This window comes from Symphalangus syndactylus, chromosome 3 (genome assembly GCF_028878055.3).
Source record: "Symphalangus syndactylus isolate Jambi chromosome 3, NHGRI_mSymSyn1-v2.1_pri, whole genome shotgun sequence".
NCBI lineage: Eukaryota > Metazoa > Chordata > Mammalia > Primates > Hylobatidae > Symphalangus > Symphalangus syndactylus.
The window spans coordinates 40,019,010-40,307,367 of record NC_072425.2 but is presented as its reverse complement, the minus strand read 5'-3'; the positions used below and the strand labels follow the sequence as shown (position 1 = coordinate 40,307,367).

Here is a 288,358-nt window from a genome sequence, read left to right as displayed (position 1 = left end):
GATGACATTATTGCTGCAGAAAGGCAATTGTACTACAAATGTAGTTTGTACTGCAGAGTTGACAATCCCTGCAAACCAGGACCCAACAGCCATGGGTACATAGGCATCCTTGCTCATGATAATGGGATATCTCAGAGGGTTGCAGATAGCCATAGCGGTCACAGGCCATCATGCCCAGGAGCACACACTCTGCTGTTCCCATGGCCAAGCCAAGGAACACCTGCACTGCACAGCCAGAAAAGGAAATGGTCTTTCTTTCTGAAAGGAAGCTCACCAGCGTGGAGGGAATAGAGGTGGTGGTGTAGCAGATGTCCAAGAAGGAGAGGTTCCCCAGAAAGAAGTACATAGGGGTGTGAAGGTGAGAGTCCAAGATGCTGATTAAAATGAGAGTACCATTCCCCAGAAGGATGACCACATACATTATGAAGATTAGCACAAAAAAGAGTAACTCAAGCCTTGGGTGACCAGAAAGTCCCTTCAGAAAAAATTCCACCAGAAGGGTTTGGTTTTCCCATGCCATTTAAATGTCTTTCTTTTACCTGTAAGAAGTCAAAAAAATTTATATAATTTATTTACGTGGTAAATCCAAGTATCCCAATGTACAATATAAAAATTTGCCACGAACCCAATAAAAGTATTGAAGAACGAGAAAATAGGGAAGAGGAGGAAGGAATATAGGGAAAGGGAATGAAAAGAATTAACAAAGAAAGGAAGAGAAATATGAGGGGAAGGCTTATGATATTGATCACTCATTCTTGGCCAGGAACTTTGTGATTTTGTTTTTCACATTACTTAATTTAAACTCCACATTATCATTTGAAAGATAAGAAAACCTAAAGTGAGAGAGTTCAGCCTAAAGTCATATAACTAATATGTAGCACAGCCTAGGCTCCAAGACTACCTGTTTGTGGCCCATACTTGCCTGAGGTTTTTTAATGAATTATAAAAGCAATACAGAGTGTATTGCATAAGAGATTTGGTAATTTACTTTAAAACCTCACTCCCAGGTCAGGAGAACTCAACAATAACCCATATGTATTCCAACACTGAAAGAAGTGTGTCAATCTGGAGGGAGGATCATCGGAAATTAACCCAACCAGTGATTACTGCGTTCCTGATTATCCAGAGAACACGACCAATTCATGTGAAGCCCAATAATACAAAATCTTCGTGTTAAAGTGCAAACGCCTTTTTCTTTGGTTAGAGGTGGAATTTTTTTGTTGTTTTTTACAATTATCATACAGTTAGATGTCATACCATAAATTGACTTTTTATCTTTTAGTGTATGGTTCTATGAATTTTAAAACATGTATAGATTCATATAACCACAGCCATAACCAGAACACAGAACTCTTCTATTACCCCAAAACACTTCTTTGTGATATTCTTTTCTTAGTCACCTCTATACCTATAGTCACCTACCTATACATCCTGGCAACCACTGATATTTCTATCCCTATAGTTCTACGTTTACCATAATGTCATATAAATAGAATCTTATGAGCCACAGGAGTTGGGCTTCTTTCACTTAGATAAAGTCTCTGAGATCCATTCAAGTTATTATTCCTAAATAGTATCCTATTGAGTAGATCACTGTATTTTGCCTATCCGTTCACCTTTTGCAGGACATTTGGATTGTTTCCAGTTTGAGGCAATTATGAATAGAGCTACTACAAATATTTCTGCCCCAATTTTTGTATGACCATAATAAGCTTTCATTTTTTTAGAATATCCGGGAATGAGACAATAAGCATGTTTAAATGTATAAGAAGCTGCCAAACAGTTTTCCAGAGTGGCTGTACCAGTTTTGCATTTCAACCAACAATGTATGAGAGTTCCACTTGCTTCCTATCACATCATTTAATATTGTCAGTAATTTTTTATCCATTCTAATAGATATATCCATTCTAATAGTCATATTTAATTATGATTTTATTTTACATTTCCTTGATGACTGATGATGTTTTTCCATTCTTTACTAAAGTATCTTTTGCCCCCTTTTTTTGTTAACAAATGAGGGTCTCGCTATTTTTCCCAGGCTGTCCTCAAACTCCTGGCCTCAAGCCATTCTCCCACCTCAGCCTCTGAGTATCTGGGACTACAGATTCATGCAACTACCAATTTAACCAGAACACAGAACTACAGGCATGCACCACCATGCTGGTTCTATTGCTCATTTTTAATTGAGGTTTTTTTTCTTGTTGAGTTTTGAGAGTTCTTTATATATTTTGGATATGAGTTATTTATCATGTGATTTGCATATATTGTCTCCCAGTAGCTGGTTTGTCTTCTCATTCTCTAATGCAAACACCTTTTAGTTGCCATTTTAATTGGTTACTGCCTAAGTCCAATTGAACATGATGCAAAGAAAGACTATGACTAAAGATACGTGTTCTAACGGCACATCTCACTTTAGGTGAGAACTGCAGGAAAATATCCACTGGAAAATAGCCATTCCCTGGGAATTGGGAATGGTGGATTTTGCTTAAGCTTGCCTCAGAAAGTCTCAGGTAATCTCTTTTAAATTTTCCTCAGGAACAATCATTTCTCCCAACCCCACTACCCCTCTACACAGACAAATTTCCAGTAGTATCATTGTCCATTGATGAAAATCCTCCACTTAGTTCACAAAACAAAAGCAATTTCTGAAAACAAACCAGGCGCTTAACACATAGGCCATTTTTCTTTATTCACAAAACTTGGCACAAGTTTAAGGTCTAAATTGAGTTGTTTGAACTTATTTCAACCAGCTTCTGACTAACCACATCTGCCTTTGGCCACTATAAGGGTATTTCTCCTTTCAGTCTATTTTGCCCTTATTTCCATCGACTCCAGTTTTTACACTTTGGGATTCTTTTATAACCTAGAAATACATCCTTTTTAATCTAAATCCTAGATTCACTTTTTTAATGCTATGTTATAAATAATGCCACCTCAATTCCAAATCCCTGTTAAATTATGACTGAGAAGCAATTTCATGGTAAGAAACATTCTTCTAACCACTGCCATGATGCAGCTATTATTGTGTCAAGTCCACTTTGTCTAATAGAGAGAACATATGCTTAAGTCCTATCTTGGCCAGTTACTAGCTGTGACCATGGGCAATTTATAAATTCTCTGAATCTCACTATCTTCATCTATAACATGGGGGTCTTAATAGGCTTATAATGGGGTTCTCGGGAGAATAAATAGGCAATGCATGTAAAGTACATAGCATGTAGTAAGCACTATTTTTGTTTCTTCTTATATTCTACTGACTTGTTCTTCTCTCAAGTTCTTTTATATCTCTGTCCCCAGTATCAACCGCTGCACAAGTATCTTTGGAATTTCATCAATCACACTTTCTCATATATCAAGTCTCCTTTCATCTAAGTCAACCTATTTTTTATCACATTCATGATACAAGACGGATGCGCATTATACCAAAGTCTACTCACTTTGCAGTGAACAGTGTTATACCATTATAACAAAAGTCGATTGCAGTTTAAAACAAGGAACGTATAGGGTGACATTTTTAAATAGAGGCTATTTCAGTTCATTCATCTAAAATCTAAATGTGTGTGTATATCTCACAAATGTTACATCTAAAGTCACTATACAAATGTATTACCAGCAACAAAAAAATTAAAAATATTCAAACATCTCCAAAATACTCATGTAAGCATAAGAAGCCAAAATTCTTCCTATTAACTAAAGACTCATTGCTCCTCTTTATTTGCATTTTCACAAATTCAAAGATATATTCAAGAATAAGTAATAAAGCGTTTGTGTTTCAAATAGTATGCCTAGTTAGAGGTTCTGGGACAGGGACCATGCTAGAACATTGTCTACTCATGATTAGTATTGGACGAACATTTGCTAAACTGAACAAAATCAAACTGAATTGGTGCTGTGATTTAAATGACCACAGAATCAGAACTTTGGTGGTAACAGACTGCTTTGCATTCTGGACCAAGAGTACAGATTGGCAGCTTATTGAGCAACAGAAGAGAGATGATACTTTTAGATGCATATACGTGTGCTTGTAATAAAGTGAGGACCACAAAACTGTATTTTCACCAATGAATCTTTATTCCCAGTCAGAAATTATAATCCTATTCTGTAGAAGGACTGTTCATGAAAACAACTATAAACCTAAATATCGTCTGTTTTGAATGCTCAAATTACTTTGGATATGCAAGCAGTCTTTTGATAATATTTTTTCTTTTTTTCAATTTTCTAACTATATCTGAAACAATCCTCTTGGATTGTACACTTTCTCTAATAAGAAATACTACATTTTCAAAAGACATGGCTTATTTCAATTCATTTCATAAGGCTAACCACCTCCCCCCGCCTTCGATTTGTGTTAGTAGTATGGCTTCAGCAATTACCTGAAATTGGAAGGTCAGCTCACTTCCTAGGTTGCAATACACAGCTGATTGTTTTGCCTTGATCTTCTATTTTTAGGCTGTTCAACAAAATTTTCTGTGAAGCTGATGAATTTCTGAAGAAGGCATTACTGTTTGGAAGCCATGATGACACAGGGTATATTATCTGTAAAACATTGATAACAAAGGTGTTATTTCTAAATTGTTTCAAAACAGCATACATTACATCAGATATATTTACAAAGGAAAGGTAATTTGGTTCTGCTAGTTCAAAAGTAAGAGGAGAAGAAAACATTGGGCAGTTCAATTTGTGAATATGGCACATTTCATTTGCCCTTGAAGCCCAGGTGGAAACATTGTCCCATTGAGAAGGCCCAGGAAATTCTCTAAAGAATCTTCCTTGGGCTCAGGGAGGCGAGTTAAATATTTCTTGCTCTCAGGGACTTCTGCTAATTTCTAAGTGATAACTTTAAATGGCTTCAGGCAAAGATATTCAAAACTTTTAGAAATTTCAAGAATAATGCCCTAAAGACTTAATTATATGAGACTCTTTATTGTAATTTACATAACCAATCAGAAGTCTTGAAGATATGTCTTATCCCATTTTCAATCTATTACTATATATTGCTGAGATCCTTTCTCCAAATATATTCTAATCACTTGGTCCAGACCGTTGTTCATCCTATCATGTCATCTTGTATGTAGTACAGTAGAAAGAGCTCAGGCTACATTAAGTCTTCATTATTAACAATAATAATAATAGAATACAAATTTCCAGGCATCATTATAAGGGTTTCATATTATGTCATTTAATTTGTTTTTGTTAAATTAACCCCATCAAAAAGTGGGCAAAGGATATGAACAGACACTTCTCAAAAGAAGACATTTATGCTGCCAACAGACACATGAAAAAATGCTCATCATCACTGGCCATCAGAGAAATGCAAATCAAAACCACAATGAGATACCATCTCACACCAGTTAGAATGGCAATCATTAAAAAGTCAGGAAACAACAGGCACTGGAGAAGATGTGGAGAAATAGGAACACTTTTACACTGTTGGTGGGACTGTAAACTAGTTCAACCATTGTGGAAGACAGTGTGGTGACTCCTCAAGGATCTAGAACTAGAAATACCATTTGACCCAGCCATCCAATTACTGGGTATATACCCAAAGGATTATAAATCACGCTGCTATAAAGACACATGCACACATATGTTTATTGCAGCACTATTCACAATAGCAAAGACTGGGAACCAACCCAAATGTCCATCAGTGATAGACTGGGTTAAGAAAATGTGGCACGGCCGGGCGCGGTGGCTCACGCTTGTAATCCCAGCACTTTGGGAGGCCGAGGCGGGTGGATCACGAGGTCAGGAGATCGAGACCATGGTGAAACCCCATCTCTACTAAAAATACAAAAAAAATTGGCCGGGCGTGGTGGCGGGCGCCTGTAGTCCCAGCTACATGGAGAGGCTGAGGCAGGAGAATGGCGTGAACCTGGGAGGTGGAGCTTGCAGTAAGCCGAGATTGCACCACTGCACTCCAGCCTGGGCGACAGAGTGAGACTTCATCTCAAGAAAACAAAAAAAAAAAAAAAGAAAGAAAATGTGGCACATATATACCATGGAATACTATGCAGCCATAAAAAAGGATGAGTTCATGTCCTTTGTAGGGACATGGATGAAGCTGGAAACCATCATTCTCGGCAAACTATTGCAAGGACAAAAAACCAAACATCGCATGTTCTCACTCATAGGTGGAAAGTGAACAATGAGAACACTTGGACACAGGAAGGGGAACATCACACACCGGGGCCTGTCGTGGGGTAGGGGGAGGGGGGAGGGATAGCATTAGGAGATATATCTGATGTAAATGATGAGTTAATGGATGCAGCACACCAACATGGCGCATGTATACACATGTAACAAACCTGCACGTTGTGCACATGTACTCTAGAACTTAAAGTACAATAAAAAAAAAGAAAAAACAAGTTTTAATGTACAACTAATCTAGAAATAATTGTATTTTGCTCTGAAATTGGAATTTAGATGTTATTGGAAATGTGGGTGGCATTTTGAAATTCACAACAAATTCAGAAATGTTTAAATCATACGATAGAAATGTAGAAGCTATTTAGCTTTTTTATTGTTACTCCAGAAGCTAATTTGTAACTTCATCTCACTCCATACTGTAAGCATTTCCCAAAAATTCACCTAAACAGATAATACTATTCCCTAGATTTATTGGCATAAAAATCTTATCTAATTTACAGTGGGAGGAGGTGATGCGAAACCATCCCAGATCACAAGGAATTGCTTCCTGGCCATCTTGTTAAGTTCTGATCTGTCACCATGTGGCTAAGCTTCTGATATGGTTTGGCTGTGTCCCCACTGAAATCTCAACTTGAATTGTATCTCCTAGAATTCCCATGTGTTGTGGGAAGGACCCAGTTGGAGGTAATTGAATCACGGAGGCAGGTCTTTCCCTTGCTATTCTCATGATAGTGAAAAAGTATCATGAGATCTGATGGGTTTATCAGGGGTTTCTGCTTTTGCTTCTTCCTCGTTTTCTCTTGCCGCCACCAAGTAAGAAGTCCCTTTCACCTCCCACCATGATTCTGAGACCCCAGCCATGTGGAAACATAAGACCAATTAAAACTCTTTTTCTTCCCAGTCTCAGGTATGTCTTTATCAGCAGGGGGACAACAGACTAATACAGTAAATTGGTACCAGTAGAGTGGGCATTGCTGAAGAGATCCCCCAAAATGTGGAAGCCACTTTGGAACTGGGTAACAGGCAGAAGATGGAACAGTTTGGCTCAGAAGAAGACAGGAAAATGTGGGGAAGTTTAGAACTTCCTACAGACTTGTTGAATGGCTTTACCCAAAATGTTGACAGCAATATGGATAATAAGGTCCAGGCTGAGGTGGTCTCAGATGGAGATGAGAAATTTGTTGGGAGCTGGAGCAAAGGTGACTCTTGTCATGTTTTAGCAAACAGACTGGTGGCAATTTGCCCCTGCCCTAGAGATTTGTGGAACTTTGAACTTGAGAGAGATGATTTTGGATATTTGGCTGAAGAAATTTCTAAGCAGCAAAGCATTCGACAGGTGACTTGGGTGCTATTAAAGGCATTCAGTTTTATCAGGGAAGCAGAGCACAAAAGTTTGGAAAATTTGCAGCCTGACAATGTGACAGAAAAGAAAAATCCATTTGCTGAGGAGAAATTCAAGCTGGCTACAGAAATTTGCATAAGTAACCAGGAGCCAAATGTTAATCCCTAAGATAATGGGGAAATTGTCTCCAGGGCACGTCAGAGGTCTTCACTGCAGCTCCTTCCATCACAGGCCGGAGGCCTAGGAGAAAATGGTTTCGCTGGCCTAGGGACCCCCTGCTGAGTGCAGCCTAGGGACTTGGTGCCCTGTGTCCCAGCTGCTCCAGATGTAGCTAAAAGGGGCCAACGTAGAGCTCGGGCCGTGGCTTCACAGGGGGGTAAGCCTGAAGCCTTGGAATCTTCCACATGGTGTTGAGCCTGCAAGTGCACAGAAGTCGAGAATTGGGATTTGGAAACCTCCGCCTAGATTTCAGAAGATGTATGGAAACACCTGGATGCCCAGGCAGAAGTTTGCTGCAGGGATGGGGTGCTCATGGAGAACCTCTGCTAGGGCAGTGCAGAAGGGAAAAGTGGGGTTGGAACCCCCACACAGGGTCCCTACTGGGGCACTGCCTAGTGGAGCTGTGAGAAGGGCCACCACCCTCCAGACCCCAGAATGGTAGATCCACCAACAGCTTACACCATTTGCCTGGAAAAGCCACAGACACTCAATACCAGCCTGTGAAAGTAGCTGAGAAGGAGGCTGTACTCTGCAAAGCCACAGGGTCAGAGCTGCCCAAGACCATGGGAATGCACTTCTTGCATCAGCATGACCTGGATATGAGACCAGAGTCAAAGGAGATCATTTCGGAGCTTTAAAATTTAACTGCCCTGATGGATTTCGGACTTGCATGGGCTCTATAACCCCTTTGTTTTGGCCAATTTCTCCAATTTGGAACGGTTGTATTTACCCAATGTCTGTATCCTCATTGTATCTAGGAAGTAACTAGCTTGCTTTTGATTTTACAGGCTCATGAATGAAAGGGACTTGCCTTGTCTCAGATGAAACTTTGGACTGTGGACTTTTGGATTAATGCTGAAATGAGTTAAGACTTTGGGGGACCATTGGGAAGGCATGATTGGTTTTGAAATGTGAGGACATGAGATTTGGAGGGGCCAGGAGTGGAATTATATGGTTTGGCTGTGTTCCCACCCAAATCTCAGCTTGAATTCTACCTCCCAGCATGTGTTGTGGGAGTGACGCAGGGGAGGTAATTGAATCATGGGGGCCAGTCTTTCCTATGCTAGTCTCATGATAGTAAGTCGCATGAGATCTGATGGGTTTATCAGAGGTTTCTTTTTTGCTTCTTCCTCATTTTCTCCTGCTGCCACCACGTAAGAAGTGCCTTTTGCCTCCCACCATGATTCGGAGGCCTCCCCAGCCATGCAGAACTGTAAGTCCAATTAAACGTCTTTTTCTTCACAGTCTCAGGTGTATCTTTATCAGCAGCATGAAAACAGACTAATACAGCTTCCCTCCTAAGAAGAAAGCAGTTTTGGACTTCTGTGTTTTGTTTTGTTTTGTTTCATAACTATGTACTTTTTTTAAGAAATAAAAAGGTAAGCTCTTTACTCATTTTTCCCTCCTCTTTCTTGCCAAGTTACAAGGGACCCCTAAATCCTATATCCAACATTACTTAAGTAAAGCCTCCAAATCAGTCATATCAGAACAGTTTCAAGCTAATGAGATTGTTCACTTACTTTATTTGGCAAAGTTTTAGTTACTGTTTTTTTAACCTATTTCATTAAACCTGGGACATAGGTCATATTTATATAAAATTAAATGGTCCATTAAAGTACTCCCCCATCAGAAAATTTTTAAAAGTACAGTTGTTTCTTCTGATATAACTTGGGATGTGAAAAACATCCTAATGGACATGCAGTACAACTCAGCCTTTATGTGTGATCTCCAGATACCTAAAGAAATTGCCCATTTAAATTCAGATTTGACAGTTTTTGCTGAGTCATCTTTCTAATATAATTACGCCCCTGCTTCCATTTATTCTTTTTGGAGTTACATTTTTCTTTTATCCATATGTATCCATATTTATTTTAAAAACTTAGAAATTTCAGAAAAGACACCAAGATAAATTTTTTGGATATTTCTTTTTTTTTTTTTTTTTGAGACCGAGTTTTGCTCCTGTTGCCCAGGCTGGAGTGCAGTGGTGCAATCTCAGCTCACTGCAACCTCCATCTTCCAGTTTCAAGTGATTCTCCTGCCTGAGCCTCCCAAGTAGCTGGGATTACAGGCACCTGCCATCGCACCCTGCTAATTTTTGTATTTTTAGTAGAGAAAGGGTTTCACCATATTGGCCAGGCTGGTCTCAAACTCTTGACCTCGTGATCCACCCACCTCAGCCTCCCAAAGTGCTGGGATTACAGTCATAAGCTGCCGTGCCTGGCCTTTTGGATATTTCTTTTCAGCCTTTATTCTAAATAAGTTTTCTTGCTTTAGGTTTTGGTTTTGTAAACAATGCAAAACACTGTTTTTGTTTTTCTTTTAACTATATTAACATAAGTGTTTTTATATTAACACAAATTCTTCAAAATGTTATTTAATAGTTACAAATATTCCACTAAATAAATGTACTATGATGATTTTATATTTCCCCTTCATCACAGTAGACAAGTATAAAAATGATAACAAAATTATCCAATCCTCCAAGTCCTATAAAAATAATTTATTAGGGACTCTTTATAGTCTTAAATTTTCAATATCTTTACCTAAACAGAATATAAGACTTCACCTTAGAGAAAAAAACATAAATGCCAGAAGTCTCCAGCACAAACTATTAAAACACAGTGCTTTATCAATGATCAAACATTTGGAATCTGTTAACTGATTTTTAAAGAAGACACTAGCATTACAAGGGAAATACAAATAATGGCCTCTACGCTATTATACTTTTTTAAAAAAACGGATCAAAAGAGATGGGTGGATTCCATAGGAATGTTTGCAAGTACAATTCTTTGGGAATAACCGTCTCGAGGATGTTCGAGTACCAAATGTACTACCTTATTCTCAGCATGAAATAAATATTTTCTTAAAGCAACTTTGAAATAGGAATAAACATTTTGGAGAAGTTAAAAGAGAAGGAATGGCTTTCCACTTAATTCATACCTTCCCTGAAACAGGTTTAGTATGAACCCCAGACTATTGATGTTTGTTCAAAGCCTCTATTAGAATTTTGCTGTCCAACTGAGATTGTACTCCTATAGTCAATCAAATTCTAATCATAAATAGTACCAAATAGGAGTATATCTTGGCCTATCCACATTTTCCTGCTCTATTTGGAGGCATGCACAGTTGAGGAAAGCTTGAATTCAATGACAGTCCTCCTTTCCAAAGCCAATAGTATTAGAAATTCTCTTCTATGTTGAACATTGTTTAATTAAGGAGCAGCATAACCTATTGGCAAATGACTATTATAAGGCAAATCCTATACCATAACCAAAACTATTGTTTGAAAATACTAAGTTATAATACTAAGTATACTTGTCTATTGAGTCAATTAATTTATTTGTCTAGGGATATATTTTGCAGCTGAGGTAGAATACCATGAAGATGCAGAGTTGTTTTTAAAATGATATTCTGTGATGCATTTACTACAAATAAGGTAACCCGCTGAGAGTTATCCATTAATTTTTTTTAAATTAAAATTATTTTCTTTATGTTCTTTGGTTCACAACTCAGATGCTTGAGCTGACTCAAAATTCCTTCTTCAGGAAAATATTGGTCCTAACAATAAATTTAACAAGTAGAATTAAATGACTTTCATATGTATAGAAACAAAAGGCAGGCTCTCCTGTGTGCAATTTGGTTGCTTTTAATTCTAAAATATCAAGAACCCAAAATTATTTGCAATAATCTATACAGAAGTCTTATCTCCAAGTCTCACCAGAATATTGTTTCACATCAGCTATCTATTTACTACCCTACACACAATTAAAGCACCAATGGTCCTCTCTAAAGTATTAAAGAGAGACGGTCAGAGATACCTTGCTACTCACATGTGTTCTGTAGATGAGCAGCATCAACATTACCTGAGAACATGTTAATAAATGCAGATCTCAGAACCCAGGTCCGACCCACTGAATCAGAATCTTTTACATAGATTCCCCAGGTGACTCCTGGGAATACTAAAGTTTGAGAAGCACATTGACTAAGTCAGTTATGTTCTTCCTCAGGTGCACATTAGAATAACCTGGAGAGCATTATTAAAAAGATGTCTGATTCCCACCCAATGAAGTATAGTTAAAAAAAAATATATGGGATTTAAAATCAGAAAACTCAGATTTAAATAGCAGCTCACTCACACTTACTCTAATTTTATATAAATTTCATCTTTCAAGATTTCATTTCCCTCAGAGAATTATAGTGATGATAAAATTAGTAAGGAGGAACTGGTACCATTCCTTCTGAAACTATTCCAATCGATAAAAAAAGAGGGAATCCTCCCTAACACATTTTATGAAGCCAGGATCGTCCTGATACCAAAGCCTGGCAAAGACATAACCAAAAAAGAGAATTTCAGACAAATATCCTTGATGAACATTAATGCAAAAATCCTCAATAAAATACTGGCAAACCGAATCCAGCAGCACATCAAAAAGCTTATACACCATGATCAAGTGGGCTTCATCCTTGGGATGCAAGGCTGGTTCAACATACGCAAATCAGTAAATGTAATCCAGCATATAAACAGAACCAAAGACAAAAACCACATGATTATCTCAATAGATGCAGAAAAGGCCTTTGACAAAATTCAACAACGCTTCATGCTAAAAACTCTCAATAAATTAGGTATTGATGGGATGTATCTCAAAATAATAAGAGCTATCTATGACAAACCCACAGCCAATATCATACTGAATGGGCAAAAACTGGAAGCATTCCCTTTGAAAACTGGCACAAGACAGGGATGCCCTCTCTCACCACTCCTATTCAACATAGTGCTGGAAGTTCTGGTCAGAGCAATCAGGCAGGAGAAGGAAATAAAGGGTATTCAATTAGGAAAAAAGGAAGTCAAATTGTCCCTGTTTGCAGATGACATGATTGTATATCTAGAAAACTCCATTGTCTCAGCCCAAAATCTCCTTAAGCTGATTAGCAACTTCAGCAAAGTCTCAGGATACACAATCAATGTACAAAAATCACAAGCATTCTTGTACACCAATCACAGACAAACAGAGAGCCAAATCATGAGTGAACTCCCATTCAAAATTGCTTCAAAGAGAATAAAATACCTGGGAATCCAACTTAAAAGGGATGTGAAGGACCTCTTCAAGGAGAACTACAAACCACTGCTCAATGAAATAAAAGAGGATACAAACAAATGGAAGAACATTCCATGCTCATGGGTTGGAAGAATCAATATCGTGAAAATGGCCATACTGCCCAAGGTAATTTATAGATTCAATGCCATCCCCATCAAGCTACCAATGACTTTCTTCACAGAATTGGAAAAAACTACTTTAAAGTTCATATGGAACCAAAAAAGAGCCCGCGTCACCAAGTCAATCCTAAGCCAAAAGAACAAAGCTGGAGGCATCTCGCTACCTGACTTCAAACTATACTACAAGGCTACAGTAACCAAAACAGCATGGTACTGGTACCACAACAGAGACATAGATCAATGGAACAGAACAGAGCCCTCAGAAATGATGCCGCATATCTACAACTATCTGATCTTTGACAAACCTGACAAAAACAAGAAATGGGGAAAGGATTCCCTATTTAATAAATGGTGCTGGGAAAACTGGCTAGCCATATGGAGAAAGCTGAAACTGGATCCCTTCCTTACACCTTATACAAAAATTAATTCAAGATGGATTAAAGACTTAAATGTTAGACCTAAAACCATTAAAATCCTACAAGAAAACCTAGGCAATACCATTCAGGACATAGGCGTGGGCAAGGACTTCATGTCTAAAACACCAAAAGCAATGGCAACAAAAGCCAAAATTGACAAATGGGATCTCATTAAACTAAAGAGCTTCTACACAGCAAAAGAAACTACCATCAGAGTGAACAGGCAACCTACAGAATGGCAGAAAATTTTTGCAACCTACTCATCTGACAAAGGGCTAATATCCAGAATCTACAATGAACTCAAACACATTTACAAGAAAAAAACAAACAACCCCATCAAAAAGTGGGCGAAGGACATGAACAGACACTTCTCAAAAGAAGACATTTATGCAGCCAAAAAACACATGAAAAAATGCTCCTCATCACTGGCCATCAGAGAAATGCAAATCAAAACCACAGTGAGATACCATCTCACACCAGTTAGAATGGCCATCATTCAAAAGTCAGGAAACAACAGGTGCTGGAGAGGATGTGGAGAAATAGGAACACTTTTACACTGTTCGTGGGACTGTAAACTAGTTCAACCATTGTGGAAGTCAGTGTGGCGATTCCTCAGGGATCTCGAACTAGAAATACCATTTGACCCAGCCATCCCATTACTGGGTATATACCCAAAGGACTATAAATCATGCTGCTATAAAGACACATGCACACGTATGTTTATTGCGGCACTATTCACAATAGCAAAGAGTTGGAACCAACCCAAATGTCCAACCACGATAGACTGGATTAAGACAATGTGGCACATATACACCATGGAATACTATGCAGCCATAAAAAATGATGAGTTCATGTCCTTTGTAGGGACATATATGAAACTGGAAAACATCATTCTCAGTAAACTATCGCAAGGACAAAAACCCAAACACCGCGTGTTCTCACTCACAGGTGGGAATTGAACAGTGAGAACTCATGGACACAGGAAGGGGAACATCACACTCCGGGGACTGTTGTCGGGTGGGGGGAGGGGGGAGGGACAGCATTGGGAGATATACCTAATGCTAAGTGAGGAGTTAATGGGTGCAGCAAAACAACATGGCACATGGATACATATGTAACAAACCTGCACATTGTGCACATGTACCCTAAAACCTAAAGTATAATAATAAAAAATAAAAACTAATAATAAAAAATTAAAAAAAAAAACAAGTGGCCAACAAACACATGAAAAAATAATCAACATCACTAATCATCAGAAAAATACATATTAAAACCACAATAAGATACCATCTCACATCAGCCATAATGGCTATTATTAAAAGGTCAAAATATAAGAGATGTTGGTGAGGATGCAGAGAAAAGGGAACATAAATTAGTTCAACCCCTATGGAAAACAGATGGAGATTTTTCAACGAACTAAAAATGGAACTACCATTCAACTCAGCAATCCAGTTGTATCAAAAAGACACTTGCACTCATGTGTATATCACTGCACTATTTACAACAGCAAATTCATGGAATCAAGTGTCTGTTAACAGTCAACTGGATAAAGAAAATGTGCTACATATACACCATGGAAAAGAATGAAAGCCATAAAAAAGAATAAAAGCACATCCTTCTCAGAAACATTGATGGAGCTGAAGACCATTGTCCTAAGTGAAATAACTCAGAAGCAGAAAATCAAATACCACATGTTCTCACTTATAAGTGGGAGCTAAACAATGGGTATACATGGACATAAAGATGGAAAAAACAGACACTGTGGACTCAAAAAGGGGGAAGGATGGGAAGGGACGATGGTTGAAAAACTACCTATTGCATACTATGTTCACTGTGTGGGTGATGGGATCACTAGAAGCCCCAAACCCCAACAATACACAACATACCCACATAATAAACCTGTACATGTACGCCTGAATTGGTAATAAAATATTTTAAAGAGAAAACTAAAATAACATAAAAAATAATAAGACATTCAGGAGCTATAAAAAACAACTAATATGAAATAAACTTTTTTTTTTTTTTTTTTTTGAGACGGAGTCTCGCTCTGCGCCCAGGCTGGAGTGCAGTGTCACAATCTCGGCTCACTGCAAGCTCCGCCTCCCAGGTTCATGCCATTCTCCTGCCTCAGCCTCCCGAGTAGCTGGGACTACAGGTGCCCACCACCATGCCCGGCTAATTGTTTGTGGTATTTTTAGTAGAGACGGGGTTTCACTGTGTTAGCCAGGATGGTCTCAATCTCCTGACCTCGTGATCCGCCCGCCTCGGCCTCCCAAAGTGCTGGGATTACATGTCTGAGCCACTTCGCCAGGCCGAAATAAACTTTAAGATATGTTTTTTTTTTTGTTTTTTAAAAAGTACCACAAGTGGTCTCAAAGTCTCCTGTATTCAGGTGTTACTAACCCCTTCCTTTAGTAGCCCAGTTGTGATAATCTAGCCTTTATTTTTCATGAATGCACATAGGTTATACTCCTTGCAAAATATTGCTTAGGACTTTCTATATTTTCCTAGTTGTTGGTTATTTTTTTCTCCAGCCTGATTGATATTCCGTGCTTCTCTATCATTTTTCTCTGAAAATCTTATAATTACTTTCTGATCCTATTTATTAATAAGTTCTTTACAGTCCATTTTGCTGCACAAAGATTATATACAAGTACCTTTAAAAACATTTACAGGCCAGGAACAGTGGCTCACGCCTGTAATCCCAGCAATTTGGGAGGCCGAGGCGGGCAGATCACCTGAGGTCAGGAGTTCAACAGCAGCCTGGCCAACATGGTGAAACCCCGTATCTACCAAAAAATACAAAAAATTAGCTGGGCGTGATGGTGGGCGCCTGTAATCCTAGCTACTTGGGAGGCTGAGGCAGGAGAATCGCTTGAACCCGGGAGACAGAGTTTGCAGTGAACCAAGATCGCGCCATTGCACTCCAGCCTGGGCAACAAGAACGAAACTCCGTGTAAAAAAAAAATAAATTTACATACCTTCCAGGGACTGTCGTTTTTAACACACTACTTGGCCTGAAAATAAGGTAAAGTGATGCCGTGAAGACTTTAATACTGAATATCACTGCTGCTAATATCTACTAGACATGCTTCCTCACAAGGGCCTCTCAACACCATTTCCCTCTTCAGTTCCTGGCCAGCCACCGTGTTGCTGAGTCCTCTTTGTTTCCTTCTTTTACAAGCATTGGGGTTAACCCAGTAAAAATATATAGGTACATAACTTCAAAGTATTTATCTTTAAAAGTATGGCTGTTTCCAGAAGAGTGAATCTACCCTCAAAATAGATGGCAGTTTCTACTCTTAGAACTATAGGAAAAAAAAGTGCATATCCTCTATCACGCCAGTGATTTAGAAATACTAGAATCCAGCACCTTTTCACATGTATTTGTTACCCGCTTCAGGAATAACAGATATGTCATAAGAAAAAGATCCTTGAAACATCTTTACCTATCCAATGAAATGTTTGATGGTAAAAGAAAATCTCTTTAGACAAACCTTCAGAACATATTATCAATCAATGCATACTGCCTTGCTATTATCAACCAAAGCATACCGTCTCCAAAAATAATAATCTTGACCCCAAGTATTTGTCATATTTCACATGCATTTACTGGATGCCAATACCATTTTTTTCTAAGATAGAGAAGTTTCTAACATACCAAATAATGTTTAAAGCTAAATTAACACAACAATCAAGTCTCATTGAACTAAAAACATCTAATTCACCACCTGATGTGTATATCCTCCGAAACATCCCTAACAGGCTGTTATCTGTCTTTCTTGTACACTTCTAATAATGGGAAGCTCATCTCTTCTGAAGGAATCTAGTTATTACTGTCAAAAACTGCTTATATGAATCCAAAATCTGTTCTTTTGTGTGTATATTTTCCACTTTTTGTTTTTAGTTGCCTTCTTTGAAACGATTACCACTTGAGCTTATTTTTAGAACTAAAATTAGAATAACAGTTTGTATTTTAGAGTAGACTTATAATTAGCAAAGATCATTTCATTCATTCATTGAACAAATATATAAGAGCCTATACGTTTCTAGGTAATGGTAAACAATGTGAGCATTGGTGTTTGAGATGGAATCCAAATCCAGACCCTTTTTTTATTCTAAAAGCCATCCCTTATTTTTTGTTTTCTGCTACTATCCAGATTCTTTTCAACTTGGAGATTACAGTAATCTATTTGCTTTCACAGTATCTAAACTTTTTTAATTCTATAGAGTCTGCTAACTTTTCCAAATTAATCTTCCTAATTCATGGTGTTCATCATCATCAACAATTCAAAAACTTACTTTGGCCTTCCAACTAAGACATGAACACTTTGACCTGATACTAATGTCCCCCCACAAAACAACTACCACCTAAAAGTCCAGATTACCTCCTAGGGCAATCTCATTCACTCTACGGTTTCAATGCATCATCAATAAACTGGTGAATCCAAATCTATAGGCCTCATCCCAGATTTCTCTCCTGGGCATTTTATGTTAGCATCTTATCTAAATGCAGTAAGTAAAACACATGTCTTTCACTCACCATGTTAACTTACACTACATTATCTTCCTGCTACTTTCCCATTATGAAAAGAAATGTTACCCCCTGTTCTTTTGATAATTTCCAAAATGCCTAAACCGACCTGCAAAGTTGTCTGAGATCTAGATCCTAAATAACTCTTTAGCCTCATATTTCACAAAATTTCACCTCTCCCGACTGTTCTTTATCCCATGTTCAACCAAAATGGAGCTTCTTTTAATTTTTAGAATATGCCATCCTCTCTCTCTAGAAAAGGAAGAGCAAATGGAGAATTTTTGAGGGAGAAAGAATATCATAGCATATGCAGAGGGTAGGGAACTCTTCCTTTTCTTGCTTAATTGCTATTATCCTTCTCCCAGAATCTCATGAAGATATCATTCCTGACCCCTAGTCTGAGTTAGGCAACCTTCCTGTGTGCTCTGATAACATCCTGTATCTCCCTTAATACAGCACTTATCACACATTATTGCAATCACGTGTTTAATTATCTGTGCCTGCCAAACAGCAAGCACCTTAAGAATAAGCGACATCTCGCTCTTGTTAATCATTGTGATTACAGAATTAAGTCCAGTACCTGGCATATTTTTAGCTACTCAGAATGCAAGTGTTATATTGTTGACTGCCCTTGCAATTCCTAACTGATTAATGGCACCACCAAATCTAAACTATCAAAACTTATAAAGTTGGATTCCTAGACATCTTTCACATCTGTTAACTACCCTCCAGCTATTCTTAGTACTATTTCCACATTATGCCTCCATTTGATTACTGCAAGGTACTCCCAGTTGGCCTTTCTACCTTCATTTTCAACACCATCACTAGCACCTCAGTCTATTCTCCACAATTTTGTCTGTGTTATCTTTCCAAAAACTCAATCTGATCATGGTAAGCCTCTGTCAAATAAAAGCTGCATGATCTTGGGCCCATTACTTAAGCCTCAATTTTCTTAATCTGTTAAGAATATTTTAAGATAAAAATGTGCAACTAAAGAATCCAATAGGGGATCAACTGAATATCTAAAAAGAAAAAATTTAATCTTGGCCCCTACTTTATACACAAAAATCAAATCAAGATTGATTGCAGATTTAGATATGAAAAATGGAACAATACATCTTTTAGAATAATATGTAGAAGTATTCTTTTAGAAGAATACATAGAAGAATAACCAAAAAGAAAAGATTGTGAATTGGTCTTATTATATTTAAATTAATAAATTCTATTCATTAGATGTCATCATTAAGAACATAAACAGAAAGGAAAAATATTTTTTAAATAAATATTGTTAACAAAGGATTCATATAAATAAGATATGAAAAATCATTTAAAATCCATCTTAAAAAGACAACCTAGTAGAAGAATGGACCAAAAAAAGTGAATGTACGTTTCATCAAATAAGATATTTGAATATACAATAAATGTATGAAAAATGCTCAACTTCAGGGAAATAAAAAATAATATGCTACCACTCCCACCACAACAGCTAAAATGAAAAACAGAGATAATACCAAGTGTTTCCAAAGATGTAAAGCAACATAAGTTCTTACATACTGCTGGTGGGAGTTTAAATTGGTACCAATACTTTATAGAACTGGAGATGTGGATGAAGCTAAGTATTTGCATACCCTATAACTCAGAATTCTTTCTAAACTATATATTCAATAGAGTTATTATATACAAATTTACACCAAAACATGCATGTATGTTAATAAAAGCACTATTCATACCTTATACAAACACTAGAAAAATACAAATGTTTATCACAAGTAGAATAATGGAATATTTAGCATGGAGAATGAAGAAGGTGCAACTTCAAGCAATATAATATTGGTTAAAGGTATATATAAGACATGATATTTGAAACAAATAAAACCAATACACAGTATTAAAATACTATACATCTGTTAACTCTCAGGAGCTTTGGGGGTGCTTTCTCTGTTTTCCATGATCTGAGATGTGTACCATTAAAGCACTCAACATGCTATAGCACTTATAATTTGAGCATTTTCAACAAATAACTATAGCATTCACTAAATACAGAACGCAATGCATTGCCTAAGACTTCAATAAATGTCTTTCACGATTAACAATATTATTAGTGTTATTATTACATGCTTACAAAGCTGAAATTTACATGGCTCATTCTCAAAAAGGAAACAATCCAGCAATCAAAATAATTTTCAACCTCTGCTTAACTTTCTTAAAAACCACGGAAGAAATCCAAATATTTATTACCACAGTAACACTGATAAGAATTACTTTTTCTTTTATCCACTGGCATCATATCCCCCAGCTGTTTTGGAGCATCTCTCCATTTTCCAGCTTTGCTTTTTTTTCTCCCTCTCTCTTGCTTTCATTTCATATGGTAGTATTCTTTTGATGTCAATATCTTTTATCAGGTAAAATAAAATCTATCTTCCTTGGACCAGGAGTTCAAAGGATGGTAAGTTTTAAAACAAGGGAAAAAACAGACTTTAAGTATTGAGGCTCATGTTAGTGAGCTAGGATATATATTGATTGTATCTCACATTTTTAATTCTTTTGAAGATTATAAAGACCAGTAACTGGAAGTTCCTGCTCTTTTGACAGATGGATTTTGAGAAGAGTTGAACATTAATATTCCCAAATCAAGGGTTATTTTTTCTGTCACACTGTTGCTAAACTCAAATGTCACCACTTTCGCCTTTACTAAACGCTCCAGGAAAAAATCACTTCTCCCACTTCAGTGTTTCTATATGCTTTTTTGTGCCTCCTTTATAATTTGTATTATAAATTGTATACTATTTATTCGGAGGGATTTAGTGGAAAGCACACATTTTAGAAATCAGGAAGAGATGGATAAAAATCCCAACTCTGTAGTTCACCAAGAACATAAAATTTAAAGACGTAAAATGGAGTCCTCAGGAAATAGATGTTCATTATAGTTCTTTGTTGAATGAATGAAGGCATGATTGCCTTTCACACATCGAAGCTAAGCAAGCTTAGTTACCATTACTGGAATAATCCTTGCCAATCATTGCTACCTCTGCATCTTTGTTCATGCCATTCTCTCTATCTAAAATCAAAATCTCTCTAATCTATCAAAATCCAAGACCCTCCTCAAAAGCCTCCTCTGCCTTGAAGCTCCTACTTATCATTTTAACTAAATTGCATTTATTTAGCAATCTTTCATAATATTTATAATATGAAGATTTATTTTCTATTTGTGTGTTGTTTGTATATCCCGCTTTATTGAAAGGTCATTAGAAGCAGAGTTACTGGTCTTTATAATCTCCACAATCAACACATTGATAATTTGGATCAATGCAATTTGCCTTTTTTTAATGATGTGTATTCGACTTTTTAAAACAGGCATTTTTCTTTTGAAGGTTGTGTCTTGTATGATGTTACAGGGAATACACACAACTAGCAATAAGCCCAGTTGAGACAGCATTCTCTTCAACAGTGTTTCAGGCCAGGTGTGGTGGCTCACGACTGTAATCCCAGCACTTTGGGAGGCCAACACAGGCAGATCACTTGATGGCAGGAGTTTGAGCCCAGCCTGGCCAACATGGTGAAACCCCATCTCTACTAAAAACACAAAAAAGGCCAGGTGCGGTGGCTCACACCTGTGGTCCCAGCACTTTGGGAGGCCGAGGCAGGTGGATCAGAAGGTCAGGAGATCGAGACCATCCTGGCCAACAGGGTGAAACCCTGTCTCTACTAAAAATACAAAAATTAGTTGGGCATGGTAGTGGGTGCCTATAGTCCCAGCTACTCGGGAGGCTGAGGCAGGAGAATCATCTGAACCTGGGAGTCAGAGATTGCAGTGAGCCGAGATCACGCTACTGCACTCCAGCCTGGTGACAGAGTGAAACTCAGTCTCAAACAAACAAACAAACAAAAAGCACACACAAAAAATTGGCTGGGCGTGGTGGCGTGTGCCTGTAGTCCCAGCTACTAGGGAGGCTGAGGCATAAGAATTGCTTGAACCCAAGAGGCAGAGGTTGCAGTGAGCCGATATTGCCTACTGCATTCCAGCCTGGATGACACAGTGAGACTCTGTCAATTAAAAAAAAAAAAAAAAATGTGTTTCAGTGTTGTTTACCTGGTTTTGTCTCACCTGGGTGTAACAACCATGATGATAACAGGTCAGGCAGAGTCTATCGAATTGAATTAAACACAGATAAGAATCCCAGAGCTAGTTTCTTAAGGCCATTATTTAACAAGAAGAAATATTAATCTATAAACAAGTAATTCCTACATATGTATCTCCATTCCTGACCTTCCTAACATCCAGATTCATATATCCAACTTCCTACTATACATTTCCACTTAGATACTTAATAAGTGTATCAAGATAATGAGTTCAATACAGAACTGTTGATTCTCTCTATCCTCATTTGGTTTCATCTTCCCTACCTCAGGAAATGTAAAACCACTTATACAAATCCAATGCACCAGAAAATTCTGTCAGTTTGACTCAAAATTTATACTGAACCTGAATACTTCAGTTGCTATCACTCTAGTCCAAGCTATTGTTATCAAATCTACACTACTGAAATGGCTTTCAAAGTCATCTCCTCGCTTTCATTTTTGTTCTGCTACAAGTCATTCTCCAGTAGCTAGGGTGGTTTTTTGTTTGTTTGCTTTGTTTTGTTTTGTTTTGAGACAGAGTCTCATGGTGTTGCCCGGGCTGGAGTGCAGTCGTGCAAACTCGGCTCACTGCAACCTCGGCCTCCCAGGTCCAAGTGATTCTCCTTGCCTCAGCCTCCCAAGTAGCTAGGATTACAGGTGCCCACCACCACACACAGCTAATTGTTTTTGTATTTTCAGTAGAGACCGGGTTTCACTATGTTGGCCAGGCTGGTCTCAAACTCCTGACCTCATGATCCGCCAGCCTTGGCTTCCCAAAGGGCTGGGATGACAGGCGTGAGCCACCACACCCGGTTGTGTTATTTTAAAAATGTAAACCATATGATGTCAGGCATTTACTAAAAACCATCTTAATATTATCATTATATTTAGAATAAAATCCACTCCTTACCATGGCCTACAAGGGTCTACATAATCTGACCCAACCTACTTCGCCAATGTCATCTCCTACCTCCTTCCCGTGCTTACTAGAGTCCACATCTGTTGTCTTCTTGCTGTTTCACAGACATACTCAAGCCTTTGCCTTTGCTGTTTCCTCTACCTGGCACAGTCTTTCCTGGTCCCCCAGGTTTCTATCTCATTTAACTCAAGTCTTGGTCAAGAAATTATCATACTTTGTTTTCCTTCAGAGCACTCACATTTCCCAAAATTGCATTATATATTCATTGTTTTATGAGTTTATTGTCTAACCTCTCCACAGGAATGTAAGCTCCACAAGGGTGAGGACTCTTTCTTTTTTTTTTTTTTTTTTTTGTGAGACGGAGTCTTGCTCTGTCACGCAGGCTGGAGTGCAGTGGCACGATCTCAGCTCACTGCAATCTCCACCTCCTGAGTTCAAGTGATTCTTCTGCCTCAGCCTCCCAAGTAGCTGGGACTACAGGCACACGCCACCATGCCCAGCTAATTTTTGTATTTTTAGTAGAGACAGGATTTCACCATGTTGGCCAGGATGGTCTCGATTTTTTGACCTTGTGATCCACCCACCTCAGCCTCCCAAAGTGCTGAAATTTCAGGTGTGAGCCACCATGCCCAGCTAACTTTTTCTTATTAGTTATTGTTAAGTGATGTCAAACAAATATTATGTACTCTATAAATATTTGTTGAAGAATGAGTACACACATTGCAGGACAGCCCTATAACCTGTACACTTTGGAATATATATATTGCAAAATATATTTGTGTGTATGTATATGCACACACATTTTGGCATTCACTGTAAGTTTCTGCTTTTTTTCTGATTTGATTACTGATAGGAACCCAAAGCTAGTAATTAAAGGAGTACTCTTTACACGTTTTTAGTCTACTTACCTTTCCTCCAGGTTCCACTGATCTTTCTCTTTTTATATGAGCTGCTTGTTACATTTTGTATGTGCTGGACTGGGCTACTCCTGGTTTTAGGGCTCTGATTTATTTCACTTTAAAGGTAAGTTTAGAATGTCTTGCAAAATGCTGGCTACTTACTACTCAGTGCTGTCTCACTCTTGGTCTCTCTCTCTCTCTCCCCACTGCAGTAAAGCTCTTTTTACCCCCCAAATCTAAATGCTTGGACTCCTGTCAGTGTACTTGCAATAATTCATAGGTTTTTTTGTTCTGTGTCTTGTGGTTGGAAATCTGTCAAGCTCTGAACTTCTCTTAAAATTCATTTGCTTATCTATTAAATGGGGACAATGAAAACAAAATGTTTGTCTGTTTTTGATGATAGGGAGGGTAATAATATTTACTGCTGGAAAGAGTCACATCTCAATTGGAGTACAAGCTGAAAATCAGTTTCTAACTTCACACTGACATACTATGTTCTGTGTTACCTCATTTGACATTCTTTCTAAAATTCAGGTGCGCATTTATTTACTAATGTAATAACTGATGAAATGACACACCATACTTGCAAAACAAGAAGTTAAAACCATCTTACCATACTGTCTAGTGGCAAGATTTTCCCAGGGGATTCAAGCAAGACACTTTAAATATGACATACTGGTAAAAATTCTTGACTTGTGACTACAGCTATTTCTGACAAAATTGTTATAAAGGTTAAATCCTATATAAGAAACATTTTAGGCCAGGCGCAGTGGCTCACACCTGTAATCCCAGCACTTTGAGAGGCAGAGGTGGGCGGATTGCTTGAGGTCAGGAGTTTGACACCAGACTGGTCAACATGGCAAAACCCCATCTCTACTAAAAATACAAAAAATTAGCCAGGCATGGTGGCGTGCACCTGTAATCCCAGCTACTCAGGAGGCTGAGGCAGGAGAATCACTTGAATCCGGGAGGCGGAGATTGCAGTGAGCCAAGATCGCACCACTGCACTCCAGCCTGGGTGACAGACCAAGACTCTGTCTCAAGAAAACAGACAAACAAACAAACAAACAAACAAACAAACAGTTTAAATATCTTATAATTATAAAAATAAATAAATAAGTAAATAATATTCAGACTTTGAAATACCAACACAATTAGGTGATTGGGTAACTCTCACAGACATGTAAATGAGAATAGATAAATGTGTCACTGAGGAAGAAGCTAGTTTATGTTTTCTTCTTTTGAGAAAATGAGCATATATACAGGTATATGAATAAAAACTTTTAAAAATAATTTCAGAAAAATTTGAGAGAGAAAACACATCTGGACTGAAACTTGGAATAAACTTATGGATTAAGAGACATGTCAATGAGGTGAAATGGAACAAGTGCCATATATTTAAGGTTTTTTTCTAATATGCTATCTCCATACTATCTGCAAATTCTTTCAACTAGACTTCTTATGTAAAGCATATGTAGTCGCCCTCAGAATCTTTAGTACCTGTTTAAAAACATATATCCTGCCAATTTTAATAGCTAAGAGGAATGGATACTCTTGTCGGAACCTGATTCAAGAGAGAAATTTTTTGATGCTATCAGTAATATCCCCCATTCACTTTAACTCCAGAGGCCATTAAGAGGAAATTTTCTTTCGGCTCTTATCTGCTTTTCAATTCATTGACAGTTTTTTTATTTTTTTGATAGGAGTGCAAGCAGAGAACAAATAATTCATTTTTAATTGTAGCATTTTATGTGACACTGATTAGAAAGTTCAAATATCTAAATTTATAAAATAAACAAAATGACAAAAGGAGAATAATTTTTTTCACATCATCACCAAGAGGTTATTCTTTATTAAAGCAGTTTTTGCAGGGTTCCCTGAAAGAGATCTTTCCAATATTAAAATACATATGTACATATTTATATTGACAGAAAACGTGTCAAGTTGAATGTATGATGCAAGACAGACTCTAATGGAGGCAAGACTAGAAAGTGGATAAAAAGAAATATGTCATTATAAGTTTAAACCTTCTTTAGGAAAAAAGTTTTATTTAAAAACAAAAACTTTTTAATAGGTTGCTTACAACTCCAAGAAGGGAGCAAAGCAAAATAAAATGTAATGGTCCCTTAGAAACGTAGTTTTCTATACTGAATGCTCGTCTAGATTTCAGTTGCTATTCCTGGGGGATGGAAAGGAAAGAAAAGCATCAGAAGATTTACCAAATTTAAACTCTAAGTAATAAGGAGAAAGTCATTAACAAACTTCTTTCACATGATATGTTTTCAGTTAAAGTTCATCTCTTTTTAGTTACTTCTGAGGGAACTAGATTCCCCAGGGCATGTCAGATTGTATAAACCTTAGCAAAAGGACCTCAGTTATTCCTACAGCATTTATTCTGCAGGAATTAATTTCACATTCAATACCCATTGCATCATGGAGATACCTTTGACAATGTTATTTCTCTGCATCTACATGATAACAGCCTATATATCGTATAGCATCACTGTTCTTAAAACCACTAAGTTACATTAGTATTCACATTTCTCAGGATCTATTTTAATATGTAAGTTTAATAAAAACTAAATGACTGAAGTTCAACCCAAAGAAACTAAATTATAACCTGGATGAAAGAAATAATTCTTTCTTTCTCTATGTTACTCATGTTCTTACACAGACGTGAGATTAAAAGAACAATGATTAAATTATGCAACACTTACTTAGAGGCTATCAAAATTAATAGTAGCTAAATTATAATAATGATTCCATTAATCAAGGCTGCAGTAAGCCATGATCATGCCACTGCACTCCAGCCAGGGCGACAGGGTGAGACTCTGTCTCAAAAAAATAAATAAAATAAAAGTGAGAGGAGGCAGGACAATATGGCCAACTACAAGCCTCCACCAACTGTCTTCCCCGCAGGAACACCAAATTGCACAACCATCCACAAAATAAAAAACACAATCATAAGAACCAAAACAGCTGAGCAATCATAGCACATGGTTGTAACTTCTTATCACTGAAAGAGGCAAGAAAGCGGGTAGGAAATATAGCCCTGAATCTCTGACAACATGCCTCCTTCATGAACCCACAATGATCACTAGATCACTAGAAGCTACTATGAACAATGATAAGCCAATAAATTGAAAAACCTAGAAGAAATTAATAAATTCCTAGACATATACAACCTACCAAGACTAAACCATAAAGAAATCCAAAACTTCAACAGACCTATAAAAAGTAATGAGACTGAAGCCAAAATAATAATATTTTCTTTCCCAGCAACAAAAATCCCAGGACCCAATGTCTTTGCTGCTGAATTTTACCAAACATTTAAAGAAGAACTAATGCCAATCCTACTCAAACTATTCAAAAAAAAAAAAGCTTCCAAACTGATTCTATAAGCCTAGTGTTACCATGATACCAGAACCAGATAAAGACAAATAAAAAAAAAAAAAAGAAAAAGAAAACTATAGGACAATATATCCCTGATGGACATTGATGCAAAACTTCTCAACAAAATCCTAGCAAACCAAATTCAACAACACATTAAAAAGTTTATTATGACCAAGTGAGATTTATCCTAGGGATGCAAGGATGATTCAACATATGCAAATTGATCATTGTGATACAGTATATCAACAAAATGAAGGGCAAAAACCATAGGATAAATTCAAATGATGCTAAAAAAGCATTTTATAAAATTTAACATCTCTTCATGATACAAACCCTCAAAAACTGGGTATAGAAGGAACATACCTCAACATAACAAAAGCCATATACAACAGACCCACAGATGGTATCTTACTGAATGGAAAAAAACTGAAAGCCTTTCCTATTATATCTGGAACATGACAACAATGCCCATTTTCACCACTGTTATTTAACATAGTACTGGAAATCCTAGCTAGAGCAATCAGACACAGGAAGAAATAAAGGGCAATCAAATTAGAAATGAAAAGTCAAATTATCCTTGGAGATGATATGACTTTACATTTAGAAAAACCTAAAGACTCCAGCAAAAAACTATTAAAACTGAGAAGCAAATTCAGTAAGCTGCAGGATACAAAATCAACATACAAAAATTAGTAGCATTTCTATATGCCAGCAGCGAACAATCTGAAAAAGAAATCGAGATAGTAATCCCATTTATAACAGATATATATAAAATAAAATACCTAGGGATAAACTTAACCAAAGAAGTGAGAGATATCTACAATGAAAACTATAAAATATTGATAAAAAGAAGTTAAAGAGGACACACACAAAAAAATGGAAAGATATTCCATGTTCTTGGATTGGAAGAATCAATACCGTTAAAATGTTCATACTACCCAAAGCAATCTACAGATTCAATGCAATCCTTATCAAAATATTAACGGCATTCTTCAAAAAAATAGAAAAAATAATCCTAAAATTTATATGGAACCACAAAATACCCAGAATAGCCAAAGCTATCCCAAGAAAAAAGAACAAAACTGGAGGAATCACATTACCTGACTTCAAATTATAATACAGAGCTGTAGTAACCAAAACAGCATGGTGCTGGCATAAAAACAGACACATAGACCAATGGAACATTCTAGAGAATCCAGAAAGAAATTCATACATCTAAAGGGAACTCATTTCCAACAAAGGTGCCAAGAACAACAGTGGAGAAAGGACAGCCTTTTCCATAAATGGTGCTGGGAAAACTGGATAGCCATATGCAGAAGAATGTACCTAGAACCCTATCTCTCATCATATACAAAAATCAAATCAAAATGGATTAAAGACTTAAATCTAAGACATCAAGCTATGAAACTACTACAAGAAAACATTGCGGAAACTCTCCAGGACGCAGAATTTGGCAAAGATTTCTTGGGTAATACCCCACATCCATAGACAACCAAAGCAAAAAATGAACAAATGAGATCACATCAAGTTTAAAAGCTTCTGCACAGCGGAGGAAACAATCAAGAACGCAAAGAGACAACCCACAGAAAGGGAGAAAATATTTGCAAACTACCCATCTGACAAGGGATTAATAACCAGATATACAAGGAGCTCAAACAACTCTATAGAAAAAAGTCTAGTAATCCAATTAAAAATTGAGCTAAAAATCTGAGTAGACATTTCTCAAAAGAAGACATACAAATGGCAAAGGGGTATATGAAAAGGTGCTCAATATCACTGATCATCAAAGAAATGCAAATTGAAACTACAATATCCCCTTACCCCAGTTAAAATGACTTATATCTAAAACACAGGCAATAACAAATGCTAGTGAGGATATGGAGAAAGAGGAGCCCTCATACAATATTGGTGGGAATGTAAATTAGGACAATCACTTTAGAGAATAGTTTGGAAGTTCCTCAAAAAACTAAAAATAGAGCTACCATGTGATCTAGCAATCCCACTGCTAGGTATATACTCAAAAGAAAGGAAAGCAGTGTATTGAAGAGATATCTGCACTCCCATGTTTATTGCAACTCTATTCACAATAGCCAAAATTTTGAAGCAACCTAAAGGTCCACTAAAGATAAATGGATAAAGAAAATGTGGCACATATGCACAATGGAGTACTATTAAGCCGTAAAAAAGAATGAGATCCTGTCATTTGCACAACATGGATGGAATTGGAGGTTATTATGTTAAGTGAAATAAGTTACACACAGAAAGACAAACCACATGTTCTCACTTATTAGTGGGAGCTAAAAATTAAAACAATTGAACTCATGGAGGTAGAGAGTAGAACGATGGTTACCAGAGGCTGGGAAGCATAAAGTGAGGGAGAACTAAGGATGGTTGATCTGCACAAAAATATAGTTAGGTAGAATAAATAAAATCTAGAATCTGATAGCACAACAGGATGACTACAATCAACAGTAATTTATTGTACATTTAAAAATAACTAAAAGGGTATAATTGGATTGTTTGCAACACAAAGATAAATACTTGAGGTGATGGATACCTCATTGGCCCTAGTGTGATTACTACACGTTGTATGCTTACATCAAAATATCTCATCCGCCCTATAAATATATACACTTACTGTACTCATAAAAATTAATTAAAAAAGAAATTTAATGATATTTTTAAAATAAAATAAAATAAAAGTGAGTGATTTTAATGTATACTTCTCTCTAATGGGTTAAAAATGTGAAAATAAAATTTAAATTCTACAGTGAATAAAAGTCATCTGAAGAAGATAATAAAATATATAATATGTAGTATCTATCAAGCTTTATATTCAAACAACTGGGGAATATATATTTATAAAATTGACTCCTTGGGTGAGAAAGCAAGACAACACATATTGAACAATTAATAGCACTCAACCACATTTTCTTATCACAATGAAATACAATTAGAAATCAATAAAAAAACTCAAAATATATTTTATATTTGGAAATTTTGAAACACATTTCTAAGTAAATCATTGATTAGTAAAAAATAACAATGGAAATTATAAAACATTTACAACTTTAGGACAATAAAACTACCATCAAAATTAGTTGATTCAGTTTAACTGTTTAGAAGAAAATTTATAGGCTTAAATAAAAAAAAGTTGAAAGTTCATGCACTTAGCATCCAATTCAAGCTCTAGAAAAAAAATAAAGAATGGAAAAAAACCCAAAGACAAGGAGTTTTGAACTAGTTGTTTAAAAAATTGCCAGTCCCAAACAATTTCCCTAGAAAATTCTAATAAATTTTCAAGAGCATAAAAAATTTCTATCTAATTTGTTGCAGAAAATAGAAAAAGAGGAAGATCTTCTGGAACCAATCTTTCGAAGCAAGCATGTGAAACAAAAACTGAACAATTAAAAAAGGGAAAAAATAAGCCACTCTACTACATAGATACAAAAATCTTAAATAAAATATTAGCAAACATAATCCAGCAATGTACAAAATAATAATACCTAATGTCCAAGTAAAATATATATCAGGGATGCAAGAAATGTTAACATTAGAAAATATGTTAATTTAATTTATAACAATATCAATTAAAGGAGAAAAAAGCATGTCTATTTTACTAAAGGCAGAAAATTTAATAAAATTCAACATGTATTTATAATGATAATATGAGACATTACATACTTTCAAAATAGTCAGATACTAAATTATAGCATCATAAGTATTGACAAGAATATGGAGAAATCAAGTCCAATTCATTGCCAGTGAACGTATGAATTAATATTTTGAACAGCAAATAAGATCAGGTAAAGTTGATCCCACAATTCCACTTAAAAGTATGAGGCAAAAGAAATGAGGAAGGAAAAGCTAGTCTACGCCACCATCTAGTGGCCTTAGAATATAATAGAAGTTGTGATTCCTTCAGCAGCACTTACAAAGGAGTCCTGAAAGTACCTACGTAAGGATGGACCAAAAACTTACAAACATATACAGTGTATTTGCAGTTACTGCCCGCACTAACTGTTGGGCCCACATTGGCTCCACCCATCCTGCTTCCTTCTGAAGATTTGAATGAACCTAACCTCGTGATACAACCAAGTAGAAATATCTCAGACAGAGTGCTTCCTATGTCCACCTCATATAATTTTTTTTCACCACTCTTCAAACAATACCTATTGTTTCATGAGTCTTAAAAAGATGCTGTTCCAAATTGACCAGACTAGATTGGTAATAACTTAAAAGTTGGTCAATACTAAGTACTGGCAAGAATATGATGCAAAGCGAAGCCTCATACGCTTCTATTTAGGGTACAAATTTGGAAACTTAGCAAAGATGAATATATAACCCAAAATCAAACAAAGGAAACAAATGAACAAGAAAGCTTTTAAAATTAACAAAAATTACAAGAAAGACGAATGTGTGTACACTGACCCAGAAAACTTCTCCTTGGTATATTCTCTAGAGCAGTGGCTCTTGATCCCAAAGGACACCTATGAATAGAATTCAAGGGGCCTAGTAACTTGGATGGGAAAAAAACTACACCTTTATTCTCTTTTTTTTTTTTTTTTTTTGAGACAGAGTCTCACTCTCACCCAGGCTGGAGTGCAGTGGCGCGATCTCGGCTCACTGCAAGCTCCGCCTCCTGGGTTCACGCCATTCTCCTGCCTCAGCCTCCCGAGTAGCTGGGACTACAGGCACCCGCTACTATGCCTGGCTAATTTTTTTGTATTTTTAGTACTGACGGGGTTTCACCATGTTAGCCAAGATGGTCTCGATCTCCTGACCTCGTGATCCGCCCGCCTCGGCCTCCCAAAGTGCTAGGATTACAGGCATGAGTCACCGTGCCCGGACTACATCTTTATTTGCATCAACCTCAATTGAACATTAATAGTTCCTGGTGCCAGACAGTTTTACTTGTGAGTTCACTAAATTGTCAAGGAACAATCATCATCTTATTCAAGTTATTTAGCAAAAAAAAAAAAAAAATTGAGAAACCTGCCTGATCCATTTATTTTTATTTCATATTCAGATGAGAACAGTACAAGCAGATAGAGCTTTTTGGCTTATTTCACTTATAACATAGATGTGGAAATAATAAATAAAATATAAAATGGAATCTTCCAATAATAGCATTTGGACCAACTCTCCTGCAGCTAACAACTGTACACTCTAGGAAAAATATGTTTTAAATTTCTTGTTGGAGGTGATAATTTCAGTTGCTGCTCACCTCGGAGAACTGTTCTTTTCACAAAGAACAATAAGAATAATAATAGCTAAAGAGTGCAATAGAAAATTGTTTTAAGCAATGGATTTTTTATGGCATAGATTGTGGTAATGGTTTCTTGGGTGTATGCTTATCTTCAAACTCATTAAATTGCATACATTAAATATGTGTAACTTTTTGTTATGTCAATTGTATCTCAATAGAATGTTTTTTAAGTCCTTGCACTCATAGAGCTTTCACTGAAATAACTGAATATATACTCTTTTTTTTTTTTTTTTTTTTTTTGAGGCAGAGTCTCCCTCTGTCACCCAGGCTGGAGTGCAGTGGCACGATCTTGGCTCACTGCAACCTCTCCCATCTGGGTTCAGGCAATTCTCCTGCCTCAGCCTCCCAAGTAGGTGGAATTACAGACATGCACCACCACACCCAGCTAATTTTTTGTATCTTTAGTAGAGACGGGGATTCACCATGTTGGCCAGGCTGGTCTCAAACTCCTGACCCCATGATCCGCCTGCCATTGCCTCCCAAAGTGCTGGGATTACAGGTGTGAGCCACCGCACCCGGCCTATATACTCTTGAAGGGTGACATTTATATAAAGATACATTCATTTCTTCACTAGACTGACAATATCCCTAAAACAAGAATAGTATCTTGTTAATTTTGTATCACCAATAAACACCTAGACTATTACAGGTAATAATATAGATAAAAATGTTTTTTTACTTTACAGGGAAAAAGAAACTTCCTGAAATCAGGATCTTGAAAAGATATTTGCACGCCAGTGTCATTCAGCATTGTTCACAATAGTCTAAATATGGAAACAACCTAAATGTCCAGCAACAGATGTCTGGATAAAGAAAACGTGTACATATGATATAACGGAATATTATTCAGCCTTTAAAAAGAAGGAAATCTACCTGGCCAACATGGGGAAACCCCGTCTCTACTAAAAACACAAAAATTAGCCAGGCGTGGTGACAGGCGCCTGTAACTCCAGCTACTCTGGAGGCTGAGCCGGGAGAATCCCTTGCACCTGGGGGGCGAAGGTTGCCGTGAGCCAAGATCACGCCATTCTACTCCAGCCTAGGCAACAAGAGGGTGACTCTATCTCAAAAAAAAAAAAAAAAGAAGGAAATCCTGCCATATGCGATAACATGGCTGAACCTTGATAACACTATATTAAGTAAAATAAGCCAGTCACTGTAAGACAAATACTGTAGGATTACACTTATATCAACTATCTAAAATAACCAAATTCATAGAAGCAGAAAATAGAATGATGGTTTCCAGGGGCTGGGTGGGGGGCAGACAGAAATGAAGAGTTGCTATTCAACAAATATAGAAGTTTCAATTATAAAACATTAATATCTTCTAGATATCTGTTGTACAACATAGTGCTTATAGTTAACTATGCTGTATTGGATGCTTAAAAATGTGTTAAGAGAGTATATCTCATATTATCATGTTAAATGCTCTTACCACAACGAACACACAAATATATACTTCCACACATACATACATTTTCCTGAAGCGGCCAAAAGCATCCAGAAACTGGATGGGAGCAGTCTATATTTGCCAGAAGAAATGGCATGGATGATTTCCTTTTGCTGGTTTTAAGATAAAAGAAGGACCCAGTGAGCATTATTTTACAGGGCAACTAAAATCCAGGTAGAAAACATCAGTCTTACTGGCCTGAAGGAACAGGACAGAGTTCGTGAAAGTCGTGGAAGTTGAACATTTGGAAGACAAAACCACAGAAAATAGGCAGACAGACCAATGAGAGCCTCAAATTTTTGTGTAAACTATACCCAAATACCGGCTGATCTCTAAACTATACATAAGTGATGTTAAGCCTAAAAGACCTGAACAAAGATTTCAATTGCTTCCCACCTCAGGGAAGACAAGTTTGAAAATGGAGTTCTGGCCGGGCGCGGTGGCTCACGCTTGTAATCCCAGCACTTTGGGAGGCCGAGGCGGGCAGATCACGAGGTCAGGAGATCGAGACCACGGCGAAACCCCGTCTCTACTAAAAATACAAAAAATTAGCCGGGCGTGGTGGCCGGCGCCTGTCGTCCCAGCTACTCGGAGAGGCTGAGGCAGGAGAGTGGTGTGAACCCGGGAGGCGGAGCTTGCAGTGAGCCGAGATTGCGCCACTGCACTCCAGCCTGGGCGACAGAGCGAGACTCCGTCTCAAAAAAAAAAAAAAAAAAAGAAAATGGAGTCCTGCTGAATTACAGTCTGCTAAAAGAAAATATCAATATTGAGTCAAATTCCACTTTCCAAGAATAACCTGAGAAATATTTTTACTCCAACATGCTTTTCTGAAATATTGCCAGTGCCTGCCTCAAGAGGTAGAGTCTTTTCATCTTTGTATATTCCTACTACATTGAGTGGACATCAAGTTTATTTGGCATCAAAATTTAGCAAAGGACTTTATATATGTGTGTTCTCCAAATACTAAATGAATTGTGAATGTTCTTCAAATTCAGGCTTACACGATTGCAGAGGCGCTTACAAAAATGTAAGTGTGGTTGAGTTTAAAACACGAAGACCTGGAAGTATCACAGCAGTATCTGGAGCCAGAAAGTTGACAGAGGATGAATGGAATTGGAGAAGTCTCTTGGGAAACCATGACAGCACTGTGTTGTCCTTTGATCCTGTGAGTTCACAGCTTTGGTTATTACACCCCATGTGTGCTTTGCCTCACTAAGAAAAAATGTACATCACACTCATTTTTCATTTTACAAAAGGGAATTATGAGAACTTCTGACAATGGAAATGGGCCTTAACTCTTAGGGTAGAGAAAGTGAAAAGAATCTCTGAGCCTAGTCCTCCAATATTGTTATTAACCTCAAAAACCTAAAGAAAAGTGAAAGGTTGCTGAGAATCCAGCAGAAAACTATTTCGTTTCCACTTGTTATACGTAGAGATTTTTTTTTCCTGTTTTCCATTTTAAAATATTATGAATTTGTTAAAAATGTCTGAAAAATTAACATGGAAAAATATATACAATGTATTATGCATAATAAAAATCAGGTAATAAATCAAGAAATACAGTGTACTCTCAAGCATGTAAACACAGTATATGCATACAAATATGTTAATATTTACATCTGTAATTATGAGTGATTTTCTTTCCTCCTTTGGATTTTTTGGAATTTCTCAAATTTTCTATTCTGAGTATGTATTATTTGTATAATCAGGGAAGTAGCAATTCAAAAAAGAAAGAAGATTACTGCTTAATAAATTAGGTATGGCCAGGTGCGGTGGCTCACGCCTGTAATCCCAGCACTTTAGGAGGCCAAGGTGAGCGGATCATGAGGTCAAGAGTTCAAGACCAGCCTGGCCAACATAGTGAAACCCTGTCTCTAGTAAAAATACAAAAAATTAGCCTGGCATGGTGGTGGGCACCTGTAATCCCAGCTACTCAGGAGGCTGAGGCAGGAGAATCGCTTGAACCCAGGAGGTGGAGGTTGCAGTGAGTAGAGATTGCGCCACTGCACTCCAGCCTGGGCCACAGTGGGAGACTCCGTCTCAAAAATAATAATAATAAGTTAGATATAATCAGATCTTTGAGATATTAGCCCTAATGTATCTAAAAGTCACTATCTTCCACATTATTTAAAGATTCAACTTTAAATCACTTCTGGGATTACAGTCTCTCAGAAGAAAACCAAGGAGGATTTAAATTGGCTACCAGAGCCACTGGCAGGTCCTCTGGAAATATTGGGGCTCAGAGGAAGGAAAGTACTTATGTGACACATTAATTTACTATTGGATATAAAATTATGGCTGAAAGCTTTATTGTTTATCTCTCCCATGCCACTACTAAGAGTTGTGATTGTGTTCTAGAGTATGGCTATAGCTCAAAGCTGAGAAGTCAACTGATTGAGGAGGAGCAGCTACAGTGACTTCAGTTAGCAAAACACTGATGAAAAAGAGGGAGAATGTTTTGAAAGAAACGGAAATCCCAATAAGTCATGCTATGTATTGTAAGTGGAGAAGATGAGGACCTTATACAAATGTTTGAAATGGGAACATTAGGGCAAAGCTGGGAAGAAGTATTTTCGGAAAGAAAGAGGTAAATGGATGAAGTATACGTCCTCCAGCTAAGACACAGTACTTCTCCTTATCAGTAGCCAAAGGGGAATATGGAGTACATGGACTGGGGCACAGTAGGCTTACAGAGACTCAGGGGCACTGCACTGTGACATAGCCCTAAAGACGGCGAGGGCATGAAGACAGCGGGGTGAATCAATCCCAGCACTGAGCCCATGGCTCACTGAAACTTCCAGCAACAAACACATATTTTTGGTTACCAAACAGAAATGTGGATGAAAAATCCCAGGATAATTACCTAACCTATGTGAGAGGGAGAGAAGAGGCCTTGTTCTAACTAGAGCACTGCTGCTTATTATTAGCTCCTTTGCGGCTCAGAAGGGCTCATTTATTCGGACTAGCACTGGAGCTCTAGTACCAGGGATGCTGGCTATTGTGAAGAATAAGTTATTATATAAACAGCAGGATAATCTAGCTGGAGCAGGAGATAGGATACAATAAATACTTAGTAAATTCAGTTTCCTTCTGAGGGCACAGTCTGCTTTGAGAGTTTCTTTGGTTAAAATGAGGGAATCTGGGTGAGTACATATGCTTTATAAGCAAAATACTACACTTTCTTATTGGTAAACATGGGGAGAAGGGTGAGCACTTCAGAATCGTATTTCTCAAGCAGAGTTTGCTTTTCATCTATAGGTGATATCCAATGCTGAGCATCAATCTAAAGACCAGACCGACCCTTTGGAAAGAAATGTACAAAAAAACAGACAGCCAGGGGCACTGGAACTTTACCCATTTTTGGCAGAAATGAAACTGAGGTAATAGTCATTGCTATTACTCCCCTACCCCTTCCCACCATGGGTATCTCCTCTGCCTTCTCTTTTTGCTGTGTGATAGAGTTGGGTGTCTTATCGTCCTACCTACACTGACACCTTAGCCACATTCTAAGTGGTGAGCTCTAGAATCCTAATCTAAGAACTGGGACTGTGTTAGTGTGTCTTCTCAGAGTGAATATATTTGTGAAGTTGATCTCTTGAAGTCAGAATATTCAATGGCATTAAGTCAGTTTATGTCATAAATCAATAGAAAGCCTTTCTCTAATTTTCTTTCCAATAACTATTCTCACTCGTTCTTGGGTATTAGTGAAAATTGGACCAAAATTCTTCAAACTCACACCACTGTTTCCTTCAAAGGAAAATTTAAAATATTATGTATTTTTATAATCAGAAAACATACATTCTTTTCAAAAAATTAGAAAATGAGGCAAAATGAAGAACACTAATAATCCCTCCAAGTACCACATTCCAGAAAAAAAAAAAAAAAACTGGTTAAGATTTCAGTGTAACTTCTTTCAGTCACATATATACGAAACTGTGATCATTTATATGGTTATGAGACAGTCTTTTTTTTTTTTTTTTTAAGGCGGAGTCTCGATCTGACGCCCAGGCTATAGTGCGGTGTCACGATCTTGGCTCACTGCAACCTCCACCTTCCAGGGACAAGCGATTCTTCTGCTTCACCCTTCCGAGTAGCTGGGACTACAGGCACGTGCCACTACGCCTGGCTAATTTTTGTGTTTTTAGTAGAGACGAGGGTTCACCATATTGGCCAGGCTGGTCTCGAACTCCTGACCTCGTGATCCGCCTGCCTCAACCTCCCAAAGTGCTGGGATTACAGGCGTGAGCCACCATGCCTGGCCAAGACACTCTTTTTAACACAACATTATATCATGGGGATTTTCCTTTTCATTTACTATTCTCCAAGATTACAACTTTCATGGTTGTTTAACATATGAGAGGATGTATCCTTATGTGTATATTATAACCTACCAACCCCACAAACCAGAATTCCAGCAACCTGGAGGTAAAAAAAAAAAAGAAAGAAAAAGAAAAAGCATAGCAACCTTTTAAATCATGATTAAACTTGAAACATAATAGGACATATGGATCCAACCCATGGATATGCTATTCCATTTGGTTGGATCATTCTAGTGAAAAATTGTTAATAATAGTGCTAACACTATCTTTGCAAACTTTAAGAAAAAACACTGCTACAGTTTCACCATTTTGAATTATGCTGCCCAATGATTTAAGAGTAATAATCTGCTTTATCATCTTAATTCTCGATCTTCCTATATCTAGGTTACTCAGAGGTCTGACCAAGAATGAATGTTGTATTTTACCAAATGCACTTTAGTATCTTGTTAGAAGACCATGTGTTGGGTTTTTTGCTTATTTGTTTAGTATGTTGATAGATTTTCAAATATTAATTTGGAATTTTATTAATCCATGAAATAAATTGTATCACTTTAGTATATACAGTTTGGATGTACTTTAATTATGATTTTACATATACATTCATAAATAAGATTATCCATAGTTTTCATCTATCTTTGAAAGTTTGGGAAAACAAGGCTATTTTTGCTTGATAAAATGTTTCTACAAAATGTTCTATAACTTTTTCACATTGAAACATATTATACAGCACAGAAATTTTTTCTTGAAAGTGTAAAATAACTATTGTAAGCATTCTGCATCCAGTGCAAAATCCAGTCTTGATTTTGAAAGTCAAGATCTCACAACAGGATCTCTATTACCTACCATAGTATACATGGCATAGTTTCTATTGAATAAATGTAGAATTCTGTAAGACAGATAAGCACAGTTTTATGACAGTATATAAAAAGGGCATCCTCCTCACAATAGTAGGTGAGAAAGCCTTCCTAGAAAAGGTAATAGATAAGAACAGTCCTTCCAGTTTAAGAAGACACCACACACAAATGCATAATGATGAAAATGCAGGCCACGCGCAGTGGCTCAATGCCTGTAATCCCAGCACTTTGGGAGGCCGAGGCGGGTGGATCACCTGAGGTCAGGAGTTCGAGACCAGCCTGACCAACATGGTAAAACCCCAACTCTACTAAAAATACAACAATTAGCTGGGTGTGGTGGCAGGCGGCTATAATCTCAGCTACTTGGGAGGCTGAGGCAGGAGAATCACTTGAACCCAGGAGGCAGAGGCTGCAGTGGGCCAAGATGACACCATTGCACTCCAGCCTGGGTGATAGAGTGAGACTCTGTCTCAAAAAAAAAGAACGAAAAAAAAGAAAGAAAGAAAGAAAATGCAGTATTATGGGGAGACTGAATGAAACTCATCATGGTCAGTGTAGAGCATTTGGGACATCAGTAGTGGCTCCAGAGTTAGAGAGAACCAGAGGTGACAATGTGCTTAGAGGATGAACTAGAGGACTTTCCTTGAAGCTTCAGAGCAAGCATATATTTTCCTTTAAGTTGTATTTCTCTATTAGGATGTCTTTTGTGGGGAGACTGATGGCGTCCTTCATGGGGAAACAAAGTCCTCCTAATAATTCCTCCTTAACACAGTCATGGGAGGAGACATGATATAAATTGGAGATAGATACCTAATAGGTTAGGATAGGCCTGTGTAATGGGTTGATTCAGTGTCTTTGGTGAAGTTACTGTTTCCCTTTCTCTTGTTTTGATCTAAATCCTGAAATATTTCACTAACACCTATAAGCTGAAAAGAATAAATTAAAATTTAAAATAAATTCTGAAATATGGACTTCTTCACCTGGGTTCTTTTCTTCCTTCATCTTTGTATCCTCGACATCCCCACCTATAGGGTAAACACATAAAGCATACCCTTAGAATGACACTGTAATGGCAGAGGCACCTGAATGTGTGTTCTGATCTAGGGAATCTAGGAGTGGCCAACCCAGAGATTTGTTCTTTCTCTGTGATAAACAGCCTGTCCCAAACATGGGCTGTGCAGGGAACTGGGTCCCTAAGCTTTTGGTTGGATGAAGGTTGCCAGGTGGAGGTTGTTAAGGAGAGGATTAAGTGAAAATGCCATATAAAACTGCATGATTTTACAGGCAGTTGTGGTTTTTCTGTCCAGCCCACCACCCCTGGACTCTCTCCCCTGTATGTAATTCCCTGATGAACCCCATGTCTCATTTGCTGACTCTCGGTCTCTTGGCCTTTTGAACCTGGTGCCGCCCCTATTGAGATTAATAGGGGTTTAGCACAACACCATCGCCCAAGATACAAGTGGTAGTAAGTCTAGTGCTCTTTCTATACTAGTACAGATTTGTTTCTTCTCCACCTCTTCTTTCCTTCCACTTCCCTCTACTTCAAAACAGCTATGCTCTATCCAATTAAAACAGCTACCTTAACTGCCCACTTTGTGGGAACAAATCCATATGCCAATGTAGATAGAGACAGGAAAAAGAGGTGCAGGACAAAGGGAATATTTTCCAATATACCAACACACTGGTATCATCTAATTTTTTTTAATCTCCTCCCAAATCATGGTCTAGGTAGTACTCTCTAAGAGGAAGACAAAGGATATAGAAAGGGAATGGAAAGGCTTTTTTCCCTTCATCTCCCTGGAGCCAGTACTCCACTACTCCCTGGAGCCACTACTGATGCCCCAAATGCTCTGCAAAGACCGTGCTGAGTTTCTTCTAATATCCCCATAATACTACATTTTTCATCAATATGCAACAGGGAGCTAGGAGGGCTTGCCATTTATGACTACCCAAAGAGTAAGCATTCATCCTGTCTTCAAAGTCTCTGGATATGAAAAGGCCAAAGCAAAAGTGTGGTTGTAGGGTCAGAATAAGATCAGTAAGAAATATTCTCATTCCACAAGGAGAGTCCAGCGTAGATATAGTTCTTGTGGCAATAGTGTAACAATATATGAGACATAGCCCTTTATATAAGACATCTTAACACAATACTTGGACATATCAGTGTAATGAATATCAAACAAATAGAGCACATTGAGTTTTCAAAGATGTGGCACTAACATTATAAATGGGAGTAGTTTCTCAAAAGACTCTAAGCTGCATTTAGATTTGCAGAGTGAGGGCAGGGGCTATGGTATTTTAGATATGTTACTGATAAAGCCAAAGGTGGGCTGGGCGTGGTGGCTCACACCTGTAATCCCAGCACTTTGGGAGGCTGAGGCGGGTGGATCACCTGATGTCAGGGGTTCAAGACCAGCCTGGCCAACATGGTGAAATCCCAACTCTACTAAAAATACGAAAATTAGCTGGGCATGGTGGTGTGCACCTGTAATCCCAACTACTTGGGAGGCTGAAGCAGGAGAACCACTTGCACCTGGGAGGCGGAGGTTGCAGTGAGCCGAGATTATACCACTGCACTCCAACCTGGGCAACAGAGTGAGACTCTGTCTCAAAAGAAAAAAAAAAGAAAGAAAGAAAAGAAAAAGGCAAAGGTGATGAAAAGGACTTTTGCATCATTATTCTTGATCAGGCTTTTTTTCATAGTTGTGAAATCACCTTCTACACATAGAAAACTGAGCAGACCAGGCAGGGTGGCTCATGCTTGTAATCCCAGCAGTTTGGAAGGCCAAGGTGGGAGGATCACTTGAGGCCAGGAATTCGAGACCAGCCTGGCCAATATGATATGAACCCCATCTCTACTAAAAATACAAAAATTATCCAGGTGTGGTGGGGCATGCTGGAAATCTCAGCTACTCGGGAGGCTGAGGCAGGAGAATCGCTTGAACCTGAAAGGTGGAGGTTGCAGTGAGGTGAGATTGCACCACTGCTCTCCAGCCCAAGCAACAGAGCAAGACTCCATCTGAGAAAAAAAAAAAAAAAAAGAGAGAGAGAAAAAAAAGAAAAGAAAACTGAGCAGACCACAATCAAAAGCTACAGGAAAAAGTAAGTGGTCCAGCCTTCAGAGTTCTCCATCACATCACATATGATCAGAATCACAAGTAAGTGATGTTTGCTGTCTCACTGTACCCCAACAGAAGATACATTTTTGTAATAGTCTTCTCTTGCGTGGAATCTGTGTAGTAACCAATGAGATAGAGTAGTGTATAGTGGGTAAAAGGGCTGATTCTATAGCCAGATGGCCAGATATTGAATTCTGGCTTTAGTATTTACTATCTGTATGACCTTGAGAAAGTTACTTAAACTTTTCTTTGTCTCTGTTTCCTACTTTGTAAAATGGGAGTAATACTACACTTAAGAAGAGAGAATCCCAGGGCCTGGGAAAAAAGCTGTACATGCTGGGACCTAGACTCCTTAATCTCTGGAAGCTTCTAGAACAGTCCTCCAATGATTCTCAGACTCCTAACAGGTTTTTGAAAGAAGCACAGTGAAATGTCCCACTGGGAACAAAAATGTTCACAGTCTGTCAAGTGTGTTTCAAACTTTAAAACTTTTACCTTTAAAAAGCTAAATCTACTTTTCCCTTTTGAGATTGGTAGATCTAAATATTATACTATAATTCATAAAATGCATGTGTTTTAAAAATACATTTAATATTATATCTTGTATAAGGCAAATATAATTACATTACATATATGCATACACACACACACACACACACACACACACACACACACACACACACATGCCATGTTGGAACCATTAGGTTCTAGGCACCTAATATTTTATCTAACTATACTCTAAGAAATAATTACTGCTTTTTCCAAGCTTACTATGAACTATCTGCAACTCAGAAAAATAAGCAACTTACCAAAGCTACATCCAGGTAAAATTATATGTCACTGGCAGTCTATAAAATCTTTTAAATAGAGGCTAGCTTCATCAAAAAAACAGCTTTAAGTTCAAAATCTCTTTCTACATTTGAAAGCAGCATGTTCCTAAACTTTATTTGACACTTCCCAGAAGAATTCTGGCAGTATTGGTAGCTTTGACTGTGCTGCTGTGTAGTCCTAAGATACATTGGGTTTCTCAACGTCTCACTTTTCATAATCAATAAAGCTAATACAATATCCCTACTGTTTTGCTTACTAGGAGTATTCTAAGAATCAAACACAATATTGGAAGGAAATTTGTATTGAAAATCTGTAGATGTACAGATTTACAGATTTTGATGTATCAGATTTACAGATTTTGATGTATCAAACATTTCAATTTACCTGAATCATGTCCTTTTCTATACCCAGCAGGCAGGTGACCTAGAACACATGGAGACAACAAATTAGTCTGCCATGACTGAATTCTTTCTGGTGGGGCTTTCTCAATATCCAGAGCTCCAGCTTTTTCTGTTCCTGCTCTGCCTCATCATGTACGTGATAATCCTCCTGGGAAATAGCCTCCTCATTATCATCACCATCCTGGACTCTTGCCTCCATACCCCCATTCTTTCTTTCTTGGAAACCTCTCATTCTTGGACATCAGTTACACATCATCATCCATTCCTCCAATGCTTATTATATTTATGTCTGAGAGAAAATCCATCTCCTTCATTGGCTGTGCTCTGCAGATGGTTGTGTCCCTTGGCTTGGGCTCCACTGAGTGTGTCCTCCTGGCTACGATGGCCTGTGACCGTTACGTGGCCATCTGCAACCCACTGAGGTACTCCATCATCATGAACAGAGTGCTGTATGTGCAAATGGCTGCATGGTCCTGGATCATAGGCTGTCTGACCTTCCTATTGCAAACAGTTCTGACAATGATATTGCCTTTCTGTGGGAATAACGTCATTGATCATATTACCTGTGAAATCTTGGCCCTTTTAAAACTTGTTTGTTCAGATGTCACCATCAATGTGCTTATCATGACAGTGATGAATATTGTTTTATTGGAGATTCCTCTACAGTTAATTTTCATCTCCTATATGTTTATTCTCTCTTCCATCCTGAGAATTAATTCTGCTGAGGGAAGAAAGGAAGCCTTCTCTACCTCTTCAGCACACTTGATTGTGGTCATCTTATTCTATGGTTCAGCCCTTTTTAAGTACATGAAACCCAAGTCAAAGAACACTAATACATCTGATGAGATTGTTGGGCTGTCTTATGGAGTGGTAACCCTAATGCTAAATCCCATCATCTATAGCCTCAGGAATAAAGAGGTCAAAGAGGCTGTAAAGAAAGTCCTGAGCAGACATCTGCATTTATTGAAAATGTGAAAAGCCTTGGGCATGCGGTATCCTCAATGGAGCAAGAGAGCTTGTCTTTCGTATTTAGATACTGCAAAACCTACTGTCACGAGAGCTTGTGTGTTTGCAAAACCAACTATTAGATTCCCATTCTTTTCAACATAGAATTTTCATGCTCATGTAACCTTCTTAATAGTGCCTTGTCTGCTGGGTTTGTAGCTGTAAGCAGGTCTGCAAACTGGCCCTATAAAAATATTGATGCTGTTCATTAAAATGAATCTCTCTTTCTCACTCAGTCTCTCTCTCTCTTCTCTCTCCTGCCATGTGTGTGTCTCTCCACTCCTCTGATTTTCTGTCCTCTCTCTCTATTCTGCTCCTCTCTCTCCTCTCCTCTGTATATTTTCTTTCTCTTCCTTTCTTTTCTCTTCCTTATCTCCTTTCTCAGTCACTTTGAAGTGGAAATATAGTTTTGGTTGTGCAGCATCCCTGCACAATATTGCCACCCAATTGACAGATCTGCATAATATATATTAATAGAAAGATGTATATTTTTCTTTTGATGAACCAAAGTCTCCCACTCCCAGTCTATGTTGTACATGGTGGGGCTGACCCAATCCTCTGAAAAAAAAAGATAAGCATGGAAGAGGTCTTGCCAAAAAAAAAAAAAAAAAAGAAAGGATGTCTAATTCCTCTAGTCATAGTGATCGGTATAGTGTAGGACATGACTCAAGCCATACTAATCAGACTCCATCCCAGGAATGCTGCCTTTGTCAGAAAGACACACTCTTTTTTGAAATGGTGTCTAAACTGGTAGAATGTTAACTCAGAATTCCTACTGGCAACCATTGCCAATATGTGAGGAGAGCATGAGAATGAAAGCAGAGCTGAGATAGAGAGTGTGCTTGATGGTGTCACTAACTCTTGAACCCAGCTGTAGCTAAAGCCAGATTCACTGTTGCAGATTTTATTTATGAGTCAACTTAGCATTTTATGAAAAACTAATTTGACCTGGATTTTACCACATACGACAAAATAAATCCTAATACATTCCTTTGTCCTATCTTCCACTCCATCCACTACCTTTTAAGGCAATAATAATAATAACAAGGTATGTAATCTGAGAAGTTCCAAGTTCTCCAGCCTGTAGGAGTTCCCTTTCTCTTTAATAACTAAATTACAATAATCTAAACTCTATTCAGCATGACTTCAGGCATTTCAGTCATCTCCCCAATTATTTCTGTGGAGCATTTACATGTTTCTAATTTTTTGTTCTCATATTTTTCATCAAATTGACTTATGGACTTCTTACCATTTTTCTCTGTGCTTCAATCAATATATTGGTACTTGAAATAATTGCATTTTGCTTTTCTACATAATATTTTTTAGTTTAATAAACACTGTCATTTGGTGGATTATGGTAGATTACTGTGTTACATATAAATACATATAAGTAGTAATAAGGCAGATTTAATTCTTAATTCTACAAATTAAGGCAGAATTCCCTTAAAGGTGTTGCATATCTGATTTTGTCCACTCTGGGGACCAGAATCATAACTGTAATAGATTAGACAGGGCTCACTTAATTCAGCTATACAGAGATATAATTCCTAGATTATATTGAACTCAGAATTTGACAAAAACAAAAATAAGTAATCTATTAATCTACAGGATAAAAATTTTTAAAGCCTGGTATGGTGGTGCATGCCTGTAATCCAAGCTGCTTTGGAGGCTGAAGTGAGAAGACTGCTTGAGCCCAGGAGTTCAAAACTAGCCTGGGCAACATAATGAGATCCCATCTCAAAAAAGTGAGAGAGAGATTTTAAAATGTTTTAAATTCCTTACCATGGTATACCAGACCCATATAACCTTAACCCCACCTACTTTCACTGGTTCATCTCCTACCACCTGATGATATTCATTAGACTCTCATTAGACTCTCATTTCACTATCTTCTTGTTGTTTCTCAAATATGCCAAAGCCTTTCCCTTTATTATTCCCTCTACCTGGGATACTCCTCCCCTCAATCTTCCAAGGGTTCCCTCTGTCATTTCAAATAAGTTTTTGCATAAATGTCTAATATATTCTTCTTATAAAAGTTGTAACATGTTTTTCTTTTTTTCATAGCATTTCACTCCTTTAAACTGCCGTATATATTTATCTTTTCTATGGATTTATTGTCTATTTTCTCCGTGAAAAGTTCCTTGTAAGCAGGGACTTTTCCTTATCTATTGCTGTCTTTTCCCAGTGTGTAGATCAATGCGAGGCAAATAATAGCTAATACATAGGCATTGGATGTGAAAAAGCATTCTGTGAAACAATATTATGCATTTACTTTGGAGTATATTCATACATAAACGTATGCCTCCTTCTGACTAAATAACTAGCAGGAACCCTAATGCCAGTAGTTAAAGGACTATATTCTATACATTCCCAGTACTCTCTTCTTTCCATACACTTTTCAATCCAGGTTCTGTTGATTCTCTTTTATGTTGACATGAGCTTCTTGTTCCATACTGTCTGTGCTGAAATCAGTCACTACATCTTGCAGGAATTTGATTTGTCTTGAGAAAGTCATTTGTCATTGCATTTGAAAATACAAAGGCAATTTTAATATATGCTTTATTAATTGATTTTTGTGAAGGTTTGTTTCGGAGTATATGGCAAATTACTGCATACTTTGGAATTACCTTTATTTTTCCCTTCTCTTTTTAAAAGGTCATAATAAATTGCTGTCTCAAAATTTATCTAAGTGCTTGTTATCTTTTTTGCAGACTCTATCATAGTCAATGTTTTCTATTGTGCTGTTGGTTGAAGAGAGGATAGTAATATAATTCTACTGATGTACAGAGTCCCTTCTTGATTAAGGTCCAGGCAGTAAGTTTCTTATTTTACACTAACATACTACTTCCTGGGAAACTCCATTTGGCATACCCTCTGATAGAAATAATTCAGTGAAATACCAATTATTAATGTAGTAACTGCTTGAAAAAGTAGAAGATAGTATTACCAGACTCTAAAAACATTTAAAAATGTAACATCCTTGAAAGAAGATTTGACTTTTGATTCCAAATATCTCTTACACATAATGTTAAAAAGGTTAAACTCGATATAACAAAAATTTTGGGCCAGGCGCAGTGGCTTATACCTGTAATCCCAGCACTTTGGGAGGCCGAGACGGGTGGACCACGAGGTCAGGAAATTGAGACCATCCTGGCTAACATGGTGAAACCCCGTGTCTACTAAAAACACAAAAAATTAGCCAGGCGTGTTGACACAAGCCTGTAGTCCCAGCTACTCAGGAGGCTGAGGCAGGAGAATCGCTTGAACCTGGGAGGCGGAGGTTGCGGTAAGCCAAGATTGTGCCACCGCAATCCAGCCTGGGTGACAAAGCAGAGTTGAAAGAAAGAAAGAAAGAAAGAAAGAGAGAGAGAGAAAGGAAGGAAAGAAAGGAAGGGAAGAAAAGAAAGGAAGGGAAGGGAAAGGGAAGGGAAAGGGAAGGGAAGGGAAGGGAAGGGAAAGGAAAGGAAAGGAAAGGAAAGGAAAGGAAAGGAAAGGAAAGGAAAGGAAAGGAAAGGAAAGGAAAGGAAAGGAAAGGAAAGGAAAGGAAAGGAAAGGAAGAGAAAGCAAGAAAGCAAGCAAGAAAGAAGAAACAAGAAAGAAAGAAAGAAAGAAAGAAAGAAAGAAAGAAAGAAAGAAAGAAAGAAAAAAAGAAAGAAAGAAAGAGAAAGAAAGAAAGAAAGAAAAGAGGGAGGGAGGGAAGAAAAGAAAGAAAGAGAGAGAAAGGAAGGAAAGAAAAGAAAAAGCTCAAATGTCTCAAAACTATAAATAATTCTTAATTGGGAGAAATATACTCACACCTTAAAAAACAAATCAACACTACTAGAGACAAAGACATTCAAGTGAAAATTTTTAAATGTATCAATAAGGAGGGCTACTTTTATAAGGGAAAATGCATATACTATTGTCAAGAATAAAAACTTTTTTCAGACTGATAATTTTAGAAGAAATTTGAGAAAGAATATACTTGTAAAAAAAGACAACAGAGGCTGGGCGCAATGGCTCCTGCCTGTAATCCCAGCACTTTGGGAGGCCGAGATGGGCGGATCACGAGGTCAGGAGTTTGAGACCAGCTTGGCCAACATGGTGAAACCCCGTCTCTACTAAAAATACAAAAATTAGCCGGGCATGGCGGCACGTGCCTGTAATCCCAGAAACTTGGGAGGCTGAGACAGGAGAATCGCTTGAACCCAGGAGGCGGAGGTTGCAGTGAGCCGAGATAGTGCCATTGCACTCCAGCCTGTGTGACAGAGCAAGACAAGACTCCGTCTCAAAAAAAAAAAAAAAAAAAAAAACTGAAGTAATTTTAGGTTGTCATGTTCAGAGTGAATAGTATTATCTCTAGTTTTATTTTCCCCATAAACTAGATTCTTTCAACTAGAGTTTTTATGGAAGCATAGGTAATTGCCATAATACATAAAAATACTTTAAATAATACATGATAAATACTACATAAAAAACTTTTAAAATAATGTATATCATATTATTTTAAAACTGAGGCTAAGAATAATGGGCACCCTTGTAAAATCCTAATTTGAGAGAGGAAGTAATGCTAGCTTTATTAATACCTCTCATCACTTATTTCTAGAGGCTGTTGTATGGAACTCAGTCACGGGAAGAGGATCCTCCTTCTCCATCTAACAATCTACCTGAATGGTATCACTTGTGTGCCTTACTGTTTAAAAAGCATAAAAATCTAAATTTACAGTATTAAAAAATGACAGAGGGAGGAAGGTAAGCTTCTTTTATATTACCTGTAGATCTTTATTAAACTGGACTTCATAAGTGTTTCTGATACATGAAATTTTTCTTGGCATGCCATAAATGGTTTTCCAAAGAAATTTAGGATGATCACTTCCAGTATGGCCGTGTAAGCTCCTAACTCCACCGCATATAACAGTATAATGGATATGGATATGGATATGGACAAAGTACATAAAACAAACATTAGTCAATGTAACAAAGCAGACAGATTCAGGATGGATTTGAAACTCAGAAAAGGGAAAATTATGAGTTGAGTTGGAGAAGAGCAAAGATCATCTGGTGGCTATCAAGCAGACCATGCAGAGGCAAAACTCCTTATCTGAAGAATTTAGAAGTAATTAGACTTCCCTATTATCTAAAGCAGGCATCTGGTACCAGGCTTCTTTCCCCCAAATTAATAAATAACTAGAATTTCTATACATCTCAGGAATGCATGCATGTCGAAACTCATTGTGCAAACTTTGCTGACAACAAGGCACAAAAGTGCCTACAAATATAATCATTTATTGTGATCTACAGGACTAATAAGGTCCAAATTATCCTTAAACTCCCGCTTTAAGGTCCATACATACCTCTAAAGAAAAATCCACTGCGGTGTGCTCAGTCCTCTCTTGCTGAAGCGCCCTGCTGCACTCTTCTGCAGAGTTCTCTCCTTCTAATAACACTTTCCTTTTCAAACCTATACTGTTGTCGGTAAATTCTTCTTACCACCTGTGAACCAACCACTTTCCACTGCCAGGGCTCTAACATCTCACCCTGCAGAGTTGTTCACATTTATGGCTTTTAGCCCAAAGACAGTCAATGCTGCATAGGATAAAACTCTGATAGAAAATTGCGGTGACAAGTGTAACCACTTTAAATTGGCAGGGAAACCTGAAAAAGAGAAAGCTAGAGAGAAAAAGCCACGAATTGGTCCATATACACTCTAACCTAATTCTGGTTGCCCCAAGCCTTGCATGCATGGGGAAGACTTAATAAGCCCAGCCACAATAAAGAGCTGAAATAAGATTCAAGACAGAATTTCTCATTTGAGTAAAATCAACTTAATTACCTGTTAAAACAAAAACATCAACCTGTTTAAATAACAGATTCTACAGTCTTCACAACATTACATCCACCATGTCCAGATGCAATCCCAAATAACTCTATGTCCGAAAAAAAAAAAAAAAACAGAAAAATGAGTCCTAGTCCAAAATATAAGAGAATCAACTGAGACCAGTTTTGAATAGAACCAGATTAGTAAAAGATTTAAACAGGCACTTCACCAAAGGAGATATACAAATAACCAATAAGCTGATCAACACATGAATGTTCAACATTGGTAGTAGCTATGGAAGTGCAAAGTAAACCACAAGAGTTTCACATCATCCAGAATGCTGAAAATTAAAAAGATTGACAGCACCAAATATTCATAAGAATGGAAAGTAACTCTCTATATTCCCAGTAAGAATGTAAATGGTACATCCCACTTTGGGAAAAGGGCTAACGATTTCTTATAAAACTAAGCATGTACCATACACCTATAATTCATCAATTATGCTCCTATGTATGTACCCAATAGAAATGAAAATGTCTTCAGAAAGAGACTTATACAAGAATGTCCATTGCAGTTTTTTCATAATAGCCAATCCCTGGAGATAACCCAAGTGCCAATCAATAAGCAAACGGATTCACAAACTATGGTCTAATCATACAACAAAATACTACTCAGTATGGTGAAAAAAAAGGAATAAATTACTGATACATGCAACAATGTGAATGAATTTCAAAAGCAATGCTAGATGGAAGAAGCCTTGAAAATAGAGTACATACTCAAGTTCTGAAATAGGTAAAAAAATCAGTGGTATTAAAATATCAGAAAGGTGGTTGCCTTGGTATAGCTGCAGCACAATAATTAATATGTTTTAACCAGTGTGTTTAAGTATTGACATTTAATGTGAATATTTACGTTTGATTATTCATACTCATTTGGTGTTTTTTTTTTTTTTTTTTGAGACGGAGTCTTGCTCTGTCGCCCAGGCTGGAGTGCAGTGGCGCAATCTCGGCTCACTGCAAGCTCCGCCTCCCGGGTTCACGCCATTCTCCTGCCTCAGCCTCTCCGAGTAGCTGGGACTACAGGCGCCCGCCACCACGCCCGGCTAATTTTTTTTTTTTGTGTTTTTAGTAGAGACGGGGTTTCACCGTGGTCTCGATCTCCTGACCTCGTGATCTGCCCGCCTCGGCCTCCCAAAGTGCTGGGATTACAAGCGTGAGCCACCGTGCCCGGCCTGGTGTTTGTTTTTAACATACTATGCTTTTTAATTTTTTTGACAGGTTTCCTGCCTTCTATTGAATTGATGAAATTTTCTTTGCTTCCTTTTATTCACTTGACTGCTTTAGGACTATTATAGCCTATTTCTATTGTTGTTGTATTTCCCTTAAATTTTTATGATAGTTGTTTAACTTAGCAAATTCTCTAGTTAATATCTCTGCAATCCTCCTGAATAGTATAGAACTTTAAGACGTTTATATCTGATTTCTAACTGCCACATAGTCTTCCATGTTATTGATGTTTAAATTTTCATTTTTACCTTGTATTGTCCCCCAGTTTATTGCTATATTTTTAAGTAAAATTAGTGACCATTTGGATTGACCCATATATTTGACAATTTCTTTGCATACTATGATTTTTTTCATGCCATGACTTTCATCTGGGTACAATTTCTTTGGGGGGACATTCTATGTATGGTAAAAATCTCTTGGTCTAAAAGTACCTTTATTTGGCTTTCTCTCTTGAAAGATGATCTAGTCTGGTATAGAATTGTAGGATTTCAGTTATCTTTCTTGAGCAATTTAAAAATATGTTTCCTTTGGCTTTGGGTCCCTATTCTAACTGATGACACTTCTACTTTATTCTTTATTTTAAACTATTTGACAAAATAAATACTATGGATATTACATGATATTAAAACTTAATGGGATTATTCATTATTAAGAGGAGTCTGATCTTCATTGTTCTTATTTCTATTTGGATGCTTTCATACATTATTTGATTTAATCCTCAAAATAATCAGTATCTTCATTTTATACAGAAATAATAGTATATGGCCGGGCACGGTGACTCAAGCCTGTAATCCCAGCACTTTAGGAGGCCAAGGTGGGAGGAACACCTGAGGCCAGGGTTTGGAGACCAGCCTGGCCAACATGGTGAAACCCTGTTTCTACTAAAAATACAAAAATTATCCAGGTGTGGTGGCATGTGCCTATAATCCCAGCTACTCAGGAGGCTGAGGCAGGAGAATCACTTGAACCTGGGAGGCAGAGGTTGCAGTGAGCTGAGATCACACCATTGCACTCCAGCCTGGGTGACAAGAGTGAAACTCTGCCTCAAACAATAAATAAATAAATAAATAGGTGGTGGCTGGCAAGATGGCCAAATAGGAACAGCTCCGGTCTGCAGCTCACAGCAATATCAATGCAGAAGGAGGGTGATTTCTGCATTTCCAACTGAGATACCCAGCTCATCTCACTGTGACTGGTTAGACAGTGGGTGCAGGCTACAGAGGGTGAGCCAAAGCAGGGCGGGGCATCACCTCACCCAGGGGTCAGGGAATTCCCTCCCCTAGCCAAGGGAAGCTGTGAGGGACTGTGCCCTGAGCAACAGTGCCCTCCAGCCCAGATAATATGCTTTTCCCATGGTCTTCACAAGCCACAGACCAGGAGATTCCCTCGGATGCCTATGCCACCAGGGCCCAGAGTTTCAAGAACAAAACTGGGCAGCCATTTGGGCAGACACCGAGCTAGCTGCAGTTTTTTTTCATAACCCAGTGGTGCCTGAAATGCCAGTGTGACAGAACCGTTCACTCTCCTCAAAGGGGGTCTAAAGCCAGGGAGCCAAGTGGTCTAGCTCACTGGATTCCACCCCCATGGAGCCCACTAAGCTAAGATTCACTGGCTTGAAATTCTTGCTGCCAGTACAGCAGTCTCAAGTCGACCCGGGATGCTCAAGCTTGGCTGGGGGAGAGGCATCCGCCATTACTGAGGCTTGAGTAGGTGGTTTTCCCTTCACAGTGTAAACAAAGCCACCAGCAATTCAAACTGGGTGGAGCCCACTGCAGCTCAGCAAAGCCGCTGTAGCCAGATTGCCTCTCTAGATTCCACCTCTCTGGGTAGGGCATCTCTGAAAGAAAGGCAGCAGACCCAGTCAGGGGCTTATAGATAAAACTTCTGTCTCCCTGAGACAGAGCACCTGGGGGAAGGGGCAGCTGTGGGCACAGCTTCAGCAGACTTAAACGTTCCTGCCTGTCGGCTCTAAAGAGAAGAGTGGATCTCCCAGCACAGCACTTGAGCTCTGCTAAGGGACAGACTGCCTCCTCAAGTGGGTCCCTGACCCCTGTGCCTCCTGACTGGGAGACATCTCCCAGCAGGGGTCAACAGACACCTCACACAGGACAGCTCTGGTTGGCATCTGGCAAGTGCCCCTCTGGGAAGAAGCTTCCAGAGGAAGGAACAGGCAGCAATCTTTGCTGTTCTGCAGCCTCCACTAGTGATAACCAGGCAAACAGGATCTGGAGTGGACCTCCAGCAAACTCCAGCAGACCTACAGCTGAGGAACCTCACTGTTAGAAGGAAAACTAACAAGCAGAAAGGAATAGCTTCAACATCAACAAAAAGGACATCCACACGGAAACTCCATCTGAAGGTCACCAACATCAAAGACCAAAGGGAGATAAATCCACAAAGATGAAGAAAAACCCACCCAAAAAGGCTGAAAATTCCAAAAACCAGAAGGCCTCTTCTCCTCCAGAGGATCACAACTCCTCACAAGCAAGGGAACAAAACTGGACAGAGAATGAGTTTGATGAATTGACAGAAGTAAGCTTCAGAAGGTGGGTAATAACAAACTCCTCTGAGCTAAAGGAGCAAGTTCTAACCCAATGCAAGGAAGCTAAGAACCTTGAAAAAAGTTAGAGGAATTGCTAACTAGAATAATCAGTTTAGATGAGAATATAAATGACAGAACTGAAAAACACAGCACGAGAACTTTGTGAAGCATACACAAGTATCAATGGCCAAATCGATCAAGCAGAAGAAAGGATATCAGAGATTGAAGATCAACTTGATAAAATAAAGCATGAAGACAACATTAGAGAAAAAAGAGTGAAAAGGAATGAACAAAGCCTCCAAGATACAGACTACGTGAAAAGGCGAAACTTATGTTTGATTGGTGTACCTGAAAGTGATGGGGAGAATGGAACCAAATTGGAAAACACCCTTCAGGATATCATCCAGGAGAACTTCCCCAACCCAGCAAGACAAGCCAACATTCAAATTCAGGAAATACAAAGAACACCACAAAGATATTTCTTGAGGAGAGCAACCCCAAGACGTATAATCGTCAGATTCACCAAGGTTGAAATGAAGGAAAAAATGTTAAGGGCAGCCAGAGAGAAAGGTTGTGTTACCCACAAAGGGAAGCCCATCAGACTAACAGCAGATATCTCTGTAGAAATCCTACAAGCCTGAAGACGGTGGGAGACAATATTCAACATTCTTAAAGGAAATAATTTTCAACCCAGAATTTCATATCCAGCCAAACTAAGCTTCATAAGCGAAGGAGAAATAAAATCCTTTACAGACAACCAAATGCTAAGAGATTTTGTCACCACCAGACCTGCCTTACAAGAGCTCCTGAAGGAAGCACTAAACATGGAAAGAACAATCAGCATCAGCCACTGCAAAAACATACCAAATTGTAAAGGCCATCGACACTATGAAGAAGCTGCATCAACTAACGGGCAAAATAACCAGCTAGGATCATAATGACAGGATCAAATTCACACATAACAATATCAACCTTAAATGTAAATGGGCTAAATGCCCCAACAATTAAAAGGCATAGACAGGCAAAATTGGATAACGAGTCAAGACCCATCAGTGTGCTGTATTCAGGAGACCCATCTCACATGCAAAGACACACATAGGCTCAAAATAAAGGGATAGAGGAAGATTTACCAAGCAAATGGAAAGCAAAAAAAAAAAAAAAAAAAAAAAAAAAGCAGGGGTTGCAGTCCTAGTCTCTCATAAAATAGACTTTAAACTAACAAATAGCAAAAAAGACAAAGAAGTGCATTACATAATGGTAAAGGGATCGATGCAACAAGAAGAGCTAACTATCCTAAATATATATGCACCCAAAACAGGAGCACCCAGATTCATAAAGCAAGTTCTTAGAGACTTATAAAGAGACTTAGACTCCCACACAATAATAGTGGGAGACTTTAACACCCCACTGTCAGTATTAGACAGATCAATGAGACAAAAAATTAACAAGGATATTCAGGACTTGAACTCAGCTCAGGACCAAGCAAACCTAATAGACATCTATAGAACTCTCCACTCCAAATCAACAGAATATATATTCTTCTCAGTGCCACATTGCACTTATTCTAAAATTGACCACATAATTGCAAGTAAATAACTCCTCAGCAAATGCAAAAGAACAGAAATCATAACAGTCTCTCAGACCACAGTGCAATCAAATTAGAACTCAGGATTAAGAAACTCACTCAAAACTGCACAACTACATGGAAACCGAACAAATTGTTCCTGAATGACTACTGGGCAAATAATGAAATTAAGGCAGATATAAGTAAGCTCTTTGAAACCAATGAGAACAAAGACACAACATACCAGAATCTCTGGGACAGATCTAAAGCAGTGTTTGGAGGGAAATTTATAGCACTAAATGCCCACAGGAGAAAGCAGGAAAGATCTAAAATCAACACTCTAACATCACAATTAAAAGAACTAAAGAAGCAAGAGCAAACAAATTCAAAAGCTAGCAGAGGACAAGAAACCAGAGCAGAACTGAAGGAGACAGAGACACGAAAAATCCTTCAAAAAAATCAACGAGACCAGAGCTGGTTTTCTGAAAAGATTAACAAAAAAGATAGACCACTAGCCAGACTAATAAAGAAGAAAAGAGAGGAGAATCAAATAGACACAATAAAAAATGATAAAGGGGATATCACCACCGATCCCACAGAAATACAAACTACCATCAGAGAATACTAGAAACACCTCTATGCAAATAAACTAGAAAATATAGAAAAAAATGGATAAATTCCTGGACACATACACCCTCCCAAGACTAAACCAGGAAGAAGTCATATCCCTGAATAGACTGATAAGTTCTGAAATTGAGGCAGTAATTAATAGCTTACCAACCAAAAAAAGTCCAGGATCAGACGGATTCAAAGCTGAATTCTACCAGAGGTAAAAAGAGGAGCTGGTATCATTCCTTCTGAAACTATTTCAAACAATAGAAACAGATAGACTCCTCCCTAACTCATTTTATGAGGCCAGCATCATCCTGATGCCAATACTTGGCAGAGACACAACAAAAAAAGAAAATTTCAGGCCAATATCTCTGATGAACATTGATGCAAAAATCCTCAATAAAATACTGGCAAACTGAATCCAGCAGCACATCAAAAAGCTTATCCACCATGATCAAGTCGGCCTCATCCCTGGGATGCCAGGCTGGCTCAACATACGCAAATCAATAAACATAACCCATCACATAAACAGAACCAATGACAAAAACCACATGATTATCTCGATAGATACGGAAAAGGCCTTTGATAAAATTCAGCATCTCCTCATGCTAAAAACTCTTAATAAACTTTGTATTGATGGAATGTACCTCAAAATAATAAAAGCCCTTTATTACAAACTCACAGCCAACATCATACTGAATGAACAAAAGCTGGAAGCATTCCCTTTGAAAACCAGCACAAGACAAGGATGCCCTCTCTTACCACTCCTGTTCAACATAGTATTGGAAGTTCTGGCCTGGGCAATCAACCAAGAGAAAGAAATAAAGGGTATTCAAATTGGAAGAGAGGAAGTCAAATTGTCTCTGTTTGCAGATGACATGATTGTCTATTTAGAAAACCCCATCGTCCCAGCCCAAAATCTCCTTAAGCTGATAAGCAACTTCAGCAAAGTCTCAGGGTACAAAATCAATGTGCAAAAATCGCAAGCATTCTTATACAACAAAAATAGACAAACAGAAAGCCAAATCATGAGTGAACTCCCATTAACAATTACTACAAAGAGAATAAAATACCTAGGAATACAACTTACAAGGGATGTGAAAGACCTCTTCAAGGAGAACTACAAACCACTGCTCAAGGAAATAAGAGAAGACAGAAACAAATAGAAAAACATTCCATGCTCATAGACAGAAAGAATCAATATTGTGAAAATGGCCATACTGCCCAAAGTAATTTATAGATTCAATGCTATCCTCATCAAGCTACCACTGACTTTCTTCACAGAATTAGAAAAAACTACTTTAAATTTCATGCGGAACCAAAAAAGAGCCCATATAGCCAAGAGAATCCTTGGCAAAAAGAACAAAGCTGGAGTCATCATGCCACCTGACTTCAAACTATATTACAAGGCTACAGTAACCAAAACAGCATGATACTGGTACCAAAACAGATATATAGACCAATGGAACAGAACAGAGGCCTCAGAAATAACACCACACATCTACAACCATCTGATCTTTGACAAACCTGACAAAAACAAGCAATGAGGAAAGGATTCCCTATTTAATAAATGGTGTTGGGAAAACTGGCTAGCCATATGCAGAAAACTGAAACTGGACCCCTTCCTTAAACCTTATACAAAAATTAATTCAAGATGAACTAAAGATTTAAATGTAAGACCTAAAACCATAAAAACTCTAGAAGAAAACCTAGGCAATACGATTCAGGACATAGACATGGGCAAAGGCTTCATGACTAAAACACCAAAAGCAATGGCAACAAAGGCCAAAATTGACAAATGGGATCTAATTAAACTAAAGAGCTTCTGCACAGCAAAAGAAACTATCATCAGAGTGAACAGGCAACCTACAGAATGGGAGAAAATTTTTGCAATCTATCCATCTGACAAAGGGCTAATATCCAGAATCTACAAAGAACTTAAACAAATTTACAAGAAGAAAACAACCCCATCAAAAAGTGGGCGAAGGATATGAACAGACACTTCTCAAAAGAAGACATTTATATGGCGAAGAAACATATGAAAAAAAGTTCATCATCACTGGTCATTAGAGAAATTATAGGTATACTCAAGCAAAAAGCAATAAATTGACAAAGATTGACCATGAGATAATAGAGATGATGCAATGAGCACACAAGAATTTTCAAGTAGATATTATAGCTATGCTCAAGAACTTTTTAAATGTTCATACGAATAAACAAATATGAAACCTTAACAAAGAAAAACTAAACTATAAAAAATGGCCAACTGAAAATTCTAGAACTAAAAAGTGCAGTATCTACTATTTTTAAAAAATTGGAGAGTTTAACAACAGGGTAAAGATGGCATAAGAAAAAAATCACTAAAAGTAAAAGTAGATCAAGAGTAGTTATGCAATTAAAAAACAGAGGAATAAAAAGACTTTCCAGAATTGCCTGTACAACAGTAATCTCCTTTCTGCCTGGAAAAACCTGGATTTTTTTTTTAACTATCAGGCTGCATCATGTTCAGGAATGGTGGAACCAGAGAAGCATGACATTTTGGGCTAATATGGTAACATCATCTCCTTTATAACTGATGTTTTAGAGGTAGGCATATGACCTAGTTCTGGAAAATGAGAATGAGAATGAATGAGCTGGGGCTTCTGGGAATGTTTCTCACCCTGAAAAACAGCAATAAACAGGTACACGACCTATGTTCCTGCCTCTTGATGTGCAAGGATTTGATTTCCGGAGCTGCAAGCATACCAATAACAGCCAGGAAAAAGGAAAAAAATAAAAACAGCAAAAGCCTTGTGTCCTTGATGACTTTTCTGAACCTCGAAACCACCAAACTATGGACTTCTTATTACGTGAGATAATAAATACTTCATCATACAAAACACATTAACGTTGCATTTTCTCTAAATTGTATCCAAAGGAATCCTTGCTGACAGCAAAAGTTACTCAAGGCCCACTTCCCTAAGAGTTCACTGAGTCCCATGATCAGATAAGGTAACAATTTCTTCCTTTGAGCCAGGACTTTTTCTTTTGAACACATGTCCTACTTGGTTTTGAACAGTCATGGTTTGCCCTTTTCCAGCATAATTATTAATTGCATTCCCTTTTACTCTCAAAAAAAACTGCATTTGGAGGAAACTTTTAAAATCTCCATATCTATTTTATTTTGACCCTTCTAATAGTTTCATTTTAGATTATCTTCTGCTTGTTTACGTACTCCCCACTAAATGACAGGGCAAGAACTTATATTTTTTATTGTTGTATATTTTTTATTTTTATTTTATTTTATTTTTATTTTTATTTTATATTTTTATTGTTGTATATCCCCACAACGAGTGAACATATTTGGCATCAAAATTTAGCAAAAGGTCTGTCACATAGTTGAATATTAAAAGAAAAGGTAAATAGAACTGAAACAGAAATGATACAGATTCCATGTAATTCAACTACAACTGTTACTCTTCTCAAATTATAGGTTCCATCCTCTTATTTTATAGTGTATTTACTATAGATGTGCTGATGTTTTCACGAAAGTGAATGTTCTCCTAACTAAGGCCTACATAATTGCACAAGTGCTGGAAAAACATAAGTGGGATAGAATTAAAACACTAAAACCTGGAGTTGGCACAGCAGGGTCAGGGGCCAGAAGAGGACAGAAGATAAGGGGAGTTAGAGGGGCTGGTTGAGAAGCTATGGCAGGAGTGTGTCCATTCCCTTGAGGTTGTGCATCCATGGCTTTGATTACACCTTTATGTCTGCTTCATCCCACTAAGAAAAAAACGTACATCACACTCATTTTCCATTCTATAAGAAGGACATTATGAGAATTTCTGACAATGAGAATTGGCTTTTATTCATAGAGAATTAGAATAAACGGAATCTCTGATTCCAGTCTTCCAACAGTGTCTTACCTTCAAAAAGTCAAAGAAAAGTATAAAGGTATAAAAGAATTATCATATTCTGAGAATGCAATAGAAAACTGTTTCACTTCCACTCGTTACATGTGTTAAAACCTCTCCATTTTCCTTTTTAAAATATTATAACGTTTATTAAAATTGCTTAATAAAATGAGAAAACACATACAACATATTGTTAATTTTAACAGCAGGTTATAAAAAAGAATATGCAGTCTGCTTTTAAAGTTTTTGTTTTGTTTTGTTTTGTTTTTTGAGATGGAGTCTCACTCTGTCGCCAGGCTGGAGTGCAGTGGTACGATCGTGGCTCACTGCAACCTCTGCCTCCCAAGTTCAAGCGATTCTCCTGCCTCAGCCTCCCAAGTAGCTGGGATTACAGGCACGCAGCACCATGCCTGGCTAATTTTTGTATTTTTAGTAGAGACAGTTTCACCATGTTGGCCAGGATGGTCTCGATCTCCTGACCTCGTGATCCACCCACCTCGGCCTCCCAAAGTGCTGGGATTACAGGCATGAGCCACCACGCCCAGCCTAAGTTTTTATTATAGGTAGTATACGCATAAAAAAAGTCAAAATATCAATAGTTATATCTGAAATTATGGGTGACTTTCATTTCCTCATTTGAGCTTTTCTGAATCTCCCAAATTTTCTACAATGAATATGTGTTATTTCTATAATCAGGAAAAAAATGAATTCAAAGTTAAAGAAAAATTGCTGTTTAATACGTAAGGTACCCTTAGGTCTTTGAGACATTATTCTTAATATATCTAAAAGTTGCCACCTTCATCGAGACTTAGTGATTCAACTTTAAATCACTTGTGAGATTACACAGTCTCTTAGATTAAAACAAGAGAGGATTTAAATTAGCTACCAGAGCTACTGGTGGGTCCTCTGGAAAAACTTAGGGCCCAGAGGTTAGAGAGTACTTAGGTCGATGCAGACTGATTTACTATTGATTCAAACTTATGACATGAATTTCTACTGGGGATGAAAGCTTTATTTTCAGTCTGCCCCCTCACCACTACTAACAGTCATCTGGAACTGAGGGATAGTTGCCTATGGTTTCTACAGCAAGACTGTAGTACAGAGAGAAAGTCGCTATGATTCAAACAAATCTGAAGACGAACAGCCACAGTGACTTCTGTATACAGACAGAAAAAGATAGTGACATACTAGAGAAAAAGAATGCTGAAGAGAAATGTCTGTGCTTATGTCTACAATGGCTTTGTTGTTTTGAAGACTGAAGTTGCAATAAGCCATGTTATTTACTGTATATGGCAAATTTGAGGATTTCTACACTGATGCCTTAATGAGGACAATTAGGGCAGAGTTTATTTTCAGAAAGGAGAAGGAATATGTGAACTAGGAATTAGGAATGATTATTTTATTTGAAAAGTTTGGAATACAACAGTGAAAAAATCAAGGGAAATAAGGTTTTACTGGATGAAGAAAATACTTGGATACTTATGCAGATCACTTTAAATTAGTTTTTCCTCACCATGGAAAATCAAAGAATTGCAGCCTTAGGAGTTCGAATTAAACTAACATTATGTATTTGTACTCCCTTTGTGCCAAGACCTTTCAGGTATGTTATGTTAATCCTCACAACAACCCTACAAAGTACATACCGTTACCTCATTGTACATCATTGTCACTTCCAAGAAGACTGCTCTTTCCATTAAAACACAGTACTCCATAAAGATGCCTTACTAGCAGGAAGAACAAAGGGATAAGAGAAATGGATCACAGTGGGCTTCCATGGTGCAGCCCTAGAAATGATTAGAACATAATATCCTGATGTGCTAATAAATCCCAGAGGCATCCCCACCACTTAGATAGAGACTCCTACCACATAAGAGCTTAAAGCTTCATTTGTATTCCTAGCAATGTTAGTGAAAAAACACAGAATAATCTCAAAGCTGTGTAAAGAAAGGAAAAGAAGACTTAATTTTAACTCACCCAGTATTGCTATTATCAACTCCTTTCAGGGCTCCTAGAGAGTCATTTATTTGGACGAGCATTGGGGATCTCCTTGTTCTTCTCATATTGTGAAGAGCAAAGGTGTTTTATAAATGGTAGGAAAAATCTGGATGAAGCAGGATATAGACGTAATATTTAGTGCTGAAATTCCCTCCTGAAGAAACCTTTCTGGCTGGGTGTAACATATCTTGCTTCAAAAGGTTCCTTGGGTTAAAATCAGGCAAATTAGGTGAGTGATCATATGTTACAACTACTCTCTCCTGCTAGTAAACATGGGAGAAGAAGGGCGAATGCTTCACAATCCACAGTTCTCAAATGAAGTTTGCTTTCTTCCCATAGGTGATGCCCAATACTGAGAACCGATCTATGATAAAGCCTTTGGGGAGCGATGGATAAAACCTGGAGAATCAAGAAACTGAAATTCTACATTTTTATAACAAAGAAAAATGCAGATGACACAGAAGCCCCTGATGTTTCCCTAGGCTCCCTCCCACCCACCAGGCATCGCCTCTATCCTTTTTTTTCTTGTGTGATACTGCCGGATGCTCTACAGTGCTTCCTATCAGCACTGCTAAGCTTGATCACATTCTAAATGGTGGGTTCTAGAATCTTTTTGCAATAACTGAGGCTGTATCAGTACGTCTGCTGATGGTGGATATAAGGGTTAGATCGATTGGTGGACATAAGAACACTAAATGGCATTGAATTAATCTATGTAATATGATGGAACATAAAGCCCCACTCCAATTTCCTGTCCGTTGTCTGTTTTATTCCCTACTTGGTTTTTAGAGAAAACTGTCCATTCTACACGTTCTTGCCACTATTAACTTCCAAGAAAAATGTGAAAATACTATTTCTGATATACATATATAGTAATAAAATATAGGTTAATTTAAAATTGTTTAGAAAATATGGAGAAGATAGATTATTAGTGCCCTGAGTCTCACATTCCAGAGAAAACCACAGTTAACATTTTGGTGTCATTTCTTCAGACACATAAGCACAAAATTGCAATCATTTATATTATTAGAAACTTATTTTTTGTAATATTATATATGTGCATTGTCCCTTGTCCTTACTCTTCTCCAAGACTACAATTTGCAATGGTGGTAGTCTCTGACAGATTAAATAGTCTCACATGTATACCATGCCCATCACATGCCAGAATGTCAGCATGAAGAAAAACTTATAGCTGTTAAAGCATGATTGAACTTGAAATATGATAGTACATGCAATGATATTTTTTCTATTGTTGGATCATTCAGGGGAAGATGTTAAATAATAATGCATTTTTGAATGACTTTTAGGAAAAAGCCTCCAATTTCTCACCATTTGTAATTATAATGACCAATTGTTAAAGAGAAATAATCTTCATTATCTTAATGAATTATCCTCCTAAGCTTAGATTACTGAGACATTTTACTAAGGGTGAATGTTGTATTCTATCAAATGCATTTTGGCACCTAGTTAGATGACAATGTATTTTACTTTTGTTACCTATTTGCTTCATATATTGATAGATTTCTAATTTGGAATTCCATGTATTAATAAAAACAAGTGACATTATTTTAGTATACAGTTTGGATGTATTCTGTATTTCTGTACATGTATTTCATAAATTGGATTGATCATAGTTTTATTGAGAGTTTTCAGTAAAAGGCCATCTTAGGTTGATAAAATAATTTGCGAACTGTACTATTAACTTTTTTTACATGAGAATAAGTTACATAGCACATAAATTATTTGTTTCTTATAAGTATAAAATAATTATAAAAACATTCTTTACCCAGTGTCCATTTTGGGAGTGTAGTACTCACAGTGTGATCCCTATTAGGTATCACACAGTATATATGGCATAGTATGTGTTCAACAAACGAGTAAGTGAAGGTTGCTGTGAGGGCAAAAAGCACATCATAGGGGCATCCTACTCAAAGAGGTGAAAAAGTTTTCCTAGAAAATATCTAAATTGAGAGAAGTCTTTCCAGCTTAAGAAAACAGTACGTACAAATGAATGGAGAAAAAGGCACTATTTTGGGGAGGGAAAAAGAAACTCAGCATGCTCATTGCAGAGCATCGGGGCTGTCAGTAGGAGCTTTGGAATTTCTACATTAGAGGGGCCTAGGAATGACAGTGTGGTCAGATGATGGGCTAGAGGGCTTTTCTTGAAGTTGTGTTGCATAGCAGGCATACTGTTTTTCCTCAGACTGTATTTCTCTGCTTATGTGTCTTTTGTGGGGAAGCTGGTGAATATTATTGAGAAGCAAACCCACTCACTAACACCTTCCTTGACATTATCATGGGAGAAGAAATGGCTGAAGTGGGGAGAAAAAAAGGGAACTGAGGGAATTAAGATAGGTTTTTGTGATAGGTTAATGGTTTTTTTGTGAAGTTATTTTTGTCTTATCTTATTTGCCCTTAATTCCGGAAAAATATGCTCCCTTACCTGGGACCTTTTTTGAACAGAGAAAATGACAGTCATTTCTTCTTCACTCCTTTCTCCTCAACAACCTCACTCCAGGATAGAAGTGTTAAGTCTGGTACACTTTCTTTAACAGTAAAAATGACCCCTTTTCCTTCTCCTTCTTCTTTTCTCCTTCTCTCCCTTCACAACAACTATCTTCCAACAAATTGAAACTGCTGCCTTAACTGGTTTCTTTGTGGAAATAAGTCCATGTGCCAATGTGACTAGAAACAGGAAAGGACATGTGGAAGAAGGAAATATTTTCTAATATACTAAGATAGTGGTACCATCATCTTTTTTCAACTTTACTAAAATCGCTGTTCAGATGATATTCTCTAAGACGAAGAGAAATGATATGGAAAAGGAATGAAAATAAAATAATTTTCCTGTATTGTCCCTTATAGGAAGATAGGAATGCTGCTGTCTATGACCAGACAAGAAATAAGCCCCTCATCCGTGTCTTCAAGCTCTTTGGATATAGAAAGGCCAGAGAAAATGTGTGGTTTGGGGCAAGGGTATGATCAGCAAGAAATATTTTCATTTACCACCAATACCCAGGGAACTCTAGCTACGACAGAGATAGTCTAACAAAGTTACACACATACTATACAAAATATCCTTTATATAGTAAGTCAATACTTTTCTTGGGCACTTAACAATAAATATGAAACAACTGCAGGATGGCTGAGTTTTTAATGACATGGGGTTAAAGTTGTAAGTAGGCAGAACTAGCAAAAGATGAGTTGGGATGGAAAAGGTAGAAAAGGCAGGTATTAGGACAATTAAAGATCCTGAAATGCATATTGATTTGCAGAGTAAAAACAAAGGCTAGAGGATTCCATGTGTGTGGCTGGTAGAAGGAAATGTGATAGTAAGAATTCTCATGTTATTGTTCTTGATTATGCTAATTCTCATAACTGTGAAATTGCCTGCTACATGTAGACAACCAAAAAGACCACATTCCAGCCGGGCATGGTGGCTCACGCCTGTAATCCCAGCACTTTGGGAGGCCAACACGGGCGGATCACAAGGTCAGGAGATCGAGACCATCCTGGCTAACACAGTGAAACCTTGTCTCTACTAAAAATACAAAACAATTAGCTGGGCGTGGTGACAGGTGCCTGTAATCCCAGCTACTTGGGAGGCTGAGGCAGGACAACGGTGTGAAGCCGGGAGGCGGAGCTTGCAGTGAGCCCAGATCGTGCCACTGCACTACAGCCTGGATGACAGAGTGAGACTCCGTCGCAAAAAAAAAAAAAACACATTCCAAAGGCTACAAGAAATAAAAGGCTGTGATCCAGCTTTCAGAGTTTACTAGCACATCATGTGTAATCAGAAATAAAACAAGCAAGTGATGCTTGCTATGTAAGTTTAACACAGCAAGAAACATTTCTGTAATTGTCTCTTGCTTAGAATCAGTGTAGGAATCTGTGAGAAGTAGTGTGGTCCAGAGGGTAAAAGGGTTGACTCTGGAGCCAGGCAACTGAATATTGGATTTTGGCTTTGGGATATATTATCTCTGTGACCTTGTAAAAGTTACTTAAACTTTTCTTTGTCTCTGTTTCCTCTCGGTAAAATGGGAGTTAAATATGGTATCTATGTCAGTGAGTTGCACTGAAGATTAAGTGATTAATACATTCAATGAGCTTACAGCAGTGAAATGTGCTTACAAAAAAAGTGCTCAATAAAAATTAGCCATTGTCAGTTCTGTCACACATGGAAGCTTCCTGGCCAAAATTTAAAACAGTATGGAAGACCTGGGGATGTGTCCAAAGCATTAAATACAAAAATCGAAAGAAAAGTATATATTAATAAGTACTTGTAAATGATATAAACTTGCCTGCAAAAGCATAAAATATGCATCTAAAAGGTAGAGAAAAAAGAATAGAGAATTTAGACCAATTGGAAAATTACAAAAGTTAAGAAGAAAGGTAATACTTGATGACTAATATAAAGGGTGAATTCTAGGCCCTAAAGAAAGCTGTACGTAATAGCAGTCCAAGATCCTTAGTTCCTGGGAACTAAACACCAATGATTCCCAGACTCTTAACTGGTTAGATGTCCCCTTTGGATCAGAAAATTGTTCATGTTCCATCAATTATGCTCCCAAATTTCAATTCCCTTGCCCTAAAATTAAAAAAAAAAAATTTTCCTTCTGACCCAGTCAAGTAGACTTAAAATTTATGGTTTATAATATATATGAACATATATATACTTACTGCTATTTGATTCAATCATAATCTCCTAACATATAATTTCAGATGACATGTTGGAACGACCTACTATACCTGCCACCTAATAGGTGTTATCTAAGTTAAATCTCACAATAAACTACCAAAGAGTTATAGGTTTCCTGCCATTTTCCTAGCTGAAACTGGTAGCTTAGCTAGCTTAGACTCAAAAATGTTAAGTAACTTGAAAGTCATAGTGAGGATAACCAGCATGGTTCCAAATCTCCATGATACTTTAGATACATCTTTATAAAAATAAAGCTTTATTTCAAAATATTCATCAATAGAGATTCTTATGTACCCACCTTTGAAAGTAGTTTGTCCCTAAATATCATGTAATTAGAGGACTGGCACTTCCCAGCATAGCCTCTGCTACTGTGCGATACTAAAAAGTATTGCACAGGGCGCAATGGCTCCTGCCTGTAATCCCAGCACTTTGAGAAGCCAAGGCAGGCGGATCATGAGGTCAAGAGATGGAGACCATTCTGGCCAATGTGGTGAAACCCCGTCTCTATTAAAAATACAAAAAATTAGCTGGGCATGGTGGTGCGCATCGGTAGTCCCAGCTACTAAGGAGGCTGAAGCAGGACAATCACTTGAACACAGGAGGCAGAGGTTGCAGTGAGTCAAGATTGTGCCACTGCACTCCAGCCTGGGTGACAGAGCAAGACTCCATCTCAAAAAAAAAAAAAAAAGTACTGATCTCAGTGCCTTTTTTATCATTAGCAAAATTAATAGCGCTGCTCTTGCTGATTCCAGGGCCTGTTCTCAGAATAAAACAAAATGATGAACGTGAAAGTTATTTGATAACTCTACATCAAAAATTCAAATTTCCCTGTCTCATGTTCTTTTCTAAACTCTGCAGATGACATGAACACATGGAGACAACAAATCACTCTTCTGTGACTGAATTCTTTCTGGTGGGGCTTTCCCAATATCCAGAGCTCCAGCTTTTTCTGTTCCTGCTCTGCCTCATCATGTACGTGATAATCCTCCTGGGAAATAGCCTCCTCATTAGGGCTAGGGCACAGCAGCCAAAGTGTTTTTAGAAGAGTATATACTGAAGTTATAAAACAGGTAAAAATGAATTAATGGTGCTTTAAAAATTAGAACAGTGGCTGCCCATGTGGAGGAAGAGTTACTGCACGTATCAACGGGAATGGAGAATGAGGGAACTTTTCTGAGGTCATGTTAACGTTCTATATCGCAGTAGCAAGTTGAGTGACAAAGGGATGTGTTTGTCAAAACTGAATAATTAGGATTATGAATTTAATGTATATAAATTTTAAATGAAAAGAAAAAACCATAAACAAATATTAAACTCTAGTTAATGATACACATGCTGAAGTATTTAGAGAAAAGTGTACGATATCTGCAATGTACTTTAAAAGCATCCAAAAATGACATGGATTTAATGGGAGGATAGAGAGATGAATAGAAACATAGATATGAGGCTGGGCGCAGTGGCTAACGCCTGTAATCCCAGCACTTTGGGAGGCTGAGGCGGGTGGATCACCTGAGGTCAGGAGTTAGAGACCAGCCTGGCCAACAAGATGAAACCCTATCTCTACTAAAAACACCAAATTAGCTGGGCATGGTGGTGCAGACCTGTAATCAATCCTAGCTACTTGGGAGGCTGAGGCAGGAGAATCGCTTGAACTCAGGAGGTGCAGGTTACAGTGAGCTGAGATCGCCCCATTGCACTCCAGCCTGGGCAACAAGAGTGAAACAGAAGGGGAAGGGGAAGGGGAAGGGGAAGAAGAAGAAAAGAATAAGGAGAAGGATAAGGAGAAAGAGAAGGAGAAGGAAGGAAGGAAATAAGCAAATCTAGTAAAATGTTAGTGGTAAAATCTAGTTGGTTGGTATATGATGTTCAATGTAAAATTCTTTCAGTTTTGCTTTATGTTTGAAATTTTTCATAATACAGTGTTGAAAAAACTGTATAAAACCTGTCAAGAATACAGCTCTTGAATGAATGTTGTATGAGTGTAAGAGGCAAGGGTAGAAATTGGATAAAAAATTGTATTATAAATTATCTTAAACATACTTCAGGAAAAAGTTCTAGTTTAAAAGGGCCAAAACTTTTTAATAGGTTATTTACAACTCTTACAAGAGAGATATCAAAAATAAATTTTAATGGTCCCTGTGAAACTTAATTTCCTATACTGAATGCTTTTCAGGGCTTCCATTGCTATTACTGGGGAATGGGTAAAAGCTCCCAAAGAGCAGGGAATGAAATACATCAGAAAATTTACTAGAATCAGGTTGTAATGTAGTAAGAAAACAAGAAAATAGCAATTTTTGGCATAATGTGCTGTTTGTGATATTCCTTCATATATTCTTGGCTATTTCTGAGGGGATTACTGATTCCTCAGGCATATCAGATTGTACAAACCTTAGCAACAAGAAATGTATTTTCTCCCACAACATTTATTCTGCAATTTCACCTTTTCAATGCAATGAAAACAATGAATTTTTTGATAATGCCATTTCTATATATCCACATGATGATCTCTTATAAATCTTTGAAAATTGCTACAAGATCGATGTACAATAACAAAGGCCAAATGAGGGGATCGATACCCCATCTTCCATGATGTCAATATTACACATTGCATGCCTGCATCAAAACATCTTATGACCCCATTAATATATATACCTACTGTGTACTAACAAAAATTAAAAATTAAAAATGAATTTATACACAATTACACAATCATTCACATTTCCCAGGGCCTTTTCTAATCTGGAACCTTAATAAAAATTAAAAAGCTGAAGTTCAACTCAAGTAATCTCTAAATTGGCTGAACTGTTTCCTATGCTACTCCTATTCTCACACCAGATGTGGGACACAAAAATGATTTAAAGTGTGAGGCAATATTGGTTAAGGACAATGTAAGTAAACAGTAATAATGATTTAGGTAGTTACAGAATACAAATGTTAATATGCATGTCATAATGTATAAGATTATTTTTAAATGGGAAGTGAGACTTTACTCAATACAGTGAGCACCTCTAGTATTAGTGATGAAAGGACTACTGAGAATAAGTTTTACACTTCTGATCAAAAGCTTTAAATTTCAAAGCATTTTTTAAATAGCAAAAATGCATAATTCAGTCACTGAGTAACAAACAACAGAAATTACTGAAGTAGATCAATCAAGACAATTAAATGGCAAAGACTATAAATCATATTTATCTTGGTTTAGAAAGAAAATATGTCTTGAGAAAAACATGCAGATTTAGATATCTCTGTGTTTAAAGTCTTTAACGTTCTTATATGGTAAATTGAAATTCTGGAAAAGAAGCTAACTTAAAAAAACAGTGGAAAAAGAGACAAGTAAAACAATTTTATATAAAAGGCACAAGGCAAACTCTATATTTCTTAGCTTTGGGTTAGGCTGGAAAATTTTACCACATTTTGAAACTAGTTATCTTACCGTAACAGTGAAATTATTAAAAGTCCTAAGAATGATTGAGCAGACATATATAGTGTATGCAAAACTGCATTGTGTTTCAATATGCATGTATATTATGACAGTAATTGCTTTAAATCTCTTCTCTAAGATACTGAATTATGAAAGACAGAATTTACTTTATTCTTATTTATTTATTTTGGAGACGGAGTTTCACTCTTGTTTCCCAGGATGGAGTGCAATGGCGCAATCTCAGCTCACAGCAACCTCAGCCTCCCAGGTTCAAGGGATTCTCCTGCCTTAGCCTCCTGAGTAGCTGGGATTACAGACACCCGCCACAACACCCGGATAATTTTGTATTTTTAGTAGGGATGGCGTTTCTCCATTGTTGGCAGGCTGGTCTGGAACACCCGACCTCAGGTGATCCGCCCACCTCAGCCTCCCAAAGTGCAGGGATTACAGGCATGAGCCACCGTGCCTAGCCTCCTTTTTAGTTTTATAATATAAAAAGTAAAATGATAATTGTCAGAATAAACTTCTCTATACAGATACTACAGAAGATACCTTCCTTTTTGTTCTTTTATGCCTGTGATTCAGTCTAGATTTTGCAGTCTTATTTGGCAGGCACACTTGAATTTCAAAATCTAAAACTTATAAAAAGTGGTTTTTAATAAATATTTTTAAATGTTTACAATAAAGTATATCACTTTTTAAAATTAATATATAAGTATATAAGCATATTTATAAATAAGCAAAATATAATGGTAAAATGCATATCTAAAAAGAAATATGGAAGTTGGTCTAAGAATGTCATAATGCTTCCTACACAGACTATTTATTACAGTTTTTAATAAATGAAGCATAGTCTGCTCTTCATAATGAATAATCTTATTATATTTTAATATCATCTAGCATAGTGTTTATTTTCTAAAAAGCTTTTCATAGAGTAAAAATGCCATCAATTAAAACAGAAGGCAAAAATCAATGGAATACTATCTTAGATTGTTTAAGCAAAAGCAATGAAAACTAGAATTCTGTATAAAACTATCTTTCAAGAGAGAAGGCAATATAAAGACATTTTTGGAAAAAAATGATTTTAACACTCAGAAAACTCTCGAAAGAAAGAAACTGTCCCCTAATAAAATGAATGTAATGGAAATCACTTTTCATAGAAAATAAGGAAATTGATAAATACATGGGTAAATCCAAACTGTCACTGACTTTGTAAAAAAGAGCAATTAGAGGACTTAAAAACAAGATAAAAATGAAATCTAAGATACAAATAACATGGAATATGATGAAAGGGGTTAGAAATCTGAGATAAACATTTTGAAGTCCTTCTACTATTCAGGAGGATTACAAATATATTAAGCAGAGATCGCATTAAGTTAAACATCCATCTTAAAAATTGCAACAATCTGTATGTGTGTGTGTAACTTTGTGCTCAAATAGTAGAAACTGTTTAAAATCCAATGAAATGTTTATAAAACTAAGGATGCATTGGGAAAGAAAGCAAGTCTCATTGAATACCAAAGAATCAGTATCATTCAAATCACAACCTATGTCCAAAATACAACATATTAGAAATTCATATTGAAAAGAGAAACTTGAAAAATACCCTTTTTTTTTTTTTTTTGAGACGGAGTCTCACTCTATTGCCAGGCTGGAGGGCAGTGGTGCAATCTTGGCTCACTGCAACCTCCACCTCCTGGGTTCAAGCAATTCTCCTGCCTCAGCCTCATGAGTAGCTGGGACTACAGGCATGCACCACCACACCCAGCTAACTTTTGTATTTTTAGTACAGATGGGGTTTCACAGATGAGTTGGCCAGGATCTCAATCTCCTGACCTTGTGATCCGCCTGCCTTGGCCTCCCAAAATGCTGGGATTACAGGTGGGAGCCACCTCGCCCAGCCCAAAAATGTCTTTTAAATGTGGAAATTAAAGACATACTTTTAAATAATTCACAAGTAAAAAAGATCACGATAGACATTTCAATATATGTATAACTTGATAACAATTACCACAAAAATTTGTGAGATAAAGAAATACTACAGTCAAACACATACATTAGAAAATAAGAAAGATTAAAAATTAATACTCTAAGAATCTGACTCAGAAAAAAAGGAAATGGCCTAAGATAGTACTGGAAGTCCTAGCCAGAGCAATCAGACAAGAGAAATCAGAAAGGAATCCCAATCAGTAAAGAGGAAGTCAAACTGCTGCTGTTCACTGATGTGATGGCATACCGAGAAAAACTCTAAAGACTCATCCAAAAAGCTCACAGATCTGATAAATGAATTCAGTAAAGTTTCAGGATATAAAATAAATGTACACAAATCAGTAGCATGCTATACATCAACAGCAACCAAGCTGAGAAACAAATCAAGAACTCCGTACCTTTTACAACAGTTACAAAAAAAAAGAAAGAAAGAAAATACTTAGAAATATACCTACCCAAAGAGGTGAAAGATCTCTACAAGGAAAACTACAAAACACTGCTAAAAGAAATCATCAACAACACAAACAAACTGAAACACATCCCATGCTCATGGATGGGAAGAATCAATATTGTGAAAACGACCATACTGCCAAAAGCAATCTACAGATTGAATGCAATTCCCATCAAAGTACCACTATCATTCTTCAGAGGTCTAGAAAAAACCATCTTAAAACTCATATGGAACCATAAAAGACCCCACATAGCCAAAGCAAGAGTAAATAAAAAGAACAAATCTGGAGGCATCACATTACCCAATTTCAAACTATACTATTATACAAGGCTATAGTTACCAAAACAGCATGGTACTGGTATGAAAATAGGCATGTAGGCCAATAGAACATAATAGAGAACCCAGAAATAAAGCCAATTATTTACAGCTAGCTGATATTTAACAAAGCAAACAAAAACATAAAGTGGGGAAAGGACACCCTATTCAACAAATGGTGCTAGGATAATCAGCAAGCCACACATAGAAGAATACAATGGGATCCTCATCTCTCACCTTATATAAAAATCAACTCAAGTTGGATCAAAGACTTAAATCTAAGACCTGAAACCACAGAAATTCTAGAAGTTAACATTGGTAAAACTCTTCTAAACACTGCAATTAGGCAAAGAGCTCATGACCAAGAACCCAAAACCAAATGCAATAAAAACAAAAATAAATAGATGGGGCTTAATTAAACTAAAAAGCTTCTGCACAGCAAAAGAAATAATCAGCAGAGTAAACAGACAACCCACAGAATGGGAGAAAATATTCGTGAACTATGCATCCGACAAAGGACTAATATCCAGAATCTACAAAGAACTCAAACAAATCAGCAAGATAAAAACAAATAATTTCATCAAAAAGTGGGCAAAGGACATGAATAGACAATTCTCAAAAGAAGAAAAAAATGGCCAACAAGCAATAGCTAAAACATGGAAGCAACTCAAGTGTCCATTGATGAATGAATGGATATGCAAAATGTGGTATATACATAAACAAAATATTTTTCAGCCTTAAAAAGGAAGCAAATTCTAATACATGCTACAACATGGTAAAGGACTGAGGACATCGTATTGAATAAGCCAGTCACAAAAAGATAAGTACTGTATGATTCCACTAATATGAGGTAGAGTCATCAAAATTATAGATACAGAAAGTAGAAGGGTAGTTGCCAGGGGCAGGGGGAAGGAGAGAGTGGGGAATTATTATTTAATGGGCACAGAGTTTCAGTTTTACAAGATGAAAAGAGTTATGGAGGCCGGATGCGGTGGCTCACACCCATAATCCCAGCACTTTGGGAGGCCAAGGCAGGTAGATCACCTGAGGTCAGGAGTTTAAGACCAGCCTGGCCAAGATGGTGAAACCCCATCTCTACAAAAATACAAAAATTAGCCAGGCATGATGACGGGTGCCTGTAATCCCAGCTACTCAGGAGGCTGAAGCAGGAGAGTAGCTTGAACTCAGGCGGTAGAGGTGGCAGTGAGCCAAGATCGTGCCACTGCACTCCAGCCTGGGTGACAGTTCAAAAAAAAAAAAAAGACAAGAGTTCTGGAGATGGATGCTGGTGATGCTTGCACAACACTATGAATATATTTAATACCACTGAACTGTACACTTAAAAATGGTTAAGATGGTAAATTGTGTGTTATCTGTATGTTTATATTTTTTATTTATTTACCAGGCCCAAATAATTTCCCTGGATAATTCTAACACATTTTCCAAGAACAGGTAACCCCTGTGATATATAAATTGGTTCATAAACTAGGCACTCATAATTTAAAATAAATAACTTAGCAAACTACAAACAAGCAAACTTTTAAAACTGATATAAGGGGTATTTATCAAAAGCTTACAACTGACAAATCCCCTTTAAGTTTACGAACAAGATAAGAATGCTGGCTTTCACTTTTTTATCCCCCTGCAGAGAAACAGTCTTGCTCTGTCACCGAGGCTGGAGTACAATGGAGTAATCATGCCTCATTGTAACCTTGACCTCCTTGGCTCAAGTGATCCTCCCACCTTAGTCTCTTGAGTAGCTATGACATACATGCTAATTTTTTGTTTGTTTGTTTATTTTTGAGACAGGGTTCTCTCTATGTTGCCCAGGCTGGTCTTCAGCTCCTGGCTTCAAGTGGTCCTCCCCCTCTGGCCTCTCAAAGGGCTGGAATTAGAAGTCTGAGCCACTGTACCAGGCCTGTTTTCACCTCTTATAGTCAACATTGCACAGAGGTCCTATGTACGACAATAAAGAGAGAAGCGGGCAGTGGGAGAAATAAAAATTGGGAAGGGAAAGAGGGAAGAGGGGAGAGGGGAGAAAGAAAAAGAGAAAAATGGGAAGAAAGGAAGGAAAGAAGGAAGGGCAGGAGGGATAAAGGAAGGAAAAGGAGTCGTAAAGACTGAAAAGGGAGAAACAAAATTGTCATTATTGCATAAAAATAAGATAACCTCTGTAGGAAGTCAGAAAAAAATCCATTAGAAAATCTTAAAATGTAAACTAATAAAAGGCTTTTTAGCAAGGCTGCCAACCACAAGATCAACTCAATGGTATTTTCTGCAGGAAATACAATTGGTTAGAGAATATACTTTAAAGTGCATTTCATGACATCAAAAAAAGTATAAAATGCCAATGAATAAAAACTGCATAAGGAATTTTTGAGGAAAAGTATAAATCGTCATTAAAGCACACAGAAAAACCTCCCAAAAATTGGGGATACAAATTTTGTTCATGTTAGGAAATTCAAGAATAAATATATGAATTTATTCAGAATTTCTCTGTAAATCTAATTTGTCAAAATAATACTGAGATTTTTTTTTAGTTTCTCAAACTTATCCCAAAATTCATACTGAATAGCAAAGAGAAAGAATAGCCAAGACAATGTTGTAATAAGAAATATATATTTACTATACAAAATGTCAAGATGGATAATAAACCTACAGTAATTCAAATTGCTTAGTACTGATAAAAGTAAGACAAATTAATCAATGGAACAGATTAGAAGGATCCAGAAACAGCCTGGGCATCTGTGGAGGTTTATATCCCAAGTGAATGGTCTTTGATTTACAATGGCATTACAAATCAGTAAGGAACGAATGAAGTATTTAATAAACTGTTCTTTGGTAATGGACTACTAATATTGAAAAAAAAGATCTAATTAAACCTACACCTCACACTGTGACTAAAATAAATTTGATTGACATTAAATACCTAAAGGCCAAAAGCAAAACTGTAAAAATATCTACAGGAAAATATAAAAGAATATCATCATGCACAAGGAAAAAGAAAGTACACCTTAAGTAGGGGGAAAAGCACAAAAACATAAAAGACCAATAATTTAAATTTAGAAACATCTCTATGGCAAAATACTCTCAGAAAGTTTAAATAATAGCTACAAATGGAAGCATATCAGTAAAACATACATCCAAAAAACAAAGATTAGTCCAGAAGTTTTTGTTTGTTTGCTTTGTTTTGTTTTGAGATGGAGTCTTGCTCTGTTGCCCAGGCTGGGGTGCAGTGTGGCACAATCTCTGCTCACTGCAACCTCTGCTGCCCAGGGTTCAAGCGATTCTCCTGCCTCAGCCTCCCAAGTAGCTGGGATTACAGGCGTGTGCCACCACGCCCGGCTAATTTTTTTGTATTTTTAGTAGAGACAGGGTTTCAGCATCTTGGCCAGGCTGGTCTTGACCTCCTGACCTCATGATCCACCCGTCTCGGCCTCCCATCACTTTTGGGTGATGGGATTACAGGCGTGACCCACCATGCCCGGCCGGAATATAAATATATATATATATATATATATATATTTTTTTTTTTTTTAAAGCATTCAAACCAAGCCAGGCATGGTTGTGCACCTCTAATTCTAAGCACACCTTGCGAGGCTGAGGGGACAGGATTGCACCATTCAAATCAATATGAAAAAGATGAACAACAAAATAAAAAATTGGGCCAAGAATATAAACAGGGACCTCAACAAAAGAAAAACAACATGGTCTATAAAATTATGAAAAGATTCTCAATTCACAAGAAATCAGAGCAATATAAATGAAATCAATGAAACATTTTTCATCCATAAGATATGCAAATATTAAAGTCTTACAAGAATTGCAAGAATATGCAGGAACAGGAAATACGATTCACTGCCTGGGAGCATAAATGGCTACAGTGAACCAAAAAGTATAAAGTTGATTCATTAATTCCACTTACAGGGATGTGCCTAAGGACTTATCTACAAAATTACTCATTGAAGCATTATTTATAAACGTGGGAATATTAAAGTATCAAAAGAGGAAAGAGGAATGAAGTTACAATATGCTCAAATATTGGATTGTAAGAGAGCAATTAAAATGAGCCAACCAGCTCTAAATGGCTTATTTTGTTACCTTTGGCAAACCACCTAACTTCTTTAAGCTTCCTCTTTGCTTTGTGTTTTAGTCTAAAATGTAAATATCAGCTTTACAAAGTGAAATGAAAGACAGTAAGAAAGGACTTAAGTAAAAGGTATACTACATAACAGCATGTAAGAAATATCAGATATAATAAAATCTGATGGCCCCTTTTCGGTAAATAGGCATCACTGACATTCTCTGAGGAAAAAAGGGATGAGAACCGAACATATGATCTGGGAATATTAAGTAAATATTTCTTAAAACCTTTAAAAAATGAAAGGGCAGCCAAGTAGGTATGAGAACTAACCAAAGAGGGCTCAGTTCTCAATAAACAGGTAATTATAAAAGAGACTTTAGTAATATAGATGAACAAATATGCTTCATTCCAAAAACAAAAAAGAGAAAACAAAAAACAACAAACAGGCAAAGGACCAACTGTTTTTGTTTGTTTTTGAAACTCTCACCCAGGCTGGAGTGCAGTGGTGCATACTTGGGCCACTGCAACCTCCAGCTCCTGGGTTCAAGCGATTCTCCTGCTTCAGCCTCCCAAGTAGCTGGGATTACAGGTGCCTGCCACCACACCTGACTAATTTTTGTATTTTTAGTGGAGACACAAGGTTTCACCATGTTGGCCAGGCTGATCTTGAACTCCTGACCTCAAGTGATCTTCCAGTCTGCCTCCCAAAGTGCTGGGATTACAGGCATGAGCCATAGCACCTGGCAAGACCAACTGATTTTTAATAAAAAAAATATGAAACAGGACTTATACTGAAGTACCCTCTAAAGTTATGACTTTTATTAACTTTCTTCTCAGTTTTTATTTTGTGCTAAGTGGAAGCTTCAGATGACTCCAAGGGAGTATGAAAATTGGGAAACGTATTTCTTTTTTTTTTTTTTTTTTGAGACGGAGTCTCGCTCTGTCGCCCAGGCTGGAGTGCAGTGGAGTGATCTCGGCTCACTGTAAGCTCCACCTCCCGGGTTCAAGCCATTCTCCTGCCTCAGCCTCCCGAGTAGCTGGGACTACAGGCGCCCGCCACCACGCCCGGCTAATTTTTTGTATTTTAAGTAGAGACGGGGTTTCACCGTGTTAGCCAGGATGGTCTCGATCTCCTGACCTCGTGATCCTCCCGTCTCGGCCTCCCAAGGTGCTGGGATTAAAGGCGTGAGCCAACGCACCCGGTGGGAAATGTATTTTTTTAATACTCAGTATCTTTATATGAGAAGAAAATAATTTTGGATATGAAGGCAACTTCTAATAGCAGTATTAAGCTATCATGAAAAGACAACTTAGAATGTTTTTCAGAGGGAATATTAATCTGAGAAGTTCTAATTTCCCATAAACTATTTCTGTTAACCTTCAAAAGCGATAGTGAGGCATTTGAACTTAGTTCAGAAAGAATGTGTCGAAAATCCTAGGCAGTATCCTGAAACACCTAACAAGGAGCAAAAGAGGCAATAGGCCCCTTTTGGTTGGACCACAGCCTACTTGCCCCTTGCATTAAAGTTCTAGCTTTCAATACAACATTGAGAATAAATAAAATACAACAAACTTATAGATGCTATAAAAACAATCAATGAGGGTAAAGTAAATCTAACTCAGATTGGAAAGTTAATCAATTACCCAGCTAATAGGTAGCTGGGACAACTTGTGGAGGTAAAGGAAACACTGGAGAGCATTGAATAATGAGTGTTCATTTGGAAGAGGAACTTAATGAAAAAAATATGTACAAACGAAGTGTAGTAGTGCTTAAAGCTAGAAGATGTCTTGACTTAAACACCTAGAAAAAAAAGCCATATTTAATATGAAAAATCTGAAACAAATAGCAAAATTTTCAGAAATATTTGTCTAATAAAATTTCTCCCCAACTCCAGTTGTGAGGCACAGGGATTATTCAAAGCAAAAGATCTGCAAAGCCTATTTTAGGAAATAATTGTATTCACTGATGTCAGGTTTTAAAATGTCATTGGCACTAAAATTCATTTTCCAATGGAAAACATAAAGTCAATTAATTTTTATATCTAAAAAGAGGTAATGGATATATAAACATGTTTATGTGTTTTACAAATAAAATACTTTATAAATAGAAAAAATTTAAATAAATTTCTAGTACATTTAAATATTTAGCTATACACAAGTCTTTACTGCTATTTACTGTAAGAACTCTAGCTGAAAAGAGACTAACAGAAATATCAAGACATGCTGACCACCTCAGAAAGAAGGATGCAGTGAAGGTTTTTTCTTTTTTCTTCATTAAGGCATTTAATTCAATGTTCAACATACAACAGGTTCTTAACAAATATTTGGTGATATGAGTAGGTCTCTTTTTAAAGAAAATTGAAAAAAATTGATTTGTATTTTTATTACCTTTTTTATTATTATTAACCCACTTTATTATTAGTAGTAACCTGACTTTACAGAAGTTTTTCTTCTATACATAATCCAGTATCACACACAAAAAAACTAAGTTAAGTCCACTCTATAAATACCTATAACTTACATTACAGAAACTCACAGAAATGTGCACTGATACCTAATGAAGGAAAAGTGAGTCTATGCCACCATCTAGTGGCTGCAGAATAATAAAGCACCAAAACAAGAAAGTACCCAGGGATGTGGTACCAGAATATAAGCATCTAGAGTTTACATCTACTGCCCTCCTATTCAGTTGGGCCAGCATTGGCACTACCTGGCCTATTCAGTTGGGCCAGAATTGGGTCTACCTGCTTGCTTCTGCATGAGTCTGACCTTTGGAAAAAAACCAAGCGGGAACACCATCAGGTAGAGTGTTTCCTTTGCTCACCTCATGCAATTTCCACCACCTTTCAACTGATACCTATTTGTTATGAAAGGTTAAAAAAAAAAAAAAATGCATCTTCACACTCATCAGACCAGATGGGCAATAATAAAAAATTGTTCAGGAAAACCTCATACACTGCTATCAAACAGTCTAGCACTATTTAGTAAAGATGAATATGTACATCACTTACGACCCAGCAATTCCACTCCTGGGTATGTAATCCAGAGTAGTGGTTTGTAATCTCCAGTACACAGATCCTAAGTGAAACTATGGATGGAATTCAGAGGGTCTGATAAGTTGGATGGATGACAGTTCCATCTTTATTGGCACCAACTTCTAACTAAAATTAACCATTTCCTTTGTTTATGAAGGTAGGCAACAAACCACAATATTAGCAGGACCTGTGACTTTGTAACCAATAAATATTACAGATAATGTCAAATTCCATTTATAGTTGTTGCAAATACATAAAAATTTCTTCCACACTTATCACTACTTCAAAATTACGTCTTTTACCCCCACCATTAGATTTGTTATTTATTGCCCTAATAAAGAAGCATGTCTATTTCTTTTTTAAAAGTTTTCTTTTATATTTCATTATTGTAGTTCAATTTTTTCATATTTGTTTTTTGTGTTTTGATGATTCTAGTTTAATTTTTTCACTGTATTTGTTTTCTTTGCAACTCTATGTATTTGTTATACATTTAAAATCATTTACGGTCCATAGGCTCACAAGATTTTGAAAGGAAAGACACAAAAAAAGGTAATACCTGCCCTAGAGAAATTCTTCTGGCAGAACCAGGAGACATCCACAAATAAATTCAAACAGCTTTGTTTATAAAAAAACAAGGTATTTTCATGTAATGGAATAGCATACAAAAGGGATGTGAATTATTACGACTGCATTAATGTGAGTGATTTCCAAAATCCTAAAGTTATAACTAACAACTATGTAACAAAATAATAAGATTAGTTGATAAACAATCTAAAACATGCAAACCAAAGCAATATATATATTATTTGCAAACCAAAGCAATATATATATATACTTTAGTGTATATAGATAACTTTAGAGTATATATAGAGAATATATATATATAACTTTAGAGTTTTATATATATATATTTGCAAACCAAAGCAATATATATATAACTTTAGAGTTATATACAAACGTAGTTGAATTATTTCAGAAAAATCAATATAATAACACAAAATTTGGGATCATGGTTACTTGAGGGAATTGGAGGAGAGGGTGGTAAGAAGAATGTGGCCAGGAATGAACATGTATTGAGATTCTGAGTTGCTGGCAATACCCTTTTTCTTAAGCCTTGTGGCAAGAGCACAGACATTCACTTTATTATTCTTCTTTAAAGTGTACAGATATCTCATGTACACTTTCGTACCTATGATAAATGTTTCATGTTACCTTCCTAGATAGGTCATCTTTGTCTATCCAATCCAAAATAACTACCCAGTTACTCTATATCATATGAGCCTATTTTAATAATCTAGTTTTTTTGGTATGATTTTTCTAGCTTTGAATTATCTATCCTTTGGACTATTTGGCAGAATTTCAGGATATGCAACAATAATTTTCAAAATATGTTTCCTATACATTTTCCAGGCAGTTTAGGGATATGTTTTTTTAAATAGCCACTGAACAACATTACATTTTAAATTCTGTCTAAAAGCTATTTTCCACTACAAATCTAAAATTACCTTAATAATCACATCTCTTTTAAAAATAAATGGTAAACTGAACTGGTTTTACAATTGGGCTTCAAAGTCTGTGCCACTTTGTAGCAATCTGAGAAAATTCTCTCTTCAGACTTCACCTTTCTCACAAAACGGAGATAAAGCTTAACTCACAGTATTTTGAGGATATTTAAAACCTGTGAGAAAGCGAATAGGAGAATATTTTAGCTACTTAGAAGCACTTAACAATGTTTAGCCATCTCTCAATTGTAGCCATGAATTTTGCCCCTACCTGTATTTTCCTCTTGGAAATTCCTCTTGGAAGTTCCCTGTACCTTTCTGCTGGATGGATACAGTTAATGATGAGACTAGGAAATGGCAAAGCCACAGGGTAGAAGCCTGGCTCCCTAATTCACAATGTATAGAAGAGCTACCTGCCAACTAGAAAAACGCACTTTGTATTCTTATAAAAAATAAACTCCTATAGTGTTTGAGTAATAATACACTTTTTTGTGTGTTGATTTACAAGAGCTATTTAGTCTACCCTAATTAATATATTATTGAAAGATACTACCAAATGCTGAGTGTTCTGGCCTTCTTCCTTCCTCAGCCTCAGGAAACTGGCAGCAAGGCTTTTCTCACACAGATAGGATACTGGAAGTTTCCCCTCCCTAACACTGACTACACAGATAAATAACTTGCAGATAACAGTTTGGGGGAGGGGATACAGCCTTCAGTGAAATACCCAGGTCAGATCACCTCACAGTGAAGCCCACTATTTGAAGAGATCCACCTGTGCTTACAGTGCTTTTAACATTTTTTTCTCACTCCAAAACATATTTTTAATGTAAACATCAATAAACGCAGGAAGGAAAGTGTATTTTGAGGGAGTGGTATGAAGAAACCTAAATCCTAAATATCCAACTCAATAGCTAGAATCCTGAGCACTTTTAGAATTCCACTAGCGCTTTTATTCTTCGTATCTTACTTTATTTTTCTTTATATTATTTGACAATCCCTGATATATTTACCCCTCCTTTGTTTATCTGTTTCCTCCAACCTGGATGTTCCAAGAGGACGGGACTTTGAATTTTGCTCAATTCTGTACCCCAGTTTCTGGAAAAGTGCCTGGAACATGGAAGGAATTTAGTAAATATCTGTTGAATAAGTAAATGGATTGGCAATTACAGGGTTTAAAAAAAAGATCTAAGAAAATAATTTACTCATATAGATCCAGTCCCGATACAAATGATTTCTTTAGTCTTGCATGGTTACAAATAGATGTCTCTCTTCTAGAAAAACTGAGGCAATCCTTCCGAAATAACTAATTTTAAAAAGCCTCCCTTCCTGTGAACAGACAATTCCAAAGCTCTTCCACAAGGCACTACCAATACAACCACAGGTCATGGCCCTGTAATCCCTCCCTAGTACTCATGATGTAAGCAATCTTACATTAATGTGCACAATAATGTAATTATTAGCAAGAATAATGTAAACATTAATATAGATTACTGTAAATTAGTAATGTAATTACTGTAAATTAATTAACATAAGCATTATTAGATGCAGGAAGACAAGTGAATTTGGGGGCAGTGGCATCTATGAGACATAAATCCTCATCTGCCACAGAAGGAAGTCAACACATACTATCCATAACTGAAAATGCAATAAACAGCAGAAAATACTTCTTACTTAAAAATACAGAAACAAGCATTAAATGAAACAGCTTAAAATGTTGAAGGTGGTTACTCTGGGAACCAATACTCCCGGACTGGGAGGACTAGACCAGGATATGTTTAACTTTGACTTTTTCATTTCAGGCTCGATGCTGCCATTTCTCTGAGCTCGTGGAAAACTTGATCTAAATCTTAATTAGGAGCCTTCTAAGATGGAGAACACATTCATTGCAGAGAGGTCAGGCTCAAATACACGTCTATCACAACATCTAAAACTTAACTCAGGAAAAAACCTCCACGATTTTAAATACAAAGCACTGCACATGCACGCACTCAACACCTCTCCTTCTTTCTCCATGGACAACACACCCACAACCCCTGCACATTTACCAATCAACACAACTGAGCAGTGGAGCGAATGAGGTGAGTGAGGGCCCAGAAAGTTGGAGCAGGAACGATCCGAGCCTTCAGTTAATCCTAACGTCACCTCTAACGTTTGAGGTAAGAATGTTTCAGGAAACCAAGGGGGACCAACGCTCAGCACAGTAGAGAAAGACACCAAGCTACGGGGACCCGCCGCGCCTCCCGCGCCGGGGTGGAGCTGACCCCGCCGAGCCCCGCCCCAGCCTGCGTCTGCCAATGATCCAGAAGCCGCTCCTTTCTACTCGGGAAACCTTCAGAGGAGTCTCAGAAAGGACACGGCTGGCTGCTTTTCTCAGCGCCCAAGCCGCGCCATGCTTGTCCTCAGAAGCGCCCTGACTCGGGCGCTAGCCTCACGGAGGCTGGCGCCTCAGGTACCGGCCGCGGGGGTGCCCAAGCCTTCACCCGAGGGGAGGGGAGGGGCGGGGAGTGTTCCGGGAACGTGCGAGCAATGCGCATGCGCTCTGCGCTACGCGCGCCCAGACTTGGGGCCCCACCGAGATTCTAGCGTGAGCCCCGGAACCCCAAGACAGGGGTACCCGGAACGCGCGTGAGGAGGAGGCCGCTGCTAGGGGAATACCCTCAGCCCGGGTCGTCTCGCGGGCAGTCGCGGTCAGAGGGCTTTTCTAGCCTGGATGCCATACCCACCGGGACACTCCAATGGCGCCGGCTGTTTCGTTTTTGCGGCCCAGCTACGTCGCGGCTGCGGCCCAGGGAGCGCTCCCATGTTGTCACCTGACGCTGTGGAGCCGCCGGTGGAGTCGTAGCTTTCCAAGCCACCGCCCTCTCTAGACATCAGGTTGAAGGAGGGAATTGCCGACCAGCCGCTTGCCACGGAACCGGCCTCCCCTTTTTAAGTGAAACACACAACTTCCGAGCATTTCGCGGAGACCCTTGAAGAGGAGGCCCAGGGTCCCGGTGGGGCTGGACCCTGCCCGCCACTCGCGCTTCGTGCGGTCGCTCCCCCAACCAGGCAGGACCGGAGCCTCCTATCAAACAGGACAATGACAGACAGACTCTTTTAACCTTAAATGAGAAATGGACAAAATGGAGCTTGTGATTCTGCCCTAACTTTCGGGAGTGGCCTATTCTATGGCTCCAACCTAGAAATTTCTTTTCCTTTTCATGTTTAGGACTTTACTCCTTTCTGAAGGAGCAGGATGGGAAGGGGATTAACCTGTCCTAGAGACAGACTGAGGAACACTAAAGAAGAGCAGCTCATGTCCATTCACCCCGGGTTAACAATGCAGTTTTTACCCTAATGATTCTCCAGTGGGGCAGGGCCAGGAATGACGTCCTTATGGCATGATTCCAAACTTTAAGTTTTTAAAAATGTCCATCAGTTGTTCTAAGTGAAGTGGAGGTCGTTGCTGGTGGGAATGATCCCTAACTTGGAGATAAGGGAGGATGGACGACTCATGATTTCTGCCCTAGCAGCTAAAAGTCATCCCTGCAACAAAATTCTTAACTCCTATCCGGCTCCCCCACCATACCCTACTCCCCTGCGGTCTTCCTTCTCTGGCACCACCTGTCCACATCTCTCTCTCTCACTGTAGGTTCCCTACTGTATATTAATACTGCCCAAAATTGTAAAAATGTGTACCTTTGATCAACTATTTTCTCCTCCAAATACAAATTCCTCGAATCAACCTGAAATCCATTTGTCAGAAATGCCCCATTGGCCTATCTCCTGATATATTTTATTATAATAATTTTGAAATTATGTATACTAGGCACTTGCTTCTTTACCAACATTGTTACTAGAGTTTGGTTTAAAAGCACAAAAACAGTGACCACAAAAGGCAGGGGCAGCTGCAGTTGTTTCTGTTGGTAGGCTTAGTCATTTGAGCAATAAGAATATAACTCACACACGAATAGAATTAACTCTAGATAATTATCATTAAGCCTTATCATACACAGTTACATAATTTTGTATTTTGTAAACAAAAATACGTCGGAGCAAAAGCCTACTGCTTTCAGACAGACATACTGGGTAGTCAGTATAAGCCCTAATTTGTCCATAGCTTTGTAGGTATCAAAACTGTCTTAATAGATTATTCTGGTGTAATCAACTTCAGGAAATGGCACATGCTAATCAAACTTACGTAAGATGGATTTATAAGAGTATCACGAGTGCCTGTGTGTATACCATGCGTGTATATATATGTGTGTGTGTGTGTGTACGTGTATGTGTATACATACATACACATAGATACCTACATAGAGGATAATCTTAGGCGAGGTATTTCTTACAGAAAGTTCAACCAGAACACAAATTAGAAATTTACACTGCGTGTATGACTATTACAAAAGGAATTAATGGTTCTTAAGTGATATTTTCATCAATGTGGTACAAGTGGATTCATTAAATGTTGTTCACATTGCATCTGTAATTAGAAACTAATAATCAGAAAATTTTGACTCAGTTTTCTTTTCTCAGCATTCATGTTCTACCATTATATTACAATGATTGGATAGGTCAGAGCTTTTTATTGTGTTAGTTACATTCCAGTCCTATTTTTGGTCAGTGGTTTACTTCACTGAATTTAGGAAATACTTTGACCTGAATTGTAATTTCCATTTTTTTCAAGAACCTAAAAGAGTTTTCTAGTAAACATTTTTTTATTATGCCTGTTAAAAGTTACGTGCGTACTTAATAAAGTTCTTTGATGTGCATAACTGTAACACATATGCTCTTGACTAAAGATGCAATATTGGCTAATAGGAAAACTTTTGTAAATTTGTTAGAATCCTAATTGTAGTTCTTGCAAAAAGAAGTATCATTAAGATCTCAGCGCCTTCTTATGAGCAATTTCTGAAAAAGTGGCTAAAGGTGACAGTGAACCCACACTAGGAAACAGTAACTACACACTCAGCATATTTAAGAGTAGTTGTCTTTATTGACACCTCTATGTAAACAAATGTATATGTGAGGCAGGAGAATAGGGCCTCGAGGCAGGGAACCTAAGGACTTCCTAGAACTAAATCAAACACCTCAGCTATGACAAGAAATACCCTCTTCATTTACATAGGGTGTACACAAGAGTAAATGACTTTGCAACTTTACTTCATCCTCTTCATTTATATACGGCTTACACCAAGTAGCCAATGGGACACCTCTAGAGGGTACTGAAACCCTAGAAAATTACGTAACCAGGGCCCTTGAGCCACTTGCTCAGGCCCACTCCTACCCTGTGGAGTGTGCTTTCATTTTCAATAAATCTCTGCTTTTGTTACTTCATTCTTTCCTTGCTTTATGCATTTTGTCCAGTTCTTTGTTCAAACACCAAGAACCTGGACACCCTCCATCAGTAATATATTGAGAATTGACAACAGAAGTACAAACATGAGTAATGAGTCTATGAGTGTCCCTTGTACCAGATTCAGATTAGGTTTTAACACAATATATGAATCCTGTCTTCTGAAGATATTTACATTTGTCTTATCTTCTTCAGGTGTGCTCATCTTTTGCTACGGGACCCAGACAATACGATGGAACATTCTATGAATTTCGTTCTTATTACCTTAAGCCCTCAAAGATGAATGAGTTCCTGGAAAATTTTAAGAAAAACGCTCATCTTCGGACAGCTCACTCTGAATTGGTTGGATACTGGAGTGTAGAATTTGGAGGCAGAATGAATACAGTGTTTCATATTTGGAAGTATGGTAAAGAGTCATCCAATTTTGGCTTTCAGTATAGATTTTCATTTTTCAGTATAGATTTTCATTCTGTTAAATGTAACATAAAACTTAGTTCTTGGATGTATATTATTATAGATACATACAGGTTAACTAAGACTTTTGAAAAGCAATACCAAAAAAAAATTCAGTTCTTATTCTTCCCAGTGGTACACCTCTAACCCCTTGCTTAAACATTACATTATATTACATTAAAAATTGGAAGACATGGCATCTCATATATCAAGCCATAAAATTGTGAACTAGACTTTAAACCTCAGAAAAATGTTAAAATGGTTTCCTGTAAAGATAGTTCATGAAAAATTTAAAGCAGCAATTGTAAAAGTCCAAGTGGATTAAGATCACAAAAGGAAAGGAGAAATCTTTTCTTTTTTTGAAGCTAGGGGGCTGGATATCAGTATTTTAGCAGAAATAATTCAACCATTTAAGGGACTTTACAAGTATGGAGGTTTATAGGGGATGATGGTTAACTTTCAATCCTCACTGAACTCTGAGATTTAATAATTCTGTTATGTTTAGAGACCACATTTGTTTCGTATCTGTACCCCCAGAGTTTTGAGGAATTCACTGTCATACTACTCTAGGGAGGTAAAAGAAAAGGAATGAAAGAGAGTTCTTCCCGTATTGAAACTAACCTACACCTGGTTTAGTAGAGGAAGGAGAATAAGTTACAAGAATGCCCAGAATGCTTGTTACTCCAGTGTCTACATCAGGACTTGATGATACCTAAAGAATTTTTAATAATTTCATTTAGTGTTTGGTTTAGGGTTTTTCCCTGTTAGAAGAAGCCCCATTAAAATACAGTTTATGCTTTAGATGTGGTACAAGTTGTATCATAGCCCATTGAAAAAAACTAAGCTCTGATATACCTCACTTCAGTTGTAAGATAGGTATTCTTCCTTATCCCAATGTAAACCATATGAAACTCTCTTGCTATTAGTCTTATGAGGTCCTAATGGTAATTATAGTACTAGGCCCATATATTGGCAGATGTATATAACTGTTTGGGTAACTTAAATAGAAGACAAGTGCTGGGGAGAAAGAATGGATGACAATAAGAGAATCAGCATTATTTCTTTGAAATCGGTTTGTTCAAAGGAGAAGAGCTTTAAAAAGTACAGTTGAACTTCACTCATGTTAAATTTGATTCAAGATGTTTTAACTTCACTCATGTTAAATTTGATTCAGGGTGTATCTGGACTTGACTACCCACCACCACCAAAGAAAAACAGTCTTTCTCTAAACTAGCACTATAAGTTAAATGCCTCAATCAAGTAAGAATAGTTCACATATACTGAGTATTGACTAGTGCCAACCACTATATTCTAAGCTCTTTTCATGTGTTAATTTAATCCTCATACAACCCTGGAGGTAGATGTCTTATTATCTCAATTTCACAGAAAGTGAGGCACAGAAAGATTCAATAACTTACCTAATTCACAAAACTGCCTACTATATGGTTGAGCCTATAAAGCCTATTATGTGACATTACAGTTAGTTGCATTTCTACTGCCCTTTTTGTCCTTGAGCAACTTCAGGGCAGATGGTCACATCTGTTTATGTTGGTGTCTCCAAAGGCCTAACACAAGGTTCTTATATGGCATCAATGACCATTGCTGATTTGAATGAAACCCAGAAAAGTACAGGTGATTTAAAATTGAATTTTTTATTTTTCTTAATTCTTTTCTTCCCACAGATAATTTTGCTCATCGAACTGAAGTTCGGAAAGCCTTGGCCAAAGATAAGGAATGGCAAGAACAATTCCTCATTCCAAATTTGGCTCTCATGGATAAACAAGAGAGTGAGATTACTTATCTGGTACCATGGTGCAAATTAGAAAAACCTCCAAAAGAAGGTAAGTCCTTCCTTCTTAGTCACTGAGTTTTGATGAATAAAATACTAAAGAACTTAAGTGATAAAAACTGAAGTTCCTTTGGAAAAAAATAAAATTAATTCTTTGTTTTATATAGAAACATACAGTGATTGTTGTGGTAAAAATAAATGGGAGCTCTTACCCCATCCTTTAAAAAAATGAGCATAAAATAATGAGATATTTTTCAAATTGAGACCTTGCAGATTTGTAAAGCTTAACTGTGTTATAGAAAAAGCTGACATGGTCAGTAGAGGTTGAGAATTTGTGCATTGGGAGCAAAGAACGTGTTGATAGGTAAGGGATAGCATATGAAGTTTTGCCATAATTTTAAAATAATAATTTTACATTTAAAATGTAAAAATATTTCCATAAATTATAATTAATCTTAAATCATTAAATACAGCTTTGCTTATAAAACTGAATATTTGGGGGAAACAGATTAGGTGAAACTGCCAAGCTATATTACTTTAATCTAACTTTTCTGTCTTCTTTCTTGTTTCTCAGTTTGAAAGTAATTGCTTAAGATTTGTTTTCTTGCTGATTTCATTTCTTGCTGACTTAAAGAAACTATTACCTCAATCCAGTTTTAAATAGAGGTCAGATTAGAAAAGCATAAACTCATTTAAATGTTATTTTACTTCCCTCATTATTCCCAACTTTGTAGTGTATTTAGGTTACAAAAAATTTACAAAGTCTTCCTTGGATCTTTACCTACTTAGGTGTCCCCTCAGCTCTCAGCACTATCTAAATAAAATAGTTCACTTCTCTGACAGTGTCAAATCTTGGTTCTCCTCCTCTGTGTACATCATTGCTTGGAAATTTTTACATGCTTTTCCTACTTGTCCCAGAGTTTCTTTCTCTCCACCAGCCCTATACTTCTGTCCAAAGTGTACAATACTTTTCAAGTATTTACCTGGATATTTAGGAAAAATAAAACCATCTCTTTAGGTTTGTTTTTTTTCCTCCAAAATTCAAAGATATCACTTCAGGTCCACTCTTTGCTTTGCTGTTCCTGTTAAAAGTGGAAACTTATAGGGAGAAATTATATGAAGAAAAACATAGCGGAAATTGGAAAGAATGAAAATATAGATTGGAAAATTCTTCTTTTATTCTTTTATTTTCTAAAAGCATAGACTTATGCAGCTCAAAATTCTATATTATTATACATTCTCAACAGTTTTTTAACAAATGTTATAGATTAAAAATATTTCAGATAATAGTTTATAATAGCTTCCAGTTCTTTTTGTCATCTGTATGATTAAGCATAACAACTCACTCTTAAACATGGGCAAGGACTTTCTAAACATAAAAGCAAAGAGAGTGCAAATATAATAAACATGTCTACATAATATGTATGCATGTCTGATCCTCCAAATCTGTGTGTGTAGATAGTGAAAGACTTTTCACTGAGAAACATGATTGGATATTGCTTGAATGTTTTCTGAAAAATTCTTTTTCTCCCTATTCCAGGAGTCTATGAACTGGCCACTTTTCAGATGAAACCTGGTGGGCCAGCTCTGTGGGGTGATGCATTTAAAAGGGCAGTTCATGCTCATGTCAATCTAGGCTACACAAAACTAGTTGGAGTGTTCCACACAGAGTACGGAGCACTTAACAGAGGTACAATTGTCCATTTCTTCTTATATGAAATTGTAATATATATTGTGACCTAAGTTCCTTGGGTCAGTTTCTTTCTCATTATAGAGTATATTTTATTATTTACTGCCAAATGTTTAGTTTTTTGTAATTTTTAAAATTGAGAAAATCTCTTTTACATCTTATTTATTTAGAATGTTAACTTATGAAACCTTCAAATGCTGAATAGCTGTTTTCCCTGATACATCAAAATGATTAAATTTTTTAAACTGAAGGAACCTCAGCTGGGCACAATAGCTCAGACCTGTAATCCCAGCACTTTTGGAGGCTGAGGGCGCGGATCACCTGAGGTCAGGAGTTCGAGACCAGCCTGGCAAACATGGTGAAATCCCGTCTCTAGTAAAAATAGAAAAAATTAGCCAGGCATGGTGGTGGGGGCCTGTAATCCCAGCTATTCTGGAGGCTGAAGCAGGAGAATCACTTGAATCCAGGAAGCGGAGGTTGCAATGAGCCAAAATCGTGCCATCGCACTCCAGCCTGGGTGACAAGAGCAAAACAACATCTCAAAAAAAAAAAAAACTGAAGGAACCTCAAGAAATAATCTGTTACTTTATCATTTCTTTTTCCTCTGAATGTACTTTTATTGATTTTTTTTAAATAATTTTACTTGGGGTAGGGAGATTATCTCTAAGCAAAAAAGTAATATATGTTTTGTATAAATATTAAAACCCCCCTCATAAAAATTTACCCATTTTCCACCACAGTTTTATATATATCTATACAGACAGATGTAGTAAATATGTATATATATTGAGGTAAATTTATATATGGATATAAATTTATTTAATAAAACACATACTTGGGGTATTTAACTTGTAATGTTGAAAAACATTTCAATCAGAATTTCAAGATTTTTTGTGGCAAATTCAGAAAAACATTTGTAAAGTTTATCTGAAAGGAGAAAAGAGCTGATGAGGTAGCTCATACCTGTAATTCCAGCGCTTTTGGGAGGCTGATGCTGGAGGATTGCTTAAGCCCAGGAGTTCACGACTACCCTGGGCAACACAGCTTGTCTCTACAAAAAAAAATTTTAAGAATTAGTTGGGCATGGTGGCAAACACCTGTAGTCCTAGCTACTTGGGAGGCTGAAGTGGAAGGATTGCTTGAGCCAGGAGTTCAAGGCTACAGTGAGCTATGATTGCACCACTGCACTCCAGCCCCTGAACAACATAGTGAGACCCTGTCTCTTAAAAAAAAAAAAAAGTAACGAAGGATAAATGTCTAAGAATAGCTAACAAATATTTGAAAGACTCATCATAATATCCTGTTGCCTTTCTATTATCTCTTTATGTCCAATGGACATCTCAAACCTAATATACCCATCTTTATGCAGAAATTCAACTTCTTGTAATAATCTGTCATAAGAAAATAGAATATATAAAAATAGATGTATATTCAGGTTGGAAAATACATGGAGGAGAAAATGTTATGAAAATTATTAGATGCCTATCTCACACCACATGTGAAAATAAAGTCAAGCTGGATTGTATATTATAATGAAAAAAATTTAATTCATAAAATTGGTAAAACAAAATGTAGATGAATTTATTTAATAATGTGGATTGGGACTATATTTGTAAGCCAAAAGCAAATGAAGAAACTATGAAGAAAAAAAAATCAACTTATGATTTTATTATACAAAGGCTCAAACTTTCTGGATGCCTGGAAATCACCATAAATGAAATTCAAAAGCAAAAATAAAAATTTATGCAAAAGTAGACATGCACATGGCTACTAAATATATATTAAGGAAAATGCATATTAAAACAATAATGAGATGCCATTTCTTTACCTTATAAAAGGTATACTTACATGGATATAGTATTAGGTCAGGAAAAAATAAGTACTCAGATACTGTGGAGGGTTCATATTAGCTTAATTTCCCCCAAAATTTGACAATAAAAAGAAAAGCCTTATTTTTATTGTTTTTGCCAGTATTACTTCTAGAAAATATGCCTGGGTGTGTATGTGTATAGGTGTGCTAAATTATACAGAAAAGAAATTTGAAAGTATATAACATACATAGTAGTCATATTTCAGTGAGATAAATGGTTAAGTCTCTATGTTAATATTCTTTTTTTTTTTTTTTTTTTTTGAGATGGAGCCTCGCTCTGTGGAGAGTGCAGGTGCGATCTCAGCTCCCTGCAACCTCCGCCTCCTTGGTTCAGGCGATTCTCCTGCCTCAGCCTCCCAAGTAGCTGGGATTACAGCTGTGTGCCACCATGCCTGGCTAATTTTTGTAGTTTTAGTAGAGACAGGATTTCTCAGGCTGGTCTCAAACTCCTGACCACAGGTGATCCGCCCGCCTCGGCCTCCCCAAGTGCTGAGATAAGAGGCATGAGCCACTACACCTAGCTTCTACCTTAATTTTCTATACTGCACATATGTAAGTTTTATTTTTAAAAAAAACTACAGAAAATGTGTGTTCATACACTTTTTAATCTTAAATTCATTCTCAGTGTTAGGAGAATTGGTAATCAGTACCTCATTTCTGGAGGACAGTGTATACTATATACACTATATGTAAGTACAGATATTTAAGACATGCTCTTTGGTTCCCTCAACTTAAATTCTACTTTATATTAAGGAAATAATCAGATTCAGACTGCCTAGGTTTGAATCCCAGGTACACTACTTACTTTTTGACTTTGGGTAAGTAAACCTCACCATACCTTAGTTTTTTCGTCTATAAAATGATAGATTATTATGAGGACGTAGATTATTATGAGAATTAAATGAGTTAATACATTAAAATGCTTAAAACTAGCCTGACACATAGTTGTATCATTCAATAAATGTCAGTAGTTGTCATTGAAAGTATTATTATAAACATATAGTTGTGCTCAAATGAAGTTTGTTAATATTGTTTACATTAAAGAAACATTGGAAATGTAGTATGACCTTTATGTAATACATACGTAATACAGAAATCGATATACATGTACATCATACCGTGTATTTACATAAGCTAAGCAAATATGCATATATATGTTTATTTGTATAAATATACAACCATATATAAAAATACAGGCCAGGTGTGGTGGTTCACGCCTGTAATCCCAACACTTTGGGATGCCAAGGCAATAGGATTGCTTGAGGCCAGGAGTTCGAGACCAGCCTGGGCAACAAAGTGGGAACCTGTCTCTACAGAAATAAAAATAAAATTAAAATTAAAAAATAAAAATACATATATACACAAATACAGAAAGAGATACACCAAATATAAAAGAGATACACCAAAAATAAAATGATTACAGTTTGTTTATAATCTGTATTTTCCTATACATCTAACATTTATATATTACAATTATAAAAACTTCATAAGCAATTTTGTACAAGAAGAACATTTATTCCAGTATTTTATAGAATACTGAAATATTGGAAATAGTCTAAATAGTCAACAATAAGGGGTTGGCATAATAAGTTGCTGTATCTGTAAGGAGGAATTTATATAACCATTAAAAATTAATAGTGCCATAGAAAATACTGTTGATTTTTAAAAACTTGTTACTAAGCTAAATCTGTTATTATAATATATAGTAAGACCCTGATTTGGTTTTACTCATATTTTGTAAAGGAAATACAATAAATTTCCATAGAGGTTTTCTCTATACTGTTAACATTATGCCACTTTTAATTTTCTTCTTTGTATAATGTAAAATTTGAATAGTAAACACAATTTGATCATAATTTTGCTTTTTTAAAAATTAAAGGAAAATATAGTAGGAAATCATAAAATTTGGGTCGTGTCTTGATTGTGCCTCTAGCTGTTTTACTTCAGTACTTCCGTTTTCCAGCCTTGTATTTCTTCATCTATAAAACCAATTTGATTAATTTATCAATTTCTCTAGCAAGTCTCTGACCCCTCTGAAATCTTATCAGTAACATATTTAGTTTTACCTTTTTGATATCATTATTTCGATTTAAAGAATAGGATGGTTTTGGCCAAGCGCGGTGGCTCATGCCTGTAATCCCAGCACTTTGGGAGGCTGAGGTGGGCGGATCACCTGAGGTCAGGAGTTCGAGACCAGCCTGCCCAACGTGGCAAAACCCCATCTCTACTAAAAATACAAAAAAAAAAAAATTAGCCAGACGTGGTGGTGGGCGCCTGTAATTCCAGCTACTCAGGAGGCTGAGGCAGGAGAATCGCTTGAACCCAAGAGGCGGATGTTGCAGTGAGCCGAGATCCTGCCACTGCACTCCACTCTAGGTGACAAGAGTGAAACTCTTCTTTCAAAAAAAAAAAAAAGAATAGGATGGGTTTGATTCATTTTTCTGTTATTTCTTATTTGTTAAGGCCATATTTTTTAGAAACTACTTGTGGTTTATTTCTGCAGTTCATGTTCTTTGGTGGAATGAGAGTGCAGATAGTCGTGCAGCTGGGAGACATAAGTCCCATGAGGATCCCAGAGTTGTGGCAGCTGGTAAGCTGTTTGACTAGGCATGAATTATTTTTAGAACAAATGTGTTTCAGTCAGTAACTCTATATGCCTTTCTATGAAATGTTTTTCCAGTTCGGGAAAGTGTCAACTACCTAGTATCTCAGCAGAATATGCTTCTGATTCCTACATCGTTTTCGCCACTGAAATAGTTTTCTACTGAAATACAAAACATTTCATTAACTGCTATAAGATCTGTCTGCTAATGGTGCTTAAATTCTCCCAAGAGGTTCTCAGTTTTATTTGAAGGAGGTGGTAAGTTAATTTGCTATGTTTCTTGCATTATGAAGGCTACATCTGTGCTTTTTAAGTACCACTTCAAAAAATAGTTCTGTTTACTTTCTGCATGGTATTTCAGTGTCTGTCATACATTAAAAATACTTGTCACTGTTTTAAGATCTTGACTCTTCATTTGTTTCAGAATAGCTCTTCTACTGTACTCTAACAACTCTGCTTTATAGCATTTTGTTGTATTCAAATGATAATGGTAGCATTTCCATGCTTGTGACAGCATTTTTAAATTATTAATATATTTTATCAACCTTTCCATCATGTCTGTTTTCCTGGTTTTTTTGGTTGTTTTTTGTCCAGTAAAATTTATTTTGTAATACCAAATAGGATTCATGAAAATTAACATATTTCTTTACTATGGAAAACCACATTGTCATTTGTGACATCTATGTTAAATATGGTTTTCACATTAGTTATTTGTCACTTACTTGGAAAATGATGCTGTTAGGTCCTGGTATTAAAAATCTAGAAAAGACTTGTTGGTTTATATGCTGAAATGTCTTTATTTATCATTAATTTTAACTACTATTTACTTCATTTTGGATCCTGTTTAACAAAGATACTTGAGACATCCATTTGTTTTAATGAAATCTTTATGGATATGGAAATGCTTGCCCTAATAAAAGCCTACATATACATTCTGGTTCTTTTTATTGAGTTTTATATATTTATCTTCTCTGAAGCTATTGCTGTATTGCTATAAGGTAATGAGACAGTACCAATTTACCGTCTTTACTGTAAATATTAAGTTACCTCAAGAAAATTGTATCCCACTAACCCCAGAATCAGATTTTCTTTAGTACTGTCACAGATGTGGTAGTGTTTTCCTACAAACAACTTTAATTTTTGTTTTAATTGAGTGCTTCCTATTAAAGTAGATTTGGTACTTCCAAGACTATGAAATCTATATTTACAGCTATGTTATTTTTACATTTCTATGTTATTTTATATTTCTATTTTACACTGTTGTTACATATAGCTAAGATAGTAAATTATGAATTAGCTGTCTGAGGGAAATTGGAAAAGCAGAAAGTATAGTAACCCCTCATTTATCTAGCTCCCAGGGATTCAAAGGACAGATGAGTTTCCTACACTAAGGCAAAGAAGACTCAACACTGGAGGTAAAAACCTATCATGGAAGTTAGAGGCATTGGCTCTGAGTTTTGTCTAAGAGTCTTCCATCTCAGTGTTTATTTGGAAAGTTTTCACTCAGGAAATTTAAGCATCTAGAGTTTACATGTACAGCTGCTGTCCTCCTACCCAGTTGGGCCAGCACTGGATACACCTCTCCTGCTTTTGCATGAGCCTGACCTTAAAAAAAAAAAAAAAAAAATGCAAGAACATCATCAGGTAGATTGTTCCCTTTGCCCACTTGTAATTCCCACCATCCTTCAACTAATACTTATTTGTTATGAGAGGTGTAAAAATGCATCTTCACACCATCAGATCAGATGGGCAATAATAAGAAATTGGTCAGGAAAACCTCATACACTGCTATTAAGAATATACATTTGTAGAACAGTTTGGCACGATTTAGTAAAGATGAATATGTACATAACTTATGACCCAGCAATTCCATTCCTAGTTATATACTCTAGAGTAGTGGTTTGTAACCTCTAGTACACAAATCCTGAAGGAGTCTATGGATAGAATTCAGAGTCTGATAACTTGGATAGGTAAAAGTTCCATCTTTATTGGCACCAACTTCTAAGCATTTCCTTTGTTTGTGAAGGTAGGCAACAAACTATTATTAGCAGGACCTGCAACTTTTTAGTCCGTAAAAATCATAGATACTGTCAAATGCTATTTATAGTTGTTGCAAATACAGAAAATTTATTTTACCTTCATCACTACTTCAAAATTATGATACCTCTTACACCTACCATTAGATATTGTTATTTAATATCTTATAAAGAATAGGTCTATTTATTTATCAAGAATTTGCTTTTAGCAGTCTTAAGCAAAAAGAACAAAGCTAGAGGCATCACACTACCAGACTTCAAAATATACTACAAGCTATATTAGTAACAACATGGTACTGGGATAGAAACAGAAACAGACCAATGGAACAGAATATATAACCCAGAAATTAATCCATACATCTACAGCCAACTGGTTTTTGACAAAGGTGCCAAGAACATACACTGGGGAAAAGACAGTCTCTTCAATAAATAGTGCCAGGTAAACTGGATATCAACATGCAGAAGAGTGAAACCAGACCCCCACCTCTCACTCTATACAAAAATTCAGTTCTATGGGTCAAAGAGCTAAGTGTAAGACCTGAAACTATAAAAATACTAGAAGAAAATATAAGGGAAATGCTTCCGGACATTGGGAAAAAGTTTTATGAATAAGATTTCAAAAGCACAGACAAAAAAAGCAAAAATAGATTATGTCAAACTAAAAAGCTTCTGCACAGCAAATGAAACAATCAACAGAGTGAAAAAACAACCTATAGAATGGGAAAAAATAATTGCAAACTATTCATCTGACAGGGGTTCATATCCAGAATATACAAGGGACTCAAACATCTCACCAGCAATAACAACCAAACAAATCAATTTAAGAATGGGCAAATGATCTGAACAGACATTCCTCCAAAGGAGACATACAAACAGCTAACAAATATATGAAAAATGTTCAACATCACTCATCAGGGAAGTGAGGTATTATCTCACCCCAGTTAGGCTGGCTATTATCAAAAAGTCAAAAAACAAAGCTGATGAGGACGCAGAGAAAAGGAAAATCTTATACACTGTTGGGAATGTAAACTCTTAGAACTACTATGGAGAACACTATGGAGTTTCCTCAAGAAACTACAAATAATCCACTACTGAGCATTTATCCAAAGGAAAAGAAATCAGTATATCAAAAAGACATCTTCCCTCCCCCATGTTTATTGCAGCACTGTTCACAATAGCCAAGATACAGAATCAGCCTAGGTGTCAAGCAAGATGAATGGATAAAGAAAGTATGTTACATATACCCAATGGAATACTATTAAGCAGTAAAAAGGAATGAAATTCTGTCATTCACAGCAACATGGCTGGAACTGGTGGATATTACCTTAAGTGAAATATGCCAACAAAAGTTGCACACCACATATTCTCACTAATGTATAAGCTTTAAAAAAAGTTGATTTCAGAAATAAAAAGTAGAACAGAGGATTCTAGAGGATGGGAAAGATTAGGAGGAAGACAAGGATAGGAGAGATTTGTTAAAATTATAGCTAGATAGGAGGAATAAGTTCTAGTGCTCTATACCACTTTAGGATAACTATAGTTAATAATATATAGTTTCAAATTGCTAGGAGGATTTTGAATGTTCTCAACACAAATGATAAGTCCCCGGGGGAGTGGCTTCTGTGAGACATAAATCCTCATCTGCCACAGAAGGAAGTCAACACATACTCTCCATAACTGAAAATGCAAGAAATAGCAGAAAATGACTATTTTAAAATACAGGCCAAGCGCAGTAGCTCATGCCTGTAATCCCAGCACTTAGGGAGGCCGAGGAGAGAGGATCACCTGAGGTCGGGAGTTCGAGACCAGCCTGCCCAACATGGTGAAACGCCGTCTCTACTAAAAATAGAAAAATTAGCCAGGTGTGGTGGCATGCGCCTGTAATTCCAGCTACTCAGGAGGCTGAGGCAGGAGAATCTCTTGAACCCGGGAGGTGGAGGTTGCAGTGAGCCAAGATCACGCCACTGCACCCCAGCCTGAGCGACAGAGCAAGACTCTTGTCTCAAAAAAAAATAAAAAAAAAAACATACGGAAACAGGTATTAGAAGAATAGCTTAAAATGTTGAAGGTGGTTAGTCTGGGGGCCAGTACTCCGGGACTGGGAGGACTAGGCCAGAGGTCGGCTGTTTTGCTGTTAAGGCTTACAGAACGATCTAGTTTCAAACTATCTCTGTTTAACTTCGACTTTTTCCTATCAGGCTCGGTGCTGCTACTCCACTGAGCTCATGGAAAATTAAATCTTTATTAGGAGCCTTCCAAGATCACAGTGGGGTGGCAATGGGGACAGATAACACAATGCAGAAAAGCGAAGGCTCACTGGTCTACAAATACACGTCTATCACAACCTGTAAAAGTTAACCCTGTCCCAGCCTGGCCAATATGGTGAAACCCCGTCTCTACTAAAAAATACAAAAATTAGCCGGGCGTGGTGGCGGGCGCCTGTAGTCCCAGCTACTGCGGAGGCTGAGGCAGGCGAATGGCGTGAACCCGGGAGGCGGAGCTTGCAGTGAGCCGACATCGCGCCACTGCACTCCAGCCTGGGCGACAGAACGAGACTCCGTCTCAAAAAAACAAACAAACAAACAAGTTAACCCTGTCAACATCTCGACTTTAAATTCAAAGTATTGCACATGCACACGCTCAACAGCTCCCCTTCCTTCTCCAGGGGCAACACAAGCACAACCCCCGCACACTTACGAATCTACACAACTGCGCATTGGAGCGAATGAGGTCAGGGCCCAGAAAGGTGGGGCAGGAACGATCCCAGCCTTCAGCTAATTCTGTCACCTCTAACGTCTGGGGCAAGAACGTTTCAGGAAACCAAGGGGGACCGAGGCTCAGCGCCAAAGAGAAAGACGCCAAGCTGCAGGACCTGTCGCGCCTCCCGAGCCGGGGTGGAGCTGACCCCGCCGAGTCCCGCCCCTGCCTGCGTCAGCCAGTGGTCCAGGAGCCGCTTTTTTCCACTCGGGAAGCCTTCAAAGAAGTCTCACAAAGGACTCTGCTGGCTGCTTTTCTCAGTGCCGAATCCGCGCCATGCTGGTTCTCAGAAGCGGCCTGAGCAGGGCGCTTGCCTCACGGACGCTCGCGCCTCAGGTACTGGCCGCGGGGGCGCGCCCGAGCCCTGGCCGGAGGGGAGGGGAGGGGCGGGAGGTGTTTCTGGAGCGTGCGAGCCACGCTCAGGCGCTCCCAGACCTGGGGCCCCGCGCCGCCGCCGAAGTTCTAACGCGATCTCTGGAGCCGTCTGGAGCGCGAGGAGGAGGCTACAGGCCGTGGTCGTCTCGCCGGCAGTCGCTGTCAGAGGGGTTTTCTAACTGGATGCCAGTGTTTTTGTGATTTTTGTTTTTGTTTTTGAGACGGAGTCTCGCTCTGTCGCCCAGGCTGGAGTGCAGTAGCGCGATCTCGGCTCACTGCAACCTCCGCCTCCCAGGTTCAAGCGATTCTCCTGCCTCAGCCTCCGGAGTAGCTGGAATTACAGGCGCCCGCCACCACGCCCGGCTAATTTTTTTGTGTTTACTACTTAGTAGAGTTGGGGTGTCACCATGTTGGCCAGGCTGGTCTCGAACTGCTGATCTCAGGTGATCTGCCCCCCTCGGCCTCCCAAAGTGCTGGGATTACAGGCGTGAGCCACAGCGCCCAGCCTAAAACCCCCACAGGAAACCCTTTCACATCCTACACCCATCTCCTGCTTTAACAAAGTTTATCATTAGACATTCTTTACGACTCTGCAGTAATTCAGATAAGATGTTCCTGAAAGACCGCTTGCCCAGTAACAGCCCCTGTACCACTGAACTGACAACTCTGTCTTTGAGTCTCTGGAACCAATCAACTCTCTTTGTAAGCAGCCTATGTGAATCTGTCCCTTTTTGCTGATGAAAGCTTCCCTTTACCTTTCCCTGATTGGATGCGTTGATGGCTTTCTATCCCATACATTTGTATCTATAATCCTCATTTCTCATTCCCAAGTAAACACAACATGTTTGTAGATAATTTTTTTTCTAATGTCTTTTTTTAGGATAACGTCTCCAGATACAAATCTCCGAAAACCAACTTTAAAAGCAGTTATTACAAATACCTCATTGGCCCATTTTCTGAGATAATAATATTTTTAAACTGTAGATACTAAGCAGTTTTTTTATTTTCAGAATTTGATTAAATTGACCCAAAAAGAATGGCCATCAAAAGAAAGGATAGTTGCAGTTATTTTTTGGTGTGAAGAAGGGTTTTCCAAGGAAACTAAGACACTTGGGCGTAAGGGCATAACTCATGCTGGAGATGAATGAACTCAAGATAGACAATTATAATTAAGACGTTATGCACACAAACTACATAGACATTTGTATGTTGTAACCAAAAATATGTCAGTGAAAGATGCCTACTGAAACTGTTGCGATAGATTATTCTGGGTAGTGAGCCTCAGGAAGTTGTCACATGCTAACCATGCCTAAATAAACGGATTTGTAAACTAGAATGCCACGGGAGTGGTCTGTGTATTCACGTGTGTTTACATAAATATTTGCATGTACATACAGACAGACAGACTGGATAATTTCTGACAGGGCATTTGCTACTGAACATTATGCTCACTCAGGCTCAGAAGGCCAGATTAGGACAGAAAATTTACCTATTGGGCGTATGACTATTACAAAGAGTGGTTCTTAAAGGATAGTTCCATAAACTTGGTATAATTGAGTGCACTAAATGTACATACTTCTTGATATTGCATCTGTAATTAGAAACAATGATGCAGACAATTCTGATTTGTTGAGTTTTTTTCCTTTTCAGCCTTTATGCAGTATACACCCATAGTACAATGCAATTCGATAAGTTATAGCTTCCTTTTATATTAGTTACATTCCAGTCCTCTTTTTGACCAGTAGTCTTCATCAGTGGATTCAGGAAATACTTTGACCTGAATAGCCCTTCCTGTTTTTTTAGGAACCTTTTAAAAACAAGAGTTTTTTTTGTTAGTAAACATATTTTTGGGCCTGCCAAAAGGCATGTGTACTTAATAAATTTTTTTCAGTGTGTGGGACTAATACATATGGTATTGAGTAAGATGGAATATTGGCTAAACAGGGGAAAACCCTTTGTAAATTAAAGAGACTAAGTCTTAAATGTAGTTCTTGGGTAAAGGAGTATCATTATGATCCCACAGCCTTCTTATGAGCAAATTCTCGTGAAAAAATGGCTAGAGGTAGACCCCTGCTGGGAAACAGTCGCTATATATTCATCAGAATTAAGAGTAGTTATCTTTATTGACATCTCTATGTAAACAAGTGTATATGGAGAATTGACAACAAAAGTAAACAATGGATAATGAGTCTATGTGTGTTCCTTGTACCAGACTCAGATTTGGTTGTAACCAAATCTGTAATTGTACCTTCCCAAGATATTTACATTTGTCTTACCTCCTTCAGGTGTGCTCATCTTTTGCTACGGGTCCTAGACAATACGATGGAACGCTCTATGAATTTCGTACTTATTACCTTAAACCTTCACATATGAATGCGTTCATGGAAAATCTTAAGAAAAACATTCGTCTTCGGACAACTTACTCTGAATTGGTTGGATTTTGGAGTGTGGAATTTGGAGGCACAATGAATAAAGTGTTTCATATTTGGAAGTATGGTAAAGAGTCATCCAGTTTTAGTATTCAGTATAGATTTTCATTGTGTTAAATGTAACATAACACTTAGTTCGTGGATCTATATTACTATAGATACATACAGGTTAAGTAAGACTTTTTAAAAGCAATAGCAAAAAAAATAAATTTAGCAGATCTTCTTCCCAGTGGTACACCTCTAACCACCACTTGCTTGAACTCTTATGTTATCATAAATGAGAAAACATGGAGTCTCATATATCAAACCATAAAATTGAGAACTAGACTTTAATCCTCAGAAAAATGTTAGAATCATTTGCTATAAAGATAGTTCGTGAAAAATTTAAAGCAGTAATTGTAAATGTTCAAGTGGGTTAAGATCACAGTTGGGCCTGCCAAAAGACGTATATTTAATAAAAATGTTGTAAATGTGTAACTAATGTATATGGTATTGACGAAGATGGAATACTGGCTAAATAAGGGAGAATGCTTTGTAAATTTATGAGACTCCTAATTGCAGTTCTTGGGTAAAGGAGTATCATTAGGATAAGAGATTTTTTTTTCTTATTATTATTACAGCTAGGGCTGGATATCAGCATTTTTGCAGAAATAATTCACCCATTTGGGAGCTTTATAAAAATGGAGGTTTTTAAAGGATGATAGTTAACTTTTAAACCTCACCCAACTCTGAGATTTAATAATTCTGTTATGTTTAAAGACGACTTCTTTTTTCATTTCTGTACCCCAGAGTTTCAAGGAATTCACTTTCATACTACCCTAGGGAGGTAAGGAAAAGGAATGGGAGACAGTTCTTCCCATACTGAAGCTGACCTACCCCTGGTTTAGTAGAGGAAGGAGAACAAGTAACAAGAATCTCCAGAATGTTTGTTACTCCCATGTCTGTTCTTAACAGTCCACATCAGGACTTGAGGATACCTAAAGAACTTTTAATAATTTCATTTACTGTTTAGTGATCAGTGTCCAAAGTTAATAGTCATAAAGTAATTTAATATGAAAAGTGTTCATTCTATGCTTGATATAATTCTTTAGTTTTTCCCTGTTATAATAAAACAGACCCTGTTAAAACATCATTTATGCTTTAGATAAACCACAAGTTGAAACATGTCCCATTGAAAAAACTGCCAATAAAGTGTTTATAATTCATTTATATACTTTAGATAAACAACATATATAATCCACTTATGTGCGTTAGGTGAGCCACAAGTTTAATCATGTCCCATTAAACTGCTCATGAAGTCTTTGTAATTCACTTGTAAGATAGGTGTTATTCCTTATCCTCAGCATAAATCATATAATTCACTTACTATTAGTCTTAGGAGGCCCTAAAAGTAAATATACTATATTTGTCCCTCTGTATTTGCAGGAGGTTGCAGGAGGTTGGTACCAGGACCCCCTGTAGATACCAGATTCAGCTCAGGTCCGTTTTATGAAACAGCATAGTGTTTCCATCAAACCCACACACATCCTTCCATATACTTTAAAGGATCTCTAGATTACTTTTAATCCCTAATACAATATAGATACTATGTAAATTGTTGTTATACTATATTATTTCACTTGTTTTTTTTTAAATATTTTTAATCTGCAGTTGGTTGAATCCACAGATGCAGAACCTGTGGAGAGGGAGGGCTGACTATACTAGGCCCATATCTTGGTAAATGTATACACCTGTTTGGGTAACTTAGAAAGAAGAGAAATCAGTTGTAGAGAAAAAGAATTACTGACAAGAAATAAAAGAATCAGCACTATTTCATTGGGAGCTGTTGTTCAACAAAGAGGCTTAAAAAGTGCATCTTAATTTCATTTATGTTAAATTTGATTCAACGTGTACCTTGACCTAATCACCCACCACCAAGGAAAAATAGTATTTCTCTATAAATCAAATGCTTCCATTAATAAGAATCGTTAACATATACTGAGTACTAAGGTGCCAAACACCATTCTAAGCTCTTTTCATATACTAATTCGTTTAATCCTCACAACAACCCTGGAGGTAGGTGTTATACTATTTTCTTCACTTCACAGAATAAGAAACTGAGGTACAGAAAGATTGAATAACGAACCTAATTCACACAACTTCCTAAGAAAGTCTTAGAGCCTATAAAGTCCATTCTATGTCAATTAAGTTAGTTTTTTACATTTCAACTCCCCTTTTAGACCATGAGTAACTTGAGAGCAGTTGTCACATATATTTATGTTGGCATCTCCAGCGACATAATAACATGGGGTTCCCATATGGCCTTGCACATTTGCTGAACTGAGTAAAATTCAAGTAAAAATATGGGCGATTTTAAATCAAAAAACATTTTCTTAATTATTTTCCTCCCATAGATAATTTTGCTCATCGAGCTGAAGTCCGGAAAGCCTTAGCCAACTGTAAGGAATGGCAAGAACAAACTATCATTCCAAATTTGGCTCACATTGATAAACAAGAGACGGAAATTACTTACCTGATACCATGGTCCAAATTAGAAAAGCCTCCAAAAGAAGGTGAGTTCTTCTCTCTTAGACTATGAGTTTTAATGAGTAAAATACTAAAGACCTAAAGCTATAAAGAGTAAAGTTCTATAGGAAAAAAATGTATAATTCTTTGTTTTATATAATAATATATGATGAGTCTGGAGATAAAAATGAATTAGAGACTGGGCGCGGTGGCTCACGCCCATAATCTTAGCACTTTGGGAGGCCGAGGCGGGCGAATCACTTGAGATCAAGAATTCAAGATCCGCTGGTCAACGTAGTGAAGCCCCATCTCTACCAAAAATACAAAAATTAGCTGGGTGTGGTGGTGCATGCCTGTAGTCCCAGCTGCTCGGGAGGCTGAGGCAGGAGAATGGCGTGAACTCAGAAGGCGGAGCTTGCAGTGAGCCGAGATCTCGCCACTGCACTCCAGCCTGGGTGACAGAGCGAGACTCCGTCTCAAAAAAAAAAAAAAAAAAGAGAGTTCTAGAGTTCTTTGCTTATCCTTAAAACATTGAGCTTATCCTTAAACATTGCTTATCCTTAAAACAAAAAAATTAAGTATTTTTCCATATTGAAATCTAACAAAAGTTGACATGGTCAGTACAGGTGAAAAAGTGGGGCTTGGGAGCTAGGAAAACAGGTGTAGGTAGATGAGTCGTAGTTTATGAAATTTTGTCACAGTTTTAAAATGTATAAACTTCTAAATATAAAAGTATTTTTTCCACAAAGTCAGCTAATCTTAAATCATTAAGTATATCTTTGCTTGTAAACTGACTGTTTTGGGGGAATGAATTACACTGTTAAGCTACATTATTGTAGTTTAACTTTTGTGTCTTCCTCTTTCTTGTTTCTCAGTTTGAAAAGATTTGTCTTCTTCCTGATTTCACTTCTTGCTCACTAAAGGAAATAATTACTTCAATCTAATTTTAAACAGAGGTCATATTCGAAAAGCATAAACTAATTTAAATTTCATTTTATGTCTCCCATAAACTCAACTCTGTATTTTATTTTAGATTATAAGAGATTTGAAAAGTCTTGTTTGGATTCTAATGTACTTAAAACTCCCCTTAGCTTTCAGCACTAAGTAAAACAGTTGGCTTCTCAGTGTCAAGTCTTATTAATAGTTCCCTTCCTCTATGTCGTTCATAATTCTTTAGTAACTTTGTATTTCTTTCCTTTTTCTTGTCCAATCTACCTTGTACTCTAGTTTCTTTCTCTCCACCCATCTTATACTTCTGGCCAGAAGGTAGAATGGTTTTTAAGCATTTACCTGGATATTTAGGAAGAATGAAACCACCTCCTTGAGGGTTTTCTTTTTCTCCTTAAAGGCTCAGACATCACTTCGGGTCAACTAGAAATAGAATCCTATAGGGGAAAATTATACAAAGGAAAAAGTTATTTCCTCTCAAAATTGAAAAGGAGAAGGAAATGTAGGATATCAGAAAGTACTTCTGTTATTCATTTCTTTTTTAAAAAGTGTAGCCAGGCAGCTTGAAAATTCTGCTTCATTATACATTCTCAGTATCTGGTTTTTTGACAAATTTTATAGATTAAAAATATTTCAGAGTGTAGTTTATATATAGCTTCCAGTCCTTTTTCTTTATTTTCTTTATGATTAATTTTAACAACTGACCCTTAAACATGGACAAAGACTTTCTAAACATAAAAGCCAAGAAAAATAATGCAGAGAATCAATAAATATGACTGCATATGTATATATACATGGATTATCCTCTAAATTCATTGGTTAGCCTTCTAATGAAATCAAGAAAACCTGGTTAGAAATTGTTTGAATGTCTTCTGTGAAATAATTATTTTTCTCCCTATTCTAGGAGTCTATGAACTAGCTGTTTTTCAGATGAAACCTGGTGGGCCAGCTCTGTGGGGTGATGCATTTGAAAGAGCAATTAATGCACATATCAATTTAGGCTACACAAAAGTAGTTGGTGTTTTCCACACAGAATATGGAGAACTCAACAGAGGTACAGTTGTCCATTTGTTCTATGAAGTTGCCATGTTTATTAGATCAGTTCTTCTCTCTTTTTCATTTTGGTACCTGTTTAATTTTTATCTCCAAATTTTTAGAGTTTGTTGCTTATAGGATTGAAGAAACCTGTAAGCATCTTATTTTACATCTTATTTTTTTAGAATGTTAATACTTTATGGAGCCTTTTTCAAATGCTGAACTGCTGTTTTTTTTTTTTTTAACTTTTATTTTAGGTTCACAGGGTACATGTGAAGGTTTGTTACCTAGGTAAACCCATGTCATGGGGGTTTGTTGTACAGATTATTTAATCACTCAGGTATTAAGCCCAGTACCCAATTGTTATCTTTTCTAATCCTCTCCCTCCTCCCATCTTCCATTCTCAAGTAGACCACAGGGTCTGTTGTTTCCTTCTTTGTGTTCATAAATTCTCATCATTTAGCTCACATTTATAAGTGAGAACATGTGGTATCTGGTTTTCTTTTCCTCTGTTGGTTTGCTGAGGATAATAGCCTCTAGCTACATCCATGTTCCCACAAAAGATATAATCTGGTTCTTTTTTATGGCTGCATGGTATTCCATGGTGTGTCTGTACCACATTTTCTTTATCCAGTCTGTTGTTGATGGGCATATAGGTTTTCATGAAAAGATTCCAAGTCTTTGCTATTGTGAATAGTGCTGCAGTGAACATTCACGTGCACATGTCCTTACGGTAGAATGATTTATATTTCTCTGGGTATATATCCAGTAATGGGATTGTTGGGTCGAATGGCAGTTCTGCTTTTAGCTCTTTGAGGAATCACCATACTGCTTTCCACAATGGCTGAACTAATTTACACTCCCACCAACAGGGTATAAGTGTTCCCTTTTTTTCACAACCTCACCAGCATCTGTTATTTTTTGACTTTTTAGTAACAGCCATTCTGACTGGTGTGAGATGGTATCTAATTGTGGTTTATATTTGCATTTCTCTAATGATCAGTGATATTGAGCATTTTTTCATAAGTTTGTTGGCCTTATGTATGTCTTCTTTAGAAAAGTGACTATTCATGCCCTTTACCTACTTTTTAATGGGATTCTTTGTTTTTCTCTTATAAACTTGTTTAAGTCCCTTATAGAGGCTGGATATTAGGCCTTTGTCAGATGCGTAGTTTGCAAAAATTTTCTCCCATTCTGTAGGCTGTCTGTTTACTCTGTTGATACTTTTTTTTTTTTTTTGCTGTGCAGAAGCTCTTAAGTGTAATTAGATACCATTTGTCAATTTTTGTTTTTGTCATGATTGTTTTTGGTGTCCTTGTCATTCAAAATTAATATCATTGACATAGAAAATTCTCACATTGTTGCAACATTTTAAAAAATCTGTTACTAAGTATAATATACAGTAAGACCCGGCCGGGTGCGGCGGCTCACGCTTGTAATCCCAGCACTTTGGGAGGCCGAGGCGGGCGGATCACGAGGTCAGGAGATCGAGACCACGGCAAAACCCCGTCTCTACTAAAAATACAAAAAATTAGGTGGGCGTGGTGGCGGGCGCCTGTAGTCCCAGCTACTCCGAGAAGCTGAGGAAGGAGAATGGCGTGAGCTCGGGAGGCGGAGCTTGCAGTGAGCCGAGATCGCGCCACTGCACTCCAGCCTGGGTGACAGAGCGAGACTCCGTCTCAAAAAAAAAATATATATATATATATATATATACAGTAAGACCCTAATTTGGTTTACTCATTTTTTTTAAAAGGAAACACACCATATGCTGATAAAAGTTTATCTAGGCAGTTAAGATTATACTAATTTTTTTTTCTTTGTATCACCTAAATTTTCTACAGTAAACAATTTTTTATAATCTGCTTTTTTAAAAAAAGAAAACATAGTAGGAAGTCATTAAACTCGGGTCTAGTCTTAATTGTGCCTTGCATTCTCTCTTCAGCCTTGTTTCCAGTTTATCTCCCAAATTTATAAATTTATAAATTTATCTCCCTTATAAATTTATCTCCCAAATTTCTGATCCCTCTGAAATCTTATCACTAACATATTTAGTTTTACCTTTTGATTTTGATTTAAAGAATAAGACAACAGTTCTGATTCACTTTTTCTATATTTCTTGCTATTGCCATATATTTCAGAAGCTATTTGTGGTTTATTTCTGCAGTTCATGTTCTTTGGTGGAATGAGAGTGCAGATAGTCGTGCAGCTGGGAGGCATAAGTCCCATGAGGATCCCAGAGTTGTGGCAGCTGGTAAGCTGTTTGACTAGGCATGAATTATTTTTAGAACAAATGTGATTCAACCAATAACTGTATGCCTTCTTATGAAATGTTTTTCCAGTTCGGGAAAGTGTCAACTACCTAGAATCTCAGCAGAATATGCTTCTGATTCCTGCATCATTTTCACCATTGAAATAGTTTTCTACTGAAATACAAAACATTTCATTAACTGCTCTAAGATATGTCTGCTAATGGTGCTTAAATTCTCCCAAGAGGTTCTTGCTTTTATTTGAAGGAGGTGGTAAGTTAATTAGTTAATTTGCTATGCTTCTTGCATTTTTGAAAGTTACATCTTCTCCACTGCTTTAAGAAATAGTTCAGTTCACTTTCACCTTGGCATTTCAGTATCTGTTACACATTAGAAGTAGTTGTCACTATTTCATCATCTTGGTTTTTCATTTGTTTTAGAATACCTCTTCTGTATTTTGATAACTCATTGCTTTATAGCATTTTCTTTTACTCAAATAAGGATTTTACATTTCCTTGCCTGACAGTATTTTTGAATTATTTATATAAAATAGCTATCTTTTCATCATGTCTGTATTTCCTAAGATTTAAAAAAAAAATTGCTTAGTAAAGGTTATTTTGTGATATAAAATGGGATTTATAAAAATATTAGATTGTTTATTTCTTTACTGTGAAAAAGTACAATGTCATCTGTATTAATTATTGCTTTTACATTGATTATTAGTCATTCTAACTTGGAAAATAATGCAATTGGGTCACAGTGTTAAAAATCTAGAAAAGACTTGTTGGTTTATATGCTGAAATTGTTCATTTATAATTAATTTTACTAATTTCTACTTAGTTTGGATCACTAACAGAGATCTTGGGACATTTATTTGTTTTAAAGAAATATTTATGGTTATGGAAATGCTTGCCCTAATAAAAATCCTGCATATTCATTGTTTTTTTAAATTCACATTTTATACTTATATGATCTCTAAAGCTCTTACTATGTTGCTATAAGACACTAATATAGTGATAATTTACCAACTTTATTGAAAATGTTGTTACATCAATGAAATAGCATGCTGGGAACCTGAGAAGGAAGGTTTCTTTAGTACTGCCACAGATGTCCTGGAGTTTTCCTTGAAACATCTTTTATTTCCATTTTACTTGATGCCTCTACCTACTAAAACTAGATTTGGTACTCCCGATAGTGTATATTTACAGCTATATTATATTTACATTTTTACAGACTATCTTCTGATAATCTGTATTTACAGCTATATTATTTTATATTTTTAAAATCTTATAGCTATAAAATAGTAAATTGTGAATTAGCTGTCCAAGTGAAATTTGGAAAACAAACTATACAGTTTCCTCTCATTTATCAGGCTCTAAGCGATCTGCAGTTTATCTGGGCTATTATGCAATGTGAGATATTATTTATGAGAGGCAGGCAGTGGCAGCTTAAACAGACATGCCTCCTCAGCATTCTTTTCCATGCAGAGTTCAAAGAGGCCTAAGACATCTCACATTTATGTGAAATAGTTGAGGCACAAGTATGTGGTTAACTACACATAAATTACCAATAAAATTAAAAGTTAACTAAAATACTACAGAAGACATTTAATATTTTGCTTCAGAATGTTATAGTACCTTAGGGTTATGAACATCAATTACCTTTGATCCATACTATATTTAAAGGGAAGGGGAAGCTGACATTTTTATCTTTTTTAATGGATATACTGTAAGTTATCTTAAAGGCTTCCCTGGTTTAAGCAAAAATAGAATTACATGGTTTAAATCATATATCTTATTCTTCATACTTAGCTCCAAGTAGATTATGACTTTTTCTAAAACCTAACATGACAGAGATTTGCCTTCCAGGGGGTCTAATTTGAAGAGGAAAGTAATTTACATGTATAGGTTTATATAATAGCATTATATTTTTCTCTATTTTATTCATTCTTTCATTCTCTTCGATGACTCCCAGCACCTGCTCGTCTATCTTCATTCTTAGCCAATGACCTTTCCTTTTACTTCACAGAGAAAATAACAATCAGAAGAGTCTTCATAAGTTCCCACCCCGTCTGCCCGCTTTCCACAGCCAACCCCACATGCCCTGCCTTCTCTCCTCTCACTGTGGATGAACCGCCCATGCCCCAGGCAAAGACAAACCCTCCACTTGAACACTCAGTTGCTGAAGGATGTGGCTCAGGCAGTTTTTCTGTCTTATCTCCTGAAGCCACAGTATTCCCCTCCAAATGGATTCTTCTCCTCAGCATACAAATATACTATTATTTTTCCTACCTTTAAAAAAAAGAGTAAAATCACCCCATTTTTTTCCTTTACAATATGACTCAAAAGAGTAGTTCATACTTCCTGCCTCCATTTTCTTCCCTCACATTATCTCTTAAACATTCTCTGATCATGCCAGCCAAATTGCTCTTGTCAACTCATTTCCCAGTTTTCATTTTACTTGACTTGTTAGCAGTTGACCTCTCCTTTCTTCTGGAAACAGTTTCTTCATTTCTCCGAAACACTCACTGCACAAGCCTTCATATCTCCTAGTCTCCATCTTGTCTCTTTGACCTCTGACGTAAGGACTGAGTCCTTGGACCACTTCTCTTTTCTATTTATACTTACTGTCTACGTCATCACCCCCAGTCTTGTGGCTTCAAATGCTATCTGTGTGTGGATAGCTCCTCCAGTCCACACCTCTTTTCTAAATCTTTTTTCAAATTCACACATGTGAATTTGAATTCCAGGCTCATCACATCCAGGTGTGTTCCCCACACCTCCACCTGAATGTCTATTAGAAATCTCACACCCCTCTTGTCTAAAACTGAGCTCTTGATCTTTACCCAGAAGCTTTATCTCAGCTAATGGCAACTCCAGATTTCTGTTTTGCTCAGGCCACAGACTTCAGAGTCATTCTCACACTGCCTTTTCTCTCATACACCATTATGTACCTGTCAGCAGATCCCAAATATCTAGAATTTGATTGCTTCACATCTCTATAGCAACTATCCTGGTTCAAGCCAATCATCATCTGGATTTTTGGGAAGTGGTGTTAACTGGTGTCCTGCCCTTCCCCTCTGCTCTCAACCCTATTTTCAACATAGCAGTCAGAATAATCTAAAATATAAACCAGATCATATCACTCCTCTGCTCAACACCCCCTCCCAATACCTTCATATCTTCCTCAGAGTAATTGTCCAAGCCTCTAACTGTGGCCTACAAGTCTTTACATGATCTGTCCTGTTACCTTTTCCACTCTTGCTCCAGACCTGACCTAAGAGGCTTTTCTCTGAACTTGCTAAACATGCTCTTACCTGAGGGTCCATTCCCACTGCCTCTGCCTGGAATGCTCTTCCCCAGACATGCATCTGCATGGATCATTTCCATGCCTCCTCAGGTCTTTGCCCTCATGAAGCCTTCCCTGACAACCCTATTTAAGATTGTAATCCCCTCCCACGGTGGCCCCTATCTGCTAGAGACTGAATGTTTTTGTCCCCCCAAAATTCCTATGTTGAAGCCTTAATCTCAACATAGGAGTTTGGGCCTTTGGGAGTTAGTTTTGGATGAGGTCGTGTGGGTAATAGAATTAGTGCATTTATAAGGGCATGAAGAGCCCTCACTGTGAGGAAACCAGAATGTAAGCCTTCACCAGAACTTCTTCATGCTGGCACCCTGGTCTTAGACTTCCCAGCCACTAGATCTGTGAGAAAGAAATGTTTGTTGTTTAAGCCACCCTGTCTATGGTACTCTTGTTACAGCAACCTAAACTAAGACATTATCCCTCTCCCCCTGCTTTCTTTTTCGTTATCACCATAATTAATGTTTTACTTATATATGATTTGTTAATGTATGTCTCTTCCCACTAGAAACCAAATTCTATGACAACAAGGGTTTTTGTTTTCATTATTGTCATATTACCTGTGCCTGGCATGTGGTAAGCCCTAAGTACTTGTTGACTGAATTAACATATGAGATGTGTGAGTTTGAAAAAAGAAGTGCATCATTCCTTCACATCTCATTTTGAGCCACTGTTAACAGATTACATAACTGTTATTGGAAGTGCCTCACTACGCCATTTGGAAAGTATTCCTGGAACACACGATGAATGACTCAGTAGAAGTTCTGGCTATGGGGGAGTGCCATCAATAAATAAAAATAATACCATTGCCTGTTGGTTATAAGTTGCTGTCACACACTATGAAGGTATTTGAATTGTATTTCCAGGAAGAGAAACAGATATGCAACCAATCTGATTCAGTTCCACCCCCTGCCACAGAACTCCCAAAAGATAAGCAAATACCACTTGTAGACTCAAACTCTGGGCTTCGTTCTCAGCACCAGCTCTTAACCTACTGAGTAAATCCTATGAACCTGACTAGTGTGGCAACTGAAGTTGTAGTACTTTCTGTCTTCAAAGGAGTGTGAACCTGGAGTATGTTGGAAGAAGTGTTAGGTTCATTAGAGAGACCTCTTTCATAACTGCTGTCACCTAGAATGTCTATTCTCTAAGCACCTTCTTGAAAGAAGCACATTCCCCCAGGAGGAGGAAATGGTTTGTTTTCTTTAGTGACAGATAGTTGGCCCAGGATCCTAAGGTGAAGGAGTATGGGCACTAGACAAAATGAGTTTTATAATAGTCGATTGGAAGAAATGGAAGTTTTTGAATCATAGGCTTCTGCCTTGAAAGTGTTGGATAAATCAAAGAGGCCATCTTAGGCATCAGTTCCGGGTTCTTCCCCCTCCACTTGGCGCCCTCTAAACCCGCCAAGCACAGCCCGCCAAATAAGCACCCAATCAAAAGGAAACACCTCCTGCTAGCCCTGAGGTCCCGCCCTCCAACCAATCACCACATCACCCTAAAAGACATAAATACTCAGCCCCAGCAGCTCTCTCTCTCTCTCCCCTGCTCTTCATCTTCTCGCACGCTGAGCCTCCAATAAAGATCTCTTGGCTGCCACCGGTGTCGTCTCTGACTAGCCTGTCGCCCTTCATTTTGGTGCCGTGACTTGGATCGGGATTCCCCACCTTTAGGTGGGACCCCGATCCCCTTCCCAGGCTCAGTCTAGACCTCCGGCCAGCCCTCACCCATTTTCCCGTTCGTCGAACTCTCCGCCCAACACCGGCCTCATTTCAGTAAGCCCCCCCACCCTTCATCCCCTGAGGTCTACCCAAATCACCTCACCCTCTGCCTTCAAGGCCGCAATAGACCTTGGCGAGCCCAAGTCGACCTCGGCCCCCAGGGAACAGAGTTTTCTCCCCTCCTTCTCGCCTCCTCGGCCTGAGTCTCCTTCGTCTCTTTTATCTCAAAAACCCTGGTACCAGGTGACCCACGGCCCTTGGCCTCTCAAAGGCCTATCAGTCCTTTCGTTTCGGTGACGATTGACTCAAAGGACCTGATTCTCAACGTGGCAATCAGCTGACAGCCCCTTGCCATAAAAATCTCCCCTCCTCATAATGGGAGGCTCTGCATCCCTGCTGGCCGACTCTCCATTACAATGTCTCTTAAATAATCTGTCAACTCTCGGTCTTGCTACGGACCTTAAACCTAGGCGCCTAATAACATTTTGCACACAAAATTGGACTACCTATCCCCTAGATAACCAAAATAGGTGGCCCACTTATGGGTCCCTTGATCGCAGTCTTCTCCAAGATCTGTACAACTACTGCGAGTGAACAGGAAAATGGGTAGAGATCCCATATGTTCATGGCTTCTTCCTCTTACGGGACAAGCATAACCTCTGCCTCCACTGCAAGCCCCAATACCTCCTTGCCGCAGCTCCTCCCTCCGCCCCAGACTTTGACCCCGCTGATGAACCTCTGCCATATCACCACCCTCAGCCCCACCCTCCGGCAGCCGCCCCGGCCAGCAGTGGCCCCGCCCCTTACCACTTCCCCCGACCTCTCTCTTTCTTCCCCTTCCTCCACAACCTCTCCAGCTCCCTCCTCTCCGCCGCTCAGCCCTCCCACCACCCGTTCGAGATCCCACCACCCCATCCTCTCCCCACTTCGAGAAGTAGCAGGAGTTGAAGGCATCGTCCGAGTACAAGTTCCCTTTTCCATGGCTGATCTATCCCAAATCGAAAAGCGCTTAGGCTCCTACACTTCTAACTCTGCCTCCTGTATCAAAGAATTCCAATACATTCTTCAAGCCTACAGTCTCACTTTCCATGACATATATATGATTCTCTCTAATTCCCTTCTCCCTGAAGAACGCTGGAGGGTCTGGGAACAGGCTCGCGCATATGCAGATGAGGTCCATCAAACAACCCCAGTCCTACCATTGGGGGCGCAGGCGGTACCCGAGCAAGAGCCTAATTGGGACTATAACACCCAAAACGGAATTGTCTCCCGAGACCATTTTGCCACCTGCCTAGTAGCCGGGTTACGTAGGGCAGCATAAAAGGCTGTCAATTTTGAAAAGCTCCACGAAATAGTACAAGAAAAACATGAAAACCCCTCAGCCTTTCTTGATCGCCTTACAAAGGCACTCCAACAATATACTAACATAGATCCTGAAGCTCCAGATGGCAGACAGCTCCTTATGTCCCATTTTTTTGCCCAAAGCTATCCCGACATTAGGAGCAAATTAAAAAAGCTTGATAGAGGCCCTTTTACCCCCCAGACTGAAATTCTAGCAATGGCGTTTAAAGTTTATCACAACCGAGATGAAAAAGCAAAGAAACAAAAGTACCAAATGCTAGCCCAAGCTTTGCAAGCCTCTTCTCCACCAACACCTGGGTCGCATGGCTACAAATCGTCATCTAGCCACCCACCTAAACGCGAGCCTCCTGGGCCCTGTTTCAAGTGTGGTAAGGAAGGACATTGGGCCTGGCAGTGCCCAAATCCCAGGCCCCCCAACAAGCCATGCCCCAAATGCCACCTGTCTGGCCACTGGGCCGTAGACTGCCCCGGCCCCCAAAGGGGAGCCGGGCCAGCCTCCAGCTCTACATCCGACCTCCTAGGTCTGGCCATTGAAGATTGACGGGGCCTTGGGACTCTTCTCTTGACACAAATCATCACCACTCAGGAGCCTAGAGTCTCGTTAACAGTAGACGGACACTCTATCACATTTCTCCTTGACACTGGAGCTACCCTCTCAGTTTTAAGGGAATTCTGGGGCGCCACTTCCCCTTTTGGATCTCCTATAGTTGGGGTTGGAGGCCAAACCATACGTCCAAGAGCCACCCCTCCCCTCTCCTGCACCTTCTCCGGTCACATGTTCTCTCATTGGTTCCTTGTCATACCCCAATGCCCTCTCCCCCTATTAGGAAGGGACATCCTCTCAAAATTCAAAATCTCTATCACCTTTAACCCAGCCATCCTCCCAAAATCCACCTCACTCATTGCCCTAGTTGCTGATTCCATATACCAGGCTCCTGCTCCTCCTCCGCCTTTGCTTCCAACAGGCATCAATCCTGTAGTTTGGGATACTACCACCCCTTTGTTAGCACTATGCACCCCCATACAAATCTCCCTCAAAAATCCACATCACTTTCCCAGCCAACCCCAATATCCTCTCCCCACCTCTAGTCTGAGGGGATTACAACCAGTTATCTCCGATCTCCTCAGGAAGGGGTTCCTTAGACCAACCCACTTGCCATTCAACACCCCCATTCTTGCAGTAAAAAAATCCAATGGCACATTCCACCTCGTTCAGGACCTCAGGCTCATTAATGAAGCCGTTAAACCCATTCACCCCCTAGTACCCAACCCCTATACTCTCTTGTCCTCAATTCCTCCAAGCGCCACACACTTCTCAGTGGTCAATCTCAAGGATGCTTTCTTCACCATTCCTCTCTCCCCCCAATCACAAGATCTCTTTGCTTTCACCTGGACTGACCCAGACACCAAACAGTCACAACAACTGACATGGACCGTTCTTCCCCAAGGGCTCAGAGATAGCCCTCACATTTTTGGCCAAACCCTAGCTTCAGACCTGAAAACACTGAGACTTCCCCAATCCATCCTTCTGCACTATGTAGATGATCTCCTTTTATGCAGTCCTTCTCTAGCGGTCTCTCAGGCCGACACTACTTCCCTTCTCAGTTTCCTCACAGACAAAGGCTACCGAGTATCCCCTCAAAAGGTCCAACTCTCATTAACACAAGTCACCTATCTAGGAGTCCTTCTCTCCCGTAACTCAAAGGCCATCACCCTAGACCGAAAGTGCTTCATTAGGGGTCTTCCCATCCCTAAAACAAAACAAGAAGTACTCTCATTCTTAGGACTTGCCGGATATTTTAGAACCTGGATCCCCAATTATTCCCTATTAGCAAAGCCTCTTTATGACCTCTCCCGAGGAGCTCTCTCTGAGCCTTTAGATGCCACAGTAAAACAGCCCTTCATACTACTTCAGCAGGCCCTCATAAAAGCTCCAGCTCTACATCTCCCAGACCTACAAAAACTCTTTATTATATATGTACATGAACACAATGGCTTAGCCCTAGGAGTCTTGGGTCAAATGCAAGGTCCCACTTTTGCTGCAGTCGCATACTTGTCCAAACAGCTCGACCCCACCGTACGGGGATGGTCCCCTTGCCTTTGAGCCCTGGCAGCAGCTTATTTACTCCTTCTTGAGTCAAAGAAGCTCACATTCGGGGCATCTGTCGTTATCACGTCCCCTCTTCAACTTAAAGACCTCCTCACATACAAAAGTCTCCAAACCCTCCCTCCTTGCCGTATACTCTCCCTCTTAGTCTCCTTCTTACACGATCCTACTGTATCCTTCCAGACATGTGCACCCCTCAATCCCACCACCCTCTTACCTCTTTCACAAACCCCCCCTTTACATAAATGTATCAAGACTTTAGAGTCCCTCCTACTGTGTCCAAGCCACATCTCTGAAGAACCTTTAGATAGCCCAGATCACACGTGGTTTACCGATGGTAGCTCCTTCTCATTAAACGGACAGCGCCTAGCAGGGTACGCTATAGTCTCCCTAACCCAGACCATCGAAGCGAAGCCCCTGCCCTCCCAAACTACCAATCAACAAGCTGAACTCATTGCAGCCACTCGAGCATTCCAACTGGCAGCAGACTCCTCACTCACACTATACACAGACTCCAAATATGTTTTCCACATCTTACTCTCCCACTCTGCTATTTGGAAAGAGAGAGGACTACTCACAACAAAAGGAACATCTATCACCAATGCTACCTTCACCACATGCCTTCTCCAAGCCTCTCTACTTCCTACCAAAATAGGAATAGTCCACTGCAAGTCCCACCAAGCCAACTCGTCCCCAATAACGCAAGGCAATAATAAAGCTGACCAAGAGGCAAAACAGGCAGCGCTGTCATCTCTGCCCCACACAATCATGATAACAACAAACAGACTTCCAAACCCTTCACAGTACACACAAGACCCTCCACAACACTCACAGCCACCTAACCTCCCAAAGCACACCCTCTCATACAAGCCCCCAATCATTAAAAACATTTCTAAGCTCCTTCTTCACTCTCGATTCTTCAGATCTACAGTTCCTCCAACAGCTCGCATCTATCTGCTCCATTTGTCAATGTACAAACCCACAAACCCCACTAAGGCCAGGACCTTTCCCAACTCACCAATCCAGAGGACATATTCCGGGAAGTGATTGGCAACTAGATTTCACTCATATGCTCCCCGTAAAAAAACTTAGCTATCTCTTGGTCCTCGTAGATACCTTTTCCGGGTGTGTTGAAGCATTCCTGCCAGCACAGTTGCCTCTATCCTTTTATCAGAAATTATCCCAAGATTCGGAATCCCAACCTCTCTCCAAACTGACAACGGCCCTGAATTCACTTCCCACATTTCACAAGACATAACAACTACACTTAATATCCCCTGGCACTTCCATATCCCATATCACCCCCAGTCCTCAGGGAAAGTTGAACGAACCGATCGCACACTCAAAGAGACCCTTACCAAACTCTCCTTAGAATTACATCTAGACTGGGTTAAGCTATTGCCTACAGCTTTGTTCCAACTCCGAGTTCTGCCAAAAAAGCCTTCCCTTATGTCCCCTTTTGAAATCATGTACGGTCGCCCAGCACTCCCACCTGGCATTGAGCCCACTTCAAAAATAGTCCCAGCAGGCATCAGCTACCCCCTCCTGTCCTTCATCCGTTGTGAGCTATGGAAAAGGCAAGACTGCCTCCTTCCTGATGCCACCAACCCACAACCTCCATTTCCCCTCAAGCCAGGAGAACGGGTTTTCTACTCCCTACCAAGCCACACACAAGTAGCCCCACTAGCCCCAAAGTGGAAAGGCCCCCTCCAAATTGTGCTTTGCACCCCTACTGCCGCTAAGCTCCAAGAATCACCAGGGCATCTAACTCCTTGGCTTCACATTTCCAGGTTGAAACCAGCCACGAACCCGGATCAAACAAGAAGTCTAGCCGCCTCCTCACATTCCACAAAATATACTTGCACACCCATACCTCACAGCCCTCTCAAACTCCGCATTTCCAAAGTGCCATCCCTTCCACCCATTCCAGAAGCCTAAAGTCCCACCACCATGTATGTTCCTCCCTCTGGGACACTCTTAAACCCCCTCTCATGGCTTGGCTTCTTTCCTTCCTAGGCCCACTACTAGGGGCCCTAGCATTCTGTGCTCTACTCCCTTGCCTTACTAGGTTCAATATCTCACCAAACGTTTAACCAGCTTCTCCTTAGAAACTACCAACTTCTAGCAATGTGTGAAGACACAACTGGCTCTAGAGAAAACCTCACAGAGTGCTAACACCCCGTCCATCAACAGCTCGCCTTCACAAGTTGCCTCTATAAGGGTATGTCTGCTTAAAGCCTCCTACAACCCACACCCTAAATTAAACTGTCATTTTATTTTCCTACAGCTCCATAGCCCAACCCCAGGCTGTCAAAGATGGACACTAACCGGTTCCATCAGTTCCTAACCAATCTCCACACTGACAGCTGGCTCATCGATGATGATGATCCAACCTTACCTCTACAGTGGCTCACCGCACTCAATGACCTCTACCTACAAGGAACATTTCAAGATTTCACACCCCAAGAAATTTTATCCCTACTGCTCGGAATCATACTCCTACTATACCCCAACCCTCCCAAGCCAAAACTCCCTTCCACTTTCCCCCTCACAACGCCCCTTCTCAGCAGGAAGCAGCCAGATAGATGACAATGCCCACTTTCCATTTTAAACCAATAAAAAGGGAGGAATGTTGGATAAATCAAAGACACCATCTTAGGCATCGGTTCCGGGTTCTTCCCCCTCCACTTGGCACCCCCTAAACCCGCCAAGCACAGCCCGCCAAATAAGCACCCAATCAAAAGGAAACACCTCCTGCTAGCCCTGAGGTCCCGCCCTCCAACCAATCACCAATCCCCACATCACCCTAAAGGACATAAATACTCAGACCCAGCAGCTCTCTCTCTCTCTCCCCTGCTCTTCGTCTTCTCGCACGCTGAGCCTCCAGTAAAGATCTCTTGGCTGCCACCGGTGTCTTCTCTGACTAGCCTGTCACCCTTCAGAAAGGGCAAGTCCATAGTGGTCATGAACCACCCAGAGTGTGTACAAGGCTCCTGCCAGAAGAAATGCCTGTAGGATTAAAAGCAAAACAGCAAAATCAAAAAGGAAGGGCACGGTGATGCCCAGGTGCAGCCTATATTATTAACAGACAAGGAAAGAATCCAAATAAAAGTTCTGTAAACCAGCTGTTGTCCTGTTTTCTGTTTCCCTTCAAAGCAAAAATACAGATTTGTGTATATTTGCAGTCTCCCCTTCCTTGCCTCTCATTCTTCCCTGAAAATCTATTCCAGTTAGGTCTGCATCCTTGTCATGCTGAAATGACTCTTATGAAGGTCACCAAGGACCTCTGTCTTATCAAATTCAATAGCCATTCCTGCCTTTACTCATTTACATTCCTTACTCATATTATCAGCAATGTTGGATATAATTGACAACTTCTGCTTTCCAGAAACAACAATTCTCTGAGCTTCAACATATGGCATTATACTCTTCAGATTTTCCTCTTTCTCATTGGCCAGTCCCTCTCAGTTTCCCTGGCTAGCTTCTCTTCTAAATGTTATAGGATCTCAGGCTCAAGAATGTTCCCTATCTTCATTCTTTCTAGGTAATCTCATTCAGTCCCAAGGCTTAAATATATACGTACCGTTTACTTGCACATTTTTTTTTTTTTAGATGGAGTTTCGCTATTGTTGCCCAGGCTGGAGTGCAATGGTGTGAACTCAGCTCACTGAAACCTCTGGCTCCCAGGTACAAGCGATTCTCTTGTCTCAGCCTCCCAAGTAGCTTGGATTACAGGCATGCAATGCACCACCATGCCCAGCTAATTTTTTTGTATTTATTAGAGACGGGGTTTCACCATGTTAGGCTGGTCGCAAACTCCTGACCTCAGGTGATCCACCCATCTCGGCCTCCCAAAGTGCTGTGATTATAGGCGTGCACCACCATGCCTGGCCAACTTGCACACATTTATCTTATTTTCCATCATTGCCCCTGAGCTTCAGACTGAAATACCAACTGCATTTTTAACACAACCATCTACCTAGTTCAGGTCATAAACTAGAAGTCACCTTGCTAGCTCTCTTTCCCTCGGCCCTTACATGCAGTCTGTCAGCAAGTCCTGCTGGATCTATCTCCAAAGTGGACACTGAACATTACCATAGCTCCCTATCTGTTGCTACCATCTTAGTCCAAGCCACCATTATCTATTAGTCTTCCTACTGTCCTTTCTTCTCATATTAGCCAGTGTTCTTTCTGAAACAGAGTAGGTCACACCACTACTGTTTAAAACTCTCCAGTGGCTCCTTGTTGCACTAACAATAAAATCCAAATACCTTAAAAAGGCTGGCAAGATCCTGTGAGATGTGGTCCCTGCTATCTCTCCAGTTCCACCCCCTGCCACTCTTCTCCTTGCTAACTCAGTACAAGAGACATTAGTACGGATAGCTCTTTTACCACCTCACCTTGCCAGGCTTTTTCCCACTGGGACTTTTGCAACACTTACTCTTTCTTCCAGGAATATCCTTTGCACTCACCTTGAAAGGCTGCTCCTGCTCTTTTTATTCGGTTCTGAGCACGTCATGCCTCAGAAAAGGCCATCTCTGACTTCTCTCCATTGTTATCCAATTACCATGTCTTATTTTCTTCTTAGCACCTATTGCTGTCAAAATATGTTAGATGTGTTTGTCCACACATCATCTTTCACCACTGAAATATAAATTCATTAGAGCAGGAATTCTATTTTCTTCTATATTGTACCCCCAGTACCTAGAGAAGTATCTGGCATACAATAAAATTCAATAAATATTTGTTAAATTAATGTATATTGATGCTGATGTGATTTTACAAGGTCGATTTTAACTGATACCTAACTTCAACAAAAAGAACCCTCTGCCACTTGACTGAACCTGTACGTTTGGACAAGTTTCTTATCCACTGAGCTGTAATTTACTCATATGTAAAATGGTACTTTTTACCTTATAGGGCGGGTGTTGAGAATTAAATGAAGTGCATGACAACACAGTAAACACTTGAAAACTGAAGCTAAGTGGTTTTTTTTTTGTACTTAATGTAGACATTACCATTACAAAGTGTCAAGTTTTTTGAATCTGGAAAAGTTCTTCTGGGCTTTTCTACAGATAGAACAATGTTTTAGTCAAGACTCATGGGTAGGGCCAGGCAAGGTGGCTCACGCCTGTAATCCCAGCACTTTGGGAGCCCAAGGCGGATGGATCACCTGAGGCCAGGAGTTTGAGACCAGCCTGGCCAACATATAGTGAAACCCCATCTCTACTAAAAATATAAAAATTAGCTGGGCATGGTGGCACATGCCTGTAGTCCCAGCTACTTGGGAAGCTGAGGAGAATCACTTGAACCCGGGAGGTGGAGGTTGCAGTGAGCCAAGATCATGCCACTGCACTCCAGCCTGGATGACAGCAAGATTCTGTTTCTCAAAAAAAGACAAACAAAAAACAAAAACAAAAACTCATAGGTAACATATTTTCATCTAAATTACCTGCCTTTTTATTTTTCAGTAAAGTTTTTTTCCTCTCCCTTGTCATTGTTCATGAAGAAACAGTGTTCTATGATTTCATTAAAGTCACTATAACATGAACTTCAAGATAGGAGGATGAAGTTGTGATGCTGATGCTCAGGGGGCATCTTGGCTCACTTGAAGCCAAGATTTTTCTGCACACGAAGTTCAGATCTGTGCCACAGAAAAAGGACTGCTCACGACACTTTGTCACAGCCATTCCCGAGGTCACAAATAGAGACAGCCTCTTGTACTGCCTCAAAAGGACTGTTTGACAGGGATTCTTCAAGTAGCAAAACAAGCAGACATCTTTTTCTGAAACTGATTCTTAATGAGCTATGAAAAATAAATTTACATTTATCAGCACTGCTCATATGTTGTCTGCACAGCACTTATTACAGGAAAAAAGGAAGGAGTCACCGATATTAGTATCATTTCTGTTTCCACATCTACTTCGCCTTCCTGCTCACCACTGCCACCACCCCCAGCACCTTGCCAGTATAACTGCTATATTGTGTCCTTATATTTTTGGTTGAATAAACAAAAGGGCACTGAAGGCTGCCTTTGTAGCTTCCCCTATACCAAGTGAATATTTATTAAATAAGCTCAGCTACAGAGCATTTTCAGAAATCTCAGTGCAGCTTCATAATCATTAAGCAGAATATTTATCTAAAAACCTCTAACACTTAATACCAGTTAGTATCTTAACCAACATGAAAATACAAAACAACCTTTTATTTTCAAGTAGTCCCCTCAGTTCTCTTTTATGATTAAGGGAACATTTGAATCTTTTCTAAAGGTTTTCCTTTTGATCCAAATCACTTCCCCTCTACTTTTCTAATGGCTTTATAACCCTTCAACAGTAGGTGGTGCCACAAATGCACAAAAGTAAATTTCTGTAGACCAACAGAACTGTCACAGCTTTATTTTGTGACTCATTATATTACAACATAGAAATATGCATTTTAATACTTCATATAAAGTTATTGACATACAAAATTTTTTTTCTTTTTTCCTTTTAATGAAAATGATTTAACTTAGAAATCTGTTGTGAAACTTTTGTCTAGTTTTGCAATTCTCAGATATTCCAGTGCAAAAATAGATCCCATTACAGACAGCGTAAAGTGCTTGGAATGAGGGCCAATGATGAACAAAGAGCACAAAAACAGCTTCATCTTAGGGTATAAGAAGGGATCATAGCATACCTATATCCTTATGGAAATAGAAACATTCTAAGGGGGATGCAACAATTTTGAAAAGAATTAGAGCAATATTTCTACAGTATTACATTATTACTAGTAGATAATAACAAGGGTACAAACTAATGTCTCAATATCAAAGTGGTTCAGTATTATATGACACATGGCTCTTTAGAAAACATTTTACCTGATATATACAACCACAAGAAGAAAACACAGACAAATTGCTTTAGTCAATGATTAATATACAGTGAATGAATGATGTGCAACATTTAATAGTCACAAAGCATTTGCTTTCAGTACAGATAATGAAATACAGTAGTGTGAGGTTTGGTTGTTTTTTTAACAATGAATTGTGCTGGGCATTTATGTATAGAGGGCTTATTATTTTCTTCTGTATTTCTCATATTCACAGTTGTTAATAAGTTTTCCGAGGTGTCCAAAAGATGCAAAAGCAGAAATTTTTGAACACGTATTTTGAGAATTTCTGAAACTCACATAGTTACATTCCACAGGGAATATACAGAAATTTTGCTTGATTGAGTATAGAGTTGGTAAAAATTTCTACCACAATTAGGTTTACAAAGGAAAATGTAAAAGATTACTATTTTAAAAGGTAACACAGTATTGATGAAGATGTGTAACTATAGATTGTTTCTAGCTTCAGAAGAGATCCTTTCAATCTGTATTAAAATGTTGTGTTTTCTTCAAAATAGTTCACAGTGCCTTTCGATTTTTTTAAATATGGCCTTAAGTCAGAGAAACTGAAGGAGTTGCTCATAGATTTACTATAATGAAGAATTAGAATATGATTTTAGTAAAATGAGAAAACCAACATAAGTTTGATTTTGAAAAATATTAAACAAGGAGAAATTATTCTATAAATTCTATATTTTTGAAGATAGTGTAAAATGCAATGATGCCATATCACTAGTTATTGGAAATATGCCTTCATTACTTATATTTAAAAGCAATATTGACTTTAACTTCTAAAACAATCATTTTTTTCTTTTTCAGCAGTGGGTTGTATAATATTCTGTAAATTTAAAAAATATAGAGAGATTAATTTGAAATGTGAAGTCTTACACCTTTAGAGTTAATATTCAAATTTTGGAAAAGGTGGAAGAAGTTAGTAATGATATTGAAAGATCACTTGAACTTTGCCAAACAATAGTTCTCTCATATTTTTTTTTCTCTCAAGACAGTTAACAGTATTAGTGAAACAGTATTTTTAAAAATGTTTACTGACTAAAAAAATAAGACTGGGTTAGAAAACTCTGAAAAATGCTCCACATGGAAGCATTTGTTGTTTTTATACTTTTCTTGACTAGTGATTGAAGAGATGAAAAATTTGAGATTGTCAGATTTAATGGGGTATCCAATATCTGCAAAGCCAATTATTTGAAGGTACTAAATGCCATAAACACAAGTTGTGTTTTTCAGCAAGTTTTCAAGCTAGCTGTTTTCCCTGTTGAAGAATGCATTGTTTGGACTTGTGATCCTTATACTTTCTTGGCTTTTGCATTGTGGCAATTAAAAAAAAAGGCTGCCCAATATTATCACAGTGGGCTCCTACAACCACAAGACAACCTATATTTGTAAACCAGTGAGCTGAATAACATGGCACAGGAAGTCTACTGAGACTTAATTTCTCTCTACCCTTATACATACGTACATACTCTTTCAGCTACAGCATACACTCAAAGAATACTTGATTGATGAATTGAGATTAAGAGTATCCTAAATGATCTGAAAGAAATTCAAATATAATGTCATGAGATCTTGACCATCACATTGCTTTCTAGGCACTGGTCATGACTGATATGCAAACTTACATAAGAAAATAAAAATAGTGGGGCAGTGGCCATACTCCTCTATACCACAGGGTTCTACAAAGAGGCCATTCTAAGGATTCAGAAGTCACTGATAGAACTTAAAATTCCAAATAACATTAAAAAGTACAAAGATTTTTGTCAAAATACAACTCCATCTTTTCATTTTCTAGATTAATTTAAAAAGCCAGAAATAATACACTTGTGTCAGATAAGAAACATCTTGAGATGCAGTGTACCATGTTAGTAGACAGTCAGGACAAATGGGCACAGGCTTCCCTAGGTATGAACACACAATCTCTTTAATCCCATGCCCTGGCTTCAGCAGCTTGCAGCCCCAGCAGTTTGCCTGTTGATTCTTTGCCTCTTACCAGGATCTAAGTATATTTAAGAGTCTCATAAGGATGACCCTGTAGACCCATGGCTCGAAGCACAGGACAATATAACAATGGAACCAAGTTTCCTGTGCCTAGAGACACCCACATTTTTGTTGCATGTTACTGACACCAGAACAGCTTATCAGAGGGAATCAAAGCAGGATGTTAGCCACACATGGCACCATTTTGTCAACTGATATTCAATGATGTTGGTAGACTCTGAGCAGAGAAGCTTTCACAAAAGTGAGCATGACACACCATGGTGCTTCAAACTTTCTAAAAAACTTGGCACTAATAATTCTGGCACACTCATTGCCAGCAATGGATGTGTCACCGGGAAACCAGTCTCCTGGCATGGCATGGCTTAGTGAATGAGGATGTGCATGCCTTTTGATTTTGATCAATAATCACTGGCCATGATTACTTGATGAATTATTGTTGCAACCCCAGTGAGAATACACAGGAACAAAAAAAAAAAAAAAAAAAAAAAAAGTATGAGTTCAAACCCCTATGTCCATTGGGTTCCATAATAGAGTTTCACATAGGTATAGGTAAAAAACTAAATTCAAGTCTTTCACTTGAGAGCCATATAAGACATAGGCTACAAAGGCACTGCCCCTGTAATGGAATTTTGTTTTCATTGCATTGAATTGCATTGCATTGAATAGTATCAGTACAGTATCCAGTTTACTTCTTCCCACATCGAATTCTGGCTCTTTTCTCCACAACACTTCACATGGTGCAAAGGAAAGTCTAGTTCCTCTTTACTTTCAGCCACCCTGTATGAACAGGATTCTTCATACATAGCTTTCTTTCACTTTCTCATCCTGTAGAAAAGATGTGAGAACTGCAACATCCACTACTGTCTGGTTTTTGTGTAATGAGAGGTCCTTTAAGTGGTCATCATCACTTTGGTCCTTGGCAAAGTTCACAAATACCTGTTAAAAGATTAAGATGAACCTTTATAAATACCACAAATACCACTCAACTTGCTCATTCTTTATTCTAGTTCTATTTTTCCAGACGTTGAAATTAGGTCAAGCAGGAGCATACAGAATTGCATAAATGGATTAACTAGAAAACTGTGTGAAGGAGAGAAGAATACTTGAAAAAAGCAATAACAACTTAAAAATATACTTTTTTTTTCCCCCTTGACATGGAGTCTGCTCTGTCCCCAGGCTGGAGTGCAGTGGCGAGACCTTGGCTCACTGCAACCTCCACCTCCTGGGTTCAAGCAATTCTCCTGCCTCAGCCTCGCAAGTAGCTGGGACTACAAGCACGCACCACCATGCCCAGCTAATTTTTGTATTTTTAGTAGAGACGGGGTTTCATCCTGTTGGCCAGGATGATCTTGATCTCCTGACCTCATGATCTGCCCGCACCTCGGCCTCCCAAAGTGCTGGGATTACAGGCATGAGCCACCACGCCCGGCCAAAAATTGACTTTCTATATCGCCTCCCACCCCCCACATCGCCAACTACTCAGTCATCCATTTACTTTGGCACATAGAGTCTTGATTAAAGGGAAGAGGGAAGCAAATATTTACTAAGTACTTATTAAGTGTCAGGACCTATTTGGTACTTTTTAATCTAATTTAAATAGGATTAGGCACCAAGTAACATGCCTGGCCCACGGTAGGTACTCACTAAATGGTAGTTTTTATGGTTATTATTACAATAAACTCTCACAATAATCCTATAGAGTACATAGGCATCATCTCCCTTTTCAGGTTCAGAGAGGTTTAGTAAAAAGCATAGCTATTAATAGTAGATCAGGAATTCAAGCACCAATTCAAGATACAAACTGCTCTTGGACCTACGGGCGGGAGTGTGGGGGCAGAAATCCACACCCTAAGAATAAATCTGTTTTGACACTCAAAGCTTACTTGGTCAAGTGTTGTCTGAGAAACAGAGTAGTCTTCTATGTGGAGTCGCTTTTTGCTCTGGGAGAGGATGCTGAATATCCTGGCCAGAGAAGATAACGAAGATGGAAGCTGGTATTGTAGCATGTTCCGGTGTTTCTCTTTTAGAACACTTCCAGGAAAGGCAAGTCCAAAGAAATCCTGGACAGGCTTCAGGTCCGGGTTGGACCCTGCTATTCGTACAACTATTGTATAACCATCTCCAAACCTGAAAGCAGGAAAAAATACCCAAATGGAGAATCTCCAGGCAACTATTTAAAAGAACACTGAACCCTGGGAACCCAACTTGTGCCATGAAAAAGGGTGGCCTCTGGCAGGCCCAGAAATAAGTTTCTGAGAGAAGGAACCAGTTATCATTTACTAAATACTTATTTTATGTGAAGCACCATGCCATGTGCTGTAAATACATGATCTCCTTTAATCCTCACCTGGACCCATGAAGTCTGACAGATGTTACAGAGAAACTGAGGCCCAGGGAGTTAATCACTTGCCCATGGCTCAGAGCTCATAATTGGTAGGGCCAGGATGCAAACCCATTTGTGTTTGACTCCAAAGCTTGCACTCTCACTAGTACTGGCACATGTAAATGTTTGTCATTTCATCTATAGCACAAAGCTAGGAGGTAGATATTCCAGGGAAACTGACTCTTACAGTAGTTAAGTAACTTGCCCAAGAGTCACAGAACCAGTAAATGGTAAAGACAGAATTTGAATGCAGTTCTGACTTCAAAGCCCTCATTCTTTCCACTATACCGTTTTGCTCAGTTTTATTTCCCTTTATTTTAGAGCCACCGTTTGTATACTCACAAAAGAATAAATACCAAGCCTTCTCACTAGGCACTATCCCAAAGAAATTATCTTTGTTACCTATTTTTTAGATGCTGGACACTGCCAAGGCACCTGAACCTTCCATTGACCATAATTGCCATCCTAGTGCAAAGAGCTTCACATTCTTCCATACTGTGGTAAAACAGAAAGTGGTTTTAGTTTTAGAGAGATTCTCTATAACCATAAGAACATCACCATGACTTCCAGCATTCCAGCTTCCTAGGGACTTGTATTCTGTTACAAGTACATGTGGATATAGGGATGATGCTGTTCACTGTAGTGGTGTTTACAATTGTGAACAAGTTGGAAATAATCCAAATGTCTACAAAAAGGGGAATAGTTAAATGAGAGTATATCCTAATGGAATACTATCCAGCTATAAGAAATGACACCTAAATGCACTGACTTGGAATAATGTTTACAATATATTAAGTGAAAAAGAACAGTATTTATACTGGGCTTGCATTTTTGTAAGAATACACATAAACACACACACACACATACACAGATTTGCATAGGAAAATTCTGCAAACATAACCAGCCCAGTGAAGATAGTAGTTGTCTCCAAGTCGTATAATTTCAGGTAATAATTGTTTTACTCTTTGCTTTTCTGTATTTTCTAATTTTTACAAAATGATCGCATATTCTACTTGGAAAGTTAGAACATCCCACAGTGAGGAAGCCAAGACTTTACTACGGACCTATGAGATGTAAGCACTACTGATCTCCCCTCCTTGACAACACTTAGGGCACAATTCCACAAGAACCGCCGGGCTTTGGGATCCATGCCTGTGGTGGGTTCATCCTGTAATTAGAATAAAGTAAGTCTTATTTGCTGGGGGAAAAAAAAAATCAAAGATAAATTTGTTTTCAAATGCAGAAGCATCTTTGAAACAGCTTAAATTGTAACTTACCATTCTAGTTATTTCTTGATGGACTAAAGAATTACAGTAAGTTTCAAATTCATTTGTAAACAAGGTCATTATTATAAATGTCTTATTGATGCAGGAAACTCAAATATTCTGAGTACTTTTTTATAGAATTAAATTTCTCCAGATAAATAGGGAAGGAAAAAGGCCATTTAGTTGTAATTATCTTTTCATGACTGATAAGTGTATACTACACAACTTTTTGTCTGAAACCTCTATTGAAGTCAGTGTAAGATTGGGGTGAAATTCCTTTTTTTTTTTCTTTTTTATTCCCGCTCACTCAGATTACCCTAGTATATTGCAATTGTTAGCCTTACAGAAACAAATTCCAAACCCATGTGGAATACATAAAAGCCTCAAAGGCTTCTTCCCGTAATAACATCAATGCTCTTATCTACAGAAGAAAAAGGGTCAAGGGCCACTGCCCAGTCTGATCTGTTTTTCATCTATCCGTGTGTAAGGAACTATGACCTAGTTGCTACCTTGGGGATTTTAAAGCTGTGTCCACACTCTCTATTTTCAGGGAATGAACACAAAGATGATTAGAAAGAATGTTCCAGAGAAAGATCAAATCACATATCCAGCCTCAATCACACTAAGAAACAAAGTGCTTGGAGTGCCTCTATTTGGGAGCATCTGCAGGCATGGTACAGCCACCCCAGTGTGTGCCAAGGGAGAAGCTTCCCTCTGCTTCTCCAAGGTGGCTCTGCTGTCCCTGGTGGAAGACAAGCCAATCATACAACAGCCCTGGACATACAGGACTTTTGAACAGTCATGTTTTCCACTCAGGCCAGAACAATAGTTTTCCATTCACAGTTACACTCACCAGAAACACCACAGGAGGCCCGCCGATCAAAGCCATGGCTGTAGAGAGCTTGCGTTTGTTGCCTCCACTATAGTTACCAGCATATTTTTCTCCATACTTCATGAGGCCCAGTTTCCGAATCGCCCACTCACCAACCTACAGTGATAAAAAGCACCTTGACTTTGGTCTGGCTTGGGAATTTTATCATGCTGTCCTACACATATATGTATGAAAGTTCTTTCACTGAGTAGGACTAGGTTCTATAATCGTAACCTGACAACTGGTGAGGAGCCAAAGCAGGGAGAAGGGATTCGTGTGGTGGGAGCAGCACTCCCTCTCTGCCCACCCAGCCCTGCCCCACCACCATTACAGGTTTCCACCCTGAAAGCAGATACAAAGAACCAGCATTTCAGACTGCTGCATTGATGAGGGAAAACAGCCTGAAGTCAATGTGTGTGGAAAAGCCATAAGGTATATATTGTCAGGATGCCAAAGGAGACAGGCTGGCTTTCAGGCACCCACAGTACCTTGCCAACTTCTTTCTCTGGGACTCCTCTCAAAAGGGCAAAGAACTCCACGTGTTCTCTCCCAGTCAGCAGCTCTGTGATGGCATCAAACTGAGGGCAGTAGCCCATGTTCTGATGTACTTCATGGATGTTCGATAAGATACTGCAAAGGACAAGAAAACTACTTAGATTTTAAGCAGGTGGAGATACTCTGGTCAGACAATCTGGCCTGATGTTCCTATAAAGTATGCTTCTCCATTACAAAGATACCAATACATCTGCTGCTACTTGAAAGCACAGCCTTTCTGCCCCCAGGATGCTAGCTCTTCCTGGCAGGCAGGGTTTCTGCCTCGATCCTGCCCAGTCCTTGCACCTCCCTGGCTCTCTGAACACTTCAGTCTGCAGGTGCAGTCCCATTTCAGAATTTCTGAGGTTATGCCAACCACTGCACATTCTTTGCCAACAATCTCAGTCACACTACCCCGGGGCTTTAACACTAATGCCCCATCCTAGACTTCACTCATATGCACCATTCATATGCACCAAGTGAGAAGGCCCAGAAATTTTGGGTGTGAGCAACACAGAACCTAGAGACACAATTTATGTTGGTGGGGTGGCTTTTGGGTTCTATGAAGCCAGTGAAGTGAAGAATCAGATGTGAGAGAAGTTCAGTGTCCACATTCCAGACTGATGACTGCACCTCAGCCACAGCGGCACTGCCATGAACTTGGCCTTCCGGCAGCATCCATTCCTCTCTGTGTATCTAATTAGCACCCCCAGGGTCAGCCTTTTTCAGAATTAGCATTGAGGCACACGTGGACACCGTGCCAGGCCCTCACAGCTATACCAACCAAATCAGTTCTTACAACCAGTCCCTGTGACAAACCTTACTATGGGCTGGTTATTACTGCCACTGCTATATGCATCAGGAGCTTGGTACTAGGAGCAAGCCTAGGAAAGCAGCTGTGCAGTGCTAGGCCTGCTATTCCCAGAATGTCTGTTCTCTTAGGACTCCTTTACGTTGCTACTGCAAAAATGTTAAAAGACAGGAGAGGAGATCATGAATACATCAATTTCCTTGCTCTTTTCAAGTTCATTGGCTATCCCCCTGTCCAGTGTGTTCAAATTGTGAGTCATTGTTCATTAGTGGGTTGGGAAATAAATTTAGTGGGTCATGACCAGCACTTTTTTAATGATGCAGTATAAAGTAGAATAAGAAACAACAGAGTGTACTACGATTAGTAACAGTAGCTACTGCTTTGTGAAACTTTAGGTTATACATGTGAGTGTCTACATGTCTGTGTGTACATACTAGGTTGAGATATAAAATGTATTTCCCACAAGGGTCATGGTCAGAAAACCTTGAAAGCCCCTGCCTTGTACTATCTCTTCACATAATAAGTCCAGAGAAGACAGGCGCAGTGGCTCATGCCTGTAATCCCAGAACTTTGGGAGGCTGAGGCAGGTGGATCACCTGAGGTCAGGAGCTCGAGACCAGTCTGGCCAACATGGTGAAACCCCGTCTCTACTGAAAATACAAAAAAATTAGCCAGGCATTGTGGCGGGCACCTGTAATCTCAGCTACTCGGGAGGCTGAGGCAGGAGAATCACTTGAACCTGGGAGGCGGAGGTTGCAATGAGCCAAGGTCATGCCATTGCACTCCAGCCTGGGCAGTAAAAGTGAAACTCCGTCTCAAAAAAAAAAAAAAAGCCCAGAGAAGCCCCACATATTTAAAGTACTTAGAGTAATATTATCTAAGAAGCCTATAACATGTAGCTGTATTCACAAAGATCGGATTGCTTTGTGACCTGTGCAGTCTCAGAAAATGGCCTAATGGTGGCTCAGTCAATTTGTATGCTCTTTAGAGAGGGCAATTTACTTTGTAGGAATTGTTCCTGAGGAAATAATAAAAGATGTATACAGGGACATATTTACATAGTGAAAAATGGAAACTAATATATGTCCAACATTTATAAGGAATTTATTAAATAAATTATAGGTACATGTACATAGGGGAATTTTATGTAGCAATGTAAAATTCCACATCTTAGGAAATGTAACCCATTGGGAAATATTCATAATACACTCATTAACAATAAAAACTAATTTTAAACTCTACATACAGTATGATCTCAATTTTATGGCACATTCATATGTGTATATAAGATAGACGTGGGGTGATGGAAAAGTTCTAAAACTGGATTGTGGTGATGGTTGCAAAACTCTCAATTTACCAAAAATCACTGAATTATACTCTTAAAAAACAAGTAAATTATATTGTATGTAAATTATACCTGAATAAAGCTGTTAAGAGAATGAGACTAAAAGGAAATGTAAATTGTGATTATCTCTAGATATTGAAATCATGGATGATTTTATGTGCTTCTTTACCCTTTACTACATTTCAACATTTTTATGAACTCTAAAAATACCACTGTAATCAAAAATAACAATCTATTTCTTTAAATAAATTAAAAACAAAGTCTTTGCAGCAAAATACAGGCTACTTCTTTTCTCACCTATTTTTGTTAAGGAAAGCATCTCCTCTGGTAACAGCGGTATCTCCTGTTAACATCTTGAAAGTTGATGATTTTCCAGCCCCATTAACTCCCAGGAGCCCAAAGCACTGAAAAAGAAAGATTAAGTTGTATAAGCAAACTCTAAAAACATGAATATAAATGCCCCTAACAAGTAACTACCTCAAACCTTCATTCTCAAATATCAGAGAAGAATCAAATATTTTCTTGGTTTTAACACATCATATAGATATTTAAATATGTATTTCTTAATGGGACCATTTTAAGTGTGGCTGTATTTATAAATATTATTTGAGTTGTCAGGTTGAGGCCAAAGTTAATGTGTGAAAAACAGTAATGAAAGCCAGCTAGCCAAATTGCACCACCTACTCTGGCAAAAGGGCATAAAAGAACACAAACAGAAACCAGAAAGGAGAAAATCTATTTTTAAAAATCTATTTGAATGTCATCACCATCCCAAATGGATCACAAAAGCGTGTTTTAGATGTGCATGCTTTTTCTGTTTTTGTTGTTGAGATGAGTCTCACTCTGTCACCAGGCTGGAGTGCAGCGGCGCAATCTCGGCTCACTGCAACCTCCCTCTCCTAGGTTCAAGCGATTCTTCTGCCTCAGCCTCCCTAGTAGCTGGGATTACAGGAACGCACTACTATGCCCAGCTAATTTTTGTATTTATAGTAGAGATGGAGTTTCACCATGTTGGCCAGGATGGTCTCAATCTCCCGACCTCGTGATCCACCCACCTCGGCCTCCCAAAGTGCTGGGATTACAGGTGTGAATCACTGCGCCCGGCCCCTTGCTTTTCCTTAAATTGCATTGAATTCTCTAAAATCATTCTCTTGACATAGAGGGTCCCTTTCTTCTCGATGACTAATTGCTCCATCCTGGCATAAATACAGAAGCTTTTAAAATCCACTTTTACCCCTTAATGAGCATCGTTGCTTGACTGGGTAGAGATAGTCAGAATTAATAGGGACAAACACAATATAGACAAAGTGTCTTTACCTCACCAGGAGGAATGCCCACGCAAATCCTGTCAACAGCAGGCTTCCGCTTCCTTCTATATATCTGCAACAAACAAAATGTAAACATTCATGAGCCTCAGTGACTCACAGCTCTCCCAAAGAACTGTGGATGGCAGGACTATAAACCACATACACTGCAACATAAGCCTTGTCAATAAGCCTAAGCCATAGGCATATTTCATGTGCTAAGAGCCTTGGTCTGCATTTGTGGTGACTGGCTTCTGAATGATTCTGAAGCTCAAAATAAAAGTGAACTTACTTTTTAACCTGTCTTTTTAGAACCATATCACTCATTATTATCTACATAATTTTTCATTTATTCAACATAGATATGTATTGCAGGTATTTTAAAAATTAAATTCCACAGAGTAGAAATTTATAATAAAAATATTGCAAATACTGTACAGATTACAAAAAAGTAAAATTTGGAGATGCTGGCATCTAGAGGGCTGATACAGACCCTCTTGAGCACTGGCAATATATCAGCTTTTTGGACTATGAAACTCAAAACCATTTATTCTCCCTACCTCAGTTTTGACTAGATATACACTATTAGTATGTTTTAATAACCAACACATAAATGTAAGCATATAAAACCAATATATTCGAGAATGGGAATCCATATTACAAAATAATTCTCAGTAAGAATTCTTTAAGAAGTCTCCATGGTGTTTTTAAAATAAAATTGACAGAACCTTGGTATAGATGTACATTTTGGGAACACATGCCCTTTTATTAAGCAAGTCAGCAAACTGCTGGGTTACAGCACATAAAGCTGAAAAAAACTGAAGATGAGCTATTGTAACCTGTACTCTCTCACCTTCGTCAACTCCTTGATTTCTAAGATGTCATTCTGGCCTCCACCATCAAGAATTCTCTGTCTTTCCCGCCTCACATCTTCATCTTCATCATTCAGAGGAGGGAGCTTTGCATTTACAGCTCTTGGGGGAAAAAATAAGAAAAATGAACTTTTCAAACTATTTTTCAGGACAAAGATTCAGTCTCTAACGGAGTATTATAAAACCAACCCGCCACAGTTTCCAGGATGGGCAGGGAAGGGGCTGTGGGATGCCCAATTCAGGAAAATCAGTTTTATCACATATTTTGAGTTCAGTTCAATCCAACTCCCATTGGTGAGTGTTTCCCTGTGCGCCTGCTCTGTGACCCTCAACCAGGTGCTCCATGGGTTCTAAGAAAAAGCTCACCTGGGCCTGATGAAGAATCTGTACTGGATCAGAACAGTAATGAGGAAGAATACCACCCCTTCCACGGCCATGGCGAAGAGGTTTCGTCCCACCAAGTCCCAAGATAATGGTGACACAAAGCGATTCTCCCCTAGTAGACACAATGCAGAGATCCAGTCAGAATGGAGGGATCAAAAACCATGGCCCTTCCTCAAATTTGGGCCTATGTTCCTTAAAATTCACCGATCTTCCAATAAACACCAATGGCTATCACCCATGACAAGGAGAAAAGAGTAACAAGGGAGTGATCACTTGCCAAGTCTGATTTGGGAAAACTTTTTATGACCCAGTATCAATCAGAATTTCAGAGCCAATGTGTATTCGATTTCTAACTTCACTGAAGATATCTAATATTTCTTTTTTTAATGAGACATGCCAAAAATCCTTTGGAAAAGGCAAACAACCCAAGTAATTTTTACAGTCAGTATTTTTAATAAATTCTAAGTTTTAGTAATAAGAAATATTAGAAAGCACTTTAAGCAGATTCCCCTTTCAGTAGCATGTATCCTAGTGAATCAATTAAATCACTAGATTCAATTAAATCTAGTTCCATGTAACCATTCCTTAAATTCCTTACCAATCTCCTTTGTACCCCAAGTTGGAAAAAAGCCCCTCTTCTATGTCCAGTAAATAACATGGCCCATTTGACTATATTATCTAATGGATGAATAATAACCATATGGCTACAAGGGAAATACTTTTAACCATTCTAAAGGTAGAAAAAGATGTAATACATTATCATTTTATAGACTGTGTAAAAGATAATATATGACCTCATCTGCAGGCACATGATTCGCCTAATAGAGCCAAAGTTTGCATCTTTCCTTCTGATTCCCTGACCTTCTAATTCTCAAAGTTGTGGTTTGATTTTCCATTGCCTCTAACCAGCCAAGAAAGTGGCATGAGCCAATGGATCCAAGCAAATGCCACTATCTTCCTTAACTTCAAAACTGCCCTTTCACTTTTCTCAGTGCTATCAGAGACACAGACAAACAGTTGTGTCACAAAACCCATGCCACAACCAGCTGTGTTGGCATGAGCCCTATCACTGGGCATGGGGGTGCGGGAACATCCCCTGCTTAGTGACCTGCTTCTTTCCAAAACAAAGTTCAGGGTACCAAGGCCTATGCAGAGTGCCATCTCCATTAAAGCATCCAGCAGCCACTGCTTCACTCACCAAACCTTTCCAGGGCATCAGCCATTGCCTGGTTTTTCACCATGTCAATGAGGCCTCGTCCCAGGCAAAAATGCGGGAAGATCAAGAACACAGACTTCAGGATATCATTGATATTATTCAGCTTCTAAAAAAAAAAATGGGAGGGAAGGGAGGGCGAGGGAGAAGAAACGGATGTCATTCATGGTTTATCCTAAAAATGTATCGAATTCTGAAATATGGGAGTGAAGAAAAAATTTGATTCTCTAGGGACAAACCGGACCTTTTAATTCAGATACCAATTAAATAGCAGCGGGCATAGTTGATGATACGTAGCAATAAAATTCTATTCTTTAGAAAATCTGGAGAAATGCTCTGAGTATGGAGAAATAATGAATGAAGCTTAGAAACAGGCTAGATTTAATTAGAAGCAAATCCATTAAAAATCCCTCAGCATTTTAAAAGCAAATTGCTCATGTCTGGGTCAATAGTTGAGTTTCGGGAGTTTGTTAGAATTTTAGAAATTCTTCTCGAATACATCAGAACTTATGATCCCACAAGGCAACAGTGGCCAAATATCTACCAACTGAGTAAGGGGCTATATGCTGGATGCACTGTGCTAGGACATGGGAGAGGCAAAAGTTAGTAAGAAACAGACTCCACTCCGAGTAGGAAAAGTATGTAAACAGGAAATTACCATGTAAGTGCATGTGCGCTGTACTGGAGGCATGGACTGAGGACTCTGAGAGCACAGAGAAAAGAGAGAACGCCTCCCAGCAGGTAAGGAAAGCTTCACATTTTAGCTAAATCTTGAAGGACAAGGGATATACTACCAGACCCTGGGACAGAAGAAGGACATTTCAAGCCAGGCCTACAGGAGCATGGTGGTCGGGGACAACTCATCTGAAGCTTACAGCTGGGAAAGGGTGTGGTGGGTATGGACAGGAAGAGTTGTGCAACTGTAAAAGGCCCTGTGTACTGTGTCTGGACAAAGGCAATGACAATCGGAATGGAGAGGAAGCCTTATTTGAGAGGTCCACACCTGGAAGAACTGACAACATCACCAGTTGAATGTGGGAAATCTGCAACAGCAAAGCAAGCATCTAGGATAAGTCTAAGAGCCAGCTTGGGCAACCGAGTGGATGGTAGTGCCACTGAGTGTGACAGGGATGGCAAGAAAAGCATTAAGTTCCGGGGAAAGAAAACTAGGACATGTCCAGTTTGAGGTATCTGTATGCCATCTAAATGGAGCATTCCACTAGGCAAGTGAGAATGTGAGATTAGAGTTCAAGGTTACGATCAAGGCTAAAGGCATAGATCTTAGAGATGACAATAAAAACACCGAGAGAGGTGATGGTAAAAGCCTTGGAATTGAATGGTGTCGCCCAGCTCTCGTGTGTAAAGTGGAAGGCAGAGGAGCTACTCTTGGTAACGGCAACATTGAAAAAAGAAAGGAGTAAAAAAAACTGTCAAAAGAAACCGAAAGGCTTGACCAGCAAAATGTAAGGCACAGCAAGAAAGAAAGGTGCTTTGCCTTCTCAGGGAAGACAGACTCTGAAGACGGGACAAGGCAGTCAGCAGCGTCAATACCACTGACAAGTGGAATAAGATCAAAATTGAGCACTGTCCTCTGGCTCCCAGAGATGCTCATCCCAGCGGGAGTGTTCTCTCTGCATGACTCACATTGTCGGTGAAGAGCTCCAGCACAAAGGTGGCCACGCTGCCATTGATGCCAATGAAGAGGTTCACGCTGGTGAGCACCACATAGGCTGTGCTGGGGATCTTGAACACAAAGGAGGCTGGGTACATGAGAGGTGTGATTGACCACCTGTTGAGACACAAGAAGATGAGTGTCTACTGAGAGTCCCCTGCCCTCCTTCTGACACTGGGCACCAAATGCCTTATCCACTGTGCAGCTCCCTCACTCAGAGGTGACTTACCCATACAGCAAAAGTAGAAGGGCTAGCACAGGCAGATTGGTGGAGGACACATAGGACTTCTGCTGGAAGCAGATGAAGATGATAATGACCAGTGTGGCAGGGACAACGTAATTGCACTAAAAGTGAAAACAAAGACATACAGTTTACCCCTAAATCAAATATACAACGCATCACACAAGTCTTCACCATTATCAGACAAGAAAGGGCAGATAAACATATTGCAGAGTAACTCTGAATTAATGAAGCCACATAAACTATTAATCAAAATACTGGACAATACATTTTGACAAGCATTTTCCCCCTGGCTGATTTTATAAACTACATGCCCTTTCTGTCTTTCCAACAGCCAAGCCAAGGTGTCACGCTCAGTAAACTTACTGAACGATGGATTCCCAGTCAGAGTAATTTCAATTTCACAGGCAGCAAATAAGCTTCCATTCTTCTTCCCGAAGATGATTGTGTCTGTTTCATCATTAATGCTATATTATAGTCTGCCCAAGTTCAATCTCACGTGTAATCTATTTATGAGGTAACTGCTCATAACATGAATGTCAGAATAGTTTCATCGCACTGAGAATAATTTTAAAGTCTGTCCTAACAGTGTATCAAGCAGTAAAATGCAGAAACAAAGACTTGACGATAGGACAATTATGAGAATTCACAGCTGGCAGAGCAAAGCACAGGCAGGGAAGTGATAGTGGGCTTGTCAGCTGCTAGAAGAACTGCAGCTTCAGACTACAGGGCTCTGCCTCAGTCCAATCCTACTTGATGTGTTTATCAATAACTTAGATGAAGACACGCTTCTAGCAAATTTCAGGAGCTCTAAAGCAGGGAGGGACAGATAATACCCAGGAAGATAAGAGATGGGTTCAGGGACTTGACTTTTCATCTCTGAATCACCTATGCCTGGCATTAAGTCAGACACATAGCACTCAGTCTGTGTTTACTGAATGGAGTAATTACTGAATCAAGATAAAACAAAAATAAAACACATGTAATTTAATACGGATAAATATAAAGTTTAGTTTCAAAAAAATCAAATGAATTTGTATAGAATGAAGGAGACCTGAATTTCACAATCATTTGTGTGAAATGGAAGTTTTGGTTTACCACTAAGCTGCCAGTAAGACAGTGCTCCTTCCAAAATGCAAAATCTTTGTGCTGCAGTAATAGAAGTGTGGGCTAAAGATTAACTCCCTCTGGACTCATAACCATTCAGACCACAGCCTGAACACAAGGTTAATTCTTGGCTTTGCTTTTGAAAAGGGACATTAACAATATAGAGCATAGCCATACAAGGACAATCGTATCAGAAGAGTGACAAAGTCTAAGAGGCTTGGTATAAACAGCAAACACCTCATCATCATCTCCACCACCATTGCTCACATTTGTACAGTGCTTCGGAGGTTACAAGGTGTATTCTCATATATCATCTTATCTGGGGAATACTCAGGTAAAATGAGAGTATGAAAGTTGTTTTTAAATATCCAGGGACTTGTTCAGTGGGAGAAGAATTAGATTTGCTCTGTGTAGCTTATAATTAATGGAAGTTACAGGGAGCTATATTTCAACTGTACTTTACAATAAATAGAACTTCAGAATTCCTTCAAGTCCCCCATACTGGTCCAAATAGAAGTAATATATTGTAGCAGGCACAAAAACATATTTGCAACGGATGGATAAGCTGCTGATAAAATGTATATAGTTTTCAAACGACAAATGGCTTTCCTAGTAAGGCAAAGAACATTCTGACTCTGGAGGTTAAAACCCATCAGAGAAGTTAGAAGCATTGATTTGGAGTTTTGACTTGCATCTCTCTGATTCTTGGGAAAGTTCTCACATAGGAACTTAAGTGGTAGTGGTATTAATTTTCATCATTGTGTACAGATTTTTCCCTCCGGTGTGACATGAACTCTGGTACCCAATGCTGTGTCTGGTGTCATGAAAGTGATCACCTGCCTCTGGCTATTCCTTTTTCATACATCTTTAGAGTAGCTGGAATATTTCCTGATGATAGCCAGGGCTCTTTCTTTCTTATCCATATCAATCCATGGCCCTGACAGACATTAGAAAGATACAGCAGGCCTGTGTCCTTACCATATCCCAGACAAAATTAGAGAGCCAGTAGATGACAGGCTTCACTCCACTGATGAACTGCAGGTGTTTTGCTTTGCTGACCCGCTCCTGGATCAGGAATACGACAAAGCTGGCTGGGACGAAGGACATCGCAAAGATGACGCAGATGGACACAAGGACATCCACTGATGTGGTCATCCTGGAAAGAAAAAGGGTGTGAAAATCTGAGGGGTCTTTGTTGCAGTTGGGGCCCAATCAGTGAGGACATGGACACACACACACACACACACACACACACACACACACACACACACACACACAGAGATACCTGAGGCACAGCCCAAGGAAAAACATCTGTTCACCAGACACATTTTATTCAGGGTTAAGATGATCATTTTTAAGTCTAAAAATATGACAATGTAAATGCCAAATTGATATTACTGAGGTCAAAAGAGTCCACTGCCACAATAAAACTAATGAAGGAAGTCAGAGTGGTTAATGGTATTCACTTTGGTCCACTATTCGTGACCTTGTAAGAGCAGTAAGTTGTAAATTTTCACACACAAAGGACCAGTGGGGCTTGAAAACTAATTGAGAGCAGAAATATTACTCTGTAACTACTCAAATAAATTAATATTTCTGGCTGTAAATCAACTTGAAAATAACAGTATGTAGCCTATTGATCTAACACATACAAAAATTACGTCAGATTCTTATAAGAAGAATGGTCTTATAAGCCCATTACACGGGGTCTTGGTATAAAGATCCTAGTGCCCTATATTAGTATCCTGTAGGAGTAAAGCAGAAACAGGACCTGCCATGCTCCATATACAGGAAAGGTATCTAATGTGTGCGAAATATCAACTCTGTGCTGAGTGCTGGCCTTGGCAATTTACATGAACTGCCTCATTTAATATTATACATCTATAAAGTTTAGAGACCAGATTCAAACCCAGATCTGTATGACTCCAAAGGCTGCATACTTTAAACTAGCCCATCCTGGCTTTAAACTTCACACATACACACACACACACACACACACACACACACAGAGCTTAATTTAGGCATTAAAGGTACAAGCTAATAAAAACATATTCCACCAAGTTTAAAACAGTGGTTTTTAAACAAATCAAACTGATTAAACACTTATAATTAAATTATAATTTAATTAACAATTTTTGGACTTACTTTATATGAATTCACTAAATGATTTTACATATCAGTGTCATTTTCTCTTCTGCAGTTCAAGAAGCCCAACCAGCCAATTTGTAAACTTATCACTTCTGCCCAGAGCCTGGATCAACCCAGATTTATCATAATGTAACGGTCTGTGCAGCTGTTCCCCTACAATGAGCTTCATATTTTTCTCCCCTCCTCCATGACCCTCTCCTTGCCCCACTCCATCCATTCAGACACAGCTACACTTACAGAGCCACCTCGGAGAGCTGCTGCTTGGTGAGATTCAGGGGATGATTGAAAGCAGTAATTCCATAATGGCTAGGGTTCTCTCCCTTTTGCAGGTTGGCCCGGAGAATGGCATTGTTGATGACATTCAGGAAAGAGCTGATTGCATGCCAGCCCTTGTTATTGAACCACACCTGAAAGAAAACATACCAGGTACAAGGTAATGCCCCCAAACCCTGCTCCTGCAGGCACGTGCACAAACACCAACCATGCCCATAAACCTCAGAAGGAAATTCTGGTCACCTACCAAGGCAAAACACTATGATCAGAGAACATGGCAAAGTAATTATAGTGTTCAGGACACAGTTTATCACTGACTATGTGGGAAGGCGCTGTGGTGAGGACCTTATACCTTTAACTCATTGAATTCTCACAACAGTTTGGAGGTAGCCAAGACTATTGTCTCCATTTCACAGATGAGGGAACTGAGGCTTAGACAGGTTAAGTAACTTAGTCAAGGTTACCTGGTATGGCTGGTGGCAAAGCAAATTCTCTGAATCACTACACTATACCATACTGCCTCACTGGTAAACTTAACAGTTTGCTCTTTTCTGTTGTGAATGCCCCTGCCAACTTTACCATGAATTGAAAGTATTCCAGGAAACATAAGGATTATTGTTCATCAAAAAGCTACTAGAACAAAGACAGTGGTTTACCTTGACATTATTTTTGGTGTCCAGTCCTGTCATAAACCTTCCCAAGCTGTTGAGAAATCGATCGGCAGAACTGTCCTGTAAACAACAGAAAGCTGCCTCAGTTGTGACTGTTCACATAGATAAGGGGCAACTGTCAATCTGGAACCTGTGGGCAACAGGACGGCCCTGTGAAAAGCAATACCACTATTTCCTTGTTCTCTGAAATTAAATGTGAAGCCACTAAATAAACGGCTCCTGAGAACCAAGTGACCAGAAATCTACAGCAGTGATGCTGCCATGATGCCACAAGTCTAGAAGGAATCACAGAGAAATCCTGGGATGCAAAGCCCCAAGATATTAATGTCTGGTTATCACAGTGGGGTGAGGACTCCTCAAAGTGCTCCACCAGCATCATCTGAAGAGCCAGAACCACGCTCTGCCGGCAGATGTGCCAGATACATGGGACCATCACTCAAAAGCAGAGTTGTGGACTCTACGACTATCACTGCTGTCCACAATCCTAGGGTCCATTTTATCAGAGCCCCTTAATTCTCACTTAAAAATGGTAAACCTGAGACACAGAGAAATGAAGTGAGTCCTTATCAGGTCCTGCAGACCAGCTTGCCAGCTTAAAAAAAAAAAAAAGATTCATTTCCTATTTAGTCAGTGATTGTTTCAGCAAAGTACGTTTGAAACCCAGTTTATTTACCAACTGGCCAAATTTGTAAATCTAGCTGTTCTGAGAGCTTTTTTTGAGACGGAGTCTCGCTCTGTCACCCAGGCTGGAGTGCAGTGGGCTCACTGCAACCTCTGGCTCCTGGGTTCAAGCAATTCTCTCACCTCAGCCTCCCGAGTAGCTGGGATTACAGGCGCACGCCACCATGCCCGGCTAATTTTTCTATGTTTTTGGCAGAGACGGGGTTTCATTCACCATGTTGGCCAGGCTGGTCTCAAACTCCTGACCTTGTGATCCCCCCCGCCTCAGCCTCCCAAAGTGCTGGGATTACAGGTGTAAGCCACCGTGCCTGGCCTCTGAGAGCTTTTAAATCTCTGGATTTTTTAAATTTTTTTTTTGAGATGGAGTTTTGCTCTTGTTGCCCAGGCTGGAGTGCCACAGTGAGATCTTGGCTCACTGCAACCTCTGCCTACAGGATTCAAGCGATTCTCCTGCCTCAGCCTCCCAAGTAGCTGGGATTACAGGTGTGTGCCACCAAGCCCAGCTAATTTTTTTGTATTTTTAGTAGATATGGGGTTTCGTCATGTAGGCCAGGCTGGTCTCGAACAGCTGACCTCAAGTGATCCACCCGCTTCGGCCTCTCAAAGTGCTAGGATTACAAGCATAAGCCACGGCTCCTGGCCTCTGGATTTGTTTTTGACCTACACTTTTAAACGTACAACTAAGTAATTCAGTTTTGTCTGGCTCAAATCACTAAATGCCAAAGATGGCTCTGTATGCCAACATATTCAGAACAATGAGCTCCCAGGTGATCCGTTTAACCTGCCAACTACTCCTATATCCCAGCAGCTACATGCCCATTTTTCCTGACACATCTTACGATAGATATTGTACCTTGGCCAGCTTTAGGTGTTTCTTCATTTGTTTGATGGCATCATTAACTTCTTGACTCGGAGGAAGTGCCTGAGTATTACCGACACCCAGGGAAAAGCCGCCATACCTAAAAGAACAGCCTGACATTAAAACCCAGACAGTGGGATGCACAGTATCATCAGCAGCAGACTCAGTGCGAGTGTGTACAAGGTTCACTGAGTCAAATTCCTATTCAAAGGAGGGCTAAATTTTGCCTCAGAGAAGTTACACGTCAGCTTCCTCTAATAAATCTTAGCAATCTCTTAACTCCCATGTTTTCTGCCCAGCAGGGAGGACCTGGCCTGATTACACACACAGTTAGATAGCTGAGACATCGAGGAAAGAATGGTGTTTCATCTCACAGATGCTCCTCCGACCCAGCAGCTCGGGCGTGAACGTGGTCTGGAGGAAAGCAGATGGGGAGTTGGCAAAGTGGGAATCCTGCACTATCCAGAGTAGGCTGCGCTGGCCTTATACACAGGCTCTGGCTCCTTTCTAGCATGGGGGCTATTATAGGGGCCTGTGTCTGCTCTGCCCAGAGATCCAGGGGTCCTGGCCCTTGGGGAAAGGCAGAGAGAAAAGGTGGAAATCAGTAACAAGGAGCCTTCGGGCCCCGTGAGGTAGCCACATCACCGATCTCATTTTCCATGATGGACAAACTGGCTTTAAGAACTCTTCTGTCCCCAGTCCCACCTGTTCCTTCAAAACCCAGATGGACAAATCGGTTGAAATACAGTGCAAAGAGATGGTTTTGGCGCTTCTTATTTCCTCTAAGACTTTCTTAGTCCCTTGCTAAATGCCTAGAAATTGTCCTTGAGTCCTTAAGAAGCCTTGGGAATCTGGTTTGGGGGGAAAGTACAAGTATGTATTCCCCTCACAACACTACTTACTTGAAATCCCTAGACACCTGCAGGAGATTTCTGATTCTCCTCAAGGAAATCAGTACATCAAATATTTCAGAGGCCTCTGGAGGGGCTGCTGGGCACTGAGCCACGATGCTCTAGGCAGAAACTCTATAAAGCAGGCCTAATCTAAATCTGTCTGTGCCCCGTGTGCTCCACATGTTCACAGGGCTTCTGGCCTCCTCACGGTGAGATGGCACCCACAAGTGTGTGAGTGACAAACAATCCCCAAGGCTTTCTTCAATCCAAGACTCCTACAACACCGTCCTGCTCCTGACCTAAAGGTGCCAGAAAGACAGCAACTTACCTAAACTCATTCACCCAGATCTTGTTCTTTAAGCTGCAGAGACAAAGAAACAAAAAATCAGTTCAAAGAAAGCACTGAGCCTATTCCTGATGATGCAAAAGGAGTAAATATCCACCTGAGGATATAAGGAAGGGACAGAAATAACCCTAGAATCAGGCTGGCTTTGTAGGGCTGTGCTAGAGAAAAGAAGCCTGTGTTCAGGCCTCTTCCAGCCTTCTCTCCAACATAAATACCTCATTACTTATATGAGAACCAGGCCTTGGGTTAAACCAATTTACAAACCATCTTATAGACCAAGATGTAACCAAACTAGAAGCTTTTTTTTTCTTTTCTTTTCTTTTTTTTTTTGGTGATGGTTTTGCTCTTGTTGCCCAAGCTGGAGTGCAATGGCATGACCTCAGCTCACTGCAAGGTTCAAGCTCACCTCCCAGGTTCAAGCAATTCTCCTGCCTCAGCCTCCCAAGTAGCTGGGATTACAGGCATGCACCACCACGCCCAGCTTATTTTGTACTTTTAGTAGAGATGGGTTTCCCCATGTTGGCCAGGCTGGTCTCAAACTCCTGACCTCAAGTGATCCACCCGCCTTGGCCTCCTAAAGTGCTGGGATTACAGGCATGAGCCACCGTGCCCGGCCTAGAAGCTTTTTCAATTAACAATAATATTTCAATTGTGGATGACATATGGAGAAGTTATGCTTCTTTCTTGGAAACTCATGGTCACTATCATTCCAGCATGCCCGTGCCATTTAAAGTCACTGAGAAACTCCTAAGTGAAAGACCCCAACCGACCAAGTTGATGGGAAGGAAACCAGAACAAACATTTGCTGAGCCAAGCATTCAACACTAGGCTGCCATGTCCCGGGAAGCTAGAAGGCTCTCCCAAGGCTCCACAGCCAAGGCAGGCTCCTAAACCTTCCCAGGGCTCCCTCCACGAGACCACAAATTATCATGGAGTCCCCTATCAGAGAGTACCCAAGGCACCCTATGTACATCATTTAATTTAGTCCCCATGACAAACTTGAAAGAGCAACGTTAATATCACAATTTAGATAAACTAAGGCCTTAAAAGGATAACCAGTTACCTGGTCAAGGTGCTACTAAGTGGCAGAATTTGACTTTGAATCCATTTCTATTTTCATTCTAGACCAGGCTGCCTCAGCCTTGAAGCTGACAACTGAATGTTCACAGTCTCTCTCGTCATCTTTTCTAGTTTGGGATAATATCCTAAACTTCCCATAGACAGAATCAGGCCATAATCTGGCATTTCCCCCACTGTTCCAGTCTGTTATTTGTAGGTCTTTAATTCCTCTAATTAGTAATAATAAGGCAGGGGCCAAGTTTAGTAAAAAGTCACCTTTTGGCTATGATCTGCACATACGTCTTCACCAGATAATCCGAAATGTTTCTTCCCGTCAGGTCCTGAAGGATATCTGCAGTGTTTTGTTTTCTCTGTCATCACATGAAAACCAAGCATACGGGTCTTTATAGACAAGAATTGAAACAGAAAACAAATCAAGGACAACAGTGACCATGTCCACAGTGTGACTGGAAACCTGACTACAGGTCCCAGACACTGCCCTCAGTCAACCAGCACTGAGACTTGGTTCACCCTGCCCTCGGCACTGGTAATTCACTTACATCAAGCCAAGGTCTTTCCCAAGAATTTATTCTGAACATCTAAACAATAAACATTGAAATGAGATTCTTTGTAGTCAAGAGATTTTTAGGAAGCACCATTATTCACTATGCCTAATAAATCTTCTGTTCACCGGAGTTATACTGATGACTAGATTAGCTGTTATTTTATTCATTTTATTTTTTGATATGCAGTTTTGCTGTGTTGCTCAGGCTGGAGTGCAGTGGTGCAATTTTGGCTCCCTGCGACCTCCACCTCCCAGATTCAAGCAGTTCTCCTGCCTCAGCCTCCCAAGTAACTGGGATTACAGGCATGTGCCATCATGCCTGGATAATTTTTGAATTTTTAGTAGAGACAGCGTTTCACCACATTGGCCAAGCTGGTTTCAAACTCCTGACCTTAGGTGATCAGTCCACCTCGGCATCCCAAAATACTAAGATTACAGGTGTGAGCCACCCCGCACCTGGCCTAGCTATTATATTCAAGAGTGGTAACCAAGACTTCTTTCAGTTCTTGTACTCATTTAGAATTGCTTGTCCTCATCCTGCAGTTTGGTTGCTGATAAAAGCAGCAGAGACCTATCATAAGCACTCCTCTTCCTGAAATTCTCAAGAAAAAAAAAATGGCTCAGGACTCCTTCCCAGAGTCTTTAAGAATACCAGAGTTGACAAGATCCACAGGAGTTTTCTGGTCCAGCTTCCCTAATTCAGAGGTGAAGAAACAGGCCCAGGCCTGTCAAAGGCTACCAGCTCATTTGTTGCAGAGCCAAGGTTGGAAGCCAGGCCTGTCACAGTCTGTCCTGTGACTTTACTGCTGTGGGACAGGGATGAGCACAGTGTGGTCTAAACCTTCTCCCCTCAAAACTCACATCTTTTTTCCTATGATAAGAAGCAAGTTAAAGACTGAAACAGGGCTGGGTGCAGTGGCTCACGCCTGTAATCCCAGCACTTTGGGAGGCTGAGGCGGGTGGATCACCTGAGGTCAGGAGTTCCAGACCAGCCTAGCCAACATGGCAAAACCCTATCTCTACTAAAAACACAAAAATCAGCCGGACATGGTGGTGCGTGCCTGTAATCCCAGCTACTTGGGAGGCTGAGGCAGGAGAATTGCTTGAACCTGGGAGTTGGAGGTTGCAGTGAGACAAGATCATGCCACTGCACTCTAGCCTGGGTGACAGAGCAAGACTCCACCTCAAAAAAAAAAAACAAAAAAGAAAGAAGACTGAAACAGACCCTCCCAACATGATATCTCACTCATTCCTGCTTCCAAGTGGAAGCTACCAGCCCATCCTGCACCCCGTCTGCCCAATCACACCCTGAAAGTGACTCACTTGTGGAGGAGGCAGCCCCCCTGCCCCTGGGGGACACACTGGCAGCATCTTCTTGATTTTGTCGCTGCTACACTGGCATGCAGGTGAAGGGTTCTGCATTGTCCAGTTCCCATTCTGGAAGAGGTCCATGATGGTCTGGGGAACTGGGGCAGTGGTCCACTCTTCCTCCCCTGCCTGGCAGGGCATGTTTCTGCAAAGGGAAGACAGCAAGAATAGGATTACCTGAGAGGGCCTGGCCTTTCTGTTGCCTCAGGAGCACAGGATCATTCCATAACCACCACAAACATGCATCTATTCCCTCACCATTTGGAAAAGACAAGCATGATCTCATTTGATTGCTTGATCCCACAATAGCCTTGTATGCTGTGATATCATTTATATCATCATTATGTATCATTTTATACATAAGTAAAATAGAATGCAAAGAGGCCCTAAATGTTTACATACTGAACTCAGTTCAATCCAATCAACCAACCATTTGCTCACACAACAAATATTCATTGAGCATCTACTACATGCCAGATGCTGTCCAGTATATTCGAGGGCCTAAGGTGAAAATACCTGCCTTCATGGAGGTGTACGCCCATGGAGGAGTCGAACAACAAATAAACTAATAAGATAATCTTAGATGACCCAAAATAAAGCAAAATAAAAAGACAGTGACTGGGGAGAATGAACCTACTGAAGAGAAGACATTTCAGCCAAAACATAAACAATGATGGACAACAAGCTGGGCAAAGATTTGGTGAAAAGAACATTCTGAGCAAAAGTGATGGCAAGTGCAGGTACAAAGGCCCTAGAAAGAAATACGTTTCTATTTTTTCGGAATAACAGGAAGACAACATGGCTGGAGTAGGATAAGCTACGAAGAAGAGTAACGACAAACAAGGAGGAGAGGAGCCAGATGAGAGAGGCCTGGGAAAGAGTCTGGATCTTACGCTCGACGTGCTGAAAAATGAGTAGAGAGTGGCAAGATCCAATTTATGTTCTCAGGTGAGTAGAGAATTGGGGGATGACTGGGGTGAGAGTGCTTGTCACGTGAAGAGCTACGCTGTCTACAAATTTTCCCTGGAGATAAGACACAAAGCCTTTAACCTCGTCTCCAGCTCTGAATTACTGTGGGACATCAGCAGGTCCCCTGCTCTTTTGGGGACTTATTTTTTCCACTGGCAAAATAAAAGTTTAAAATGACTTGATTCAACAAGTCATTTCCAGTTCCCTTCCAGTTTCAGAATTCCACAATTTAAAGTAAAGCTACAGCAATTATTTATTATTAAATATTAAATATAATTGCCAGACACGATGGCTCATGCCTGTAATCCCAGAACTTTGGGAGGTGAAGGCGGGTGGATCACTAAGTCGGGAGTTCAAGACCATCCTGTCCAACATGGTGAAACTCCGTCTCTACTAAAATTAGAAAAATTAGCCGGTGTGGTGGTACATGCTTTTAATCCCAGCTACTCAGGAGGCTGAGGCAGGAGAATCACTTGAACCTGGGAGGCAGAGGTGGCAGTGAGCCAAGCTTGAGCTACTGCACTCGAGCCTGGGCAACAGAGCAAGACTCAGTCTCAAAAAAAAAAAAAAAAATATATATATATATATATATATACACACACACATACACACACACATATTATATAAATATATATTTTTAACTATTTCTTATTGTATTCTTAAGTATTAAAAATTCAGATGAACAGTTTTCCAGATTGATCTCTAATTGTCTCCTTAAAGCACCTGAACTGACTAGAAAGTCACACTAAGACACGCTGCCCTCCTGAAGCTTACACTCTGAACATTCAAAAGGGGATTGGCTGAGACAAATTTAAATACAGCTGAGACCTGCTCCTGTCAAATTTCCTTCAGGTCCGCCATTTTTTTTGCAAAACCTAAAAATTTGAATTTCAGTAAGAGTTGTAAGGATAAAGGCTCTTCCTTCCAACCACCTCTGGCAGACTGTAGGTGGGGCTCAGACATCATGTTTGAACCCTCTGATGTGAGGGCCGGGCCTCTTTTGTCTCTACGGGCTGGCTCTCAGCCCAGTTCTGGCTCCTACAGAGCCTTCCTAAGCTAGCATCAATCCATGAGTTCATATGGTTCAGCTGGCCAGTGGTGAATCCAGATAACTATGTTATTATCTCATCTCATGCTTCTATCTTCCCTACACAACCTTCAAGTGAAAAATCAAAGGCACCATGAAATCCAGATAGGCCGTGTCTGTGTCCTTCTCTATCCCTGTCATCTGGTTATTTGGGAACCAATATTGGCTGCTAGGATTTACCACCCATTATGTACTAACTACTAAGTACTAACAAGTATTTAGTAACTATCCAATACTAATTAAGAACGAACAAGCACACAGTAATTTAGAAATATGCTCTAGAACCTTGTATAAACAGGTTATCGTGTTCACTGTTCTGTGGTGTGCAGAGTCACCCATCTTCCCAATAAAATTTGAAAGTCAAGTTTGCCCCTCTCTCCAATTCTCCAGCACCTTCCCACCTTGCCATAATTTTTCACAGATCACTGTTGTTTCATGACCTCAGCTGAGATTCTGCCTAAACCTAGAAACACTAACCCACCTCTACCAGCCTCGAGCACTGCCTCCTAAGATCCTCACCTCTCCACCATCTTCACTCATGGTGCTCTGGTGACCTCTCTTCCCCCACACTCACTTAAGAGTCATATGGATGCTTTGCTGAATTTATTTATCCACTGCTTACTTTTTAAAAGGGGGTTTTGAAGGAAAGTACAATAAAAATATACAATTTGAGAAGAAGAAAGTATCCCTTTTTATAAAAATTCATATGCCATCTTTTCAGATTATAAAAGCGAAGAAGCTGATAAACAAAACCTGAAAATCGTATATAATGAGAGTCTATTGAAGCACTTAAGTACAGGGGCTGGGAGAGAAAGAAAGGAAAAGCGTTTGATCAGTAAGTGTAAAGTGCTATTTAAATTAAATATTAATGTTCTAAATCAGTAAACAAATGTCTGTAATGATGTGCTTTGCACGGTGTTAGAAGACTCTCCAAACGTTTGTTCCTAGATAATTTAGTTCGGTTACTACCTTGGCTTTTTGTAATTAAAACATAATAATAATTCAAAGGGCAAATGCTGGCGGTCACAGTGTGGCATGCAGTTGATAAATGCAGCATATTAGAAATCAAACCAGGCGACAAGCACAAGAAGCCTGCTTATGGCTAAAGTGGCACTCACGGGATTGGGTTTCCTTCCATACAGCGGGTCCCGAAGCCAGGGTCTTTCGTGAGGGCGTTTAAGAGTTCCAGGGTTCCCGTGTCCTCAGGAGCATCATTGCTGTGGGTACATGAGAGGCAGCCAGCTTAGTAATTCATTAAAACCAGTAATCAAGAGATAAAAATGTTTTTATAAATTAAACATTTTAGGAAGCATTTCTCTGTGACAGGCTCTTAAAACAGAAATGAACAAAACACGGAAACCACCCAGAAGGATCTCAGCCTCTGGCCCTGTATTCGGCATCAGGGTGACATAGAGCACCCCAAAGTGGAGTTTGTATAAATGGGCTATATGTATAAAGGTGTGTATGTGTACACACATGTACATACACATATACATTTATATATTTTTTTAATTTGAAGAAAATTAATTCATTAAATATTTTAAAAAGTGCTTTTACAATTATCCCTTTGGCACAGACAAACAGGATTTTCCAAGAAAGGGCAAGAAAACTTTGTACTCTTTGCATGCACAACTAGAAAGCACAAAAATAACAGGCACAGGTCACAAACACATGCTATGTTCCACAACTACAGGCAATACAGGGTCAGCAGCTGGAAAGGAAAAAATAAAGTAAACCTGAACTATGTAAGAAGAAAATGTGGGCTTAGAGAAAAAGAGGCCAACTCACATTTACATATATATAAATATATATTTATATAAATATATATAAATATATATAAATATATATATATTTATATAAATATATATATTTATATAAATATATATATAAATATATATATAAATATATATATTTATATAAATATATATATAAATATATATATAAATATATATTTATATAAATATATATATAAATATATATTTATATAAATATATATATATATATATTTTTTTTTTAATGCTTCCCTTTTGTATCACTGATACAGTTCCCCCATCTACAGGTCTACAAATCCTTCAGGACTGAAGAAAGCTCCTGCTAACAAGACCCAGAAAAATCCTCTGTCCTTTTCTTTGATGTAATGTATTGTTACGGAGTGGGGGATATTTTTATCTAAAGAACAAACACTACCTAACATCCCAAATATAACAGAATAGATAATAATTACATGAATTATACTTTGCAGAAAACAAGTCTCTGGAGGTTCTATGCTTTGACAGTGTGCCCTGTGACTCAATTACAGAATTAAAATACAGCTCCACAAATCCAAATATTTTATAACTTAATCATGGATTTTTGCAAGGGTGGATTATTTTACCTAAAACACATGTGGCTGTTCCTGACAACAGTAGGATAAAGAGGAGAGAGGCTGAAAGGCTCAACAGAAGACTGGCCTATTATTCAGGGTTAGTTCGCTGCTGTTCTATGCATGCAGTATTAGCTTATACAGGCACTTGAGCCACAGCAGTAAAATTCTTTCCACTGTGTAATTCTGAAGTCTATTCCTTTGACCCTCGTAAACATCTTTGGTCTGCTTGAATCTTACCCCCTCCTGGGACGTAGAAGACAAACATACCTGACAAATGTGTACTGTTCGTTGTACATCCAAGGCTGAAGTTCCAGGCTGGGGTACTTGCCAAAGGGTGGCACGATCAGGCTGAACACAAGGGCAATGCAGACAAACACAGCTGGCAAGACAATCTTTACCCAGGCAGTGGAGGGGGCAAGGGGACAGCAGGAAATGGCAAGTGTTAGAAACAAGGCCAAGGGGCAAATCCCTACGAGTCCAGCCAGCCTCCCCAACCAACCAGCACGGCAATGAGGAGTGCAGGGCCTGGGACTGTGCTGCACCAACGCATTCTTGGCAGCTGGGAAGCAATGGAGCCTGAAAATTAAACCTTTTCTCTGGCAACACAAGGCCAGAGGCCATGGCCACCTGGCATAGGCACTAAGCCAAGAAGTTCACAAAGTAAATAGTGCTCACATTCAGGGTGACTCAGAACACTGGGTCCTGCCCTTCTTCCTCCTGAAGACTGAGAAAGACTACATTAGGCCATGAACCCAGGACCAGGGGCCAGAAGTCCTGAATCCTGGTTCTGTCTCTAGTACAAGTGCACCCATGTGAAGTCACTCTCCCCACTGGCCTCAGTTTTCTCATTTTAATCTGAGGTCTGAGAACACATGGCCCATTCAAATCCTACACTATAATAAAACCAACTCTGCAGCAACGGCTCCAATCACGGACAACCGTAGTCATTATCTCCTGCGATAGTCTTAGAAAGAATAAATATCCAATTCCTTCTTCAACCTCCTAAGACTTTCTACCATATCTTCTCTGAAAAAAAAAAAATGACTTGGGTATACTTTATAAGTTAACCCAAAGCTCCTTCCATTTATTGTTGAGAAATGTATCCCTTATAACCTTAAAGATTCAAATAATGCCCCCAATTCTAATGTTCTGGGATTTCAATGCAGAAAATTAACATTGAGTGAATAATTCTGTATAATAACTACTATAATGAGAATTATCTCTGTGTTGTCATTATTTATGGTTGCGTGATCAATGGTCATCATCAACAAACAAAGGTAACTGAGGATCAGAGAGACTAAGCAGCTTGCCCAAGGTCATATAGCCAATAAGTAGCAAAGTCAGGATTCAACTCCAGCTCTGTATGCTCCAAACCGGCTCTTAACAATATCGACATCATCAATATGGAAGACTCTGTGCAGACCTTTTCTCTACATTTCTTGATTTTATAGAGTGAAAAAATTTAACCCTTCTAACTAAGCAAGTTAGCATGCAAACACTGACATGCAGGTAACAGTGTAACAAGTCTTCTCTGTTGGCCAACTATATTCTGATCTATCTTTTCTATCAGTTTGAGTTAAACATCAACTCAGAGAAAAATCATGTTTCTAGTAAGTTCACATGTCAAGTGCATCTGGGCATAACAACTGTCATGTTATGACAGCTGAATACACCCAACCAGTTTTTCTACACTTGTCCTTTCTATGTTCTCCTCCAAAATAAAAATAACATATACACACACAAAACTAAGCACTTACTAATGTCAGGCCCCATTCTAAGCACCTATTCATTTTTATTTTCCTAACAACCCTGTATTGCAGGTAATATTATTATCCCCATTTTACAGATGAGGAGATTGAGGTATAGAGAAGTAACTTGCCAGCAGATACACTACTGGCAAGGAATAGAACTGGGACTGAAATACAGACAAATCTGTCTCCGGCATCCATATCTTGACCAGGATGCTATCCTGCCTTCACTGGTCACAGAGCCTGCAGCCTACCCATGAAGCCAGAGTCTCTGGCGAAAACAGCACATCTCACCTGAGCAAAAAATCCTTTCCGACTCCGTCTGGCAATTAGCAGTCTCTTCCACAAAAGGGCCACAAACTGTTGCTGTGTAAGTTTCCAGCCTTTCACCTGGTAGGAGCCTTTGCCATCCATCCCACTGAGCAAGTCTGTCTCTCTGGATTCTGCAAGAAGCCAACATTGAAGGTTACCTATTATCTTACGTGTTTTCGGAATTGCCACGCTCCTTCTTCTGGTGTCTTCAACAACTATCTTGGAGGCATGTGTCTGAAGATAAAAGTTTCTCAGAAGTAAAGGGCTTTCATGACAAAGCTATGTCCAAGGAAAAGTTATGACTCAAAATGTCTAACAGTAGCAGTCTCTGCCTTTCAGTCCTTGTCTGATAAGTACAGAAAACAAAAGTGTCTTGAGACAACTGAAAAGAGGTGTTCATGTGTAACCAGGTGTTATAGCCAGCCATTCGGATGAATCAAGTCATCAATTTCTTATAGACTATTCTATGAAACAGGTCATGTACATAGCTTGACATATTTGAGAACACACAATGGCAATTAGCATCTCAGCTTGTCACCCTATTATATTTTGGTAAAACGTGGACACATTTCAAATGATCTAAGTACTGATACTGTATGAAGTCAGGCAATTATATATAATGTAAGAGCCATACACTCTTGTGAGCAGGGGTGAGAGAACTGGAAAGTTTTCTGTTCCTAAAAATTTTCTAGAAATCCTTGTCCTAAACTAATGATACCTAACTGATGTGCTTTTACATCTTAACAATATTTGTTTGATGTCTTATCTCTCCTCTCCATCTCAGTTAAACACACAAAGACACACTCATCCAAAATATCTAAGTCTTTTTTGTTCTTTTTTGAGATGGAGTTTTCACTCTTGTTGCCCAGTCTGGAGTGCAATGGTGCAATCTTGGCTCACTGCAACCTCTGCCTCCCGGGTTCAAGCGATTCTCCTGCCTCAGCCTCCCAAGTAGCTGGGATCACAGGCATGTGCCACCACACTCAGCCAATTTTTTGTATTTAGTAGAGACGGGGTTTCACCTTGTTGGTCAGGCTGGTCTCAAACTCCTGACCTCAGGTGATCTACCCACCTCAGCCTCTCAAAGCACTGGGATTACAGGCATGAGCCACCAGGCCCAGCCTCAAATACCTAAGTTTTAGGGTACAATTTAACAGCAAATTCCCCTTTCTGACTCTTTCAAAATCACTCATCTACTCGAATGAATATTTGTTCAACAACTAAACAGCTAATGTATACAAGAAACTAGGACCCTGCAGAAAAGATAATAAATACATGGGTTCAGAGGACTGAGGCACCATCTTTACGTCTTTAAAGGAAGTGATATGGATAGGCTCCTTCAGGTTTGATCACATGCACGATGCTGCAAAGAACAAGTGGCTTTTATCATTTCCTCACTTCTCTTTGGACTCTGTAGGGATCTATCACCTTGGCTAAAGGCCATCCAAAGAAAACAGCTGACAGCATGAGAGAGAATTTCACATTCAAACAGTGGGACACTATTTGGCCCTGCCCTAACAGACCTGGGTCTATGTCGGAATCATTTGGATCAGCAGCATCGTCTTCAGTGAACGGGCGAAGACAGCTCTGCTTGTCCCCGAAGGCCCACCTGTTTCGTCTTGCTGGCAAGGTACCATCTGAAGGCACAAGGAAAGAATCCCATACTTTATTTTATTTACAACAAAACAAACCTTCCCCATCTGCAACAAACCTACACTCTACAAATGAGAATGCAACAGAACAATTCAAAGGGAAAGGAACAATACTCGTGCGCTGAGAAAGCCAGCAGGAGGCACTATCTTAAGTGTGTCATTGCCCATCAAGGCAGTTACCTGAGGTCTCAGCATCCACCCCACTCTCTTCGGCCACCTTGAGGAATATCTGGAAAATGAGAGACATGAGAACATTATAAGCACCAACATTACGAGAGTAGTCACCACTGCCATGATTATTATATTACTGAGTGGCACGTTAGCCCCTTAAAACAGAGAAAGTAGAAGCCACATTTCTCAATAACACTTTATCAGAGTCACTTGGGAGAAAAGCCGTTTTTGCCAGAGAACATTTCCTCAGTGGGGAGAGCTATCAATCTAGACAATCATTTTCAAATTAAAGCTATGGCTGAGCACGGTGGCTCAGGCCTATAATCCCAGCACTTTGGGAGGCCAAAGCGGGCAGATCACCTGAGGTCCGGAGCTCGAGACCAGCCTGACCAACATGCAGAAAACCCGTCTCTACTAAAAATACAAAATAAGCTGGGCGTGGTAGCACATGCTTGTAATCCCAGCTATTTGGGAGGCTGAGGCAGGAGAATCGCTTCAACCCGGGAGGTGGAGGTTGCAGTGAGCCAAGATCGCACCACTGCACTCCAGCTTGGGCAATAAGAACAAAACTCCAGTCTCATCAAAAATTTAAAAAATTTAAAAAAAAAAAGCTATGACAGTAGGACACTGTAGCAGAAGAAATTTGTTCTGAACCTACAGGGAGTGAGTCAAGTGGCTTCTTTCAGGACTGTGGCTCTAAATCTTTGAGTAGGCTAGTACTATGATAAGTTATCCAAGACAGAATGAGCAAGAGGAAATAGAGCACTAGAAATATGTTGGCAGCGATTCAAACATCAGAAGAGAATCTGAATGAGCGCAATAATTTCCAAACTCTAGTCTACAGACCACTGCATCCAAAGTATGCAATAGAAGTACAGACTTCAAGGCCTTACCTCCAGAAATTCTGATTCACAGGCCCTGAAGCCAAACCTTAGTATGTTTATTTTTAGTAATATCCCCAGGTGATTCTGCTGCACTGTCAAACTTGGAGACCACTGGGCCAGACAGCTTTTATAACCCCTTCAGCCCTCAAGGTCTGTGATGTTGTATCTCTAAGGGGAGGTATTACATGGATAGAGAGACGATGGACTTTGAAGCCCCAAACCCCTGATTCTGAATCTCATGTCAGCATTCCTGAGTGTTCATTTTTTCATCTTTTTTTGAGAATTAAATGAGGTCACAGTGATTAAAAAAAAACAAAAAACAAATCTCAGCACCTGGCACAAGTAGACTATCCATCCATAAACGTTGGTCATTTCCTATGTATGAGAATCCAGTTAATACCTGGCTGTGACACAGTCACACAAGGGAATTGCTCCTGATTCTGATTCAGTAGGTCTGAGCTGGGCCCAAGGTGCTGAATTTCTAACAAGTTCCCAAGTGATCCTGCTGCCGCCGGTTCTCACACTGTACTTGAGTAAAGAGGCTCATTAAAGGGTAAATAAGTGGATAGGAGTTTAAGGTTGGGATGTAAATGTGTTAGGTACCACTGGTTTCAACACACAAATCTCAGGCATGTACTGTGGTACAGAGGAAAATACTTCTTTCCTGCTATCTCCTACTACCATCTTAAATGGCTAACTGGGGCCAACATTACTCAGATGTCGATGACCTAAAAACTCAATGACTAACTCCATGATAATCCTGCTCCCAATGCAGGTTAATGGTCTGGCCTTAGGACATCTGGCCTTGCTACATATTCCGACAGTCAGCCACTTAACTTACTTCTTCCAGGGTCGTCTCTGAGATGCCATAACTAGAAATGCCCAGGTCTGAGAGCCGGTCATCAATCTCATGAAAGAGTTCCACAAAGGCCCCCTCCTTAGCAGCTTCATATGGCAGCACGTAGGTCAGCTCATGCCCTATGTCTTCCACCAGCCGGGCTTCAGACACATGCTTCCTGATGAGGTTGGAGATAGCAGAGACATCTACAGGGACCAGAATGCAAAGATGGCTCAATCAACTCAGAGGGGCTCCAGAGTGAGGGCTGGCCATCCCCCACCCTCTCATCAGAAGCCTGCCGCTCATACACCACACCTCTTCCAGGTGTTTAGGTCATTCCACATGTTCATCTCTGGTCTGAGGGTTGGGGGCAAAGGAAAGGACTATGTCTTATTCACCTTTATATCACCAAAGCCAGGCACATTGTAGGTACTCAGTGTAGAATGGGTGAACGGCTGGATGGGTGGATGGGTGGATGGGAGGATGGCAGGATGGGAGGATGGGAGGATGGGTGGGTGGGTGGATGGGTGAATGGATAACTGAGGCTCAAAGTCTGGTGTCTATTGCCTAAGCTCTGAGATTCTTCAATAGAAAACTTGAGTAAAGGAATCTTAAAAAGATTCTTCACCCTTTCCTATGCTTATAAAGTAGGCTCCCTCATTTACCTAAACAGAGGATTAATCTAACAGTTCATGGAAGCAGAAGTCTTCCTGGGAAAAGCCAGCCACTGGGACTAGGCAGAGATGGCAAGGGTCAAGACTTCTGTTCCACATATGCTACTGGTGACACTGGCCTCCTACACACGCTACCCAAGAAAAATCTGGAAGGCTGTTCCTGATCTCCTGGGCTCTCTCTCTTCTTATGCACTAGGCTCAAATCCCACTCTACTGGCTTGGCCCTCAGCTCCTCATCCCTGGTATTCAGTGTCCACTCCCCTAAGGGATTCCCCAAACCCCAATCATCTCAGCTCTCTGGGACACTGCCCTGCTAGCTCCCAGACCAAGCCCCAGGCACCCCAGCAAGCATTAGGCCAACCCGCCACCAAGCTGCACCCACCCCCGCAGCCACCCAGCCCCAGCCCAGCAGCAAACCTTGAGTCAGCGCCACCAGCCTCTGCACCTCTCCTCCTCTGCCTCCACTCTGCCCAGCTGGGGGAAGCTCAGGCACCACCTGAATAAGAAACCCCAGAGTCCTTACCGATGGTCAGCGTGTCACTCTCATGGTCGCTGCCCAGGCCAGCATCAGAACTGCTCTGAGAAACACTGTCCTCCTGATGGCAAAGAAGGAGGTGAGAACGGGTCAGGGACTGAGCAAGGCAGAGCCACCAGCACCTTCGCTGGGGAGGGCTTCCAAGAAGTTCTGTTGTGTGAGAACTAAAGGAAAAAGCTTTCCCTGGGACACATGCACTGGCAGCCGTGGCTTCAGAAGACCCTGTCTGGCATGTGTGTGCCGTGTGAACAGCCTCGCTTCCTGAGGGTGAAAGAACTGTGGCCTGCCAATGAATGCTGCAATGAGGCCTTTGCCAACCATCTCAGGCAAGGCCTTTACCTGGCTACATGTCTAGTTCAATGCTTCTCACGCTTTAATGTGTGTTCAACCACTCGAGGACCTTGTTAAAATGCACAGATTCTGATTCGGTATGTCTGAGCTGGGCCCAGGTTGCTGAATTTCTAACAAGTTCCCAAGTGATCCTGATGCTGCTGGTCCTCAGACAGCACTTGAGTCAAGAGGCTCGTTAAAAGGTAAATAAGTGGATAGGAGTTTCAAGTTGGGATGTAAATACATTAGGTACCACTGGCTTCAACACACAAATAAATCTCAGGCATGTACTGTGGCACAGAGGAAAACATACCTGGTAATTGGGTCTGGTCCCACCACTGTTATTTACCTGCTAGGTGACCTTGAATCAGCTACCAAAACCCTACAAGCCTCACTTCCCTCATCTGGGTTAATAAATATAGTTACCTTCTTCCCAGGGTTTCTCTGCACTTTAATTGAGATGATAGAGGTTAAAAAAAAAAAAAGGTTGTAAATGGTAACAATGCTATATAAAATTAACTATTATCATTACTTTCTTTTATGCCCAGAGTCTCTCTGGCATGAAATCAGTGCCTAATAAATATTGGCTGTTTTATAGTTTAAAAGTTAAGGTCAATGAGATTGAAAAGTAATGAGCAGGAACACCATGTCATTTGTAGCCAAGGCTCTTACCTCTTGACAAGTCTCTTTTCTTTGACATAATAATGTCCTCTAAGGACCTTCTCCATCACTCTCTGTGCCTCATAGGAAAAGGAAAATAGGATTCAACAGAACTAGCACAATGGGAGCAGAGGGCTCCTTAGCTTTCCATGCCTGAGGTATGATATGATTTCAAAGGGGCAACAGAGCAGGGAGATGGTGGCTTGAACATGGCAAAAGGGGTGGAGGTGGGGAAACCATTCACAGCCAGCAAGTCCTGGCCACCCAGACCCAACGCCAGCCCAGCACCAAGACTGCAGCTCACCTTTTTCAGGTATGACACAGTGCTACTACTGTTTCTGCAGGAACTGAGGGAGGATTCCACATCTTTCTTGACCAGGGTCAGGTAGTAGCCTGTTCCCAGTTGGTTCTTCAGAAACAGGGAGGAGCCCACACAGCACAGCTTCCCATGGGAGATGATGGCAATCCTGTCCCCCAGGATGTCCGCTTCATCCATGTGGTGTGTAGACAGAATAATGGTGCGGCCTGCCAGGCACAAACACAAGGATGTGGGACGGGTGAGGCCTCTCAGTTCTCATTTGTCACAGTGGCAGGGACTAGAGAGATATTAGCAGGGTTAAGCACTGGAAGAGACCTGGAAGCCACCTGTAACCCTGTATGGCTATGACCCCCAGAATGGCAAAGCTTTGGATATATAGGTACCGCATCCTCACGGCGGTAAGAACAGTAGCATTTTAGTTGGGAACTTGCTATATGCCAGGCATTGTGCTAGGTGGTTTGTGTGCATTCTCATTTAATTTAATCCTCTATGAGGTAAGCACCACTATTATTATCAGGAAAGAAAGTGAGGCAAGTTGTGACAATGAGGCAATGTCTCAGGGCCAGCCAGGGTTGGTTCCAAGCCTGCCTGTGCACCTCATACTATACCACATCAGATCTCTAAGCAGATAGCCCAATCATCCTCCTGCCCCTCTCCCCTTCCATTCATTCACGCATCCACCCTTTCAACTAACCATAAATTTAGTGCACCATGTTGGGGACAAAAATATGAATAAAGACACAGCATCTCCTCTCAGGAATCTCAGTCTCAATGCCCTTTATCTCTTCTGTGATAACAGAACAGTATCCCACGGCTTCACAAAAGCCTAGCCATGCGATACAGCCATACTTCTCAAAAGCCCCCCGCTCTCTCTCAGTCCATTTACTCAGAATAAATACACATCAGGCACCTTGTCGATATTTCAGCAGCAGCTCCCATATTCCCCTGCGGGAGTAAGGGTCCACACCAGCTGTGGGTTCATCCAGAATGACAACCTTAGATCCCCCGACAAAGGCCAAGGCCACAGATAGCTTTCTCTGCATTCCACCTACAAAAAAACAGAGCGAGACAAACTCCAGGACCAGCCCCAGACAGTGAGTGAAGGCAGAGGACCTAGGGGCACAGCCAGGGACAAGTTTCTGTTACCCACCTCACCCAGCCTGGGACCCTGGGGCAGTGCTGATTTTCCTCTGCATGTGTGTAGCCGGAGGAGGAGGGGAGAGGGATAGGGAAGGAAGCTCTGGGCCGCACCTGACAGCTGGCTTGTTTTGCTTTTCAGCTTGCTTGATGGCAAACCAACATCCAGGGCCATCTGCTCCATCTCCGCCTTCACGTGCTTCTCGGAGAGCCCTTTCAAGCGGGCGTAGAACCAGATGTGTTCTTCGACAGTCAGCCTGGGGACAGGGAGGCAGGTCAGCTCTGGGCCCTACTGGATACCCCAGAATACAGCGTCCCCTGGCCCAGAACAGATGAAAATGGGCATATTTTTCTCTCCCCCAACCCTGCTTTTTCTGTTGTTGTTTTTTTTTACTTTATCAATTTCTGAAAAATAATCTTCAAGATTCAAAGTAGAACAACAGTGAGCAACCACATGAGCTGCTTAGGAAATCAAAGTGAAAGGTAACAGATCGCTTCCAACCTGTTTCCAGCAGGCCTGGCCACCATGCACCAGGCAGTTACAACTTTCAATTTCAGTGCCCCAAGATGTGGTCTTTAATGGGCTGTCCCCACAGCATGTCCACCAAGAAGTCAGCTCAGCACTCACCTGGAGCAGCCCTCCTGAACCTCAGGGGACCTCAGGCTCTGAAAGCAGGGAGGACCCGGCACATGAGTCCCATGTGTTCACTTTAGATGAGCAGGGAGCACATGAGCCCCAGCTGTTCACTTTAGATAAGAAGAAACATAAGGGAAAAGCCTTGCCCAAGATTGCAGAGCTCAGGTCTCTCTCTGACCTGAGCTCCCTGGGGGCCTTATGGCTGATGGGACAACCTGAGTGGGAGCAAATGTCTTAAGCAGCAAATACAGGTCCATCATACCAGGGACCTGAAGCACTACCAGGTCTGGGAAGTCTGCTCCAGGCCTCAATAAGGAGTGTGGAGCGGAGAGGATGGGCTAAAGGGCCCTCCAGCATGACAATAATGGAAAGCAATGTTTCCCAAGCCCCCATCCACTGGCTGGGCTGATGTCACCTCTCCTGCTCAACCATTCACCTCCCACTTCTCCTAAAATCAAAGAACAACTAGATCTCAAGGTGTTCAGGGAGGTGAGCCTGCCACATTCAAAGAAAGTAAAATGTGGCCAGATGCAGTGGCTCATGCCTGTGTTCCCAGCACTTTGGGAGGCCGAGGTGGGCGGATCACGAGGTCAAGACATCGAGACCATCCTGGCCAACATGGTGAAACCCCGTCTCTACTAAAAATACAAAAATTAGCTGCGCATGGTGGTGTGTGCCTAGAGTCCCAGCTACTCGGGAGGCTGAGGCAAGAGAATCGCTTGAACCTGGGAGGCCAAGTTTGCAGTGAGCCGAGATCGCGCCACTGCACTCCAGCCTGGCTACAGAGCGAGACTCCATCTCAAAAAAATAAAAAAGAAAAAACAAAAACACAACAAAGTAAAATGCTTAAGTCCCACTCCTCCCATGATGGCATGACACACACATCCAGAAAAGGCCTATTCTTAACGTGCTGCTGGTACTCACATGTCAAACAGCACGTTATGCTGGGGACAGACCCCCAGGTTCTGCCGGATGGTGCTCATCTCAGAGCGAATGTCTTTTCCCAGGATGTAGGCGGTGCCTGAGGTCGGGGGGAACAACCCGGTCAGGATTGACCTGAGGACAACAATTTAGAAGTACAGGAGTCAGCGTTGACCTACCCTTAACTCTAGATGCTCCATTCAGTCTGTAGAGAGAACAGAACACCAACCCTCCCACTGCCCCCATTCCTTTCTAATGAACCCTACCAGACCCACACAAAGCAAAGCTGTCCTCTTGCTTTAGTAAATAACTACAAGTGGGCCTATGGGTTAGAAATGCCAATTTTAGTATGAGCATTTTTTAAATGAAGTTTCCAATTTGCAATGAAAGTATACTTTAAAAAATATATTTCGTATGCCTAACATCACATGCATGGAAAATGGACAAACGCGAATATATTATTCAAAGATAAAAATAATTTTTGTGTTAGGTAGTAGGATTTCTGACTGCCTTTTAAAACTCTTCTGAAAAGCTCATAATATATTAATTTTATGTTTTAAAAAAAGATTAAAAAGAAAACAGGAAAAGAATGTCCCCCCCCAAAGATACACCCTTTGGAATGGTTGGAATGGTTGAGGAATCATGCTGGAAGCCACTGAGGCTAACGCTGGTGCTTTACAGCCCCTGACCCCTCCTGACACTACCCACTGTAAGGTCCTTGAGGTCCCAGGGAAGGCAATCAAGCCAGCTGCCCAGCTGCTTCTCACATCTGCTTAGAGACAGAGTTCCTGGGAATTACCAACTCCCTCCAACATATGTAATCTATCTTTTTGTGGCTGCAAGTTCCAAGACCACTGCAGAATTCTGTGAACTACATGGGAAAGGTCATCTGAGGCCCCAGCTTGTTTTAGGCTGAAGAAATAACATCTAGCAAACTAGCACGTGGAAAGACACTCATGATTAGATAACATTTTCACATTCGGCAACTCCTCATGTGCTCCTGCCCTTGTCCCAGGGACCAACATGGTTTCCTAAGGTATAAATTTCTAACTCTACCGCAGAACCCTCCTGTGGCTGATTCTGCCGGAACCACACCCTCTTCTTACATGGTGGTCGTCTTCCCCGCTCCATTGTGGCCCAGGAAGGAGGTGATCTGGCCCTCATAAAAATTCAGTGCCAGGCCATCGACAGCCACTTTCATCCCATCTCGGTAGACTTTTACCAGGTTCTGAATGGACACGCCCAGCTTCAGGTGGGTGGGTTCTTCCTCCATGCAGACTGTGACAGGAGAGAAGACAGAAATGAACCCACAGAAAGCACTGAGGAGTGGAGTGTAAGGACACAGGGCACTGCGCTTGTACTTTCAGAACTGCCTTCTCTCCATGTCCACCCTGGTTTCTCAGGCAGGCAGGAGGCTATAAATGTTTATTCAGCGCCTATTTGGGTACTGATGTTGGTGATGGGAATACAGTGATAAAGGAGCATTCAGAGTCTATTGGGAAAAAGGACTTGATAAACAATTAAAATACAAGATGCTGAAAGCTGTTTAAAAAATACATCTAAAAATGCCATGGAACTGTGATACACCCCTCCCAGGGAACACTACTCAGCAGTGAAGAGGAAAGAACTGTTGACACACACAACTTGGATAGATCTGAAGGGAATTCTGCTGAGTGAAAAAAAAAAAAAAAAAAGCCAGTATCAAAAGGATACCTACTGTATGGTTCCATTTACATAACATTCTGGAAATAATAAAACTGTAAAAATGAGGAACGCATTAGTGGTTGACAGGTTTCAGGAACTGAGGAAGAAGGGAGGTGGCTGTGGCCATTAAGGGCTAGCATGAAGGAGCTTTGTGACAATGAGATATTTCTGCAGCTTGATTGAGCTAGTAATTACATGAATTGACACATGATAAAACTACATAGAACTAAATACACACACACACAAATGAGTGCACATAAAGCTAGTGAAATCTGCAGAAGGTTTGTGAATTGTACCAATGTCAATTTCATGGTTTTGATATTATTCTATAGTTACGCATGGTGCTACCATTGGGGAAACTGGATGAAGGGTTTAAGGGAACCCCCTCATGTAATTTTTATTACTTCTTGTGAGTCTACAATTGTTTTAAAATAAAAGGATTTTCTTCCACGTGCCATGGAAGTTCAGGGCAGAGAGTGACTGACTGCCTGAGAACCAAGGAGGGATGCTCAGGGGAGGGAATCCTGAACTAGATCTTAGAGAGAAAGGAGGAGTTGAGAAGATAGGCAAGTTAGAGAGAAGGTTCTCCTGTGAGAGCAAACAGTACCTACAAAGGCATGGAGGTGTGGAAGAACATGACATATTCCAGCAACTGTGAGCATTTCTAGGTGACTGAAACAGGAGCTAGGTGTAGAAAGGAGGCAGGAGTAGATGATTAGGAACAGCAGGCAAGCGTGCTACACTAAGGAGCATCATACTTTTACCAAGGGCAATCAGGGGATGGGCACAGAAGAGACTGGCAAAAAAAAAGGGACCTATTAAATACTCAGGAAGCCACTCTAAGCACAAAGAACCCAGAAGGCAGAGCCTTTGATGAGCTCTGGACGTCTCTGTCTGCAGTCAAGAGCCAAGAGAGGATTAGGGATCTGGTGTAATGATTACATTATGAAGCATAGGCTGAGCTCTGTAGTAGCCACTTGGTCTCAGCCCACACAGGCTGATGCACAGGTCACCATGTCACAGGCAGGCAGCGAGGCTATGGTTCCACAATCACGCTTGTCTTTACCGCTTTCTTCTAGCTTGTTAGGAAACCATGAAACGTGTGTTTGGGAGGGGGCAAGTAAAAGATACTTTTCTAGAAGCCAAGACAACAAAGAAAATGTCCCTCAGGGATCCAGACCGTGAACTCCCAACAGGTTAACAGCATTGGACATAAATGGCATGGGAGGATTTGGAAAGGGACACTGCATGTGATTTCTCTGCCCCTAGAGTAGTTTCACAGTCTTTTAGAAAGGCAGGACATCGCTTGCCCCCAACAGTTAGCAGAGGCAGCAGCACTAGATTAAAGAAAGAGCAGGAGGTCAACAGCACTTACTTTCTGACATTCTCTTCTGGTTGGAACCAGGGTGGCTCTTCTCATCACTTTCCTCACCAAACCAGTAGGACTTGGTGCAAGGAAAATACCAGGGCCTGGGAATTCCGTACTGGCCTGAAGGCAAAGCACAAGTATGAGCCAAGCTCAGCGCCATCCCAGTATTGTGGGGGTTTCCCAGCCAGGTCCATTTCCTCCTTGACACATTCTTTGGGGAAGGAACAGATTGGAATGGATGTGGGGAAAGAAGGAGCTAACATTTGCTGAAACGTGCTATGTACAACGTACATTCTGCACCTCTATAAGTCCTTCCAACAACCCACGGGGCAGGTGCCATCCACATTTTAGAAATGAGGAACCTGAGGGATAAGGAGCCTATCCAAGGTCCCTCAGCCAGTAAGTTAAGGACTCAGAATTTAAATCCAGAATTTGCATGCTACAAAATTGCATATTCAGTGCAAAATTGCATATTCAATTCAGGCAGGAGTAATAAGTATTTCATGTACACCTCCTTAGGGGAGGATCAGAAGGTGAACCAAAAAGGGTTAAATCTTGCTCTCTCAGAATTTGATCTCATATGAAAGTTTGTCCCAAGGTAGATTCCTCTTGGACTTGGTCAAGAACATGTATTAAGAAAGAAGTACTAAAGAAAAATTCAACATGAATTCTTATTGAATGCTAATTAAATCACGGGCAGGCCTTAGAGCTAATATATTTAATTATTAACAACCTGTACTCAGGAAACAGAACCTCTGCTAGTTGTACCCCCTCTGCGGACACAGAAATACAGAATTGGGTGAGCACTGGGAGGATTCGCCTGGGCTTATTGACCCAGTGTAACCGAAGTGGATTCACCTCCATGTACCAACACTTAACAGTTGTGTGACCACAGCTGGTTACTTAACATCTTTGAGTCACAGTTCTCTCATTTGAAGATTGCTGGTTATTATAGTAACTACTTCAGAGTAGCCTTGTGAGAATTAAATGAAGCAATGTGTATAAAACATTTTGCATGCTGCCTGGCACACAGTTTTCAAGAAACGAGTGCTATACAAGTCGTGACAACTCAGCATCAGCTGCCTGTCCTTGGACTATCTGTTTACTATAGATCTATAGCCCAAACCACCTCCCAGGGAGTGCCACGCACTGCAGAGATTCTAGCACAAAGGAAATCAGCTAGAAGTCATATTTTCCTAACAGATGCCCAAAGCAGTGTACCTGGAAAGACAGCCTCGATGTACCAGGTCATCACCCCATAGAGGAAGGTGTCAAACAGCATCATGGAGACCGAAGTGGTGAGATTGAAGCCATCTTCCTCCACAGGACTCTCAAACAGGTTGTCCCACTGCACTCCAATGCCCTGCTCCTCAAAAAGGGCAAAGTACTCACAGCCAAACCCAAAAGCCACAGGAGACAGCAGGCTCTGTGAGAAACAGGCAAAGTCACCTATCCATTTCCTGGTCTCTCATTTTTCTATCTCTTCTAGTGTAAATTACACCTAGAGAAATTTGAGTTTGCAAAATGGATCAATCATAAGGTGCAGAAGTAGTATTTACCTACAGAGTCCCTTTAGGGGAGTAGTGGGCTACCAAGTAACATATAAAACGATTCCATTTGTAACCACTCATTATACACAAACATTTCAGAAATGAATATACAATGAAGTACAAAACTTTCAAAACTTTGTTTCCAAAGATGCCCCAAGACTCAGCAGTCCTGTTCCCCCACACATGTGTGCATATCCACAGTCCTCTGAGGCTCCCTGCTCAGCCAAGGATGGCTCAGGACCAGAGGTGCCTGTCTGGGGCTGCTGATGCCTATGGAGCCCAGATTGAGGCATCAGGAGCATCCTATGAGTCACTCTTAGCTTTCCTTGTAAGTGACCTGGGGACATCTGACAGCTTGCACTTGTAGGGGCTCACACACTTTCCAAGATTTCCCCCTGCTCGGTACAAGGGAAGGAAGTATCCAAGTTAGGAATTTGTGGGAAGATGAGGCACCCGCTCCTCAGTTGTGCTTATTTCAGAAAATATTACTCAAGCAAAACACCATACTGGACACAAAGAAGACAAGAGAGGCCATCTCTGACCTCAAGAGTTTTCAGTTCTATTTATGGCCTTGGCTTTGTCATGAGCTTAACATGGCCAACAGAGCTGGGAGACAAAGGGCAGAGATGGCATCTGTTGCCTGAAGCCATTCCTCAGTGCCATTTACCCCCAGCCCAGTTCAACATGCAGTTTGGCTCTTGGAAAAATTCCATTCAATTCAATTCAACCAGGATTCACTGAGAAGACTAAAGGTAAACAATTTAATAAAACACAATCCTTGCCCTTACCCTTAAAGAGCTTAGAATCTAGCGCTAAGGTTCATGTCCCATGGAAAGAGACTGTCATCTTCTGTTCTCAACTTGCTGCTTTTATTCAGGGACTCCAAAGGAAGGTCAAATGCCTACAGCCACTGAAGAAAGGCCAGAGGTACTCACAGCGAAGATCTTGAGTGTGAAGCCCACGTAGTCCTGCCATGCCACACACAGGACGTAGGGCAGGTATAGTGTGAAGTAGATGATGCCCCCACAGGCTGCTGCCAGGTTGGCTCTGGAGAAGAGTGTGCTAATCAGGAAGCACTGCAGGATTGTCACCACAGCAAACACGGACAGGAAGACAAACACCACGCTGGGGTCACTGTAGGGCAGCAGGTTTCCTAACTGGGAAGGAAGAGACACATCAAATGTGCTGCCTCAACAATCCCAAGCACTCACTTGTATGATCTACAGAAAGAAGGCAGGGTTTATTCCTATTCAACTTAGAGATAAAGCAGAGATATAATGCTGTTCATCTTTCTGATGAGGAAACTGATCATTACCATCCTAAAGAAGACAAGTGATTTACCCAAGACTACACGGAAAAATAATGGCAGAGTTATGAATACAACAGGGTTCAGGGCTTTCTATGCATCTCAGTAGGCGAGTTTGCTCTTTGTTTCTTCAATAGGTAATTTTAACTGGTTTCTCCTTATATAAGGACTATGACTGGTGGCACCACAGAAGAGCTGTGGGAAATAATGTCCCACGTAACTTTTCTCTCTCAAAGACAAGGAAAATGGCCAGGCGACTTGACTTTCCCCCTTGATCACCATGGATTCTGCATTCCCACAATCACGTAAACTCTTGTGGATATTTTGAGCCTATCTCTGGCTGATGGGTAACACGTCTGCAGGACCCACCAGCATGCAGTTGTCTCAGAGCAGCTCTTATGCACCAACCATGGGACCACCACCCCTGCTACTAACCTTACCCTTGCAGTTAGATATCAGAGCATGAGGGAGGGGTTGCTTTTAGCAAGAACTGTATCCTACTGTGGAACCTCAATCAAGTCCTTGACCTTCCTGAGCCTCATTTCCTTGTCTGTTGAAAGGGTTAGTGAGGATAGAAGAAGAAGCCCATATGATGTGTTTAAACAGTCCTTGGCAATCAGTAGGAACTATTTGTAACAGATGGTGGCTAGTATTAAATGTTAGTTCTTATCTCTTTGTACTCCCTTTGCTTCAAAAACATTTATTTTTACCTGATGCGTCTTTATATGAAATGCTTGCAGAGAAATAAAATTCAGATATAAATATATTAATGTATGGTTCAGACACAAAACTGCACTGTCCAGAGTCCCCATTCAGGGAAAGCTTGTTGCCCAGCTGTGGGTAGACGGCCTCAGGCATCAGCAACTCTGGGTTAGTCACAGCAGCAGAGAGCCATGTAGGCCCTGGGGCATGACCTTCCCAGGGCAGCCCATATCCAGTGATTGATTGAGAGGGCTGGGGTAGGTGGTGTCAGGAGGGAGGCCTTGGGGGAGCACAAAGGGCTGGATGTTTCAGCTCGATGAAGAACAACTCTAACAAGCTGCATATTCTCTAGAGTGCCCCACGGGGTTGGCCCTATATCACAGTTCAACTCCTCCCTCTGCCCAATCCTGCATCTTCCATATCCCTTCCACAGGTATTGAGCCCTCATAAATACCCATACATCAAACTCTATTTCAGCCTCTGCTTCCAGACAGTCTAACCTGCAACAATATATATCCTTCTGATTATTGTTCTTAGAAACTTAAGAAGAATCGCCACCCAATATATCTAAGAAAATAAATAGCTTTCAGATGCTGCCACAAACCACTACCAACTAGACAGCATGGCACAGTTGAGCATGTGGTTATCTGGAAAGCATGAACCCTGCACTCTCATCCTGCTTAGCTGCTACCCGGCTGGGTTGACCCTGGGCAAGTCACTGCCCCTCTCTGGGCCCCACTTTCCCCAACCATAAATTGACGAAATTGCAGGAAATGACAGGTATGACCCCTTCTCTACCAGAGGCTTGGATTTTTTTCATCTTCTCCTCCCTTACCCCGTGTTGAGCTATTTCAGAGTTCCCTGGCAGGGAAGAGCGAGTGAGGCTGCCTTACCTTCAGGATGACCACCAGCAGGCCAGCGCTCACAAGAAGAGGAATGAGGCTACTAATGAACCAGCTAAACCAGAGGATGCTGTTGTCCAGGCCCATGATCCGCATGGTCTCTTTCAGCCGCGCCTCCTTCTCATACACGATGCCCTTGACGATCACAGCCACTGAGTAAATCCAGGCCAGCGTCATGAAGAGGGGCATTGACCGGCTCATCACCCGCAGAAAGCTGGAGGCCCCAAGGAAGGACAACGGGAGAAAGAAAGACACACGTGAGCCAGGGTGATGGGCCAAGGCCTCTGAGCCTGCATGCTAGAGGGAGCACCACATCTGGGCCACAGAAGGAAAGGCCCTCTGGACTCTGAAATGTACATATGATCCAATGCTTCACGAGCAATGCAATGTAGAGAGAGAAATGAGGCTAACAAAGTGTTGCCAAACCAAATTTCTTTGGGGGCTTGCTTCAGTAACTAGGTAACTGTGAATCATACTTAAAGTAAAAGCAGATTATTTTAAAGTACTAAAAACCAAAACAAAAAAACAACTCATTCTCTCACAAAAGTTCAACATCTCCAAGGTCATCTCACTATTGACTTGCTTATCGTAACTCTAATCACAGCACAGTCATACATTTCAGGCAGCTCTTGTCAACGTTTCAGATTCCAAGCTAGAATAGAAAATGCAGATGTGCAAAGTAAAAGGGACACAGATTTGGGACCCTGAACTTGAGGTTCACATCAAAGCTTTACCATGCAGGCACATACTACATGACAACAGGTACCAGCTCTTAATGCCTCTGAACTCCTGTGCCCCGTCTTAAGACATCCTTTCTAGAGTAAACCTTAGCTTAGGGGTCTTTGTAAAAGTCTTCCTTTGAAAAATTCCATCCAATTGTTTAGAAGGTGAAAAACAGGATAATTTCTGGTGACCTTGAAAAGCTATAGATAGCCATACAAGGAAACACACTATTCAATGCAAAACAGAGAACCAATACAAGGAGAATCCAGCTCCTCCCCCATCCTGATCCACACACACACACACACACACACACACACACACACATCCCACCACCACCACCACCACCAACAGAGAATAAGAGAATTTCCAGAATCTGGAAGAAACATTACATATTTCAGATATTTGCAATAACTACACCTCCGCCCATTCTCTTAGAAGAAATCATTACATCCAAAGGCATAGTTCCCACAATGAGAACTTGGCAGCTTAGTGACTCAGCACTAAAAGATTTTCTAAAAAGTCTAAGAGGAAGAAGCTTTGTTCGGTTTTATTTGGGTTGTTTTGAAATGTGGTTTACCACCTAGGGAGAAGAAGTACACACATTTACATAAACTGTGCTTTTATAGTTTAGACGCTGTTTCTGCTTCTGGGGGTATGTGTGAGTATGTGCTTGCATGTGTTTGTCATGACACATTTTAAGCTTGCAGATTGAGCAAATCTTGACCAAAAGGGTAGAGTGTAAAAAATTAAAGTGATGGGCTGGGCGCAGTGGCTCACACCTGTAATCCCAGCACTTTGGGAGGCCGAGGAGGGTGGATTGCCTGAGCTCAGGAGTTCAAGGCCAGCCTGGGCAACATGGTGAAACCTCGTCTCTACTAAAATACAAAAAATCAGCCAGGCGTGGCAGCATGAGCCCGTAGTCCCAGCTACTGTGGAGGCTGAGGCAGGAGAATCACTTGAACCCGGGAGGCAGAGGTTGCAGTGAGCCGAGATCGAGCCACTGCACTCCAGCCTGGGCGACAGAGCGAGACTCCATCTCAAAAAATAAATAAATAAATAAAAAGATAAAAGTGGCAACCATGGGTGAGAAGGAAAGAGGTTTACTAGTGTGTCCACATATATGTATGTCTGTCATGTGGCTGCAACTGTTGACAACTTACATCTGGCATCTTATTTCCAGATCATTCACACATGCATGCACATGCACACACATATACACACCCCCATCTGGCACAGTATAAACTGTTTAAATACAGTGGCTTGCAGGTAACTTACATGTCATCAACGTAACAGGGATAGGGCATCTGTTGCATATAGACACCAGTTTTCTTCTCGGTGCCTGTCAGCACCCTGATGATTGCCTGCTCCACCACATCCTGCAAGTAGGCGAAGCCCCCCCAGACATACCGCATGTCCTCAAAGGGGTCAGCTCGAGGACCAGGGTCCCAGTACCTAAAACCAAACCACAGGTAATCAACCATTCCTTTCGAACCACACAATAAAAAAAAAAAAAAAATCACCCAAAACCCTACTACTCTTACCAAGCCCCTTTTTCCATTTTTGTATTTTTTTTTTTTTTTTTTTTTTTTTTTTGAGATGGAGTTTCACTCTTATTGCCCAGGCTGGAGTGCAATGACGCGATCTTGGCTCACGGCAACCTCCGCCTCCTGGGTTCAGGCGATTCTCCTGCCTCAGCCTCCCGAGTAGCTGGGATTACAGGTGCCTGCCACCAAAATTCCTGGAATACCCTTGAGTGGAAATGCTAAATCAAAAGATACTGATATTTTATGACCTATGAAAGACCTTCCAGCAAGGCATGTACCAATTTCACCAAAATCATGACACCAAGTTGAGTTTTTTTGTTGTTGTTGAAATGTCTACCAAATTCTTAGTTAAAATAAAGTACCTCTTGTCCTAATAGGTGCTCTGGACCTCCCCAAGACCAGGCTGGTGTGATGGGATTCCACTTACCCATCCTTGATTTTATTTGTCCTCTCCACATTGTCAATGTCCATTCGGATCTTGTACTTGACATGATGGGGCAGCTCAATGCTGCCTGGAGTAATTCCAGTGAACACAATACCAGCCCAGAACTTCCTCTCATCCAGCAGCTCCATGGACTTGTTGATGAGCTGGACTTCTGTTGCTATGGGTTCTAGCTTGTTCAGGTTGACACACTGATAGAAGAACAGCCTTCGTGAGAACGTTGGCAGCCAGGACAACAAGCAGTGGCTGAGACAAATCCTACACTAAGGAGGCAAGGGCTGACTACACCATTGCTCATCCTCTCTCTCGAATCCTCTCTAACATAGTTTTCCAATCTTCAACCAAGAATGGAGGATTTTGGTTTTTCACTGCAATTTAAGAGAAATTCTAAGAGTAATTTAGAGATATATTATTTATTGATTTTGTGGAGGAAAAAAGGTTAAAATTATGATCTCATCTTACTTTTCTGTTTTCTTAGCAATTCTGAGTCAGCAACTAACCAACCAACTAAACAGACCAAAACACCTCTTACCCATCCCTACTGATATAATTTTTAATATAAAATTTTAAAAATTTAATTGGACCTGAATTAGATTTTAGGTAAGTTTCACAAATAATGCCTTTTTAAGGGAATGCTTTGCTACCATTAGTCACTGAGATAGGAAAACCTAGAAGAAAATGGGTAGAAATACTCTCTTGAGCCTATATAGAATAAGCTAATTTACTAAAGCTAGAGTTTATTTACTCATTCAGCCACTCCACTAACATTTATTGAATGCCTTTTGTTACCAAATCCTGTGTTAGGCTTGAGGGATACTTTTGTAAATGAGACTATACATTATTTCTAAACTTGCCTCCTGCCTGAACCTTATTGTAACATCTCAGAGAAAGAAGCCGTTAAGTCTTTTCTAAATGATCCAAGCAACAGATTCACCTCCATGAAGCGAGATATGGTCCGGATTGCCTGGTTAGTCTCGTTGAAAGCTTCTCTCCAGGTGTACGAAGAACCATTACTGGACTGGACGTCCTCTGGGTGCTTGGCCAAAAATGCCACGATGTCTTGGGCTGTCCAATCTAAGCCATCCAACTGCTGTTCCCAAAAGTGGTCATTGCCCCTGCTGTCCAACAGCATCTGCCATTCCAGTGAGAAAGTACAAGTAGTAAACACCAACTAAATCTTGAGGAGCACTATAAAATTTACAAAATACTTGCATATACACTGCTGTTGTTTTATCCGCACAGAAAACTGAGGTAGATGACAGTGTCCCTATTCTATATGTGAGAAGACTGAGGCTGAAGGAAAAAAAACAAACATGATTTTACCCAGGGCTTGGTCAGAGTATTACTAGATGTGGAGCTGAGACTCAAAATCAGACCAGTCTGAATTCAGAGTCCATATGCTTTTCACTATACAAAACATCTCACTTAACAGTATTAACTACAGTAACAACAACAATACTTCCTTTATATAGTTACTATGTTGAATAGTGTATACGCTTCACCTCACACAACTCCATAAAGAGGGCACTTTTATTTTTTTGCCTTTTGCTGTCGTTTTGATTCAGTGTCTCGCTCTGTCGCCCGGGCTGGAGTGTAGTGGTGGAATCACAGCTCACCGCAGCCTTGACCTCCCAAGCCCAAATGATCCTCCTATCTCAGCCTACCAAGTAGCTAAGACTACAGGTGCACACCACCATACCTGGCTAATTTTTAATTTTTTCATAGAGACAGAGTCTTGCCATGTTGCCTGGGCTGGTCTTGAACACCTGGGCTCAAGCGATCCTCCCACCTCAGCCTCCCAAAGTGCTGGGATGATGACAGGCACAAGCCACCAGCCCAGTGAGTATCCTTTAATATTTCCCATTTTATACATGAGAAAATTGAAGTTCAGAGAGGTTAAGTCTGTAAGATTAGGTCACACAGCTATTAAGTAGCAAAGCCAGAATGAAAGCATAGGCCCTCTGTTTCTAGTGAACCTCTCCCTCCCCACTGTGTTCTGTCACCTTCCTCTTTTGAGACACCGTCTGTTAATCCCACATAAAACCCAACTCCTTCTTACTGATTAGTTTAGAAAAATAATGCTGCTGGTTAAAACAACTGAAGTACACTCTTTTCCAATTGCAGGACGTACAGGTCATGATGCAAAGGAGGCCTGTTTCCATTTCTTGTTCCTCACATGGGTCAACGCGAAAGAGAAGGACAGATCAATCCGCTGCTCGATCAGCAGATCCAGAGGGGCCGAGGCAGAGGCCTGCACAGATGTGCTGCCAGAAAAACAGCAGCTGCAAACTCAGCAAAAAGGAGACGCATTTGCAACTCCTGTCACAGCTTCGAGAGAGAAGATGAAGCCCTGGTTCTACCGAATTGGAGTCTCTAAGGGTCTGAAAACTGCTGCTTTTTAAAAAAATTGGTCTTATTTTCACTAACATTATAAGTTTTTCCCCCCTTGCAGCTTTGTATTTATTATTTTAATGGGAGCATAATGATTTTATAGAGTATACATAATTTCATTAATTATTCCTATAGTGCTGAACATTTAGTCTATTTCTAATTTCTCACAATAACAATATAGCAATAACCTTTTCTCTCATACGGTGACTTCTCTGAAATTATTTCAGTAGGTTACATCCCTGGGGGTGGGTGGAATGGCGGTACACAGGATAGCACATTTTAAAATGGTTCTTGAAATTTTCATTCCAAATTGCTTTCCAATAGAGAACAGCAATTTATACCATCACGAGGAAGGTATGTATGTATTTTTGTTAACATAACAGACACAAAATTGTACCTCACAAGTTCACAGAGGCCAGGGTTAGCAATTCTGAAGCCATTTTATTTGGAACAAACAAAAGCAGAGTGAAGAGACGCAGCCTTTAGGGTGAAGTCGGCCCTACCCCGTATGGCTTCTGAACAACGTGGCCAAAAAGAACAGCAAGACTAGAAAGATGTGCCCACTGAGATCGCTGAGCATGTGGCCTCTCTAGGGTGCTAGCGAGGAGCAGGAGACCTAAGACTGCCCGCAGGGGTGGAGGCAGAGAAAAAACAAGGCCCAAGGATGGGGGGCTAAAAGCAGCTCAGAAAAGAGAGCAAATCAGTGTCAGAGGGTTCCATGACCCGCCCAAGAGAGGTGCCCTGGACCTATGGGGTGAGGCAACACAGGTAGACAGTGCCAGAGAATGCAGAAGATCAGAGCTACCCCAGCAGAAGCAGAAGCCTCAGCCATCACCTCGTGTAGGAGATGCCAGGCTGCAGGGGGTGACAAGCTCATGTCTGTGGAATTAAATAAACACTCTTTAAGAGAGGGAAGGAAGGCTGGGCGTGGTGACTCATGCCTGTAATCCCAGCACTTTGGGAGACTGAGGCAGGTGGATTACTTGAGGTCAGGAGTTCAAGATCAGTCGGCCAACATGGTGAAATCCCATCTCCACTAAAAATACAAAAATTAGCCGGGCACAGTGACACGTGCCTGTAATCCCAGCTACTCTGCAGGCTGAGACAGGAGAATTGCTTGAACCTGGGAGGCGGAGGCTGTGGTGAGCCAAGATCATGCCACTGCATTTCAGCCTGAGTGACAGAGCAAGACTCTGTCAAAAAGAGAGAGAGAGAGAGGGAAGAAGCGAAGAAAACAGTTGGAAGAGGTTCCCTTTTCTTCTACCCACAGGCTGATGACTCCCTCATCATCTGTCTCCAGCCCAACCACCCTCCTCCACTGCAGACCTCAGTAGCCACTGGCCTACCGGACATCGCTACCACCCACCCAGCTAGAAATCAAGACTCGCTTTGATGCCTCCCTCTTTCACTGCTCAACCACTAAGCAGTCACCAGGCCTCATTTCTTGCTTTATGCCTTGGCCACTTGGAGAGCCTCCTCCCTGGTCTCTGCCTTCATTCTTGCCTCGTCCCTCTTCAATTCATCCACCCCATCAGAGTAATGTATCTACATCTCCCCTTGCCTGGTCCCCTAGAGCTTAAAGTAAAGGTCCTCAGCTTGACACACAAGTCCCTCCAGGGCATGCCCATGCCTTTCTCTCCGGCTCCAGCTCCCTCATTTCCAAGTGCACACACTGGATTTTCCCAGCTAGATTCCTGATGAATGCCATTGCCATGTTTACAAGGATCTTGTCCTCTAAGAACCGGGAGCTTACGAAGAGTTGGAGCATCTAAGGCAAACTCAGTTTCAGACTAAGGAAGCATCTATTTGCCCACAAATCAAAATTCACTGAGTCACTTCACAGGGCCTCCTATAACCCTCTGAGAGCCAGACAAACAGAAAAAGTCCAACTAGTAGAAATATGGATTCCAAGGAGAGGACCAGGAAGAAAACGCCTGAAGCCACACTTAGGTCTACGGGGCTCGATCATATAACCCTCCTTTAGAGAAGAGACCCCACTTTAATGGCATGAGCTATATTATTAGTCAGTGTGAATCCATACAGATCACTGTTTATGCTTTTCTCAGTACCTTTGTTTTTAAAGGTACTTCCTCAGTAACCTGCCTCCCAGCGGATCAGGGAATAGTCCTAAACTTTGGAAGTGTTCCCACCAGGTAGGTACAGCCTCTAAAACCCAGCTGCCCTTAAAGTCAATAAGCTTCAAAACAAGAAACCTAGCAAAATCCTCACCTGCTTCTTAAGGGGAGCAGAGCCAAAAGGAAGAGGCCTCCCTCACCATCGAAATAGGAAATAGTCTTACGATTCTCTAACTCAGCCCAAGGCAGGAAGATGTGATTAACAGCACTCAGGCTCAGGCAAAGGAGACATTCTGTTCTCGCTCAGCCTGCTCCACATTTGAATCCAATTGTCTCTAGAGCACTTACCCCTTTCAAGTGGCTCTGAAGCACTAAGTGCATTTCCCCTCCACACAGTAACAGCAGCTCATCATTCACACAGTGCCCTGAGAATGAGTATCTCAGGCCAGTCTACATGTAACATGATGCTTTTGCTGCCACACCTCTTTCCAAAACCTACCAAGACATAGGGACGTAATGAAGATGCTGTGGCTGGCTGAGAGGCTACAGCCAAAAATGAAAATAGTCAGGGTCCTGGAATTACCCAGCTCTACTTCCAAACACCAGCCCTCACTAGGTTTTGCAGAAAACTGCTATTTGACCACGAGTGGCATGGATGCTGATATGCACAGCGTTATCTCGGCACCATGGCCTGTACTTCTGGAGAGGTGGTGCCCTGTGACTTTAGCTATGCTCACTACATTCCCCCAGCTAGATAAACTGAAAGAATTCTCACCTCACTCACACCTGGCAAAGTGGCCAGAAACCTCTCCAGTATCAAGCAGGCACATGGTAATAATGGGAGGGACACTCACCCGGACAAGGTCCATTTCTTGGCTGTTCTCCATGAAGGTCCAGATCTTGGGGCTGAGTTCCTCCCACATGCCTTCCAGATCATGGAACACAGCCAGTTCCTGGAAGGTCTTGTTCACCTGGAGTCAGGTGGGGAGCCAGGGACCGCAGAAAAAGGAGGAGAAGCAGAGACAATGAGCGCCTTGGCTCCTCCCTGAAAAGATACCCCATCACAGCAGCCCTGCGCCAGTCCTCCCCATCCCCAAGAAATGCCTGCTTGTAACTGTGATGCTATACCCAGGACTGGGGAGCTGGCCCAGCTCTTGTCTGCATCAGACTTGAGGTTTTCACTCTGGGAATCCCAGAAGAGCCGTGAGTATACTTAGCGCACACCTCTGAAGCTACCTTGAGTTTTTTGCCCCCAGTTCTGGGGAGATTCTGGGGAGGGAGTCTTGGGCTGGGGGCAGCTTACCTCAGCCATGACCTGCCTTGTGGCTGGAGTGTCAGGTGTATACAGGATCTTCCCAACGAGCAGCGGCTTCAGAGCTTTCCAGATAATGCGGGAAAGAGGACTAGACTCCAAATTCTTCATCAAATCATTGCAGTAAGGAGCTACAAAGAATAGGAGAGACAAATGCTCATATGCATGGTCATATACTGATAGAAACTTACAAGGGCTTTGGAGCCAGACAGTTCTGAGTTCAAATCCCAGCTCTACCACTAATAGTCATATAATAAGTAACTTATCTGAGCCTCAGTTGGCTCCTCTGTAAAATTCATAACATCTATTTGGAGAGATGTGGAGAAGATTACCTCAGATTAAACTGAGATATCTATAAAGAATGATGCTTGATAAATAATCAGAGCTTATTATAACATCAATGACGGATAACTCACAACTAAGCTGATCTGGAAAAATGTTTTCGTGAAGCATAAGCCCTCCTAATTCCAGATTCACACTCTCATGCCAGCCTCACCATTGTTTTCACTGACAACTAACATGACCAACATTTAAACTGACTCTTGAGGGGCAACCAGAAGGCTGAATTCAGACCTCAGTTTTCAAGCAAAAACCAAAATTTGGGGCCGAGCACAGTGGCTCACGCCTGCAATCCCAGCACTTTGGGAGGCCAAGGCGGGCAAACCACCTGAGGTTGGGAGTTCGAGACCAGCCTGACCAACATGGAGAAACCCTGTCTCTACTAGAAATACAAAATTAGCTGGGCATGGTGACGCATGAGGCTGAGGCAGGAGAATCACTTGAACCCAGGAGGCAGAGGTTGCGGTGAGCCGAGATTGTGTCACTGCACTCTAGCCTGGGCAACAAAAGCGAAACTCTTGTCTCCCAAAAAAAAAAAAAAAATTCTCAGCAGGGCGTGGTGGCTCACGCCTGTAATCCCAGCACTTTGGGAGGCCGAGGCAGGCGGATCACAAGGTCAGGAGATGGAGACCATCCTGGCTAACACAGTGAAACCCCGTCTCTACTCAAAATACAAAAAAAAAAAAAAAAAATAGCTGGGCATGGTGGCGGGCACCTGTAGTCCCAGCTACTCGGGAGGCTGAGGCAGGAGAATGGCGTGAACCTGGGAGGCAGAGTTTGCAGTGAGCTGAGATCGCGCCACTGCACTCTAGCCTGGGCGACAGAGCAAGACTCCGTCTCAAAAAAAAAAAAAAAAAAAAATTCTCTTTAATTAACACAAACCAGTATATGTACATTTAACAAAAACCCAAATACAACAGTTGTAACAGACAAATGGGTTTGGTTATCCAGCAGGATCCCTGATTTTTAAAAATTCATTCTAAGTTTTTCAGGGATTTTTAGATACTAAGTATCTTCTATATGCTGGAAAGATAATATATATATATTTTTTTAATGAGGATGCCCTCACAATTAAGTCTGTCATGGAAATGAAGGCTTCCTTGGGTCAACTTGCAAGCTGGGGGAGAGGAGGAGATGGATTTAATTAAAGTTGCCTACAATACCATCCTCTTCAGGCTTGTAAAGCAACTTGCGAATGTCTGGAGTGCTTTACTCCAGAGAAGAAAAGGTTCTTGTGTTACAATAAAGTACAAAACCTGCCTCACTCAGTATCTGAAAGACACACCTGTGGTTGGAAATGGAGAAAGTTTCCCCTGCATCAAGTTTTCAAGGAAAAGGATGCCATTGCCTAAAACTGTGACATTGGATCCCTGCTGCCACGAGGCATATGGCACACGGGCCCACAAAAGTGCTTAAGTGTGGGGAGTGGATATGGAGACACAGGGTTCTTTAACACTGCCTTGCAGCTAAGAATGGGAAACAAAGAGCAGATCAAATGTCTGAGTGTGAGAACACACACGCCACCACTAACAGTTATTTTAGAGAGCACAGATCCAGGCAGATTTGGGCTTCAATCCTGGCTCTTGTGGATTAACTCTGATGTGGCTCTGACCAAGGCACTTAACCTCTCTGAGCCTATGAAATGTGGGGTTAAAGAATCTTCCCTGCGGGGTTATCATGAGGGTAAAATGAGATAACTTAAACAGAATGCATAGTGCACAAGAAATTCTACTTAAATGTTAGTTTTTTGTTGTTGTTGCTATTATCATTACTATTATTTCTTTTTATGTTATTATAAAGCTTATCTCAATGGTAATATTAAGACCAGTATATCATCCTTTTTAAAAATGCTTTTCTAGCTTTTTTGAGTTATAACTGACAAATAAAAATTGTATATATTTAAGGAATACAATGTGATGTTTTAATATATGTATACATTGTAAAAGGATCACAACAATCAAGCTGTTAATAAATCCATCACCTCATAGTTGTCTTTTTTGTGTAGTGTGAACACTTCAGATCTACTCTCTTAGCAAATTTCAAGTATACCATACAGTGTTACTAACTATAGTCATCATGATGTACATCAAGATCCCAGGAACTTATTCATCATGTGAAACTGACACTTTCTACCTTATATATATTCCATATATAAGTGAGATCTTGCAGGATTTGTCCTTCTGCCATTATCTCATTCTTGATCACTCTGGAAGCCGCCTTTCTACATCCCTCAGAAAACCAGGAGGTTGGCTGTCAATCATTCATTCCATTGATAAACACTACTGTGCACCTGAGATGTGCCAGGCTGCATTCAGAGAAATGGGAACAGGTCGCTATTCAAGAGAAGCCTCTCTCCTCTAGGAAGAGCTCAGTCTGGTGGGCAAATGGGCATGTAGACATCTAATGCTGCTACAGAGGGAGGAGACGACACAGGCCAAGGCCAGAACTAAGGCAGGGATGGGGTTGGGGACAGCGCTGGGGTCTGCACAGACACTCACTTGTAGAGTTGTCGTAGAAGGTTTCAGCATCTTCCTCAGTGCCATTGCCTCCAAAGAGGGCTTTGTAGTTGTTGTCCTCATACCAGTTGAGAGACTTGATCTTCAGCCCCCCTCCCTCAGGATGCCCGCACACAATACGAGACACAGCCTGGTAGATTTGGGTGGAGGAGCTGGAGCTGTTCACATTGGTCAGAAACATCACCTCCTGTCGCATGTCACTCCAGCTTCTCATGCTGAACAGCTGGCATCAGGGATGGGGAGGAAAAGGAAGTGCAAGGGTTGGGGATGAGAAGAGAAAGAAACATCTTATTTTCTTGACCTCTCAAAAGCCATGTCCCGGAACATATTTTGTCTGATGTCATCTCAAAGCCTTGGGATGAGCTTGCTAGAACCCGGCTACCCAATCTGTGGTCCAGGGACGAGCAGCATCAGCATTACTGGAGACATTGTTTGGAAATGCGGATTCTGAGACCCCTCTGCCAACCTGCAGAATTCAAATCTACAGCTTCACACGATGCCCAGGTGATTCCTATGCTCACTAAAGTTTGAGAAGCACAGCCTGGAGTTAGTGAAGCCCCTGGACCTGGGCTTTGTTTCACCGGGATTATCTTCCAGTTTATAGATGAGAATGCTTTCTCTGAACAGCTACATCTGAGTGTGGTTGAGCCTATCAGGAACTGCTCTCATCCTCCATAACTGACTCACTTCTAAAACTCCCCGAACTCCAATGTGGAAATTGAGTAGCCCTCTCCCCCTTGGGAGAAAAGGGACTGTATGTGAAGTTCCCTATCTTGGTCTCAGTGAAGTGTCAGGCAATGAAAAAGTGTAAGGTGAAAAACTCGACTCTGGGCCGGGTGCGCTGGCTCACACCTGTAATCCCAGCATTTTGGGAGGTCAAGGCGGGTGGATCACCTGAGGTCAGGAGTTCGAGACCAGCCTGGCCAACATGGTGAAACCCCATCTCTACTAAGAAAATACAAAAATGTTGGCCAGGTATGGTGTCAGGTGCCTGTAATCCCAGCTATTGGGGAGGCTGAGGCAGGAGAATTGCTTGAATCCAGGAGGCAGAGGTTGCAGTGAGCCAAGTGCCACTGTACTCTAGCCTGGGTGACAAGAGCAAGACTCGGTCTAAAAAAAAAACAAAAACTTGAGTCTGAACCCCAGCTATGTCCCTTATCAGCTTACAACCTTTGAAAAGTCATGTCATGTCTCTGAGTACTCAACTTCTCCATGTTTCATGGAGCTCGCTGAGACACAACTTGGCTTGGTTTTGGTAACCCTGGGGGGCAGTAGATGCTTATACCATGGTCTGGACACTGCCCTCTACTCATCATCAAGACAAGAAAGCTAAAACAGTGTGTGGTGAGGCACAAATCCTATGCCACGCAAGAGGGTGCCCTGCACAGAACAGCCCCAACAGGGTGAGTCAGAAACCCCAGGCAGCCAAGGTTGTGTCTGTGACTGCCACTCAACAAGCATCAATGACCCGGGCAGCGATCTGTCTTACATACAAATGTATTCTGGCACTTTGTGGAGTTCTCGGCCCCAATGCTATTATGAAATATTTATAGAGTACTTTGTATTTCCCAACATTTCACAGTAAATCATTAATAAACCTCTGTATTCCTTGAAATGTCACTGCATGTTCACACCGCCTGGGAAGACTGAGCTATAGAGCACAGAGGGGAGGGGAGGGGCCACGAGGCCCTGCACCCAGCCTGGAAAGCTCCATATGCCTAGATTTCAACCTCACAGCCTGCTGGTTCCTGTGAGTGGCGTGGTCCAGCACTCTCTAGGTCCTAAGCTTTGCCTCCTGCCTCCAGAAGGGAACTAGGTTCTCCAGAGGTGGGTCAGAGGCCACAAGGATTTTTTTTCTCCAGAGAGGGGGCATCTAGCACACTCCACAAGAACACAATTAGGTGAGGCGGACAGCTTTTCCCAACTTTATCTTTTCATAACCTGTACGGGGAATACAGACAGAAAAGGGACAGGGAGCCAGGTCATTTTGCCTTTTGTTGCTTATTGAAACAGCCCTAGAGATTTTTAAATAATAGTGAGTCAAAACACTCACTTCTCTTTCCATAAGCAGCCTCACCACCATCCCACCACTCCCCAATCAAAATAACAAATTTCTTCCCACATAAAGCCAGCAAATCTTTCTAAAGAAGCACCATAAATTATTGAGTTATTCCAAACTATTGACTCTTCCCAGCACCCGTTTCAGGGGTACACTCTTACTCTTTCTCCTACACCTCAGCTCACACTCCAAACTTTATCTGGGAAGTGCTTCCTGACTCTCAGGGAGGGATGGCTCTTCATCCTTTAGCCCATGGATATGATGGTGATATTTGAACATCATCGGTTCAGTGAATGAATGAAACCCACTTACTGCTTTCTCAATCCAGCACAGTGTCCTTTGTCCTTCCTTTCCCCCATCCCAGTCTCTTCTCAACCCAACAACCAGAGTGTAAACAGTCTAAACTCTAGATCACATCATGTCCCCTCCTTCAAGCCCTCCGCTGGATTCTCATCTCACCCAGCAGGAATCCAAAGTCTTGCCAGGCCTGTATGGCACTCACCTCCTCCTGCTCCGAGCTCCTCTCCTTCCCCCACCACTTGCTCACTTTCCCTGGTCCTTAAACACATTCCTTAGGCATGCTCTAGCGTCAATGTCTTTGTATCTACCATTCTTCCTGTTCAGAGTTTCCTTCCCTCACCACAGGCATGCTATCATCTCCTTCAGGTTCAACTGTCACCTTAGAGAGAGCTTTCCTAATCACCCCCTTTAAAAAAGCACCTTCTCATGCTCTATGCCCCTTACCCTGCTTTTTCTTCACTGCATATATCCCTCCTGTGGCATTGTACACTGACCTGTTTCTGTCTCTCACCCCATATGCGCCCCAAGAGAACAGAGAAGTTAGCGTGTTCACTGCTGAGTCCTCAACACCTAGCAATGCCAGGCAGCTGGTCGGTGCTGGGTGGACATCTGAGATGCTGCCTCACTGTCCTCCCTTCCCATCACCCAGATGTGAAACTCATGTCAGCTTTCATTCATCTTATTCCTCAAGTCCTCATTTCCTCCCAATTTCCAGGTTCTGCTAGTGCATATTTTCTTTCTTGGAAGGTTCTCCTTTCTATTCCAGTTGCTACTGGAGTTTTTCACGAAGCAGGCAACAACACAGGCTTTGGAATCCAACAGTTCTGGGTTTGAATCCCAGTTTTGTCAATTAACTCATTGGGTGACTGGAAAAGTTGCCTAACTTTTCTGAGCCTTGGTGCCATCTGCAAAATGGACACGATGAGACCCACTCAGGTTTGTCATGTGGAGTATACAGGGAAATGGGTGACACTGTCTGAACCAAAGCAGCTTCTCAGAAGACATTCACTCCCTTTTTCTTTTCCTTTCAAGGGTTGTGCTTTGGTCAAAATTATCAACTTTCCACACACTGACTGGACAAACAAGTGCATTTATTGATCTTCTCCCATTTATCTCACAGAAATAGGAAGTTAGACAATGAGTAACTTGTGATCAAAGGGATTTGGAGGTGTTCTATTGAAAGAAGCAGATGGTCCTTGCTTGTCCCGGACCAGGAGCAAGCAGGGCACAAGAAACAGCTGCCAAGAAAAACGTGTATTGTTCACTTGGAGAGTTTCCACCACATCAACAATGGGAACATCACCTGCTTCCAGTTTTCTTTTTTTTTTAATGCCAGAAAAAAAAAAAAAACCAGGGCCAGTGATGTAAGTGAAAACAGCTGTAACCAAACCCTGAGTTTAGAGGCAGCCTCCCCTGTTACAGACCCTGCTTTTCTTTCTCTAAGGCTAGAAATGAACAAGGGACAGAGGGCTGGGAGGGGATCTGCAGAGCAATGCAAGGCATGTCAATGTCAGGGAACAGGGCCCTAGAGAAATAGCTACGGACTTGCAAAACAGTTTCTCTTTCTCATTCTCCCCCTAGAAGAACCCCAGTTGGTCCAGCTTCTCTACCTAGTAAAAAAGGTCACCAGTCTTCATAACCAGGGTAACAAATGGCAAGCTGAAAGAAGGCTTCTCCTCTGGAAAGGGAACCCAAAAGTCAAACCTCATCAGTCAGAAACACGTGAGCAGAATTCAAAGAAAGAAAGTAGAACAGGACAGGAAGAAATACACTAACGTATCAATAGTGTCTGATCTCAGCATTTTTGTATTTTCCAAGTGTTCTGCATTTTCCACAATGAACATGCAATACTTTCATTGTTAGAATACATAAAGTTCATTTTTGATATTTGAAAAAATGATGCAAGCACCAAAAAATGGGTAGGTTAGATTCAAGCACCAAAAAAAGAAAAATGGATTAGAGAAATAGCTAAAAATAAGGTTGGACCAAGTCTGAGACAATTTCCCCACAAATTATTATTTTCCAATGTCCTACACATTAAAGTCTGTATTGTTTGTGACCACTGCCCCATGGCTCAGCTTCTTATGCAGGGGGACACCAGACAGCTCCTCACTTCCAAGTCTAATTTGAGACAAGGCTGGGAGCCAGAAAGGTGGAGTGCGCACTGGCTGGGCGTCAGAGCTAACTGCTTTTCCAAGTGCCTACAAGCCCTCTGATCCTGGGACAGAGATTACTCTGATACATTTGTCAACATGTGGACCTAAAAGGCAAACTCAACTTAATGTTCATTAAGAGACCATATTCCCATAGTTGAACCTCAGAAGCCAGATGCTTTCAAGGGAAAGGGCTGAATTAGGGGTACCACGTTATTCCTGTTAGTTAGCAAGCATGTGTGTTGGTAAAATGATTGGCCTTGCTACTGAAGAAGCAATATGGAGAAATTGCTGGTCAGACAAAAGCAGTGCACGGGCGGTGACAGAGATAATTCTCCTCTTTACAAATGTATGATTACCTAGGGGCAAAGAGAAAAAATGGAGAAGGTTCTAAACTAGATATCCAACTGTTAGCCACTAACCAATTAACTCTGAGATATCTATGAGTTTTAGGTTTATTTCTAAAATAAGGAAATCAAAACATTATTTTTTACATCACTTACACTTCAAAAATTGATATTACATCCCATGTGATATTCAAATCAAAAGGACCTCTTGCCAAACTCAGGAATGAAAAAACTGATACAGTGGATGATCCGCTTTCTGGTACTGGAAAGACACAACTTACCTCCTGGGCCAGAGTCCCAAGACTATGCAGCAATGTTTTTGTGGCTTCAGCCAGCTCCTTGCTCGGGAGGGGAGATGTAGAGTTTAGTGTTCTCTGTAATGAGAAAGAAAACTTTATTTCTGAGTTCAAATGTAAACCTGAAATCCGTATTGGAAATAAACACGTGAATTAAAACTGTTCACAATCTTGAGTTTAACAAACAAGAAACCGACTCCTAACCAAAACTAAAGACACTACAATTATTTCTAACTGTAAGTTTGCATTCTGTTTATTTTCAAACTCATTCTTTGATTAATGGTTTTAAATGAAGTAGGAATATTGTACTTAAAACTAGTTAATATGCAATAGATAAAAAGGATCTCATGTGGGCTGGGGGGATGTGTCCAATACAACTCTGACCGCAAATTCCCAAATCTGTCTGTGTCTGCAAGATGGGGAATAGGGGAATGGCTCTGAGAAACAAGTTAATGCTGGCTCACAAGAAAGGAAGAAAATACAAAGTTTAAAGCTGTCAAAAATAGGGAAAGATGGAATTCTGTCACTCTGTTCAAGTCAGCACTGTTTCTAACACTGGAAATTTAACGTAGAACGTTTATTTTCACATCGAGTTTTAGTCAAATCTTTATATGTACCAATTCATATACTTAATTGCTGTTATATGTCACCTAACTGCACAGCAGATATAGGACAATAATTCATTAGAACAGGGAAAAGATAAATTAGGGCAGAAAGCATAAGCTAAAGGAAAAAAAAGAACAATAATTTACAGACTATGAAGTCAGAATTGCTATAGCTGAGGAGCCTCAAGTTGGGTTCTGAGTGTTCAGGCTTCCAAAGAGAAAAAGACATGAGGTCAGTTTCATCATTCTTATTTGTCAAGTAGGAAAAAAGTATCCAGGGAAAATCCACCTTTCTTGATGTTTCTATGAGCATTGTTTTATTCAATATCGTATCAGACATCTCTGAAGTTTAGAGAAGATTGGGCTATTTCGACATTTGTTATATCAGAGACTGCTGTGAAATTATAATGTAGACTACACAAGAAAATGTGTAGAAGTGGCTGGGACTCACTATCTCTGAGAAATAGCAGCCTGGGATGTTTTCTTTTAAAGAGAATTCCAAATGCAGAAGGGATTGAGTATCATTCTGATCATCACAATATCCAAGCATAATCCTGAATGTGCATTTCTGAGGAAACCTGCCTAAAGGTTCTATGAAAGAATTTGTCCAGCTGATTCATCTCTTCTGGAACGGGTTCTTCACCAGAGTCCTGTATTCCCACATTCACAGTCCTCAAAGGGACCTACGTGGTCTCCCTTAAATGCCAGACTCAGGTAGGCCTCTGTGATACGCAGAGGTGTTCATGATTGTTCCTCCCATAGAGAGTAATTCATGAGCAAAAACAGGTGAGGTGTTTTGTTTTTACTTTCTCTCTTTGGGTTCACTTTATAACTAAAGGTTAACACACTAGAAGCCGAACCTACGGAGAACTTGCCTGGAAAACTATTACAAACACAAACTGAGAGATCTTAATTGAAAGCTATAGGAGGTAAAGTGTTTTTGTGTTTAACATTAGGCCTACGAGATGACAGATGTTCAAGACTGTACAGCAAAAACAAAACAAACCCAGGACAAAACAAGAAACACCAGATTCACGTAACATAAATTTAAGAAAAACTTAAAAATGTGGTAGTTAATCCACTTCTTTTATAAAGACTGAATGGAAATAAGATTGTTAGGATTCTTGTCACTCACTGTCCCCCGCCACCCTGTGCCCCAGTTCTCCAGTCATGGGAACCTGGGGTAGCTACAGAACCCTGGGCAAATGACTCAAATTCCCCATCCTTCCATTTTCTCAACTATGCAGCAAAGTTTAAAATGCTGTGCACATATCACAGAGTTTTTATAAGCACTAAAACTAGAGGATATGTACCAAGCCCCTCGCACAGTGCCTGGCACATGGTAAGTCCTCACAATTGTCAACAATGTCATCCCCTGCCTTTTCCTTCCCTTGCATGAAAGTTTACTGCCAAAACTGGAGGGCTTTGTCTGCAAACAGGGTTTTCAACTTCTTAAAAAGACAAACATCCTTTCTCTGTTTCTCGGCAAGGTCTTGAACTTTTTCTTCTATTGAAATGTCCTTCCTCTGCTAGGCAGAGAGCTAGAGCTATCATCACACAGCATATCGGCCACACTCCAATGTGCTGTCTCTAATGGTATAATTACTCCCCACCACAAGGTGAAGACATCCTCATCCTAATTCCTGAAGGCTTAGGATAAAATGCTTTTCTCCCTTTCTAACCCTTTTCTTTTACTGAGCATTTGCCAAACTGCAAAATAAAAGATAATACTAAGTGGATGAAACATACATGATATGCATAATAGGTTGTGCATAGATATACTATATGCATCCATGTATGTATTTATGTATATGTCTATATGTATAGACATATATACACACATATATCTTACACATATTAACTGGCCTCAAAGTTGACATTTAAGTAGAAAAACCTGAAGGAAAACTCATTCCCTATGGTAGGTATGTGTATACTTATATGCGCACACACACAGACATATACATCCTTATCTTAATGTATATTCATTATGTACCTTCTCTTTAAAGCAGATGATGTTTTTACAGCAGTGGTATAGCTTCCCTTGTAATTAAATGTAATTATCCAAAAGAAGTGATTTTATTTTAAAAATATATTAACTAAAAATGGTACCAGCTGCACTTGAATATGACCAAAATCATGGCAGAATTGTAAATGACCGAGATTCACTAACACTGTGAGGTTTGGGGAGCTACTGTATCAGAATCACCTGTGGTGCTTGTTAAATATGCAGATTCAGGCTGGGCATGGTGGCTCACACCTGTAATCCCAACACTTTGGGAAACCAAAGTGGGTGGATCACCTGAGGTCAGGAGTTCAAGATGAGCCTGGCCAACATGGCGAAACCCCACCTCTACTAAAAGTACAAAAATTAGGCAGGCGTGGTGGCATGTGCTTGTAATCCCAGCTACTAGGGAGGCTGAGGCAGGAAAATTGCTTGAACCTGGGAGGCGGAGGTTGCAGTGAGCCCAGATGGCGCCAATACACTCCGGCCTGGGCATCAGAGTGAGACTCGGTCTCAGAAAAATAAATAAAATGCAGATTCTCAGGCACATGACACCTACTGGATGAGAAGTTTAAGAGTGTGATCCAGGAATCCTCAGGAGATCCTTCTGAGCACTGAGGTTTGAGAACCAGCACCATGTTCACAAAGCCTCCCTTCCCAGTATGCTTTGCGCCAACGTGCTTGGTGGTATATTCTGTGTCTGGTCCACATACTGCAATCTGCTTCAGACTCTGAAGCAGTGAAGAGGCCACTCAGTTCACCTGGCGCTGAGTAGGACCCAAGATGGTGCCAAACACATGGGGTGCCAGGTTTGTCACACCAATTAGATACAGTAGTCACCAAGTGCAGATGTTTCTAAAAACCCCAAACCCAACATTCACCCACTGTCACCATTACCAGCACCCTCCTGAAGGGTACAAATCAGTGAATGGGTCTGTTGTTTTTATAATATGTCTTCTCCAACTGAATGAATTTACATCTTCAAGGGCAATAGTTTTTCCAACATCTTTAGGATTTTGAGTTTAAATTTCTTAACTCTGGAGCAAGCTTATTCTCCTTGTCTTAAAAGCCCCACACTTCAGCAAAACTCCAGGCACACAGCAGGGCCTACAGCATGACTGTTTAACCCAGGAATGTAGTTGACCAGGAATGTAAAAATGGGTCCTTGTTAAATTTGCTGTGGGCATCAGACCTTTACATCAATGCCGTATCTTACAATATGACCATCTTATCAGTAGTTCGTATGTTGGGTTTCATTCCTTGTTTAATTTGACTGTTTTTGGTTTTGGTCTCTAACAGAAACATTGGCTGAACCCACCCGTAAGTAATAAGGTAGAACAGTCAATGCCATTGTTAGAATCCTTTTTAAACTAGTTCTTTATTCGAGATTCAGTGCTCAGTATTCACGAATAATATTGGCAATCTGTAGTCAATACAAACAAATTTCCATTTTCAAAGGAATATTGGTTGGAGTTACACAATCAGGCATGGATTGACATCACAGGGTTAACAAAACACACACGATTCAAATTCAACATCAAGTTTAAAGCGTGGATTATCCAGATATTTAGCTCATGACTTAATTTTACTTTTCTGTGCATCCAAACATACCACAATCTGAAAAAACAAGCCAAAGACTAGAAACGTGGATTTTTAAAAGTTTAGTATAAAAATAGAATACTACGGCAAAAATTAACCAGATTCCACATGTATCAACATTGATAAATCTCAAGAACATAATTCTGAAAGAAGTGGCAGGCCAATATGCACACTTACGCAATGTGAATACATTTAGGCCAGTACCAAATATCGTTATTCATAGAATGTAAGTATACATGATATAGAGGATTAAAATATCCAACTGCAAGACAAGAGTTATCTTTAAGAGCTAGGGAAACAGAGGTGGCATCAGCTGTACCTGTAATGTTTTATTTCTTAAATAGAACCTGGAGTCAGCATGGCAAAATGATGGATGATGGTACAGGAGTGTTCTTTTTGTTTGTTTGTTTGTTTTGAGACAGAGTCTCACTCTGTCACCCAGGCTAGAGTGCAGTCGTGTGACCTCAGCTCACTGCAACCTCCCTCACCCGGGTTCAAGCAATTCTCCTGTCTCGGTCTCGCATGTAGCTGGGATTACAGGTGCACGCCACCATGCCTGGCTGATTTTTGTATTTTTAGTAGAGGCAGTATCTTACCATATTGGCCAAGCTGGTCTCCAATTCCTGACTTCCAGTGATCTGGCTGCCTCAGCCTCCCAAAGTGCTGGGATTGCAGGCGTGAGCCATCACACCCAGCCAGGAGTGTTCTTTATGTTATTCTCTGTACCTTTTATCATGTTGAAACTATTTCATAATTTTCTTTTTAATTCAATGAAAAGATAAAAGAGGAAGCACAGTTGAGCAGGAAGAAAGGGTAAAGAATCTATGTTGGCCTGAGCACGTATCAGATCTAACAGACAGATAACTTCCTTGAATAAAATTAACCCCAGGAAAGAACTCATGCCTTGAAACTAGACCACAAAATACGGTCCGAGAATCATGTGTCTGCACCTGCTATTAACTGCGGTCTCCTGCTCACGCTTACTTGACGAAGGCAGACAAAACTTGCCAAATCCTATTTCCAAAGAGCTTCAGGAAACAATTCACAGCTTGGAATTCCTACTATTATTTTTCTAACCAAAAACATTCTCTTGGCTATGAACTCATATAGGTCTCCATTGCACCCAGGAGGCAAGTGACTTTCTTATACGAAGTCAAGGAAATGGGAAAAAGAAGGAAAATAAAATCTTTAGTGAGGGACTATATTTTCTGAGCTAACAGGAATTCATGTATGACTCAATATTTTCAGATCATAACTGTAATGTCATTACAAGAAGAATGCACAAATGCTTACTGTTATTATTCGAAAGCTCCCACCCACTTCTGCAAAATGTGTTAATCACAACATACAACGTTTCCTAAAAGCATGACATTCTGCGACACTGGCCCCAGAAAGACAAAGGCTATTGTGCCCCATTCTTTCTGGGTCTAAGAGATGGCTTCATTATACTCTTTCCATCCTCATAAACTTACGAGTTAAGTCGAGAAGGACTGAAAAAATTTTTAAAGGCTATAAGCTGGCAAAGTCAATTTGGCTTTAATCTTTGAGATGGTGTCTTATTTCAACTCAGTATGTAGCACAGTTCTGGGCACTTAACAATTAGACACCCAGTAAGTGTTTCTAGAAGAAAAACGAAAAGAAAGGGAGAAGTACATGAGCAGATGAGAGACGGACTACTGTGAGTTCTGCTCCAAATGCCATTCACATTCACAGAAACGCTCTGTTTTGTATTCACCTCATCAAGTCACTCAGCCTGTGGAGCCTTTAAGGGCCCCCCTTACTCTGAGAATGAGGCCCCATATCCTCACATGGCTCGTGAAGAAAGACCTGCCTCAGCCGACCTTTGCCCACCCTCGGCAGGCATCACATCTCATCATTCCTTCTCCCGTCAAACTCCCCACAGCTATATCTGCTCCATGCTGAACTATCTCAATCAGGTAGAGTTCCCCTAAATGCCACCTTCTCTTCCCTCTCCTCTCTGGACCAATGCATATACTATGTCCTCTACTTGGAACACTCTACTCCCTGTTCTTTACCTGGCTGACATCCATTCTTTAGGTCCCCACTTAGAGGATGCTCCTTTCCTGACTGGAAAGACCACAGTAGGAGCCCCCATCAGGGCCTGTATCACACTCAGCAGAGCATCTCCTGCTCCATACAGCAGCTGCTTCTTTCCTGGTCTGTCCCACCCATTCCCCAACCAGGACAGAAACAGAGAGAGCTGGACCTTGCACATGACTGCCTCCCTGGCCCAGAGCATGGCACTGATTAGGGCTCAGTAAATGTTTGCTAAATGAATGAATGCATTTGTTAATCCATTATCACTACATGAAACGAACACTGGAAGATAATATTACTAATGCATTAGCAGTCACAGCCAAATAGAAGTAGAAAACACATCTGTGCAATTAAAATGCAACTGAAAATATTTTCAACTTATAAAAATCTCATCTACATCCAAATTTTTCAGGAATTCTATGACAAAATGAGACGTGGGTATACATATATTGGAATAGTATTTTCAACACAATACATGATTTTGTTTTCCTCCTGGGAACGCATGTTACAATGTGTTCACTGAAACATTTCAAATGTCCTTTAAATATCTTCATAAAGTAGACATAAATCTCTACTTCACTTTGCCCATATGCAAAATCCAGCTTAGGCTGGGATTAGTATGTTTTAGTTCAAACTGAAAACAAGTAAACCACAAATCAAAGGCTATCACCACCCAGAAGTAATCGCTATCTCTTTCTGGTGATTTCTATGACAGTAAAGATTTCCTCTGGGAAACATTTTAATATTTTTTATTGAAATACGAAATTATAAAACTACATTTCTAAGGAACATTCTAATCTTTTAAAAAATAATTCAACAATCTAAATATTAACTTTTAAATTAGATGTGTTTAACGCATTCAAACGCTTCATTTTTTGCTGTTTCTAAACATAGTTAAATACATCTACTACCACATAATTCAGAGGAAAAAATTAAACCTGTATCTTAGATCTGGCAACAACTTTCAATGAAGAAATAGTAGGACTAAGGTGAAAATGTCTGTATAAATGGAGTTGGGCAGTCATATTAATACACTGCTATATCTACCAGCTAGTGCTCTTCTTTTCCCATAAGAATTAGGTGAACATAGAGTCTGAAGAGTAAATCTACACAGTGTGTCATTCCACCAATTACCAACCCATGAGGATTGTGGCTGCTTGCTGGGAGAAAGCAAGTAAACAGGTGGGCAGTAAAATCACACAAAGCCAAACAAAATCTGATACTTTCCAACAATGTCCGGGTTCCAGACAGGAGAACACGAAGAGCAAGTGTTCTCTTGTGCAAAAACCCACACGGACGCTTTAAGGACTGCATGTAACAAGTTGAAGCAAGCATCTAACCCTAAAAAGCCATGAGGCTGAAGATAACAATGAGCCTCAACCGTATTCTGGGCCCTTGTCTAAGAGTCAAGAAGAAGCTAAATAAAGACCCCTCAAGACAAGGATGACTTTGTTCACCCCTTATCCATCTGCTTCTTCAATCTATACACAGCCCAGCTGTGACATTACTTGTCTTCTGGGAGCCTCAGGGCACCCTCACTTTACCTTCTTTCTCTCATGAACCAAGATCCACTTGGTGGCAATGTGCTGGGCACACTGGAAGACATGTGGACAGTTTCTGTGGAACCACTGGTTCCACAAAAACAACTTCTTCTTTTTCCCACGTTATTGAGATGGAGATAAATCTGCATGCCTGGACTTCCAACCTTAAGGATCAGACACTATTTTCACATCACTGAGGCAACGGTGAGTCAAGGATAGAGCCCAAACCTAGCTCATTCAACCCCACTTTCCTCCCACTACAGCCCACAGTGTCCGTGTTGGCAAAGACTGCTGTGAGGGAGCTGGTCGAGAGGTCATCAGTGAAACTGGACAGCTCTCACTCTGTAGACCCAGGACCTACAAAGAATTCCTCAAATTCCCAGACTCAGCCTTCAGCCTGGATCTCAGTGCCCACCAGAATGAAAGCTCCAAGTGCATCACATCTGTCTTGTTGGTGGTCGAACTTCAGTGCCTAGAACAGTGCTGGTATAAAGCAGACATACAAAACACTTGATGGATTTTTTTCAATGAATGTCTCATACCTTGTTCAGAGATGTTCTGCTCCCAAAGTCACCTCTGTTTGGTTTGTACATTAAAAACCCTAATAGGTAATGCTATTATGCTTTAGAGTCACTTTCCAAATATGGGCAAGAAAAAGCAGAGAGCTGAAGAGGGGTCAATAAAAGCCAAAGGCACTGAGGGAACACTTCAAATATATGATAAACTATTCCTTCCAATCAAGAAAGCTGTAGCAGACAGAATATCCCCTGCAAAGACGTCCACACCCTAACCCTGGAGTCTGTGAGTATGTACATTTCATGGCAAATGCACTGTGTAGATATAATTAAAGTTACGAGCCTCAAAATAAGGAGATTATCCTGGATTATGTGAATGGGCCCAAACTAAACACCTGAGCCCTTAAAAGTAAAGAACTTTCTCTGACTGGAGACAGATGTGACAGGAGGCGTCAGAGATTTAAAGTGTGAGAGATACTCAACCCACTTGTGGGAGAGGGGTCACACGAAAAGCATAAGAAGGAATGATGGCAACCTTTAGGAGCAAAAACCAGCCCCTGCTGACAGCCAGCAAGGAAATGGACTTCAGTCCTACAACAGCACGGGACTGAATTCAGCTGATATCCTGGCAGAGCTCCAAAGCAGATTCATCTTCAGAGCCCCATCCACCCCCCAAAAAACACAGCCCCACAAACAGCTTGATATCAGCCTTGTGAGATTCTAAGGAGTAGACCCAGGTAAGCTCTGCTGTACCCTGACTTCTGGCCTTATGAAATAATAAGTGTATGTGGTTATAAACTGCTAAGTATTTGGTGACTTGTTACAGTAGCAATAAACAAAAAAAGTAAAATCAGAAGCAAATCAATCTCTCTGGCCAAAATTTGCTGGTCCACTACTATGGCTCCTTCCTGCAGTCCAAAACAGATTGGAGGCTTCTGTGAGACAGGAGAGCGGCCCTGTCCTCGCTCTGGGAAAGGTACATGCTGCTTTAGGAAAGACCCAAGAGAAAATTAAGAAAAGTTCACCTGCCCAGCACACCCTATAGCAAAATACACCTTGCTGAGCAGCAAGACAAAAGAAGCCCCTGCCAGGTGGCCCTGAGCTCCTTCTAGAAGTTGTTAACTCAACAGTACAAATACAACGAGGGCACACCGTAACAAGTCTCCCTCATGACTAAGTGCATTTATCCCACAGATAATATTTCATATATACACCCACCTTTGTTCTCATCAAAAGGATCTCTTTTGAGTTGAGTCCAGCTCCTAGAAAATACCTGATACATAATAAGAACTCAATAAATATTGCTCAATGCATGAGTAAGATTTTTAAGTAAAAAGCAGAGAACACCTAATGGAAACTGCTCTTAACCCCAGGGAACTTTAAAAACACAACAGCGTTCTGACATCCAGTATTAATTTTCACACAAGGTACGGACTGAGGCATAAATAAGAATCTTTGGGTGGAAAGCCTTGACGATATCTGAGCAAGAATGCAGTTTTTCACTGAAATACTTGCCAGGACCACTTTGCTTGGTATGAGTTCTAACATTGATCTACAGAAGAAAACTTCTTTTTTTTTTTTTTTTTTTTTTTTTGAGGCAGAGTCTCATTCTGTCACCCAGGCTGGAATGCAATGGAGCGATCTCAGCTCACTGCAACCTCCACCTCCTGGGTTCAAGCGATTCTTGTGCCTCAGCCTCTTGAGTAGCTGGGATTACAGGTGTGCGCCACCACACCTGCCTGGCAAATATGTGTATTTTTAGTAGAGAGGGGGTTTCACCACGTTGGCCAGGCTGGTCTTGAACTCCTGGCCTCAAGTGATTCACCCGCCTCGGCCCCCGCAACGTGCTGGGATTACAACAGATGTGAGCCACTGTGCCTGGCTGAAAACTTCTATTTTGATGCAATTGTTTTCAAGGACATAACTTCTATTACTCATGTCAATTAAATTATCAACTTCTATTTATTGAGCACCTATTGTGTGCCAGGCCCCATGCCAGGCTCTTCATATGTATAACCAGTAATCACAACAAAGGGTCAAATATATTATGTGTACGTAGAAGAAGAGAAAACTGAGGCTTACAGGGACTAAATAATTTATCCAACATCAATGCTGGTAAAATATTCAAATGCAATATTCAAACCCAGACCCAGCTGACCCTCCCACACTGCCACACTTTCCCCATGTTGCCAAAACACTGCTTTCCAGAGCACCCAGATTCTGAAGGATGCCCAGGAGAAACTCACAATACCCTTGGCTGGAAACAGGGAAACACGCACACACAAAAGAAGGAGAAATGTTTCAAAATATGTCTCTCGTGAAATTCCACTTTTGGTACAGAAGCACACATTGAAAGAAGAGTTTCTCTCCCCATCATGTTGGGCTTTGTATCTGGTTGCTGCTACTGCTGCACTTCTTGGCACAGTTAACGGCCCACGTGCAATGTCATCACATGTCACATCGATCTACCATCATAAATGTTGAAATTTCAACCAAGCAGCAATAGAAAAAGGTTGCTTAATGCAAATCAAGTATCAGTCCCAGCATTCCAGTTAAAGCCCTGCTTAATTCAATAAGTAAGAGTCACATTTCAAAATGTTTGGAAGTCATTTCATCCCAAAGCCTTCCTCAAAAATCATCTTGACACAAAACAATCCTGACCACTCTATTCTATTCTAACTCAAGAGCCCCATTTTGAAGAGAGGTCTCTTGGTAACAGCAGAGGGGCAGAAGCAGAACCTGAGTGCTCCACAAACCCAAGAGATATGCAGAAAGCACCTGGTAGTAGCCACCTTAATCAATACCTGGTCATAAACCAATGGATCCACAAGGCACAACCACATCACAGTGGGATGGGACTCAGTGTAGCTGATGGTTCTGAAGGTGCATTTCCCTGCACTCTGTCATGCTGCTAATCTTCCCAAAGAGATATTGTCAAGTTGAAACCTGAGCTGTTAATTGTCAGATGATGAGGACTAAACAGTCATTCTACTGTTATGAGTGTAATTCAGGCATTATGTGAGTGAAGGGATTTTACTGGGTTGTGTACACAATAGGTGTTTAATGAGTAAACAGAAATGAAATGGAATGAATGGGCACAGCACCAGAACAAATTACGAGGTCTTCTAAAAACACCCATCTTTTCCAAAATTTCAATCATTCCAACTGAAAGGGTGAGCATTTCTGTCATGTAGTGAAGCAGCTCAAAACAGTTCAAGAAAATGGTTTTGTAATAAAGTTTTGTACCATTCATAATAACCTTTGACCCTCTATGATTCACAGCATAAAAAAGACCAACAGACTGTAAATGTCTGCACAAGTCAGCTTCTCTAACTTTTTAGGCCAGTTACTTAGGGTTGCAAAGATCCCTGTAGAGAAATATATCCTACTTTAAATTATAACATGGGACCAGGCACGGTGACTCATGCCTTTAATCCCAACACTTTGGGAGGCCAAGGTAGGCAGATCACTTGAGCTCAGGAGTTCGAGACCAGCTGGGCAACATAGTGAAACCCTATGTCTACTAAAAATACAAAAAATAGCTGGGCGTGGTGGCAGGTGCCTGTAGTCCCAGCTACTCAGAGGCTGAGGCATGAGAATCACTTAAGCCTGGGAGGCGGAGGTTGCAGTGAGTCGAGATCGCACCACTGCACTCCAGCCTGGGCAACAGAGTGAGACAGATCTCACCTCACTGCAACCTCCACCTCCTGGGCTCAAGCGATTCTCCTGCCTCAGCCTCCCGAGTAGCTGGAATTACAGGTGCCTGCCATCACGCCCAGCTATTTTTTGTATTTTTGTAGAGACAGGGTTTCACCATGTTGGCCAGGCTGGTCTCGAACTCCTGACCTCACGTGATCTGCCCACTGTGGCATCCGAAAGTGGTGGGGGTTACAGGCATGAGCCACCACACCTGGCCGATACAAAAACTTTTTGTTGGTCAATCAAAAGTATGAATCCTGAAGTGTGTTTCTAAGGTCACATTCTAGGGTATGATCTGGGAACAGGGTCCAGAAACTGAACATTCTTAATTCCCTGGGAGGACCAATTCTCTATAAGGAATTCGTGCTGCACAAAATCCAAGAGTATTACATTTCATTTTATTATAATAAGGAACATCTCTTTCCAGATACATCCTTCCTCCAGAAATCTTTCCCTGGTTTTAAGAGAATCTATCTGGTGAGTAGAAAACCAGAATCCTGGATATTAAATGATGATGTTTGGGGTAGGGAGAGGAATTTCACCAGAGCTCTCAGACCACCTAGAGACATATTTGTTCTGGAACTATATAAAACACTCTGATGACCAAACTGCTCGGGCTCACCTGCATTTTTCGGTTAAGAATGAATGGGTATTCTCATAGAGTGCTTCTCTGAACTATTGATACCTACGCTGAAAAAACTTTGTCGGAATTTTTCTTTGCAATGTTATTATTAAATAAGCTAATTACTGTGGTCTCATCTAATTCCAAGGCCTTCCAACCGTGACAGCCCACAATGTCATCTTTATGATGGGTTTTTAAACATAAATAGATATCCATCTTCCCATCAATGGTTTCAAGACTTTTTTTTTTTAAAATATGAAGAACTCTGTTTTCAAATGAACTCTTGCTTAGTATTATAATAGCAAAAACATGAAAAAGCAGGTCTTCTCTGATTGAAATAAGCACAAAAAGCTTTTGGCTTAAACTCAGCCACACCCAGCTTATTCTTCCCATTCACCCTTTGGAGACAGCCCAAAAGTCTGAAAGAACACTAAGAACACTCAGAATACCACTGAACTAAATTATATCACAAACTCCCAGCCAGCCGTACTTTTCTACAAAACCAAGTCATGTTGTCCAAGGAAAAACCTCACATTCCGAAAGCATTAGTGCTTGAAGTTTCTCCAGTGAGCAAGCCTACTCACCAGGATTGGCTTCAGGATGTCCATGTTGGAACGAAGTACTCGCTCTGCTGCAGCCAGTTTCTCCCTTGGGAGGCCACAAAGCTCGGAAACTTCTTGGTCACCAAGTTGAATCATCTCTTCTGATTTTGATCCATTGCACAGACTGGTCAAATGTAACTGGTAGCCTTGCAAAAATACCTGGAAGCATTTCATGCAAAGAAAGACAAGCACAACAGGATTATGAAGATCGTAAGCTGAGTCCTTGAAGTCTTTTGGAGAACTTCCTATCAATACAATCATATTAAAACAGGTACCACTGCAACAGTCCAATGCATCAGGTCTCTTTACTGAACCTCAGAATGTATCAAAGCACAAGGCACAATGACAGGACACTTAAAAACCTGCAAGTTGCATTAACTCAATATCTCCCACACTCTTGTCCCTCTTGCAAAGAAAAATCCAGAGTCCAACTCGTTTCCTTAAGAGTGGGACACATGATTTGGCAAACAGGAATCCAGAGTCTGAATTCCTGGAACCACTTTTATTAGAGGAACAACATCCTCACGATTTTGCAATTTATGTTGTCTTTAGGTAGGACTGGGCTGAAATATGGGGAGAAAGCATTTATGCTATTTATCTGTAAGGATAGATATTTAACTAAGACACAGAACTATGTTCTAACAATTTCAGAATTTGGAATTCTCATTTTATTTGCCCTAGAGCAGAGTGCCAGAAAGCCAGGCCTCTTATCATCTCATCGATAGGTCAATTCTAAGTCATTCTTATCTTTTCTTTATACCAAACCCACTAGAGAGCCTCTTCTTGGTCATATTTTACTTAACTGCCTTTCTGGGCCTAAACTATTCTACTTCATACGTGGTCCACAAGCTTTGAAAGAAGAGCCTGTTTATCATGCTCACTTTGCATCCACAGTGCTGAAACATTATAGCCAGTATTTGTTGAATGAATGACCAATGCAGATTCTTTATTACACCATTACTAACTGCCCTGTTAGTTTAAATTGGTGCAGGCTGATGTGCTTGTAGAACAGCCTAAGGTGAGTGATGGACCAAAAGCCTCTCAAAACCCATGCAGCTTTTGAAATACCGCAGAGCATTTGGCCTACCATGATTCCCATTAAGTTTTTGCTGACTGCCAGAGATACTCAAGCACACTTCAGTTCTACTTGTTTCTTTAACTGGTCCTTGCTTCTAGGCTGTCAGCCTACAGTTAGCATCTGTGTTTAAGAATACTGACAACAGGCCGGGTGCAGTGGCTCATGTCTGTAATCCCAGCACTTTGGAAGGTCGAGGTGGACGGATCACCTGAGGTCAGGAGTCCAAGACCAGTCTGGCCAACCAACATGGTGAAACCCCGTCTCTACTAAAAATACAAAAATTAGCCGGGTGGGGTGGTGCATGCCTGTAATCCCAGCTACTCAGGAGGCTGAAGCAGGAGAATCGCTTGAACCTGGGAGGCAGAGGCTGCAGTGAGCTGAGATCATGCCACTGCACTCCAGCCTGGGTGACAGAGCAAGACTCCAACTCAAAAAAAATAAATAATAATACTGACAACACAGGGCCTTTGTTGATGTCATCTTCTGCCTCTGCCCAATCATGCTTTGTTCCCTTTCCTTTCCTTACACAAGTATTGATCCCAAGAATTTTTCAATAAATGTCTTGTATGCTCAAAAAAAAGAATACTGACAATGGAGAAACTCCAAGGACCATCTCCATGCTTAGGATGCCCCTTATTTTAAACTGATTAGATGTGACAGATATGAAATTGGCAGGTGGCAATGGAAATTATGCTAAATGCAACTACTTTCAAAAGCCTGATGCCTTTGGCCCATCTCCTAACCACACAATTGGTAAACACACGGCATATTTTCCTAGTTTCAGAAGGGCAAGCAGTAAGCACATTTTTCTAATTTTAAAAATTCTAGATCATGTGAAGCAAAAAGCTTATTTTCAAGAATAAACGTTTCCACCACTTCTGCTTCTTGTAAAGACAAGCTAGTATACAGACATGAGACGGGAGGAAGCAGTTCCCCTTTCTGCCGGAGAATAAGCTCGAAAAGTGTCTCTGAAAAATCAGTAACCATGCAAGCTGGGTCTGGTGCTATCCACTGCACATGAGCTGTCTAATAATGATGCCAGAGGAAGTTTTCTATGATTCAAAAGTTAAAATTCAACATGAACACTAACATTATTTCCTGATTTTATAAAATTCTTTTTTTTTTTTTTGAGATGGAGTCTCGCTCTGTCACCCAGGCTGGAGTGCAGCAGCATGATCTTGGCTCACTGCAACCTCTGCCTCCCAGGTTCAAATGATTCTCCTGTCTCAGCCTCACCAGTGGCTGGGACTACAGGCACATGCCACCACGCTGAGCTAATTTTCATATTTTTAGTAGAGACGGGTTTTGCCATGTTGGCCAGGCCGGTCTCGAACTCCTGACCTCAAGTGATCTGCCCGCCTTGGCCTCCCAAAGTGCTGGGATTATAGATGTGGGATTATAGAACTTTGAAGTGATCTCGTCCATCCCACCTGAGCTTTGTGACACTAGTCCGTTCATTTCTGTCTCCCCAGTGCCATCTCACAGAGCTAAAATTGGAGAGATTTACAGCCTTATTCCCACAAGCTGCAGGGACTGATCTATTTAATGCAAAGCAAGCAACAGTTCTCAACTCAGTGCCACTGCCTCTAGCCCTGATTTTATAAAATTCTTAAAAGTCTCCAAATACACCCTTGTCTAAAGTCTCCTGTCTTCAATTTTTTAGACAGAGCTTCTCCAGATCAATAACCCTTAACCATGGCTATTGTCTCAGAACTGTGAATATTTTTTAAGTTTAACTCAACTTAAAATGTATCCCTTATAGGAGGAAGTCATCACAAATGCCAAGTGACAAGCCAGAAATCAGTTTTATTTTAACCAGCTGGCCCATGACGCCAGGTTGCATATTCCACTCCTGATGGTTTGGCAATTCCTGCCTGAATAGGAAAGTAAAATTAAGTGAAGCTGTATTCAAACTATCTCCCTCCCCTTCACCACCATTACAAGGAGAAGGGTTTATTCATTTCTTTCCAGAAGCTGCACAACATAATTGCCATCAGCCCCAATGAGGAAGCTGGAGGCATCAGCTTACCTTGTGGAGAATGACATCAGCCCTCAGCATCTTGTCCACAGTAGACTTTGGGAGAGACAGGTTGTGATACAGGAACCCAGAGAAGGTTTCATTGTCCACCAGAAAATCTTGAAGCTTCAAGTCTATTGAGAAACAGTGTTTTATTTTTATTTAGTAAGTAACTCCAAAAAAAAAAAAAAAAGTGGGCACAATGGGACAGTGGAGAAACATATCATAACATTGATGATCAACAGTTGCCTGGCTACACACACACAGGAATGAGATAGGGGAGCATCGCCCTATCAGGAGAGGCATGAAAGTATTGCTTTCTGGTAACATGTTGAGCCACACTCAGCATGTGCTCCTCAACTCATTGTGATGGTGCTGTTACACACACACACACACACACACACACACAGTCTTTCCTTTTCTTTTTTTTTTTTTATTTTGAGACAGAGTCTCACCCTGTCGCCCAGGTTGGAGTGCAATGGTGCAATCTCAGCTCACCGCAACCCCCGCCTCCCGGGTTCAAGAGATTCTCCTGCCTCAGCCACCTGAATAGCTGGGATTACAGGTATGCACCACCATGCCTGGCTAATTTTTTTTTTTTTTTTATCTTTAGTACAGACAGGGTTTCACCATGATGGGCAGGCTGGTCTCAAACTCCTGACCTTGTGATCCAACCTGCCTCGGCCTCCCAAAGTGCTGACATTACAGGCGTGAGCCACCGCGTCTGGCCTTTCTTTGCTTTTCAAGCAAGAAGTCAAACCTTTGAAATGATCTCACCCATCCCACCTGAGCTTTGTGACGCTAGTCCGTTCATTCCCGTCTCCCCAGTGCCGTCTCACAGAGCTAAAATTGGAGAGATTTAAAGCCTTATTCCCACAAGCTGCAGAGACTAATCTCCTATTTAATGCAAAGCAAGCAATGGTTCTCAAACTTAAGTATGCATCAGAATCACCTGGAGAGCTTGTTAAAATGCAGACTGCTGGGCCCCACCCCTAGAGTTTCTGATACAGCGGGCCTGGGATGCGACTGGAGAATGACTTACAGGTGATGCTGATGCTGCTGACCTGGGGACTATGTTTTGACAAACACTGGCAGAGTGCATTACCCGTATCAAAGTGCCTTCACAGACATGGTCTCATTTTCATTCCAAACATAAAACATGTGATACAAAGCTCTAAAACCCAGGTCTGCCAGGCTTTAGGAAAACACATAAACATATATTTAAACCATCAGCCCTATTAAATGATTTGATTGCTAAAGGATTTCATACAGAATCTCTCTAAATAATAGGACCTCTGGGTACAGTTAGAAAAGGCTTCAATCCAGTGCAACAAAACAGAAAAAGCAGCACTAAGAATCCAGAATTTCAGTCGCTAGAGTTGGAGGCTGTGTCTGGTGGCGTCACTGCGTACCTCATATCATCTTTCTGAACCTCAGTTTCTTGATCTCCAAAATGAGAGGTTTCTGACCAGATACTTGGTAGGAGCCCTGTGACTCTGAAACAGTATAGTTTTCCCTGACTCATTTCATTTGACTGTCTACCTCTTCTCCTTCCAACCCACTCTCCTAACAGGCTAACTTCTTTGTAATAAAGATAAAACCAGCTCATCAGGACCACATGAACTGAGTACACGGGGCCAGGCACTAAGCAACCTCTAGAGGGCAAACTTTGCAAACTGAAATCATTTACTAGAAAAGAAACAGGTTTGATCTGAAAATGGGGCTACAGTGTGAGGCTTAATGAGGACAGGAGTTAATCCGCAGAGCTAAGAGGGTCACATGCAGAGATAAAGTAGCAGGAGGGCCTGACAGCACAGCCAGTCTCTCATCAATGCTGCATGATCCAGGTGTATTCTGCTTTAGGCAAACTTCAGTAATATTGAGTTACATAGACAGAATAAATTGAGCAAGATTTACAACGCTAGAGAAATGATTCACTGCTACCCCTCTGTGGCTAGCTCCTAGTTATTCCTCATGACAGCCAGTAGCTGTTCTTAGGCCCAGTTAGTGTCCCTCAGAATCAGTGCTCCTGCAAACTGCTACCTACCTGACGCTTCCCATCACATGTGACTCTACACTGTCAGCATCAGGCTCTCTACTGCAGTTGTCAAACCTCAGAGCACCTAAGCTTCATTTAGGGAGCAGGCTAAAATGCAGCTTCTTGGGCCCAATCCTCAGAGATTCTGAAATACTGGGTCTAGAGTGCAGAGCCTACAAATCTATATTTGAATAAGCAAGCTTTGCATTTTTAATGTTGGGGGAGGGAGGTGTGGAACCACAGTTTCAGGGACATTGTTTTACTTGCATGCTGTCCCCACCAGACTATGCTTACAGGATAGGGAATATGTGTTCTTAGTACCATCAGTGCCCAGATCAGGCCTGGCACAGAAATACTGCCCAGTGAAGGGTAGCTGAATACTAAATACTAGGAGATAAGACTAAGGCTGACAAGGTTCCAAAAGTATCTGAGTACCACCATAGGAAATTTCCTTTTAGCTGATCAGGTCCAGGAAGAGCCCAGGGATGTCAGGACCATCCCCAGGCCACACCCCAGGAGTGAAAAGGACTTCTAACCACTAGAACTGCCTTCCCAGGAACAGAAAGCGACATCCAGGGTCACTTTCTGTTCTTAGGAGAAACAGGAAGGAAGGTGTAAGCTGCTGGCTTCAGTTGAGGACTGGTGTGAAAAGGTAGACACTAATCATTGTACAACCATGGAAAAAGCACCACCCTGGGAGTCAGAAACCTGGGTTCTACATCCATTTATTTGTCGGGTCATTTCATGTAGTTATGCCTCCAATGCCTTACCTATAAAATGAAGGGTCAAAAAAGGCCTCTGTGAAACCTCAACAGAAACAGAATACACGTATTAGCTAACCCTCACTGACCAGGCAGGCCATAGATCCCTCCTGAGCAGAGCCACAGCAATACATCATATTGCACCAGGGAATTCAAAATAGCTCCCTCCTTCCCAAGCAGGGTGGCAGAAGTGTGGGAGGGTGACCCAGGCCACCCTTGCAGTGGGCCTAGGTCATCCTGCTACACTCTCCAGACCAGTGAGTGTGCTCAGCATGTTTATAAGACTTCTGCTATGTCAACAGACTCTGAAGATGAGAACATCTGGATGTGATCAAGCTCCAACCTCCTATCAGTGAATCCCCCGGATGAGACATAAGAACCTAGAGGCTGATTAAACAGTCAACAACCCTTGGCTGTGCACGTGCATGGTGTGGTAGGTTCGCTGGGTGGGGAAGCAGCAGGGAGGGCCAAAGATCCTCGGCTACAAAGAACTTACAGCCTGATCACGTGGATATCCACCCGTGCAGGCTTAGACTCACACACTAGCACCAACCTGTGTGAAAACAGGAAGGCAACATGGTGTAGTATACTGGTTCTCAAACATGACTGCCCGTTAGACTCAGCTGGGGGCTTCACAAAAATCCCAAAGCCCAGGCCACACCATGGAGCAACTAATGAGAACTGCTAGGGTAAGACCCAGGCATCAGAATTTAATAAAACTTCGCTGGGTGCGGTGGCTCATGCCTGTAATCCCAGCACTTTGGCAGGCCCGAGGTGGGCAGATCACTTGAGGTCAGGAGTTTGAGATCAGCCTGGTGAAACCCTGTCTCTACTAAACATACCAAAATTAGCTGAGTGTGGTGGTGGGTGCCTGTAATCCCAGCTACTTGGGAGGCTGAAGCAGGAGGATCACTTGAACCTGGGCGGCAGTGGTTGCACTGAGCAGAGATGGCACCACTGCACTCCAGCCTGGGTGACAGAGCAAGACTCTGTCTCCAAAAAAAAAAAAAAAAAGAATTTAATAAAATTTCTCAGGTGATTCCAGCCAAGTCTGAGAAACAATGGTGTGGGGGAAACATCAGGGTTTGGGACCAGAAAAACCTAAATTAGATACTGCATTCTCCTGTAAAATAGCTGTGTGATTGTGAGAAAGTGACTTTACCTCCCTGAGTACAAATTTTCTTAGCAATTAAGTGAAGGTAATAATATCCACATTTCAAAGATATGAAGACCAGAGATATTCATCATGGTAGGTGCTCAATATATGGTAATAATTTGTGATTACCAAAAAGATATTTTCACTCAACTTTACCACTGTACAACAACGCCATTTATAGAAAAGATGGGGACACAGTCCCTGCCTTCGAGGAACTTTCAAGGCTGAAAGGGGAGATAAAGAGGCAAATCAATTCAAGAAGGCAGAAGGAAGGATAAGAAAGCCAAAAGGAGACAGTAAATGGAAGCACTGGCCCAAGATGAGGTTTATCTGTAAGTGCTTCATGGCGAGCAACCGGACTGGAGCCAAGTTCTGGAAAAGGACAGAGTCAAAAATCCCTGGAAGCAGCTGGAGAGGAAGGGGTAAGACCTCTCATGATGACAACGACCAGGACATTTTGTGGTCATAATGCTATGCACACAGTAGATCCTCAACAAATGAATGAACAAGCAGATAATTAGAGAAGAGATTTCTCAAAACCTCAGATTTGGGTAGTAGGAAGGGGAGAAAAAAGGAGGGGGTGAGGACAGAGTACAGTGGCTTTGTATCTGCTGGTCTCAGTCTTCTCCCCTATGTTGCTGGCAGGAAAATGGGTGGAAAGCCAAGAATATCAAGAAAGCCAGATGTCTGAAACATACCTTCTCCTCTTACCCCATCCTCATGACATGGCCCTTGAGTCACCTCCTCCAGGAAGCCTGCCCTGGCCTTCCCATCCTCAAGCTGGGTTAGGTGGCCAGCCCTTTACTGTGACTTTTTTTTTTTTTTTTTTTTTTTGAGATAGAGTTTCCCCCTTTCACCCGGGCTGGAGTGAAGTGGCCCGCTCTTGGCTCACTGCAACCTCCAAAGCCCCAGGTTCAAGCAATTCTCCTGCCTCAGCCTCCCGAGTAGTTGGGATTACAGGCACCCGCCATCATGCCCAGCTATTTTTCCTTTTTGTATTTTTAGTAGAGTTGGGGTTTTGCCATGTTGGCCAGGCTGGTCTTGAACTCCTGACCTCAGGTGATCCACTCACCTTGGCCTGCCAAAGTGCTAGGATTAGAGGCATGAGCCACCGTGCCCGGTGTTTTGTGAGTCTTTTGTGCCCAACATCCTATGTTTCCCACTAGTACCACACAGATCAAGCTGCAGTCACCCATGTAAATATCCCGCTCCCAGAAGAACAGAAATTCCTTGAGGGCCAGGGTTTGTAATTCCAAAGCCAGCAGTGCCTGGCACAGAGGAGGCACTCAGTAAATTGGATGAACGAATGAATACATGGAGGGATGAACTAATGAATGAATAAATGAATGAATGAATGAATACAAATGAGTGAATAAATTAATGACCTGATGTGATCTGGGGAATTGCCGATTGCAGAGAAGTAAATTCACCTTGCAGCAAGTTAGGGAAAAGATGAAGCAGGACACATGAACTTGAAACAAACCAGATAAAGAGGACACAAGAGTTCTAAACCCACTCAGCCGTGTCAGCCCAGGTCAAGAGGAGAGTCAGGTGAGCGGCAGCTAGAAGCAGAGTGGGCAACAGGAGAGAGGAAGGCTGAGTTGATTAAATGATAAAATGGAGATGACATCCACCTCATTGGACTGAGCTAGGTGTTAAATGAGAAGATGTACCTGCAGACCTAGTATAATGCCGGACATTGAGTAAGGTGCCCGGTAAAGGATGGCTAATATCATCATCATTTTCAGGAATGACTGATCTGAGCAGATTCATGGCTAATTTAACCCTAAAGCATATTCAGAACAGACAGGACACAGAAGTGGCTTTGGCAGCTAAGTTGAGATGTTGAATTTGTGATCTAAGGTATGCACATGTGTGTATATGTGTGTATTATAATACATATTGCCTAGCTGAGTTCCTAAGACAGAATTATTGAGTTCTTTCTGCTGATACTATCTACAAGGTAAAGGAAAGGTTGAAGCTGACTGATTTGTCTACTCATAACTTTATGAAAGAATAAATCAATCTAGTATTTTACAGGGAATCACCATGAACGATCGTATCCGCCAGTCACTGCAAGGACGGATATAGGTGGAAGATGACCTGGACGAAAGACCAATCATTCCACACAAGACAGGGAATACTTCCTGAACAGGAGAGTCATTTAGCCATTTAACTTTGGCCAATGAGTTAATGCGGACCTGGATTTTATAATCAGTAAAATGTGTGGGTTGGAGAAGATGATCTCTGAGGTCTTCTTACCTGACATTGAAAGGAACACAGGGCAAAACAAAATCAGCACTGGATACAGCATCACAGGGTCTGAATTCAAGAGTCAGCTCTGCCATTTCCTGACTATGTAATCATGAAGCCTACTTTCCCCCCTATTTAAATCTCCCTAAGCCTCAGTTTCCTTGGATATAAAATGGGGCTAATATAGCACTTTGTGAGGCCGAGACAGGTGGATCAACTGAGATTGGGAGTTCCAGACCAGCCTGACCAACATGAAGAAACCCCGTCTCTACTAAAAAGACAAAATTAGCCAGGTGTGGTGGCGCATGCCTGTAATCCCAGCTACTCAGGAGGCTGAGGCAGGAGAATTGCTTGGAGGCAGAGGTTGCAGTGAGCCGAGATCACGCCATTGCAATCCAGCCTGGGCAACAAGAGCGACACTCTGCCTCAAAAAACAAAAACAAAACAAAACAAAAATGGGGCTAATAACATTCACAGGTTGTTGTGCAAACCAAAGATCAAGAACGTGAACGTGCTCTTTCAGGGGAAAAAGCTGACTTGCTCCAAGTGTTCGCTCGGGTAACTGGAAGGTATGACCTCTGTCACAGGATGCGGAGCTGGGCTACTGCTGCCAGCAGAAGAGAAAGTCACTATCCAGCAGAAGGTCAAGAGAGCTCTCCCACCACAGTCTCTTCAATACAGACAAAAATACTTTGATCTGCTGAGCTCAGCCTCCGTGGTTTTGCCTGGAGGAGCAAACAGTGGCCTACCAATTAGCCAAGAGCTTCGCTGTGTGCACTGTAAAGTGGGGCAAAGGAAAGGAAAAAGAACAAAAAACAGGTGAATTGTGTGTTTGTGGGATGGAAGAAACGAGGCAGAACCTCAGCTTCTTGCCACACATCTAGGCCTCTGGGACCAAGCCGAGGAACCAGCTGGGACCTCTGGGACCCAGGTCCAGGCCTCTGGGACCAAGCTGAGGAACACACTTGCACGTGCAGGCGGAGGGGTGTGACGCGGGGTGGGGGTGAGGTCCTGCTTTCCCGGCCATTCAGTGTTCCTTCAGTTCTCTGAGCATAGAGGACAAGGAAGGTGGGAGGAGGGAGGAGAGGGGTGGAGGAGCTGGGGGGATGCTGGGAAAGAAGGAGGAAAGGAGAGGAGGGAGGGCAGCTCAGGAAGGTGGAGGAGGAAAGCCCTTCGCTGAGCTGAGCTGAGCCAGACGGGGTTACTCTCGGTCAGTGCCCTCCGGTCCCCAGCTCAGGTTTCAAGATCTGTCTTCCCTTTTGCTTAACACGAAAAGGAACCAGAGCAATCAGCTGCTTTAGAAGTGGGTGGAGGAGGCAAATGAAAAAAAAGGAGAAGTAGGGAAAATCACATCAGCATCCCAGGCCCAGATGGTCTTCTTCAATGGACCCCTGGGGTGGGGGTGGGGTGGGGGCCTCCCAGCCTGCTAGGAGCTGTCAACTGGGCAGGGCCTGGGAGGGGGAGACAAATTCTAACTCGTGATTTTAATCAGCCTGAGCTTGTCCAGCCTTATAAATAAGACCTTGAAACACTTCTCTGCTATACAAGGGCTGGTAACAAATACACTCCAGTGTCTTTATGGTATTTTTTTGGTGTTTTGTTTTCCTGATGCTCTGCTGTCTTCTTCCAGAACAGACGCTGCCTGCTTCACCAATGGCTGAGCACTCTCTGGGAAGACCTGGTTGTTGGGTGCTGAGGAGAAGGGGAGAGGCGGGATGATGCAGCTGCTCCTTAGAGCAGGTGACTCTTTAGAGCAGGGGAGAGTAGGCCAGGGGTGTGTGGTGCACACAGCCTAAGGACACCCATGCTGTTCATCCCGGCCTGGGCTTTCCAACCCAGGAGACGCTTCCTTCTCTACAGAGAAGGCTCACCGAGGGATACCAAGACATACCTGGAAAAACTCAGTTCCAGAATTTTCCAGTTATGTGGCCTTGGGAAAGTCAGTTAGGCTCTCTGAGCCTCCATTTTTCTGTAAATGGAAGTCTAGCTTCCTACACGTGTGGTTAAGTCATCACTAATGACACTAAGTGTGTTAAGTACTCTGAATGCTGACTCACACGTACTCCTTGAGAAAATACAAGCTGAAAATTAAACAGGTTCAAAATAAATGCGGATAAAGTCATAGATGTCAATCTGTGAAGAATTCCCAAGAGAAACCAGGATATTTGGGCTTATGCTCCCCGAACCTTCCGAGGCATTAGGAAGCCAGAGTCTTCTCTTTCAACCAGTGGGAATACCATAACTTTAGGAACCACACATTCCTTCCAGTATTTTACAAATAATATAAATTTGTATTAGTTCAACAAACTTCTGAATGGCTACAGTACCCAAAATACTAGTGTTGTGGTTCAAAGGGATAATATTTTTCTCAGTGCTCCTTGAAGGCAGGAGCCAGCCTATGACAAAAGAGGCACTGTGTAACAAAATCCCTGCCCTTGCATTCTAAAAGGAGATGGCCAGAGGGTCAGGTGAGCAGAGCGGTGAGCCTCCAACCCTCTCTGCCACTCCAGAATCAGTCAGCACTGGAATCAGGGGTAGAACGAGACATTACTCATCTTCCCCCAGAATACTTTGCTAAGGCAATAGCGCACCTGCTATGATTTGAACGTGTCACCCCTCAAAGTTCATACATTGAAACTTCATCACCAATGTGACAGTATTAAGAGGCAGGGCCTTTAAGGGGTGATTAAGTTATGTGAGCAGTGCCCTCACCAATAGCATTAGGGCCCCTCACAGATGCCATGAGGACCCCTATAAAAGGGCTTGAGGGAGTGGCTTCAGTCCCTTCTGCCAGTTGAGGAAATGGTGTTTGTCCCCCTCTAAGGATGCAGCAACAAGGCACCATCTTGGAAGCAGAGAGCAGCCTTCACCAGACACCAAGCCTGCCAACACCTTGATTTTGGATTTCCCAGCCTCCAGAACTGTAAGAAGTAAATTTCTATTGTGTATAAATTACTCAGTCTCAAGAATTTTCTTCTAGCAGCACAAACAGAATAAGACAATACCCACGTCTTACTGAGAAGAGGGAAGGTGGGAGAGGTTACTGGAAGCCCCTAGAATGAGGGTTGAAAACTCTGAATGGTAACAAGTCCCCGAAAGAGCCAGTGCAGCCCCAGAGGGAAAGGATATCCTGGTCACACTGGCCAGGGAGTGGAAGGGCACAGTCAGGCTGGCTTTGAAGCTCAGAAGGAAATGGAAGATAACACTAAGTCATGACATTGACCCAAATGAATTTTGGACCTGAACAGAAAGAGAAGAAGAAACAAAGAACCAACATCAGAAAAAGCAAGAAGATAGCTGAGAAGAAAACTCCGCCTGAAGACCAGAGAGGCAGAAAGATGAGAGAGGACACCTGGAAGACAAAAGGAGTGAAGAGAAGGTAAGAGATAGAAAGTATGAAGAAACAGAGTCCAGAAACAGGAAAGACTACATCAAACAGAAGGGGCAGGGAGAGAAAGAAAAGAGAGTTAGAGGCATTCAGTTCCCAAGGATGAGCTGCTCTCTGACTGAAAAACAGGACCACACACTTCAAACACCACACAACATGGGACTAGAATCAGCCTGCAGGGCCCTGAGAAGTCCAGGCACAAATAGAGCGGAAAAAGATGAGTTTACAAGTTAGGGATGAGCCGGGCGCGGTGGCTCAAGCCTGTAATTCCAGCACTTTGGGAGGCCGAGGCGGGTGGATCATGAGGTCAGGAGATCGAGACCATCCTGGCTAACACAGTGAAACCCCGTCTCTACTAAAAATACAAAAAATTAGCCGGGCGTGTTGGCGGGCGCCTGTAGTCCCAGCTACTTGGAGAGGCTGAGGCAGGAGAATGGCGTGAACCCGAGAGGCGGAGCTTGCAGTGAGCCGAGATCGTGCCACTGCACTCCAGCCTGGGGGACAGAGAAAGACTCTGTCTCAAAAAAAAAAAAAAAAAAAAAAAAAAAACAACTTAGGGATGAGATGAGATTCTTCCTAAGGCTGGTCTAAGGAAGAATTAACATGCACAATGTATAAATAGTTAATTTTTTCTAACTTTTAAAATTAACAGAATGTATTAAGGGACATAGTAGTGCTTTGTGGGCACAGAAAAGTGACTCATATTTACCAAGCATTAGGCACACTATTAGCATTATTTTCCAGAATCTTTAAGAACAGCCTATAAAGAAAGGTATTATTATTATTCCCATTGTTCAAATGAGGAAACAGATCTGGAGAATATCTTGCTCAGGGTCATAGAACAAACAAGTGGTAAATTTGAACCCAAACAGCTTTGACTGCAAAGCTTTAGTTCTTTCCACTGTATCAGCAATTTAATGAGATGTTTTAAAAATGCTTCACCGTGATTTTGGCCTCAAAAGCTGGGGATGGCACCTATGCTTCCTAATGTTGGAATAAGCAACATGGCAGCATAGTGTGGGGAGAAAATGCTGAGCCTGGGAGTCAGACAGACCCCGATTCAATGTACAACTTTACTCTGTAATCTTGGACAACAGACATTACCCTTTTGAGCCTCGGTTTCCTCATCAATGAAATGGAGATAATAATACTAATTTGCCCCTGCTAGTGCTGTTTGAAGCCTTCCATGTCATAACATATGAAAAACGTAAAATGGTATCATTATCCGGTGCAACTCAGTCTGTTAAACAGTGTCACTCTGAGATTGCCTTTTGGTGCCTCAATGCAACAGTGACAGGAGGACCAGAAATGGGAAAGCTTTCAATGAGAAACAAACTGGACTCCCAAACTGCTCTTTGCCACCCACAGAATAAATAAACCTTATACTGGAAAAGCAGGAGACACGCAACACTGTTCTTGAAGTTAACAATTCAAAACTTTTTAAAGGCAGTCTGATATTTATGGGGGTACATGCTGCTCTATAATCGAATGCAATTGTGTTTTCTATTCTTGTCTGAGTAAGCTGACCTTTGATTTGATTTAGTTCAAGCAATATTTCAACATTGCAGTGGAGCGTTGCTCCCCACCCCCACCTGCTTACAGCCCAGCTGGGGCCAGGCCCTTGCCCTGGATGGAAATCAAAGACCTGATTTCTGAGATGCAGCCTGGCTTTGGGAAAACTCATGGTAGTGGAAAGGTTTCCAAATATAAAATTCTAAGGCCTCAAATCAAAACTTTTGACAAGTGCATACATACAGAACGTGAATTGCAATCACCTAAAGATTCCAAAGAATTTCCATTTTGAGGATATAATGTTGACACGTGTCACCAGATCTCCCAACAAGATGACACACTGGGGGCCCACAAGGACATAAAATATAGTCTGAGGCTGTAACCTCAACTTTAGCGGCTGCCTGAATGGGTGAGGGGGTTCAGACAGAAAATGAGAAGTGGCTGTGAGTCACAGGATGTTGTTTCTAGATGGGCCTTGGGAAACATTCCATCAGTGCCTGAAGCCAGGAAGTGGAGTGAATCTGGCATTTCTTTCAGAAGCCCTCTTGTCTCCTTTCTCATCTCAGCCAGCCCATGCCCCATGTCCTGTGACTTTAGGGAAGCTTCTGGCTACCCAGAGCTGCTCTCTTTAGGATATAACAACAACAGACCATGAGAAACTGGAATTCTGGTCCTATTACTGCCCCTTGCCAGCTGTGCTTTCTTAGGCAAGTTACTTGGCCTCTCTGAACTTCAGCTCCTTCAAGTGTGTATCCCCTACATTTTATGATGATTGTAAAAATGCAGTGAGCTTAAGAACAAGGCTGGTACCTATGCTGGGCCAGGCACTGTACCAAGTGCTTCCCCTTATTAGTCCATTAATTTGCCACAATAGTCCTGAGGGAGGTACTATTGTTATCCCATTTTGAGGAAACTGAGGCACAGAGACGTATGGAATTATCCAAGGTTACACAGCTGATAAGCATCAAGCCAAGATTTGAACCTAGGCAATCTGGCTGCCAAGTCTGTTCTCTTAACACCAAACTATATTTCCAGGGAGTATTTACAAGATGTTAATTTTCTACCCACTTCCTTCAACTCCCTGCCACAGCCAACTATCTTGCCATGTCACCAAAGCCACCCTGCTCCCTGGAGCTCATGTCTTTTTGATTTTCAAAAATCAAACCAGAATCAAAGGTCCACCCCACTGAGTCCTTAATACTATCAGCAAATAGACAGCCAGAGAGGCATGACCCTTTTCCCTAAGTAGAATCCAGCATAACCCTGGGGACTAATTTCCAAAAAGTATTAGTCAGAGCCATATCAGAAAGGCCAAACAGGCCAGGCGTGGTGGCTCACACCTGTAATCCCAGCACTGTGGGAGGCTGACGCACCTGAGGTCAGGAGTTCAAACACGGTCAGGAGTTCAATTGGCCAACATGGCAAAACTCTGTCTCCACTAAAAAATACAAAAATTAGCCAGGCATGGTGGCGAGTGCCTGTAATCCCAGCTATTCAGGAGGCTGAGGCAGGAAGAATTGCTTGAATCCGGGAGGCAGAGGTTGCAGTGAGCCGAGATTGTGCCACTGCACTCACTCCAGCCTGGGCGACAGAGTAAGACTCCATCTCAAAAAAAAAAAAAAAAGAGGGCCGGGCGCAGTGGCTCACACCTGTAATCTCAACACTTTGGGAGGCTGAGGCAGGTGGATCACAAGGTCAGGAGTTCGAGACCAGCCTGAGCAACATGGTGAAACCCCGTCTCTACTGAAAATACAAAAATTAGCAGGGTGTGGTGGCACACGCCTGTAATCCCACCTACTCAGGAGGCTGAGGCAGGAGAATCGCTTGAATCCGGGAGGCAGTGGTTGCAGTGAGCCGAGATCACACCACTGCACTCCATCCTGGGCAACAGAGTGAGACTCCGTCTCAAAAAAAAAGAAAGGCCAAACAAGCCAGATTCATGCGCCATGGACATAAGGGAAGTGGCAGCTGAGCCACTGACTCCACACAAAAGTCCAGCTGAAGGGAGAGAGAAACTCCATACTCGAGGCACGATGTCAGGCTGCTGCCCGGGATCTCTCTGCCAGTCCTGTCCCTTTCTGCCCCTTGACCTCAGCAAGGTGATATGTCCTCCAAAGGGGTCATCTCCAGCCCAGTGACAAAATGCCCGAAGGTATTTCTTATCTTTTCCTGGCAAAATCCTTATAAGCTTCAGAGAGCTCCACATCCTTAAAAAAAAAGGTATTTCAGAAGCCCCCAAATCAGGAGCCATAGCAGGCCAGTTGCAGCCCTAGTCCTCACTGGAGAAGGCCAAGATAAGGAACTCCAGCCCATGGCAGAGAACCATGTAGGTTGTGCACTATCCGACTCAAATCATCACAGTTCTCATGGAGAGTGCCATTCACGTGGACTTCGGTGTGTATGTACCCCCAGAAACATGTGACTTGTCAGCCCTAGGAACAGCTCGAAAGCCATCCCTACTTGTTCTAGCCATATTCAGCAGGTCTAGAAAATGATCTCTGCAGTCCCACAAAGAACTCACTGGGCTTCTGGAGTCAAAAGGTACCGGTGTGGCCGTAACTTTGGACAGGGCAAGACACCTGCAGAGCTAAGATCTTGCTTGACTCAGAAGTTGCTGAGTTCCATGTACAGTAGAGAGAGGCTACCTGGCTTCCAGCCACACCACAGAATCCACAGCCCTGCCCACACCACTTGGGTCATGCCAGCTAAAAAAAGATGGAGAACTTCCCCCAGATGCCCCACAAGTCTAGGAATTGTTTCTAGACCAGCATAAGCAATGGCAAGGCTGAGGGATTGGCTATGGGGGATGTAGCAGTGGACAAGGGCCTCGCTAAGTGTGGAAACGGGGAACAGAGGGAAGGTGGGGAACTTCTCAGAGGGGATGTGAGGATGGCCTACCCCAGGAAGGCAAGAGGCTTCAGCTCCAGCATATGCACTTCCCAACTATGAGCCAAGTAGGACGTCCCAACCACTGCAAGGAGGTACCTGCTCAAGAGGCAACTGTGTCCACAGTGCAACCTGGAGTTGAATGAGAGTCTGTAGTCAAGATTTCAAGATATGGAAGAGGAGCAGGCCTTGGGACCAAGTGGATGTCACAGGCCTTGGGACCAAGTGGATGTCTGAGCTGAAATGTTCAGTAGGAAGCAGGCTAATGAACCCATTAGGTATCACCAAGCAATACATTTTAAGTAGCTGAAAAGGAAATATACAGCAAAAATTAGACAGCAAAGGGTCTCCTCCTGCTCCCGCTCAGTCATGATTCTCAGCAGCAACAACCCCATCAGAAAGGCCTTAGCTTGGGCCAGTCTGCTTCTCACCCCACCTGAGAATGCCAGATTCACCACAGAGGGGGGCACAGCGATAGCAGGTGGCTTGGAGTGGGGAGTGAGGATGACTCCAGGGCAAGGGAGGAAGCTTTGGAAGAGGAGCAGTGCTTCTTGCCCCACCATGCCTGGCAGGAGCAGATGCAGGTGGGGGCCTGAGGCTGACACAAGTTGGTGGGGGGCTCTCTTTAAAAAAAAAAAAAAAAATAGTATTTTTTAAAAATCCTATTTGCAAACTTTACAAAAACATACCACTGTGTAAACATATTGCTAAGACCCCCAGAGAGGACCTTGAAAGGGGCTATGAAAAATAAAGTAAATATTTTTAGCTTCCCAGTAAATCTACTTTAGGCCTCTGGGTTCATGGCTGCCCTTCCAGAAAGCTCTGGGAGGCAATTTTGTGAAAGAAAGAAGGCCAAGACTTTTTGAAGAACTTCTGTCATCATTATTATTCATAGGCTCTGCTGACCTGGGTTAACACGAGGGAATAAACTATATAATACAATTTTTTAAAGCATTTTTACTTGACCCTCACAATACCCCGTGAAGGACAGGTATTTTATTTTCTCCCACCTTCATTCCACAAAGATTCACTAATGGCTCACCATGCACCCACTACTGTACTGGGGCTTGGGATGGAACCATGAGCAAGGCACCCACCTTGCCCTCAAGGGGCTATAGTACTAGCAGACAGCCCACATCCTTGGGTAGTCCCAGGTTATCCCCCATCCAAGTACTGACCAAGTTTCTGGGCTGAAGCATTTTCTGGTTGTTTCACCAAAGAAAGTTCCAATTTCAAGGCAAAGAAACTTAAGGCCCAGAGAGGCGGAACAAATGGCAAAGGCCAAACAGTCAGCCAGGAACAGAAGGGGAAGCAAAGCAACTCGAATTTATCATGTGTCAACTGTGGGCTATGAGCTTCACTATCAGTCATCCACAGACATCATCTAATTTAATGCTCAGTGACCCTCAGGGCAGCTAATCTTCAGGTAGACTCTGGGCCAGGAAGAATCAACACATGCCAAAGTTCACACTTAATGAAGGATGGAGCATGGATTTCTTCCCAAAATGAATCTTAATTCAAAGCCCCACACTCACTCTTATACCAATGTTTTCCAATCTTCGATCATTTACAAACTACTCTCATAAGTTTTACCATATTCACATAAAATGTTTCTTTTGAATTAACTTTAATTATATTTTTCCTGTTGAACATCCTCCCAAGCAATAATTTCCATGAAATTGCAATTTGATGTGGGTTAAAATTAAAAGTTCTCATCCACGTACTGCCTAAAATCATACCAGATACCACACAAAACTCACCCAGAAAAACACTTATCTCTGCCAGTCTGCATCTCACAGAGACAAAATACAGACATGTCACTTTCCCTAGGGTTTCTGAGGATGTATCCAATTTTTACATCTTGAGTTGCAATCACCATAGGTATTTAAGATGAATGAATGCTTCTCACACTGCCTTGCAAACATTAATTAATTTAGCCATCACTCAACTCGTGTGCCTGTACTCTGGTTTAAGAAGAAAATAATACAATGTCTAAAAAGTTCCAGTGATGAGAAAAGTGGGTGAGGTGCCCTGTAAGACTTCCTCCTTGGATTTCTTATTAGGATGATTTCAAGGATAATTAAAAGATTTGTCCACGGCTTAATTCCTGAAATGGGAGTTCTTCCCAGTTGAAAGATTATTAAAACAGCACAATAGAGCACTGTAGAAGGAGAACTGCCTGGAGCAGCAAGGGGGTTTAGCCGTGATTTATTCCCAGAATATCCCTTCTGTGGTTGTGTAGACTTGGGATAGTCACTTCCCCCTTCTGGGTCAGTCACTTCCCCCTTCTGGGTCAGATTCTTCTCTAGAATAGAAATTCCATATGGAGAGGGGCCATATTTGTTTTGGACACCTCTGTGTCTCAGCACTTAGAACAGTGATTGGCATACAAAAGATGCTCAATAAATAAGGGTTGAATGATTGAATCAACTCCATTATCTATAAATGAGCTAACCGGTCTCTAAGGTCTCTTCCAATAAGTGGAAATAAAACGACGCTCTAGCCAAGGAAATCATGAGAGTATTTGAGTAGAGATCCCCATATCTACAAATCATCTGTGGATAGTCCCAACAAATTTAGCAGATGCAAGCTGAAGGAAAGAACAAGATAAACTTTCCAAATGGATCACAGAAGCAGGAGCCCAGTGGCCCAGCACTGATTACAACACAGGCCTGAGTGGTAGTGTCTACAGGGGTGGTTAGTCTCCACTGCACTGATCCAAGCTTCAAGTCTTTGTCCCACTGTTACTGATGACTTGAATGAGGCCAAAGAGAGTTGTTTATCACATCTCTAGATGACAAGAAAGGAGTAGCAGATATAATACATGGCAAAATCAGAATCTAAAATGGTTTTGGGAGGATGAGACGGCATAGGGAATCTAAACATGTAAAATAGAAAAAAGACATTTTTCCCTTTAGTTCAAAAAGCCAACAATACAACAAAGAAATGGAGAACACGTAATTTGCAATTCTGCCTATTTAAAATAATCACAATTTTGTTTGAGTGCCCATGGAATATGAGTCGACAAGCTGACGTGAATGCCAAAATGCCTAATGCAATCTCAGACTGCATTAACGGAAATGTAGCACTCAGAACAAGGGAGGCAAAAATCCCTTTCTCCTCTGTGCCAGAACACTTCTGTAATTTCCAGTAAACTTCAAAAAGCACACAGACACACTGAAACACAACCAGAGGAGAGGCAGAAATGGGGAGGAAAAACATTCCATAAGAGGAAAGGAGGACATTTCGTCTAAAAAATCATGGACTTTGGGAAAACAGGGAAAGAAAAACATGAGAGCTGTCTTCAACTATTTCAAGGAAAATAGAATTAGACTTGTTCTCTAGAAAGCATAACAGGGTGGTGAATATCTTCTAACAATTAAAGCTGTCAACACCCAGAATGAGCTACTTAGTGAGCGGTAGGTCCCCGCCCTGGGAAGGTAGGTGTGTGGTAAAAGAGGTGAATGAGGACAAAGCTCCAAACCAGGTCAGCTTCAAGGATCCTCCCAGCCCTGGGAGAGACAGCACAGGAGAGCCAAGCTCATCATGCTGTGATGGGGTGTCAGTGCAGATAAACACAGGTCTCAAAGTGGGGATCCATACTGACACATGCCAGTCTCAGCTTCTCTCCGAAATTGACAGAGTGCTATTCGCAATCAGCAAAAAGTTGGCCAGGTGCAGTGGCTTATGCCTGTAATCCCAGCCCTTTTGGAGGCTAAGGCAGGAGAATCACTTGAGCCCAGGAATTCGAGGCTGCAGTGAGCTCCGTGAGCTCTAAGTGCACCACTGCACTCTAGCCTGGGTAACAGAAAGAGATCCTGTCTCTAAACAAATAAAATTAAAAATTAAAATAAATTTAAACAAATAAATAAAATAAGTAAATAAAAACAAAAATCAGTAAAAAGTTACTGATTTCCTGTAGGAAAAGGCAGTGTTTCTGTGCATTTTCCCCTATACTGAAGCCTGTTTTGTGCTACAAGACAAGCAAAGAAAGAAAGAATTTAAGAAACAGCTGCAAGGCAGAAAAGGAGACATACTGAGTGAACAGAGATATGAAACAAGCACCAACATAATAATACACTCAAAATCTAAGGGACCTTCTCTCCTCAGAGCTGTGCACGCAACTGTAGGGTTTTTAGACAGAGATGTGGCTTCTTCACCACTTAACTCATGTCTCCAGTTTCTCAAAGAAGGCCAGGCACGCTGGCTGACACCTGTAATCCCAGCACTTTGGGAGGCTGAGGCAGGCAGATCACGAGGTTAGGAGATCGAGACCATCCTGGCCAATATGGTGAAATCCCATCTCTACTAAAAATACAAAAATTATTTGGGCATGGTGGTGCATGCCTATAGTCCCAGCTACTCAGGAGGCTGAGGCAGGAGAATCGCTTGAACCCAGGAGGCAGAGGCTGCAGTGAGCCAAGACTGCACCACTGCACTCCAGCCCAGTGACAGAGCGAGGCTCTGTCTTAAAAAAAAAGAAAAGAAAAAGGAAATTAGTGGTGTTTTAAGGCAGTCTCCTCCACTAAGATCAGAAAGTCTGCTTGACAACTTACCCCCATCAGCCAGTCTATTTCAATTGCTGCATAAATTGCAAGGCAGAAGAACAAGGCCAGGTGCTCAGAAATGCATCACTGTCTTGTAAGAATACTGGCTCTCATTTATTGGGAATCACTATGTGCCAGATACTACATTAGGTTTTATAGTTTACATTTCAAGTTAGCAGCTATTTTATAGTTGAGGAAATTAAGGCTCAGGGGTTAAATGGCTTGGTTGAGATATCACCACTCCAAAAAAAATCATAACTCATATTCACTAAGTGCTTCCTATGTGCCAGATACTGTTTTTAAGCAATTACATGTTTTATCTCATTAACAGCTAAGAAGAGGTGGCTGAAAGGGTGCTAACTAACCTATTCACAAAGTCCTGCAGCCACAAGGTAATGTATGCTAGCACTCTTTCCTCTGCACCACGCTGTCTCTTGCTACAGAGGTAAAGGAAATATCCCCAGCTGTGCCTCTGGTCAACCAGCAGGGGCTCTCCAGTAAATAAGGAAGGACTGAGGCTTTGATCAGGGGTTGTTGCTACCTTTCTGTCTCCTGCACCAGAAGAAATGTCCATGTGCAAGACCAGGACCTGCAGGTCAAGGAAACAGCATCTCGATGGCCTGGCTGCACAGCCAGGTGTGGTCTAAGTGGACGCTCCAAGCATAGCCATACCTCTCTCTGCTGTAAAGCAGCACCTCCTCCATGCCACCCCTAAGACAGCTTTGCTTCCCTTGATCATCAAGTCCCACATTGCCCATTGCCTCTTTTCCTGCCCAAGGAAAGCACAGTTCTGTAGCCTTAAAAAAAAAAAAAATGCTCAAATCTGAATCTGGTTTAAACTCTAGAACTTTATCATTTCTTCTTTTGCCAAATAGAAAACAAACTGGTAGGCCTTTCAGCAAAGGCCAGCCAACTCCATCCCTCCCTAAACACCAAACGGAATAAAAAGCACTTCCCTGGAGCAGTGGCAGCCATTGGTCCATGATGGGGAGTAATTTATCACTGACATTGTTTAGAACCACCGGCGCATGGTAATAATAAAATGCAGACCAGCTTTTATCGGCTTCGCTATTGCTTCTACATTCTCTACAGACCATGCACACGCCATTACTGGCTGCACTCAGCCAGCTGCTCCCACCAGCCTCTGTCCCCTTGCCAGGCCACTGCCCGGGAGGCTGCTCTGATGCTATGGCAGCCAATGCCTCAGTCAGCAAATGCCCACTCCTCAGATACCTCCTGGATGGCACGCAATAAATTGCCTGGATACTTACCAGATCAGAGGTAAAGATTTCACTTTTTAAAGACAACAAGTTCAAATGCCCATCAGACTAATTGAAATGACTAGGGGAAAATGAATTGCATTCTCTTTTTAGAAAGAAGTGCTTAACTTTCACTTATCCATATCAACTTACAACTGTAATTGCTCTTATATGCACAGAAATACCCTGTCTATAAATCTGTCCATTCACTGCAACCATATGGCCAACTCCAAAAAAATGCAGTTGGCAGCAATCTGCACCCCTAGCTGTCCCTAAGGCCAAGTCTGTAATATTCTTCTCTGGGGACTTTTCTTCTGTGTTCCCAGAGGAGATTAGTACATCACTGTCTGTGGCAACCAGCTCCCCTAGTTTCTTCACCAATGCCTCCTGGAGAGGGGCCCTGCAGGCCAGACACCAAGGAGAAAAACCCCTTGGGGAAGATCTAATGGGAACAAGCCCCAGACACCGGGGCTACTCTCTTTCCCTGGTGCAGGTCAATTTCCAATTATAAACGGATGCAGAGAAGGTTTTTGCTTACTTGAGCTGGATTTCTTGATCTGCTGTAATGTTCTCAGAACTTTGCGCATGTCCTTCATGCTGGTGTCTTTCTGGCTGTATAAAAGAAGCCTCCGAGCATCTGAGAACAGGCGAGATACACTGTAAAGGGTGCGAGAAAAGGAGAAAGGCTCTAGTTAGGCCAACTGCCTCTGCTGCTTTACAAAAGTGAATGCCAAGTGCACACAACTCAGCCTGGCTCTCAGGTCCTCCACAGGCTGGCCCTGGCCCACTCTCATGGCTCCCCACACCCAGCTCCATTCATCACCATGTTCCCTCCCCGACCCATCATCACTGCCCCAAATGCCCTTCTCCATTGGTCTACACACCCAAATCTTACCACCCTTCAAGGCCCGGCTCATCATGCATGTGCACACACATGCATGCACACACATGCCCCCAGGGCTGACTTATCCATGAGGCACAGCAGGTTCAGTGGCCTGGGCCTGGGATACTCTTAAGGGCATATTAAAATGTTTTAATTTATTTTAAAAGCAGAATTAAAAGTTAATACACTAAAAATGTATGAACAATCATGAATCTGATCTGGATTGTATTCATCTTTATACCAATGCAGTCATGAAATATAATTTTTAATATTTGTGTATGGAAGGGGCCCATGGAGGCTACAAAGCCAGTGTAGGGTCCATGAACATGACAGTGTGGCCCTGCATGCAGCAGCTGCAGCTTCCTCAGGATTGTCCTGAGCCACATCCCATAGTCCTTAGTCCGTCCTAACTCACATCACGGTCCTGTGCATTTGAAGAATCCCTAATGCCTCATTTGGGAGACACTTATTATGCCCATACTTATGTCCAGGCACTGAAGCCAGGAGCCAGGAATACAAAGGGAAGGGGCAGCATCCTGCTTTGCTCAGGGAGCTCATGCTCAGGGGAGAAAGACCTGCAGACATTGTAGTCTGATGGGGCAGTGACAGAGGTGAGAGAGGTGATCTGATGCAGAGAAGACAGAACTCCCCTAGCCTCAGCTGTCAGCTGCTTATGGACAAGGACCCTTCCAGCATGCACCTTTGTGCCAGCCCCTACCCCCTAGCTCCTAGAGCCAGCCCATTCAGATGCACGTCTGCTGAATGATATCATTAACAACATATAGTATATTCCAAAATAGCTAGCAGACAGGACTTGAAATGTTCACAACTTAAAGAAATGATAAATACTAGAGGTGATGGATACCCCAAATACCCCAAATTCTCTGAAATTCTCCCTTCCCTCATTCTGCAGACTCTATCACACAAGCATTTAGAAAAGCAACTTCACTTAAATCCAGCCATTCAAAATTCTCCAGAGGACAAGAAGGGAAGGAAAAGGATTAACTGACAAGTTTGGAAAGAAAACCTGATCTGATACTTACATGGATTTGTTAAAGTTTCCAACAACTCCGGGAGCCTCCCCAGGAGTCGGGTAACGGAAACAGGGGTTGTTGGCATTACAGATAATCCCCTGAACCCAAGGAAGTGTTCCTGCAGAGGGCATGGCTTTATTTGGAAAATGGCCTGTTGAAATCGAGGAGTAGAAAAACACAGGGAGAAACATTAATTCTCTGAAGCGATTTTGAGGCTCCATTTATACAATGCTTCATGCCAAGTCTGTCCGTCCCATTCCCTACATCCCAGAGACCTGTCTCTTCTGAATAAATCTGACTCTCAGGTGGAAACTTGGCCTCACATGCCATTCTTAATCTAGTGGACATCCTCTGTAGAATGGGGTTCATGACACCAGTGTTGGAGAAGGGATGAGAGGGGTCCTAAGCAGAAAGTCCCTGGCGTCCTTGGTTCCTCTTTGACAGCCAGCCTCAGCTCTCAGACATAGAGGGGACTTGGGGATGCCCTAAGCCTATTTTTTCATACTCTAAGGAGGTAACTATGATAAGATAAAGTGGGCCGGGCACGGTGGCTCGCGCCTGTAATCCCAGCACTTTGGGAGGCCAAGGTGGGCGGGATCACCTGAGGTCAGGAGTTCAAGACCACCTTGGCCAACATGGTGAAACCCTGTCTCTACTAAGCATACAACAATTCGATGGGCTTGGTGGCAGGCGCCTGTAATCCCAGCTACTCAGAAGGCTGAGGCAGGCGAATCGCTTGAACTCAGGAGGTGGAGGTTGCAGTGAGCCAAGACCGCACCATTTCACCCCAGCCTGGGTGACAAGAGCGAAACTCCATCTCTAAAAAATAAAAATAAATAAAATAAGATAAGGTGACTGACAAAGAACACTCGCAAAGTTAGCTGGCACGACTGGGAGGAGAACCCCCATCTCCATGGTCCCAATCCAAGCCTCTTCCTACACCTGCGGTTAGAATGGAATTTAGCTCATCTCAAACCCCTGTGGTACTCTCCTCAATTTGCCAAACATTTGTCAGTTTCACCTCCTCTGCCAGCTATAAAGCTCCTCAAGGGCACCTGAAAAACACACAGGCTTGGGATCTGATGTTACCTGTGAAGCTTCGCGGGTTTTGTTGTTATTATTGTTGTTTTGTCACTAATTAAAACAATGAGGCCCCATGCACTAGGTCATCCTTTTGCTCTCCTCTTTCTTTCTTACAATGAGCTTCTTACCAAAAGGATGATGGGACATATTTGGGCTTGGTCCTAGGATTCGGTATGGCACAGTTCGGTTTGTGGCCATAATACATGGATGCTGCTTATGAGAATCAAGATTAATAGGCCCTGGGCGAGGGACTCTTAACCCAAGGACCTGTTCAGGTATGGACAGAAAGGCCAGAGCTCCAGCTTCTATCATATTCTCAGGGCTATCTGTGACCCCAAAAGAGTTCACAGTTATCAAGAATCACAGCTCCAGGTGGTGAAGAACAAGTAGCTTCAAAGGCTTTGGGGTCAAACCAATTGGAATTCACATCCAGTCCCTGCAGCTTGCTAAGCAGTGACTTTAGCCAAGTCATTGACCCCATACCCTCAGTTTTCTCATCTGTAAAATGGTGATAAAAGTACAATTAACTTCACAGAGCTGTGGTGAGCATCACATGAGGCCCTGCAGGCAAAACATTTTTGCAGAGTGCCTGGTGCATGACAAAGGTTCAACAAACGGGCCTATGAGGATTTTCCAGGCACTGTGGGAGTGAATTTACCAAAGCACTTACTCTGCTATTGCCCAGCAGGAACACTCCTTCCATCTCACAGCTACCACCTCCCTCCAAAGTGGGAACCTTGTTTTATTCATCTTTTTATTTTCATGCAAATGGGCTGAGCTCCCCAGAAGTTAACCCAAAGTCAGGACTTGCTGCACTTTGCATTTCAATATAGGGTCTGTCTTTCTTTTCTATCCATACTCCAACCAGAGAGGCAACATCCAAAGCAAGGATGTGATAAGATCTGATCACTGTGGCCACCCTCTGCAGGGACTCTGGCCTATTGAACATTTACACAGTTAATCTCCCTATCTTCCTGTTAATAGTTCAAGGAAAACCAAACAAGGCCCCTTGCCTAAGTCAGCTGCTCTTCAATTAAGGGAGATTTACGTAACCCAACCAAATACTCGAAGGACCAAAAGATTCTCCCCTTTCAATGCCAGGAGATACTGGCACTGTAGACAGGGTGGCATAGGTGAAAAGCAGCACAGGGCAGTGACGGTGAAGGTATTTCAGGTTATCCCTTAGCAGGGGCGGCAAAGGCCCTTCCTTGTACGTTGTGCCACATCCTATTTGCAAACAAAAGTAGGATCAGGACTAGGCAGTGGGTGCACAGGAAGACAAGTAAATAATATCATGGGCTCTCAGGACCCAGGGAAGTTTTTAAGACCTTGATAACTCTGGTTTGAACTGGGGAAGATTTACAGAGAATTTCACACCAGGCCTTTGTTCCTAGGGACAAGACACCTCTTCAAGTTTCACCTTAACTTTTAACTCTGCTCTTCCAGCTAGGTCCCTGGAGGGTGATGAGAACAGAAGGTAAGGTTGCAAGAAGTGCATGGATGTGGCCGGGCATGGTGGCTCATGCCTGTAATCCCAGCACTTTGGGAGGCTGAGGCAGGCGAATCACTTGAGGCCAGGAGTTCCAGACCAGCGTGGTCAATCAACATGGTGAAACCCCGTCTCTACTAAAAATACAAAAATTAGCCGAACGTGGTGGCACATGCCTGTAGTCTCAGCTATTTGGGAGGCTGAGGCAGGAGGCTCACTTGAACCTGGGAGGCAGAGGTTGTAGTGAGCGGAGATTGCACCACTGCACTCCAGTCTGAGCGACAGAGCAAGACTCCGTCTCAAAACAAACAAACAAATAAAGAAGTGCATAGATGTAAGGAAAAGTCTCATTTATCATCTGTATATACAAGAATTTCAGAACTTTTCTGAAAATTTATGATCTGGAGTCAGAGGAATCTAGGTTAAAATTCAACAACCTGCCCAAGATCGCAACCTCGGTGAAGGGCAGAGGCAGGATACAAACAAACCCCAACTTGTCTGATGCCAAAGATATTTGCAATTTCCACTACACCATCCTGCCTGCTTGTAATCATTCCAGAAAATCATTCGTCTAGTAGATGAAAAAACTGAGTTTGCCCTTGAAACTTAAACTTCAGTGGTGCTTGGCATAATGCTTAAATAAAATCTAAAATGTATTTGCTCATCAATCAAAAAAACTCTTTGGGGTTCCAAAAGAGAAAACAGAATTATCTCACAGGCATGTAAATTGCGTATAAATTTCAGTTTATGCTTTTTTTTTTTTCTTTTGAGACAGAGTCTCAGTCTGTCACCCAGGCTGGAGTGCAATGGCGTGATCTCAGCTCACTGCAACCTCAGCTTCGTGGGTTCAAGCAATTCTCCTGCCCCAGCCTCCCCAGTAGCTGGGATTACAGGTGTGCACCACCATGCCTGGCTAATTTTTGTATTTTTAGTAGAGACAAGGTTTCACCGTGTTGGCCAGGCTGGTTTCAAACTCCTGACCTCAAGTGATCCACCCACCTTGACCTCCCACTGGGCCTGGCCCGCTCTTTTCTTTTTTGGTGAAATCTGGAAATCATGTCTCAGAAAATGTTTCTTGAGGGGTGTGTGTGTGTGTGTGTGTATGTGTTTAATATGACTACGTGTGATGTGTATTAGAAAATTAGCAAGTAAATAACTGTTGCTATGTATTGTGAGAAAGATGGGACCAGGCCAAGAAACAATTAAAAGGTGGCCCTGGCCCCATTGCTTTCCTGGAAGAACAGTATCTCGTAAGCTTGTGGGTCTCGTAGTGGTATGGACTGAGCTGCTTAGTGGTAGGAAAAACCACCAGGGCAGTGAAACTGAAGTCCCAGCTACATTTCCCAGATACGTAAATGTTGATCCTTTAGATTTGGCCATTTCTGCAATGTCAATCCACCCACTGAGCCCAGCCCTAAGAGAAAGACTGTGATTGTAAGACAATACACTGACAATAATAATATGAGGTAGGTATTATAGGTATTACTATTCCCTTTTTAAAAGAAGCTTAAATCACTTGTCCAAGGTCATATGCTTAGTGAATGCTGACACCAGAATTCATACCCAGATAACCTGACATCTGGAGCTTGTGTTGCTAGCCACTACTGTATTTTCTATGCTCACTGTAAAGGCTGTTATCAAAATACATGATTGACAGTCAGATGATCTGAGTTCTATTCGAGGTTGTTATGAGAATAAAATAATATTAGTAAAACTGAGAAGTTCTACACAAATGCTGCTTAAAATTCTGTGTTCCATGATTTGCAATGTGTGATTAAGACATCATGCATATGGAAAAGACTAGGTGTTAAGGCATTATCTTAAATGTGCTTTTAATCACCACTTTCTAAAATTATCAGTAAGGTTATTCTATTTTCATGATTTAAAATGTGTAAAAGAGATGTTGGCTATTGTTATAATTACAATTATCACCATTCACTAGGACTGAAAACAGTCTCCTGAGTTCATGCCTTATCAACAAATTAGAAACCTAGGTTTTCTGATCCAAACCATGTGTGATGTTTCCCAAAGACAGCATCTTTGGAAAAGTCCAATTTAGCCCACGTTCACTGCCTGGATTTTCCCTGCCATTGGTGAGTCTCAGGCAACATCAACAGTTACTTACATTCATGTTGCTCATAGGGTGGGTAGCTCAGCCGAACAGAGATCAGGATCAGGAAGATAAATAGAGGCCAGGCCACTTCCAGCAGCAGCTGACACTGAATGGGAAATAAGACACAACACTGTAAATTTAAAAATAACATGGATGTCCAATGCCACTGGGATTTGGGAAATCCACAGAAAATTTCATTTACTAATTAATCAACTTCTCCAGTCTTTCCTACCACTCTCTAAGCTTTAACAGAACTGTTTGGAGTTCCAAACTTTTAATACACCATTCCATATGCCTCTGTGTCTTCCCTTAGGTAAGGGAAGATGCTTCCTATCCTGCTTTATCTGGTTCACTTCTACTCATTCTTCAGGATTCATAGTGGCATAATTTCCTTTACTAAAATCTCAGCCTGAGCTAGAAGCCCTCCTCCTGTGCTACTCCAGTAACCCAGGCACACTCCTGCAGCATTTTCCCGGAGCTCCTGAAATCATCTGTTTCTGTTGCTGGCTTCTTCCGCACACTGAGCGCTCTGAAAGCAGGCACCCATCCGAGTTTCTCTGCATCCCCAGCGTTAGCACAGTGCCAGGTATGTGGTGACTATGTTGAAAGGAGAGGACCAGGGCAACCTGCTGTGCTAAATACACACAACACTTGCTCCTCTAATTGCACACAAAGCTGCTCCCTGTGGGGCAGAGAAGAGGGCTCTCAAAGACAATGAAAATTCACACACAGTTTCATATTGAGCTGTGCGCACTCAGGACTGTACAGAGAGAGTGCGAAGTCCTTCCCCATCTGTCCAGGTCTGGTCACCATCTTCTCCAATGAGTTAAAAGATCATTGAACTTCTAAGCAAGCATGATACACTGGTTAAAACAATGAGGTTTCTCCAAAGGAAAACCCTGCCTCAGTGAGTTACCAAGGGATAAATTAGCAGAAGGACAAGATGGAAATCACTAGACATAATGTAATTGAGCCCGTAGTGTTCAGAACAACTAGTTACACTGCCTGAAGTCTATCACCTCTCCCATTCCTTTCGTTTCTATATTCCAACATTGTAATCAAGATAAACACCAAAGAGCCCAAAAGAGTCACAGGGTGTTGTGTTTAAGAATAATTATAACTTATAACTGTGGCTTCAGAGTCACACAGCCAAGAGAACACTGGTATAAAATCCCCTTTTGTCTTCTTTTTTTAAAAACAGCAAAAGATTGGGCTGGGCACAGTGGCTCATGCCTGTAATCCCAGCACTTTGGGAGGCCGAGGCGGGTGGATCAGCTGAGGTCAAGGAATTCGAGACCAGCCTGGCCAGCATGGTAAAACCCTGTCTCTACCAAAAATACAAAAAAGTAGCTGGGCATAGTGGTGGGTGCATGGAATCCCAGGTACTTGGGAGGCTGAGGCAGGAGAATCGCTTGAACCCAGGAGGCAGAGGTTGCAGCGAGCTGAGATTGTGCCACTGCACTCCAGCTGGGGCAACAGAGAGAGACTCCGTCTCAAAAAAAAAAAAAAAAAGCAAAGATTTTGTTTTTGTGTTTTTTTTGGAGACAGGGTCTTGCTCCGTCGTCCAGGCTAGGGTACGATCTAGAGATCATAGCTCACTGTAACGTCAAACTCTTGGGTTCAAGTGATCCTCTCCCCTAGGGCTCCCAAACTGCTGGGATTACAGGCGTGAGCCACTGCACTCAGCCAAAGCAGAAATTTTTTCTTGATCTTCAAGTCCGTATATTTTTATGGAAAATTTGAAAATAAAAAAATACAGAAAAGTTTAAAAAGGTAAATATAAATCACCTTAATCCTACCTCCCAGAGACAATCCCTAGTAAACTGAACTAACGATGGATCTCTGTTAATATCTTTTGTCTTTTTTCATGCATACATAAATAATATTTTTTCTCTACAATATTGACACTATGCAGCATATATACTTTTGTATTCTGCTTTTTCATTTAACATCATACTGGGAGAGCATTTCCCATGACATAAAATATACTCTTAAAACATGTCTTGTAATGTCTATTTGATATTCCACTCTATGAATAGATCATAATTGAACCTTTCTGCTATTGCTTGTGCTTCAGATTGTTTTGGGTGTTTTTTTTAATTTATTTATTTATTTGTTGTTTTATTTCTGATATTTTAAAAAAGTTTTTTATTTCCAAAGACCTTTGATATGGTTCTACATTAAACTCTTCTAAAAAATCTTTTTGGCGATGGACGCAGAGGCTCGTGCCTGTAATCACTTTGTGAGGCCAAGGCAGGCGGATCACCTGAGGTCAGGAGTTGGAGACCAGCCTGGCCAACATGGTGAAACGCCGTGTCTACTAAAAATACAAAAATTAGATGGGCATGGGGGTGTATGCCTGTAATCCCAGCTACTTGAGAGGCCAAGGCAGGAGAATCACTTGAACCCAGGAGGCTAAGGCAGGAGAATCGCTCGAACCCAGGAGGCCTAGGTTGCAGTAAGCCGAGATCACGCCACTGCATAATCAGAGTGAGACTGGGCAGAAGGAAATACAGCGAGATAATGACAGTGGATGTACTAGGATGATAAGAACATAGGTGTGGCTGACGCAGTGGCTTCTGCCTATAATCCCAGAACTTTGGGAGGCCAACGCAGGCAGATCACCTGAGGTCAGGAGTTTGAGACCAGCCTGGCCAACATGGTGAAACCCCATCTCTACTACAAATACAAAATTAGCCAGGCATGGTGGTGCATGCCTGTACTCCCAGCTACTCGGGAGGCTGAGGCAGGAGAAATCACTTAAACCTGGGAAGCAGAGGTTGCCGTGAGCTGAGATCACGCCACTGCACTCCAGCCTGGGCAACAGAGCAAGATTCTGTCTCTTAAAAAAAAAAAAAAAAAGTGATGTTTTTAATACTTTCCTGTCTTTTCTAAATTTTCCACAATGAGCATGTATAAATTATCTCATGGAACAAAAAAACACTGTTACCATAAAACTATCAAGAATAGTTTGCACAGACGACACAACAGAATGAGAAATAAAGTCAAATGGATCCCTCTCTGGAAGAAAGCATGCCAACAGTGGAGTACTCAAGACCAACCATGGGGCTGGTCTTGCTAATATTTCTGTAAATAATCCCAAAAAGGCAACATATTCAAATCTCCAAGCTTGGAATGACATTCAGCCTTTTCTCTTTTTTTAATAGCAAACACCTTTTTATTCTATAGCTTACTTTTTAAGTTGAGATATACATATATATCACATTGCATATCTTAAAGATATACAATTTTTATTTGTCAATTATACCTCAATAAAGCTGGGAGTGGGGGTGGGGAAGAAAGTAATTTTCTTTCTGTCAAAGAACAAAACCATGACTCTATGAAAATAAACTTTTCTCCCAGCTGAGCCAGGACTCCCTCATCTCAGTTTCCCCAGGTACTTTGTGTCTTTATCAGGACTTGGTACACCAGGGACCCTATTTATACATAAGCTTCCGCCTTAGGGTCACTTTCTTCTTACTAAGCCTACCACATGATAACGGCTTTAAAAATGTTTGGTGATTAAATGAGCTGAAGTTTAGAAGATAATGAACATGGAAATATAAATCAGTTGAGCCCTTTGGGAAAGCAATGTAACAATACGTATTCAAGGGTCATGTTTATCCCATTTGCCCAATTACTATTCCTGGAAATTCATCTTAGGAAACTGAACTTAAGATATCAAAAAGCTATATGCATGAAGTTATTCATTCGTTGAAACATTATAATTGCAAAATATTGGAAACAACTTAATTGCACAGCAATAGGGAAATGATTAAATTACGGTACATGTACTCAACAATATATCATGCCATCATCACAACAATGTTTATGAAACACAGAAATCATTAACCATATAATATTAAGTGAAAAAAGCAGAACACACAATTATATGCCATTCCAAGCTTGTAGCTAAATAAAATCACTTACAAATATTAACAAAGACAGGAATACAACTTTTTTTTTTAAATGGCTGACTGTAAATAAATTTAGAAAATACTGAGGCCGGGTGCGGTGGCTCACACCTGTAATCCCAGCACTTTGGGAGGCTGAGGTGGGTTGATCATGAGGTCAGGAGTTCAAGACCAGCCTAGTCAACAGGGTGAAACCCTGTCTCTACTAAAAATACAAAAAATAGCTGGGCGTGGTGGTGGGAGCCTGTAATCCCAGCTACTCGGGAGGCTGAGGCAGGAGAATTGTTTGAACCCAGGAGACAGAGGTTGGAGTGAGCCGAGATCGCTCCATTGCACTCCAGCCTGGGCAACAGAGCAAGACTTCGTCTCAAAAAAGAAAAGAAAAGAAAAGAAAATACTAATGAAATGAGGGGAAAAAATGAAACTAAACAAAGAGTATGAGTAAGATAAATAGTCATCAACCTTGAAGCTCTGAAACTACCATTTGTACTTTTAGGATAAATAGTAGTTACCTTTTATTTAGGGCCCAATATGTACAAGGCACATGTTATATTAATTACTTGATTTAATCCTCAGGACAACCCTGTGAGATAGGAAACATTATTGTCTTCATTTTATATGTAGCAAGGCTAAGGCTAGAGGAAGGGTAAATCACAGAAATAGTCAGTAACGGGGTTGAGATGAGCAGCCAATTCTACCCAACTCAGGAGGCCACACGACATTCTATTTGACACCACGTGTGACTCAGGTAGGAAATGGCCCCACTAGGTGGCATGGTCTAGAAATATCAACAGGATCCACAGAGGTAAGATGAACTCACAGCTTGTAGATTTATAATACTTAACAGCCAATACTGGGCAGCTACTGTGTACTCAGGACGTTTTGTGTATCTCATTTCCAGTATTTAATTCTTAATAACTATGGGAGGTAGGTTGTATCATTACCATTTTAGAAGTGAAGAAACTGAGGTTTGAACAATTTATGAGCCATAAGAAACTGCACCAATGTTTGAACCCAGATCTACTGACCCTTAAGTGTGTGCTTTTGTACCCATCACACTGCCATCACAAAGCTATGTTTGGGACATATACATTTTAAGATATGCCACTTAAAAGAAACCCAGCACTTGCCAGCCCTGCTGAGCACTGATCTGACCCAATGAATCAAGGCTTATGTTCCTGGACATCTCTGCAGCCCCCATATCTAGGATCCTGTAGGGCAGCAGATGCTCAAAATACGGTGGTTGACTGAAAAAAATGAATGAGCCGGGCGCGGTGGCTCACGCTTGTAATCCCAGCACTTTGGGAGGCCGAGGCGGGCGGATCACGAGGTCAGGAGATCGAGACCACGGTGAAACCCCGTCTCTACTAAAAATACAAAAAATTAGCCGGGCGTGGTGGCGGGCGCCTGTAGTCCCAGCTACTCGGAGAGGCTGAGGCAGGAGAATGGCGTGAACCCGGGAGGCGGAGTTTGCAGTGAGCCGAGATTGTGCCACTGCACTCCAGCCTGGGTGACACAGCAAGACTCCGTCTCAAAAAAAAAAAAAAAAAAAAAAAAAAAGAAAAAAATGAATGGATCTTCCCCATGGCAACTGACAGCAAAGGGCAAACAAAAAGTCTTACAAGCCATTTGGAGCAGCTGAAGCTGGTGAGTGTAAGCAGATCAGGAAAAGAGGTTAAAAAAAATTGATGATGATAATAATAATGAAAGGTCTTACTATGTACCAGGGTTGTGAGTGCTTTATATACATTAACTCATTTAATCATTAAACAATCCAGTTAGTACTCTTGTTATACACATTTTACAGAAGAGGAAGCTGAGATTCAAAGAGTTAATACACTGCCCAATGGTCCAAGATTGGCAAATGGCAGAGCCAAGATTCAAAGCCACTCTGACTGAAGGTCTCCTTCTCTTCGCCATTATGGACCCCAACCTCCTTATGCACTTTGCCTTCACTTACCAGAGCATACAGATGCCTGCTCGCTCAAAGCCCTTGCTGAGCTGAGACACTAGCATGTATGAGTGAATTAAAGAGACTGTCTCCAAAGTTCACACCACCTGAGCCAGAGAACTCATGAGAGACAAAATTTAATCTTTGCCCTTCTACCTTGGACCTCGAAAATTCTTCCCATCATTGAACCTAGAACTCACCTTCCAAACCCAGGGGAATGTTCCAGGTATCTCTTTTCATAATAGCCTCCCTCTAGAAACCAAACTTGACTTCTGCCAGGATATGCCATTATGGCTACGCTCATTAATAAAATCAGATTTCTCCTCCATCTCTAAGCTTAGCACTTTTCCTAAACATAAACCCTCACAAATAGCTTGGAAATGAAGTTGACCCTTTACCATTATAAATTCCTACAGAAAACTCTTCTAAATCTTGCTTTGGTGCCTACCCACCCAACCCCACACCTCCCCATGGGGTGGAAAGATGGGGAGAACCATTGTTTTTAAAAGGCATTTCTCACCAAAGTCAAAGCTGCTCCAAGAGTACCAAAGCACCACTTTGCACTTCCCATCTTGTTATTTCAACATGGGGATAACATGAGCAGGCACTGCTGGAGCAGATTTTCTTGATAGCGACCCTACTGACATTTGGGGACAGATAGTTGTCGTGAGAGACTCTCCTGTGAATTCTAGGAAGTTTAGCAGCATCCCTGACCTCAACCTCTAAATATCAGCACGTACATTCCCAGGATTGTGACAACCAAAAATATCTCCAGATGTTACGCCCCTGGTGGAAGGGTGAGGGTGGGGTGGGGTTGGAGGATAACTGCCCCCAGTTGAGAACCACTGCTCTAGAGCTATTATGAGAATTAAATGTATTTCACATAGAAGGCTTAGCACAGAATCTAGTACTTATCATCATGTTATTCAATATGCATCAAACCACTCTTGAATCATCATTCATAGTTATGCCAACATCTCCCACACTACAGATGTTCACTGTCCACTTGATTATTCATGCCTGACTTTTACTGCTGGCTGCAGAAGTTCATAGACCACAACCCAGTCACCCTGTGAACACATTTCACTACCTAGCCTGAGGACACAGTCACGGTGCTCTTAAATTCTTGAGATTTATCCACGTTAATTCAAGGTTAGGGCAGCGCAAGGGCCATGTACAAAGAACACAGAAAACTAGCAGAATAAAATTGGGCCTTGGGCAAGAGGCTTCTGAATCATGGTAGCCAAAATAATGCACTCCATGTGAAAAATGAAGTCGCTATTTCTTAGTATTGAGAGATTCTTGAGAATACAACAGGGCATGAAAAAGGAAACAAGAAGAATAAACATCAGAAAAGAAGAGATGAAAATATCCTTTCTGTTTCCAGCATGGTCATAAATCTAACAGAACTCACAAAGTTAACTAAAAAGATGCAAATGATTTGCAAGTATGGGTAAATTAATCAGAACCAAGGTAAATTCTCCTAAATAATAGCATTGCTATAAGCCTGTGAAAACCAGTTAAATTAATATAATGTGGAGAAAAGAGAATACTATTCACAGTGAGAACAGACATATAAACAAAATACCTAGGTATTAACTTAGCCAAACATGTGCTTCTTATATAAAAGAAAACCACAGAACTTTAGTAGGATAAATAAAGGAAGACAAGAATTAAGGAGAGCTAAGCTCTGCTTCTTGATGAGATCATTTAATATCCAAATTTCCCAAGCTAATTTATAGATTTAACACAACTGCACTTAAAATAGCAGTAGGGTACTTTTTTTGAGCTTGATAAGGTAATAACATTCAATGGGGAAAAAACAGATGAAAATATCAAAAGATATTCTGAGAGGCAAAAAGGTAAGTGGGGGACAATGAGCTCCCCCATATCAGAATGTTCATCAAATGGAGTGTACATTCTGGGCTGTATCAGCACCAAAACTAAAACTACACATCAAATGACCCAATGAATAACTCCAAAATTGCTCCCTACACATTTTTTTTTTTTATTTTTTTTTGAGACACGGTATCACCCTGTTGCACAGGCTGGAGTACAGTGGTATAGTCATAGATCACTGCAGCCTTGACCATCTAGACTCAAGCAGTTCTCCCACCTCAGCCTTCCAAGCAGCTGGGACTCCAGGCAAGTGCCACCATGCCTGACTAATTTCCTTATTTTTATAGAGATGGAGCCTTGCTATGCTGCCCAGGCTGGTCTTGAACTCCTAATCTCAAGCAATCCCCCCATCCCAGCCTCCCAAAGTGCTGGGAATACAGGCATGAGCCACCATATCCAGGTTTTAATAAATGTCCCAAAAATAACTAGAAAAGGAATCACTATTTAATCAATAGTGATTATTAAATAATCACTGGGATGACATGATATGAATGTCAAGAAAAATTAATTTTAGACCCATCCCTAATAGCATACATGCCAATGAGAGCTGGGAAAACTAAAGTGAAATCTTAAGGATCACATCAGAAAAATGCTAGAGAGGGGAAACGATTTTTAAAACCAGGCCTGCCTTCCCTAAACTACAAAGTCTCATGCATTCATGGTGGCTATTTAAATTGGTTGGATCCTCGGGAAAGACATCTGATCAGACACTTCAAGGGCCATTTCCCTTCAACCTAGTAATCCTGTTCCTCAGATTTTGGCCTACAGAAATAATACAAAAATAATAAAAGATTAAATGTATAGAATCTTTATAGTAATTTATTTGTAACAGCACACATGGAAAATCTAAATGTTGGCAACAGGGTTTGAACTATAAAAACTGTGTTGATGGATTACTGCACAGCTATCAGGAATGTCAAATGCATCATCCTACAGTAGATTTGGAGCCAAAAGATCCCAGCCCTCCTCTTAGCAACTTTTTTTCTTTTGAGACAGAGTCTCACTCTGTCACCCAGGCAGGAGTACAGTGGTGCAATCTTGGCTTACTGCAACTTCCACCTCCCAGGTTCAAGCGAATTCTCCTGCCTCACCCTCCCGAATAGCTGGGATTACAGGCAAGTGCTACCACACCTGGCTAATTTTTGTATTTTTAGTAGAGATAGGGTGTCACCACATTCACCAGGCTGGTCTCAAATTCCTGGCCTCAAGTGATCCGCCCACCTCGATCTCCCAAAGTGCTGGGATTATAGGTGCAAGCCACCATGCCCGGCCATTAACTTATTAACAATACTCTCTTCATCTGTGAAACAGAAATTGCAATGCATACACCTCAGAATTGCCATGAGAATCAAGAAAATAATGGATATTGGCCGGGCGCGGTGGCTCACGCTTGTAATCCCAGCACTTTGGGAGGCCGAGGCGGGCGGATCACGAGGTCAGGAGATCGAGACCACGGTGAAAACCCCGTCTCTACTAAAAATACAAAAAATTAGCCGGGCGTGGTGGCGGGCACCTGTAGTCCCAGCTACTCGGAGAGGCTGAGGCAGGAGAACGGCGTGAACCCGGGAGGCAGAGCTTGCAGTGAGCCGAGATCGCACCACTGCACCCCAGCCTGGGTGACAGAGCGAGACTCCGTCTCAAAAAAAAAAAAAAAAAAAAAAGAAAACAATAGATATCAAAGTATTACTTTCAAAACTATAAAACACAGCCTACACATCGGAAATCATTATTCTAAATAAGAAGATGATTTAGAAATATGTGAACACACACACTAAATAATCTTAAATGAAAGAAGAAAACAGAGCATAAAATGGTCCATGTATATGTAATGATTACAATGCCTTTCTTGGACCATTGTCATTCAAGTTCCCTCTATCCCAAAAGTCACCAGACAATGTGGCCTGACTACCTCAGGGAATCCTCTTGCACATAAAATAAAATTAAATTCTCGCAGGGCACTGTGGCTCAAGCCTGTAATCCCGCCCGAGGCGGGCGGATCACGAGGTCAGGAGTTTGAGACCAGCCTGGCCAATATGGTGAAACCCTATATCTACTAAAAATACAAAAATTAGCTGGGCGTGGTGGTGGGTGTCTGTAATCCCAGCTACTAGGAGGCTAAGGCAGGAGAATCGCTTGAAGCCGGGAGGCAAAGGTTGCAGTGAGCCGAGATTGCTCGACTGCACTCCAGCCTGGGCGACAGGCTAGACTCCATCTCAAAAAATAAATAAAGAAATATTAAATTAAATTCTCCTTCCCCAGTTCCAAGGCCCTGAATGATCTGGTCATGTCTATTACCAACTCATCCCCAGCCAATCTTATTCACTCCACCAGTGCCACTAGCTTTCTTCTGTTCCCTGACCTAGGGCACAGGTACCCCCAGTCTCTCTGCCTGGAATGGATTTCCCTATCTCTAGGCCTCTGATCTTTGCCTGGCTAATCACTGCTCGAACTTCAGGGCTCTCAGCTTTAATGTCACGACCTGTCATTCTAAATGACATCCCTACCCACACCTGCTAGTATCTAACACCAGTACCACAGTTCGTTGGGTTTTTTCCTTCATAATCCTCATCACAGTTTATAGTTATATTTTTATTTGTGCGATGATGTGTTTCACATCTGCTGGCCTCACTAAACTGTAAGCTCTATGAAAGCAGTACTCATGCCCGGCTTCCTCACCACTATATACCCAGCTAACCATCCCACAAGTAATAGATGCTTAATAGATATTTACCGAAATGAAACAATAAATATCTATTTGTTTTAACTTTCTTCATTCCGTAGAAGAGAAAACTAAAGCTCTGGAGAAAGGAGTTTTCCTAGGCCACTGAGGCAGATGGTGGCCAAGCTGGGATTGGAATCATGACCACTGCTGCCGGCCCAGGAGTAAGGACAGGGAAGAAATGTGTCAGGTGAAACTAGAAGTGGGGAAAGGATGCAGAGAGTTTCCATCTACTCTGTAAAATTCTCTAAAAGCTCATAAATGAAGAGTTTTAATTTTTGGATAGTTCATTCTTTTTCATTAAAGAATGCCCAAATAGTGGTACTCTGGCTGGGTGCAGTGGCTCATGCCTGTAATCCCAGCACGTTGGGAGGCTGAGGTGGGTAGATCACTTGAGGTCAGGAGTTCAAGACGAGCCTGGCCAACATGCTAAAACCGCGTCTCTACTAAAAATACAAAAATTAGCCAGGCGTGGTGCTGTGTGCTACCCGAGAGGCTGAGGCACGAGAATTGCTTGAACCCAGGAGGCAGAGGTTGCGGCGAGCTGAGATCGTGCCACTGCACTCCAGCCTGGGCGATAGAGTGAGACTCAGTTTAAAAAAAAAAAAAAAAATCACAATTAACTATTTTTCCAGCCACATGACTAGTCAGATCTATTTGAGAAAATTAATAATAAAGGCAAAAGAAAAGAGGCCATATGGCCACCCTCACTTTGTCCAGTTTGTTCCATGGGGACCTTGGCCTCTGGATCAGCCTAAAACCAGATGAGGACCCTGAAAGCTCTGAAGTTCTCTTCCCCTTCCTGTCCCCAGCCCTGTTTGTACTGAATATCTGCCACCCACACAAGTTAACTGTTACTTTGGACCCAAACTGAGCTTTGCACCCAACTTTCACAACTCAATTCAATTTATTTCTTTGCCTAACAGAAACAGTGGAAAACTAACTCTGGCTGATGGTCCCCCGTGAGTCTGCACAATGGGGGCACAGGAGGGGGGGGACCCAGGAGTTACCAGCAAACCAGGACACAGAATGAAAAGGCAAGCACTGCCTTTCAACGGCGTTGCTCTGGGGTATACTGTTCAGCTCCAGGCTGAAGATAGTGTTTGTAGTCTTCCTGGCGGCAGCACACAGGCTTTATGGGTTCTTTCTATTCTTCCTAGTGCAAGGGAGCCTCCTCAAGACCTGCAAACTAATGGGCCTTAAGACATTTCCCACTCATTCAGTAAATACTTACCAAGCATGTCCCAAGGCCAGGCTCTGTGCTGGGCTCTGAGGCCAAGCGTATACACTCCAGGATCTCAGGAGACGGGAACTGCGCAATGAACTTCCATACACTGCAGGCAACAGCTATCATGGACTGCTAACTTCTTCCCCTACCTAATGGGCAGGGCTGGTTCTCACTATGTGAGCTAACAAGGTGGCCCCACAACCCTTAAGAGGTTCTGAGGTCTAAACAATATAATCTAGAAATCTAAGCCAGGTGGATTGGAAAGTAGCTACCAGTCAGAACTTGAGATTCAGAGACACAGAAGCTTTAGTATACACAGAGAGCAAAGCAAAAAAGGGTCTGCAACTGTAGGGCCACCAGGAGACTGGTTCTGGTGCTACTTTCTTGACTGACCAACTCTGGGCACCTGTGCCCCCCTGAGCCCCAGTTCCGTCAATTGTACAAGATGCAAGCCAGATCTTTCCAACTCTAACAATCTAAGCATCAGCAACCTGAAATAAATCACTTTTCTTTCTGATTCAGCAAAATATACTTCCTTTAGAAATCAGGAAGGGAGGGAGGTAAGGAAAACAGGCTAGCAGGCAGTGGTATTACAACTTAAGCCCCTTTGTGTCAGGGTGTTGCATCCCACTTCCTTCTTTAACAAGAACTCTGCCACAAGGCTACAAACTGCCTTCGGCTAAACCTGCCTATCTCTCTAATCCTAACACTTTTAAACCTATCTGCAATACCAAGCAAGAAGCAACACGACCAGTGGAGTCTGGCCCAATTTGAATGACCCAACCCCACATCCTGTTGCAGGATTCCTTCCCTGGCTAAGCACGGAAAACCTCTTCCCTGCCCTTTCTTCTACCTTCAAGCTGCTAAGCAGCTGCAAAAAAAATCAAAAATAAAAATAGTTTGGAGGAGGGAAGAAAAGTCACTGTGATGGGACAGAATGAGGCTTGGCCCTAGTCCTGGGGATCTCAGCTTCTGGTTGCAGCTCAGTTGCTGGCTGGGTGACCTTGGGAAATCCCTTCCTTGCTTTGTACCTTAGCTTTCTCATCTGTAAAATAAGAGGTTCAGACTAGACTACCCCAGAGCCATAGCCCCCCTTTCATTGCCAAGATGATATGATTCTTCCCACTACTCACTAATGGACACACAACATGGATAAACCATGATAGAGACAATTTCCCAGCAAGTGGGCCCCTTCCACCAGGATAAGAAGGGGCAGGAGCCCCGGACCACAGCAAAGGAATAAGAGTAAGACTGGACATATAAGATTGGAACACCAAGACCTGGAGATAACCATAGGAGGCAGGGAGAAAGGCAAGGAAGGAGTCAGAAACTTTAATATTCTCAGATGGAGAATAGGCAAAATAACGATACCACTGAAAAGCTATTTGGCACATTGAGTTAGAGTGCCAGCTCCAGAGTCAGATTACCTGGATTTGAACCCTATCTGTGCTCCTTGTTAGTGGTGTGGACCTCAGACAAGTTACTTAACCTCTCTGAGCAGCACGTTCCCCAGCTACAACATGTGGAAATAACAGTACATCGCAGGGCCTTAAAAGGAATAAATCTAGTTAATAATGCCTAATCAGTTAGTGCCTCACACATGGAAACTCATTCTAAGTGTTTGCTTTTATTTTATTAATATTATCTATTATACTTTCCAATTACTATTAAAACAGATGGGATCCATAGATTCTAGTCCCTGTTCTCTCACTAGAGGCCTCAGAATTCAGGTTCCCCATTTGTAGCACGAGAGGCTGAACACAATCAGTTTTTCTCAAAGGAAGATCTGTATACATATTGCTGAGGGATTATATTTAAGTTCTCTAAGAGAATTTTCAACACTTTGTTTTCATTTCAACAGTCATCTAAACAAAGTCTAATAAACACATATGGATTTTTTAAATGCTTACTTTAAAGCCAAGTTCTGGCACAAGATTTCAAAGCCCAAGTTTATATTTGTGTTTATGATTGTGTTGGCACCAGTGTAATTGTAGCAAACTCATGAGGATGGAACAGGTGCCATCAAATTCAGGTCATACAAGTAGAAAAATGGGTGGAGAATTCAATCATTAGCACATGATAATATAGACTGGCCAAACTCAAAACAATCAGCACGACAGCATTTACTGCCATGCAACTTATAATTTGGTTTCAGTTGAACAACAGCTGCCTCACCACATTTAAGGTATTAATTTGAATGGTATTGATTTTGCAATTTTGTTGGCACTTAATTTGTAAATATGTATGGGTCATATAGTTGTATAATAACAGCCTATAAGAAGTTTATACCTACTTTTACTTCCTAATATTTAAGTAACACTATAATAAAAAAGAAATTTAGTGAACAAAAGGGTGCTTTGACACTTTTGTTCTTTTACAGACAGTGCAAGCATTATTCTAGTTTGAGGAAAACTGAATGAAATTCTCTCCAAAGTCCCCTGTAGCCCTTTGAATCTCAGAAAGATGATCATTTTGGTTACAGACATGTTAAGCTACATTAAGAGCCAAGTGGGGATACTGGCTTAGAATCCAGGAAAAGAAAATAAAGGCAGAACAGGAACAAGAGACTTAGAAACTACAGAGAAATGCATCCTAGAGATGGGATCTCTAAGGAAGGGAGTTCAGAGATAGAGAGACAAAGAGCTGACGTCTGAGCTTCAGGGAGTTCACTCTGCCCTACAGCCCTCACATCCCTCTGTGGAACAGTTCCATTCACCTGCGCATTAAAGATGATCTCCAGATTACTCAAAGCATTATTGGCCCAGCTGGGAAGTGAATGGCTTAGAACCCTCCGCAGAAATAAAACAAGTCTCAGTTATTATATTCCTCCAGGCCTGACACAAATCTGTAAGGAAAGAATCCAGATTGACACCAAGATACCCAGTATTGATCTCTAAGAGTGGGGCCATTAACTCGCTTCACCCACAGCTTCCAGAAAGACAGGGGCCCATTAGGGGCTTTTGGAGAGCCAGATGGCTCCCAGAGCTGTGGCAAAAGGAAAAAGTGGGGTGTTCAGGGGCAATTTGGTGCCAGGTCCTAGGGATCAGAACTCATGCCTGGGCAGTAGCACAAACCAAAGCTACTATTTCTACCTGGCTGCAAATCTGCCCTCTGTGATAAGCCACACGCCATATCCCGACCACACAGTTCTGTGTCCATAAGAGCCAGATTCCATCAATCCCTGTGTGAAAACCAACACAGCTTCCTTCCCTCCCTCCCTCCTCCAATCCCCAACTCAAAACCACAAAGAAAAGAATGAGAGAACCCCCCGCTGCCGAAAAACCCAAGCTTACTGTTTGTCTTCTTCTGAATGTGAGGTTCTTCCACAGCAGCAACCTCAGCTGAGGCCAACAAGCCATGTTCCCTCAGCCGGCACCCACAGTGTGTGGCTCGGGAGCCCTGGAAGGCAGCGGCCAGAGCTCACAGCAGGGACGCCGTGGCTGGTCATTAACTGAAAGATAAAGCAGGAGGGGAAACAGCCGTCAGTTATTGCTGCAAAGCCATACACCAATGAGGACTGCTAATCCAGCCCTCTCAGCTGAGACCTCCAACACACAGCTCTGCTTCATGACTGCTTCTCAATGGATCATGAGTCACCAGCTCCCAGCCTCTGGGTTCACCCACAAAGAGGGACTTGGGAGGTGTTCCGACAGCAGGCTAGGAGCTAGTTGTTATGGTCCTAATCATTTTAGTTCTATGGATGTTATCATTTGGGAATGAAGAATGCATTTCTGAAAATAGACCTCTCTCAGATGGCCAAAACACTGAGGATGGAAATGGCCTACTGGAATCCCAGAGACCTACCTCTCTTCTCTAAGAAAATGCCTCCCCTTACATAAAAAGTCAGCAGCATTTGTAAATTTTGCCTCAAGCCTGGAGTGACTTCTACTATTCCCTGAACTTCCTTACAGACTAATTTTCAGTGGGTTACACAACTGAGTCCTTCAAATGATAAAAAGCACCATCGGCCAGGTGTGGTGGCTCAAGCCTGTAACCCCAGCACTTTGGGAGGCTGAGGCAGGCGGATCTCGAGGTCAAGAGATCGAGACCATCCTAGCCAACACAGTGAAACCCCGTCTCTACTAAAAATACAAAAATTAGCTGGGCATGGTGGCGGGCGCCTGTAGTCCCAGTTACTCGGGAGGCTGAGGCAGGAGAATCGCTTGAACCCGGCAGGCGGAGGTGCAGTGAGCCGAGATCGTGCCACTGCACTCCAGCCTGGCGACAGAGCAAGACTCTGTCTCAAAAAAAAAAAAAAAAAAAAAAAAAAAAGCACCATCAATAAAGCAGTTTCCTAATCTGGAAAGCCACAGCGTGCCTTAGATGAGTGTGAGTAAACACCAAGAAAATGCCACCGACACCTGGCTCTCAGGTAATGAGGACAACCCTAGTGCTGTGTCTCTGGAAAGAAAACAGTATCCCATGGAGAAACAAGTCTGCTGCAGCAGACTCAGGGCATCAACTGTGAAACCGACAAACAAGCTCCCACGGTCAGCACATATGCACACTTCTGGCCTCATTCCACCTGCACCTGAACACACCGCCCCCCTACTCCACTGGGTGTCACAGGTGCCTCCTTGGAGGACTGTTTGCCATGCTAGGGCAACAAGATCTTCTCATGAACAAGGGATACTACCTTCTGTGTGTCCCAGCCACCCATGCAGCAGTTACCCTTATTTAATGCTGGAATAGTCCCAAGTAGTTATACTAAAGTTAAAGCTGGGGAGGGGGCAGAAGATGAAAAATGGAAGAAGGGAGGACACACAGGTGAAAATTCGGCTCCGCTGGCATTTGGTAGCCATGAACTCTCCTAGCTCTGCTTATAAAATGGCTCAGTGAATCACTGTGGCCTCTAGAGGAGTAGGGGCAAGGGTAGGGTGGGACACTGGGCATGAGGAACAAGGAGCAGAAGGAACTAAGAATGCAGTAGCGAGGTATGGATATAAAACCAAGTGCTAGACTAGAAATCTGTGAGTACAAATGAGATCTCCATGCCAAGGTCAGTCTCTAGTAGAACAATACCCTTTTATCTCCCCCCCAACAAGGACTTAGATTAAAACTTCTAGAAAAGTCAAGAGATTGGAGGAAATTGCAGTGTCTGAGAAGAAAAGATGTCTTACCACTATGTATTCTAATTCACTCATTGACAGTCCAATAAATCAAGAAATTCTCTGAAACAGTCAAGCCTTAGGACCTATTTCTTTTCTTTACCATTTGCTCAGCAAAATTCTAGAAGGACACAGACCTCCAAAGTTTCTTACTTCAAAAAGAGGAAGAGTTAAACCAGCACTGCATCAGTTTGTTCAAAGATGACAACTGGCAGCACAGCACTGGCAGCCAGAACAGCATTGTGAGACACATGCTTGTCATCCCAAATTGTTTTCTAAGTGGCTCAGGACAGAGCTTGCATTCCAGAAACACTGAAATTAATTAGCTAGATTTTTCTCTCACAGAAGCTGCTCTCCAGGAATCACTTCGTTGATTTAGAAGCTACATGAATCTCTTCAGATCCCCAAGATAACACTGAGGAGGGTACAATTAAAAAAGGAAAACTACCAGAAAGAGTCCAGGCATGAATTAGCCCCGGCTTCCCAACTATGTGCGCCTGGCCAAGGCTTTATGCTGTCTGAGCATCAACTTCCTCATTGTAAAATAAGGATGACAATACTTACCTTGTATGGTGTTCAACTGTGTTCTACTGTGGATTCAATGAGATAATATAAATAAGTTCCCAACATAGTACATGGCTTAATCTAAGTGCCAAAGCAATGTGAGTTCCCTTCTCCCCATTTATCTTTCTTCATTCCAACAATATCCTCTAGCTGAGAAATTGTTATATCCTGTCCAAACAGGACGTTCCATTATTTCTAGCAAATCCATTGTGGGTTTCTGGAAAGATAGGAGGGGCAAAGCAGGAAGGATGAAATCTTAATAGCCTAGTGTTGCAGTACCCAGAGCCAAACCCAAATACAGAATATCACCCTCCCCTAAACCCTTAGTGGAGAAGCTCAAAGAAAGAGAAGACACACCTCTACACAACGTTCATGAGAAGGAGGAAAGGATGAGTTTTCTTGGACAGCATTTTCTTGGAAGTAAAGTGTCTGGGTTTCAAAAAAAAGGTTCTGACTCCAAGGACTCTCCAGGAAGCACACGCAGAAGGTTGGTAAGAAGTGGCATAGAGCCACAGTAGAAAGTTCTACCGTGGCTTTGCTGGGCACACATAGGCAAGCTTCCTGCTCCAATTCCTCCCGCCCACCTTGGCACTGACCTGGCCTCCTGCACAATTTTCTCCCCCATCTCAGAACACAGTGAACAGTACTGGGAGCAATTCTGTCCTAAGAGGAGGGTTTGGCAATGCCCGGCCCCTTCTGCTCAGGTAACTGAAGCCAAAGGAACATTTCCACATCAGTTTTCCAAGTTAGTGAATGAACAAACCAAACCCCCCCCCGCAAAAAAAAGATATAAAAGAGACAGTACTATGTACTAGATTTCTCAGTGTTTCAAAAGCAGCACAATCACTTCTGCCCTCATACACATTTCCAGTTACTGGCTGGAAAGGATACCACTTCACAGTCATCCCAGTCAATAGGCCACTCTGATCCTGCTCCTAGATGACCACAACTGCCACCTCACTGGCCTCCCATCCATTTGCCACAGAGCACCCAAAGTTACTCAGCTAGACCAAATATCTGAATATGCCACTCCCCCACTTAAAACCTTTTGCCAGCTCCTCAGCACCAGAACATAGAGTCCAGGGCTCACCAAGGTCTACCTGGCCTCCCTTCTGGGACTCCAGCCTACTCACTTGCCACTCCCCACCTGCTACGCAATGCCCTGGAGATGTGTCTACAGGCTCAGAATATACTGCACACTCTCCTACCACTGGGACTTCACTGGTGAGTTCTCTTGTCCTAAGACACTTTTTCAACCACTGCTAGCCTGGCTAACTCCTAGGTCTCAAACTTCGGTCTCCACTTTTTCAATGTGCTTTCCTGATATCCTCCCCCGCAACTGACATGTGGGTTCAGGGCCCTTCATACGTGCTCCCTAGGAAGGCTCAGCTGGGAAAGAGGATTTCTACCTTCTCAGTCAGAGCAGAGACCATTTCTGTTTACTTCATCCCTGTTGTCCTTAGTACGCAAAAGGGTCCTGGCTTGTCGTAAGCACTCAGGGATGTCTGCTTAATTAATTAACTAAGAGATGGACAGGAGAAATAGGGTGTCAGAATTCAAGGGTGGCGGCACTCCTGGACCTGTGGTAACTCATTTCTCAAGCTTGATTAAATGATTTGGGCAAATTATCCCCAGAGAGGGAGCTCTGTGTTCAGCAGCTTCTACCATACGCTTGAAAGTCACAAAGGACTGCTGAGCTTCCCAGGTGACTCCTGTGGCATCCTGAAAAACGTAATAGAATCTAAGTCTGCTTCCCATAACCACCAGGTTTAGCTAAGGACTGGGCAGCCTCCCAAGGCCAGCAGGGCCATGCAGTCAACTTTCCACCCGTCCTCACCCTCAAGCCCCAGGCGCACTCTCTCAGGGTCTCATCAGTCACCCAAGTGGATCACTCCTTGCCAAAATGTGACAATCTCCACACCTCAGCCTTGTTTCATACAGTTTGGGTATGGCACAAGTGACTGCTGGAAACCTTTGGCCAATTTTTTAAGGAAATTTTAACTGCAAATGCCACTGATATTTTGAAGTTATTAGTATCTACAGAATACAACAGATTGCTAAATTAAAACCTTCCCAAATAAGCAAAAACACTCATCATTAGTTGCAGAGAAATGCAAATTAAAACCACAATAAGATATCATTACATACCCACTAAATTAAAAATTAAAAGTGCTAGCATGTGTATGGAGACACTGGGACTCAATACACTGTGGAACTGTAAAATGGAAGAGCCACTTTGGAAAATGGTTTGACAGTTTCTGCTAAAGTTATACATAGTATTAATATGTGACCCAGTCATTCCCACCCTAGGTATTTATGAATATTTATAGAAGCCTTATACAGAATAGCCAAAAACTGGAAACAATTAGTTGTTGAAAAGACCATCAACTGGTGAATAAATAAAACTGGGGCCGGGCACAGTGGCTCATGCCTGTAATCCTAGTACTTTGGGAGCCGGAGGCGGGCAGATCACCTGAGGTCAAGAGTTTGAGATCAGCCTGGCCAACATGGTGAAATCCCATCTCTACTAAAAATATAAAAATTAGCTGGGCATGGTGGTGTGTACCTGTAATCCCAGCTACTCGGGAGGCAGAAGAATTGCTTGAACCTGGGAGGCAGAGGTTGCAATGAGCCGAGATCATGCCACTGCACTCCAGCCTGGGTGACAGAGTGAGACTCCTCCTCATAAATAAATAAATAAATAAATAAATAAATAAATAAATAAAACTGGGACACTTAGCCATAAAAAGGAACAAGCTACTGTTACATGTGATAACCTGGATGAATCCCAAAAGTCTAATGCTAAGAAAAATAAGCCAGACACAAAAAACTACATACTGCATGATGCCATTTATATGACATTCTGGAAAAGGTGAAATGAAGGGGACGGAAATCAGTGCAGTGGTGACCAGTGGTCATGGGTGGAGGGGATGACAGACTGAAAAGGAGCATGGCAGTGGTAGATACACATGTGTATCCATTTGTCAAAACTCATCATACTTTTGTAAAGGGGAAGTCTTACTGTGGTAAATTACACATCAATAAATCTGAACCAAATAAACTGCCTTCTATTATCATAATTAACATACCTCACAAGTTATAACTTGGAAGACCTAAGAACTGGATAGTGTAAAGCCTGATTACTGTGTGATCTCCTTGGAAGAGGAATAGTAGATAGATATTCATTACCACTTATAAATTCCACAAACAACTGCAGCCTTAACTCTGCAGGGCTCCCATGAGCCACAACAAACATTTACCGAGTGCCTATCACATGCCAGGTGTGTTCCAGACCTTAGAGATTCAGTGGTGAACAACAGAAGCAAAGTTCCTTCATTCATGGGGCTCCTATTCTACCAGGGATGGGAAACAGACAAATAATAGTGGGTCGTTCAAGCAGTGGGTGGTGGTGGTAGGATTGATGAAGAAAAATAAAGCAGAGTAAGGGGACAGAGAGTAATGGGGCGGAAGTTATTCCTTTCTGATGAAGCATCTTCAGAACAATGAACTGAGAGAGTGGACCATATGCTACCCACAAAGGGGAGGCTTAAATGACAGCTGGGATTATAAAATTACTTTTACTCTTCCCTAAACCAAAACCTGGAATACCAGACAGCAGACAGATTCAGTGATGCTGGCAAAAGAAATACACACACACACACACGTTCACAGGAAGCTGGCTGGGAAGCGGGAAATGATGACCCTAGTTAGCACCTGGCACATGTTCTCCCACCTCTTCCTCACCAAAATGTGCCCTTTCAAACTTGACATGCACATTTCCAGGAGAGATGAGAATTATAAAGAAGAAGAAAGGGGGAGAGACGATGACACTAAAAAGACAAGATAGGAGGATTTTTCCCCATTTGGCATAGCTAAAAGAAAAACAAGAACTCCTTCCCGTGACTGCTCTCTACCCTTCTACAGCACTAAATCTGTCTATGGAAACATAGTGAGGAAAGACAGTGCATGTATCTGTACAGCTACCAGAAACTGTTTGCTTGTGCAGTAACAAAAGGGCTGGCTGGTCTTTTTCCTTCCCGCAAGAACACTGCCAATACGTGAGCTTTAGTGCTGGGCTCGCATCTAAGGGTGACAATCAGCCCTCATGCCTGAACCAGGGCAGGTTCCAGAAGAGGGAGTCTCCAAGCAGGGATCATACAAGCGTCACATCTCACTGGGACAGAGAAATTGGCCCCTCCGGGTGGAAGAGGAGAGGCTTCCACAAAGTCATTCTCCATCTGACTGTCATATTAGTAGATAAAATCTCTTGGAATGTTGAAGACTCATTCCCACTACACCCCTGCTGCAATCTTATAGACAGAGAAGCTGAGGCCTCCCCCAAAGCAAGTGACTAGTGCTAGCATTAGAGCTGGTTTCTCAAGAAATAACTTTTTCAACAACTCTTATATGCCCCTTCCCACTTAGCTATTTCTCCTATGATTTTGTTGTTCTGAATGCATTTCTCAGTTTCATCCAAATAGTTCACATACCCAAAATGTACAGTTAGCAACAATTTCATCTTTCAAAAACAGTAATTATATGGCAGCTATTTCAATAAACCTTAAAAACAAACAAGGGAGTATGTGTGTGTGTGTATGTGCGTGTATTCCACTTTGTTCAACAAACTTCCAAAAACTTACCAGAAGTGAGATGGAAGTTGAAATTTCCAACAACAGCTATCAATATCTCTCTTTTTTATTATCTCATTTTATTTTTTAGATGTAGTCTCACTCTGGTGCCCAGGCTGGAGTGCAGTGGTGTGATCTCAGCTCACTGCAACCTCTGCCTCCCAGGTTCAAGTGATTCTCCTGCCTCAGCCTCCGGAGTAGCCGGGATTACAGGTGCCCACCACCAGGCCCAGCTAACTTTTTTGTATTTTTAATGGAGACAGGGTTTCAACATGTTGGCCAGGCTGGTTTCAAACTCCTGACCTCAAGTGATCTACCCGCCTCAGCCTCCCAAAGTACTGGGATTGCAAGTGTGAGCTACCACATCCGGCCTCAGTATCTCTCTTGATGAGGTTGCTTCTAGATGTCTTTTTAATAATTGAGGTATAACAAATAAAAATGTTACATATTTACAGTGTTCTAGATGTCTTATATCAAAAACAGCTTGCCAGTAAACTACAAAGCAGGAGGTGGATTTAACTATATCAGATATGAACCGAAAATACATTGGTGCCAAAGCTCTGATTGCCTATTCATGAGATGTTGACGCAAAAGCAAGAATCACAGATATGACTCATGTGCCTCATCTCCAGAGAGATGCACAGGGTCCTATAATATTAGGACATGAAACTTCTAAGCCCAACAGAACATGCTTGCTTTGGAAAAGGTCTGTTCTCTAATTGCCTCTCTGACCATGTGTCTTTGGATCGGTAGCCACGTTGAGGCACAAGCCTAACAAGGTTACTGAAGGCCAAGAGACCTGGAAAGAACAGGTTCACTGCACTCATGATTAAAGACAGATCGTGGCTGCTGTGGGGGTGGGAGGGGATTTTGAGTCATCCTGCAATTTCTCCCAGGCTGACCCATCAGTTTAATTGAGCCTGAAGCTAATTTGACTGCCTCAGTTTAAATTTTCTGGCCTCCGGATGCTACTGGGCCCTCTATCCTTAAGGGTATCCTTGCTAGGACAGCCTTCAATTACACCTTCTCACACTCCTGTAACATTCCATAGACCACAATTCCAGGGAAACTGCCTTGAGTTAGGCGGCCTTGCAGAAGGGTCATGGGCTGGTACTCCCCCCTGAAACTGTGTTCCTATTTTTAATGGCAACATTTTAATAGTCAAATTTGAGAAGCCAAAAGGGGTAAGAAATCCTCCAAGGTAAGTCCGGGTGTGGTGGCTCACGCCTGTAATCCCAGCACTTTGGGAGGCCGAGGCGGGCGGATCACGAGGTCAGAAGATCGAGACCATCCTGGCTAACACGGTGAAACCCCGTCTCTACTAAAAATACAAAAAATTAGCTGGGCGTGGTGGTGGTCGCCTGTAGTCCCAGCTACTTGGGAGGCTGAAGCAAGAGAATGGCGTAAACCCCAGAGGGCGGAGCCTGCAGTGAGCTGAGATCGCGCCACTGCACTCCAGCCTGGGCGACAGCAAGACTCCGTCTCAAAAAAAAAAAGAAATCCTCCAAGGTAAAAGTCAAGGATGAAATGACGTTATGCAATCATTCCAGAGGAATTCTATCATTCTAAAGGAGGTTCTGCTATCACATTGCCCATTTAAAAATATATAGACCCAATGAATTTCATTAATTCCAATAATCTGTAACTTGGGTGCAGTTTTTAAAGTACCAAATGCATCATACTTACTTGTTAGTTACAATAATAGGTAACTGTACTTCCTTCTTTCACTTGAATATATATCCAATTTCCTAGACAAAATTATTGCTAATAGCTAATTTTCAAAATAAGGGCTATGAATTTGTAAAAACTGAAACAAGAAATCCATGAATATTGTACAAATCTATAAGTAGCTTTTGAGAAGCATAATTCTTCATGTTGTCAACAATATAATTTTATAGGAGATCCTGACCGGGTGTGGTGGCTCATGCTTGTATTCCTAGCACCTTGGGAGGCTGAGGCAGCAGGATCGCTTGAGCCCATGAGTTTGAGGCTGCAGTGAGTTATGATCACACCACCATACTCCAACCTGGGCGACAGTGCAAGACCCTGTCTCAAAAATAAAAAACAAATAAATAAGGAGATCCTAAAGGTTTAACTCCATCTATATCATGTCACTGATACTTGGACAACCAAAGACCCTATTTATCACCCTCAACATACCCGTTGCCACCAGCTAAATGGTCTCGGGGCTTCTAAACCTCACAAGAGCCAGGATTTCTGAAAGCAGATCTGTCCTGTACCCAAGTCCTTGTTTCATCACTGTAGAACAACGAAGAAACTCTAACAAAATGTTAGAGATAGACTCTCTTCCCCTGCTGATTTCCACTAAGCAAACACCAAGCAACCTTCAAAGGAAGACTTCAGCAAACAATACCACTATTTGCCTTTTCCCTGGTCGTATGTAGCACACAGAAAAAAAGAACCTTTCCTCTAGAAAAGAAATCAACCTTTCAACATTCTATGTTATAGAAAAAAATCAATTTTTTTCAGCCACAATCATAACACCAGAATAAAAGAGATCTGAAGGGAAGGGATTAGTGAATTCATAAACACCCTGAGCTACAAAAACACGAGCAGGCAAGCCTCTATCAGCAATCCTTTATTTGCAGAAAAACTTGGCTGGATAATGTTCCCTGCTGTTATAGGACAGTTTTCCAAGAGAATTTTGGGAGAAATGGTTTAGTGATTGTATCACCAAAGATCATTTTGTTTGGATTACATCTCTGAAGAACCAACCTTCAAGTCTTCAGATGTTCAACCAAGTTCTTCAGATGTTCAATCAAGTCTTCAGATGTTCAACCTTCTCCCAACCTGAAGGATTTATCTTTATGAAAGTGCTCAAAGCATTTGGGGGGGCAGACAAACCCAAATCTTAGTCGCTGTCTTTATTTCTTTTCCTTTGGGTCTATTCTACTATGCAGAAAACTCCCCAAATCCTTAACTCCTTTGTTGTCTTGAGTTAATTGTTTCAGCAGGAAGAAAGGAGGTTTTAGAGTCAGAGAAAGCTGGGTTTGAATCCTGACTCTGCTACTCACCAGCTCTGGAACCCTAGGGACTCTGAGCCCCTGTATCTTCTCCAAAAAATAGAGCTGATAATGTATGTAAAACATTTATCCAGTTCCTGGAACAAAGTAAGTGTACAGTAGCTATTATCATGATTAATTCTGCCAATTTCACAGAGTGAAGTATTCATCAAGGGTGGGGCACAGAGTGGGTGGTTTATTAAAGGAATCTCTTTTCTGTATTCTCTGTCCACAGAAGAAACTATGTCTCTTAAGGGCCATTCCAGAGCAAACTGGAGCGCTCTCCAGTACCCAGTGCATTGGTAGAGGTGAAAGCATTACACGGTATCCTGTTGCCACTTCTGACCATTGTTTTACTATAAAACCCCCCTCTTGGGGGTCCTCGCCACTCACTTATCCTATTTTCTCTACATTCTCACGGAGGTTGTGCCTATTCTCCATAGCACACTGCCACATCCCTACAAGTTTTTATTTTATTTGTTTGTTTATTTATTTATTTATTTATTTATTGAGACGGAGTCTAGCTCTGTCACCCAGGCTGGAGTACAGTGGCGCGATCTCGGCTCAGTGCAAGCTCCGCCTCCCGGGTTCACGCCATTCTCCTGCCTCAGCCTCCCGAGTAGTTGGGACTGTGAGTAGCTGGGACTACAGACGCCTGCCAACACGCCCGGCTAATTTTTTGTATTTTTAGTAGAGACGGGGTTTCACCGTGTTAGCCAGGATGGTCTCGATCTCCTGACCTCGTGATCCACCCACCTCGGCCTCCCAAAGTGCTGGGATTACAGACGTGAGCCACCACACCCGGCCCCCTACAAGTTTTTAGCACCTGATTCAGTTCTCCTGTCCATCCCATTTCTTTCAGCTTCTATGTCCATTAGAAATCTCTATTAGAAATCTGAGCCTTGGCCAGGCGCGGTGGCTCATGCCTGTAATCCCTGCACTTTGGGAGGCCGAGGCAGGTGATCACCTGAGGTCAGGAGTTTGAGAACAGCCTGGTCAACATGATAAAGCCCCATCTCTACTAAAAATACAAAAAAGTAGCTGGGCATGGTAGTGGGTGCCTGTAATCTCAGCTACTCAGGAGGCTGAGGCAGGAGACCATCAAGTGAGACCATCAAGTCTCAGTTGAACCCGGGAGGCAGAGGTTGCAGTGAGCCGAGATCATGTCATTGAACTCCAGCCTGGGCAACGAGAGTGAAACTCCATCTTTAAAAAAAAAAAAAAAGAGAGATAGAGAGAAATCTGAGCCTTATAATTCCTCCAGCTTTTCAGCTCTACCTACAGTGTACTAGTGTACTAACTTATCAGTGATCCCTGATAAATTCAGCCATGTGCAACAAGCTACTGTGTCTCACCATCTTCCTACTCTCCACTACACTGAACCCACCATGACGCAGTGCTCCACAAACATATGTAGAATGGAAGTAAAACCTCAGGGATAAGAAAAGATAGTTAAAGCAGATTCACTACAGTAACAAACCAGTCAAGAAATTTCACTGAAAGTAAAGGTTTGGGTGACAAAATTTCCAGCTGTGTTCTAAGAAACATAAGTTCAAGCAGGAGTGCATTTAATCTGATTTTTCCTCAAAGCCTCTCTAATTTGTAGGGAAGGACATTCATTTTCATTAACTTCATGTGAGCTAGAGAGAATCTGTGATTGAGGCTCTAAAACCCCTGGTAAACATGCCAGCAAGCAAGGGCACCTCCCCTGGAGGTTCAACCTAGAATACAAGACTGTCAGCATTGGTAAGGAGCCTTGAACTCTAAACCCATAGGCTCAAGTCAGGAACTCAGGAGGCCTATCAACACCTGGATACAATTTTGCCACCTTAACACTTTATTCCCTTTACTTGTGCCAAACTGAGTTATTCAGTCTCCAGGATCTTGTCCAGTTCTAGTTCATACAGTATCAGCAGCCTTCTCCAGAAGATCCTTTCACCAGCCAGCTCTTGAGACAGTCATATGTCATGTGTGCAAGATACTTCTATTTCTGCAGCCCGGCGAGGGCCAGCTAACTCGGTTAGTGACAATTTAATCAAAGTTCCAGGGCAAGCACAGAGACTCAGAGTCTAAGTCTTGCCCTCCAAAACTTTACAACCAAACTCCTTCTTTAGAATAACCAAAACAAACTTTCTCGCTGGCTGCCTCAGTAAATGAAGAGAAGAAACGGGAAGAAGATCACAAGTTTAAATCCACTTACTTGTGATTCTGAAAAACAAAAACTTAAGGGTGTTTTTCTTTAAAAATTGACTACATGAACTCTATTATATGAGATCTCAGAGGATCCTACAAAAAGATCCGCATTATTCCAATATTATCAAGATTCTGAGTGTTCCTTATAGAAAGAACTACTGTTATTAAGATTTTCACAAATCAAACATTCTGTGTGCCAAAGAACAAAGTGGGAAAAATGGAACAAAAGTGGGAATAGGCCGGGCGCGGTGGCTCATGCCTGTAATCCCAGCACTTTGGGAGGCCGAGATGGGTGGATCACGAGGACAGGAGATCGAGACCATCTTGGCTAACACGGTGAAACCCCGTTTCTACTAAAAATACAAAAAATTAGCCGGGCGTGTTGGCAGGCGTCTGTAGTCCCAGCTACTCATAGTCCCAGCTACTCGGGAGCCTGAGGCAGGAGAATGGTGTGAACCCAGGAGGCGGAGCTCGCAGTGAGCTGAGATCGCGCCACTGCACTCCAACCTGGTGGACATAGCGAGACTCCATCTCAAAAAAAAAAAAAAAACAAAAGTGGGAATAATTCCCAAAAATGGAATTATTAGGTTGCATTTTTGGTAGCATCATTTTCTCAACCGTAGCTTTGAAAAATTCACACAATCCAATCCCCCAAGCAACAACGCGCTAAGTGTTTACATCAGGTGAGAGCTTGTGTTGGTCACATATGCTATGAACTAGAATTGGACAATGTCCCAAAACGGAGTGCCATCTGGGGTCAGAGTGCCATGCTCTTCTCTGCAGACTCCAGGGACATATCCACTCTGCTTAATGGAAGCCACTGGAACCAAGTGTCAGACAGCCCTCTATTTGCTCCACAGAGAAGAAAGCCATGCTCTGATCACGTGTAATGTGACTGGAATTGTAAACTGAAAAATGGCACTAATTCCACTAAATTTGCAAATCCTGCAACAAGACTGACAACTGAATAAACAATACTTGACCAAAGACTTTCTTTCTCGTGAACTCAAGATTTTCACTATAATTAACTCAATCATTAAAGTAAAAAAAAAAAAAAAGAAAAACCCTGCCTTGATTCACAGTTAATTTTAAGCAGCCAACAACAACATCGGGTTTCATGATTTTGCATAAAGAAACAGCCTTTAGGAAATCCTCAACATTCAGGATTTTGTTCTGATTCAAACTTACAAAGAACAATTTTTATTTGAGAGAAACAAAAAATTCCAATTGAAAAACGCCTTAAGATTCAAATTGGACCAACAGACAGGAGAAATAAATGAGGCCAGTCCAATATTTAACATTTCAGTGTCCATTTTAAGCTGAAAGGAACAGACGTCTAGAGACACAATTTCTTCTTTCTCTCCTATAAAGGGCACTGTAATAGTTATCCTAAATTCTGGTATAGAATGAAGAAGCCTGGATTAAAGAGGCAAGAGACTAAGATTTTAATTTGCAGTTAATGGCAGCTGGAGAATAAATTTAGCAAGCCATTCTACTACCACTGTGGGTAATGGAACAGAAAACAAGTCTTTTTTTTTTTTTCTTTTCCTTTCTTGACACAGAGTTTCACTCTGTCGCCCAGGCTAGAGGGCAGTGGCACGATCTCCACTCACTGCAACTTCAGCCTCCTGGGTTCAAGCAATTCTCCTGCCTCCACCTCCCAAAGTGCTGTGATTACAGGTGTGAGTCACCGCGCCCAGCCAGAAAACATGTCTTTCTGCTGAAGAAGCTGAAGTGGATGACCTTCTGAGTCTAAGAAAACTGTTTGGGGCTTGGGTATCCAGTAGCCATGGAATATACATCCCAAAGAGCATAAGAAACTGTAACACTAGACCCCAACCTCAAAAATATGTTGCTATTTCCTCCCACATTGCTGGTAGGGGTGCAAACTGGGGCACTTTGGCAACTTACATTAAAACACTATGAGAGAACAGTGGAAGCATTCCTTAAAAGTTCTAGGAAAGGTGTTATGGAGGAGGTAGCATGAGAAATTCAGCCAAGTGGGAAAAGCACAAACCTGGGAGTCAGACAAGAGTTTGAATCCCTGGCTCTGCCATTAGCCAAATATGGAACCATGAACAAGTTATTTAACTTCTCCTTGGGTCAGGTGCATCATCTGAAATATGGGGCTAATATAATAATAGGCAAGCTCAGTATTTCCCCAAATGTGGGAGAGTTACACAGGATGAATTTAAGTGCTATTCAGAGGATTTTAGGAGATGAACAAGCACAGTATTAAACATTGAACCACATCATGAGAAAATATGGTTCTTTTCAGCAGTTCTTCAGCCTATATAACATTCTTAGTACATTAAGGAGTAAGTGGCCGGGTGCGGTGGCTCACGCCTCTGATTCTAGCACTTTGGGAGGCCACGGTGGGTGGATCACCTGAGGTCAGGAGTTGGAGACCAGCCTGGCCAACATGGCGAAACCTCATCTCTACTAAAAATACAAAAATTAGCCGGGTGTGGTGGCACGCACCTGCAATCCCAGCTACTAGGGAGGCTGAGGCAGGAGAATCGCTTGAACCCAGGAGGAAGAGGTTGCAGTGAGCCCAGGTGGTGCCACTGCACTCTAGCCTGGGCAACAGAGCAAGACTCGTCTCAAAAAAAAAAGGGGGTAAGCTTTTGTTTAGTCTTCTTTTTGACACCTCTTTAATGCTTGCTAATTCCCTTTTCAACAAAGAGAAGTCTCATGGTCAGCTGGGGCCTTTGGGAACCAATAGTTCATCTTATACATAGACTACAAGAAAAATAATTTGTCTTCATCCTAATTATTTTTAAAATTACTTTTCATTTATGATAACTCATATTGGTTTTCCAATTGAAGGTCAAATATAAAGTTATTTTTAAATATATTGATGATTATAAAAACGTGAGTCAACTTGAGTGGGCTGAAATGTTACCTATCTCAGAGTTCCAGTGAAAATTAAACGAGATCATATATAAGAAGAACTAGCCCATGCTGTGTTCCATCACCCACAGTCTGGTTGATGGGTAAAATTTCAGTAGGTGAGGAATATGAGTAGAAGATCGAGTGTCAACCAAGGCAAATACATGAGATGGATATGAGATTCCAGAACAATAAGGAGCCAAACAATACCAGGAAGGGGTTCTTAAAGTAGAAGGTGAAAACCTGTAGACAGACTCATCTAACAGGTACTAAACCATACTATATGTTAATCAGTCTGGTGAGAAAACCAGGTGTAGTTCCTTCGAGCATGTGTCTTATAATCCAGGACAAAACTATCAAAATGGGTCACAGTCTTATTTAAAAGAGCCTTGAACGCCAAGCAAAAAGAGATCATTAATGGTGGCAGATTCTTAAAAGTCTCTCGACCTCTGTCCAGCACCTAGTACTTTCCACAACCTGGCATCCTACAAGAATTTTGCAAATGTTTAACAAACATTTGCTGAACAAATAAATTTCCGTTTAATAGCACTGTAGGTGTATTAGTGCATTTAATTTTGAAATATAAATATGTATTGTTGTTGTTAATATCGTATCTTCTTCTTCCTTCTCTCTCACAGTACCAGACAACAGCCTAACCCCAACTAAGGTAAACTCTGCCACCAAACATGCCTGGGGGTGGAGAAGGATCTGCAGATCAGTGTAAGCTCATGGGTCTGGGCCTTCACTTTCTCTCTGCCTTTCCAAGGAAAGCTGCTGCTTGCATCAGTGTTGCCTTTATGTCAAAGTGTGTCACCTAAATACCAGATCCAACAGATTCAAGCCACCACCCTCCAAAGACTTGCTTCTTGAAGAAAACAAGCTTGGTTTGACTCTTGTCAAAAACAATTACTCCCAACCTGGCATCCTACAAGAATTTTGCAAAAGCAAGGGTGAACAGGGATATGACAACCAAACATCTTCCTAGCAGCTCCTTCCCCCTCCCTGCGCCTGGCCAGAAACCTCTTCCTCCTTTTACTCCTTCTTTCCACTCCTAATTTGTTATGATCTCTCAAACAACAAATTTGGGACAATGCTTTAGAAAGCTTTGTGTCTTACCCACCTACCCCCAGTGACAGTCTTCTGAGATACTTAAAACTATCCTCATGAGGTATAGTCCAATTCTCCTCCTAGGATGGGTACTAGCATGCTATTCTTGAAGGATGAATGAGCCTGAAGAGTTGGTTATGTTTTCCTTTGGTCACCTATTGGCTTAACAGGAGTCCACTATAAGAAGCAAAACTTAGGCCAGGCACTGTGGCTCACACCTGTAATCCCAGCACTCTGGGAGGCCGAGGTGGGCGGATCACAAGGTCAGGAGTTCAAGACCAGCCTAGCCACCATAGTGAAACCCTGTCTCTACTAAAAAAATACAAAAATTAGCCGGGCATGGTGGCACGCGCCTATAGTCCCAGCTACTCAGGAGGCTGAGGCAGGAGAACTGCTTGGACCTGGGAGGCGGAGGTTGCAGTGAGCCGAGATGGCGCCACTGCACTCCAGCCTGGGCAACAGAACGAGACTCCGTCTCAAAAAAGAAAAAGCAAAACCTATACCCAAAATGATGTCCAAGATGGAGGGTCCAATTTTATTTTAGAGAGATTTTCCAAATGGTGAGTGAGAAGCAAGAACAGTGTCTCACTAAATCATGTTTACTCAACTGAAACTTATTGAATTAAACCAACTCCTCCTTCCTTTGCATTTCAGATGAGAACCCCTTCTGGTTCTATGATTCAAATCTTCATTCACTCAAAGCAGGTAAATAGGAAATTTCAACAGCTTTCTCTCCTTCCTCTCATTCCATTCTTCTGTCATTGATCTGATCAGGAATGCTCTGAGGCATTCCCTGGTTATTTCTTCTTTACCTCTCAAAATCCACATGGTATGTTACACTAATGCTCAGCATGTTCCTCAGATCTCTAGATGGCTCTAATTAAAGGATCACCCCTTCTTCTGAATACAGACCTGGGGTTAGAGGACATAAGAGCTTGAAGGTCTCTTTAAAAGTCAAGTAGTATCATTTTACAGACCAACAACCTAAAAAGCAGAAAAGTAAAATGACTTGTCCAAGGTCACATGGCTTCTTAATGGATTTGTGGGCATTCATGAACACCCTGTAATTACACATAAAATTTGGATTATATGAGCCCACGTGTATTTTTTCTGAAGAGAAAATCCGTATCTTTCTTCAAAGAAGTCAACAATCTCTTCCCCAAAATATAGTAACCACTGACAATTATATGCATATTTGAAAAAAAGTTTAACTAAAATTTAATTGTTCCAAGTCTGAATAGTAATATGAATTGGTGATCTAGAACAAGAGTGGAACCTAATTTAATCACTGTCATTGTTATCATCTTTTTTTTTTTCATGTCTGGGATATCAATGCAAGTAACATGGGATAAAGACAATTTGATGTAGAAATAAACTATAAAGCAAGATTTTTTTTTTTTTTTTTTTGAGATGGAGTCTCGCTCTGTGCAGTGGCACCATCTCGGCTCACTGAAATCTCTGCCTCCCAGGTTCAAGCAATTCTTCTGCCTAAGCCTCCTGAGTAGCTGGGATTACAGGCTTGCGCCACCACGCCCAGCTAATTTTTGTATTTTTAGTAGAGATGAGGTTTCACCATGTTGGTCAGGCTGGTCTCGAACTCCTGACCTCATGATCTGCTCACCCTGGCCTCCCAAAGTGCTGGAATTATAGGCATGAGCCATCGCGCCCGGCCTAAAGCAAGCTTTTAAAATCACTGAAAACACTCGTATGAATAAATATCACTATAGGCCAAGCATTGTATTATATGGTTCACATTATACACACATGCAAATACCTATTTTACAGATGATGAAACTGAGGCAAAGAGTGATCAGCAACTTGCCTAATGTCAGATATCCATTAGTAATAACCAGAATTCCAATCTACATTAATTTGACTCTGATATCCACGTTCTTCTTCACCAATATTTGCATCTACACTTCAAGATGTCCTAATACTAATAATATATTCTATTTACTTATTTAGGAAGAACTAAATCAACTCTGTAAGGTAGCTTCAAGGAAGTCTTTCATAAATGGTTCAACTACTAAAAAGTTCTTCCTGGGAAATATCATAAACTAAATACCAGCTATCACAAAATATCTGGACTTTAAGACTAGCCAGATAAAATGCTTTGACTTCCAAATGCCTCTTGGAAGTTGGATTTGGCATAGAAAACACTGGGGAATCTTAAACAAACACCCCCCAAGAAAAGACTTTATAGAAGAATAGATCCAATGCATATGAAGTTACTCTGTTTTTTTTAAAAGTGTTTAAATCTCTAAATTACTTAGTGAGTCATCTCACTCTTATTAACAAAAATAAATTAATATACAACTCAAAGTACTTGAATATGGAATGCCACAGACTAGAGCATTTTCTTAAATCACAGCTGCCTCAGAAACGGAAATGAAACTGTGCGAAACAGAAATGTTTGTTCTACAAAAAGCAACCTGGCCTAAATAACTTAAGTATGCACTAAAATTTCTCAGTCTAACATAAACCTAGCCTTAACTACAGTTGTTTCTCATACAATTCTATTTCTAATGCTTTTCTGTGATTATCCTGTTATCTTAAGTAGTCTTTTAGAAGACAGGAAGCAAACATGAGCTTCCCATTCTCCTTGTTGGACTTATTCAAGTCAGTATTTATTAAATTTTTTCCATATTAAGTGGGATGAATTAAGGCCAGGGGAGAATGAATCAAAGACCTCCCTCTAGAGAAGCATACACTCAAGAGGAAGACAAATAAATGTTAACTATAATAAAAAACAGAATTAAATACATGACACAAAGAGTGCTGTAATCCAAGTCTAATGGAAGCAAAAAGGGGATCTTACTTTCAACTCAGTGATGGGAAGGAGTGAATCCAGAAGAGCTTCATGAGGAGGGAAGCATTTAAATCAGGTCTTAAAGGAGGTTTGCAAAAGCTAAAGGGTTTTGTACCAACTTTGTTTTCAATATGGGAAAGACAGGATTTCAAACTTTATTTTGTTTTAGGAACCGAATCCAATGCTCCTCCGTTGTTGGAATAAATGCTCTTTGCCTGAATGCTATTTGTGGTCTTCGTAGAATGGAGAGTAACTGAAGGCCCCACCAGAAATCAATTTTATGTAAGCTTTTCATTCTCTGGCCTCAAGTATTTCTAAAATGTACCTTTCTATGCGGGCTACTTATTCAGGCAACTATTTTCAGGTGAAGATACTCAAATGAAAATAGAGAATCACTTTTGGCTTTTTGCTAATATTTCATTTGTCAAAACTTTGATAGTCTGACAAAGTCTTTACCATGAGATTGGTAAACTCACGGAAGCCAAACTGTCTGGGATGCAACTTCAGCTCCACTACTTACAAACTCCATAATCATCTACCTAGCCCGCCTACACCTCAGTTTCCCATCTATAAAGACAATAAAAGCACTTATTTCACATGGCTCTCATGAGAATGAACTGAGTTATTACAGGGAAAACTTAAAAACATATCCAACATACCATAAATCAATAGCAAATGTAACTATTTTTACCTAGAGGTGTTTTCAAAGAGTTATTTCTAATTCATTATACCAATTAATAAGAAAGGCACTTTCTCATCCTATTTCACTTTTACAAGGCAGACTTTTTTTTCAAGACGGAGTCTCACTCTGTCGTCCAGGTTGGAGTAAAGTGGCACGATCTCAACTCAGTGCAACCTCCGCCTCCCAGGTTCAAGCAATTCTTCTACTTCAGCCTCCCAATCCCAGTAGCTAGGATTACAAGCACCCACCACAACGCCCAGCTAATTTTTGTATTGTTAGTAGAGACGGGGTTTCACCATGTTTGCCAGGCTGGTCTTGAACTCCCGACCTCAAGTGATCCTCCTGCTTTGGCCTCCCAAAGTGCTGGGAATACAAGAGTGAGCCACTGCACCCAGCCAACAAGGCAGACTTTGAAACTGTGTTTATTTTCCAAAAATATATATATCTTAAGAAAAAACTAAATTTGATTTCTAAACAGTAACAGCAGTAACAGAGAAATAGCTTATTTCAAAAGGTCCACAACATCATCAAGGACAGGACAAGCAAGAATCATACTGTATTATAACAAATTTTTACAATTCACCAAAGTTAGGTTTTACAACTAAACTAACAGTTCACTTCTCTTTTTCCTTTGTTTCTTATGCCCTTACAGCCTAATACTCTATCATTCCATTTTCTGTAAATCACACAGGAAAACATTTTGACATCACACAGCTATTTGCAAACATCTGACTGAAGCAATAGTATAGCTTTCATTATGAACCAAGTAAAAAATTACAGTTGAGTAAATTTTATTCTATTCTTTCCAGGATGTTGCAATCCCTACGCAACCAAGGTTTCAAGTTAAACAGAATTTGACTGACCCACTCACAGCAACAAGGAAAATATGATACAGGCTGTAGATTCTGATAAGGATTATAGCAGATGAATGTAGAGAATGTGGTGATCATCCTTGAAAAGCTCCCTGGTTGCAGCAGCTGAAATGTTAGCGCGGGAGTTAAAGAACTCTGGAGCTTACTGGCTGGGTTCAAGTCTTAGCTCTGCCTCTTGCAAGGTATACGGCCAGAGAAAAATTAGCTTCTCATTTACTTAATCTTGTAAACTAGGGACAATAAATGGTTTTGTTGTGAAAATTCAATTAGCATTTGATGATCTGCACAGTGGCTTATGCCTGTAATCCCAGCATTTGGGGAGGCTGATGTGGGAGGATCGCTTGAGCCCAAGAGTTCAAGACCAGTCTGGGCAACATAGTGAGACCTTGTCTTTACAAAAAATTTTAAAAATTTAGCCAGGAGCAGTGGTGCATGCCTGTGGCCCCAGCTCCTTAAGAGGCTGATGTATGAGGATCACGTGAGCGCAGGAGGCTGAGGTTGCAGTGAGCCTTGTCTGTGCAGCTGCACTCCACCCTGTGCAACAGAGCAAGACCCTATCTCAAAATAAATACAATGAATAAACACGTGAAAAACATTTCAAACAGTACTTGCCACACAGTGCTACATAAGTGTCTATTCAACATTGCAATAACTTTGGCCATTCATGGTTGTATCCACATGCAGATATGAAGATGGCTGCATTTTTTAGAGTAGGCCTTCTCTCAGCATAAACAAAACAAGTGTTCAGAATGATCTTTTAAAATTTGATGCTAGAGTAAATGACCATAACAACTACTATAATCGTATTGTTTATTTAGTATCTGGATACTTTAAAAAAATGTATTTGAGGCCGGGTGTGGTTGCTCATGCCTGTAATCCCAGCACTTTGGGAGGCTGAGGCTGGCAGATCACTTGAGGTCAGGAGCTCGAGACCAGCCTGGCCAACATGGTGAAACCCTGTCTCTACTAAAAACACAAAAACTAGCCGGGTGTGGTGGCACGCACCTGTAATCCCAGCTACTCAGGAGGTTGAGGCAGGAGAATCACCTGAACCTGAGAAGTGGAAGTTACAGTGAGCCAAGATCACTCCACTGCGCTCCAGCCTAGGCAAAAGAGCAAGACTCCATCTCAGAAAGAAAAAAAAGTATTTGGTTTTAAAAGTATTTTAGAAATGCGAAAACCACATGCATTTTGATATTTTCTAGACATCTAGATATCTTCATAATTAGAAGAGTCTATCTAAGGTAATGTTCACTTATTCTAGGAGCTAAAAATTAAAACAATGCCACGACCTTAATTTGTAGCCACTAATAATATAGCTTAAGTATCCCGGCTTATGGGAGAGAAGATCTCTTTAAAAAAAAAAAAAAAAAAAGATTTAAATGGAAAAATATCCCAACCACCTCCTCTCCAAAAAGGTTAAGTACTACAGAAGAAAATAAAAAGCTAAGTTGCTGAACTTCTTCAGTTTCATTCATTTTTTTATGTTTACACTGGGACTTCCTTGAGCAGAAGGAACCAATCCTTGAAAACAATCAAGCCCTGATCACTCTTTTCCAGTCCTGCACTAATGCACTGTCTCACACAAACCGAAAATATGTTCTAAGTCAAAATGTGTCCGAGGGTCGGGCGTGGTGCTTCACGCCTGTAATCCCAACTTTGGGAGGCCAAGGCGGGTGGATCAAGAGGTCAGGAGATCGAGACCATCCTGGCCAACATGGTGAAACTCTGTCTCTACTAAAAATGCAAAAATTAGCCAGGCATGGTGGCATGCGCCTGTAGTCCCAGCTACTCAGGAGGCTGAGGCAGGATAATCGCTTGAACCCAGGAGGTGGAGGTTGCAGTCAGCTGATATCGTGCCACTGCATTCCAGCCTGGGCAACAGAGCAAGACTGCATCTCAAAAAAAAAAAAAAAAAAAAAAAAAAAAGTGTCCAGCATCCATTATAGGCCTGCACTCGTAGAAATACGAGGGTTGAGATTTCAAATGCTCGTCTGCAGGGGGGACAACATATCACAGATGTCCAGGTTACAGTCAGATATGTCATTCTGGAACACTATGTGGGTGCTCAAATACAGACTCCTAAACTGCTCTGACAACAGTAGCAATTCTAGTCCCTTAAATGGCTTGTAGTCATCATGAAGGCTGAAGACTCTCTTCCCCGGTCCTTCTGATTGTAAACCAATGTTTTCCTAAAATTCCCTAGCATTAATTATTTTAATGGTTTGTGGAATTATTTAATGGCTTCTGGAAGCACTTGGGAAACAGGCTGACAATGGAAACTTTGTATTTGAAAAATATTGTAATATCTGTAGAGGTTCTACTCAGGAATACTTTCCATGCTTCCATACTTTCTCTGATTTAAGAGAAAGTTTCTCAAGAGAATGATATTCTCAACAGAAACGGAAAGTTTCTCAACAGAAAGCCTCTATTATTTTTGTGGTAGGTATGAGAAGAATAGGCTGAAATAAAAGGGGAGATGAAAACTTAAGGACTTTAAGTTTTGTTTGAAAAGAAGATCATAATTTAAGTCTGGGTTCTAAACTACGGCCGTTAAAAAAAAAAAAAAAGAAAGAAAAAAATCAAGAAAATTCCGCTCTTTAACTTGGGGGAAATTTTTGTGAGGTTCTCTTCATGGGAAGCAGGGATTCCGCCATGGAGGGCAAGTGACTTGCTGATTTCAGTACCCAGGTGGTTTTTATAAATATGAAATTTGTCCACTGTGAGATGAATGTGTATATACTACCCATTCTCTTTTTGGAGTGTCATTGAAAAGTCGGATTTTAAAAGCTAATGGTATCAGTGCTGCAAAGGCAGGCCAATTACTACCAGTGCCAGACAACTTTTTTCTTTCTTTGTTTATTTTCTTATTTTTAATCTTATTTCTTTCCTTCTTTTTGATAAAAGATATACCTAACGAGGCACCTACACACAACCCTGGCACCGTCCGCCGCCCCAGGAACCTTCCTGCTTTACCAATGGCCTGGGAGTTGGCAAACACGCTAACAAACAAACAAAAAAACCAAACGGGCTTTCGCCTCAACCTCATAGTTCCTCCCCGTCTGCAACCACCGGTCTTCACCGGATTCACAGTCGGAATCGCGAGCAAAGACACCTAGCAGAGCCGGCCTATTCCTAGGTCTTCCGGCCAGGAGGCGCTGCGGGCCAGTCTCCGGGGGCCACCGCAGCCCGCGCGCCCAGCACCCCCACCCTCACGGCAGAGCCCAGCCCAGCCCCGCGGCGGAGCTCCGAGTTCTGCGCCGCCCGCCGGGGTTACTCCCGGTCATTCCACGGCACCACCTCGCCCCAGCTTCCCCATCTGCGCCCAGGCAGAAGCTGCCCCGAGAGACCAGCGGCAAGGGTCTGGAAGATGGGGCGGCAGGGAACGTGGGAGAGGGAGGATTGGGCACCCCACCTCCGGGTTTCCGCAGGCTCTCCTAAGTCCGGTTTTTAAAAGAAACAAAACTCGGCCGCGCGCGGTGGCTCACGCCTGTAATCCCAGCACTTTGGGAGGCCGAGGCCGGTGGATCACCTGAGGTCGGGGGTTCGAAACCAGCCTGGCCAACAAGTTGAAACCCCGTCTCTACTAAAAATACAAGAATTAACTGGGTGTGGTGACGCGCCTGTAATCCCAGCTACTCAGGAGGCTGAGGCAGGAGAATCGCTTGAACCCGGGAGGCGGAGGTTGCAGTGAGCGGAGATCACTCCATTGCACTCCAGCCTGGGCGACAGAGCAAGACTTAAAGGAAAGAAAAGAAAAAAAAGGAAACAAAACTCGTCCGCGCTCTGCGCCAGGGACACCAGCTCAGCTGAGCGCACGGAGACTGTACGCAGGACCTCCCTACCCCTCAGGTCAAACAAAGCCCCAAGGCCTCTAGTGAGCAGTAGCACCACGGACCCCGTCTGGGACACCTCTAACTCGAGTTCCCGGATTCACAGTCCGAGACTGTGCCGCTCCAGTCCCGGGGAGCATATAGCCGATTCCCAGGTCAGAACAGACCAGCTTAAGAACCGAGTGAGGACTCAGTGCTGGCATTTGTCTCCGTAGGTACTGGCCGACCCGCAACCAGAGGAGTTTCTAGCCAGCTCAGGCCCCTCTGAACAAAGAAGCGCTCCCTGCCGGACCTGCAACTCTCCTCACCCGGCAGCAGCGCCCTCAGCACGCCCGGGAACCCCCGACCCCTCTGAGCCCGGGGTACTGCGCCCGGGTCTCCACGCCCAGAGATGCTCCCCGGTCTCCACCGCCAGGCAAACCCCAAGCGCAGCAGCGCAGAGTCCTGGGGTCACCAGAGCTCGTCCTAGGACATCGTCTCCCCATTTACACCGCCCCCGGTCCCATTTGAGTTGCAAGTGGTGGTGATGTGGGGCTCCGGATCAAAGTTCCCAAAACCGAGCGCTTCCCGAAGCCTCCTTGGCCTCGAAACAAAACAATAACGCCCAAGTAAGTCACTGGAGAGCCTCTTACCTGTTTTCCACTTTTGTGTTTGCGTCTCTTTCTCCTACCCCTTGACAAGCCTTCCGGAGAAGGGGAGAAAACAGAACGGGGGGAAAAAACAAGGAGCAAAGCGCCCTGAGAACTGGCCCTGTTGGTGCGCGGAGCCCCCGCCCTGCCGCAGCCGGGGAGAGAAGAGTCGTGGCTCGGCTCTGCGGGTCCCGGCCCCACTCACTCTCGCTCGCAATTACGGGGTTTTTGCCGAGACTAGTTCCTTTTATAGATTCGGCTGCACCGAGCGCAGAGGTTACTATCGGTCAAAGCCTGTGCTCTCCCTCCTCCCCGCCCCCTTCCCGGCCTCTGTTTATGTAGTTCAGTCACTCAGCAGAAAGCACGTGGAGCCGGGGCCCGCCCCTTAAACGGGCGACGTTCAGCCGCCCACGACACAGCTAGGGGGTTGGGAGGAGGTGGGTGGTTGGGGGGAGGTGGGTGGGGTGGGGTGGGGGTGGAGGGTGCAGCAGGTGTCTTAGGGTCCGCAGTCTGCGTCCCCTGCCCCCGCCCGGGCCCGCCGGCCTAAGACGCGCGGGAAGCGCTGGGCTCGGGGCTGCGCCGCAGACTCTCTAGTCCACGTTCCCGGCAGCCAAGGGCACCAGTGGAATTTGCTTCCTCTAAATCGTGCTTTCTGCAATTTTCTTTTCCTTTGTTAGTTTCCTCAGCCGGAGGGAGGGACTGGGGGAGAGAGAGCTCGAGGCTGAATCTCCCTTAGGACGCCAATCATTTTGTCCTTGGTTTCCTTTCAAAGGCCTAGGCTGGGTTGAGGGGAAGGTGGACAGTCCTCTGCGTAACCGGCTGCTTTTGTTTCCCCCCCACAAACCTTGACTTTGATTTTTGATAGGCGACCTACTGCCTTCGAGAATCCCGGCCTGAGCTCCCCAGGTCCCTCAGAGGACCCGAGAGGAACATCTTACTGCTTCTCTTCATAAATGAGAGGAAGGAGGCCAGAAAAACAAAAAAAGAAACAAACAAACAAAAACACAGAACAATATGGACCAGCCCCCTTTTAATTTCATTATATTGATCAGCCTCCCTGTGATAAAAACACAGGACTTGTATTTAGTTTGTATACATTTGTAAAGTGCAGCCAGAGAATTGCAGTCGTGTAAAATTATGTAGCCACTCCAGACCTCTAACTTCTCTGTTTGCCTTTGGCTGTAGGGAGCAAAGCCACCCAAAACACTGGAGGGGCAAAAAAAAAAAGGCAAGAGTAGGAATGCAGGCCTACACACCATATGTCTAAATATTTAAGTCATCCATCAAGCCAACAAACTAAATGTCACCTCATTCTAGCCAAAAGTCAGGTCAAACTGTGAAGAGTCTAAATATGAATCTGCCCTGAAGGGCAGATTCATAGAAGACTCAGGACAGACCCGTAGAAGAGGCCCAAGCAGGCCCTGGAAGTGCACGTGGAGGCCACAAGGTCTCCTACCTTGACAAAGATACCTTTGTAGCCACCTTGAAGGGCAGATTCACGTTTAGACTCTTCACAGTTTGACCTGAGTTTTGGCCAGAATGAGGTGGCATGAGAGAGCTGCCCCAAGCCCACTTCTCTTCCCACCTCCAGCTCCATCATATTCCAGAACTCTCACCATCTGCATGCAGACATTCAGCTGCACAAGTCCCCTCCACGCTACAGTCAACAGGATCTCCAGGCCACGGCTCAAGCCCAGGTACCCACATCAGTGGTTCTATCAACACTCAGAACAGACCCATAGAAGAGGCCCAGGCAGACCCTGGAAGTGCATGTGGAGGCCACCAGGCAAGGAATTCTGGAGTCCCAGGTACTCATAACTGTGGGTGGCATGGCCCCTTTGCACCATGGACTGTTTGCCCTTAGAAAGGGATGGATCTGAGCTGGGCGCAGTGGCTCATGCCTGTAATCCCAGCACTTTGGGAGGCCAAGGTGGGCGGATCACCTCAGGTCAGGAGTTCGAAACCATCCTGGCCAACGTGATGAAACCCAGTCTCTACTAAAAATACAAAAATTAGCCAGACGTAGTGGTAGGCACCTGTTATCCCAGGAGGCTGAGGCAGGAGAATTGCTTGAACCTGGGAGGCAGAGGTGACAGTGAGCCGAGATCATGCCACTGCACTCCAGCCTGAGTGACAGAGCGAGACTTCGTGTCAAGAAAAAAAAAAAAAAAAAAAAAAGGGATGGATCTCAGAAAGGCCAGAGATGAGCTTTCTAAAGCCCAAGGCCCAGGAGAGGGGACCCCCTTGCCTCAGTCAAAGAATAACCTTGGTCAATAAATTGGGTTTTGGGGTCAAACTTGACAACCACATGATAAGCAATTTAGGTAAAGTCTTTCTGCCTCTGTTTCATCTTGTTTTTTTCTTTTTTCATCTTTTTTCCTTCCTTCCTTCCTTCCTTCCTTCCCCCTCTCCCCTCCCCTCCTCTCCTCTTTCTTTCTTTCTTTCTCTTTCATTTCTTTCTTTTGAGACAGGGTCTTGCTCTGTCTACCCAGGCTGGAGTGCAGTGGTCCAATCATGGCTCACTGTAGACTTGACTTCCTGGGCTCAAGTGATCCTCCCACCTTAGCCTCCCAAGTAGCTGGGACCACAGGTGCAGGCCACCACACCCATCTAATTTTTGTATTTTTTTTGTAGAGACAGGGTTTTGCCATGTTACCCAGGTTGGTCTCAAACTCTGGAGCTCAAGCGATCCTCTGGCCTCAGCCTCCCCAAAGTGCTGGGATTACAGGCATTAGCCATTGTGCCCGGCCTCTTTCTTCATCTTTAAAATGGAGAGAAGATGTATGTTCTGTCCACCTCACAGGGGTTTTCTGAAAGTGAACTTTGTTGAAACCTTCGAGCTCCTTGGCAGAATGGTGTTATAAAAGCAGAGAGTGTTATTAAAAGGTGTTATCTTTCCTAGCATGATTTTAGAGAGTAATTAGATCTCCCTGACCCTCCATCTTCTCTCTCCTTTTTCTCCTACTTATTTGAAGTCGACCACCAAAATCATTCTTTTTTTTTTTAATTGAGATGGAGTTTCATTCTTGTTGCCCAGGCTGGGGTGCAATGGCGTGATCTCAGCTCACTGCAACCTCCGCCTCCCAAGTAGCTGAGACTACAGGCGCCCGCCACCATGCCCGGCTAATTTTTTATATTTTTTAGTAGAGACGGGGTTTCACTACGTTGGCCAGGTTGGTCTCAAACTCCTGACCTCAGGTGATCCACCCGCCTCAGCCTCCCAAAGTGCTGAGATTATAGGCATGAGCCACTGTGCCCAGCCCAAAATCATTCTTTTTGGAATTTTGAAGCATATAATTCCGAAAGGTATGAAGGTAATCGGTTAGATTGCTCTAATAAGGGAATGGGCAACAGTTAAGTCCTATACAAATAAGACGAAGATAAGATACTACAAAAAGGGGATGAACCCAAGAAAAAAATCAAAGTCCCAGAGAGAGAACAGCCATCGATTCTAAATACAGAAGTCTATGACCCCAAGCCAAACTTATTTTGCTAAGAACAACCTGTGGTTTCAAGAATCTGGTCATCCCCCACAGTGAATACTTGAACACATTGTAATGTTTGAAATGTTTATTTTTCTTGTTGATCTCTACTGTTAGAAGAGCTAAGTGATTTGGCCCAAAGTGGCTAAGTGATTCGGCCAGTTTGTACACAGGGATGTAAGTTTGCTGACACCAAGCTCATACTTTACTAATGTAATATCTTCATAAGACAAAAATACTGGGCCGGGCTCAGTGGCTCATGCCTGTAATCCCAGCACTTTGGGAGGCCGAGGCAGGTGAATCACGAGGTCAGGAGATCGAGACCATCCTGGCTGACAGGGTGAAACCCCATCTCTACTAAAAATACAAAAAATTAGCCGGGTGTAGTGGCGGGCACCTGTAGTCCCAGCTACTCGGGAGGCTGAGGCAGGAGAATGGTGTGAACCTGGGAGGCGGAGCTTGCAGTGAGCCGAGATCGTGCCACTGCACTCCAGCAGAGCAAGACTCAAAAAAATATATATACTGAATCTCAAAAGCTAGAGCCTAAGAGACGCCCCTTGAAAAAGAAGCTTACAAGTGTGAATTATCTTCCTTCCAGCCCTTAGGTTGGTTTGTCTTTTAGTATATTTCAATCAGCTTCCCCCTCCCCATCCCATCCCTGCCCCCCACACCAACACCAAAACCCCAAGTCCTTCCTCTAGGTGACTCCTTCCAAATACATAGGAAGGCCCTCCTTTGTTGCTGTTTTTCTGGAGAGGATGATTCTGTAAATGTAGCTTGGGTGGCTCGAGGTTCTATTCTGAGATGACCCTGGCATCTTCAAATTACAGAATCAACCTTCAGGCAGCTGTAGCCTTGCAGACTCTGCTGGAGGTCATGGAACTACAGAAAAGCTCAATCTTATCATTCTATTGAGGCTTTTAAATTGGAGATTACCTAAGTAGCATTGCTTGGAGGTTGCTTTGATATATCTGTTAACTCATCTGCATAAATGTACATGTACACATTGTTTAAAATACAAATGATACTGGTTGCTAGAAATTGAAAAAATAGAGTAATGCAGGAAGTCAATGAAGAATAAAAAATAATATATTCTAAAATGATGTTTTAAGATGAATTTGTTACGATTAAGAAGACCTGGTGGGGCACAGTGGCTCATGCCTATAATCCCAGCACTTTGGGAGGCCAAGGTGGGCAGATCACTTGAGGTTAGGAGTTCGAGACCAGCTTGGCCAACATAGCGAAAACCTGTCTCTACTAAAAATACAAAAATTAGCCGAGTGTGGTGGTTCGCACCTATAGTCACAGCTACTGAGGAGTCTGAGGCAGGAGAATCACTTGAATCAGGGAGGTGGAGGTTGTGGTGAGCTGAGATTGTGCCACTGCATTCCAGCCTGGGCAACCCAGCAAGACTCAGTCTCAAAAAAAAAGACGAATACCTAATAGCCGAAGTCTTAGAGATTTTCTGGAGAGTGAGAAATGCCTCAAAATAAAATAAATAAATAAATAAATAATAAGAGGGATAAAAGGACCTACAGTTCAAATTAAGTCAGCTTAATTCCAATACATAGTTAGACATAGAAACAAATCGAGCAATCAATGGTCAAATAAAAATGTACCAGGAACCATCATTAATTGTGCAGTAGACCATGTATTGTAGAGTCTTTCAATCAATTCAATTCAATTGAACCAATGTGATCCTCTTCTATATTAATGTGGCTCCTGTTGACATGCAAGCAAAATTCAAAATTATTATTGCTTCTGGACTTGAGTAAGATGTTTGTTCTGTTTGTCATTGGGATCAAGAGGTTAGCCTTGGCTGGGCACGGTGGCTCCGGCCTGTAATCCCAGCACTTTGGGAGGTCGAGGCGGTTGATCGATTGAGGTCAGGAATTTGCGACTAGCCTGGCCAACATAGTGAAACCCATCTCTACTAAAAATTCAAACAAAATTTAGCCATGCATGGTGGTACATGCCTGTAGTTCTAGCTACTTGGGAGGCTGAGGCAAGAGAATTGCTTGAACTGGGAGGCAGAGGTTGCGGTAAGCCAAGATCATGCCACTGCACTCCAGCCTGGGTGACAGAGCGAGACTCCGTCTCAAAAAAAAAAAAAAAAAGAGGTTAGCCTGCTGGATTACAAGTACTGCATATTCCACTGGACTTCTAGTTGATTAGTGAATGATGATTCCTTTTAAAAGCCACTCTTCCAACCCTCTTTCCTTCAAGCTATCCCCTTAAGAGCCAAACTGCTGGAAAGATTTCATCTCTACCCCCTCCCTTTTATTAACACCTCACCCACTGCAGTCAAATTTTCACTCTCACAGCTCTGAATCTATTCTGTCCAAATTCATTAACGACTTCCTTAGAGAGAGAGAGGCCAGGGACGGGTTGGGGGGGGGCAAATGTGATCTTTTTTCTTTTTCTTTATCAAATATTTTTAACATAGAAAAATAAAGAAAAATATCTTAAGCTCAGAAAAACCACTTAATTGGTAGTGCTGTTGACCTCTTTTAAATCCTTAGGCTATTCAGTCTCTGGTATTTGACACTACTGACCACACTTTCCTTCCTGAAACTGATTCCTCTCTTTTATTTCATGAATCTGGTTCTCTTCTGATTCTTCTGCCTCTTGGCACTCTTTTTCTGACTCTTGTTTCTTTATAGATCTCCTAATAGTGGTTTTCCCGTTTCATTTCTACTTGCTCTCCTAATCAATATTATTCATGCCCTTGGCTTCATTTAAGCCATGTACCACCAGCTCTTGTCTCCTTGCCAGGCTCACCCACCGTGCACCCTATGCTGCCTGGTAGAATATCCAGCAGCATGGTGTGTTGGAGCCAGCACACAAGCTCACAAGAGTTGTTTTTGCATATCTCTTTCTGTGTTTGTTTGTTTGCATATCTCTACCAGCTAGCTTGAAATCAGCCAACGGCATGAATATTACACCATTGGAAATCCAATATAAATCAGTGTCGATGAAAAGAGTAAAACTCTGTAAAATATTTAGAGATTTATTATAAGCCGAATATGAGTGATCTTGTCCCTCAGGAGACACAGCCCTCAGGAGATCCTAAGAACATGTACCCAAGGTGGTTGGGGTGCAGCTTGGTTTTTAGGGAGATATGAGACTTCAATCAAATAAGTTTAAGAAATACATTGATTCAGTTCAAAAAGGCAGGGCAACTTGAACTGGGGGCTTCCAGGTTATAGATAGATTTGAAATTTTTCTGGTTGACAATTGGTTGAGTTTATCTAAAGACCTGGGATCAATAGAAAGGAAATGTCTGGCTTAAGATAAAGGATTGTGGAGACCAAAGTTCTCAGTGTGCAGAGGAAGGCTTCAGGTAGCAGGCTTCAGAGAGAATAGATTGTAAATTCTTCTTATCAGACTTAAGGTCTGTGTTGATGTTAATGCCAGAAAGGCATAATGAGGCCTGTCCGACCCCCACTTCCCGTCATGACCTGAACCAGTCTTTCATGTTAAATTTTAAGAGTGCCCTTGCAGAGGAGGAAGTTCATTCAGATGGTTGGGGGGCCTTAGAATTATATTTTTGGCTTACATCAGGGTTTTGTTTGGTTTGGTGTTTGTATGGAAAGCCACTTGTTAACATTTATTAGGACAAAATTTTGCAGGTCATTCTACAAGTAAATCCAAAACAAACAAATTTCTTCTCTTTCCTTCAAATCTCCTTCCACCATCTGCCTTTTTAAAAATTTTCATTTAATGACATCATGATCCAAACATTCACTATGGGAAATCATAGTCATCCTTGCTTGACTTTTTCATCTGTATCCATCTTTCTCATTTGAAAAAGCACCAAGGTCAGGTCAAGTATACCTCCCAAATATTTTATTTTTTTAATTCATCATTTTTTCATTCCCAGTGTCTAAGTCCAAGCCAAACATCTGGGCTTCTGTATTGCAGAACCTCCAAACTGCTGTTCCTGTCTCTAGTTTCTTCCCCTTCCTATTTGTCTTCCCTACTGCGGTAAAGTGATTTTTTTGCTTGGGGAAAAAAACAAGCAAACCAACACAAAAACAATCTAATCATATATTTTCTCCCTCCAAAAAAAATTTTCTTTTTTTTCTGAGATGGAGTCTCACTCTGTCTCCCAGACTGGAGTGCAGTGGCACAATCTCGACTCATTGCAACATCTGCCTCCCAGGTTCCAGCGAGTCTCCTGCCTCAGCCGCCCGAGTAGCTGGAGTTATAGGCACATGCCACCACGTCCGGCTAACTTTTTGTTTTTTTAGTAGAGACGGGGTTTCACCATGTTGGCCAGGCTGGTCTCGAACTCCTGACCTCAAATGATCCACCCGCCTCTGCCTGCCAAAGTGCTGGGATTACAGGCGTGAGCCACCGAGCCCAGCCCAACCCTCAAAATTTACTGTGGTTCTCCTTTGCTCACAAAGAAAAAATACCCTCAAAGTTCTGTAAGAAGACCTACAAAGGCTCTGAAAACACGACATTGGAAGGCCTTTGAAGCCTGATCATATGAACTGCTTCCTCCTCCATCCTCTTTCATCCATCCACACCCCACTCCTTACTCACCCCCATTCTGCCAACTTACGACTCTCATCATACTTTCCCATTGCTTGGAAACCCTTCCTCTCATCTCCACTCCTGTCGTCCTGTTATGCTTTTATTCTAGAAGCAGTAGGAAAGAGGGGCAGAAAAAAGAAGAAATTCACTTCCCTCATTAAATGGAAAGTTGTGAGATAGAGGGTAGATGAAGAAAGAGAGAGAGATTTTTAAGTATCCAAATTGATAGGCAAATATTACCCCCAACTCAGATCCATTATCAAGTGTAACAACAGATTCACAGAAGCAGTCAGTACCCTTAAATTTGCCAAGAAAATAATTGGACTCAGGGGATTAAAAGAAATCAAGTGCTTATTATAATAGAAGTGGTGCATCCGCATTTCTTTCCTTATTCAGAGTACTTTTTTAACACTTAAGAATCCATATTCCTGGCTGTGATTTCTGGGATGAGGGACTGTTTTATTTCTTAGCCAGGAGTTTTCTTTTCTCTGACGTATTAACAAGAGAGTAAGTCATTAAAAAAAAAAATCGTAGGAAATATTCCAGATACCCTTTTCTATTAGACTTCTAGAGAGACAATCCTCTTTCTCTTTCAGCATTTTGGGAACGATTTCTTCAGGAGTGCATGGTTTTTCCTCTGTTGTCCTCAGTAGTCTGTGTTGTTTTGACCCATCCTTGCCCAGTATTCCTTATGACTTCTGGAATTGTCTGGACAGAAGAAATACTTTTGCCTTGTCAAAGGTTAAATGTGGAGATGTGCTATGACCCCACTGTGGGAGCAGGCCTTTTATTTCCCTTCTGTATTTCCATTCTTCTCGTGACTGCTGTCCAGTGAAATTTGAGCAATTTCTTAGCTGGCTACTTGTCCTGGTATGTAAATCAGTGGGGAATGAGCTCCATTCATAGAGGCCTGGGCTTGCCACAGAGCTGACCCCAAAGCTGGTTTCCTCTTGAGTGACTCAATCACCTAGCAGAGTTCAACAGGACATCTACCTACTCACCACTGGGATTAGAAGCCCTGGACCCACTGCCTGAATGAGAAAAGAAAGCTAAATTGGGGGTGCAGTCTTAAGGTATCTAAGTAAAATAGAATAGGAGGTTGGGGAAAAAAGGGAAAATAATGTAATTATACTCATAAAAACTGAGGGTGTTAGCAGTGTGCAAAGAGGCCCAACATTCTGATAGTCAGTTTAGCAACATGTATCAAGAGGCTTTGGTCCGGGACCAGTGGCTCATGCCTGTAATCCCAGCACTTCGGGAGGCCAAGGCGTGCGGATGACCTGAGGTCAGGAGTTCGAGACCAGCGTGACCAACATGGAGAAACCCTGTCTCTACTAAAAATACAAAATTAGCCAGGCGTGGTGGTGCATGCCTGTAATCCCAGCTACTCGGGAGGCTGAGGCAGGAGAATTGCTTGAACCTGGGAGGAGGAGGTTGCGGTGAACCGAGATTGCACCATTGCACTCCAGCCTGGGCAACGAGAGCAAAACTCCGCCTCAAAAAAAAAAAAAGCCTTTGGCCCACTAATTTTACTTGGAGGAATTTATACTAAGGAAATATCCAACAGTATGGTAAAAAAAACTTACGTTCAAGAATGTTGTCACTATTTTATTGATGAGTGAACATTTTAAAAATACTTAATCGTCTGATAACAATTCTAAAATACACATTGATAAATTCACGATAGAATGTCATATAGCCATGAAAGGTGAAAATAATGTTTTCAAAGAGTTGTGATATAGGAAACTGCACATGGTAAATGTGAATTGAAAAAAAAAAGCAAAGCTATATTTATGTATATGATTCACATTCAGTAAAAAATAACTGTTACTATATCAATAACCTTTTTCATTGAATATATGTGCCTAGAAAAGACTGCAAAACAGAACAAAACAAAACAAAACCCAGATAGGTGCTAACAGCAATTACCTGTGGATGGTAAGATTATAGGTAATTTTTTTCATATATGTCTGTATTTTACAAAATTTATAAGATAAACACATGCTATACACACACACACACACAAACACACACACACACACACACACACATAAACATGTTTTTTATATATATATATACTTTATTTTTTGAGACAGGGTCTCACTCTGTTGCCCAGGCTGGACTGCAGTGGCCCCGTCTCGGCTCACTGCAACCTCCACCTCCCAGGTTCAAGCGATTCTCCTGCCTTAATCTCCCGAGTAGCTGGGACTACAGGCGCCCACCACCATGCCCGGCTAACTTTTTTTTTGTAATTTTAGTTGAGACAGGGTTTCACCATGTTGGCCAAGCTGGTCTCAAACTCCTAACCTCAGGTGATCCGCCAGCCTCAGCCTCCCAAAGTGCTGGGATTACAGGTGTGAGCCACCACACCCAGCCTCATATGCTATTATTTAATTTAGAAAAATGATGTGAAAAATAGAGTTTGTCAAAAAAAAAAAAGAAAAATAGAGTTTGTCAATAATTAGTAGGAGGAAAGAGTTTATAAATGAAGAAAGGCAAACAAGGAATTACCACATGGAAACAGCAAATCCTAACATATTTTAAAAGCATGTGTACATAGTAACAAAGAACAGAAGAGAATTTGGAGAGACAAAATGATGAGTAGGTAAACTGTAAAAGAAAATAGAATTTTAGACCAATCGTAAGAGTTTACTACTAAATGAAAGTCCTGTGTGTTTAAACCTTTCTGCTTATCTGATCTTCTGACTTATCCTTCTTATCTGCAGAACATATCTGGGTGTCCATCAGCATATTACTTCACATCTCTGTACCTCAGTTTATTCATCTTTCAAATGGAAGCAATATATAGAAGCTGCCTTATAGAGTTGATCTGGTTATTAGATGTATAATATATGTGAACTGCTTGGTACTGTGCCTGGTATATGGTATGTGCTCAATAAATGATAGTTGTTTATTATTGTCATTTATTATCATCATCATCATCATTAAATATTATTCCAAGCAACAATATGTGTTCCTCATAGTCCAACAATAATTTAATAAATGTGACCTTTCCAAAACTCCAGTCTTCAAATTTTAAATAAATATTTTCAATTAAATTAATCAGTATGAATTATTCACCAGCCTGGAGTTCAAATATGGTCTGCCTCTCTCCTCTCTGTCTCAGACGTGGGAGTCTTGCTTTCTCACCCAGGCTAGTGAAAATGGTGCAATCATAGCTCACTGCAGCCTCTAAATCCTGGGCTCAAGGGATCCTCCTGCCTCAGCCTCTTAAGTAGCTGGGATTACAGGCATGCACCACCACGCTTAGCTGATTTTTTAAATTTAATGTTTAGAGACGGGGTCTCAGTATGCTGCCCAGACTGATCTCAAACTCCTGGTCTCAAACAATACTCCCACCTCAGCTTCCCAAGTCACTGGGATTACAGGCAGAAGCCACCATGCCCATCTCTCATATTTCTTTTTAATTTCCTATCTACTCACCCAAATACCCACCTATTTATTAGCAGAAAGGCCAGTATCTCTTTGATATGATATCTCTCCCTCCTCTCTCTCTCTCTCGCTCCCCCTCCATCAATCAGAATTGCCTCAAAGCCCTGGGGTTCTAGAGATATGGGAAATCCAGTCTGTTCACCATCGTGCTCCATGTTTTCAGTGGTCAGTTGTGCTGTCACTAGCACACAGTAGCATCACTGAAGACTGGTTGCACACCAGGGGCCCACTGGCCACACCCAGCTCTCTGCCACATGGTTTGGGCTGAAGAGTGTTAGTGTTTTGTTTGAAATAGCCAACAAGGGCTGGGCGCAGTGGCTCACACCTATAATCTCTGCACTTTGAGAGGCCTAGGCAGATGGATCACCTGAGGTCGGGAGTTCAAAACCAGCCTGACCAACATAGAGAAACCCCATCTCTGCTAAAAATACAAAATGAGCCAGGCATGGCGGTGCATGTCTCAGCTACTTGGGATGCTGAGGCAGGAGAAGCACTTGAATCCAGGAGGCAGAGATTGCGGTGAGCCGAAATCATGTCATTGCACTCCAGCCTGGGCAACAAGAGCAAAACTCTGCCAAGAAAAAAAAAAAAAAAAGAAAGAAAGGAAAGAAGGAAGGAAGGAAGGAAGGAGAAAAAGAAAGAAAGAAAGAAAGAAAGAAAGAAAGAAAGAAAGAAAGAAAGAAAGAAAGAAGAAAGAGAAAGAAAGAAAGAAGGAAAGAGAGAGAGAGAGAGAGAGAGAAAGAAAGAAAGAAAAGAAAGAAAGAAAGGAAACAGAAATAGCCAACAAGTTTGGAAGTGTCACACAGAAATGTTTGTGTTTCTCATTTCTGTTGAAAAGGTGGAAGATCTCACCACACAAGATGTATTTCCACATAGCAACAATCAGCTGGTACTGAAAAGCTCTCTTTAGATGGAGCATGCTGTTTGCACTTTGCAAAGCCCTCACTAATCCTTGTTTTTTGTTTTGTTTTGTTTTTGTTTTTGACACAGAGTCTCACTCTGTCACCCAGGCTGGACTGCAGTGGCGTGATCTCGGCTCACTGCAACGTCCGCCTCCTGGGTTCAAGCAATTCTCCTGCCTCAGCCTCCTGAGTAGCTGGGATTACAGGTGTCTACCACCGTGCCCAGCTAATTTTTGTATTTTTAATACAGACACGGTTTTACCATGTTGGTCAGCCTGGTCTCAAACTCCTGACCTCGTGATCCGCCCGCCTCAGCCTCCTAAAGTGCTGGGATTACATGTGTGAGCCACCGCACCTGGCCTAATCCCTGCTTTTCTCCAACAGTCTGCCTTACTCCTTTATACTATATGCGTGACCCCTTGTGGCCCCTTGGCCTAGAAGTGCATGGGGAGTAGGGGGAATTACACGAGTTGACGCTATTACATACTGCACCCTGAAAATGTGATGAGGGAAGTGGCTGAGAATATCAGTGTAGCAGGTAGTGAATTACCTAAATCTTGGTAAGGTTAAACCTAGCTGATAGTCCTTTTACAATACTATATAACTAAATTTTCATTTCTGTGACAGTAATAAAAATTGCATCTTTTTTTTTTTTGAGACAGAGTTTCGCTCTTGTCGCCCAGGCTGGAGTGCAATGGCGCAATCTAGGCTCACTGCAACTTCCACCTCCCAGGTTCCAGCAATTCTCCTGCCTCAGCCTCCTGAGTAGCTGGGATTACAGGCACCCACCACCACACCCGGCTAATTTTTGTATTTTTAGTAGAGACGGGGTTTCACCACGTTGGCCAGGCTGGTCTCGAACTCCTGACCTCAGGAGATCTGCCCGCCTCGGCCTCCCAACATGCTGGGATTACGGGCATGAGCCATCATGCCTGGCCAGAGAATTGCATCTTTTCTTAAAGATTGTCACCCTGAGTTTCTACTTTTGCTAGTTTGCGTCTGATTGTTTTAGGCATGTGCTTATGATTGTAACTGAACACAACTTGAATCACAAAGCAAAGAAAGACGTTACAACCTCTAAAAAAAACAACAGTACTCCTCAAAAATCTCACCCTTCACAGTATCAAAGGCATAGTAAATTCAGCAGGGAAGAGTCAAAGAGGTCAGAAGCAACACTCTCTGTTGGTAACTAAAAATGAGACCAAAGATTACATCCAAACCCATAAGAGCCTAAAGTTTGACCCAAGTCCCTTTGTTTATTGAATGGAACCCTGTAGATAAACAAAGGAAGCAAAATGAAAAACACTTACCACCCCTTCACTGGGGGTGCACAATAAGACAAAACCATTCCCAAACGAATCTTCAGTGTGTGGGAGAGAAAGAATTTTGAGTGACCTAAGATTCAATGAGATAACGGCACCTTATATTTCTGTGAAATATTTGTCACTTTATATTTCTAGGAAATGACCAGTGTGTCATTAAAAAATGTAATACAATGAAAACGAAGTTTGAAGTTTCACACTCCTCATTTTCTTAAAACCATGCAAAGGCAAACAGAAATGTGATACTACGAGATTTCAATGAAACTGCAGAGTCATAGTAATTTGATTCTAAAAACAGATGCCAGACAAGAAGTTATATTTAAATCAACCATCAATCTATCAGGACATAATTTCTAAAGTTAGTAATAAATAACCTTTCCATTTCATCCTCCCAATCACCATATGCATATAATTATGCTTTATGCTAAACAAGGTACATTATTTGATTTTTTTTGTTGTTTTTTTGGGGGGTTTTTTTTGTTTGTTTTTTGTTTTTTTTGAGACAGAGTTTTGCTCGTTGCCCAGGCTGGAGTGCAATGGCGGGATCTCAGCTCACCACAACCTTCACCTACTGGGTTCAAGCAATTCTCCTGCCTCAGCCTCCCGAGTAGCTGGGATTACAGGCATGCACCACCACACCCAGCTAATTTTATATTTTTAGTAGAGATAGGGTTTCTCCATGTTGGTCAGGCTGGTCACGAACTCCCAACCTCAGGTGATCCACCCGCCTTGGCCTCCCAAAGTGCTGGGATTACAGGCGTGAGCCACCGTGCCCGGCCCTTTTTTTTTTTGATATGGAGCCTCGCTCTGTGGCCCAGGCTGGAGGGCAGTGGCATGATCTCGGCTCACTGCAACCTCTATCTCCCGAGTTCAAGTGATTCTCCTGCCTCAGCCTCCTGAGTAGCTGGGATTACAGGTGCCTGCCACCATGCCTGGCTAATTTTTGTAGTTTTAATAGAGACAGGGTTTCACCACGTTGTCCAAGCTGGTCTCAAACTCCTGACCTCAAGTGATCCTTTCCTTAGCGTCCCAAAGTGCTGGGATTACAGGCGTTAGCCACCGCGCATGACTGAATTTACATTTTAAATATCAAAAGCAATGCCTCAAAAATGTGGAAGAGTGTTTGTAACCCACACATACTGGAGGGTAAAAATTTAAGCCATGGAAATAATATTGTTGATCTCAGCAGTCCAAAAAATGTGCAGCTAAATGCTCTCTTTTGTAGTGTATTTTGGCAGGCAACTTTGGAGGATGGGGTACAAAATATTTGAATAAATCTGTTTTGATCCAGGAAAATTTTAACATGGTCTAAAATGCAAACCTTCAAGCTTTACATGAGTTTTTGTAAAAATTAAAATAAATTTTTAAAATAGATCAGTAATACATGCTCATAATCAAATGTCTAGACATAACAAAAGTAGAAAGACTATGAAAAAGATACAAAGAAGAAAATGAGAATCATTATAAACCCACTTCCCAGAGATAATTCTGTCCATTGTACCTTCTTCTAGAAATTGTTTCTAAACAAGTTTATTCCATATATATTATTTGTAATCTATTATTTTCACTACATTATAGTGGACAGTTTTTCATGTAAACAAATACAGATTTTATCATCATTTTAAATGAATGTATAATACTTCACTGTACTTATGTATCACAACTTGAAAACAAATTCCTACAGATAGACATTTTGGTGTTTTGTTTTGTTTTTGGGACAGGGGTCTCACTATGTTGCCCAGGCTGGCCTGAAACTGCTGGACTCAAGTATTCCTCTCACCTCACCCTGCCAAGTAACTGGGACTACAGGTGCACACCACTTTACCTGGCTGGTTGTACCTCTTTTTTATAGTCATGTTAAAAATGCAGCCATGATCAGGCCGGGTGCGGTGGCTCACGCTTGTAATCCCAGCACTTTGGGAGGCCGAGGTGGGCGGATCACGAGGTCAGGAGATCGAGACCACGGTGAAACCCCATCTCTACTAAAATTACAAAAAATTAGCCGGGTGTGGTGGCGGGTGCCTGTAGTCCCAGCTACTCGGAGAGGCTGAGGCAGGAGAATGGCGTGAACCCGGGAGGCGGAGCTTGCAGTGAGCTGAGATTGCGCCACTGCACACCAGCCTGGGTGACAGAGCGAGACTCCGTCTCAAAAAAAAAAAAAAAAAAATGCTGCAGCCATGATCATCTTTGTATGCTCTTTGCACACATACACAAAGATTTTTTTTTTTTTTTTTTCGAGATGGAGTCTCACTCTGTTGCCCAGGCTAGAGTGCAGTGGCACGATCTCGGCTCACTGCAACCTCCGCCTCCCGGGTTCAAGTGATTCTCCTGCCTCAGCCTCCCAAGTAGCTGGGACTACAGGCATGCGCCACCATGCCCGGCTAATTTTTGTATTTTCAGTGGAGACGAGGTTGCTCAATGTTGGCCAGGCTGGTCTCGAACTCCTGACCTCAGGTGATTGTCCACCTCGGCCTCCCAAAGTGCTGAGATTACAGGCGTGAACCACCGTGCCCGGCCCCCAAAGATTCTTTAGCATAGTTTTGCAAAACAGGGATTGCTGAATAATAGAACAGACAAACTTTGCATATTTATA

At 41.1% G+C, this 288,358-nt stretch overlaps 5 protein-coding genes and 2 long non-coding RNA genes across 10 annotated transcripts in view; 4 read left to right on the top strand and 3 right to left on the bottom strand.

The window, feature by feature from the left end:
* Positions 1 to 84,476, bottom strand: part of LOC129479077 (olfactory receptor 13C9) — an 85,159-nt gene extending 683 nt beyond the window's left edge. Inside the window, 4 exon segments of the mRNA XM_055271626.2 lie at positions 1 to 151; positions 153 to 539; positions 4,374 to 4,536; positions 84,363 to 84,476. The exon segment at positions 1 to 151 is cut by the window's left edge and continues 683 nt beyond it. Coding sequence (XP_055127601.1) covers positions 1 to 151; positions 153 to 520 — 519 coding nt within the window. The 5' untranslated portion in view covers positions 521 to 539; positions 4,374 to 4,536; positions 84,363 to 84,476.
* Positions 43,463 to 44,421, top strand: OR13D1 (olfactory receptor family 13 subfamily D member 1). Its single transcript, XM_055271634.1, is given in 2 exon segments — positions 43,463 to 43,652; positions 43,655 to 44,421. Coding segments are annotated over 2 exon segments (942 nt in total). The 5' UTR covers positions 43,463 to 43,477.
* On the top strand, positions 81,253 to 96,310 carry NIPSNAP3A (nipsnap homolog 3A). 2 transcript variants are annotated; one of them, XM_055271631.2, is made up of 6 exons: positions 81,253 to 84,088; positions 87,170 to 87,380; positions 89,110 to 89,268; positions 90,757 to 90,906; positions 95,280 to 95,366; positions 95,457 to 96,310. In XM_055271631.2, exons 1-6 carry the CDS (start codon positions 84,029 to 84,031, stop codon positions 95,531 to 95,533), a joined length of 744 nt encoding a protein of 247 aa, XP_055127606.1. In that variant the 5' UTR covers positions 81,253 to 84,028; the 3' UTR covers positions 95,534 to 96,310. The 2 variants fall into 2 exon arrangements, with proteins under 2 accessions (XP_055127606.1, XP_055127608.1); XM_055271633.1 differs by lacking the exon at positions 90,757 to 90,906 and having other exon boundaries at positions 83,880 to 84,088.
* On the bottom strand, positions 86,593 to 94,309 carry LOC129479082 (uncharacterized). Its single transcript, XR_008656545.2, has 3 exons — positions 91,870 to 94,309; positions 90,200 to 90,298; positions 86,593 to 87,443 (listed from the first exon to the last, which is right to left on the bottom strand). It is a non-coding gene; the product is annotated as an uncharacterized lncRNA (long non-coding RNA).
* A 3,612-nt stretch (positions 96,311 to 99,922) lies between the features above and the next one.
* Positions 99,923 to 110,646, top strand: LOC129479079 (protein NipSnap homolog 3B). Of its 3 annotated transcripts, XM_063636866.1 has the most exons (7): positions 100,434 to 100,507; positions 101,143 to 101,248; positions 102,832 to 103,042; positions 105,369 to 105,527; positions 107,333 to 107,482; positions 109,628 to 109,714; positions 109,803 to 110,646. In XM_063636866.1, exons 2-7 carry the CDS (start codon positions 101,156 to 101,158, stop codon positions 109,877 to 109,879), a joined length of 777 nt encoding a protein of 258 aa, XP_063492936.1. In that variant the 5' UTR covers positions 100,434 to 100,507; positions 101,143 to 101,155; the 3' UTR covers positions 109,880 to 110,646. The 3 variants fall into 3 exon arrangements, with proteins under 3 accessions (XP_055127604.1, XP_055127605.1, XP_063492936.1); XM_055271629.2 differs by lacking the exon at positions 101,143 to 101,248 and having other exon boundaries at positions 99,923 to 100,507; XM_055271630.2 differs by lacking the exons at positions 101,143 to 101,248; positions 107,333 to 107,482 and having other exon boundaries at positions 100,333 to 100,507.
* Positions 110,647 to 124,638: 13,992 nt separating this feature from the next.
* Positions 124,639 to 272,334, bottom strand: ABCA1 (ATP binding cassette subfamily A member 1). Its single transcript, XM_055271609.2, has 50 exons — positions 272,068 to 272,334; positions 247,018 to 247,175; positions 232,026 to 232,119; positions 227,338 to 227,479; positions 225,950 to 226,068; positions 205,624 to 205,745; positions 202,499 to 202,675; positions 189,259 to 189,351; positions 184,101 to 184,341; positions 181,255 to 181,394; positions 180,806 to 180,922; positions 176,420 to 176,617; positions 175,471 to 175,676; positions 174,775 to 174,951; positions 172,768 to 172,990; positions 170,802 to 171,023; positions 169,538 to 169,742; positions 168,323 to 168,436; positions 166,350 to 166,521; positions 165,247 to 165,378; positions 163,800 to 163,942; positions 163,459 to 163,596; positions 162,534 to 162,754; positions 161,228 to 161,300; positions 160,034 to 160,236; positions 158,318 to 158,366; positions 158,009 to 158,122; positions 156,468 to 156,616; positions 154,693 to 154,817; positions 153,179 to 153,277; positions 149,960 to 150,149; positions 148,348 to 148,442; positions 146,995 to 147,027; positions 145,768 to 145,873; positions 144,219 to 144,293; positions 143,527 to 143,696; positions 142,120 to 142,297; positions 140,023 to 140,138; positions 139,766 to 139,910; positions 138,107 to 138,230; positions 136,891 to 137,020; positions 136,506 to 136,626; positions 135,666 to 135,728; positions 134,646 to 134,752; positions 132,147 to 132,288; positions 131,641 to 131,775; positions 130,587 to 130,690; positions 129,925 to 130,017; positions 129,023 to 129,266; positions 124,639 to 128,075 (listed from the first exon to the last, which is right to left on the bottom strand). Exons 2-50 carry the CDS (start codon positions 247,081 to 247,083, stop codon positions 127,935 to 127,937), a joined length of 6,786 nt encoding a protein of 2,261 aa, XP_055127584.1. The 5' UTR covers positions 247,084 to 247,175; positions 272,068 to 272,334; the 3' UTR covers positions 124,639 to 127,934.
* LOC134736289 (uncharacterized) lies at positions 270,832 to 283,151 on the top strand. Its single transcript, XR_010120200.1, has 3 exons — positions 270,832 to 272,043; positions 273,656 to 273,872; positions 282,815 to 283,151. It is a non-coding gene; the product is annotated as an uncharacterized lncRNA (long non-coding RNA).
* Positions 283,152 to 288,358: the final 5,207 nt, after the last annotated feature.

Coding starts and splice junctions, on each gene's coding strand:
- ABCA1 (XM_055271609.2), bottom strand. CDS start 247,083: ATGGCTTGTTGGCCTCAGCTGAGGTTGCTGCTGTGGAAGAACCTCACA. Junction 169,743..170,801: donor TCACACTCAAGATCTTCGCT/GTGAGTACCTCT, acceptor TGTTTCTCACAG/AGCCTGCTGTCTCCTGTGGC. Junction 162,755..163,458: donor GCTGCTGAAATATCGACAAG/GTGCCTGATGTG, acceptor TGTGCCTGGCAG/GCCGCACCATTATTCTGTCT.
- LOC129479079 (XM_063636866.1), top strand. CDS start 101,156: ATGTTCCTGAAAGACCGCTTGCCCAGTAACAGCCCCTGTACCACTGAA. Junction 105,528..107,332: donor AGAAAAGCCTCCAAAAGAAG/GTGAGTTCTTCT, acceptor TCCCTATTCTAG/GAGTCTATGAACTAGCTGTT. Junction 109,715..109,802: donor TCCCAGAGTTGTGGCAGCTG/GTAAGCTGTTTG, acceptor ATGTTTTTCCAG/TTCGGGAAAGTGTCAACTAC.
- NIPSNAP3A (XM_055271631.2), top strand. CDS start 84,029: ATGCTTGTCCTCAGAAGCGCCCTGACTCGGGCGCTAGCCTCACGGAGG. Junction 89,269..90,756: donor AGAAAAACCTCCAAAAGAAG/GTAAGTCCTTCC, acceptor TCCCTATTCCAG/GAGTCTATGAACTGGCCACT. Junction 90,907..95,279: donor GTACGGAGCACTTAACAGAG/GTACAATTGTCC, acceptor TTATTTCTGCAG/TTCATGTTCTTTGGTGGAAT.